The sequence below is a fragment of the Oryzias latipes genome, chromosome 11, assembly GCF_002234675.1.
Source record: "Oryzias latipes chromosome 11, ASM223467v1".
NCBI lineage: Eukaryota > Metazoa > Chordata > Actinopteri > Beloniformes > Adrianichthyidae > Oryzias > Oryzias latipes.
The window spans coordinates 2,669,018-2,901,245 of record NC_019869.2 but is presented as its reverse complement, the minus strand read 5'-3'; the positions used below and the strand labels follow the sequence as shown (position 1 = coordinate 2,901,245).

The window sequence follows — 232,228 nt, the reverse complement described above, 5'->3', positions numbered from 1 at the left end:
GTAAGTTTTATTCACGCATTTGCAGATGTTTAGCTCCCCTGCTCTGTTTCGGCCCGCCTGAATTATTCATGGTATTTAGTGTAATCATCAGTGCCACAGGAATCAGCAGCACCATAGAAACCAGTCCAACCAGTCCAGGAAACCTGCTGTTGTCCTCTTCATAAACAAGCCTTCTCTCCTCTGCCTCCAACAGACTCTGCTTCCCTTTTTTCTGCTTTGCTAATTCATCTTTGCTTGGGGGTTAGTTTGGGCACAGGGTGGCCAGAGGCATTTCTGGAAGCCATATTGGGGAGTTTTTGGCACGTCTGGTCAAACGAGGCGCCTGTCACACCAGGTGTTTGTGTTTTTCCTCCAGCAGGTGGCAGTGTGGACTCAAACATCCTCCCCTCTACTGTAAATCCTGTAAATCTGGCTGAGGTTAGATAACACACCATTTGCTCACTGATCAGGAATTATCCTGGAAGTTTGGAAGCTTTTTTTTTCTTTTAAATAAATAAATGGGACGGCCGTTGAAAGAGGGGAAACAGCTGATTCATGCTCCTCATCAAAACGTTGGGCACTGCTCCAGTCTGTGGCGTCAGGACTCCCCCCTGGATCACCAGGTACACGCCACAAACCGTCTGGCAGAGGCGGCACAAGCAGGCCTCCACCGTCAAAGCAGACAGTTTTTTTTAGGGATTTTAGGAGGAAAAGCTGACCAGAGGGGTAGTGACTGAAGAGTTAACACGTGCAGGATCCGCCTGAACCAGGCCTGGGACTTGCCCCCCCTCCCTTACTAATCACAGAAGGGGACAAAGGGGGGGAGGGCCGAAGAGGAGAAAATTGGTGTTGACGTGAGTGGCGAGACCAGCCGAACAGAGTCCGAGATCCCATTCACTACTGACCTACTTCCACAGGCACACATGGATCTGCAGAGCTGAACCTGAGCCTAACTCACCTCAAAGCACCCCCCCCCCCCCCTAAAGACCAGACTGTTGAAACAATCCGGTGTCACGCCTCTGCAGAAATATCACCCCTGTCTGCAGGAATTAACACAAACACATTCGGCATGCCGAGAATTATAAAAGTTATCACATTTTCTAAAAATGGCACCAAGAATCGGTCCTCATGTTTTATCAGGTTCTTGTGGATTTCTGTACAGAAAACTCAGATTTAGGGGGGGGGGGGGGGGGGGGGGGGCGGTCGGCCAAATCAATAAAAACACAAAAAATCTGCTTTTATTGACTTTGGCCACCAAATAAGACTGGGGGGGGGGGGGAACAACTAATTTATCTGTAGTAATGATTTATCAGTTTCTTCCTTTTAGCACATTTTTCTTAAAACTTCAGGAAAAGTGGCTTTCAAAGTTTGGACTCCGACATGGAAATTTGCACAAAACTAAAGTTATGAACAAAATCAGACGTGTTTCCAGCTGACATAGTAAGGTCACGTGCAGGTAGGATTCTTCTGCAGGGCTTTGGGGGAAACTTTACTTCCTTTTTTTATTTTTTAAGATTTTTTTAGGAGGCTCAGCCTTTTTACACGAAAAGGCATTTGTGCCACAATTAAGCAGAGGGTGTGTGAAAAGCAACGAGCAAATGAAAAATATTAGACATTTGAATTACAGAGAGGGAAGTTCTAGATATTTTAGTGAAAAAAATAACCTAAACTAAAGAAAAACTGCTGAACAGGAAAAGATTTAACCCCCCCCCCCCAAATGAGTGTGGAACTGTAGTAAAGAAGGATGCTTACTGAGGAGTTAACAGCCATGATTTAGCTTTAAAATGCAAAATTAAAACACATCACAGCTGTAAATCTGCAGAAAAGATTTTGGAGTTTACAAGATTTTTTAACTTACTGAAGTTTTAGAGCCTGTTCATAAAAAAGTGGCTGATATTGATTGATTTTTGAAGTGGGAAGCAGGGGTTCTGGGAACAAATATCAGCAAAACAAAAAACAAAAATCCTTACAAAAAAATCTCAAAAACTTCCTGAGCTCCTCTGGAACAAAGAAAGGTTTGCTTAAAAAAAAAAAAAGCAGCTTTTTAAAAATCCTCATTGGACAGTTTGAGAAAACGACCAAAACGACGTGATTCTACTTCAAACTGAGCAGTGACTCAAAAAGTTTGCAGTAAATCAGTTTAAAAAATTCATGCAACCATATTAAAAGTATGAATAGAATCTAGCCACAGGGGTTGCAAGCCAGTTGCTTCTGTGCCGGTCCCAAGCCCGGATAAATAGAGAGGGTTGCGTCAGGAAGGGCATCCGGCGTAAAAATTGCCAAAATAACCATGCGAATCATCCACAACACTTTTGACATACCGGATCGGTCGAGGCCCGGGTTAACAACGACCGCCACCGATGCTGTTAACCTACAGGGTGTCGGTGGAAATTTGACTACTGTTGGTCGAAGAAAGAGGGGAGGCAGAAGGGTCCGGGGCCAGAGAGAGAAGGGAAAAGGCAGGAACATAGGTTTGAGAATAGGGACTCTTAACGTTGGCACAATGACAGGGAAAGGCAGAGAGCTGGCAGACATGATGGAGAGAAGGAAGGTAGATGTACTGTGTGTGCAGGAGACAAGGTGGAAGGGCAGCAAGGCACGTAGTATTGGAGGAGGATACAAACTGTTCTATCATGGTGTTGATAGGAAGAGAAACGGGGTAGGAGTGATTCTGAAGGGGGAGTTTGTAAACAGTGTTCTAGAGGTGAAAAGAGTCTCAGACAGGATGATGAGCCTAAAGTTAGAAATTGAAGGGGTGATGGTGAATGTAGTCAGTGGGTATGCGCCACAGGTTGGCTGTGAGTTAGAAGTGAAGGAGAGATTCTGGAGTGAGTTGGATGAGGTCATAGAGAGTTTTCCCAGAGGAGAGAGAGTTGTTATTGGAGCAGACTTTAATGGGCATGTTGGTGAGGGCAACAGAGGTGATGAGGAGGTGATGGGCAGGTTTGGTGTGAAGGAAAGGAATCTGGAGGGACAGATGGTGGTGGACTTTGCGAAGAGGATGGAAATGGCTGTAGTCAACACTTACTTCCAGAAGAGAGAGGAACATAGAGTGACATACAGAAGTGGAGGTAGGAGTACTCAGGTGGACTACATCCTATGTAGACGAGGTCATTTGAGAGAGGTTAATGACTGCAAAGTGGTGGTAGGAGAGAGTGTAGCCAAACAGCACCGCATGGTGGTGTGTAAGATGACTCTGGAGGTCAGGAAGAAGAAGAGAGGGAAAACAGAAAAGAAGACCAAGTGGTGGAAGCTACAGAATGAAGAAACTTGTGAGGAATTTAGGCAGAAGTTGAGACAGGTCCTGGGGGGTCAGGATGAGCTTCCAGATGACTGGGAAACTACAGCAGAAATTATCAGGGAAACAGGTAGGAAGGTGCTAGGTGTGTCATCTGGAAAGAGGAAAGACGGTAAAGAGACTTGGTGGTGGAATGAGGAAGTACAGGAATGCGTCCAGAGGAAGAGGTTGGCTAAAAGGAAGAGGGATGTAGAAAGGACTGAGGAAGGTAGACAGGAGTACAAGGAAGCGCAGCGTAGAGTGAAGAGAGAGGTGGCAAAGGCCAAACAGAAAGCTTACGATGAGCTATATGACAGGTTAGACACAAAGGAAGGAGAGAAGGACTTGTACAGGCTAGCCAGACAGAGAGACAGAGATGGGAAGGACGTGCAACAGATAAGGGTGATTAAGGACAGAGATGGAAAGGTGCTAACAACCCAGGAGAGTGTACAGAAAAGATGGAAGGAGTATTTTGAGGAGCTGATGAACGTGGAAAATGACAGGGAAAGAAGGGAGGAAGATGTGGTTGTTGTGGAGCAGGAAGTAGCAGAGATTGGAAAGGATGAGGTTAGGAAGGCTCTGAAAAGGATGAAGAGCGGAAAGGCCGTTGGTCCTGATGACGTACCTGTGGAGGTATGGAAGTGCCTAGGAGAGACAGCAGTGGAATTTCTAACAAGGTTGTTCAATAGGATTTTAGAGAGTGAGAAGATGCCTGAGGAATGGAGGAGAAGCGTTCTGGTCCCGATCTTTAAGAACAAGGGTGACACGCAGAACTGCAGCAACTATAGAGGAATAAAGTTGATGAGCCACACAATGAAGCTGTGGGAAAGAGTAGTGGAAGCCAGGCTTAGGAAGAAGGTGGAGATCTGTGAGCAGCAGTATGGTTTCATGCCCCGTAAGAGCACCACTGATGCCATTTTTGCTTTGAGAATGTTGATGGAAAAGTACAGAGAAGGTCAGAAGGAGCTGCATTGTGTGTTCGTAGATTTAGAGAAGGCGTATGACAGGGTGCCGAGGGAGGAGCTGTGGTACTGTATGAGGTCGTCTGGAGTGGCAGAGAAGTATGTCAGAGTAGTTCAGGACATGTATGAGAGAAGTATGACGGTGGTGAGATGTGCTGTAGGTCAGACAGAGGAGTTCAAGGTGGAGGTGGGACTACACCAAGGATCAGCTTTGAGTCCTTTTTTGTTTGCTATGCTGATGGACAGGCTGACAGACGAGGTAAGACAGGAATCTCCCTGGACAATGATGTTTGCGGATGACATTGTAATTTGCAGTGAGAGTAGAGAGCAGGTGGAGGAACAGCTAGAGAGGTGGAGGTTTGCTCTGGAAAGAAGAGGCATGAAGGTCAGTCGTAGTAAGACAGAATACATGTGTCTGAACGAGAGGGATCAAGGTAGAAGCGTTAGGTTACAGGGGGCTGAGGTGAAGAAGGTGCAGGAGTTTAAGTACTTGGGGTCAACAGTTCAGTGTGATGGGGAGTGTGGAAAAGAGGTGAAGAGGCGAGTGCAGGCAGGTTGGAGCGGGTGGAGGAAAGTGTCAGGAGTGTTGTGTGACAGAAGAGTGCCAGCAAGACTCAAAGGAAAGGTGTACAAGACAGTGGTGAGACCAGCTCTGCTCTATGGGTTAGAGACGGTAGCAGTGAGACAGAGACAAGAGGCTGAGATGGAGGTAGCAGAGATGAAGATGTTGAGGTTCTCCTTAGGAGTGACCAGGTTAGACAGGATAAGGAACGAGTACATCAGAGGGACGGCTCATGTTGCCTGTGTTAGCGACAAAGTCAGAGAAGCCAGACTGAGATGGTTTGGACATGTTCAGAGGAGGGATAGTGGATATATTGGTAGAAGGATGTTGGAGATGGAGCTGCCTGGCAGGAGGGCAAGAGGACGGCCAAAGAGGAGATACATGGATGTCTTAACAGAGGACATGAAGTTGGCTAATGTTAGGGTAGAAGATGTTCATGATAGAGTGAGGTGGAAAAGGATGATTCGCTGTGGCGACCCCTGATGGGAAAAGCCGAAAGAGAAAGAAGATATTAAAAGTATGAATAAAGGAAATGAGCCTCTCTGTGGATCCAAAAATGAATTTCAAAATAAAAGAAATGCATGCCTGGCGTAATGTGAGGTGTAAAGGAGATAATTGGAAATGCCTGCGATCCTCACTGAATCTCGTTGTCTTAAAGTGATAATGTTTTAAAATATACTACAAAATACGCCCCTGATTTAGGCATTATGCAAAATTTGTAAATATGCTGGATTTGGTCAAAAAAAGCAAACTTTTGAATGAATAATTTCTTTTAAGACGGCATAAAAAGAAATCCACATGAAGATGCTGTTCTCCAAAACATTTCACTACTTTAAAAATCAGCTAAAAAGCTGTTATTTTTTGCGAAATAATATTTTAAAACAACTTGGAGAAGAGCCTCCATGGATAGTCTCTTAAAACAAAAACACCTTTTTATTGAACAAAAAAACAGATTAAAAAGATTGAACGCAGGACGGCTGCTGGCGCTGAAAGAATAAAACTATTTCTTGCACGTCTTTGAGTTTATGAGCTTGTTGAACCTCGATAATAATAAAAATCTCAATCAAGGTAACAGAAGTAATTAGAAACTTTTTAATTACAACAAAGGTCTCTGCCTTATCGGGCAAATTTTCTGATTTCTTAAAAAATAAAAAATAAAAAGCTCCGAGTCATAATTTTTATCCAAGGATTTAATAGTTTTTACATATTTAAGAGGATTATCAATATATTATGCACTTTAAGAGGACATCAATGCAAATCCTTTCTAATATTTCCTTAAGAAACGTTCTTATTTCTCATTATTTGCAATTACATTACTCACAATGGAACTGGAAGCCCTCCAACTAGCTTTGCCTTTCAAAGTTTTGTGTTCATTAGCTGGAAATCTCTAAATTAAAGCAAATTAAATCCTGAAACAACTTGTTTTTAATCGTTTCAAATCCATTCCAGACAGTGAATTTTCCTTATTTTTGTCTCATGGAGGATCAGACAGACATTTTTTTTGGTTTGTTTTACATTTTTATCAGTCTTGCATAGCATCTGAGCTGCATGTGGGGTTGCCAGTTCTGTGAGATCAAAGCTGTTTTGTCTGTTTTATTCATTTTTCTTTGATTTCTATACATTTAAAAAGTGCTCTGAAATATTGATGCATGCATTCAGACACTAATAGAATCTGGACACTGCAACACAACAAAAAAAACTCTGGAAACTTTTTCCAGTGGGCCGACCCACCAAAACAAAAGATGTCCTTCGGTTTTTAGTGGCTTCTTGGCTCCGAGTTTTTATGGGAAAACTCTCAGGGATGAAAATAAAAAGCAAGCCGTGTCTTTTTTGTTTGTCTCACTTTTCAATTATTTTTCCAGGCGATTACACAGCAAACAGTGAGTGTGTTGGGGGGGGCACAGAAAGAGTGCTGGGGATGGTGGTGGTGGTGGGGTGGGGGCTGTCTGCCACTGGTGCGGGTCATTCAGAGGACATCTCTCCTCACCTCACCCCTCTCCTTCCAACTCGCTTCTTTACCGTCTATACCCTACATTCCCTCTTCCCATCGTATGCCCCTCCCCACACCCCCACCACCCCCACCCACCCACCACGTTGGCAGCCCTTGCCCCAGGCCCCTGCTGGCTCGATGCATCGCCCTACATATCTAAACATCCGAGGGACCGGATGACGGATTGCATGCAAAGCTGACTGCAGCTAACCCCCCCCCCCCCCCCCCCCCCCCCCGAAGCTCAGTCATCCACTCATTCATGAACTCTTTAATTTTCATTACGAAAAAGAGGGAGAAGGATTTAAACTGTACACGGATATTATAGGAATATTGTTAAAAGATTAATTCCCCCGTGAATAACAGGGCTTAACGCTGACTCACCACAAATCCATACCGTCTGAACCCAAACGTCTCTGCGTCCAAGCAGACAGGACGAGTGGTTGGATATCATGAAGATTTTAACACACTTTTGTGTCTTCTCAAAGTCAAATTTGGCAATCCAAAGGTCCTGAATAAAATAAAATAAAAAAATCTGTCTTTGACCTCTAAGGAACTCTGTGGAATCCTCATCTGTGTTGCACGATATCACCAAAAGATTTAGGGAATCTGGATAAATCTCTGCACACGGGAGACTTCAAAACCAATAATGTATGACCACACACACGTCAGGCTTTTGTCTGGATCTGAATTATTAACAGTTAGTTTGTTTACTGAAACAATTTTCCCTACATTTAAGAATGCAGGTTTATCTCTAAAGTGAAAATATCCCCTTGTGACCATATAAGGTGAGGTGAACAGCTGGATGGTGGGGGTCCCGCAGAAATAAACACACCAGAAGTCTCCATTTACGCTGATAAAAAGCATCATTGTGGAAAGGATGTTCTGCCAGCAGATGTGCAACTCGGGGTCATCAATAAATCAGAAGACTGCGGTTTGATCTGCAGCTCTTTCAGTTTGCATGTCAAAAAGTCCTTCGGCAAGATACCGAGCACTTAATTAACCCGATGTGTTCATCAGCGTCTGAGCACCGAGGAGAACCAGGAGCTCTGAGCGCTCCACTTCACATCTGCACTTCCATGTTAATATCTTAAAAAGTCAGCGGGAAGGCCGAAAGCAGCTGCTGCAAAGACTCCGTTGATAGAACTCTAGATTTAATGAAATTAAAAGTGGGAACTTTATTCAAGAAGGAAGAGCTTTCGGCTCCCAGAAGCAGTGAGAAGCGTTTGCATCCAGAGATATAATCCCCAGAGTGGATGAAACTCCATCTCGTGGTGCTTCCCCTCCTCTGCTCCCCGGTAATCTCTTTAACATGAAAGCATTTGCTGTGTCAATCCAGCTGACCCGCATCCCCCTCCATCCCTCCCTGAATGAACTAATGACCGGCTGTCTTGGATTCCTCAATCCTGGCAGGTTTTTTGTTTCGCCGGACCGCAGTGTCCTCACAGGACCCCTGACACGCTGCGTTTACACTGATGGCCGTCCAGCGAGCAACCGCCGGAAATGTCTCAACTTAAATGGATGATTGTTTGCGTGATGATGGCAGTAAAAGCGAGTGCAGAAAGGAGTCGCTTCCAGAAATGTTGTGAAGAGGTGAACTCTCCGAGCAGAAGATGCATTTAAAACCTCGGCGTTTGTTTTGCTGACATCCCATCCCTATGCATGCAAATATTGACCTTGATTTGACATTAACACCTGGACCAATTACATGACAATCGCCTCAGAAAGAAACACAAATTTATGTGGTAACAAAAGTATGTTATATATCATTGCCATTTTCCTCACAGATGTGCAGCTTTTCCGTGCCGTGTGCACTGACGCGTGTCCATACCATCACGCACGCTGCCCTTTTGAACCCAACGCTGATGAATGGCTGCGATGATTCATTTCCTCCGTAGCCAGGAGAGTGCTGCACGTTCCATTTCCAGGAAGAGTCTCCAACTTTCATTTCAAGAATGGTTAATATACTGGACTTCAATGATTTATGCGTCTACCTCTGTGACATCTTCAGATTCACCCTTTTTAAGTCAATTATTGATTTGGATTTACATTGAATACATAGTTTTGTGACCCTACAGATGAAACAACACATTTTTAATGACAGTCCCATCATTTGTGTCTAATTTGAGTACTTAGCTGACAATCTTATAATCTAACATATATATTTGTAAATGTAAACCTGAATAAATCTGATGGGGAAAAAGCAGATAACAGAAGCAGAAAATGTTCATTTCTTGGCTTACATTAACTGTACTCTAACTTTTGTTGATTAGCTAATGCAAGAAAGGGATTTTGGAAATAACTTCTTAGTCTTTACAAGTGAAGTTGGGATACATTATGGAGCCGTAGAGAGCCAATAATTGATAACGTTCCATAAATCAGAAATCTCCTTTATGTTCTCGAGTCAGTAATTAATCGTGATGTTACTGGTGTGCTTTTGCTGGGGAACAGCGGGTCCTGGCTTTATGAGAACATTCATCTGAATCTGAACACGCAGTTCTATGTGTTTTAAATCACTTGCTTTGGATCCGTGGGGGGTTGTGTGTTTGTCGGCCCTTCTCTGATTTTGAACCCTGGATTTGAACCTCTGCAATGTCCTTAAGGACCCACTGATGAAAAATGGTCTCTGGTGTTTTTTGAGGCACTTTTCTGATGATGGAGACATATATATGAAGAAAACTATGCATAAAACTGCAGTTCTGAGTGTTTGTTTGTTCAAATTTTTGTGTAACAGGAGCAGACATAAAGTACAGAAGAGACACCTTATTGGAGACAAAAGCAAGAATCCAACAGTCTGGGCATTGTGTCCAATTTTATCCATTAAATCTAACAGTCTGGCATTGTATTAATGCCCCACAAATATAATTATGGATCTAAACACATGTCCACACGTAATTTAACCTTTCCAACTTGTCTTGAAACAATTGACTGTATCTGAGAAATGGACTGATTGACCCCTGGCGTTCCAAATTGGAAGTAGGCTACCCACTGGCTCCAAGAAGCCAAAATCTCCCAGAATTCTACTGAGAAATAAACTGCTATTACTCAGTTATTTTATTTGTCAGAATAATCATTCTTGCTCTGATGCATTTTTTTAAACTGACCAATCAGATGCCTCAATAAAACTATGTGGTTTGTTTGAGAGATTCTTCCGAGGCCACTGTCAGCGTTAGGGGTGTGGACCTTCAATAATATCACTTATGACATACGAGAGCGGTCGCCATAGAAATGACTTACACCGAATCGGACTAATCACTGCTCACCGATGACGTCTAACTCCAACTTGGCGGTGTCTGTATCGCGTAAAAAGCTAAACTGAACTAACTCAACTTCCTTGGACCTGGAATTTAGGACATATTCTATAGATGATAACACACTTCAGTCCAGCTCTTAGTCTCTTAGTCAATGGATGAAATTCATAGTTTAGACATAGACCAACATAGATACAGACATAGACAGACATAGACATAGATATAGACATAGACGTGGTTATAGACAGACATAGACGTAGATATAGACATAGACAGAGACCAACATAGACATAGACGTGGTCATAGAGAGACACAGATGTAGTCGTAGACAGACATAGGCATAGACAGACATAGACGTAGTAATAGACAGACATAGGCATAGACATAGGCATAGACATGGCCCAACATAGACATATACATAGACGTGGTCATAGACAGGCATAGACGTAGTCGTAGACAGACATAGACGTAGTCATGGACAGACATAGACCTAGTCATGGACAGACATAGAAGTCGTCATAGACATATACATAGACGTAGTCATAGACAGACATAGGCATAGACATAGATATAGACATGGCCCAACATAGACATATACATAGACGTGGTCATAGACAGGCATAGACGTAGTCGTAGACAGACATAGACGTAGTCATAGACAGACATAGGCATAGACATAGATATAGACATGGCCCAACATAGACATATACATAGACGTGGTCATAGACAGGCATAGACGTAGTCGTAGACAGACATAGACGTAGTCATGGACAGACATAGAAGTCGTCATAGACAGACATAGACGTAGTCATAGACAGACATAGGCATAGACATAGATATAGACATGGCCCAACATAGACATATACATAGACGTGGTCATAGACAGGCATAGACGTAGTCGTAGACAGACATAGACGTAGTCATAGACAGACATAGGCATAGACATAGATATAGACATGGCCCAACATAGACATATACATAGACGTGGTCATAGACAGGCATAGACGTAGTCGTAGACAGACATAGACCTAGTCATGGACAGACATAGAAGTCGTCATAGACAGACATAGACGTAGTCATAGACAGACATAGGCATAGACATAGATATAGACATAGCCCAACATAGACATATACATAGACGTGGTCATAGACAGGCATAGACGTAGTCGTAGACAGACATAGACGTAGTCATGGACAGACATAGACCTAGTCATGGACAGACATAGAAGTCGTCATAGACAGACATAGACGTAGTCATAGACAGACATAGGCATAGACATAGATATAGACATGGCCCAACATAGACATATACATAGACGTGGTCATAGACAGACATAGACGTGGTCATAGACAGACATAGAAGTCGTCATAGACAGACATAGACGTAGTCATAGACAGACATAGGCATAGACATAGATATAGACATGGCCCAACATAGACATATACATAGACGTGGTCATAGACAGACATAGACGTGGTCATAGACAGACATAGATGTCGTCATAGACAGACATTGGCATAGACATAGATGTAGACATAGATATAGTTACCCAGAAATATGAGTATTTATTGTTACATGTTTAAGAACTTTGAGTAAATCTAATTCAAATTTCTTTAGGAGTTTTTGCGGCTTTGTGCCATCCTGGTGCTATGTAAGTTTAGGCGAACAGTTCTGTTTCCCACAGCCCACTGAGAAACGAGCCTTTGTTTCCTGTGATGTGTTCTGATGAAAGAGAGGGGACATGTACTGTGTGTGAACTTCAGACATCCATTTTTTTACAGTTATGCTTTGAATTTGTCAAGTCGTTGACTGTAAACATCCTACCACGGTCTCTTTACAATCAAAGCCAAAATGTTTGAACCGAAAATGTTGCTCCTGTGCTGTAAATCGCCTTTAAAACAGCTGACGATGACTCTGCAGCAAAGTCATAAACTCTGCCTTCAAAAGTTTAATATCAAAATGACATTAAATTGTAAACTACGATTCCTTCCAGCTGGAAAACCTTCTCCTCTGTATAGAAAACCAAAATCACAGGTAATTGGATTTTTTTTCTCTCTCTCTGTGTTTTTGAAATTCCCAGGAGTTTCTCCTCAATCACAGGATTCTTTGACATTTACAGAAAGTTCAGTGAAAAGGTTAATAAAAAAAGGAAAGGCTTTCAACGGCGATTTTCCGTTTTTCTAATTCTACTTTATCCTCCTTAAAACTAACATGGGCTTGTGCCCAAACGGAGACTTTATCCTCATTTTATGAGCATTGCTTCATGAGAGCAAGTGTTGCATAAAAAATAAATTGGTATATGAAAACTTTTAGCTGCAATGTGAACAGACGCAGAGTTCAGCCGGAGGTGAAACTGAGGACTCATATATTATATGACAATGTCTGAATCTAACCCGCGCATGACCCCACAACTGAACTATTTATAACCTGTAACACTGCAGAGAGCCCCGGAGGCATATGTGCATTCATATATGTAAGTGTATTTGTAATATTAATGCCACAATGTGAGAACACGTCTATTTTGCGAAGACAAAGAGCATTTCGCCATAATATTAGTCATAAAATTGTAATGTTCTGAGGTAGGAGGAGGGTCTTCAGGAAAACGCTGCCGTGTCCTCTGGACGCACGGCTCGGCTCGTGCACGTGTGCGAGATGTTGTGGAAACCCCGCCTGCGTGACGTGTCTTCCGGGGAAAGCAGATATGAGCGTGCGCTCTGGCCTGTGCACCGTGGCGCCCTCACGTTTGGGCGAGCAAACACAGTCCAGGCCGACACGTGCGCACTCGCACGGCTACACGACCTTCCTTTAAAAATAGACCAAATAAATAAACAAATGAACGAGATCCCTCAGGCTGTGAGTCACCGGGTCAGGGGAGAGACTTTTACATTAGGCCACTTACTTTTTACGAAAAGCCTTCTGCTCACCATGCAGGGCTCCCGGGCCGGCGCTTTGGAGAACCTATGCATGTAGGAAAAGCAAACAGGGGAGTGCACACATCCAGACAAAAAAGGGGGTTCTGAACACACAGGCGAGCGGCCTCAGAGGTCCTCAAGTGACCCCACATATGCTTTTCCTGCACTGCAGCTTTAAATAGATGCGCTTTTATCTCACCGACCAGCTGAGAGCAACCAGTCATACCTAAACTCTGACACTTTCATCGCCGACTGCACAGTTGATTGAGTGACCCTGGGAGCACGGCTCACCCTCCACTGCAAAGCTCGCAAAGCCAAAAAAATACCATAAATGACCTAGAAATTGTTTTTTATTATACGAAACAAACATCCAGAAATCCTGCACAGAGATTTCTAGGATCAGATCAGGGTAAATGTCCCTTTTCAGTTTGGATTTTGACATTTGGTTTCTTGATGCAGATATTTGTTTAAAATCACCTTAAAGGACGTTTCATACACGCCTCCTCTAAAAAAAGGTGGTTTTAAAATTCTAACAAAATGATTAGAGTTAAATTATGTAAATATGCTCTTATTTCTAAATTCACACCATAATTTGAGATTATGTTGAAGACATTTGCCTCAAATCGATTTCATTTTTTGGGTTCTTTTTACAGTTGTGTGATGAGAACTTGGAGTTTTTCAGAGGATTACAAACTGGATGTTCTTTCTTTGATTGAATTACTCTCAGATCTTTGTTGTCCGCTTTCTAAAGTTTATTTAATGTATTCCACAATTCCCCAGAAACTGGATTTTGCACAATAGAAATCAATTCTTTGAAGAAAAAAACCCTGATTCCATGACGCTGGCATCTGAGTCAAACATTTCTGCGTCTCCACAGGAAACCTCGTCTTATATGCAGATCAGAGATTTTCTAAGTGAATCCGGTTAATGTATTTTTTTTTTTCCCCCTGGAGTGCAAGCCATAGTAAAAAAATACCGGCAGATAACTGACCGTTTTTAATTACAGCTTTTACCAGACCGACATCCCATATTTTGTCTGTCAGAAAATAATCTGTTTGACCTTATGGCGTTAAGCTCTTCGGGCCATGCGTAGATATTCTGTCTGGTGCTTTCTGCTGCTTCATTTGTCCTTATGCATTTTTAGTTTTTAATGGCAAACCAGGAAAAAGACACAATATTATAGTCCAGATAGATTTGATGCAGGGAAAACAATCCTCAATGTAGCAGGTTTTGGATATCTTCTGTTCCTTTTTTTTGAGTTTGTGAGGTCATGTGACTTTAGTAGATTTGATGTTTTTGGCTAAGAATGGTTGACGAACACAATAAAGGCAGTAGAAACTGCACTTTTGCACAGACTTTCACATGAGGGAAAGGTTGGTGGTTGTCTTTGACCCTCAGAAAATGCAAGAAACCAAATTAATGTTACAGTGAAGCTTTCTTTAGCAGGACCCCATAATAAACCTATAGTCATGTTAAAGATCCACTCTGAGGAAAATTGTGTTTCTGGTATTTTTAACATGTTCTTGTGGCATTTTTATTTTTGACGATGGAGGACATATATTTACAAAATAAAGCATTAAATTGCATTTCTAGGTATTTATTTACTCAAATTGTTGTAAATCAGGAGCAGAAGAAAAAAATGCAGTTTAAAAAAAGATTATTTGTTACGTAGAAAAGAAAAGCTTCCTGCTCCCCTTTTGCTCGCCATTTGTGTTGCTCCGGTAATGTGAGGTTGGGAGTGTGAAGGGTTAGCTGGAGAACGTGTAAACAGAGAGCTCTCAGCAACAAGAGGCCCCCACAAGTCAGAGGTAAATTTCTAATGAACTCCTCCTGCTCGGCAGAAACTAAGTCCTAGAAAATGACAGTTGTTTATTTTTCCAGCTAAAAACGGCATAATCATAATTAAAAGACTACTGGGAACGCTTCTAAAATAGATGAAAAGATGATCGCCTATTTCAAATGAAAAGTAAAAAAAAAAAGTGCTAGTGAATCTGAAAAAAAAAACATTTAAAAGACAGCGGAAGCAACAATGACAACAGCAGTAGGAAGGTCTTTTCACATTTCCTAAATAAGGTTATTTAGACAAACGTAGCCTAGTTTTCTATTGTTTTGAAACCACTAATCTTCTTCGGTTAAAGTCAAGCAGTAAAATATCCCTCAAGAGTATATCTTGCTTCAAACTGTTCTTAAATGAGGTAACTCAGTAATTGTGACTTAATTTAAAGCATTGGTGCAAATGGGAGGAGTCTAGTCTGTTAACTCCAAGTTTGAAAATGAACCTGCAACATCCTGCAAATATGAAGACATGGGCTTGTATTTGATTTAGACGGGAGGCAAAAGGAAGACGTACGCTCACTCCTCTAAGGAGGGAACTGACGTGTACGAGGAGATAAAAGCCTGATGGGAATTTGGAATTAAACAGCCAAAGTCTCTGCTGACAGGAACGGCGACGTTCCCCCCTCAGTCTCCAGTCACGCATCGTCTGAACTGCAATAGTTTTCAAAAAACTTTCCTTGAAGTGTTTTGCGTCGCCGCGTTGTCTGGGGAAAATCCTGACTGTGACAGCTGTGCTTTAAACTGAACATGTTAATGATTTAAACCCGTTAAAACATTATACACGATGCCGTCTGGGGCGACACAGGCGGGAAACCTATTATTTTACGGCGGGAACACAAAGAGGATTGACTGTGTTTGAAAGAGAACATTCAGCCTCTTTCTGTTGCCGTACAATTCTGATTTAGTGAAAAACTTGATTCCTAAATGCCTTTCACCCACGAAAAAAAGCCATTTTTTACCGGTTTTCCCCTCAGTTCTAATTGTGGAGCTACTACAGAAACATTTTTTTTATTACAGAAACATGTGGCAATATTATAAATCTAAAAAACAAACTAGCCCACTTTTGAATCACAAATGTGCACACTATGATTTGCTTTCTTTCAACCATTCGCTGGTTTAAAGTTTACATTAACAAACCTGCAAAACCTGTGCGTATATGTGATCCCAAGTGTTTTAGGAGATTTTGTGACAAAGTGGGTTAATGGTGGATTCTGGGAATAATTCTCATCACAGCCATGAAAATGACCATTGCGTCTTTGTACGCCACTAAAATAATATAAACTGGATGAAACCTAATCGAGTTTGCAGTCATGAAAGTCAAAAAACTGCAGTATAATCCCACATCATACTGTGGTGTTGAGCTAAAATGAACAGTTATAAACTGGAATAGTTATAAAATACCAACCTTTTTTTGAACGTCTAATCATCTTAGACATGACTTTTTTCTGTAGCTTTATGTGACAACACCTAAATCTTAATTTAAGTCACACATTTTTTTGCAAAGAGGATGAGATTTAGTGAGGTGAAAATGTATTCAGTCTGCATTCTTTCTATTCTTTTAATAACATTCATTTGTTGCCGGGGGATACTTTTCACTACTTCAAATAGAACAGAATCTAAACACATTTTTACCAAAAACCTGAGGGAATTTTGTTTATGAAGAGCAGAAACAAAATGAAGAAAAATCTGAGAAAAAAAAAACTCCTGTCAACATTAAATCTGGGTTTACATGAAATCTTATTCATTTCTTAAGCCTTTTAGAGTAAACTATATTCATATATAGGACAACATATGACCTTTGGCTACTGGAACAAACAGTTATCCTACTCAGAGGAACAAAACAAAAACAAATGTGTTCATTTCATTTACTATCCACATTTTAGAAAGAATTCACAGAACAGCGACAGCTTTACAACGGCTCACAACAAAATGGAATCACGACTAGAAAATTGTACACACATGTTTGAGAAAGTGCTGGAGGCTTCAGATGATTGATTTTGATGACAGGAACCTGTGGGCAGGTGGAAATGTGTCCCCCAGCCGGGACTTGCTGTGAGGCAAGAGCGCTAACCACTGCGCCATCGTGCAGCCTTGATGGCCATGATGCTTTGTAGAAAGCTTTGATGGGTGTTTTGCAGGTCGTTGCTGCGTAGCTCATCGTCCTGTGCAAAATGATGACAACGCTTCGACAACGCTTTATGCAACGCTTTCTCCCAGTTTTTGTCGTTGACGCCATCACCACAAAGCAAATAACAAATGTGCACATAAAGAAATAATCTTCAAACATACAGATATTTGTGCGCGTTATCAATGATACACTGTTACTGTTGATACACAAACAGCGTTTGTTTTCAAAATTATTATAAAGTTTTGAAAGAAATCCTGGAAATCCCTCCTGACGGTTCATATCAAGGCCTCGGTTTACGTTGACTGTGAACATGGAGAGTAATATGAAGTTATATTCTGCAGTTTGTTGTGAAGCTGTCACACCACCACCGCGCAAAGTTCTCCTGTTTAGTGACACATTTCTCTTCATCCTTAACTCGTACTTTTTTTTTTTAATTCAAACAGCTCCAAGCGCCTCTTTTTCCTCATCCCGATCCAATCTTTCCTTCCCCTTTGTTCCCGTCGGACGTGCAGTTTCTCCTCTCTTTTGCGTTACACTCTCCCCCCCCTGTGCCACATCCCCCCCCCCCTCCTTCTTTTTTCTGCCTCTGTGAAAAGGAGGTCCGTTACACAATTGCATCAAGGCTATTGAGGTCTTGAGCGCACAAAGAGCGTATTCAAACCTCGGCGTTTTCTTTCTTTATTTATTTTTTCCAGGGACCGGGCTCAGCTCGGCCGCACTTACCATCTGCTGCGTGTTGTGTGAGCCCTGTCAGTTGGTGTTTACAGTCTAGCATGCGCCTGTTTGTAGTGTATATCTTATGGCCTCTCTCACCTGAACGCGGATGCACCTCAAATCAGCGGCAAGCCTAAAATGTGGGGTCGAAACTCTCCGAGAAGCGCGGTAGGTTGATCTTTCGGCCTTTGCAGAGAGTACAGCTTTCAAATCGAGGCGGGATGCACTTCAAATGATGCAGGCGCATTCATCCTGTGTACAAACAAACACCTTTAAACCTCATATTTACATGCGCCAGCGCGACTCGTCACCTTGATCTTCGGCAAATCTCTTCTTTTTGGTGTCCTCCAACATTCAAAATAAGACTTTTTTTTTTAAATCAAGACCTCATAAATGGAGAAAAAAACAAACAAACTGTACCTTCATCACACACAAACATGCAGAGAGCCACGTGGGTCTATGTGGGTCAGAGCTGAAATGAAAGCGTTGTCGCAGGAACAGACAGTTCCACCAAACACGGATCCTCTCTCGGCGCTCCTCTCAGTATGCGCATGTATATAAATGTATTTATACACGTCATTGTGTGTCTGTGCGTGTCTCAGAGTGTATCTGTACTCCTGTCAGCTCCACTTGTGTTGTGGGGCCACGTTTGGACAAGTGCGTCAGCGCTTCGCTCCTTTCTTGCTGTCATGTTTATTCTCGGCTGTATGCCTTTATGTTCCTGCTTCGCATTAACCTATATTAACACCGCCAGGCGCCGTACAGAAACCACCTGACTCCCCCATATCAAAGACTCGGCGGCTGTTTGAGTCTGTCACATCTAACTAGACTAACGTGTTTTCCTTTACGTTCCCTGTGCGCCGCTGGGTCGTCGGAGCAAGACGCCAACTCCCCAGTGTAATTTCTGAGAGTTTGAAGAGCGATTCTCGCGGCGCCGTCTGCATTAAGAGGCGGATCTGTGTGCAGATGTGTGCTGCTGCTGCTGCCGCTGTTGCTGCAGCCATGTTATATAACGTCCTTAGCATTTCGTTGTAACCTTGGCGGGGCGGCAGATGGGCGCAGCTGAAAGCACAAAGACCAACGCAACCACCGCTTTCAAAAGCAAAAATGTACAAAAAAACCACCAAAACTGAAAATTAACCCCATCTTCTATATTATGTTGTCACCAAAGATCTAATCTTAGGTGACCAAAAGGGTTCAGATGCCTTTGGTTGGCAAAGAAAAGGAGGCGAAGGGCATCAACCCCCAGAAACATGATCTGAACATCATTTTCAAAAAAGGCAGAAGACACAGGTGGGGCAAAACCTGCAGAAGGGAAGCCGCTTTTGGAGCCTCCTGCTAATCTGGCACCAACAGCATGTGCCAGTGTCATGTGTGATTAACCCCCACAGACACGGGTCGGACAGGGATCAGAGCAGAGAACACAACCAAGGGAAGAAGACCGAGGCTAGATGTGGAAAATGGACAATGTAAGATTGAATATAACTGGTTGGATTGTCCAAGGATAAAAGAAAAAACAATTCAGAAAGATTTAAAATTGATGCCCTTCTAGGCTGCTGCTTTTCCAGTCTACTGAATAACATTCTTGTACATTTGGTGATTTTTTTTTTACTGTTTTTGAGCATCAACACATCTCAGTTAGTATCCAGCAGGTACATGTAGACATAAAGTGTATTTTGTCAAATGAACCAAATGAGCTAACAAAGTTTGCCTCAGCAGACGATGGCCTAACAATCTATGGAAGAGTTTTTGTTTGTTTGTTTTGTTATTTGGTTCAAGGAAAGCCTGTTAAATGAGTTGGAAGGTGACAAAGCCCCAGTCTTCAGGATGGAGATGGTTCTAAAGCTAATTCTTGACAATGTTGCACCTTGACTTTTCATCACAAAACACTTTTGAACACTTTCATACCTGAGTTGTCACCAACAACAGGATATGTCACATGCTCCTCCAACTTCTAAAACTCTTCAACCATTTACGCAATCAACAAAATTCTGAACCAGAGGAGAGCAACATTGCGTTGATATGCAACACTTTGCTACCGTCAGAATCAGTTGGTCAATTGCATAAACATTTTACCACTGTAAATTGTTGCATATCACCACAAAGCTGCTTTTCTCAGCTCAGAATCCTTTGGATTTATGTGTAAACGGTTGAAGAGTTATTGAAAACGTCAACGCTGGAGCTAAAGCTCCGTTGTTGTGGGGTTAAAAGTGATTCTATTGCACTGTAATCAAATATTCTTATCTTAAATTGTCAGTAAATAATTAGTTACGTTTTTTGTTGGTGCAACCTCTATTCTTAAAGGTTCTCTACTAATGTGGAACAATTTAAAAGTGAAATAAACAGACAGTCTAGGTTTAATGTTCTAACATTGTCAAGCAAACGCATTCAAGGTTTAATTATGAGGGACTGTGAGTGCAGCAAAACATGCAAAACAACATATGTGTCCTTAAAAAATCAATAATATATTTTTTAAAACTGTCTGTTTTACCGGCTATAAGACTTGCTTTAAGGTTTACTCTCCATTTTAAGGATGTTTTTAGCTTTAACTGGAACTTTGTGGCTATATTATTAATAACTTGCATTTTCTTTGGCAAAACAAAGAAAGTTTGATCACAAAAACCATCATAAAATTTGTATAATCAAAGTAAAAGAAAATCCTTAATTTGAGTGGGATAATTTGGTGCATGAAAATGTGCATCTGTTTTTTCCATTATTGTTTTTTTCCTCACATCACAGCTTTAAAAAGCATCATTCTAAACCCTGAAAATAAAAAAAGCAAATGACAAAAAAAAAAAAAACGTATTATGATGATTTTACGGGACACAAATTCTGCCATTGATCACCAACAGAGACAGGCGGAAGGGATTTGAAGTGCTTTAAAGCAGCATAAAACAAATTATAGTGACTGTTTTCAAAGAGTATTTGATCAGAACTGAAGACATTTAAACCAAATCCCCAAATATAGAGAAGTCACAGCTGGAGTACGGGACAGATAATCTAGCAAAACCTCTAAAATCAGCAAGTTCAGCAGGCGGCAGAAGGAACGCTCTTGTGTGTGTCACTTCTTTTTTGGTGTTTCTGACACCTTCAGCAGCGCCGCAGCCTGTCAGATGTCTCGTTTTCAGATACTCTGACAGATTGGGATGTTAAAAACGCGATTTCAGCCTGGTTACATCAACCCCCTACTCTGTTCCTCCACCCCCATCCACACCCAGCCGCCTGGAAATCAGCGGCAGCCCTTTAAGATGTTGTCAAAGGGAATTACAGTATGTCCTCGATGCGATCGGGATACCGCCTCCTCCCCCTCTGGCTCACCTGAGGAGGAGCTGTGGGAGCTGCAGGAGGAGGTCAGCTGCTCGGCTTACTGTACTTTCAGATCAATTTGTCTCAGGAATGGAGCTGACAAAAGTGTGCCTGTCTATTCCTGGAAAGCTGCCACACCGTGTGCAATGACGTTTTAAATGACTCTGACAGAACAGGTTTGGGGTCAGCGTGAGTCTCACCTCCTTCATACACATTGGATGTCAGGATTTTGCTGTCATTTTGATTCTGGCGACTTCTCTCAATTTGACAAGAATGCAATAACATGGCTTCATCGCTCATTACTTGTAATTCGTTTGGATTGTCGGGGGGGTTATTTATCTGGAGTAAAAAAAGAACAAAGAGGTAATTTTACCTGCAGCTTTCAATTTTTGCCATCAATCACACATCATGTTTTTTAAAATCCAGCCACTGACGACGACGACTTTGGTAAAGTATAAATCAACAGTAGTTCACTTGTGTCTAAAGCAAAACCATGAAATAAGAAAAAAAAAAGGCAAATATGAGAGAAAATGATCCTTGATTTGGTGGGGGACAAATCGACTTGCATCAACTTCACCCTTGTAGGGGGGGCATAAAGTGAGCATGTAGTTGAGTCTACCCACCTGCCAATTCAAACATGTCAAAAATCAATAAAAACGCACTAAAAGCTTAAAAGATTTAACACCAAAAGGTAGAACACGTGTTCATTTTTGAGTAAAATTGGACTTTTAAACATAGGGGACAATGAATACCCCCCCCCTTCTGAAACCAGTCTTCAGTGGTCATTTAAGGTACTGCAACAGTTGGTAATCCAGGTTGTTATTCAAATTCAAGACCAGAACTCAGGGTTTGTTACAGCCTGATGTTGAAAGCTACTTTCACCTCACTACAATACATTATTCGTTCAGCATTGTTTTTTTTTTATTTAAACCATTGACTGTATATATGAACTGGACAGAGGGAGTGCGACCTCCGCACAAAGTATGGCTTACTTCCGGCTCCAGCAAAAACAGGTCAAATCAGCCGCCATTTTCTGCGATATGTACGCCACCGCGTTGGGGCCAGGTTTCGTCACAAAGCAGGGATTGAATCAGGTCAGTCTGGAATTGACGTTGCTATAGCAACCAGCCTCACCAACCAGTAGTGAGCTTGTTGGAGGTTCACACCCATACCCCTGGAAATCAGGCTCGAGAAAATCTGTCAATCAAACATTGTAACCCTTGTGCTATCCTAGGCACTTTACCATTGGGAGTTGGGTCATCTAGACCCACTAGACAGTGCACTAAACCTTTTTTCTTCAATGATTTGTGATCTTCACTGGTGTCCATGGATTACATGAAATCTCATGGTAGGGATAACACGTCAAAGTAAGGGTGGGGTCATCTAAGATAGCACAAGGGATAACAGTTGGATGTGGGGGCCAACGGGCTCCAACTGATTGGTCAGTTTATAACTTGAATGAGTTGCACTACAGAAAAGATATCACGGAAGAAAGAGGATTCTCAAAGAAAAGGAAGAATAGTTATTCTGAGTATAGTGATCATAGAGGTCTATGGGAATTTGACTTCTTGGAACCAGTTATTGTTTGGAACACGAGGGGGGAGGGGTCACTTAGTCCAGTTTCATCTACAGTTCATGACACAAACATTAAAAAAGGGCGTGGCTTTTGGGTTAAAAAGTGATTCTGAAAGCTGTAGGAAACACCTACTGCAAAAGGCCAGCGTGTCCCACCTATTTTTATGTTTTTTAAGAAACATTTAGTGAAACCCAACATCCCCCATGAATCATTCCTGCATAAACTGTCAACCGTGTGACCCACATTGTTTGCTCAGCTTTGTGTACACACATACTGTGACATACTAGAGTTTTCAGCTTTTACGCAATGGTGAAATCTCTATCTCTGTCTATTTTTTTTTTTTTTTTTTAATCGTATTAGTTATAATCATGTGGCTGTGAAACACATCTCAGAATTAATAAATAAAGATTTTTTTCCTCAACAGTCCTGGTTCCTCTTTTGGTTGAAAACTTGAAAGAGTGCAGACTATGAAGCATTCATTAAAATACAACATTGCTGTTTGTCCAAAAATCCGACTATCTTTAACAAAAACTAGTGAAAAGGTTTATTTAAGTCCTGCTTTTGAGGAACTGCAGTTCGTCTAATAAGCCAGACTAAACATGATCAGCTCATTCAATAAAGAGGAAAAAGGGAAAAAAACAAAAAAGACACCCAATTCTTAATCCAACCTGGCCTGCACTTTGAGAGAGGATATTTGGTGACAGAAGGATCATGTTCTTGACTAAGAAAACTACTTTTCTAAACCATAATAATAATTTATGCTCTATTATTGCAAACTGTTTTGATAGATGTGTTTATTTTTTATTTTTTTGTCCCTGATAGGGCAACTTAAAATCCCACTCCAGTCCTCTTTGGATCTTTTTAAAAGCGTTCCCAGTGGTCTTTTAATTACGATTATTCAATTTTTCACTAAAATCAAAAAACTGTGTCATTTTAAGACAGAGCAGCAGGAGTTCATTGGACGTTTGTCTCAGAGTTGTGGACGGGACAGTTTGCGTGAAGCAACCCCCCTTCCCTTCCCGTTGCTGAGAGCTCCCTGTTTACCCCCACCCGCTAGCTTACAGCCCCTCACAACCTAACATTAGCAGTGCAAGAAAAAAGGCGAGAAAATATTGGAGCTTTCCCGCCGAACACCTTTGAGCCATCTCGTACAAAGAAAATAAAGACGTACATGAATCGTTTTTATTTTATTTACCATTTATCTACCAGGAAGTCCCATTGAGAAAAAATCTCTTTTTCACTGGATGCATCAGAATGAACTGGAGCAGGGAGCTTGAGGCCCGCCCCGCGTATTTTCTACGTCACAAGTAATGCTCTTTTTCCATCAACCGTTTTCAGGCTGCTCCTTTTTCACAACAATTTGAATAAAAAAATACTCAGAAAAATGCTATTTTAACCATAATTTTCTCTATGTACATCCTCCATCATCAGAAAAATGCCACCAGAACATGTTAAAAACACTATTTTCATTGGAGTGGGTCTTTAAAACCTAATTTTCAATATTTCTCCAATTAGATTGAGCTGCCCTTACATGAAGCGATTGCAGCATGACACATTTAAGTGCAAAGTGAGGGAGGGAGCAGCTGGACACATGAACACTGTGCTGTAAATGTGTTCTGAGATGCAAATAGTGAAGGGTGCGCGCTCGCGCTCGGTCAGACATCACGCGTGACAGCGCAAGACAAGCTTGACAGGACTCACAAACCCTCTAAAAATAATACTGTTATTTAGATGTTATTTCGTTCAAATCATGAAAGCGGCGCCACTTCAAGTAGCTCAAATCAGAACCCCGCCCACGTCAGTCAACTGCTCTTCATCACTGTCTCACCGCAGAAGAAGAGGATGATGGGGGCAGCAGTGGAGCTCGGCAGGGTAAAGGTCCAGCTGCAACATCAGCAGCTCTTTCTCTCTCATCCAAAGCATCCCTGCTGGAGAATTAAAAGTGATTGTTGTGGTGAAGGATTTTATTTTATGCATATAAAAAAGAGGACACATTAACCCTTAGTAGTTTGTGACCTTTTTGAACATTTTTAACAGTTTACCATTTTTTTTGCTTGATGTCCAGTTTTAAATACAACCCCAGCTTGTTTTCTTTATGCATTTTTCTCTATTATATTACACCATGGTTCCCCAATAAACCCAAAACTGTCCAAAAAACTCAATTCCCAGGGGTAAATGTTATCATTTTTAAGAAAAGAAAATCATGAAAAATGAGATCAAACTGATTTTTTTAATGCTTTATGACAAATGATCCAAAAACAAGGCAAACTATATCAAATGTTCCAAGGATTTATTCCAAAGTGTGTCACAAATAACTTTTGTTAGTTTTAAACCTAAAATTTCAAAGCCAATAACCTTTTTGGAAAGCTTCATGTTAAATTTTGAGTGAAACTATACTAATGGCAGGTTGGCATCCTACGTCGTTGTAAACAACTAATGTAATTAACCAACACACCGGTGAGTGCAAAGACTGGTTAACCTACCGGTAGTCTGAGCTTCTAATGCAGCTTTGTGGTGAATATAGTTCAAAATAGGCTGATGTGTTTATCTTCCATTCCTTATGACACATTCAGGGGCGTCTGCTTTCAAGGCTGAGCTGATTGCTTTAATAGAAGCTCACACAATTACCTGTAGGCTAGAAAAGATTCAGACTGAAACAAGCTGATGAATCCCCAGAGCGTCCGAACTCACAGCAGCGTCTGCAGTCGATATGCAGCCCCGTCTGATTGGTGCAGGCCGGCTGGAACTACGCCTGATCAATACGGCATTCGCTCGGAATCAGGTGAGCCGCTGATGGAATCTGACAATTACAGGAATGAGCAGCAAAATAACAGTATCAGTTTTTGTGCATAGTTGTTAAAGTGTGAATGCCTGACATGCTGCTGAGTAAATCAGACCTGGACTGATGTCTTTTATAGTCTCAAAGAGATTTAAGACAACAACAAAAAAAGCGAAAGAAAAATGGAAAAGTATTCAAAAAATGTTGCCCCATTGTTCCAAAAATCAATTTGTAATTTGTTCCCTGTTATCTTTTCATCCTTCCTGGTTTACATTTCTTTCTTTTTACTTTTCAGTTTCAGAAACAAACTTGTCCGAGGTAAAAAAAAAAAAAAACTGTTAATGACCCACTCTGATGAAAATGGCGTTTTTGGTGTTTTTAACATGCTCTTGTGGCATTTTTTGTTGATGGAGGTCAAAATAAAGATGTTTAAGCTTAAAATTGCATTTCTGCGTATTTATTCCTTCAAATCGTTGTGAATCAGGAGCAGATGAAAAACTGCTTTTGGATAAAGCTAGTAGCATTGAGGTAGAAGCTACTACGGCGAGCCACAAACTCCCCGCTCTGCTCCAACGGTCTGCATAGACTTGCAGAAAAACGGATCCACGTACTTCTTCATTGTCCTCATCTGAGCTGGAATCGGACTCAAAACTGTACAGCTGGATAAATCCAATATAGCTGGGGGGGGGGGGGGGGTTTGTTGCACAGATAAGGTTACGTTGGGGTTGTGAGGGGCAGTAAGCTAGCAAGAGAGCACATGAACAGATGGATGTCAGGAAATGGGCGTGCTTACTCCTCGCCATCAGTCCCGCCCACAACTCAGAGGCAAATTTCTAATGAACAACCGTGGCTCTGAAAAGACAATGCCCCAAAAATCAACACAGTTTTTTTTTTTTTTTAATTTTGGCCAAAAACGGCATAATTATAATTAAAAGACCCCTGGGAACTCTTTGAAAATAAATCAAAAGAGGATCGGAGCGGAACTTTAAAGTTAGGAACAAATAAAACTGTATTAAAACCTGACAACTTATCCTTGAGACTAAAAAAATAACTGATAAGAAAATAAATAAACAAATAAAAATATTTTCCAGAAAAAAAAAAAACAACAAAAGTTTTTTTTCTGGAAAAGAGAAGATTTTATGCACAGACCTAACTTTATTACTGAAGAATTAAATAAATGAAAGTTTAATTGCATGGTAACTGAAAAAACAATTAGGACAGGTTAACGAAAAAAAAAGACTTCTATAGATATTTATTCGTCTATTTATCTGTCTAGTTTTCGCAGCAAAAAGCCTCGGTTCAAATCCCAGCTAGACCTCTCTGTGTGGACATTGACTGTTTTTTTTCAAGGTACTCGGTTTCTTCCCACAATCCAAAAACATCCTTCCTAGATTAACCGGCATCTCTAATTTGCCCCTATAGCTGTGCGTATGAGTGTGTGGTTTTGTAACACATGGCGACCTGTTCAGGGTGTACCCCGCTGGATTGGCTCCAGCAACCCCATGACCCCAAAACGGATACAGGGGGTCCTGCAGATGGATGGATGGATGGATGGATGGATGGATGGATGGATGGATGGATGGATGGATGGATGGATGGATGGATGGATGGATGGATGGATAATAGAACCACAAGATTTTGTTGTGGGTTGACATCTTTTGTCAGACACGGACTCTGATGTAAAACCGAAGCCAAATCGGTCATGCAAATTACAAAGAGAACCCCGATACTGGATTGGCCCATTTTGATAACCGGTACTATAGACTCACAGGCTACAGGTAGAATGTGGGGATTTTGACAAGGAAAAGAAAGTTGGACGACAAGATGGAAAGAAAAAAGATGGATATCCTGTGTTCAAGGCACCAGATGGAAATGCAGCGACTGTTATTCCAGGGAAGGGTAACTCCAAGCCTCAAGGGCCGGAGTGTCTGCATGTTTCCAGATGTCATTGATGCACGCTCGCCTGATGACCTGGATCAGGTGTGTCCAGCCAATTAGAACATGGCAGGAATGGCAGGAATGCAGCTCTCTGCCCCTGGCTTAAGGATTGGGAGCAGATTCGAGCTGCTTTATCGTGGTGTGGATGGAAAGGGGAAGGGAGTAGGAGTGATCCTGAGGGAGGAGTTTGCCAAACAAAAAATGTTCTGACTTTGCTTTGTAACAAGATCTTGGAAGGTGAGAGGATACCTGAGGAATGAAGAAGTGTTCTAGTGCCCATTTTAAAAAAAAGAAGGCAGGCGTGCAGAGATGTGGAAACTACAGAGGAATAAAGCTGATGAGTCATGTAAAGAAAAAAAAGTTAAAGCTAGAAGAGGTCAGAAGTGAAAGGTATGATTCTATGCCAAGGAGGAGAAGCGCAAATGCTTTAAAGGTCAGATGGAGCTTTATTCTGTCTTTGTAGATTTTTATTTTTTTATGAGGGGTGGGGTTGGTTGTTAGAGTGTGCATGTATGCATACAAACATTGTGTCTTTAGGTTGTGTGGGGGTTGGAGGTAATTTGTGGAAAAACGACAGTTTAGTTTAGACTTTGAGTTTTTTTTTCCTGTAATGGAGAAAGATTGTTCTGAAAAAAAATACCCCTTTTTGCAGGTGAACAGCTTCACTCTCACCTAAAGACATTTAGATTATGAGGCTGTGAATGGGATCCAAACCCACAACCTCCACAAAAAAATGAAGTCCTCCCACTCTGACAGCGGTTTGACTGGCAGTCTTTCAGCCTCTGCGCTGCTGTTGGCTTTAAAACAGCTATTCAGAAGCAGAGATGTGACTTGATCTCATCACCTCTAAACCTGCGTGCTTTGCTGATTGAGCCATTGAGTCCCCGAAAGCGGGAGCTTTTTCAAGTCTTCCCTTTAGATGTTGTCTCTTTATTGTCAAAAGCAAAGACAGTGTGTCAAATCCAAACATGCTGCAACTCCGTGCAGCTGCTTACGGCACTGAGCTCGTTCATTGCATCGCCTCAACCTTTTTTCTCACAAATTAGCATCAAAAATCCACTTTCACATCAGAAATTTGAAAAGAATCTCTGACCTCTGACCTCCAAGTCCTCATCCAAGCCCTTGACAGACCCAGTGAGCATCCTCTCAGACAATTTCTCTTGTCTGCGCTGTTATTTAAAGCAGAATCATTTATCCTCGGCATATAGAGAATTTTATTCATCCCCAGAACTGCAGTAGTTAATGAACAGCAGCGTCCTTTGTGCACACCGACTGTGGGATGCTTAAACGTATCCTCAGTTTACATATTTATTTTATAAATCTGAAGTAGAATTTCAAGTACACGTTGATGTACTTTAGCATTAAAACCAGATTTTGTCCCTTTTTGTCTCATGATTGTATCACCAATGACTAAAGCTAAATGACTAAGGAACAAAACTGGTAAACATTCAAAATTCTTAACAAAACATCCTTTCATTTTTTGTCTAAATACTTCATTTGAATACGACCCTGATAAGGAGCCAAAAAAATCAGTGAGAGAACTTTTCTTTTTTTATTAACAGCCGACTATGAAATTCAGCATTTTCTTGAACGATGATGGCTTTCCTTCCGAGTCTGCCCAGGGCGGGGTCACTTTCAGATTCCTTCTTGGTGAAAGGTGATTTCTGTTTGAATACTGATATGAAGGCTTTTCATTATGCAGTCGGTCTATTTAGAGAATTTATACTGCTGTTTCTCATAAAAATGTAGAATAAAAAAGGTTGAGAATTATTAAAAATGTGCACATAACTCCTACTTTGCTGGAAAAATAGCTTTAAAACACACAAATGCATCAGAAATGTGTGGTGGGGGAGTTTAAAATATTTATTTTAAACCTTTTTTTTTTCTAGAAGATATTTTTTTAAACTTTTGTTTAAAAAAAGTTATCTTTGCAGAAAGCCTTCTTCATGACGACGACTGAGGAATGATCAATATCTATATGTCGATGAAAAAGAAGGTGCAAAGCCTTCTTCTGGTATGAAGTCAGAGTTTCAGCTCTAAAGGTTTCTACATCTTAGGATGTGACCGAATTCTGGCCAAAAATGAAGAATACAGTCTAAAAATGGCTGGAACTCACCTAAGAAGGCTATAGTGCTGACAATATAACCATATACATGTCTTCATTGGGCCAGAGTCTAACCGCCATAGGTTACAGATGTATTCATGCAAATTTTCCTGTAACACAAATACATCTTAATGTCTCTCCTCATTGAAATAAAAAATGATTGCCAAATTTACGTTGCTGCTCTATTTGCTATCTAAATGAAATGAAATCTCTCTTTGTGACCTCCGTCTCCTGCCTTACGTTCACTCACGCAAACAAACATAAAACTATAAGACATATTTGATCAAGTTGGATAGATGTCGCGAAATCTCAACTTTTTTTGGGGAAAAATCTACACGCCATCATCCAAAATCAAAATGATCTGATATCTGCCATTAAAAGATAAATCACTGGATTATTCTGTCAGAACAATATATATATGACAACTAAACAGATTACACTGTTTTAATGACGTATTTAAAGGAAGCTTAAACTTCTGGATCTGGAAAACAAGTATGAATTAGGTCATAAAAACAATTACATACCATCTCTTCCAGTTTCTTTCTAAAACAAATAACCTGAAGACGGAACTTTGCTCACACAAATAAAAAGCAAACACTTTCATTTTTAAATAGGAATACATTTCTATTTCAAATCACTTAAACGGTCAAAAACTAACATTAAAAATTTAGACTTTTCTTTTTGCAGTATTTTGTGTGAAACAGCCAGAGTGAGAAACCCAAATACAGTAAACTGGAGAATTAATAACTTACATAATCAGAAATGGATCAGCTGAAATATTACTTAGCTGAGCCAAGACAGAAGCAAAACAAAAGTGACGACCCAACAGTGACTGACTGAGACCGTGAGCTTAACGGACCTCAGCAACAAAAACAGAAACAGCTGTGGTAATTACAAATTTAGGCATGAAATGACCTCAGAATTAAAAAAATAATGTTCATTTAATGAGCTAAAGAACCAAACGTGAAACAAACCATCACTCCTCACAAATTCAGACTTTTCTTGTTTTTTGTTTTCCAATCCAGGAGCCTCAACTTTAAAACTCAGTACCATGGTCTGAGTGAATACTTGATATTTTTGATGAAAAAGTTATAAACCACCACAGTGAAACACTACACATAGCCCAAACGTTTGCCTCAATATCTGGGTAAAGCAAGCGGTAAGAGGTGAACTTGATCTCTGAACGGAAGCTTTATTTAACCTGTCATGACGAACAGCATACACATGGTTTTCCTGATTGAATACTTATTTCTTTTGTAAGTAATGCCCTTTGAAGTCTGCATTATGAGAAATGTGGTTAAGGCTGTATGCTATAGGTAGGTAATGCACACTTTGAAGGACAAAAGAAACACATATTCAATAAATGTTGCTGCTCTATTTGTAATACTTGGAAATGAATGACCACTTTGTGGTCTCATTTGACCTCTGCCATGCATTTACTCACACACAAACTTAAAAACTATAAAACATAAAATATGTAAAGGTAGTAATTTCTGGTAATGTACACTTTGTTAAACGGAAGCCAAAAACCGCTTTCCCTCTTTTTTTTTTTTTACTCATTATCTCGTGATACCGAAATGATCTTGTTATCACGAGAAAAGACATTTATTTTATGTATTTCTAAAATACATAAAAGTCCGGAGTGACACACTGTCGTTGCATCCCGCATGCGTCATGGCGTAACTGTGTAGACAGCGCGACGCTCTCATCTGATCACTGATGAAATTGACAACAACAGCAGGATTCATGAACTGCAGCTGTAGCTGCAGCCATCCTTCTCCTCAAGTGATGAGCGTCAGCACAATTTCTGCCCGAGTTCAACCACGACTAAATCGATCACTTTAAAAGTGGGTTAAAAGGGCTAAGAAAGCATTAAGGCGTCTGAGGAGCAGAGCTCCACCAATACATAAAAAGAAAAACTAAAAAGCGAGGTTTGTGGAGCATTGCTGTTGCTGTTGTTGGTGAAAGCTGCACAGTGCTGCAGCCAATTGTAACCAAAACAAGAAAGCGGCTATTCATTCTTGGCGTCTCAGTGCAGGCAGCAGAAAGGTATGAAGTGATATTTCTGCCACCACATTGCACACAAAATTTTCTATGTTGCAAATGAAAATATTAAATATTTGCTTTTCAATTATTTTTATTTTGCTCTCAAATGTTTTTCTGCATTCAAAAAATGTTTTTTTGTTGCAAAACACACGTTTTTGCATGCATTGTGTCAGAACTGGTGTTTTTCGTATCTTTGATTTTGCCGACCACTCTGAGCGCGACTTGGCGTGATTTAACTGCCACCGCCCACAAAAGTTTTCGCATGCTTTGTGTGTCAGAACTCACTTTTTTCTCATCTTTGATTTTGCTGAGTTAAGTTTCTGTTTAGCGTGACAAAGTTGCCATCAAACAGCTGCTGATTGGTCCAGATTCTAACCAATCAAATCGCCGTATTTATCTAACATGGCGTCAGCTACCGAGGCTCAGAGGCTGAAGCAGCTCTTTTTCCCCTCGATTTTGTCTCTTTGGATGAAGACGTTTTCATTGTTTTTAAAATCATTTTAACTATAATTCAGACTTTTTTTTTCTTTTTTAGCATTGATTAATTTTTATTAAGTCAGATTTGTGAATTTATGGCTGAGGATCATTGACATAAAATCAACAGGTCTGTGTGAGATCCGTGAATCCTGCAGAGCAAATTATTGGTAAAAAAGTGTGATTTTCTTTGTTAAAACCAAACAATAAAATATATAAAGCACATATTATTTTATGCTGCACAAGTGTTTGGGATTAGATGAACAGCAATAATAATCAAAAGAATGATGGATCACCACAGTAGACTCAATGTGTTAAGCAGAAGAAGCATTTTTAACTTTTATGTTCATTTTCAGTGTCTTAGGTTTTAGAACTCGTCAGTGTTTGTCCAAAGTTAAAAAAGAAAAAATGCTGTTTTCAATTAAAATTTAAACATTTAATGATTCAAATAAAACAATAGATCAGATGCAAATTATAAAGTGTTACTTCCTGCTGGACAGAGTCGGAGCTCAGACGTTTCTTTTTTTCTGCTGCAGACATTTTAAACATGTTGGTCTCTACACTGACATAAATAAATACAAAATCCGGTTTTATTTTAGCTGCTTTTCTGCTCCTGATGGGTTTTACTCTCAGAGAAACGGGCCAGAATGATTGAAAACGGTAGAACCCCGTTCAAACAGCACCGTCAATATCAGACAGAGACACCTGATTGGTTAGAATCTGGACCAATCAGCAGCTGTTTTTAGGAAACCTAACTCAGCTAAATCAAAGATACGAAAAAGAGGAGTTCTGACACCACACATGCGAAAACGTGTTTTGCAAACGGGAAAAAAGAAATTGAAAGCAAAATAAAAAAAATAATTTAAATGCAAATATTTAATATTTTCATTAGCAACGTTTGTGTACAACGTGGTGGCAGAAATATCACTCCATAGAAAGGGACGCTACAGTGTATTCATCATTATCTTGTGATCACAAGAAAACCATTTCGTCTTCTTTAAAAAAACAAAAAAGTGGGATAGACTGTTTTCAGCTTCCGTATCGTCCGCATTATCTCTTATATATTTCAGATTTTGCTCTAAATTGCCTCCACTTCTGCAGCGGAAAACCTAAATAAATCCAGAATCCTCACATTTTCGTCAGGTTTTGGATGCACACATTTCCCCTTTTTTATGTGCGTAGGCTTTCATAAAACTCGCCTTTAAGGCTTCAAATCTTTCCCAATTTGACTAGATATATGAAAAAAATATTGATCGCTATTTCTCTATATTTGCTTGTATTTGTTAGAGCAATCATCCCAGGGCTGGACTCCAGACGTTTGCTTTATCTTCCAGTTTTAGGAATGTAGATGACATTTAGAGTCACAGTTTGTGGTTTTACAAGTTATGTCTGCTAACAAAGAATGTACAGTGCCTTCCATAAAGCGTGTGCTTGCACTCATGCCACTGTGTGTTTAATGTGTTCTCTCTGCTGTCGTCACAGCATTTGCCATTTCCCAGAATCCTCGGGCTTCTAAACACTCACATTTTCAGAGAAGATGAATTTTTAGAAAAGAAACATGGTGCATTTAGAAAAGGGCAACAAGTTCATCCTGCTTGGAGTCGGTTAGTTCCAATGCTGAACGAGAACATGTTGCAGCGAGAAACAGCTCAACCAAATGGACCAATGTTTCATCTCTACTCAGAAAAAGATATATTTTTATAATTAAACTTTGAAAACTCACAGCCGGGATGTTCTCAAGCAACTAAATGCACAAATCTGGAAGGTGGAAGCCTTTAAACTATTTGGTAAGAGCAAGAATTCCCAATGAAATAACGAAACAAGACTGGAGTAAAGTGAAATAGACGTGCTTTCTAAATATACCCACTCTTGTATTATTTGTGGGTACCGTGGCTCGAGGTTTTATATCCTTTAAACGGGATTATTGGTCATAATTTCTTGCATGAACAAATAACCCATGGGAGTTTTTTTCAGGGGGTAGAAAAGTCGCTCCTTCCATCTGTTAGCCGCTCCGTGGAGCGAGCAGACATCTGCATTTTTAATGGAATACGTGTAAAATCAAAGAGAAAGTGTATTAGTGAGATTATGAGCACCTCCGTCTTCTTCATCACAGGAGTCCTTATGGCACATATCATTACTGCTTTTGATCCGGATTGTCTCTGTGATTGATCAGATGTTTCCTCCAACCCAACATGCACACAAAAAAACAAAGAGAGTTTCTTTTCATTTATGTCAAATAGACCCAAATGCATATTTCTATGTTTTCTGACATTACAAGTTTGGTTTTACATTTTTTATCTCAGTCCCTGATAAATGAGCTCCAAGAAGTAATAGAATTAAGTACATTAGTGAGCAGACAATACATCCCAAACATAGTAAGGAAAATACCTTATAAACACCTAAATGATGGGAATCATTTGCTTAATATGTCACTGGTTACTTTAAAGGGGGGAGTCATAGAAAAATAGCTATAAATAGAGCCAAGTGAAGTAATTCACCTGTAGATCCGCTCTTACCGGGCCGCAGAGAAAAACAAACAAACGTTACCTACATTTTTTTCTCCGATTTTATTTGAAATCTTATTCTGGAGAAAGTTCTTTTTGGAAAAACTACAGGATTCTCCCCAACACTTTCAACTCATTCTACAAGTCGCTCAGTCACGTGTTTAAAAGAAAAACTGCTTCCTTTCTACTACTACTACTTTCTTAAAGCGGCTGCACTAAACATGAAACATTAAAACAGTTAGCAAAGAGAAAAAAAAAGTTTTTTTTTCTTTTCAGAAAACCGAAGAAGAGCCTTCAACTTCAAAGGAAAAGAAATCTGCATTTAATAGACAAAAAACAGGCGTTTTTTCTCCTAATACAGATTCATTGTGACAGTTCTTCCCACACACCCAGATGATGATGCCTGTTATTCAGCACCCGGCTATGTGATGTTACGAGGATACTGCTAATAAAGTTGTTCAAACAGTGGATTGATTTCCCAACCTAAAAAATGAGCTGATTGACATTGATTTTGTAGCATTTTAACACTGTAAAGTGGATTCAGAGGAGCTTTTCCTCGCTTCTGAATCCACTGGAAAGTACATTTATTGCGTAAACGGTAGCAGAGTTACAGTATTCACAGAGTGTTTAGCTCCATTGAGTTAAGATGACTGCATATTTTGCACATACAAAAAAGACTAATATGGTTAAAATCGAAACATGGCTGGGTGGCTCTGTTGGCTGTGTGTAGGACTAGGATATGGATAAATAAGGGAGGTTCGATGACCTTCATCCAGTGTGGGTCCTTGGGCAAGACCCTCTGCGCTAAGACCTAACTATGTAGCCACAAGGGGGCCTACGTCTGGGTCTCCCAGTGCCAGTCCCCAGCCCGGGTAAAATACGGGGCTGGGGACCGGCAGGAAGGGCATCCGGTGTAAAAAACTCTGCCAAACCACCTGTGTGAATCAGTGGAAAGCAGATTTGCTGTGGTGAGATGCTGAAAGGTGAACGACGTGGTCAAAATATAAACAGAAATTCATCAAAAAAAAAGAGATAATTGCTGCCAATTTTATGATTTGTAAATGAATGATTCAAAGAAAAAAAACAGTCTTCTGGCTTTACATCTGTGAAGTTTAACCTTCTTTGGAGTATGTTTTCACAAAAGTACTTGCTGAGGTTGGGACTCATGATGTTTCTGGAAGTTTCTGTGTGGAACCAGGTCTGTTTTTGGGTTGATTACTGTAGAGACTCCCGTCAACATTCAGCTGCACTTACTGCCATTTCTACACAAGAACTGCTTTGTAATTCATCTCACTTTAATAATCAACATTTTCAAAGAGCTTTCCAAAAAAAAAAAAAACCATTTCATTTTGGAGAATCTTCTTCAGTAAAATATCATCCTACGTTGGCAAAAAAAAAGTTTCCCCTGCAGAGAATCGTCTTGTTGAGACAGAAGAAAGGGTCCCGTTACCTTGAAATGCGGCTAAGTGCATCTCATCCTCGTGGCATTTGTTTGGGTGTTTTTCCGCCCTTTTAAAGTATGCTTTAGAGATGAAAAGATGAAAAAAAACCTGTTTGTTCTCCACTTGACGCCTCGTGTGGTGGCCACCGCGACCACACACTGAACCTAAACGTAGATTATGTGCAGCAGTTATTCAAACAAAGAGCAAACGTCTTTCCTATAATGCAGCAAAGCAGAGCCTTTTGTTCTTACTTATACTCAAAATATGAGTAAAATAGTGAAAATAGTCATTAAAGAAATTTGTGTTTGGATTTTTGGAAACGTTTTTAAAGGGCCAACCTAATTAAAAAGCGAATAACATCACTTGTTTTCACTGGGATGAAGGAGTCTTCAGAACAGTGGTCCAGTATAAATAGTAGGGGTGTGTTTTACCATGAGTCCGGTGATACAATATATATCACATGTCACAATACTATACGTACTCCAATATATCCTAAAACAGTACCAGAGATAATATTTCACTGTTTTTAAAGAGTATGGCTTCCAAAAGACTGTCTGAATATTAAAACTCCTGTCACCATTTGGTCTTATACCTAAAGATAATATATTTTTAGGTTGGCATAGCAAAAATAGTTTTCATCTTTCATCTAACATTTTGCAGTGACTATAATATTTAACAGTTTTATTTATCAGGGCCTTTAGCACTGAAGATGTGCCCAGTTCAATTTTCTTTAGTGTGTTTAGGCTTCCCCCATCGGGGGGGGGGTCAAGAACAGACACCTAAATGTGTTTTTCTGCTCCAGGCATCACTAATGCATGGCTCCTAAAATGAAAGGATATAGAAAACATTTTTTAAAAAAATAAAATGATGCCTCCAAAGTTTAAGGATTCTTTAAAGTCAGAAGTCTGGAAGCACATTTGCCTCCCCACAAATGACGGTGATGATGACCGAGCAATGCTTCATTTCAGAATCACTGCATCGCATTTTCAATTTCATGAACCTTTTTTTTCACATCTCTGACAGATGCTGCATCTTTTAGCCAATTTAGGTTAACATTGGTCTATTTCTGCCACAACGGCAAATATTCCAGACACCAAAGCAACGACATTGGAATTTCTTTTTGCAGAACTCCATAAAAACCTGTTCGACTTTGTGAAAAACGTTGCATCTTTTCAAATGGAAGCAAAAAAAAAGAACCTTGTTTATTGGAGTTTTACTGTGTTCGAAATGTTTAATTGGGACGCTTCAAACTCGACAAAACATCATCATTAAATATTAAAAAATTCTGATTTTCCAGGCAATGATGTTTGAACATTACTTAAAAATAGACCAGAAACTGTTTTAAGAAGCAAATTAAAGTGCTTTTTGACATCGTCTTTGTTTGATCACCAGAAAGTTTCTACGTGACCTCGAAGGAGCTTTTTCTCTTGACATCCAAAAATAACTGCTTCATAAAAAGCAGTTAATTAATGCTCTTGTCAAAACAAACAATTAAACAGCCACACAGCCAGCTGTCAGAGCTGCTTTTCTCCTCAGTTTGTCACTTAAACTCGCTCACCGCTGACATATTCGAAAACCGCCATCTCTTTACCGGTGCGGGGCACGAGGGGCTTTACATTCATCGGCTGCCAAGCTCCAGGTTGTGGGTTTCAATATGTCTCGGTGTCGATCCGAGTCTGACAACCTGCCTTCGGGCCTGTAAACACTGCATTCATAAAAGCAGCGGGAAAAACGGCGATTCAAATGGTCCTCGCCGCCGCCGCTGACATTTCTGCTCATCGAGTTCGGCTTGATGAAAGCAGATGGTTGGAAAAGGATTTATTGTATGTAAGGGTTGAGATGTGGAGCAGCAAATTTGAAATCCAGTATAAGTCTTTTTTTATGGCTGCAACACATAAATATTTATAATAATATAAAAGTATTGATATTTATAACATATCCTGCTGTTTTCAAGTTTTAAGAAATGCCTTTTTCTTTCAATTTCCTCTGCTCTATCATCTCCATCGCCATTGCCTTAATGGTTAAGGAAATATTGTGAGTACCTAACGTCAAAATATCCGCCATAATTACTCCTGGTGAGCTGAGCAACTGGTGTGGAAAAGAAAAACAGGGAAGGAGAAAATGGGAAGATGAGGAGAGAACAAAACAAAACACAAAAGAATGACAACAAAACAAGGACAAATGATGGAGACAAAAAACATTTAAGAGAAAATATACAAGCTAATAAGCACATTTTAAGGGATTTATACATAAAATTCAGCCTTACAACAAAAGATCAACTGCTATAAAAGAAAAACGTAATCACCGTGTGATTGTACGCACCTCCATGCTTGATTTCTGTTCCCACTTTCAAGTCTGAATGGATGCAGACTCTGCTTCAGTCATTTACATAAAAAGCACTGGCTTTGAGCTGCAGCCCAACACACATTAAAATAAAAGCAACATTAAGGAGGAAGCACGATTGGGCTGATTGTGAATTTAAAACACTCATTATCAAAGCAAAGAAAATCAGTTCTAGTTTATCTGGTCTCCTTTCAGGAATCACAAACAAAACAAACAGCTTCTAATGAGAGGAGAAGATGGACGTCAAAGACCCTTTGGGGCCGTGACGGTGGAGACGTGTGATGGGCGGCGTGTGGCCCTCATGTCATGAGTGTTACAGTTAGCGTTTGGTCAGTTGATTTCTTTTGTTTCCAAAGATTTTTTCCACCTTTTTTCACACCAGCTTCCTTCCCTTTAAACTGGCTGCGCTCCTGTTTGGTTCAAACTAAATGGGACAAGAAAGTGCAGATAAGAATTTCAACATAAAGTTTCACGATCAAAAATATGTAACTGTTCTTGCAGGGCTCTAGAGTATGGCTGGGTTTTTCTGGGGTGCGCCTAAAATAAAAGTCCATGGTCGCACCGGTGCGCCCGACCGTTCTGTGAACAATAAAGCATTGCTGATCTCCGCAACTCTGAAAGTCTCATTCCTGTCGGTGTGTGCAGGTGTGACACACCTCAGAACGGTTGCTTTTGTTTACGATAATGTTCACTACTCCGTGCACACGCACCGGGGGGCACGCACGCCCCGGTGCACACGCGCCCGGTGCTGGTGGCAGTTGTCTGTTAAAATTCTTAAACATCAGGTTTTTAGCTCCAGTGTTTACATTCTTTCGTCTATCGTAACTTTTCAACCGTTAACGCTGTTAACGTGATTCCAGCAGATTCTGAAGCGCAGAGAAGTAGCCCTGAGCTGACACGCAACACCATGCAGTTGTGAAGCGTTTACGTCATCAACGTATCGGTGCACATGTCGGTGCAAAGCCAGACAGAAATCCACTGGTTTTTTCCTGTCAGAATGTAATGATTCGGTCATGGAGTGAACGGTTGAAGATTTACGGTAGGTCGAAAAGCCTGTGGTATTTAGGTGTTGCTGCAACATATCCATCCAAGCATTTTGTATTCCGCTTTTCCCTTTCGGGGTCACGGGGCTGCTGGAGCCTATCCCGGCCACTTGTGGGCGAAGGCAGGGTGCTGCAACATAACTGGTGTTAAAGGAATAACTACAGTGGCCCGTAAATTTAAATCACATCAACAAATCAATCGACGCAAAGACATCACGAAAATTACAACTAATAAAAAAGACAAAATTAAGTGTAACAAAATGAAAAAATAAAAACATTTCAGAATTTTCAGAAATCAAAATGAAACTGAAAAAATAGATATTAAGGGACATTGCTGACTGGATGATGATGTTTGTTCATCATTTTGGCAGAGAAATACCAAAGACCTGCAGACCTGCAGACCTGCAGACCCAAACATAGCTGCTGCTGTCAAAGAATAGTTCAATTCAAAACACAGCTAGGACGAGATTCTGGATATGCTCTGTACTAATCACAACACCTTCATACTTTTTATTTACTTACTGAAATTTAAGTACAGTGAAGCAATTTAAAGTCCCACTCCAACCATATTTCTGTCCATTTTCAAAGCCTTCCCAGTGGTCCTTTAATTGTAATTATAAAGTTTTTAGCCAAAATAGACAAAAAACTGTGTCTCAGTGCAGTTCATTACCTCTGAGTTGTGAGCGGGAGTAACCCTCTGCTAGTATCTCATGAAATCTTTGTTTACACTCTCCTACTACCTCACAGCGCCCAACAACCCCAGCCTAACATTACCGCCGGTGCAACAAACATGTTGGAGCTATGCAGCCGTCCAGTTTTGAGTCAGATTCCAGCTCAGACCAGGTAAACAAGGACGTACACGGATCTACTAATCTGCTAGGATGAATCAGAATGAGACATTTCTCTTGTTGTGTCATGAATTTGAACTTTTTCAGACGGCGTGTTTCTATTTGACTGATTTAAAATAAAGAATTACTCAGAAATGCATTTTTTTTTCTTATTTTTTTTTATATATCGTGAAAAAAATGCTACAAGAACATGTTAGAAAAATCAAAAGCATGAATTTCATTGGAGTTGGTCTTTAAACACCAACTTTTTCATTTTTGTAGAACTTTTTGTGTACCAGTCAAGTCATTTTATAGTCTGAATGCCAATGCTGACAGCGAATAAAAAGGGAAGTGACCATATAAAAGTTAAAGACAATGTGGTCGAACCAAGCCTGTGTGCTGGTGCACCCGAGAAAAAAGTTACCAGGTCTAGGGTGATGAGAACATCCATTAGTAAAAACCAATTTTAGGAATTTCCTTCAAACGCTCCTCCTTTTAACACATTTAACCCCTTTAACCAAACGGTAAAGCACATTTTTACATATTTTAAAAAATATTCATTGTGTGTACTACTACACCAAAGAAGTAACCAGCAAAAAAAAACATTTTTTCCAATGTATTTTTTCTTTGTTGGGCAATTAAAGAGTTAAAAATACAAATTGAGAGGTTTGTGTGCTGAAAAAGCACTTAATACACACAGAAACAACATATGTTATAGCTTTTAGCAGGAAAAAAACCCGGAACGGTTAGGGTCATTTTTAATGCCTGCCTAACTCCACCAGGCTCAGGAGACAACGGAGGAAGCCGGACAACAAATATTGTGCCGTTTGACTATTTTACTTGTTGAATTCCCTCAAATATATCAGAATATACATGTGAAAAATGAAGTAAACATACCAATGGCGTCACCGAAGTCATCCAAGAACAGAAATGTTTGTCACTCAGGACCTCACCATGGTTGTGTCCGAATTCACTTTATAGTGCGTTCACCATTGTGTAGCGCTGTCCGAATTTACAAATGTGATTGCAAAGAAAACATATTTAAATGTATTGTATGTAATGTAAAAAGTAGTGAGCATGGTGTCCGGATTGCTCTTAAATTCCAGAGCCCAACATGGTCCTGCACTATATCGTTTTTTTTAGTAGTCACAGGTTAGTGTGGGATTTTGGACACAGCCCATGACTGCCAGACTAAACCTTCACCTGCACCCTGCCACCTAATTTAAGACCTTCCTTCCACCACCTACCTGGTAGGGTAAGACTCCCGTTCTCTCTATACTGCCCCCTGCAGGTGTGGAGTTGATGCTACCCGGAACAAACCTCCAACTCAATGTCAGGAGCAAAAGTAAAGAAATCAATAAGCAAATTATTATTTTGTTATATAACAAATAATAATTATTTCTTCAATACTGTGATAATTTTTTTTGATAATAATCATTTCTTAATCTTTTTTTGTTTTGTTATGAGGCTTAGCGAAAGTTGTCAGGAAGTGGTGGTGGAGGACCCAAAATGCAGGAGACCAGGCTTGGTGACAGAAAGTAAAACATTTAATAAACAAACTGAAACATGACCCAAAAAAAACCACGGGAGCAATAAAAAGGTGGCAAAGCAGAAAAGAGCCGACTGACCTGACGACGGTGAACAGAAAGCCGGACACTTAAACAGGCTGAGGGCAACTAACCGAGCTGAAGACAGCCGTGGATCATGAACCTGAAACCCGACTAAAAGAAAACCACAAACAACAAAACCAAACTAAACCACCGAATCCTTACAAAGGAAACGGAAAAAAACACCTTCTGAAAATAATTTTAATTTATTTATTTTTCACACAACCAAAGATTTAGATCAGACTTTTTGTCCATTTAATTAATGTAGTCTATTTTTCTTTTACTTATTGAAACTGATTTAGAACCTTTTCCCACACTTGTGTTCATGCATTTAAATGAATTAAACGTATATTTCAAAAAGGCAAAGACGTTTTGTGAGCATCGTCTCAAAGTTTTTATTTTTGTCAATCGCATTCCAATGATTCTTTGTGTTCTTGTTGCGATGATAACTGGATGTTGATGTTCTCCCTCCTCCTCCTCATTAAAACAGTTGCAGAAAAGCAGGGTTAATTGTTTCAGTCCAACTACACAACGATTGTGTGTCTCACATGTAAGCTTTTGTGTGAAACTATGGCAGCAGTTTCAGTCCAGCAGGAAATTGTTTTCTATATTTCTCCTCACCCGATTGGCTTTACTCACAGCTAAGAACATCAGAGTTTGAAAAGTGTCATGAAAAGTTTCAAAACATTGTGAACCTTAAGTTAAATTAAATCTCTGAGACGCACAACAATAGCGAGTTCCAGTGGACGATGAGACACAATCAGGCCGCAGAACCAAAAACAAGACAACAAAAAAAAAAAAGGAGTAAGAATTAAAACTCTGCCATAAAAATGTGGAATATTTGCTTAAAAAGATTGTTGTGTTCCAGAAAATTGAGCTTTCCTCTGAATACGCTAATTGAAAATTTTCCCCCATTGAACAAAATAGACCAATGGCCTTTCGTCTGCACACGGACGGCAGAGTGGGTGACAATGGAAGCAGTGTAATCAGGCTTGAGCGCGTACTGTGTCCACATCACCGTGTTTAGACAGTAATTAAGCAGAATGAGACGGAAAAAAACCGACAGACTTGTAATTCTGAGTTGGAGATTAAGAGAAAAAACAACCGACTGGCTTGTGAATGTCTGCAAACTACACCTGGTGTTTGCAAACCCAAACGTGCCGACATTTCTCAACAAACAGGATAAGCTGTTGTGTTGCGTCTCCTGTCCCCGTGATCCACGGAAAAAGCTCAAATTTTGCACAAAAAAACACAAAAAAAGTCACTGGTGCAAAACCAATAACCAAACAATCTGGTCACATACTCAAAAACTCACCAAAATTTGCACACACCTAGAATCCGGTAGAAATAAGGCATCGTGAATGCACCCCCCACAATGTTTTACATTTATTATGGGATGGTCATAGGACCTACGGCATGGCGACCATGTTGTGGCCAAGTGTAAAGTTGAGCAATTTTCACATTTTTGCACACTATGGGTAAAGAAAACCTTTGTTCGAGTGATCTACACAAAAGTTTTACACACAGGTTAAGTCTACAACCAAAAGCTTCATTGACCTTTGACCTTAGCAAGAGGCCGCCATGTTAAATCTGAATAAAAAAAGCCTTTTGGACTTTCAGTGCCTTCCACAAATTTATGCTCCTCCCAGGGTTTTGAATCGATCGCCTCCTAACTTCTCTAGCATCATTGGAAATCTACTTGGCGGAAAAAAAGGTTTTAAAATTTGTAGATTTTGAACGGCGTTGGCGTGGCAAGCTCACAAAAGTGGCGTTTCCCTGTTGCTCGCATGTTTTTAACAGAGATATTGTGAAAATGAAATACATGAACCGTGAGCTCAAGCCGAATGAAACAATATGACAAATGATATGAACATATTAGGAATGTGGGCATGGTTAAGAAAAAAACCTCAGTTGCCAAGGGAATTCAAAAATTTACTTTTGCCGATTCGTCTAAAAACTATGTAGACATGTTCGTCACCTTCAGGCGACCGAAAAATTAAATGGTTGCTAAACCAACAGAAAAGCTACCATTTGGAAAAAAAAACTTTTTGTCCCCTTTAGCTATAGCTGACCAGGCGGAGGGGGAGGCAGAGGGAGAGAGTGAGGGGCGAGAGCCGCCCAGCCAGTAAGGCCGGGTCAAGCCCGCTCACGGCTTACACTCTTGAATGTTTTTTCACGAGTCAGAATTGTTTTGAGGTATTTTTTAAACTTGCTTTCTCATGACCACATTGGTCAATAGAGACAAAAATATGGAGTTGATGCACATGCCATAAGGGGTGGGGGGCCACAGGGGTGGCAAATGAAATACTAGACAGACTCCTGCCTCTGGGACTCTCACCATTTACTTTAAAGAGCTTTATGGTGCAAACTGTTGCTCAAACTTGACTGATTTGTTGAATTAAACGAAAGTCAGATTTAAGTTTGATGTTTGAATCCGAGACGGCCTCCGTGGGACGTAAACTGAAGTCTGTTTTATCAAACTCGTCTCTGTTGTCTGATGTAAATTTCACTTTTAATATATTCTTGGCTTGATTTAATTAAAAGCCATCACAAAAAAAACAGGCAGATTCAAAGTTACTTTGGTGGAACGTGTTAAAGGAGCTGGAGAGTCTTTTGGGAAGAGCAGAGCAACTGATTCCCAATATCATTAAAAGGAAATGTCTCAGTTTGTTGTTATTCTGAGCGGCCCTCGTCTCCTCTGTTCTGACAGCGGCATTCAGTTCCGTTTTTAAAAAGCTGCGTTTAATGATGCAGGATACGTCTGAGGACTGAACACAACTTTGTTTTCTGGTCTCAGCGGCGGCTGTTACACATAAAATACACAAATGTCACCTGACTTCTCTTCTCTGTTCCGTTTTTTTCCTGGTTCCCTACACAATTCCCAGAGTGACTTATTCCTATATCTTTCATCAGTATTTAACAAAGATCCACATTTTGGCGAGTTTGAGAAATTATAGCATTTAAGAAGCTGTGGGAGTCATGGAAACCAGTGAGCACAAACAGCATCTCCCAACAAGTGTGGCTCAAAAAGCCACGCCCTTTTTAACACAGATGTGGTTTTCTTATTGTACCGATTTTCTTTCAATCAATCAATCAAAACTTTATTTATAAAGCACTTTTCACATAAAAATATAACACAAAGGGCTTTACATTAAAACACAACAAATATAAAATATAAAAAACAAATGAATAAATAAATAAAAATTAAATAAGGGCCCCCCTCCCCGTACCTAGCCCCCTACTCCTTTCACACCTCCCACCCCCTGGGGAAAGACAATGAGAAATAGGCTGAGCACGAAAACAAGATGTTGGAAATGCTAATAATTGGAAACTTCCTCTCTGTGAACCGCTGCATAGACAGCCAAATGCAGCATCACAGGCGGGGACCGCTCCACCACAGCTAAGCGGTGATGCAGGTCCCCATCCAGAGCCGCAGCGGCTGAACAGCAGCCGACTCAGAGGGAAGGGTCCCAACTGAGGAAGCACCGGAAATAAAAATAAAAATAAAAATGAGAATCAAAAAGTAAACATATTGATAAAAACAATAAAATAAAATAAAAAAAGCAATAAAATAAGGTTAATTAAAATAACGCGTTAAAAATCTAGTTCAAGTTCATAAAACAAGATAAAATAAATGAATACATATAAATAACTAACTAACTAAATAAATAAAAGTAATAAAAAATTAGCTTAAAGCCAGGTTAAAAAGATGGGTCTTGAGCCTTTTCTCAAAAGCATTAATGCTCTCTGCGGCTCTCAGGTCCTCTGGCAGACTGTTCCATAAACGGGGACCATAGTGCTGAAACGCAGCTTCTCCATAGGTTTTGGTTTTTACAGTCGGAATGGTTGACAGACCAGAGCCAGAGAGGATCTCAGGGTCCACCAGGGTTCATACTTCACTAAAAGATCTGATAAATAAGAAGGCGCAAGACCGTTAAGACATTTAAAAACTGATAAGAGTATCTTAAAATCATTCCTGAAACATATGGGGAGCCAATGCTTCATTGCCAGTTTTTAAAGTGTTAATTTTTACAAATTGCATCTTATTTCAGTTCGGGAGATCTGTACTTCTTCTGTTTGGCTTCATGAACTAACTTGTTTCTACATTCAAGTTTGAAATAATCAGTTTTCTATTTTCACCTAAAAGTTAGCAAAAAAACGTACAAATGATTTAAACAAGAAATAAGTTACTCTTTTGTAATTACTCCTCTTTATTAATAAAAATAATAACAAACATTTTTGTAGGTGATGCATTAGTTTACTTTTCATTATATTATTAAAATGCAAAGAATTTTTATTATTTTTCATCTGCAAAACAAAACAAAAACTACAGAATGAAGAATTGTTCATTTGAGCTTATTTGGAGTTTGCCAAGTGTAGTTTTAGGGCCACTCCTTGTCACACAGATCATGTTTTAGACAGCAACTATAAAAGGTAATTAACAGCTGTTTAAAACGCGGCTAGTCCCCAAAATCTATCCCGACCCCAGGATCTGGTGTGTTCAGGAAATTCCCGAGTCAGCAAATCAGCAGAGAGGAAGGTAGAGGGTAAAACAGACCGGGGTCGACCTTTAGGACCACGTTTGGGCAGCCCTACTTTAAAGTTTTACGTGGATCTGCAAGCTTAATTTTCTTTAAATATATGTGCTCCATCATGAGAAAAATACCACAAGAACATGATAAAAACACTATTTTCATGGCAGTGGGTCTTTAAACTCTTACAGTTCAAACCTTTGTAGAAAAATAAGTCCAGTTTTATAGAATGAAACCAAAGAAAATGTCTCGCGTTTAAAGGTTTTTGTATAAGTGAACGCATTCTGTACTGGAGAGACATGGATTGACAAGGTCAACAGCCAATCAGAACACAGAAAACAGTGTGCTGTTAAAAAATCACAACGATACCAGAACGTTCGTTTAGAAATAGGAACATCAGTGAAACATGTTTTAGATGTATTTAGAAAACTATTACCACATTTGCAGCATTTTCTCATGCACATGTGAAAAGTTGCTTAGGATCTATAAATGCTACCACCTACTGATATCACCAAACTATTTCTCACTGTTACCCTTTCTTTGCAACAATTATAATTGTGAAACACAATTCTGCAAATCTTTTGCACTAAATTAAGACATGTAGGTAAAGTTTTATTTTCCTACAAAATCCAGCCAGCACAGTCACATACATCTGTCATGTATGTGTCCATCTTTACAGATATCACACTACTTTAACCCTTGTGCTGTCCTATGACCCCCCCCCCCCCCCCTTCCATTGACGTGTTCTCCCTTCCATGACAAAGGTGGATAAAGGTGGAAAGATTTCATGTAATCCATGGACACCAGTGAAGATCACAAATCATTGAAGAAAAAAGGTTCAGAGCACTGTCTAGTGGGTCTACATGACCCAACTCCCAATGTTAAAGTGCCTAGGATAGAACAAGGGCTAAAAAAATAAATAAATAAATAAATAAGTGAAAGTCAGTTATCTGCACTTCAATCCACAAACTTCACAGGTTTCTCTGGTCCCTCATGTTCTGCAACCACTCGTGACTTCTGGAAGCAGAAGCTGCACGTAGCAAACCTTCATGAGAAATAGAATAACATGTAAACACAGATTCACACTATCACATTTATCAGCAGTCATACACGTAAGAAAATATTCTATTTCTTAAAAACACACTTGATAAGACATGCAGGAGGAGTTGTCCTCTGAGATGAAGCAATCTGTTTAGTTTTCCTTTCAGGTGTCATTTCTCATGTCATCATGTTTGCGTTTGTGTGCAGGAATGTTGTTTCCTTTAGTCTACCTTTGGACACCATCACCAGTTTTCCATATTTGCCTTTGTGTGTCTCCTAAATTGGTACTTTTTTTAATTTTACAAGCTTGAAAATCTTTTTTTTCTATAAATTTGGGTTACATTTAAATTTATTTTAGAAGGTAGGAGATTCTTGCCTTGTGGGGAAATCTTTATTATGTAACCATGGAAACCAAACCATGTAAAAGATGTCATGAAAAGACCTACAAGCCTCCAGAAAGTACCTGCCATCACCAAGAAGCAACAAAAAAAAAAAACTGGAAGTATTTTGTATATATACTATATATAAGTATACATAAAACATAGTAGTATATATAAAAAAAAAACAAGTTCCTTCTGAACTGAAACTGCTGCCGTAATTTCACACAAAAGCTTACATGCGCGTTTAAGGGTGACACACAATCTTTGTGTGGTTGGACTGAAACAATGAACCCTGTTTTTCTGCAAAATGCCACGGTGCTGCGGTGTAATCGGGAGGCGGCGGTCACATTTTTGGGGGCCGCCAATGATCGAGGAGATTTAAAGAAGGCGTTCACATTTCACGCCACTGGAGCATTTTTCTCTAAAAGTTGACATCGGTCAGAGGCCGTCCACGCACATTTCAAGGTCGCGCGGTGGCAGTCCAGTGACAGACAGAATGGCCCGCTTTTTATTTACCCCCTCCCGGGCTACCAGGCGGCCTGTAGCTCATGTGGATGGAGATTTACACATCGTCCAATCAGAGCTGCTGTCAGCTCTGATTGGACGATGATAACCGCCTGATTTGATAATGGCGCCTGATTGGCCGATGCCTGACGACCGCCTCAATGCGGGCAGCAGCATGAAATCGTAAAGATTCTGGTGATAGCTCCCCATCGCATGGTGGCAGTCTTATTTATGACCATCGCCATAAGATATCATTACTCTTTCAATGAAATATGAGCATATATGAATGTCCAAGCAACAAAAGGTTTGCAGTTCCACAATGTATTGTTTAAATCAGCATAGTAATTGTATTAAATGTTATGCCAGAAAATATGTAAAAGTTGACTTCAGTAAAGTTACTTATTTTCTTTCTTAACCATAATTGGAGACAATTTTCTGATGAAAACTGTCAGTAAGTTGATTCAATCCTGATAGCATTGTAAACAAATTAGACTATTTTCTTTATAATTTCTCTTATAAATATATTTTAAAAGGTGTGACAAAATGTTTGTGAGATTAAAATATACAATCTAGCTAAGTAGTTGTCTTTGGCCAAAAAAAGAAGGTTTTTTATCAACTAAAACTGGTCTCAGAGAAAACGGGGCTAAAACCAAAACACCATGTAGTTAAAAGATTAAAATTCTATTGAAATCAACTGTGAAAATGAACGTTGACAGCAAACTCAAATTAAGGTGATTTTCCAGGGTAACCATGAGAAAGACAGAAGGTGAAAGGTCACATGCTGGGAACTCACAGTGCTCCAGAGTCCAGCTGGAAGGCACGGAGGCTGGTTGTTGATTCGGGAGCTTGTTAGCACATTCTCGTGGGAAGAACGGCTGGACGACCTTGGTGAAGGAGGACTATGAATGTGTTTGATGTTTCTGTCTGTGGGGAAGGCTAATGAGGGCACGGACAGGTCTGTGTGCGTCCGTGCATGCTAGAGTGTTTTTTACTTGGAAACTGCTAACGTGATGACAATGTGAGGCCGGTTCTCCCAAGCTGAAGGGATGTTTGAGGCTTAATTTTCGAGTTCACGTGTTCAGATGCGTTTCTGTGGCAGCTCTGCTCGCACGTTGCCGTTTTTGTGTTTCACACACGTCGTAAAAAAACGACTCACTCTATTTTGGTCTCAGATTATTCAGCGTCGACTGTTAAAACCAGCCCCAGCATGAAAGCAGATGAGCTAAAAATGAAAAGTTGTTATTTTGCGGTCTCTCCATATGTAGTTAAGTTGCTTATACATCAAAATAAACATATGAATATTGCTGGAAGAAGCTATTTTATTATTCTGCATGAGAAGCTTAAAAGATGCACAGAAAGTTCAATGATTCAAATGTGAAAAGTAAGAGTGAAAAAAGAAACATGCAGGAAAAATAAAGGAAAAATAAAAAAAAAGAACAATGTTTACTTAGAGACTGAAGATGGTTACAAAGCACTGCTAAAGGACAGTTTCAAGGACACGGCTGAAAGAGAAGAGGTGCAGAATGTAGACGCACCTGTTAACACGAATCCCTTTCATGGTGAGCCTCCACTCGCCCTTCGGCTCAATCCTTCGTTTGAGGAATGACTCAGGCTACAAAATAGGAGAAAGGAAGAGAATATATACGATTTTTCTCAGTAAAATCATAAAAAATGTGTGATGAGTGATGAGTCGTTCTTGGTGTTGCAATCAAATCAGCCTTGAACCAGTGTCTAAACGTGACACGTTTTTATATCATAAGTCACATTCCAACTGATTTGTTCTTTGTTTGGTAGACTGTCTCATTTACAAAATACACTGAATACTGAAACCACAGTCAATGAACCTTTAAACACTGGAGATGTCAACACTGACAAAGCCTAAAGAACACAGGCTCTTTGACGATTAGGCTACCGTAACTCTTTGCCTGTTTAAACCAGGGCTGGCCAACCCTGGTCCCCAAGAGCCCAACCCAGCCTAGTTTCCAGCTCTGCATTGACTGCTTGATGCTGACAACCTAAACCAGGTCTGTTCAGTCAATCAGGAGGTGAAATCACTGGAGTCAGCAGAAAGATGGTCAAGGAGCTGGAAACCAGGCAGGATTGTGGCTCTTAAGCACCAGGGTTGGCCAGTCCTGGTTTACACGATCAACATGAATCACATGATTCTGATGCAGAGAAAAGCGGCTTTGCACAGATACGATGGTCAAGCAAAGCGTGGCTGATTTACATTGATTCTGTAAATACTCCACTACTGTACAGTGATGCGTATCAGCACAAGGCTACAATTCTCCACTTCAGAATGTGCAGGAAATGACATGAATTGAGCAAACCGTTGAAGAGTTCAAGGGTTACGGATGCAGGGCCTTTGGCTCCAGTGCTAAAGGCCGTGAATCTGTAACCCTTGTGCTATCCTAGGCACTTTACCATTGGGAGTGGGGTCATCTAGACCCACTAGACAGTGCGCTGAACCTTTTTTCTTCAATGATTTGTGATCTTCACTGGTGTCCATGGATTACATGAAATCTTTCCACCTTTATCCACCTTTGTCATGGTAGGGAGAACACCTCAATGTAAGGGTGGGGTCATCTAACAGAGCAGAAGACTTTCATTGAGCATTAAACCACTTTTCCTAATAGAATCCCAATAATTTCAGCATGAAATCAGTAATGATCAGAAGTTAGAACTGCCTTGTTGAGAGCTAAATTGTGGTTTGAAATCCACACATTGATCACATTTAGTTCACTTTCTCTGTGACATTTGTTAGCATGTTTGCTCGTCTTCTGGTCACAAAAACGTATCATTGCAGTTTCTCGTTACTTGAGGTTTATGCCACTGCAGATTTCACCGTTCCCTATGTGCATTTGTTTTTTACATAAAAATCTTAAGCACCACAAATGTCAAGAACAAGCACACAATGACAAACGTGTTTGTAAAAAGCAAGCTGGCCTCAAACTGAACTCTTCGTGAGCCGCTCTGCCGCTTGTTCTTTGAGTGCATGGCTGCACGGTCAAACTGGTCCACAGAGCGTTTATGTCTGAGAAAAAAAAATGACATCAGCTGCATCAACTTTCACACCATTTAATGGATAATGGCATATTCTGATTTTGCACGTTTCTTCCTTGGAGAAGAGTTAACCAGTTCTTCTTGATGTTAAAAAAACGAAAAAGAAAAAGATTAGCTGAGCAAACTGTAAAAGAGAAAGTATTGTGTTTACTACAACAGAGTTTTAGAGCCAAAAAAAGAAGAAAAACATATAAATAAAGGACACTGTTTCTTCAGTGTGCTGCTTTAATCTATATTTAGAAAAATCCTCAACTCTAATCAGTTCAACTTAACTCCACGGTCCACCAGACTGATGTAAAGCAAAACGGAGTTTGCTTGCAAGAAAACAGACACCCGTCCTGTAAAACAGAACACAGTCTGCTTGTTTGGTCCACAGCAGAGTTTGCTGAGCTGCAACATGAACTCTGGTGTGAAGGTCATAGGGACCAAACAGCTGCGGTGTCATGGCACCCTAAAGCCATTTTCCCATCGTTGGCTTGAGTTAAATTACGTTAGAATCCAGCCTCAAAGTTGGAAGTGTCTTTTTTTTTTAAAGTTGACCAAGAAATCTGAAAACTTCCTCCTGTTTGCAGCAACTTTTTTCTCATTTTTGTCTCATCACAGCAATGTTGAAAATCACAACAACAGCGTAGGCTTCTGCTGGGTTTCGTTTTCCAGCTTTCAGTGAAGCAGTGAAATCAAACAGTTAAAATGCTGACAGACTCTGCTGCTCCTGTTTGGGTTTACATTAAAGGAAATAGAGATGGCAGAAGGAGGTCCTGGCCCTTTCAGCAAAAATATTCACAGTTGTGGTTCTTTGGACCAAAACGAACAGACGCGTCTGTGATAGATGGCACTCTGGCCAATCAGAGGCCTGTAGTCTGGTAACACGGCATCCAACACAAGTCAGAGCATTTGGAATCACTGCCTCTGACAAAGTAACATACCGGCATAAAAATGGAAATACGTTAAACTGAGAGCGGGGCTTATGGGTAAGCGGCCTCAGAGTGACAGCCCGTTGAAACAAAGATTTCCTTCGCTTGTTACTTATCTGTGCTTAGTTTAACCCTTGTGTTATCTTAGATGACCCCACCCTTCCATTGACGTGTTCTCCCTACCATGACAAAGGTGGATAAAGGTGGAAAGATTTCATGTAATCCATGGACACCAGTGAAGATCACAAATCATTGAAGAAAACAGGTTCAGAGCACTGTCTAGTGGGTCTAGATGACCCAACTCCCAACGTTAAAGTGCCTAGGATAGCACAAGGGTTACAGTCAGATAAGACCCCAGTCCAGCAACTAATGAGAATCCATCCATCTTTAGAACAAACTGGATCCCTTTTGGGGTCAGAGGGGCGGATAACCCAGCTGCTGCTACACCCTGAATAGGTTACTGGCTACACATAAACACACACTCACAGGCACACCTGGCGACACTTTTAGACAGTCAATCATGTTTTAGGACTGCGGCAGGAAACCAGAGTGCCTGGGGAAACCCACACATGCACGAGGAGGACATGCAAACTCAAAATCCTGCCGGGATTCAAACCCGGGCCTTCTCGCTGTGAGTGCCAACCACTGCTCCACCGTTCAGCCAACTTATGAGCATTACAGTCAATATACAGATTCCTAAAAATTCAGCTTTGTTCCAGTACTGGTTTTGGCTGGACCCCAAACTTATTAGAATTTGCTGCAGAATTTGCTGCAAGCTAGAGGACGCACATCTGGCTGGGGGCCTGTGTCTCCGGGACACCAGTCATTTTAACAGTACAGAAATGTTTGACACCCTGGAAATGACACGCACACTCAACACTGACGTGTGTCTCGCATCAGGCAGAGAGGGGTGCTAGTGACACTCACATCTCCGACACAACCACGGCCCTCCTCCCTCTGGGACATCCCGGCATCTGACAAAAGCCTGCCAAAGAGTGTGTGTCAGAAGACGACAAGGAGACTGGACAAAGCGAGAATTGTTGTGAGGGAGTAAGTGTGTGAGATGGACGGGGAAAAAAAACAAAACAAAAATGTGTGTAAGTGTGTGTACATGTGGGCAAAATGTGAAAATGACAAATGTGTGAATATGTGCGTGAAAGGAGAGCAAAGTGTGACTGCCAGTGTGTGTGTGTGTGTGATCAAACATGGAGATAGTTGATGTGAAGCTGTGTGTGTGTGTGTTGTCTCCCCCAGCTGTTGTTTCTGCTTTTTGTCGAGGTGGAGGAAAAACACAATCCAGCTGGAGGAGTGGCTCACATGTGGCACTAAACCCATAGCTTTATTTAATTGATGAAAAAGCCCAATTCTTTCCCAAATACACCCACACTGAAAACTGTAGACCAAAAAGTTTGGACGGAGCCAGATGGTGTGTAACGCTCACAAGTGACTGCGATGAAGAGAGGAAATACTCAAAGTCCGTAAGCTGTTTGAACAGATCTGCCATCTTAATTGTTTTAATCATTTGGTTTTTCTTACAACTAAACAGATTTATCAAAATAAAAATGTTTTGGAAAAAAAATGCTTAAAACAAAAAAAGTCAAAGACTTTTCTATAAAAAAAATGTTTTCCATCAACCTCAATTTATGCATATTTAATGAACCTTTATTTAGTATATTAGGTACCCATTGTTTAGTACTATTTTTAAAATAAAATGATTAAAAACACTTTGCCGTCATTACACCGATTATTTTTCTAAAACCCAAAACTTACCTAAAAGTTTTGCTTTGTGTTTTTTGTTTTGGGTTTGTTTTATCTTTTTGGTACTTGAAAACAAACTACAACTAGAAAAATCAACTGGTGAATCATTTCGTTATAACGAACAATAATTGTGTTTTATGTGCATGAATGTTGTGGGGACTTACGTACCCTTTTTTATGTCCTTTTATTGGGGTGTCCAAATCTACAATTTCAAAATCCAGTGCCCTAGACATTTCCCAGAAGTCTCTGCAAAAAAAGTAGTGCGTATCAATTCTTACTAGATTGGCCAATATAGCATGATTTCTCATTGAAAAAATGTATTCAAATCTATTTTATTTATCATTATCCACATTTTGAACATCAGAACACAGTGAATTCATAAATAATCTTCGTAAGATGTTCAGGTTTTTCTTTGGCCAATTGGTGACATCATATTTGGCATAAAAAAACAAAAATATTTTTTAACCACAAGTTGTTTTGAAGTATAACACCCAAAAATACATAATAAGGAATTAAAAACATACATTATTGGAGTAAAAGTTACGACTTTGGGAAAAATTTGGACAAAATTTAGGGACAAGAATGAACATTTCCTCTTGAAAGGCAAATCATGATAACAGAATAGATCACAATAATAGGCTGAATATATGCATGTTATACTACCGTACCACCATAAAGAACATGCTAAAAAGTCAACTAAACTCTTTATATCACTTCAAATCACTATTGTGGTCACATGGACAAAGGTAATCTGAAGAAATGCCCGATCAGAATAAAAATGCGTCATGTAAACATCTGTGTCGTGTGGTGAGGTTGATGGCTGGTGAGGCACCGACTCCTCTGGAGTCAGATTTAAAATGACAAGAACCGAATATTTCAACATTCATCCAACAGCAGGTAACAACATATAAGATACACGCAAGAACATACTTGTCCTACAGAGGACATTTCTTTTATAGGCATGGATAGAACACTCTTCTTGTGTATAAATTATTCATAAATCCCTATGGGGTCCAGATGACCCGATCCTTCCATTGACGTGTTCTCCCTACCATGACAAAGGTGGATAAAGGTGGAAAGATTTCATGTAATCCATGGACACCAGTGAAGATCACAAATCATTGAAGAAAACTGCAGGAATGCAGGAATGCGGCCCTCAGTGCCCACCTCTGGTCTAGTGGGTCTAGATGACCCAACTCCCAATGTTAACGTGCCTAGGATAGCTCAAGGGTTACACTGTAAACAAATGGAAGTATACAGATGTCTATACAATGGAACTCACTATTTCTTCTTCTACGGACGTTTCCGGTATTTAGAGAGTTCTGGGCACGTCCAAATGATTTATTCCGATCAAAAGTGTATGTAAACCTTTATTATAATCTGATGAACTTGTTCTGGGCCCATGAACACAGTTCAGTTCTAATCCGATATTTGATCCGATCAAAGACATTTTGCACATAGAACCGCAGCTACTAAACCCGTTGAATTCTCCTCTGTGTTGCTTTGGAACAATCCCACCAAGACTGAGCAGTGCTTCTTCTTCCTCTATGTTGCTGTCAATATCAAACACTGATACACACACCTACAGCCCCTCTAGTTGTCCTTGACATTTATTTTAACTTTAAGTTGCACCCCTGGCCAAACTATATAAAAAAAACACAAGACTATTACTCAGAAAAATACGGTAGTCAGAATGTGTCTCAAGTCCCGCACTTTTTAGAGGTTAGGGGGTATTGAGGGAATTCAGACATAACACAAATGTCAAAAACAGCTAATTTGAAACATCAATCCCGGTTATGGTTCTTTTTCATTCTGTTTTGTTTCAGATGTTTGTGATCTGCACTCATGGTCTCAGCTCAAAATGTCTCCTGTGGTCAAACGGGTTTGTGTTTCATCCTGAAAAACCTCCAATCTGAGTGAATGTTTCCAAGATGGAGCCAGACATTAAAAAAAAAAAAAAAAAAAACCTTTACTCCCTGTGTGTGTCCAGAGGAAATGCAGACTTGAAGCGATCACAAGAACACAATCAAGAAGAGCTGGACGTTATCTGGTACCCAACAGTCACCTCATTATCATGAAGAAAAGCACCTAGATGTCCAATATCTGCAATTCCAACAAGTGCTACACCAACCAAAAATGAAATACACAGCGGATTCCTCCAGAACAAAAAACTAATTACTGGATTTTTTTACTCCATCTGCTCGGAAAACAAAGTTGTGCCAGTGTTGACTGGCATTATGTCTGCCTGACTGTGTCAGAGACGGGCTACATGGCAGCAAACAACAGAGGAGAGACACAGCTAATGCGCCTATCAACACCAAACGGAGTCACATTTGGTTATTTTAATGCTAACAAGAATCAGTTTCATGTTGGAAAGGAAAAGCCTGAAAGCCAACAATAGGAGACACTGTTCAAACAGCCAAGTCAAACTCGTATTCTTACCGCCAAGCAAATTGGTTTAAGAACTGTTACCAGCAGAACGAAACTCCTCAAAGCCTCAGTGTTTGAATTCTGACAAAACCTTTTTAGCTACTAAAATGTAAAAAAAAGGACTGGCTTATTCTCTTTCCCTTTTTTCATTAATTGCCTTTTTAAAGTTGTTGCTGTTTTGAAAATTACATGTTTAACCAACACACCATTATTTGAGCTTTGTGCACTTCTGGGTGCTTATTATTTTTCGCACTAATATGGGTCAGTTAAGGGGAAGTTGTAATTCAGGTAATAGAAGTTAGATTGGGTAACTTGACCAATTCGTCCACGCCATGACTGTTCTGAAATACAGGTGTCACAGATGCAGTTGTGCATCACCGTGGCGACCATAAACGCATCAGACTTTAGCATTTCTGCTGTGTTGGGACAACTTCAGCTTCCTCTTTCATTCTTTTTACACACCAACTGAAGTTTATCTGCTGCACCAGTATTCTCTGTGAGTTCCCAGCAAACAGCTTCTAAAGGAAACACCTCCCACATTTAACGGTTCAATCAAAGGCGGGGTGTTGGGGAACACCACACATAAAGTATCTGACACCAAAGTGAGGCGGACACACAGACTGGAGTTAACGTTGCCATACTAAAAATGACGTTTGAAAAATGGGTGGGGCAAAAGAAAATTGAGTTTTGATGCGTCTTCCATGGTCCCACCTAAACCTGCCAAAAAAAAAGCCCCCCACGTGCTTAAATTTGAGCTTCCACAGTAGTCCTATTAAGAAAAAGATGTAGCATCCAGCCACCCGTTTAATTTACAAACCTGCTCAATCCCTTTTGGAAGTCATGAGGCTGCTGGAGCCTATCCCAGCTACTGTTGGGCGAAGGCGGGGCAGACCCTGAACGGATCGCCAGTTCAGTGCAGGGCCACACACTCACGTGCACACCTATAGGGAATTTAGAGACACCACTTAACCGGCAAAGCCCACTTTTGGAAACCGGAAATGCACATTCACAGGGAGAACGTGCAAACAGTCAGCTCCCAGCCGGGATTTGAACCAGCGGTGAGGCGAGAGTGGTGACCACTACGTTACTATGAAGAGAAGCATTGAATATTAAATATATTATCGAAAAAAGTGTTGACGCCAGGCTGTAAATTTGTTTACTTTCTGAATAAATATAATTTTCCAAGAGAAATTGCTGCCGTTTGCCACCAGCCTCTAGTGGTCTTGTGAGGAACTGCAACTTTTGGTATTTCTTGGTTGATTCCAAAATAGGGGGCTTGGTAAAAACTAAACCCATTTAGGTCATTTATCTCCCACTGCTGTGCCAGACTCTAACGTTCTTTGTAGTTAAAGGCAGAAACACAAAAGACTGTTCCAGCCAAATTGAAGCATCTATTAACCAAAATATCACTGTTTTTAAGAATTAGACACAGTGCTCCCTGAAATTATTTTATATCCTCGTGGTATGAATAATTTAGAAGAGGAATGTACATAAAATGACAGTAAATTACAACCAGTTTTGTAAGAAAACACATTTGATTTCCCCTTTTTTTGGCTGCAAATCTACTTTCTGAAAGTTTCCAGTAAAGTTTTTCAAAGTAAATTTCGTTTCTTTGACCGAGGATCCTCAGATATTTCCAAACTTTTATCTAAAAATGTCTAAATGTTTTCAACACAATGCAGTCCCTCTTCTGTGGTTTGATGGAAAATCTAGCAGTTTGATTAACTTGGTCTGAGCTCCCAGACTTTTTTCTTTTTAACCATTTTGAAATGAGACATTTTTGTCAGATTTGTTGTTTTTTTTCTTTTTACAGAGAAAATTGTCCCAAAATACAACAACTCTCTGTGGGCAGACCGGCTCTTATTGGTAGCACTCACTGCTCTGTTGCCAACGTGGAGCAGTGAAAATTGGGCTTTTGCTGTTTTTAACATGTTCATGTGGTATTTTTCTGATGATGTAGAACATAATATTAAAATTAAGCTCCAAATTGCATTTCTGAGTATTTTTTATGAATCAGGCACAGATAGATAAAAAGAAAAAGGCTTTTGGAAAAACAGATTATGAAATACAATAATTCTACTGCATCCACTTCATGTATGTCTTCATTTTCCGCACTGGTATCCTGCTCATAACTTTTCTTGCATTGGTAATGTTAGGTTGTGGGGGGGAGGGGAGGGGGGGGCTGTAAGCTAGCTGGAGAGTAAACAGAGAGCTCTCAGGAATGAGAGGAAGAGGGGGGGGACAGGGGGTCACCCTGTGCCAACGATCCCGCCCACAACTCAGAGGCAAATTTCTAATGAACGATTATCAGGAACGGTCCTGAAAAAACAACTGCTTTTGTTAAAATTTATAAATGATGATAAATGATGATAATTAAAAGAGCACTGGGCTCCCTTTCAAAATAAATTAAAAGATGAATGGAGTGGGTCTTTAATGAAAGCTCCAATCTTCCCCCTAAAAAATCCCCCCAAGAATCATGTCACTGAAAATAAAGGACAATAGACCCAAAAACTGATTTTTAAAGCTACATAAAGCAGCTTTTGAAATATTCACGTTTTTTTTTTCTTTTTCAGCCTTGGCTTCTGGTGGGAGAAACGTCATGGGTAAAAAAAAGAAAACGAACTGAACGACCAAAAGCATAATGCAGATGACCGTGACGGAACAAAATGTGTCTTTCTTTCCCCAACTAGTCTATTTAAAATTACGCTTCGACACCACAGTGCGATCCTTTCAATTGCAGCAACAGAACTGTTGACCCAGCCTTGTCCATAAAGGAAGTGGGAATAAAAAGACCCCTCGAAATGTTAACAACCTAATTCTAATCTGATGTGTCACACTAAAAACTCCGGAGCTCTGGGAGCTGTCAGGTGCATTTCTTTTTTTTTGTTGTTGTCACAGGTTTAGGAGATCTGGATGCATAAATGAGCAGAAGTCTGCAGCAGGTTTGAACAAAACTATCGCCTTGTTTTCCGAACGTGACAGCGAGCGGCGTTCAAGGTAAGCGCTGTGTTTCTTTATGAAATAAATAAATAAAAATTACCAACTTGATATGCAGTGTGAAGTCTAAAAACAGATCAGGTTGTGGATGGGGGGAGGGGGGGTAAGGGAGGGTGGGTCTCCATGTTGAAGCTTCGACTGCCAAAAAATACTGATGTGTTTGGAGATCTGCTGCTGCTGTTGTTGTTTTTGACTCATTCTCTTCCTGAGACTTTCTTCTGCAACAACGAGGTTGAGAAGTTCAGCATGGAGTCACATTTTCATCAGATATCAGGAATGAAAGCTGTAATGTGTGTTTGGTTAAGTGCTACCAGAACCACAGTGTTTGTCGTTCTGCCTTTCAGCTCCATATTCATGCAAAGTATGAGTACGACTCTCCCCACCAAGCAGGAGAAGGTTGGTTTTTTTCTGCACCTCTAAGTGTGTGTGCCGCTGCCGCCGCCGCCGCCGCGTGTGGAGAGCAGCACTCTCGATGAAATGCTGACACTTGTCAACGGGGGGGTGAGTTTTTTTTTTAATGTATTTTCTTTAAACTCATGGCTGACACGGGTCTATGCAAACACCACCTCAGCAGCAGGAGTGGGAAAAAAGCTGTTATCTCCCAGATAAACTCGGGTCAAGATGTCTCAACAACACACCAAAAAAAAAAGAAAAAGAAAGAAAACATGGAGGCCTTATCACAACTTGCTCTCGGGCTGTCTTCATCCAAATTCGGATACAAAAGAGGATAGAAAAGGAACTCAAATTTGAGACGTCCGTGTGAAAAATCAATGCAACTTTACAACTTCAAACTTTTATTTTGGGCTGCAGGTAAAAAAAAAGAACAATTAGTTAAGAATCCGTGGACGTCCTTTGCAAAAACTTGCTGAGATTTTAATCGAAATCATGAAAAAGTTCCAGCTTATAATGCAAATACAGTTCATTACCAAAAGTGTTGTGTCTCGCTGCGTTCACACCGCCATCGGAAACATACGTGTAAGCGACCACTTCCATTGAAAAGTCTTTGTAAATGTGATAAATGCGTGTTTGCGTGTTCAAAAGTCTAGCGTCACGTGTAGCTATGCATATTTTCAAGACTGATTTTGGGCTCTAAATGTGCGTGAAAAGCCAAGCCAGGTCAAACTTTGACCAATCAGGGACCTGGATTTGGTGGTGACACTTGAACCATTTGAAAAGTGATCCTGGAGGAGAAATTAATAATTGCAGTTTGTTCCTGGCTGGAATTCTACGACACCAAGTCCTTCATATTTCGGATTAGGGCTGTGAAAGAGATTAGCACCACTTTGACATTTCACACCAAGCCTCTTCTAGTTTAAATCAAATCAAATTTTATTTATAAAAAAAATCGTTTCTCAAGCCTTGAGCGACTCCAAACGCTTTCCATTTAAAAACAAAAAACCTAAACACTATATTACAATAAAAACCCAACCAATCCCCTCCGTTAACACACATGACCCCACTTGACCCCAGTTGTAGACGGCAGACATGAGCCGGTAAAGAGTACAAAAAGATCAAAAAGAACCTGCTTCTTTGAGCTTAACCAGAACACAATGGGGTTAACTGCATTATTGAATGGGCATCACATGCCTGGTGTGTCCAAAGCTTCAGAGTTTGTTTGTTTGTTTTTTTGAAAACACTATAAGGACCTAAAATGTTCAGCTTCAAACTAAAATCTTTTGACTCACTCCAAAGGGAATTTTCATCAAAAATGATTTAAAAACATGCATCAGTTTTACCAAATTCAAAGGAATCCATTAAGGGAAACAAACAAGTTTATATCACATCAGGACATGAGTGTATGGCAAGCAAAAAAGATCATAATACACGAGTAATTCAGTGAGTAAATCTTTGTGTATATGGCACTTTTCTCAGAGGAATGACTCACTAATGCTTGACAGTGTTAAAACAAGATAAAATCAGAGAAAGAACACAGAATGACACAGGGAGTCTAAAGCAGGCAAAACCCAAAAAAACACTCAGGCATAGAAGTAAACAAACAAACGAAAGCAAACACAAGTACAAGTCAGCTAAAAGCTCTCCTAAATAAAAACGTCTTGACTTGAGTTTTAAAACACTCGACTGAGTCAGAGGAAGGTCATTCCAGAGTCGGGGAGCGACTCCCTGAAGGCCGAAGTCTCCCCCAGTTTTAAAAAGACTCTTTGGAACACATCAAAGATTCTCATCAGTGGACCTTAAGGAGCGTCCAGGAAAGAAGGGAGTTAGGAGGTTAGAAATATAGTTTGGGGTTTGTCCAATCAAGGATGTAAGCCTTGTGCTATCCTAGGCACTTTAACGTTGGGAGATGGGTCATCTAGACCCACTAGACAGTGCTGTAAACTTTTTTTCTTCAATGATTTGTGATCTTCACTGGTGTCCATGGATTACATGAAATCTTTCCACCTTTATCCACCTTTGTTATGGTAGGGAGAACACGTCAATGGAAGGGGGGGGGGTCATCTAAGATAGTACAAGGGATACAAACTAAAATTAAAATCTTAATTTAATGGGAAACCAATGTAGCGATGAGGAAAAACAATGTAAAAGATGGAATAACAGCCATCAAAAACACAGTTTATGAGTCTCAGGATGGACGTAACAAAGTGCTGTTATTCCAAATAGGATGTCCGTTTTATGTAAAAAAGCGTAAAAGCATTGGAAGAATGTCAGGGTACGAAGTTAGGTTCTATCTCTGAGTTTGATGTTGGATTCCTGCAAGAAAGCATTTTTTTATGTTGAATGTTTTGGTTTTGTTTGCAGTTTTTTTGTGCACAATTTCTTAAAAAGCATTAAATTGGATTAACAAATAGTTAATCTTAGTTTTTGCAGATATTTAGGACAGTAGGTGGGTTTTATTTGTCACAATGACTGTCTCAAATCCAAAGCAGCAGCTTGTTTGTATGACTTGTTCCTCCAACATTTCTCCTGACATTCTTAGTAGAATGATAGTAAAATGTAGTATTTTAAATGAATTAAAAAAAAAAACAAAAAAAAAACATGATTTTGGAGGTGTACTTGTAATTGTGTAATTGTAACTTATGTAAAAAACGGGCGGTCTTTCCTGATGTATTGTGATCGTTTTTGCTTGCCATACAGGGAAACTGTCAACATGTACTGTGCATTAATTACCAAGTTATGTAGAACAGACTGAAAGAAAGACATTTTACAAGTCAGGACTACAAGTTGCTTTTCGGAAAACCAAGAATTTAAAGAAAAAAAGTGACTTAATTCTGTTAATATTGCATTTATTTTTAAAGCCATGGGAGCTGGGCAAGAAAAACAAAAAAAAATGCAATGGCTAATCTACGCAGAATGTAAAAAAAAACATAAATGATCTGTTATTTCATCTACCTTTTCATGCGATTATTTTTGGATGTCATGAAGCAATTTCATCTCAGAGAAACATAAAAAAGCTGCGTTTTGTGGGTATTTTTCAGTGTAAAAACAAGCCACCTGACATCATGGGGTTGTCAGAGCATCTATGATCATCCAGCCAAAGTACAGGGATTGCTCCTCAGGTTTTAAAAGCTGCTCCAGGTCGGCGTTTTAAAAGGAGGTTATGACAGGAGAAGCCGTTTGAATGGGAGCTGGGAGGCTGCAGCTCTCAGGCCTGCTGCGCATAAACGCTGGAAAATAATTAGGTGGAGAGGGACGGCTCATCTCAGGTTTCCTGGTGGGGTTGGTGTAACGGCCTCCACTAACGCTTCACTCCAGCCTGTTTACCTTCAATTCCCCAAATCTGAGATCGCCTGTAGAAGAAAAACAAAAAGGATTGATTTACTTAAAAAAAGCTGCATAATAAATAAAGGTTCAGTGGAGCTGAGCATGTGAACGCTTTTCTTCTGATAAAACTTCAAAAGTTTGAAGTGAATGAGTCTCATTTTCCTGTTAGAGGCTGTTTTTCTGCACCGCCCTACATTTTTCATGACTTTTTCCCTGACTGTGTTTATTTCCACTCATATTAAATGGCAGTTCTGCTCTTGTGCGGAGTACATTTCATCGTTGTGAACAAATTGTGATAGTTGGGAGGGAACAGCAGGAAGGAGCTCAAAGGCAGAGAGCGCACCGTCCTCGTAATGAGAACAAGTCTTTTCTTTTTTTCTTTTTTTTTTTAGCTGAGGCACAAAAGCTTTTCAAGCTTCCAGCAGCACATCCACAGACTGCTGATAGAAAACTGAGGACGCCGTGTCCCATGGTGCCTCTGGAGCTCACGCTGGGCGCCACAACACAAGTGGAGATTCAGATCATGCCGGTGCAGCGGCTGTGTCACCGTCTGTGTGGACGGACGGGCACACGAGTGCTTCACGGGACAGGTCAAAGACGTACAAGTCCTCGTCTCCGTTTAACCCTTGTGCTATCTTAGATGACCCCACCCTTCCATTGACGTGTTCTCCCTACCATGTCAAAGGTGGATAAAGGTGGAAAGATTTCATGTAATCCATGGACACCAGTGAAGATCATAAATCATTGAAGAAAAAAGGTTCAGAGCACTGTCTAGTGGGTCTAGATGACCCAACGAAAAAGTGCCTAGAATAGCACAAGGGTTACATGAATCTGCCCGGATGAAGACAAGTCCATCCAGTAAATGTGTGTGCAGGAAAAGGATGTCATTTAAACCAATAAATCACAAGAAAATTGTCTTTTATTTGACTGTTTTAACCCTTTCCTGTGTGAAAGTGGGAACTGCTTCGACGCCATTTTTTTTTTAAATCTTGAAATTTTTTTTTGCAAACAGTATCTGTTCGAAACAGAAAATAGGTTTTTAGATTGAAAATGTTTCATCCTTTCTGCCCAAAATTCCATATAATTGTCAAAATGAATAGCCAACATTTCACCATGATTTCATTTTTTTGAGACATTCTACTCAACGTGTTTATGTGACACATTTACATGTAGGATGTGGGGAAATACGGCTTCTGGTTTAGATCTGACTTACTTCCTCCTTGTACGATGATTATTGTTTGCCATTTACACCAAAGTCTAAACCGTCAAAATAAAAAAAAAAGTTGGAAATGGTTTATTTGGAGTGTGGAGGCGATGTTGCAAAATAAGTCTTAAAAAATGAGTTAACGCTGCCCTCGGCAACGCGTGTTCAAACCACCAATTCTAATGTCAGATCAATTTGAATGGATGTCAATGCGCTTTTCTGGTTTCTGCGTTCAAAACTCTTGGGTTCACACGTCGCTACTCAAGTTTCTACAAACCGTGCTGCCGCTGAACACTCATCGAAAGGTAAGTCAGTTGAACTTTGACCCATCAGGGATTCAGAATTGGTAGTGACGTTCAGATCGGGGTCTCTCCTCATTCACAGCCCACCGTTGATCTAGTGAACACGGAGCAGACGCAGTTTTTAACCATTTTAACCAACCCTCTTCCAACAGTAGGTGGTGGACATGTAAACAGAAGAAGAAGAAGAAGAAGCCCCTCCCTGCTTGTCCAGTGTAAACATCATGGGCTAAATGTGGGTTGAAGAACCCGTGTGTGAATGTAGTGTTACCTCATTGACCTGTGGGAGTTTTTGGGTTGTCCAGGCCCGTGGGGGGGTCATAGAGAAGAGGGGAGAGGAGCGCAGGTGTGCCTCGCAGTTCCCTTGAGGCTCGTGCAGCCACCGTTGTTCACCTGCACGCCCTGTGCATGCGTGCTCTGTCTCCTGCCCCACAAACGCCGCATGCACAGGCGTGCAGGTGATACCCGAGTGCTTGTGGGACGTCCATAGAACGTCCACACAGACCCCGATTGTCTAATTTCCTCATTTCTAAGAGTCAGGCTGCAAGCACTTATCCGTTAAAACAGCACTAGTGTGCAGCGAGCAGGGTCTGATGGGGGTTGAAAAACCCAAAAATCCCTACGACATTGAAGTGTTCCTGAATGAAACAGCGATGACGCGCTCAGGACCATAAAGTGCAGAGGCGTTTCTCAGAATCTCTGCTTGGTCATGGTGGCCGAGCCTCACATGCCACTGACGTGTTGCACTACAGCGCCCGTGGCGAGCGGCAGCAGCCCACCGGGTCACCTTGTGTTTGGTAGATGGAGTTCACTCTCCTTTGATGCATCTGACTTTGTGCATCCAGCTGGGTGTTGATCATCCCTGGAGATGCAGCTTCTAATCCTCTCGCGACGTCTCACGGGACCCCTTCCCCAAACAGCTTCTTTCTTCCCCTTTTTTTCAGTGTCTGCCCATGCAGAGACGTTCATCCGAGCTTGTGTTCGGGTTTTCTCAGCAGCATCCTGATTTACATTCACGCAGTTACTCTTGTTGCCACCTGGGAGCCGCAGTGTACGACAGCGGTTGATGCTGAAACGGCCTCGGAGGGGAAGTTGCCGAAATCCTCCCTTTTTTCCTGAACCTCATTACGCGTCCCACACAGCAGAAAGGTAGCTCACCGGATGGGGGGGGGGGGCAGCCGGGAAACATGGAGGCGCTCCACATTTAACACCTTTAACAGGCTTGAAAACACCCCGAATGTCCTGAAAGTTTGTGCCTCCAACAACCATAAAGAGCTGCTTCACGTCATACGACTGTCACCACAAGGTCCGATCTACCGACGGGACACAACCAGATTAAGAAAATACATCCATGCACAACAGCTGGCACCCTATTTCTTTTCATTGCAGCAGGACAAGAGTGAAAATGTGTGGAGATGAAGGAAGCTTACATCCGCCTTGATCAAAGCTCCGCATGTGTAATAAAGTAAACAACTAGCATGAAAGCTGAGATGGAAAAGCAGCTCGTCTTTTATCTCAAATCACTGTATGCCTCTTTATGTACTGCAAACTGTGGAAAGACATGGGGGAAAAACACATTAATAGTAGACGTTTCTGCATCTCTGTGTCCAATTTAAAGGCTTATTTATGTGTTCTTTTTTAAGGTGCTATATTATAATGGTATATATTTACATTAAAGGAGCTTGCCGTGTTTCTGATTATAACTTTTGGATCTTTTTTTTTGGTTTTTGTCTCCAAAAATGACCCAGTTTTGATTTGAAATTCAGCATCCCTGATGTCAGGCAGAGCGGAGGGGGGCAGAACACAGAGAGGTTTCTAGTCAGCAATCCCTCCGTGGAGCTGGTGCAGTTTGGAGGAAGCATTGCAAACACTACTGGGGTTTGTTAAAGGCTCAACAAGTGGGATTTTAGCTGCAAAAGAAAATGGAAAAGTAGGTTATTGAATCCAGTGGATGTATATCTACAGCTGCAGCAGATGCAGTTTGGACATACATTTTATTTCTTGCAATTACTGCCTGTGTATACTTTGTCATTTAACAGATTTGGAGGTTTCTCCCTATTGGTTGCTGTTTTCCAGTTATACTTGGTCTCCTGCTGCTGACCATCTGGATCAGGTGAGTTTCACCAAAAAGAATGGTAAATGGAGAATATGTAGCGTTTTTCTACCTACAAGACCCAAAGCGCTCTACAGTCACAGTCCCATTCACCCAGTCACACACACATTCACACTCACATTCACACACTGGTGGCCGCTCCGCTGCCGAACACTGGTGGCAACCTCCCACCTGAGGCAAAGTGGGGTTCAGTGTCTTGCCCAAGGACACATCAGCTCATGGCAAGGCGGGAACCGAACCTGCAATCTTACGATCATGGGTCGACCGCCCTACCGCTGCACAACGGCCGCCCCAATAGAAGACAAACCTGTTTGGAAAAGGACCATGAAGGCATGAGACCCAAACTTATGAATATAGACCCCTCGGTACCCGTATAGCAGAAAAATGGCGACTGAATTGGCTTCATTTGGCTGGAGCCAGTGGAAAGGAATATTCTATGATGTCACACCAGACTTTGTCCATGTCACTTGGTCCACTTCCCATTTACAGTCAATAGGGTCGATCCATAGGTTAACTTAAACCGCTGTAAAACAGCGTGTTTGTTTTTTGTACTTAGCTTATGTTAGCGTGATAATACAGTTTTTAAAGTATCCTAAATACTTGTTGGAATTACTGTAACTAAAAATGTAACTAAAAAAAGCAGCACTTTGTTTTTTTTCGGTACAATAAGAGTGTTTGAATCTGATATTTGAATTGGAGTCTCTGAGAAACTCTGTTGTTTTGTTATCTGTGAAAAAAGGCACAAATTTATTAATTTTTTTGCACCTTTTTATTTCATTTTATCTTAAGAAGACACAAAGTGGGATTATTGGCCACCAAAACCTGAACGTAACAACCTCCAACAACAACTCCCAGACAAAGCTGCACATGTTTTTGTCAAATGTAAACATGAAACAAACTGTAGCAGAAATGTCTTTACATGAGGCAGTACACATTTTATCAAGGGTTGAATTTCAAGCAGTATTTACCACTGTGAAGCTGGAATAAAAAAAAAAAAAGAGTGTTTCAAGTGGAGAGCTCATATTTACCTGATTTCCCACGGGAACACAAACACAGCATCAGACACACAGAAGGAGTTCCGAGAAGAGGCGTTCGTCTCTCACAGGTCGATTTATCCGCCGAGGCTCCGGCCCAAACCCCAACCTGCCAATGAATATTTAGACACGTGCACGCCATCTGAGGGCCGTGCACGCACTCCGCACTCTAGAGGGCGCGACAGCTCTGGATCCAGCACTGCTGTCAGGCCTCAATGTGAATCCTCACCTTCATTCTTATTCGTGTTTAATATTTTTACAGCCCCCTTCATTCTCATTGTGATTCCAAAGGCAGATCTTAACGTAAATTAACACCAGCGCCGTCCTGTCCTCCGAGGATACCAGCAGATATTACAGGTTGCCCCCGACGGGCTCGGAAACGTGAAGAACATCCGGAATGAGCAGCACGGAAATGCTAATCGTGCAGCAGCGGCCTCCCTCTCTCTTGACAGCTACATCCACTCCTTCCAGCTTCCAGGAAATTCGGTGCATCCCGTTCATCGTGTGGATCTCCATCATCTCCTGAAGCTGAGGGTCTTCGAGAACAGCAGGAGGCGACGGGAGCGGGTCAGAAAGTCCCACAGTTCCTCGGGATAACACGGACTCTCGCCTGTAAATCAGAAAAACTGAAAACTATTTCTAATAAAACCTCAAGTTTTCTTTAAGACCCACTCCGATCATCTTTCATTTTAAAAGCGTTTCTCCGTGAATTTCAATAACAATTAAGCCAACATTGAAAAAAAACACCTGCCATCTTCTAGGACATAATTCCTGCAGAGCGGCAGTAGTTCATTAGAAACCTGCCTCTGAGTTGTGTGCGGAATCGTTGGCACGCTGCGACCCCGCCCCCCTTCCTGTCCCCGCTGCTGAGAGCTCAGAACAGCGAGCTTGTGGCCCCGAGCAGGAAATTTACCACGTCGAAAAGAAGCTTTTTGTCTGCTCCTGATTCACAACAATTTGAATAAAGAAATACCAATTTTGAGCTCAATTTTCTTTAAATATGTACTAAACTATGAGAAAAAAATGCCACAACAACGTGCTAAAAACACCAAAAACACCATTTTCATCGGATTGGGTCTTTCAAGAGTCTAATAGGGCACAAAATGGAAGAAAAAAAGTAATAAAAATACACAAAACAGACAGAGGAAGCTCCGTAAACAACCTGATTCCAAAAATAATCTGGTTTCAGAAAATAAAAACTTCAAAAGACAAATTAATCACTCTAGAAAGCAAAGCAAAAGAGAGGACACACTAAGGCAATAAGAAAGACAAAAATGCAGGAATGTGCTTTTTTTTAATAAAAACAGCTGAGAAAACAGACAAAGTGATGTTCAGGAACTTTGTGAAGATCGGATCAGTTGTCTCCTTCTGATCCTCGATGGCGTCTTTTTTGGTCATAAAAGGTTCAAAATCTGCTTGGAGGTCCAATGTGAGGTTTTTCATTCTGTTTTCTACTTTTGGGGTCATGCAATAGTTTGTTCACAAACGTAGAAAACGATGTTCCTGCTCAATGAGATAAAGAAGAAGAGTTTTCCTATCTGCTTCTCTGGGTCATAAACTGCCTTTTTTTTTTTCTGTCTGCGTTTGTTTTGTACTTAAGAGTCTGCACCTCTGAAGGAGAGCTGCAAATTCCAGATTTTATTCTCTCTGCTGTTTCGTTGCAGCACATAAAGCGGCAGATAAAGGCAGAAACAATTAGCACTTGGACCCGGTTAGGCCTTGTTCATGCTGCTGGCTCGGCTCCAAACTGCACCCAGACTGACTCTAAACGGCGTGGAAACAAAGCAGATCATAACCATCAGATCATCACGGCGCAGCTCAGCTGCTGCTAACACGTCTGCCGTTTCCACAGAAACGGATGGAGATGGCGTCGCTCACGGCGCCGTGGACTCCAGTCCTCAACTCAAAAACCAGCAGGACTTCTTTTTGAGTGTTTAACATGTGGATGGGTTTCAAATAACTACATTTCCCAGAGTTCTTAGGGTATGATCTGTGTACTGACATTTCATCCTTGTAAGTTTGCCCCGAAAGCCTCTCCTTCCTTATTCAGAGTTTGCAGCGTAGAAGGAACCGATGTTTCCTTAGAGTTGTTCGAGGCCGTATGCCTTAACCTTAGATAAGCACATGCACCCGAATGGGGGGTTGACCCGTACGGGTGCTGGGGGTCTTTGGGTCGTCCCACCCCGTAGAGAGGTCTGTGCAGGTGCATCTAGCTGGTCCCTTGAGGATCGTACGGCCACCTCAACGGACGTCACGAAGGTGGAACGTGCCATTCTCATGCATAGTGAAGCGTTTGTAAGGATGATGTAAAGTCTGCACCAACTTCTGACACATGGGTAATGCTGCCGTGTTGCGCTCTAGTCGTCAGTAAGGTGGGAGACTTGAATCCTTACTGCCGCGCACAAATGCTGCAGGTGATAGGTCAGCGCCGCAGGAGACCGGCTACACGACCAGGCAGGCAAAACGCGCTTCGCCATCACAGGCCCCATGCAAAGAAGGCAGGATTTGGTGGTGAAAGAGATGCCTTATCCGTGTTGACAAAGACCTGACGCCTGCAGGATGCCCGTAAAAAAAAACATTTTTCAGCCCTAAGGGCAGATGTGACTGAGGTCTGACGTTGGGAAAGTTACAAACTACATTTACTGCAGTGGTGAACATGGAAGACCCACATAATGAAATAAAAATAAAATAAAATCAGGGAATCGTTCTTCGCATCTCACAAATGTTCCAGATGTCACATTTTAGTGGAAGAGTCGACATTAAACAGCTAGATGTGCTACAAAAGAAGCAGAAAGGAGAGCGCATGAGTGGTCTTTTCATGGCTCTTCAAACAGAAAAAGCTTTGCAAATATAATAACGCCCCTGCATTTTCACGGCCGTTGGTCTTTGATCACCAGTGATGAAAAAAAAAAACACACCATGAGATACATTTATCTTAAATAATATAAAATGGTTAAAAAAAAGTGAATAAAAAAAAAGAAAACGGCTTTTAATCTTTTCAGGCAGATTTCAAAAGAGAGCAGAAGTCGGGTAGGCCTGCTTTTCTTCTTTTTTATCATCTTTACTTATTAAATGGCTGCATGGTGGAGTGGTAGCTGCCGTGTCACAGGTGTGAATCCTGACTGGGACCCTGAGTTAGTTTGCGTGGGTCCAGAACAGGACTCCCAGGTGAATCGGCGTCTCTAATGTGTCCTTAGGTGGAAATGTGGGATTTTGTGGCTCTGCAACAGACTGGCGGGCTGTTCAGGGTCCGGATCCAACACTCGCTGGGATAGGCTCCAGCAACCACGGAAGGGAATCGGCAGGTTCTAAAGACAAAAGGTGGAGCTGGTGGAGGGACCCTCCTAATATTCAACGCGGCTAAAACTAATTTGGGTGTCCTAAAAACCTTTCGTAGAAATAAGTAATGAGTCATTTCAACACATTTGAGGCCCTGCTTCAAACTCGTGTCTCTGCTCAGCAGAAAATGACCAAAAGAACCAGACACGGGTTCTGGGAACCTGCTCAGATGAAAGCGGCGGTGTGTTTACGTGCGTGTAAACCGTGGCGACACACAGAGGAGAACACAGTGTACCCTTTGAAAAAAAAGGCTGCGTTTTATTGAAATACAGCAGACATCAACAGGTTGTTTCGCTGAACCTGGGCCACAGAAAACGCGCCTGAACACTCTTCGACTGATGCAAAAATTTATGGCTATCATTTTAACAATTTTATTCGCTCCAGGCACTCTGATTTTCAGCTTTTTTTTATGTTTTTTTGTTTACAAAGCTGATGAGCAGAAGTGTTGGAAGCTTAGCAAGAAGAAGCTGGTGCTGCTCGATACAAACATGCTGGTACAGTAAAGGCGGGACGCGGATCGGAAAACGGTGTTCAGGCCCGTTTCTGCGCCCAGGGGTGGAGGGCTGATAGTAGCAGAAGAAGCAGAATCTGTTAAAAAAAAACTAAAAAAAAAGCAGGGTTGGCCTCAAATCTGCTGAGAACATTTCAAAGCGCCTCGAAAAGGAAATTTAATCAAAAGTAAAAGAAAAATAGAATAAAAAAAAATAATAGGAGCTGCAATCATTTAAAGATTAAGCCTTTTAAATTGTCTAATAAGAAAATACGGATTGTCTTAAAGTATCAAAGGTTTAACTCAAGATCAGAGATTCCCTCAAAGACATGAATACGTCTGATTAGAACGCCGACGGTTTTTAGACTTTTTGGTGGCTTTAAGGAACGTTTTTGGATTTGGAAGATGATTGTTTTACGGGAGGAAAAGTGAAAAAACAAATCGAACTGAAGAAAGGGAGCGATGAAGCCCAGCAGCTACTCTTCCTCTGTGGCGGGTCCAGAGGCTTTGACATTCTTGGCCGTTGCAGCTGCAGGAAGCAGAGGAGCCGGACCGCTCTAGTGGATTCTCTGTGGACGATGCAAAGCGGAGGCTGAATCCCAGGAGGACGGACACATCCCTCCTGCTGTGATGTCCTCTGGATTCAGCTCCAACACACACACACACACACGCACGCACACACACACCTTCACCACAGCTAATACTCACAGCCCCCCCTCCTCCTCCTTTAAACATTCAAACCCCTGACATTCACTTCTCCAAATACATTCAGCAGAAGGATATTCAATGAAAACCACGCGCCTGGACAGATCAAGCGCTGACTTTTGGCTCCTGCTTCTGGACAGGAGCGCTGCTGGTGCTGCAGTTTAACATCAGAATCAAAAAGAGTGAACTTTGAAGGCCTGTTCAGCAGCAGGTGGAGCGTTGCTGAAGCTCCAGCTGCTGCTGAACACTTTGGACGGAGCCGAGGAGATTTGAGGCCAGCCCTGGTTTGCATTTGTAAATAGAGTATTTCAGATAAATGTCATTTATCACCTTTAAATCTGACCAGAACACTACAGTGGCAGAAGCAATACATAAAGAAGCTTTTTTTTTTCTTTTCTTTTTTAAATATTATTCTTCTTTTCGGAATGGAACTAGTTTCAACTAAGCCTACCAAGCCAACTTGTATGGGATAAAAGGCTATTCGTCTCTTTTGTTTAGTACAGGTGTGTCTGACGGTGGACAGAGTGTGAAGAAGGAAACAACGGAGAGGAAACAGAGAGAGAAAGGAGGACGGGGAGAGGAAGTGTGAAAAGAAAAAAGGGAGGAAGAGCAGGAAGCAAGGAAACGGTGGGAGTCAGGCAGCGGGATTGTGGGTTTTTGCGGTTGTGTGATGGTTGCCATCGCCTCCTTCTGCGTCGGCCACCGCACTGACAGATCCTTAACTGCTTTTGTTCTTTTGATGGGGTTTGTTCCTCTTTGAAACAGAGATCCACGACAGTCACTTGGTCATACAAGCATGTTCGCTGGAACCAGAAGTGCAGATTGGCTTTAGTTTTTTTTTTTTTTTTCCTTTTGCTTTTCTTCAAAAAAAAGAAAAAAGGGTTCCAGACAGAGTGGCTACAGTCATAATAATAATAATAATAATAATATCATAATATTATAATAGCACTTGACTTCACTTCAGCACAGTAAAAACGAAAAAAACAAAAAAATTAAAAATTGAAAGGTGCTTTTTCGTGTTTTTTTTTTCTTCAAATCTGATTGGACGTGAAGCGAAGTCCCCCCCCCCCCACCTCCTCCTCCTTCATCCCCCCGCCTCTCCCCCCCCCTTCCCTCTCAGCGGGAAGTGGCTGCGGAAGTCCAGCGCCGGTTAGATGAAGATGAAACGACTGAAGTATTGCCAACCGGTCGCTCTTTTTCCTCTTTTTTTTTTTTTTGTAGTGGTTCCACTCCGGTTCAGTCCAGAAGGAGAGACGGGAAAGGAAAGGGAAAAAAATAAAATAAAATCCACCAAATACCACTGCTGGCACCGTGTGGTTTTAGGGAAAAAAATAAAACAAACTAACAAACAAAAGCCGAGACAAACTGGTTAGGATTTAAAAAAAAAAAAAAAAAAAAAAAAAGAAAGGGGGGGAGGGGAAGTTTCGGAGGGGGACGAATTGCTCCCATTTTACAAAAATGTAACAAACCTTTTCCGCAAAATTTTACAAATCTGTATCAATACAGGAAAGCAAAAACAAACCAACATATATGATCTATGTACATCAACAAGAAGAAGGACCCTTCTTTAAAAGTGTAGTGAGAATGCAGCAGATCCCAGCTTTGGCACTCGGCGTTTTTGTGTGTTTTTTTTCTTTTTTTCTTGTTTGTTTGTTTGTTTTTCAATCCAACCCTGTCTGTCAGTCAGTGTGTACAGTCAGACTGCTGCTGCAGGCACACATTCAGTGCTCTGGTTCACCTTGTTCACATCTCCACGGCAACCGGGTCACGCAAAACATCACCTCACCCACGTCTGGTGGTCCATCCATCCATCCGCCGGGTTCACCACCCGCTAATCCCCCCCCCCCCCGCTCCCTCCGGGCTCACTTCAAGGGAAACTTGTGGGATTTAAGGGGCTTTTAAGGGGCTTACAGGGACATGTCGCTCATGAAGCAACTCCAGCGGAACGGGCAAAGTTTAGAGCGGCGAGAAACGCTTATTATCCAGCTTCCAGATGTTAATGGGACTCGGCTTTCTTCTAAGTAGAATGCTCAGAAAAATACAAATCCGGATGATCGCTGGCTAAACTTCTAAAGGGGGGAGGTTTGTGATGTGATTGTTGAATAGAAAAAAAAAAAGAAGTCATAAATCCTGTTTTTCCACTTAAGTGTTTTTGATTAAAATCTATAAATAAGCCGACTTCATGCTCTAATTTGAAATAATTTCTCTTTTGTTAAGTTCCTCGTCGTCACCAGTCTGGGCACGAAATTAGGAAATAAAAACATTATCTTGGCAAACGACGTTCAGAATAAGAAAGTCATGGTTCATCTTTTGGAAGAGGAACGTGTGAACTGATCCTACTGTGCTTATCCATAATTCTCACAATAATCATGTTAAAAAAAACGGAATTTTCCAGCGTACTTTCTCTTTTTAGACGTCCTTTCTGGGGAAAAAGTATGTTTTCTAGGAAAGCAAAGGTCCTAGATTCGGTGTAACTCTCAACAGGAACCGTGAACTTTGTTCCACATAACGGCGCCGCACACCTTAAAGGAAACGTTATCGCATTAAGAGAACGCCGCCACATCTGAGATCACAGCAACGCCTGTCGTCTTTGAGCGGCGCCCACACCGACACGCCTCCGTTTGGTTTTATACCTGGAAAATCCAACTCACTTTTACTGTGCAGAACAGGGGGGGGGGGGGGGGGGGACACCTGGAATCCACTGAATTGGAGGGAAATTTCAATTTTCTTCACACATCGTGACCCTGAATTTCTCTCAGAGCTCATCTCCCTCCAGCACCGATGCGTGCCTGCTCCTCGCCAAAATAAAAGCCTGCAGCTCTGAGGCCACCCACCCCCCCCCGCCCCCGTGTCTTAATTAAGCGTCACATGAATGTTGGGGGTCACGGCAGGTCAAGAACAAAGATGAGATCACCTCCAGCATGGCGGAGGAGGACGTCCTGCGTGACCTCGGATGCGACAATCATAAAAATCAGTAAAACAGAAAAAGAAAAGAAAAAAAAATACAATATCTGTTAATTGAAAAAAAAGAATTCTTTTTGTAGCTCCGTTCTTCATTTTCGATCCTCGTACGATTCCAGCAGCAGCGGCAGAGACGAGTCCAACTCGCACCTGAAAGAAAAAAAAAAAAAAAGGAGAGGGGGGGGGACTGATTAAAAAAATGCAAAATCGTTTCCCAGCAGACAAGAAATGTGCGTCTGATCATTTCACATGGAAAAAGCAAAACAGAAACGCAGAAGGAGCAGGTGATCGGGCGTGGCTCCCAACCCAGACTCGCTGCAACGTAACGGCTCTGTGGTGGAGCGTCCGGCGCTCTTTTCAAACCGTTCGCCTGGTAGAAAGTTTGCCGGGTGTAAAAGTGACTCACAGAGACCCAAAGTCAGCAGCTGAACACTCGCAGAATCACTTTTATGGATGTTATCTAAAAAGTCAAATTAAAGAGAAATGAGTCTGAAAAAAATCTTCACAAAAATCGAATCTGCTTAAATTCTCCTGATCTTTCAGGCTTAAGCTTAAACAAAAAAGCATTTTAAAGAATATTAAATGTGATAAAAGTAAAAGGGAATTTTAAAAAAATGAATCGCCAATTAAACTCTTCAAATTGTGCAAAGGAAAGTCACATGTTTTACTTGAAAAAGCCTTTTTTTTTAAATATCTGTTGAAGGCAAACAGCAGTGTTTTTAGGCCACTTTCACGCTGAAATCTTTTAAAAATACATTGCTTCAGACAACTTTTATCTCAAAACAATGTATGAAATAATGAGATGTTTGGAAATTATTCTATGTTAAAAAAATGAAAAAAATAAATAAATCTTATTTGTTATTTGAAGAAAACTGCTTTTATTTCTTTTTGTCCAGACGCAAATGGGTTCAGGTGAGGAAGATAGCTTTTATTTTACATTTGTTTTGGGGTTTTTTTGCAAAGAAATTACAAAGAAAACATAGAAATGAGAGTTTAGGCCAGGAAAATGTATTTTATGATGATTTTTATCTGATTTCAGTGACATTTATCCTCTTTCTGTGAGGTTTCAGATCTAATATTTCTTTTTCTTAGGAATCATTTCTATTTTTTGCTGTTGGTTTGAATGTGACTGAAGATCCCAAAGAAGAAAAGTTCACTCCCCCCCCCAGGTGTGCTTGTGTGGGCGGGGCCAAGCCCCCCCACAAACGTCGTCGTCCTCGTCTGTAAGCACAAAGCTGACATTTCCGTTCAGACATAAAAACACGGCAGGAGCGCCGGTGGATCTTGTTGATGAAATCTGTTACATTTTAATCTGGAGTCAAACTGAAGTGAATTAGTTAAAAAAAATGTAGTTAAAAAATAATGACTTTTATTGTTGAAACTGTGGTTACTTGGAAACAGGTAATTTTAGCCTCGGCTGCTGCTGTTTTACATTCTGATGAGGACGGACCGAGCAGCTCTGCAGCATTTTGGCAATTAAGCCTTCATCTATAAGCTATGGCTGTTGATAAGTTATTATGGGACTCTGCGGCACGCTCTGCTGATTAAATGAAGCCCCAGGCTGCTGTGATTAGAGAGACAGGACAATGGATGCTACACACACACACACACACACACACACACACACACACACACAATCACAATTTGGGAACATTGTACCAACATCATTTTTTACAGGAAGATTTCGCTCCATAAATTGCTACGACTGTCCAATAAAAACGTTGTTCATCATTCTTCTTGGGCTCGTTTGGCTGCCATGACCTCTAACCCTCACCTGATGTTTTAGGTACACACATACACACACACACACAGAGCCCTATGTTTTATTTGAACACCGTCCACAGCTTCATTGCTGTTTTGCCACACAGCCACAGGTCATTTTTTTATTTATTTGCTTCAATCCCTGAATTATCCCCATTATAAGCATTTGTCTCATTTCTACAATTTAGTTAGACCTTCCCCACCCAAATAACAGCCCTGCTGCTGATATGGATTGAAATTAGGGATATATTTGACATTTTAATAATGTTTTTGATGGGAAATTGTTTTTTTTTTTGGTACAATGACAGATGATGCCTTTTATTTCTGTAATGCACTTAATCACCATAATTTAAAGTTTTTCGTTTTTTTTATAGGAGAGATGAATCAAAGGGGAATTTTCCACACATTTTAAATATTTTACTAAATGTTGAAATGTTCTTCTTTTTTAAATGAAAATCTGAATGTAATGAAATTAACTCATATTACATAAATGTATCTTGTATGAATACTGGTTCATTTTCATGGTTTACTTTCCTCAGGGTTTAATAAATATGTAGTAAAAAAAAAAAGCAGCAGCACTTCTGGAAAATGAGCAAATAGCTAAAAGATTCCATCATTTTAATCAACCAACATATTTTTAGAGTTAAAAAAAACTACAATAAAATGACTTTTGGAGCCTGAATGTGAGTCTTTTATTTCTGTTGTGAAGTTGGAGTGTGATTCAACCACACACGTGGACAAAAATGCATCCCAACACAAAAACCCATTAAGAATCAAGCGAATTGACCAGGTCCTCCTGAAACAAGCCGACTTCTGGTTACTTAATGAAATCCACTTTTTTCCACGACTAAAACCAGAAAGAGGAAACGATTTTAAAGTCCCTGCACGGGGTCTCTTTTTATCTGAATTACTTGTAGCCCATGAGGCTCCAGGAGGCCTCCGGTCCTCCGGTCCAGGACTGCTGAAGAGGGCTTGGAGTTTGACCCAGAACCCACGGCGAGGCCTCGCTCCAACATGGAACAGCCGGCCTGAGGAGGTGAAGACTCATCCACTTATGTATCAGCTTTAAGCAGCTTTTAAAGTTTGAATTTTCTCTTTAGAAGTTTATTATGTAATTGTTTTTATGAGTCATTTGTTGGCTTTAGTTTTTTATCAGCTCATTTCATTTTTCTACATCTTTGCTGTTAAGTTAGTGTCTTCTCACTCCAGGCTGGAATGTCTGGTTTGGGGTTGGGGGGGTCATGGGCCTGCTTTTTCCCCATGGTTCCCTTGCTCTGGCCCCTCCTGGCTGGTTGGAGGCTGGGGTGGTTGCCGGGCTCCTTGGGTTTAGGATGGAGACGCTCAGGTGACAGGAGGACCGGACCGACAGCGTCTTCAGGGCCGGCAGCCCTTTATTGTGAGAGGTTTGATCTGTGGTTGGGGTTTTAGTTTTTATTGTGCTATGTTTGCTTTTATGTGCACTTTGAGGTGTGTTTTTTTTAATTTAAAGTGCTTTATAAATACATGTCATTTATTTTTTACAAGCTCCAGTAGCATCTTTCACAAAAATAAAATCAGAGAAAACTTAAACTGTTGCAGTTCTTCAAATGACCACTAGAGGCTGGTTTCTCACCAATTGTTCTATTGAAAGGCTTAACTTTACAACCTAATTTTACAATATGTTGATATTTATTGCTTTATTTGACATTCATGAGAACTGTTTAGAGGTGAAAGATCCACTGCAGTCCTCTATTTTCTAAGCGTCTTTAAATTATGATGATGCCGTTTGTAGTCAAAATCTAAAAACCTGTGTTGTTTTCTGGGACAGTAGTTCATCAGAAATTTGCCCCTGAGTTGTGCGTGGGACTGCTGGTGTGGAGCAACCCCGCCCCCCTTCCCCTCCCAGTGGCAGAGCGCGCAGAGAGTTCAGAAAATGGCTCTTTTCCTTTTCTGTCCGCTCCTGATTCTAAAGAATCTGAATAAAATCTTCCTAAAATTGAGTGTCAGGATAACCTGACAATCCTTTTCATCACCGCTCAGATTTTTAATTTCACCTTTAAATGACATCATCTAAGGGTCGCTAACAAATATTGCACTTTGTTTGTCATGGGTTGCTGTGGAACCTTCCCCCTTTTAATATCCGATATCTGATAGTTCATTAAAAACTCAGCTTAGAAATATTTTCATCTCCACAAAAGACCCATTTTCTGGGTGGATTGTGAAGGATGCCACTCGGATGGCGTCCGCCCACGGATTCCTGTTCTGTATAATTAATCGGAGTGTTTGGCTGCTTCTGAGCTTGACGTTCGTCTCTGCTTAGCATTGCTTCCAGCTGTGGCATGCAGCAGCTACGCTGCAGCTCCAAACACAATAACTTTAAAAAAAAAATTAAAAAAAGATGGAAAATCAAAAAAAAACAGAGATTTTTCACAGGAATGGAGAGAAATAATCATATGGATGTGAAACTTTACCAAGGAAACCGAAATGCTTTATTCTCTGTCATGATACATGATCACATAATGTGATGATTAGGTGTCAGTGAAGCGCCTGCAGGTTGTTTTGCTGCCTCTAAGCTGCAGGGAAGCCACAGGATGTGGGATAGGAATAAGACCTGGATTCCAAATGTGGGGTAAAAAAAAAAAAGTTTCTGAGTCTGAATTTCCATCCGAATCTTTAAAAACTGAAGCTCGGGGGTGATCTACAGGGGGGGGCATGAAGGTGGAGATCCATTACCCACCCATACCTGGATAGAAATCCACTGACATGAAATGAATGTTGTAGTGAAGAAAAACCTGAAGACAAAGTGGTCATTCTAAAAGGTTTGGAGCATTAACGCTTCAGATTTTCTGCTTTCGAGCGATTAATCACACAATTAGGAGCCTGGAAGACCTATAAACATGTACGTATAAAAGCAATGAAGCAGAATGGCAATTACCTGCCTGACTCTGGAGTTTAATCACAGAAAAAAGGAAGATTTAATCACTTCTTAGTCATAATAGTCAGCAGGACTTTGCTGCTTTTGAACTTCTGCTGAACATTTAGCCATTTAAGCGATTACACACAAATGAGGCTTTAAAATAGTACATTTGGAGTTTGAGAACTAAATGTTGAGATGAGAGGTTTTGTTTTTGGACTTTTCTTTCAGCAGAAGTTTGATATTTGATCTGCTTGGAGCCGATCTTCAGTCAACAGTCGGTGATTCTGTGAGCCAAACGGATTTGGAGAAGAGACCCCCCCCCCCCAGCCTCCGCTCTCAACTGGCACCTGAACTGAGCGTCTCCAGCTCCAAAGAGCCAGAGAGGAGACAGCCGTTCATGTTCATTCATTATCTCCAGACAAGCAAACCTCTCTGAGCTTCTTCTGATGTCAAAGTTTCTTTAGGTATTTCAGGAGGAGGGGGGGGGGGCAAAGAGCAGCGCTCTGCTTAAATGTAAGCTTTTTCTTTTATTTTTGCAACTTTATGAGACAAATCCTCTTTGTAAACAAACAAAGGCGGGGTTGTTTTCGCTCTCGTCATTGGGGCGTGTGGGTTGGTGGGGGGGGGGGGGGGGACAATGGGGGAGTCTGGGAGAGAGAAAAAACCTCCACAAAAGAGTCACGCTGCCGTTTTACTGACGAAGCACTTTGTCTGGGTCAAGACTCACTTTGATGGATGTTTTTCTTTATTTACATTTCATTTACAGCCAAATTTAACCCCAAAAACTCTGGATATTAACACACAACAGAGTCTTTGTTGTCGTCTGGTTGAAACTTTTTCTGCCTTTAGGCTCCTCGCCTGCCAGCAATGCAAAAGAAAAACTAATATCTCACCTAAAGTGAGGAAAACATGTTCAAGAACAAGATCAAAATAAGAGAAAAAAAAACATGAAAATCGAATCTAATTTCCTGAGATTAAAGGATAATGGGCAGAATTAATTATCTGACTGCATTTCACAAATTTCATCTCAAAAGTCACCAACTAATTTTCTCCTTTCTTTCTGACGTTTTTGTTGATTTGCTTTTGGAAAAACAGACAAAAACCGAACGGCATCGCAATCTGTCTTTTGATATTGCCGTCTTGACTTCTGCGACCCGTTTTCTTTTGTCAGAAAGTTTCTGTTTTTGACGGGGAGCCGGACTTAATTGTTTTTCCAAAAGAAGATTTTCTATAAAGCAATCAAAAGTCATTTAGAAGATGGAAAGTAAATTTTCGATTTCCAAAGTTAATTAACAGAACAAACTTTAAGTTCTTAAGGACTGCGGGATTTTATTTTCAGAAATTTCTCATTCACAGCTTTTATTATAGTTCATAATTGTGGGTGTATTAGATCTGCACTTGTGAAGACGAACTGCAGATCAACTTTTTAAATATTTTTGAGCAAAAAGTAACTTCTGCTCCCCTCTGGGAAAATAAAACCTCATTAAAAATGAATTTATGGGGGATTAAGAGGGGAGAAAAATGGGTTTTTGAAGCACAGCTGACACCGAGCATGCCATTTGCAATCTCCAGGCTCATTGGTTATTCAGGATGCTGCCGATATTGATTATTGATTTCAGCTGTCACGCTGGGATTTTGAAGGCCTCCAAAAGCAGTGACAAGCTTTCAAAAGTTCATTTTTTAAACATATTTATGTGCTGGGGAAACCATTTGAACAGATTCTATTTTGATAACGGCACAGACACATTAAGACGTTCAATCTTCTGTCAGATCTGACAGTGGAGGGAAGAAGCAGCAGACTCTGTCATCACTCTTTGCCCTAGGCGGAGCCTTTTATCTATCTAACTTTGCCCCACCAGGGAGTCTGCTGCTATTTTGGGTCTACTATAAGGCTTTTTTTTTGTTCCTCTATTTTTTTTTTAATGAAGTTTGTGTTTGTTACTAAAGAGTTTTAGCCAAAACTCATACAGCTACACACACAGACAGCGACTGGCTGGATGGAGGATCTCTGTTTGTTGCCTGGGATGGAAGTGTTGGCTTCAACGCTCGCAGGCTGGAGCTCAGTCCCTTCAGTTCTGGGTGAAAAAGCCCACAGATTTAGTTACACACAGCGCCATCAGCAGCATATGTGCAGTGTTTTTATGTCCCGTTTAATAGAATCTGTGTTTGTGATGAATCACCCGCTCGGTCGGAGCTTCGTAAAGGGGGAGAAGGGATTGGGCTGCAGCTAGAAAACTGTTTTTTTTTCAAGTAAAATATGTTTTTCTCAGCTTAACAAAAAAAGGATCTAATGAGCAGCTAATGTTGGACAGCAATAATGTGAAACGTCCTGCTTTCCAGCAAGTTTGGTTGTTGAGGTTGTAAGCAGTGCTGCGCCAAAGCAAATGAGGCTCCTAGTAGGGTGTCGTTTCAACAGAAATTCACATTTATGCCACTCAATTAGTCACATTTCTGTTGTTTAGTTATGAAGACAGTTTTCACACAACCAGTTCAAATGGAAAATACTTCAACTTTCATGAGTACAATTTACATTTTTTGGAGTTAAAAAGACATCCAATTTTTTATTTTTTTATTTTGAATTAACATTTTTCCCCCCCAATTCAGCTTTATTTGTCTCTGTGTGGATTTGCCTGTCCCCACCGTGCATGCCTAAAGCCTTTGGAGACCTTTTTGTTGTTGTTTGCAGGTTCCACCCTTTGTGACCTCTGACCCCTCTCAGGATGAAACCAGAACAGATGATGATCACGCCTTTCAGAAACAAGCAAAATGATCCTAAACACTAAAGCTAATGACGATTGACTTACGATAGGAGAGAAAAAAGGCAAGAATAATCCATAAATAGTAGAGAGAATTCTGGGTTTGCTGCTTGTTCCCATAGAAATGCACATGGACCCGTTTTCCAGCGGCATCAAGTAATTCCTCTGACCTCTAATGCGTGACAGAGATAAGCTAAAAACATAAAGGACGTCTGATTAAAAACAACATGTTTAAAAGTGTTGCGATCCAATTAAGCATTAGAAGCAAAATATTTTATGACAAATTCTGAAGTGCACTTTTTTCCACTCACTTGTTAAACTCTGCTTTTGTTTCTGCAGAGGAATGAATAAAGTCACAAATTGCTAATTATTTCTGGCATTTGATGGCATAATCAACACACGTCCTACCAAAAAAAAAAAAAAAAAGTATTTCTTTTTTACTGTGAATGTGACCTAGTTGATGATTTAATTAAAAGAAATTACCCTGCAAGCTCCTCCTGTCTGGACTCGGTTAGCTTAGCCGTCCTTCTTTCTTAAAAAACAAGGAACTGCAGGATCGCAAACAAAAAGAATAACAAAATAATCCAAAATTAAAGCCACGAGCGGCGTCGTTTCAAGAGGACCTGGTTGCAGACGTCATTAGCTGGACCAAAAGTCAGAAAGTCTATGCCCCCCCCACCCCACCATACCCACAATTTCAGCCGGAAAATACTCTTTTTCTCAGCTTTAAGCATTAAAACTTCAACACCTGAGACGTCTCTGTCAAAGCTGGCTTAACGGCTTATGCGATCAACGTTCAGAATCAGCTGATCAAATCTGAACACTTTTGTTTGAATACTTTTTTGAAAGGAGTAAAAACTTTTTGCCCCGTTTTAAGCTCATGTTGCTCACAGATTGGTCTGGTGTCTCATTCTATGCTGTCCATGTCCCAAGATGCATTGCGGCCGAACCCGAACATCTTCTGACAACAATGGTGGACGGTGAAGCGGGACCCGGAGTTGGAGATAATTACAACTTTTTATACTTACACCTCCAAGATTAAAAGTTGGATCAAATAAGTCAGGAAAATGTTTAGGTTCACTACTCGTCTGTGTTCGCGACTTACGGTTGCTAGGCGACAGGACATTCGCCGATGTGACGGCTGGAATTACGGCTAGACTCGTCCGAAATCACAGCCGTTACCATCCGGTCTGCCCGCTCCACCAAGGACCCGGTAAACGTCGCCCGGGAGTTTATGTAAGGAATTTGGCAAAAGTCAACTTTTGGATTTCCTTTTGGTTAGCCACACCCACATTCCTAATATGGTCGTCTCTTATGTTATATCACTTCATTTAGCTCAGGCCAGGGATATATGTTTTACATTTTCACAATATTTCGATTAAAACTGCGAGCAATAAAGAAACGGCTCCTTTGTGAGCTCGCCACGCCAACGTCGTTCAAAATCTACAAAAGCAAAATTGTTTCCAAGTAGCTTCCCAGTAATATTCCAGGAGTTAGGAGGCGACGATCCAAATCCCAAGGAGTTTCAATTTGTAGATGGTACTAAAGGGTTTCTTTTTCAGGATAGCAGTCTTTTCCCAGGGTCAAAGGTCAATGAAACCTCAGTTGCAATTGCAGATTTAACCTTTTGACATTTTGTGAAGATGGTTGAGAAACAGTTGTCTTTTCTTGTATTGTGTAAACATGTGAAAGTCATCAAATTTCAAATTTTAGTTTCTATACCCAAAACTTCTTGTTATTTTTTTTATTTTTTATTTTAGAATGTGGGAAGGCAAACTTTTTGAACAAAAGCCAAGAAGAATTGCAAAAGGAATCTGCACAAACACGGCTGCTGGACTCAAAAACAAATAAAAGGACAAAAAAATAGGGGCCAGCTGGAAATGGTGTTTCCACTGAGCAAAACCATGGAAGAGGTGAACACAACTCACCAATTATCCAGTCAGACGCCCAGACGTCTCCTCTGCCATCTTCCTGTCCATGTCCAGGAGCAGCTCCCGTCCCCTCCTAAAGTGTCCATCATCGAGCCAGCCCCCAAACATGCCCCGTGCTCCTCCCATGACTCCCCAGTTCTGTCCCCCGTTCTTCAGCTCTGCTGCACTTTGCGGCCTCAGTCTGTTGGACCACAATCAACGTAATCCCAGTTACATTACTAGCATTTTAGGTAAAAAAACAAAACACAGGCATGTCATTACCACACTTGAACTTTTGTATTTTGAAGTCTAAAGCCTGATGGAGCTGCTTTCTTTTCTGAAGTTTAGCTGCAGTCATTTGACAGCCTTTTTTAAATGGAAACTCTGACCTTTCCATATCAAAATATCTGTAGTGTGAAAAGTGCAGCAATCATGCACAGTGGAGTGGAAATGGGAGCAACAGAAATCTGCCTCACTTTACATGATGTCTGTTAATTTGCATGTGCTTTTTCTTTGGCAGTTTTGTTATTCAAACCGGCATCCGTTTGAGAGTCGTGCTGTCAAAGCGCTGAGGTGCGATTACAAATAAAAGTGCTTGGCTAAAATAGTCTTAAAGGGGGAGAGACTCAGCTGGAAGCAGCTCATTTGCATTGAGAATTTCTGCAAGAGGAATAAGGATTTCATCACTAGAAAACCGTTCCAAACTGCTTTTTTTGTGTGTGCATTATTTCACTTATACGCTCACATTTAATTCATACCAAAATGACCTATCAGCCTTTTTTTAATTCATTGCAAGTAGACTACAGAAATACTTTAAAGTGTTTTTTGTATTTAAGAAAAAAAAACATTAAAAAGAACATTAAAATTCAGAATAATAAGAGCAAAAATGATTATCTTGTCAGTGTCCCAGTTGTGAACTCTCACCAAAAAGAAAACCCTTTTTATCATGCTCCCAAATCCCAAGTAAGCACTGAAGAAACAACCAGAGGTTAAAGTAATATTCAAATTAGTCCAAAAAACTGGACTGAAAATTAGCAGGACCCTGGATTACTTCCAAATTCTTCATTTTTAACTGCATTTCTTCTACAGAATCAAAAGAAGCTCAATCATTTTATGATTTTTAAAGCGCAAAGTTAATAGCATAAAATCATACAGAACACGAGGGGGTCACAAGTGGAACTTTTCTTTTTTGAAATTAAAAAAAAGAAAGAAAAAAAAATACTCTGTAGAGTGTGAACATGGAGACTATCAGCAAGAACTCTATTAAAAACAGGAACTATTTTACCTTTAGAGATCAAAATAAACATTTCCTCAATTCAAATCTCATCTTCGCTGACGGCTGTCTGTGTGACAGCTCTGGATCCAGCTTTGTTTATGTACATCAATGGCTTTACAGATTACAGAGCAGCCAGACGAACTCCAATGTGCTGTCAGTGCAGGTTCACACCCAGACTGAGGAGAACTCGGGACCGACTCCAGGGATAAATAAAACGCTTCTTCAAATTATTGTGCAGATATTGGTTTCCAACCTAACCGCCGTTTTATCTGGTCAAACACGTCCCAAGCTGCTTGTGACGGGAAGGGAGACTAAATAAAGTCATCTATCTTTGTAGATTAATGCCTTCAAAACAAAAATAATGCAGCTGCTATGAAACCATGGCTTCCCATGGGGGGGGGGGCTGGATTTCATTTTAGAAATGATCAGAAAGAGTCTGTATATTGCACAGAAGAAAAAACATCTGGGAAAACCTTAGAGTCAGGAGTATAAAGCAGCTACATCAGGATAGTGTAAGTTGAAAATGTTGTCTAACTCAAATGATGATAAATTAACAAGATCTATCGATTTAGAAAGATACATGCAAAAGAAAAGACAGTTCATGTACCTGCCAGCAAACCGGTCTTGGAGCTCAGCGTGCTGCTGACTGCTGAAGTGCTTGTAACGCTGGTCCATGAGCCAGCCCAACTCCATCTCCAGCACCTTACTGCTGTTGTTCGTGACGGCTCCGTCCTGGCAGGCTTGTATGATGCTGGATGGAGTGTTCTCAAGGGCACTTACAGGCTGCCCCTGCACACCATTTAATCCATTTTTATGAAAAAGCTCTTTCAGCTCCACACTGCTGCTCTGCAGCCGTGTGTCAGTGAACCAGCGGCTAAGTTCCGTGCGAGGCAGGCCCATTTGACCCTCCAGCTGGCTAAACTCCTCAAGGGAAGGCCACTGAGTTTGAGGAAAATCGTCCTTAAGGAGTGCCAGGGATTGGCTTTCTGGAGGCACTAAACAGGAATTCGGTTTGGGAATAGAGGGCAGAACGGCACCAGGAGGTGCTGGTGGAGGAGGACTTTTGACACTGCCCAAGGTCGTGCTTGTTTTGTGAATCCCATTCAATTGCAGAGTTCGGTGCTGCTGACTAAGTTTGTTCTCACTTATGCCAGCAGTACCACCAATGCCGACCCTCTTTGTGCCCATGGAGTTCAGGAGGGCCTGCTCCAGATTATCCCGCAACGCACGCCGCTCCCCAAACCAACTTTCGATTTCCTGATGGGACAAGCCCGTAGTAACTGCCAGATTGTCTACATCACTTTGTGTAGGAAAGCTGTTTCCCAAGAAACTTTCCTCCAAGATCTTCAGTTGTTTTGCTGTTTTACCTTTCATCCTCTCAAGCAAAGGGAATTGAGTCATCACTGAGGACTTCTGCTGAAAATCTGGCTTCCGAGTTACTGGTGTGTCACCGTTGTCCAAATGCACAATTCCATTGTTATTACCACAGGACAACTGACCGTGGGTCCATTTCCCATCCAAATGCGAAGTCCCATTGGCCTCTGCCAGAAGACTGGGGACTTTGTCTCCTCTGGGGTAGTTAGCTTTGAGATCTACACCTTGTGGCTCTTTTAGTTTACTGACATCTGCAGGAAACCCCTGAATCTGCGAGGGAGTTTTAGATGGAGTACGAATGGACTGGATAATAGGTGGCCTTCTTATCTGTGAATTATTAGGTGGGGGAGAGTTTGGTAGAGTCAAATCAGAAGCTGGCAAAGTGTGGGGATTGGCGTGCTTTTCTTTGGAAGAGAGGGGTGCAGTGCGGGGAATCAACAATGAGTTTTTAAATGGAGGGGCACAGATTGGTGGAGGGGCTATCATTGGCCTTGTTAAAGACTCTGGAAAGACTATTGATGGGAGAGAGACAACTGGTTTTGTTTTGGTGTTTCCAACTACAGAGAGACTCTTTCCCTTCGATGATGAAGAAGGCGTTGAAGAGGACGATGGAGGTGGCATTAAAGGCACAGCAATAGATTGCCTCTTCATCTCTGCATTGACCAAAGGAGTAGTTGCACCTCTCCTTGCCTCCATACGAACAGGAGGTGTGGCCATCTGAAAGCGGTCTTTTTGAGGGGGAGGCGGTGGAGGAGGAGCCATTAGGACCTTATCTTTAGGGTCACCGGGATGCGGAGCAACTGCCATTATGGGCCGCTTTGATTCAGGGCCACAGACGGATGTTAGGTGTGTGGGCAGGGAACGCTTTAGGGTACGACTGGAACCATTGACGATTCCTGTAGAGGAGTACGTAGTGGTGACTACACTGGACCCATTTAACGCATGTGTTCGTACATGACTGGGACACTCAACTGTTGTGTAGACAATTGGCTGCTTGGACGATTTGGAAGATGACTCAGAAATGGGGCTTGAAGGTAAAACTGTGAATGTGTGATGGGCAGGAGGAATTGAACCATTGAACATTTTCTTCCTGGCTTCTTCCACCTCCTCTGGGGACCAAGTGATGCCTTGTTTCAGCCGTTGGGTGGTAAACCACACTTTGATTTGCTCCTCCGGGTGCTTGGAGGCAGCTGTAAGCCATGACAGCTCAGCGTGTGTCGGGTATGGAAACTTATTAAAGGAAGTGATTAATGTCAGGTTGTCATCTAAAGAAGGGTTATATTTGGTAGTGTTCAGTGGAACGGCTATTTTTGGTACAGAATTGAAGTTCGGTGGACGCTGGAGCATTGGAGAAACATGGGAAAGCCCTTGGAGCATGGTGGGTTCAGGGATGATGACTGTTCCGTTGATGTTCACGGCTGTGATTTGATTCGGTTGCATCAAGCTGTCCAGCCGGCTTTTCGGTTCACTTCCTCCAAAGAGCGATTGTACACTACCCGGGCTTTTCACCGCGGTAGATACGCATGGTGCAAACACAGAGGTGCTGTCTTTTTCATTTGTCGTCGCGCATTCAGCTGAATTGTCTCTGCCTTCGATTGTCTGCTCTAAGATAGTCTGATTGTTCATTTTTACCCTCTTGAACTTGAAGTTAGTCTCACCTGGGTGCTGGCTCTCATTATGTTCTGTAAGTGAGTCAAACTTCTTGGTGTTGAAGTTGCACACAGCACAGAGGTACATTGGATTTAGAATGACATTAGGGTGGTAAGAGTCCACGTGTCCTTTAAAGTCATTAAGGTTTTGTGTCAAAAATGGGCAATATTTGCACTCATAACCTTTTGCCGGCTTTTTCTGAGACACTTGGTCAGATTCCGTTTCTCCCTTGTCTTTCATCCCTCTGGCTTGTACTTCTTCAATGACTGGGGGTTGCAGTCCTTTACCAAACTCTTCATGGAGAGAAGGCTCAGGGTGCCCATTTTCCGCCTGTTGCAAACATGTCTGCTGGTCTGATTTCACTTGCTGGGGGTTTCCCCCCTTTTCTGTAGATCCTGATGATTCAGATTGTTCTTTCTCTGTCAGAACTTTGCCTGACGATCCTTGCAAGCCTGTCACCTCCTCTGGGTCGTCCTGCTCATCAGGCAGGTCGCTGATGACCCTGACCATGCAAGGGTTGGAGGACTTTCTACGGCTGGACATGATGAGCGCTGCTGGTAGTGATGCTGCTGGTGTTGCGGATTGCTTCGATGATGTTGCAGGTTTTGGCAATTGCTGCTGGTGGCCGTGGACGTCAGCGTGTCGGTTTCGGAGAGAAACTTACAGGGGTGGATCGTCGTTAATGCGTGTGGACACTGGTAGGTGGTTGGAGTTGGAGTCTCCAGCGTGTGAGAGGGAGGGCGAGAACCGGCTGATGGCGCAGGCCCGCGACCGGTTGTGCAGTGGCGTCTCCCGCTCACTGGCAGTGTCAGCTACTAACCTGGGCGTCATGGGAGGGCATCACAGACAGCAGAGGTGCTCAATCTAAAAAGAAAACATAGAGAAAGAAGAGTAAATAAGATGATTGTCTGATTGTGGTCACCTTAGAACTGATTTGAACAAGTCCGCTTCTAAATTTTTAAGTGTTTGTTATGTGAATTTCTGCTACTCTAAATAAATCAAAGGACATGAAAAAAGCCAGAAGAGCAATGACAGATGGAGCACAATAAGTAACCAGTACTTCAGCAGATGCAAATCTTTCTTCAAAGACTTCTTCCTCCTTTAAGGAGAAAACCAAGAATACAAACTAGAAACAAAAAAAACAATTAGCTTAGGTCTCATTAGTAAAATATTAGGTATTCTGATATATATTTTAGAGTATTCTGCAGAATTCTTTAGAGCAAGTTGATGAAATACTTTATGCTCCCTATGCAACAACTCATCTTGTAAGGTAGAAATAAAAAGTAAAAAAAAGTAGGACTGGTAAGATCTATTCATACTTTTTAAATGGTCATTTGAGAATGCGGCTTAATTCTGCCGTATGTCTCAACATAGAGGCATGTGGAATGGGGGAGGACTGTATCTAGGAAAAAAAGCTATCCATCTTATGTGGTTCATGCAGTGTCCAAATGTAGCAGAAACATGAAGTGTAAGTTAGTACAGACATTACATGTGTACATGTGGCTGTGTATCTGCAAGGTATTTTCCTGTGCATGAGCGTGCAAGCCTTATGTGTGCACTTTAAAGGGCCTATATCATGCTATATCAACTTTTTTGAGCTTTTAAGTGGATTTATAAAGTTCAGTCCTCACAAAAAACACAACCCCAAAGTGGTATTTTGCTCCATTAACGGATCTCTGAGAATTCCTCTAAAAACCTGCACTCTGAGCACCAGCCCATCCAATCCACAAAAGCAAGTGGGTTCTCACATTGTGATGTCACAAAGTGCGGAACCGCCCCTTCCAGGAAGAGTCTGCGCTGCCAGCCCCGCCCCCAGGCCAACACACACACACACTTTCTCCATGTAGCTAGTGGTGATCGGCAAAAACACTTTCGTTTTATCTGCACTAATGCACATCCATATTTGCAAACGTTTGGATGTCCTGGGCGAAACGTTGACACGCTGCCAAGGACGGCTCTAGGTTGATATCATGAAATGGCGGCACCCCTAAGGGCAAAACCGATGCCTCAGAGATCGAGTCGTCTTACGTCCGGTTAGGAAAAAAGGCTGTGTAAATAAGTCATATTTCTAAAAAAAAAAAAAAAAACATTCTTAAGTGTGCCTGTATATATTATCATATATATGGATATAGTTTACTCTGAAAGGCTTGAGAACAGCATGATGTAGGCCCTTTACAGAACACAACACGGCTTTTAGAGTTAAAATACAGAGTACACTGACATGTGTCCATAAGTAAGTACCCACATATCTACAGTCCCTGAGTTAAAACTTGTGATGTGGTGCAAGAACAAAACACCTTTGTGAAGTTTTTAGTTTCATCACAATGTCATATCTGCCAGTTAGACTGTATATTCACTCATCTGTTCCTGAGCTTAAAGCTATAGTTCCTGATGTGACACATTTGATGCCATGACACCTTCACCTGTTCCAGGTAGGCTCTTCACATGTTTTGGAAGTGGGTTTATGGGAACAACTGACTCTACAGAGAGTTGGCGATTCCTGAGCACCATTCTAACTGGTATCTGCTGACCCCAGACCGGTTCTGTGGCTGAGTAACAATTGTTGTCAGGTTGTCATAATGCCACTGACAGTTGAACGTAGATTATTAAGTAGCGAGAACATTTTTTCAATGACTGGACTTGTTGTCTGGGAGCATCCTGTCACCGTTCTCTTTAATTCACTGAGAGGAGCCCGTTCTTTCATAAACGCTTGTAAAAGCCTGATTTTGTGCACCTGGTGCCATTGGGGGGACTGGAACACCTGAATTCTGCTATTTGAATGGATGAGTAAATATTTCAGAGTGTCTAAGTTTAAGGTGAAGTCAGCCTGAATAAATGTTGGAAACCTATACACTCCACAACTCTCCCATTTTACTTTTTTATTAACACGGTTGGGGAAGAGAAACGAAAAGGATATTGAAGAATAAAAGAAAATCAGATTTTTTCCTTGTTCTGACTTGCTGGAAAGCTGAAGAAAAAAGTCCCCCCCACCCAAAAAAAGAAGCCCTGAAGAATAGCTTATAAAGAATGGTGTTTATTTGTCCAGAGTTCGGAACACTGACTTCATGCAATCAGTGACTTCAAAGATGTCTGAAAAAATGTATTAAGATGTGATTATTTGATTCATGGTTATGTGAATTTGCCCAATTTCATTTCAGCCCCAGATAAAGGAGCCTTTACATATTAGCTTACACAAGAGCTGTCATTTCTGAAGCCCTCATCTAGTTTAGATCTGAATCCCATAAAATCAAATCAGCGAGTTTACAGTGGCAGCCCCTATCAATGCCATTACTGGGATTTGAATGTGCTCTTGTAATCAGAAACTAAAAGGTGGTCTCGGGCAGACAGCTTTCCCAGGCTGCTTCAGACAAAAGTTGCATTTTCTCCAACTTATTTTGATCATTTCCTTGCGAAGACTACCAATTCAGAAAAGATTACTGTGTTTTTCTGTGGCATGCAGGTCTGAGAGAAAATCAAAGAGATGAATTTAAGGTAGTTACGGTCCATGAAGAGTATATCATCATGAGCGGTTGTAATTAGTCTGGAACTCCACATTCAATATAAAATTCCTCAGCACCGATCGAGCCAAAGGACCTTCTCTTTACTCCAACACCCAAACCGGATTTCTGTGTCGGCGTTTCGCTAAAACATCAGTGGCCCTTTAGGTCTAATCAGGCGCTGAAAAATGACAGCATTCTTTGACAAAGGCAGGAGGCCAGGAGTTAAAGATGAAGGAAATTTGATTGACAAGAGGGAGCAAAATGGCATTCTGAAAATTCTAAAAAAGTTACGCCACATAATGAGGACACGCTGTTCCAGGCCAATCACGCGCTAAAGCAACACATTTGACGACTCCGCTGAAACTACAAAAGACAAAAAAAGAATAAGTCTCCAAACTCCAAACCCCATTAAAAAGACATTAGCAGTCTTTCATAGATTCGGGCAAAGACAACTTCACAGGATAATTACCCTGTAATCGTGTAATGAGAGAGAAGCAGTGATGAGATCTCCTGACAGCCATCATCTGTACAATGGAACAGAGAAAGCAAGGTACAAACAAATACGGAGGCGAAGAAGAAGAGGTTGTGAGGGGGTGACAGGTAGGCATCAATATGGGAATAGTGGGGCTAAGAAGCACAAATATGAAAGAAAATAATGGAAACACCTCAAAAGCATTGGAAGGGAGGAGGAAAAGCGGTGAAAAGAGGGAATCACAGACAGTGGAGAAGCAGCCCACAGATAACGGAACGAAGAAAAAGTCTGACAACTTCCAAGTTAATAATAGAGAACAGGCGCAAAGCAGGGGCTGCTTTAACTAGGCCATGGCCTGGCAGACGCAGATGAGAGAAGGAATGGAGGGACGGCATATGGAGAAGAGGAAGGTAGAAGATGAGCAGGAGGAGGAAGAAAGAAAAACCCAAACCAGACTAGGAAGAAATCACTGAGAAAAAGCTTGTTATGTCAGGCAAAATGGTGGCCATAAAAAGAGTTCAAATCTAGAGTATCGGTGTCCGTTACACAGTTGAAGACTTGCTGACTTTTTGCCATGACCCAATATGCCAACATTTTTCAAACGTGTTGACTAATACTGATAACCTACAGAAAATCCAACCATTTTTAAAAATGTATTCATGATGCAACTCGAGGAATCTGTAAAAACAGGTGACTTGAGTCCGGGTTTCGGGGTTTAGTAACCACCGTAAGAGGCAGTGTCATCTCTGACAATAACTGCCACAAAAACACACCAGCTGAGGCTTTTCACTTGATCTGTGCACGCTCCGGCTGGAGGCATTCATCTTTTGGCAGGAATGCAGAACTCTGCATAACACCGGGAGCTGTGAGTGGATGTCAGGTGAGCTTCGGGTGGGGTGTCAAAATACTGACAGAAGCAGTGATCTAGAGGTGGTGCCTTCACTAACAAATCTATGGTCCATAGGTAAGACGGCTGCAGTCACGGATGTGTTAAAGTCAACTTTATGGGCAAACATATTCTATCTGCCTGTCCAGAAACTGCAGTTACCAATAACCAATTCCTGACTCCAAGTGGTGGAGTGTCCACCCTGAGACGGGAGGGTTGTAGGTTCAAATCCACTGTCAGGTCATACCAAAGACTAAAATAGGAACCAATGCCACCCCGGTTGACATTAAGACGAGGTTTACACCACCAACTGCCTCCTAAGCGTGACTTACTACCCCCCCCCCCCACCCCCCCTTTTTATAAAAACCCATCCATCCTATCCTTTTTTTCAACAAAAAAAAACGTATTCCAAAGAAAAATTGAAGATCCCTTTCACATCTCCAGCTGGTCCAGAACGCTGCTGCTCAGGTTCTGGTTGGGGCGCGTAAGAGGGACCATGTCACCCCCATCCAGGGTCCCCTTTACTGGCAGCCTTTGAATTTTAGAGTTAAGATTCTTTTATCTTTGAAAATCTTTAAATATTCGTGCACCGCCGTACCACTCTGAGCTTCTCTGTCCCTTCACCCCAACCCGGTACGTCAAATCAGCTGATCGGCTGCTGCTGGAGGTACTGAGGTCAGAGAGGAAGCTCAGAGGGGGACGAGCGTTAGCCCTGAGCTTTGGCAGGCGCTGTCCATTTGAAAAAAAAAACACAGCATGAGACTCTGCTTTGCTGGTGTTGTTTTTATTGTTTGCTGTTGATTTTATCTTGAGATTTTTATGTTTTAATGACACTTATTTACACTTTTAGTGTTGTTTTTAATGTTTTGAGGTTTTTAATTTTGACATTTTAATGCACCATACTGACAAATAAATAAATAAAGTTAATTTACTTTAAGTTTACTGTATTTGAGATTGTTATGGAGCCTGCGTTATATCACTATTTAAAAAAAGTTTGTATATAAATATATTTATTTCACTTCAGTTGAATTCCAAATAGAACAGCATTTATTCTGTAAACCAACTAAATTTTGGTCTATAAAAATGTAACTAATCTACCTTAAAATTGAATTTTAGACTTGTAATATATATTTTTTTAGCAATAACATATGGAGTTGTCATCAAAAACCTTTTACAAATAAACAGATCGAGCTGCGGACAAAGCCCAAAAGTTGGAGTGATGTGTCTGTTGGATCTGTGGATTAATCAAACAGAGGTCAACATGAAGAAAGCCTGAATTAGAGATTCCAGCCAGAAAAGACGATTACGGTTAAAGTTTGAAAGATCAAAAACACAAGAAAAGAGACGGAGCTGCAGGCAAAAGCATTTATTTCAAGCAGGCAGTTTTGCTTTTTGCTTTTTTTTGTTGAGAAAAGAGATGCAGCTGCCAGCTCCAGCAAGAGAGATGGAAAAAACCCAAAAACAAATCCAGTGTGGTGTTTTGCTGCATCATTGCATCGGCCTTGAGAACTACGGGCCAACTTCTGACGCTGGGAGTCAGACGCTGCTTGGCTGCATCCCATTTTCTCGGGCTCAGCTCTCCTCCATGGATCCTTGTAATTACTTGTAAAGTATTTGTGTGCAGGGGATTGCGTGGAGCATAGTAGCACCCTAATTACAGAGGAAATAATAAAACTGCAGCAGTGCAAACAATGATGGGTGATTTGGTGTTTATTGCTTACGTTAAATCATCTAACTGACAGATATTAGAGGTGGGTATTAGTTAAGGGAAGATGAAACTTTCTGTACATTCAGACTAAAACAACTGGAAGAGGTTTTTGAGGCTTTTGAAAGACCAACACAAATAACTCCAGACCAGGATATGGAACCAGAACTGTAACACGGAAAGTGACACCAAAGTAATCTGAGCGGATCAGCGAGGTGAACCCGCGTTCACCGCAGGTTCCAGGCAGGAAAAAGATCCGATTTTCTCCTCCATCAAGGACAAAGAAATCCATCAGTTTTAACCACAGACTGCATCTAACCATCTATCAGACGACAGTGAAGGAACAAAACAGAGGGCACAAAAGGGTGTCGGCGAAGCTACGGAGCAACAGAGATGAAAAGGAAGGTAATGAGGAGATATCCTGGGGAATGAAATGACAAATTAGGAGGATGAGAAGCAGATTGGAAGGAGCCAAGTCTGCTAATGGGAGGGGTTAAAGACGTTTAGTGGAACAAGGGCAAACAGGAGGGGGCGAGTGCTAGGGGGAAGTTGACAAGCTTCAGTTTCCCTCAGAGGGCACCGAATGGAGAATCAGCCGGAGGTTTTCTTTTAAGTTGTTTTCACTCCTAAAAAGCACTTTAGACTTATATGAATATAAGTTTGAAATGTGGTGGCAGAGTAGTTTTGATCCTGTAAATGAGGTACAAAGAAACTTAAAGATGTCTAATAAAGTACTTCCACTGTGGCTGCCAGAAAAACCCAAGCAAGCCTTTTTCTGTTACCAGGTTTGATACAAACCAGGAAGTTGGAGTTCCTCAAATGACCACTAAAGGCTAGTGTCAGTCAGTACAATAAATCTTTGACTTCCACTTTAAAAAGCCAGATTTTACAGAAAAATACATGTATATGAAGTTTGGCATCAATTCTTTGCTTGGTTTTTTACTCACAACAAACTGGGGAAGCAGTTTGGCATTTTGGGGGCGTGTCTTTTTGACTGAGAAAATGGGTGGACCCAGCAAACCTCTTGGACCATTTTCAGCATAATGTTGAATCAGGCGGAGCAAATTCCAGTTCATGTTCCCGTCCCACTTCAGGCTTCATTTTCCACCGTTCAGAATCCCAAAGGTTTGTTTTTTTTGTTCAGTGTAAATATACACATGATTTAAAGTTAACCTCCTGTCACAATAGTATTTTCATTGACCTAATTCAATGATACAGTCCTTATATTAGGGATGTACCGAAAATGTGTGGCCAAAGCAGCAAAATCGTTTGGCTGAATACCAATTGATCACTAAATATCAAATGTGGATGTTACGTTTTTTTTTAAAATTATTTTTCTAAATATTGCATAAATAGCCACGATCAAATGGTAGACATTTTTCCCTGCACATTCGCTGCAAACAGTTCTTTTGTTGCTCTCAATCCATTTAAAATACCTCCACAATGCTGATATTTTCAAAAAACTTGCAAGATTATTGATGCACGTCCAGGAGAAATGGGCAAAGGAGTGAACATCGCCAAGGACGACAAAGAGAAAATGAAGGAGCTCTTTAAGACAAACCCGTTTAACCATTTAGTTCAGTTTAGAATTTGTAATTCCATGTCTTCATGGTTTTATGTCTACCGTACCATTACCGGTACAAAGCCCATTGAGACGACTGGTGTTGTGATTTTGGGCTACATCAATAAAATTCAATTGAAATTGAATTGAATTAGCAAAACTTTGTGTCATTGCGTAACACGCCACTCTTTGACCATACATTAACTCTCTTCCACAGAATGCAGAATGTGGCTTTCTTTTCCAAAATTCGTTGCGTGTGAGTATTTGTGTGTCGACACATTATCTGTATATTGTTTTTTTTTATATCTTTTTTTGTATCTAGTCCTCATAGGGGAGCAAATATGCAGAGTAGAATATTGTGTTTCTCAGAAGCCAACGTACAAGTCAACATTTACAGGAAAATTCAGATTTTATTTATTTAACTTTATACTACTATTTTACCCAAAAAGGTAAGTTTGCAAAGATCAATACAGTCTTCTACCCCACAAGATCCTAGAGCCTAACTCCACATTTTGTCCCTAAATTTGAAGGAAACCCACAACAATTTGAAGTCAAAGGTTTTGAAAAAGCCACTGGAGGCTATTTCAAAGCAAATTCCCACTGACTTCTGGGTTGAAAAGTTTATTTCTTTACAATTTCCCCAAAAAACGTGTGCAGCGTGATGTCAACAGTTTTTTCTATATCTTCACTCCTTTCTTTTATTTCATTATGCATTTGGAATATTAAATCCATTTCTGTCGTTTTATTTATGTTACAGGTCTGGTTTTGGATCAGCGGGTGGGGGGACCAGCAGGTGGACTCCGTAAAACTAACTTTATTTTGGTCACTGTGCCTCTATTCACCTCAAACTTTATGTGTTCAAAATCTTTTGGGTGACATCAGAGGTTGAGCGTCCAGTGTGTGAACGTCTAAAGTCAAGTCAAACGTGTCCTTTCATAACTTTAGCATATGTACCAAATCTAGTCCATATCAGATAATGATAACAAATCCAAATGACCCAGAGATGAATTAAAACTTTAAACATCTGATATATTTACCCAACCAGCCATTATGTATAGCCTCTTTGTCCCGACAACAGTAACAGGGGTCGCTGGAGTTTAGCTCTCTTAGGGCGAAAGCATGGTGTTCCCTGGACATGTTAGCATCTTTTATTATCTCTATGCGAGCAAAACAATGGATCCTTTCCACCACTCTCACAACCCTGATGCACAGCATGGCTAGAAGGCAGAACAGCAACGCGCTCGTGAATCCACAGCAAGAATCGCCCGGGACCAAACCAGGAACTGAAAGTATCGCGGTCGCCTTCTTTTAAGATCAGTGTTGCTCAGAAACTAAAAGTGTTCGGCTTTCCAGGTCCTCGTGACCCGACTCCTCAGGCGCACAGTGATTATAAAGCAAAAAAAAACCTCAATAAAAAAAAACGAGAAGTGCCTGCCACACATGTGTGTGCGCGTATGAATGTAAGTCTGTGTAAACACTAAATGATTGATCAAAGGATGCTTTGTGTGGGCACCTCGTGGTGCTAATGCATCATTAACACAGCTGGTAGTATGACCCAGCTCTTGTGAGAGTGCCAGGCTATTTCCAGACGCTTCTCTTATGCTTATAGTGATCCAAATCTCCCCGGTGTTACATAACAATTCAGTGCAACGGCCTGCATGGACACCAGAACTGCTTTCACTTCAGGTTATTCTGACAAGAAAGAAAATGGTAGTTTTCATCTGACAAGAATAATCAACCAGTTGAGTCCGTTAGAATAAACCAATGTATTGGCTTTTTTTCAAATGTGAAAATGTCACTAAAACCAATAGGAACGTTCTTCTCTACGATGCAATGCCATCTTTTAACAATTGTGTGAGGATAAATGGCCACAAAGGTCCTGCCGTCTGAGTTACAGCAATTACTGTAAAACCATCAGCATGTATTTAAAGAAAAAAAACACGTTTGATCAAATTCCCAACTGTTTAAATAGAAGAGGCCATGTGAAAAAAAGAGAACTTTATTTGACTCAGATTGTAAGAGACTGCCATTTTCTACCAAAATCTATCATGGAGGCCAAGTGAACGGTCGTGAATGGAAGGTTGTGGGTTCCAATCCCTGGTTGGGTCATACCAAAGGCTTGGATGGGGTGTTAAACCACCAAATGGAGCAGCTGTGATTGCAACTCGGCGCTCCTCCATAGAATGGCTCAAATGCAGAGAACAAACTTTACACACAGGTGTGTCACAACGGATGAGTTGGGTCCTTTACCCAACCAATTGAGCCGTCCAGCCGCTTAGCTTCAAGAGTAAGTCATTGACGTCAAAAACATCTTGGCTCTCTTCCACCTGCTGGCTGGGTAACTATTGAGCTGTCACTCATCAGATTAAGCAGATTTTCCTCTCTATAGGTTGCATCAATGCCTCAATGAAAAGCGTGTCAGCAGAATTATCTATGAATTCGCCGTTTTTGACGTGGAGTTGCAAAACGTGGAGATCTTTGCATCACTAAAACCATTTTTTTCTATAAAGAAAAGTGTGATGACGTCTTGTAAGGGTGCTGTGGTAAAGCTTTGATTCTCCTCTGCTGGAGGTTCATGAAACCTCAAAAATAAAATATATATATATATAAAAAAAAGAGATTTAAAAATTGCTATAGGTTTCAAATCTTAATGCAGAGTAAGCAAGTTGCTATTGTCTAATTGAGACGCGTCTCTTTTGAATGTGGGCTTTACTGCTGAAGAAAGCTATAGGAGATAATCTTACAATCTTTTTTCTTTTTTAATTTTACAATTTTTTGCTCTAACTTTTGAGCTTTTGCATCTTTTAAATTTGTCCCTGAAGTTGCAAACCAAGGATAAAATTAAAAAAAAAAACAGTTTTGGATTGAAACAGAAAAATGGTTTGTCTTTTGCTGCAAGTTTTTAGCTAAATCTACCTAAAACATGAATTTGTTGGTTCTGTGAGCTAACGAGGAACATATTCATTCCCTTTTTTTAATCACCGTATCCCCATTGCATTGATACTATGGATGATCATTTAAAAAAACAACTGTGGCACTCTACGCTTGAAACCTCTCACCAAAACTGACATCATTTAAATGAATGGGTTTTTAATCACATGGCAAAGAAAGGCTTCAACTTTTTGATTTAATTCTGTTGCCTCTCTGCTACTTCTCGTTTGTTCTCATTTAATAAGAAATTTTATTAAAAGTTTCAATTAACAAACAAATTTACTAAATTATATTAGAAATAAACAGCGAGTGCCATCACTTTTCTTTTCGCTGAAGCATTTTTTGGGACCTTTATTGGTCTGATAGTAGAACGTTTGCAGATCACTAATTCTCCTTCAACACATTTACAAAGTAGTCTGTATGATGAACAGCTTTGGATTTTTTCCTTGAAAAAAAAGTGTTTTCTTTTCTTTTTTTTTTTTTTTTTAATATTTATCTTATTTTAATCATAGAAACAAATAATCTGTTCTTCTCATTTGACACTTAATGCTCTGAAGGTCAAGGTTTACAATAGCTCATAACAGAATTTAGCCAATCACAATTTTTTTTTTTTGTGTGTGTTTTCTTCTTTTTAGATCAGATTTGTCCCTTTTAGTTTAGTTTTGGAGGGAAAGCAGATTTATTTAATGTTTTACCTGATTACAATAGGATTTAAAGACCCACTCAGATCATCTTAAGAGCTATTTTAAATGAATTATCAGTGTTTTTTAAAATTATGATTATTAGTTTTTTAGCCCAAAAAAAATAAATAATTGGAAATTCACCTCTGAGTTGAAGGCGGGACAACAGGCATGGAGCAACCCCAACCCCTCTTCCCCTTCTCGTAGCCCTCCCGCTGGCTTACAGCCCCTCACACCCCATCCTAACCCCCAACTACAAGTGAAAGCATCAGAATGGAGCGGAGCAGGGAGCCAGCGGCTGCCACCGTTTTTGTTATTTTTTAAACGTCAAAAATACGCTTCAAACGTCATCCAGATTCAGAATGTTTTAAAGAAAGAAATACTCAGAATTGCAATTTTAGGTACATTTTTTTGGATAAAAAAAAAAAATCTCAAAAAACACAATAAAAACATCCAAAACACAATTTTCATTGCAGTAGGTCTATACAGGGTATTCTACGTACTCCTCCATTTAAAGAACAAACAAAGTGCTTTTATTTTTCATAAAGGAAAGTTGATGGACTGTAGTGGCAAAATAAAATCACTAAAAATGACAGAAGCAGAAGTGAAAAAAACAACATTATGCAAGTTAGTAACGTTCCTCTGAGCTGAAAACTTCCAGGGTCAACGTCTGGAACAACAAATCCCACTTGTGTGCATGAAAAATACTTTCCTTGAATTTTTTTGAGCAACTTAAAAACTTTTTCAATAAATAAAATATATATTTTTGGCGCTCCTAATGTCATGGGTGATTTACATAGAATATTATATAGATTCATGAGTTGCTGTCAAAACAACATGAGCCTTCCCGATAAAAAAAGAAAAAGAAAAAATAAATCATTCACTCGGGTTTCTGGACAAGTTGCAAGCATAAATAATAATTTATACGTACTGTCAAAATGTTCTGCTATCTCCATATTTTTTATTGTAAAATATGTATATAGTTAACTTAAAAAGTAACAGAAAAATGAAGTAGTGACAAATATTAAGCTGAGGCTCTTATTGTGAAGTGGAAAATGTGAAATTTTAAGATGCAAAAAAATGACATTTTACATTACAAAGACGTTTTAAATACACCCACAGTCTGCCTCTTAAAATTGTCTCAGTAAGAGTATAATTTAGGATATATTAAAAAAAAAATGAAATATGTGAAATCTGAATTGTCCACCGTCTCTGCCTGCATGAACCGCGGATGCCAATTGAATTTTGTTCTCAAATCAACTTAAATTTCAGCTCTCATTGTGCTGACATTAAAACAAATGAAAAAGCCAGGAAAAGGGTGTGATGCTGCATCTAACATCTACAAGAAACTTGAATAATTCAGTCATGGAGTCATATTAAAGTAAACTTTAAAAAGAAGTGAGTGGTCAAGATCATTGACAAGCCACATTAAAAAAAAAAAAAACTTTTTGTTTAAGACAATTGTTGTTTTAAGGATTTTTCTATTCAAAAATGTTAACACACACACACACACACACACACACACACACACACACACACACACACACACACACACACACACACACACACACACACCCACACACACACACACACACACACACACACATACTTGCATTCCCCCTTTGAGGGGCCCAACAGTTTTTTAGCAAGTTGTGGGGTCCACCATTTGTAAAGGTGCTAGAGGTGTGAAAAAAATCAGGAAGCACTATAAAAAAATACCAAACATAAAAAACATTTTTGTTTAAACGAATTTGAATGTTAAAAAGTTTATGTTAGTTTTTTGGTCACTTATGGGGTTCATTTCCAACATTCAGTTGTTGTGAGGTCCACTTGCTGCATACACAAATATTCTTAGGTTTTGTATCTATATAGGGTCCAAAATCGTTTTTTTTTGTTTCTTAATTAGATTTATTGTTCCTTTAAGACCAGCTGTAAAGGCAAACTGTCAGAAACACATAGCATACATTTCCTTACTTTCCACTTGCTTGCAGCCTTATGTGTATTTCTAAACAAACTTTAACCAAACATTTTAACAGTTACTTTATAGCCAGATTTTTACATCGTTATTTACAGTAACTCATACAAGATTAGTAATTTTTAAAGAAAATAATAAGTATAAAAAATATACTTAAAAATAATAAGAATAATATAAAAACCCAAGTGTAATAATATTGTTTCTGTGCCTCAGGTCTGGTGTCTTCAGCTTTGAATGCCACCACCTATAGAAAAAAAAAAGGAAAAGGAGATTAAGAACCTTATGGTGACTAACTATAGTGACTGTCTATAGTGACCTGATTTTACCTTAATACAAAGGTTTTGGAAAAACTTTATAATTAAGTCTAGATTTTAAGTCCAAGAATGTTTAATGTGACAAAATAGCATTTTTTAAGGAATTGCGTGCATTGAAAAGCATTTTTTTAAATAGTTTTTTTTGACAAAAAACGTACTTTTTGGCGGGCCAAGACATGACTTGATGTTTGATCAGGTGAAAGTTTCTTTGTCTTATGTCTGGTGTCTCCTGGTTTGAGTGCCACCACCTATAGTAAAAAAAAAAAAAAATGAAAACAGAGATCAATCACCTTGTAATTGCATGACTTTACCTTAATACAAAAGTTTTTGTAAACACTTTAGAATTAAGGCTAAATATGTAGTCTAGGAACATTTAATATGAAAATATAGCATTTTTGTAAAGGAATTGGGTGCATTGAAAAAGCGTTCTTATGAAAATACTCTGAAAAAGAGTTAAGAAAAGTCTGTGAAACCAAACAGAGAATGATGAGACAGTTTTAAGAAGTGAATCCATAAAGTTCTAAGAAAGACATGTCAACTTTAGAGGTAACACCAAGATAAAAGATCATTAGCAGACGGGAGGGCCCCATAAAGAGTAGCTAGAAACTTGTGTGTGTAAAAGTCACGCCAGTCAGGAAAAAGTTGGGTGGAGGTTTTCACAAAAGGACCCCACAAAGTTCAGGTTTGTAATTTGTGTGTAAGGCATCAAGTGCAAAAATAAAGGATAGTAAATAAAAACACATGCAATGACTGCGAAATATACAACCTCTACTAAAGGTTACTGAACTACAGTATTACTACACTAAATTTGATTGAGTCATTGTTAAAAACATCATCACTTTTCTTTTAAAACATTGCCAAGTTGTATTATAAGTAATAACACAAATGACTATAACAAGTATTTTCCACCTTACCTCTGTTGTCATTTTTTGACGGGCCGAGAATTCACTTGATGTTTGATCAGGTGAAAGTTTCTTTGCCCAAGGTCTGGTGTCTCCAGGTTCAGGTGCCACGACCTATAGAAAAAAAAACGAAAACAGAGATTAAGCACTTTATAGTTGCCTGACTTTACCATAATACAAAAGTTTTTGTAAACACTTTATAAATTAGGTTAGATATGTAGTCCAAAAACGTTTAATATGATAATATAGCATTTTTTAAAGGAATTGCGTGCATTGAAAAAGCGTTTCTATGAAAATACTCTGAAAAAGAGTTAAGAAAAGTCTGTGAAACCAAACAGATAAAAAATAAACAATTTTTAGAAGAGAATCCATGAAGTTCTAAGAAACACATGTTAACTTTAGAGATAACACCAAGATAAAAGATCATTAGCAGACGGGAGGGCCCCATAAAGAGCAGCTAGAAACTTGTGTGTGTAAAAGTCAAGCCTGTCAGGAAAAAGTTGGGGGGAGGTTTTCACAAAAGGACCCCATAAAGTTCAGGTTTGTAACTTGTGTGTATGTGTAAACATAAAAGAATGTAAATAAAAATACATGCAATGACTGCAAAATACACAACCTCTACTAAAGGTTACTAAAGTACAGTATTACTACACTAAATTTAATTGAGTCATTGTTGAAAATATCATCACTTTTCTTTGAAAACATTGCCAAGTTGCAGTATAACTACTAGGGGTGTCACGATTCCGACTTTAAATCGAAATCGATCGAAATTAAGTCACAGTCTCTAACTTCGAATGAAAAAATGGAATCGTCGATGCTGCCCCGCCCCCATGCTGCGTCTGGTTTCTTGCCAAGCGGAAAAAGTACTGCGAGTCTATTTGTTAATAAAGTTTAAAAAAGAAAAAAAAAGAAGTGCTGCGAGTCAACCTCCTCTAACAGCCACTCAAAAGATAGCATGGTAACTGTAGATGCAGGAGACCCATCGACAGAACTTTAATTTCCTCCTCTTTCACCGAAGTCGCTGGTGTGGAGGTATTTTGGATTTCCAGTGAGTTATGTTGACAACCTTCCCGTTGTCGACAAAAAAATAAATAAAACAGTTTGCAAGCTGCGCTGTATGTGCTTGTGCCGTATTCTCTCACGGACAGCACGACTAACATGCAGGGCATCACGCAGGCACAACAAAAACATAGATTCATCTGTAAACCAACAACTACACAAACTACTCTTCCGTCTTCATTTGGAATTAAACTTCCAAGCAACTCAACTCGTGCAAATGCGATTAGGCGTGCGGTTGGAGTATTTATAGGCGGGGACATGCAACCTTATTCGGTGGTCGAAAATTGCGGTTTTAGGCATTTAATTAGCGTGTTAGAGCCCCGCTACGAAATCCCCAGTAAACGCACCTCTCAGCTACGGGGATTCCCTCCGTGTACAATAATGTAAAAGAGAAAGTTATTGAAGGTCTGAGCAGACCTTGTAAAAATATGGAAGAATACAGTCATCATTCTCAGGGGATAAAAAGTAGTTATCAGTGTGGTACATGTTTATGTTCAGAAAAAGTTTAAGACACTTAATTGTTCAGAGACTATGGACATGTCTCTGTTTTATTGTTTTTGTTTGTTTTGTTTTGAACTTGAATGTCATCTTTTTTGAAGAAGGCTGCACTTACAAAATAGAAACTTGAAGCCAGTTTATTTTAAAAAATTTAATTGACTAAAGATATAAGTTATTGTTCCATTATTTTGTTAATAAACGTTTTAAATTTGACAGTGTAGTGTGTTACATTGCAAACAAAGGTCAGATATTCTATTGCATTAAAGTCTAGTTTTAAAAAAATGACAATCTGTGTTTAAAAAAGAACAAATGTAAAAATCGAGAATCGAATCGAACCGTGACCTTAGAATCGAAAATGCAATCGAATCGAGGATTTGGAGAATCGTGACACCCCTAATAACTACTAACACAAATTACTACAACAAGTATTGTCCACCTTACCTCTGTTGTCATCTTTTGACGGGCCAAGACATGACTAGGTTTTTTACCAAGTGAAAGTTTCTTTGCCCCAGGTTTGGTGTCTCCAGGTTTGAGTACCACCACCTACAAAAAAAAAGGAAAACAGGGATTAAGCACTTTATAGTTGCTGGACTTTAACTTAATACTAACATTTTTGTAAACACTTTATAATTAAGGTTAGATATATAGTCTAAGAATGTTTAATATGATAATATAGCATTTTTTTAAAGGAAAAGTGTGCATTGAAAAAGTGTTTCTATGAAAATTCTCTAAAAAAGAGTTAAGAAAAGTCTGTAAAACCAAACAGAGGATGAGTAGACAGTTTTAAGAAGAGAATCCATGAAATTCTAAGAAAGACATGTTAACTTTAGAGATAACACCAAGACAAAAGACAACTAGCAGACGGGAGGGCCCCACAAAGAGCAGCTAGAAACTTGTGTGTGTAAAAGTCAAGCCAGTCAGGAAAAGGTTGGGGGAAGGTTTTCACAAAAGGACCCCACAAAGCTCGGGTTTGTAATTTGTGTGTAAGGCATCAAGTAAAAAAATAAAGAAATTTAAATAAAAATACACGCAGTAACTGCAAAATACAAAACTTCTACTAAAGGTTACTTAAGTACAGTATTACTACACGATATGAATGTCAGTCATTGCTAACTATGTCAACTCTTCTTTGAAAACATTGCTAAGTTTCAGCTACTAACTACTAACACAAATGAATACAACAAGTACTGTCCGTCTTACCTCTGTTGCCTTTTTTTGATGGGCCAAGACATAACTAGCTTTTTTATCAGGTGAAAGTTTCTTTGCCCCAGGTCTGGTGTCTCCAGGCTTGAGTGCCAACCCCTACAGAACAAAAAGGGAAACAGAGACTAAGCACTTTATAGTTGCATGACTTTACCTTAATACAAAAGTTTTTGTAAACACTTTATAATTAAGGCTAGATACATAGTCTAAGAACATTTAATATGACAATATAGCATTTTTTTAAAGGAATAGTGTGCATTAAAAAAGCGTTTTCATGAAAATACTCTGAAAAAGAGTTAAGAAAAGTCTGTGAAACCAAACAGATGATGAAGAGACAGTTTTAAGAAGAGAATCCATAAAATTCTAAGAAGACATGTTAACTTTAGAGATAACACCAAGACAAAAGGTAATTAGCAGACGGGAGGGCCCCATAAAGAGCAGCTAGAAACTTGTGTGTGTGTAAAAGTCAAGCCAGTCAGGAAAAAGTTGTGGGAAGGTTTTCACAAAAAGACCCCACAAAGTTAGGGTTTGTAATTTGTGTGTAAGGCATCAACTGCAAAAATAAAGGAATTTAAATAAAAATACATCCAGTAACTGCAAAATACAAAACCTCTACCAAAGGTTACTTAAGTACAGTATTACTACACTATATGAATGTCAGTCATTGCTAACTATGTCAACTCTTTTCTGTGAAAACATTTCCAAGTTGCAGTATGATTACTAGTGCAAATGATTACAACAAGTATTGTCCACCTTACCTCTGTTGTCATTTTTTGACAGGCCAAGACATGACTTGATGTTTGATCAGGTGAAAGTTTCTTTGCCCCAGTTCTGGTGTCTCCATGTTTGAGTGCCACCACCTACAGAACAAAAAGGGAAACAGAGACTAAGCACTTTATAGTTGCATGACTTTACCTTAATACAAAAGTTTTTGTAAACACTTTATAATTAAGGCTAGATACATAGTCTAAGAACATTTAATATGACAATATAGCATTTTTTAAAGGAATAGTGTGCATTTAAAAAGCGTTTCCATGAAAATACTCTGAAAAAGAGTTAAGAAAAGTCTGTAAAACCAAACAGATGATGAAGAGACAGTGTTAAGAAGAGAATCCATGAAGTTCTAAGAAGACATGTTAACCTTAGAGTTAAAAACCAAGACAAAAGGTAATTAGCAGACGGGAGGGCCCCATAAAGAGCAGCTAGAAACTTGTGTGTGTAAAAGTCAAGCCAGTCAGGAAAAAGTTGGGGGAAGGTTTTCACAAAAAGACCCCACACAGTTTAAGTTTGTAATTTGTGTGTATGGCATCAAGTGCAAAAATAAAGGAATTTAAATAAAAATACATGTAATAACTACAAAATACACAACCTCTACTAAAGATTACTAAAGTACAGTATTATTACACTAAATTAATGTCAGTCATTGCTTACTATATCAACTCTTTTCTTTGAAAACAAAAAGTTGCAGCTACTAACTACTAACAAAAATGACTTCAACACATACTGTCCATCTTACCTCTGTTGTCAACTCTTCAGGGGCCGAGACATGACTTGATGTATGATCAGGTGTTGTTTGAATCCTTGGTTTTTTCTTTCTTATCTTTTGTTTTTTTCTTTCCATTTTTGGCTCTATCACAACAAATGTAAAGTCATAAGTTTTTGTTGATCACACTTATGTATAAGTAAATTTATGTATTCAAATATCTTTAAATAAAATCAATATTATAACAGTGCATGCATAAAATTTGGTAATGTTCAGGATGAGACTGTAAGAAAAGTACAAATATTTATATTTGTGTATAAAAAAAATAGGGTTATATTGAATAACAAAGAAATCAAGAAAACCTTTTTTTTATAACATTAAGCCTTAATTTCTTTTATACATGCTGAACTATGCGCATGGAAATAAAGTCAGTTCCTTCAAGTACAAATTTAACACCTGTCCCATAGCTACCACAGGAAAATCCCTCATGAACATTTTAATCTTTGCTGCAGAGCTAAATATGACACTATCAGCCAATATGCAGTTAGGCTAGAGCAGTGAGGGCTTCAGGCTTCATGGATTCTCTTTTTAAAACTTTCAGGTCTCAGTCATGATGTACTGCTATTTTAGCATTAGCGCTAGCATTAGCGCTAGCATTAGCGCTAGCATTAGCAACATGTGCTCAATGTTAACTACTGTATTTCCTTTATGTGAACGTTCTTGCATTTGATTCTGAGTGCATGTAGTTGTCATTGCAAAAAAACAGAGGCAGAGACAGACTTAAGAAACATCAACACCCCACCAAAAAAAGAAAAAACCTACCTGTTACTTTGCTTGCTACCAAGGCCTTTTCTCCAAGCTTAGGCAATCATGCCTGTAAGAGGTCCAAGAAGTGGGCGTGGTGTACATGTGATGACTTAATCATGTAAATGAGTTCTCATTGGGTAGAATATACACACTTTCAGCATTTAGCTCTTGAGAGGTCCACCTGGCTCCCTATACAAATATTAAAAGATCCACGCAAATGAAAATCTTGTTTTTGTGTTTTTTAACATGTTCTTGTAGAAATGTTTTTCATAATAAAGGACACATAAAATAATACATGAATAAAGATAAGTTTGTACGTTTTTCCTAATTAAAATTGCATTGGATCAGGAGCAGATCTAAACCAGATGCTTTAAAATGCTCAGACTCGTGACATAGCTACTGAAATGACTGTGCCAAAGTCTCCCATATCCTCTTCTGCTGCCCTTGCCCTCCCTGATCCGGTTAGGGTTAGATGTGCGAGAAAGGATGGGCGTTGAACATTTGTGTTGTGGCAAATTGCAATTCTTGCTCAACCTGTGGCTCCGGAGCCACAGGTTGCTATTTCATCTCTGTGCTGCAGCTCTCTGTGGTTTTATAAAATAACTATTATGTTTTAAGATTGTTGTGGTGCCTTTATCACTGTTGGTATGTGTGAGTGGGCAGGAGGAGGAGAGCAGCGTGAATGCGCGGAGGGGGTGTGTCTTCGGTTGTGGACAAGAGACTGTAATGGGATGGAAAGTTCTTCCAAAAAGACAGTCAGTGGTAATCTTGTTGTGGGAACACGGGCACCCAAAAAAAAAAAAAAAAAATAATTGACAGTCCCCAACCCCTGCAGTTTTCTACACTAAAACCACCCATTTCCACGTAAAATTAACTTCATTTGTGCTAGGGCACCCCTACTATCCTGTCACCTTTCTGCTACGACAACTGTGTTTAGCCCTCTCTGTGTAGAGTACACTGGAGGAGCGCATGGGGGGTTGCAAGTAGGAAAACGACTCGCAGCTGCAGAGGACATGAACAAGTAGAGAGGCGGGGGAGGGGCTGAGACTCACTGCTTATGATTCAAGAACCTGCAACAAACCAACAGCTGGTTCCTAATAAAAAATAGTTGTCATCCATAAAATGTATATTCTATATTGGCTTAACTGGATTTTATGAAAAGAGAAAGAGCAAAAAGAAGTCTGCATCAAAGGGAATTTGTTTCCATCACCTCACTCATCTTAAGTCTGGATGTTTGAGAGATTTAAAAGTCTATTTTAGGTTTTTGGAAAATGGACAAAAGATCAAAAGTTGAGCGTCCAGTTTAGAAAGAAGAAAAACACTCCAAGGGTAAAGGAATGTGTGCCGGGTCCAAAGTTAAAACTTGCTAGGCACCAAATACGTCCAAATTTACTGATGGAGGAGTAAAATTTGGAGCAACATTTGGCTAATGAAGGTTTACACTTAATTAGACCAGTCTTGTTAATTATTTTATTGATGTATTTCATCTAAGCTTCTCTGCCATTATCATATACAGTCAATGCTTCACATGCAATGAACACAATCATTTGTTTCTTTTTAAGTAAGTTTTATGCGACACTTAAGCACAAAAAACAGAAGAATATGTCCTCTAGTTTCCATTGTTCATTCATGAAGCAAACGGAAATTACTTGAATTTATTAATTCATAATTGGTTTCAAGGTTGTATTCAGCTCAAGAAAAAAAAAACAGAGAAATTTGTCAGTTTTTACCAAAAAACACCCAGCCTTCAGAAAGAAAACACAGACAGATACGTGTTAAATGTAACTACACACTATATGTTGATTGTGAATTCAACTATACAAGCATTTTTTTCTTATGTTTAATAATACAGTAAAAAATATATATTTTTGTTTTGCCCAAGGTGTCAAACTAGCCAGGACTGCCTCTGAAGACAATAAATTTTTAATGAAATTGAATGAGAAGTGAATAGCGATTGAAATGTTTCAAAACCAGTTAAATTTGGGTGTCTTGAAAAGCGCAGATAAATCCAATCCATTATTATTATTATTATTAAATTATGCCGTTCACTGGAAACACTAGGTTTTCCAAAGTCTGTTGTGGCTCCCTGTGTTTTAATATATGTGGAAACTGATCCAAATGGCTCTTTGAGTAGTTAAGGTTGCAGACCCCTGCCTTAGACCCTCCTTCTCTTTAAGGAAACCTCCTGAAAAAAAAAAACGATTCCAGGAAAAAAAGAAGAAACCTCAGGGGTGTCCACATAAAGGAGGGATCCTCCCCAGGATGGTCAGACACCAGATGTCTTAGAGAAGAGAAGAATTAGCTTATCTAACATTACAACTACATGTCTAAATAGTCCAGCAGATGGGGTTCATCCAGATGGAGTTGGGGGATGGCTAGGGGCGTGGGACGAGCCAGAGGCGAGGTACATGTTGAAATCAGGAGCACAACTGGAATCTGGAATCACTCGGAGAGTGGGAAAAAGGGGACAATGCATGAATCACACTGCACCAAACAGAGCTATGGAGAACTGAATGATAAATAAATGATCGAGAATAGAGGACAGAACCCCAGTGCACCATAGCACTAAATTTTAGCAGCCTATTAACAACTCTTACTGTTAATAAGTTTAATTCAAACATGTTCATAGTAACTTAAGCATTCTCGGATTACTAGCTAGTCTGCCAATAAGACTGTCAAAAAAGGAATTTTCTGAGCCTATCTTTGAATGTAGAAACTGTTTCGGCCTCTCTTCCATAAGATGGTAGTTTATCCCATAAGACAGGGGCTTGGTGGCTAAAGGCTTTGCCTCCAACTATGCTTAAACAAGTACTAGGACCCACAAGCAGTCCTGCGATGCTACTACTCAAGTAATTCCACCCAGAGGGGTTACATTCTCTGCATGTAACCCCTCAGAGAATGCAGAGAATGTGGAATGAATGGATGCTTTGAAACCCACAATCAAGGATAACTGCCAACAACTGGTAGCCCAATGCTCTAACATCTACAATCGGCAACTCCTATCACAATTTGAGATTGAAGCTACAATATAATACCACGGGAGAGCCAGAACAACAGGTCAGACAGGAGGCTATACCACACTCCCACCCTGAGCTTGGGTACACAGCTCCAACAACTACAGATATGCTGAGCGAGGCAGCAACTGGCCTGAAAGACAAGATCATGTCTAGAATGAACACTAGGCAACCCTGATACCAGCTACAACAGTTAAGTTATGTACCACCTGAAAGTCTCCTGGAAACTGTGAATGAAGCATTGAGGGCAATTCCTACCACAACCATCACAGAAAACAACGAACTGGTTTACACTTCAGCAGCAGTGATCCTTGAGATGCTTGGCTATAAGAGCAACCATGGGAGAAAACAACAATACCTACCATGGAAGCAACGGTTAGAGGCCAAAATCAAGGCAACTCAGAAGGATGTGAGTAAGCTGACAGAGGCTCAAAGAGGTACAATAAGAAAGCAAGTACCTAAGAGATACAGCCAGATGCCCATACCTGAAGCACTGGAAACTGCCAAACAAAGGCTCCTAGCCTTGAGCAGCCGCCTAAAGAGGTACACAAGAGACAATGAAGCCAGATGAATAAACAGGCTGTTCGCAACTCAGCGAAAGTGTATGCTCAGTGGCAGGGTCAAAACAGCCGAGCAGACCCACCAAGGCTGGAAACTGAACAGTACTGGAAAAGCATATGGGAGAAAGAGGCAGCACATAATAGCAATGCCCAATGGCTGGTCTCTCTGAGAAATGAACATAGCAACCTCCCTGAACAGAATCCAGTATCCATCACAGTGGCAGACATCCAAGGAAGAGTCTCAGGTATGAAGAACTGGACAGCACCGGGCCCTGTCATTATACATGCCTACTGGCTAAAGAAACTCACCGCACTCCACGAGCGCCTAGCAGCACAAATGAACAAGCTGCTAAGAGATGGAACTCACCCTGAATGGCTAACGGAAGGGCGAACAATCCTGATCCAGAAGGATCCCTCAAAGGGTGCAGTCCCATCCAACTACCGCCCAATAACCTGTCTGTCCACAACATGGAAGCTGATGTCAGGCATCATTGCAACCAAGATAAATGGGCATATGGATCAATACATGAGCAACACACAGAAGGGCATTGGCAGAGACTCCAGAGGAGCCAAACACCAACTCCTGGTTGACAGAACAGTCGCTCAATACTGCAGGTCACGAAACACCAACCTGTGCACAGCTTAGATTGATTACAAGAAAGCTTATGACTCAATGCCACACACGTGGATCACTGAATGGTTGGAGCTGTACAACATCAACAGGACTCTAAGAGCCTTCATAAGAAACTAAATTAAGCTGTGGAAAACCACCCATGAAGCCAATGGGAAGCCACTTGCACAAGTGTCCATCAAATGTTGGATATACCAATGTGATGCTCTGTCCCCACTTCTGTTCTGCATAGGTCTGAACCCCCTCAGCCAAATAATCAAAAAGACTGGCTATGGATACCGACTCAGAAATGGAGCCAACATCAGTCACCTCCTCTACATGGATGATATCAAGCTTTATGCTAAGAGCGACTTGACTCCCTGATCCACACAACCAGGATCTTCAGTACTGACATTGGGATGTCATTCGGGCTTGAGAAATGCAACCGGATGGTGACAAAGAGAGGCAAGGTAGTCCACACAGGAGTAGTCTCACTCCCAGAAGGAACAATAGCAGACATCGAGGACAGTTACAAGTACCTTGGAATTCCGCAGGCAAATGGCAACCTGGAGCAGGCAACAAGGAAGGCTGCAACAGCTAAATACCTCCAACGAGTAAGGCAAGTCCTAAGAAGCCAGCTCAATGGCAAGAATAAGACCCGGGCAATTAACAGCTATGCACTGCCAGTTATCAGATACCCTGCAGGAATAATAAGATGGCCAAAGAAAGAGATACAGACCATGGATGTTAAAACACGAAAAATCCCCACCATGCATGGAGGGTTCCATCCCAAATCCAGCACCCTGAGACTGTATGCTAGCCGCAAGGAAGGAGGCCGGGATGAAACATCCAAGATGCATGTGTGCATCAAGCTCAAGGCCCCAACTGACAGTGTGCTCAGTGAATGTCTCAGGCAATGGAGAGCAGAGGATACAGTGCTGGAGGACAGATCCTCATGCGAGGACAAACCCCTGCATGGGATGTACCAACCGACCATAACCGAAGTGGATGATATCAAGAAGTCCTACCAATGGTTAGAAAGGCTGGCGTATAGGACAGCACTGAAGCACCATCCTGGCAGCTCAGGAACAAGCCCTGAGCACCAGAACGATAGAGGCTCAGATCTACCACACCAGACAAGACCCAAGGTGTAGGCTGTGCAAAGAGGCGCCTGAAACAATCCAGCACACAACTGCAGGGTGTAAGGTAAAGCCTTAGTGCAGGTAAAGCATACATGGAGCGCCATAATCAAGTGGCTGGAATATTATACAGGAACATGTGTGCACAATATGAACTGGAAACCCCAAGGTCAAAACAATGGGAAACACCTCCGAAGGTGGTAGAGAATGAGAGGGCAAAGATTCTGTGGGACTTCCAGATCCAGACTGATAGGACGGTAATGGAGAACCAACCAGACATTGTAGTGGTGGACAAAGAACAGAGGAAAGCCGTTGTGGTGGATGTGGCAGTGCCAAGCAATGGGAACATCAGGAAGAAGGAACATGAGAAACTGGAGTAATACCAGGGACCCAAAGAGGAACTGGAGAAAGCATGGAAAGTGAAGGTGACAGTGGTAATTGGAGCATTTGGAGCAGTAACCCCCAAGCTGGAGGAGTGGCTGCAACAGATACCTGGAAAGACCTCAGGCCTGTCAGTCCAGAGAAGTACAATGCTAGGAACAGCTTAGATACTGCACGACCCTCAAACTCCCAGGCCTCTGGTAGATGACCCGAGCTTGGAGGACAAATCACCCACGGATATTCAATTTCAATATTTCATTTCAAAATAGTTTTTTAAAGAATTGTCTGTGGTGAGAATGTCTTTTGTGAAAATTGTCTGTATAACAATTGGAAAAACTTGAAAATAGTTGATTAAGAGAAAGTTTAAAGCTAGAACACAGTAAGTTTTAATGAAGACAATTTAACCTTAGAGTAAAAACTAAAACAAAAGACAATTAGCATATGGAAGGATCCTATAAAGACTCGTTTGAAATCAACAGTCCTTGCACAAATAACAAATGACATTGAACAATATAGTTGTTACCTAGAAGGACTTTTGTTTGGTATTTTCATTCCTTGTGGGAAGCAATAGTCTTCAGGAACTCTTTCCCTTTGGTTTTCTCAGTACATTTTTGCTTTTGCTTCTTCTGAATGTATGATAAAACAAATGGAAAGTTTTAGGACATTTTAAATGTTTGGACATTTGAAACAGACATTTTCCTAACTTAATATTTGCAGTTATTTACTCACCTTTTCGCTTTGAATTACCAAAGTTAGATTCTATGTCAGCTCCAGTCTCTATTCCTTTAACTGCAAATAAGTGCAAATGTGGTTTGTTATTTGCCACAATTATTTGTATAGTGTGGTTTGGTATTTCTTGATGATCATTCACTAATCTCTAAAGGGAGATTAAAATAAAGGGGAATCCAACTATTTTTTATTCCTTTTTATTACACTTTTTGAATGTACAACACGAAGATAAAAACAAATCCCATAAACTCCATATTTATTTTGCACTTACCACAAGGAAATTGCACTTTATCACTAGGGTTTATCATATGATTTTGTTCTTGCCCCTTTTGGATCTGTTACAGCAAATGCGAAAACGCTTAATTTGACATCAGCTAACATTGTAAGGCAATGAATTTCTTTAAGCATCTCAAAGTGTCATTATCAATTTTAGAATAGCGCAAGCTTAAGCTCATGATAAAATAAAAACATCTATATTGTGCTATTTATAAAGACCTATCATGCTATCAATAATGCATTCTTTTTATGTGTTTCTTTTGACTTTACACTCAGTCTAGAAATAAAGATATGATTCGTCAAGGTGGCAAGCTTTTTTTTTTGTTTCATTTTAGCAATAGCACTGACAAGATTAATTTATTTAATAGTTGTCTTTCATTTTAAAATTTTTAACTTACATATGCTACAAAATTAATCTGCAGTAAATTGAATGAATTTTCAGTGATAAGCAGTGGAGATTAATGTAATTAGGTCACTACTCTCTTATCAATTCTTGTCATTTCAAATATTTTATATCTTGTTTCAACTTTTTTCAAACATAACTCAACATGCTTTAGATTTTTTTTAAAAAAAAGGTAACAAAGCAGTGTTAGGTTCCCAGCCATGATAGATAGCCTACCTAGCATTAGCATTAGTAATATGTGCTGTTTACTTCTGTTTTTAATTCATAAAGATTTTTTCCCCCATTTTTTTTACTGCATGTAGCTGTCATTGCAAACAAAGTCATAAGAGATAAAAAGCACACTAACTTGTAAATTTAAGTCGAAAGAACCCTACCTGTTGCTTCCAAAACTCTTGCATCAACCATCAGGTTGTCCTTTAAAGGGCCTTTAAAAAGATCCAGGAAGTGGGCGTGGTCGAAGTATGATGACGCAAAAATGCAAACATTTCCTCATAGGCTAATGGGATACACACTTCCGGGAGTGTGTATCCTCTGCAATACCGGGTCTGTGACAGTAGGGGGCGCTATATTAAAAAAATTTCACACACATTTTTTACCCACATTTTCAATTTTTGTCACTTCATGGGGCAACCCCTAAAAACGAAACAGGAGCATCAGGGGGCCCTCCCAAGCCTGTTAAATAGCTCAAACTTTGTGGGGTCCACGATTTTGGGCCCCACGAGGACGTTGGGCCCCACACTGTTGGTGGGCTCCATGTGATTGGACCCTACAAAGTAATAAATGTAAGGCCACACACACACACACACACACACACACACACACACACACACACACACACACACACACACACACACACACACACACATGAAGAACAAATACTTACAAAGAGCCACAGTAGTATGCTAATTCACCTGCATATCAAATTCCTGTGACCTTCAGCTGAAGTTGATGAATGCAGCGCAGACACACAAACCCACTGGCTCCACATCCGTTTGCACCGCATTTAACCAAACTGTAAGCATCAAACGGTGAATGCCAAGTCCGGCTGAAGCCAGGCGCCTGTCGCTTCAGGAGGGGTCTTTGTTTCACCTCCTACTCTGGCCCTTTGGTTGAACTCAACGTCAAATCCTCGTCGGGACTTTCCATCCGCAGAAGAGTCGTCATAACAACTTTGGAGGAGTATTCCGTCACACTGACCCGTTACTTTTAAGCTTTTTCTAAAATCAGGAAATTTGCCCAAAGCAGATTAGCTTATGTATTTACAGAAATCATATAGCCTTGATTCATATGGGTGGAGCTTTAAAATATTTTTTTCCTTAGTTTTCTGACTAGAAACCGGCTTTTGTATACTTTAAAAAACGAAACATAAAATTTTTATTATTAAAAAGCCTCAATTTTGGTTCTTATTTTATGGAATCCACTTATCAGAACCAAAATAAATTGTTTTTGTTAATTAGGAATGGATTTGACAGTGATGCCCAGCCCAGCTTCAGATCTCTGTCCTAACTTTAGTACTTCTCATCGACCCTAAGACGCTCACGGGTGTCACTTCAGGCTTGAAGTGTTAAGCGGCATGCATGCCTCACCCCGTGTAACAATGGGCTGAACAAACTTGGATTCACACTTAGACCTACGCCCAATCAGCGGCGCCGGGATGAAATGAAAGCAGACTCGCACCCCTGACACTCTGTCAGTTCTCGCTCAGCAAAGTGCCAGTGCCCTGTGACCATGAAATATGAATGAAATACAATTAGCAGCTTTAAAGAACACCACCAAGGACAAGGCCTTCATCCTGTCACCTCCTTCCAGCCCCGCCAGGAAACATCCACACACCTTTTATTTACCGCCTCGCTGAATGATGATCATAAAAAACTACGTCCTTGGACGTCACCCTTTTTTTTTTTTTAAACCTGTCAAAAGATCAGATCATCATTTATTGTTTTTAAAACAATTATTTTTTGTTTTCTGGAGATAAAGTTAAGCATCTGCTTGCAGGATTTTAGGCTGCTGAATCAGTCCGAGCTGTTCTGCCACCCCCCCCCCCCCCCCCCCCACTCGTCAGTCCCCTGCCATCCCTCTATCCGGAAATTTAATGGATGCAGTGACTCATTAAAAAGTGAAGGGGAGAGGGGAGGGAGGGGTGGAGGTTGTGCTGGGGGACGGGCGAAAAAATTAGGAGCGAGACGGGGAGAGAGAAAGAGATAGAGACCGGGAGCGCGGAGCTTCATTTCCATGGCGTTACCATAGCAACAGGAGCGTAAGAAAGACGGCGAGGTGCCCTTCTCGCCGCCGAATATTAACCAGGCCTGTACACTCAGGTGCTAATTAGGAGAAGAGGATGGGGGGGAGGAGGGGGAGGAGGGTCAGTAGGGAGGAAGAGAGGTCAGGTATCACGGGTAGAGTGGGAAGAAAGGAGAGAAGAAGGGATGACGAGGGGGGGGGGATGGGGCAAATGTAGGAAGGAGGTCTGGAGAGGGCAGAGGAGTGAATGAGGGGAAAAGAGGGGATGAAGATCAGCCGGAACATCGCAGGCGCCGACGGGTGAGGCTGGTTCCTGTGAAACCATGTTCAGGTGAGGAGCCTCAGGTCCCGTCATCCCTCAAGAAAACTTGGCAACCACTTAAACATCCTTACAGATTCAGGATTTCCCTTTATTGCTGCCCCCCCCCCTCACCAAAAAAAAAGGAACATAAAGTGCTGGATGTAATTAGACGTCCATTAAAGCATCAGGTATTAGACCAATCCGGACGGTCCTGAGTTCCATTGAACACGGTTTCAAACGACCACTTCCTATAAAATTTTCTCTGTAAATGCGTGAATAAGCACATTTTGGGTTTCTGCGTGCAAAACCCAGACATTCAAGCGTCCTTACCGAAGATTTTAAGTCCGGTCACGGGCAGAACGCGACTAGCGCTCATTTGTTTTAATGTGGCTGGGTAGTGACGTGTGGGTCGACTACCTTTGTAAAACACAAAAGTACCAACCGAACACGGTTAGCAAGGAGATGTTGAGTGTTGCTCTTTTTCAGCCCGGCCGGAATTACAGGATACCTAGTCCTTCGTATGTCAGTATAGAACGGTGAAAGAAAAAGTCTGGAGCGAGATTTGCAGGAATAGCACGGCGTCAACATTTCACATCAAGCCTCATCCCACTGTAGGTGGTGGAAAAGCGCTAGCAAACAGTGGAAAACAAAAGAAGAAGATTCTCCCTCTCTGCTGCTCCCTCCGATGTGAACCACAGGCTAAATAAGCGTCCTTGAACGCACCACACGTGCCTGGTGTGAATGCAGCACAACGCTCGACCATTAAATGCGCGTTAAAACTTTGACCAATCAGGGACTCAGATTTGGTCGTGACGTATGGGCAGCGTCCTTTTCAAAACATGGAAGTACCGACCAAATTAGAGCTGTGAAAGAAAACGCCTGGAGCACGATTTGCATCCACATTTTGCACAAAGTCTCTTCCAACGGTAGCGACGGTCCAGTGTGAACGCCGTATGCTAACGCGCGTCACATGTTGGTGTGTACGCAGCGTAAGAAAAACGGGACGACATGAGGAGATGGAGGAGGAAAACTGAAGAAAAACATTGGCAAAAATGTGAGAGCAAGTGCGGGAAAAAAGTTTAATCCAAACAAGTAAGGAGGAAAAAAAGAAAATCCATCCTGGCTCAATTAAGAAGGAAGACATTTGATGAATGAAATATGACAGAACAGAGATTGGAAGATAACGAAGGAGGAGGCAGCAGTGCAACCCCCCCCCACCACCACCAAAAAAAAAAAGAAATTACAGAAACTTGTGGAATATAACATGAAAAAGGAAGAATAGACAGGGACATAAGGGTTGGATGGGAAAAAAAAGAGGAAAGGGAAAAAAAAGGAGTTGAGATGAAACGGTCAGGAAGTACAATTAGGGACTTGACAAGTCAGAGGTGGACAAAAGAGGTGAAAGAAGAACAGACTGAGGACGGAACAGACGGAATAAAAAATAACAGGAGATGGATAATTAAAGGAAGGGACAGATGAAAAGAGGTTAGGAGGGGAGGAAGAGATGGAGGGAGGATAGAAGGGAGACAGGATGTGTAGAAGGGAGCGAGCTGGGTCAATAAAACCTGAGATAGTCGCTCTGGGCTCCATTTGCATATGTGTTCATGTTTACCCTCTCAGAGATGAACTTGCCTTTCTGCACTGTGTTGTCCTCTTTCGTAGGTGAACAATAAAGGCGTATTTACTTCCTGTTTACCATTTCCATATAATCCTTTATTTTTAGTTGTTATCTTTATGGCCGATCTGATCAAAAAGACATGCATTTTCATACATGAACAAGCAACTCATCATATTTGTAGAATCCTCAGATTTGTGCTGACGTACACCTGCATTAACTCGTTAATGGTCAGAGCCGACCGTCCAATCAGAATCTGCCTTTTGAATTTGACTCCTCATAGGAGATTGACATCCGGTTAAAAAAAAAGCTGAAAGCAAAGCAAATTTATATGCAAAAAACTAAATTCCATTGTTGTTTAATGCAAAAGGGCTTTAGGTTCCTGCTGGAGTGAGGAGAACGACTGGGAGAGGCTGACAAATAAATAAAAGTCTGACTCCACTCATCTTCCCAGAGCTCTTTTAATTATGATTATGCCCTTTTTAGCCAAAATCACGGATATTTTTAAGGACATAGTTTCTGTTGAGCGACAGTAGCTAATTAGGAATTCCTTTCTGAGTTGTGGGCGGGACTGTTGGTGCGGACCAACCCAGTTCCTTCCTTCCCCTTTTGCGTTGGAGAGTGGAGCAGGGTTATTGTGACCCACTCAGTTTGAATAAAGAAATGCAATTTTAGGCTCAAGTCTTCTAAAATTTATGTTCTCAACGCAAGAAAAATGCCACAAAAACGTCCCCAATGCCAACATTTTCATTGGAGTGAGTCTTTTCTGAGCATGACGGTATAAACACACTTTATGGGACGGGGATGTTGAACTCCACGTCAGTGTGTTGCACCTTTTTCAATTTTTGAGCAAATTCACTGACAGAGTAAAGTTAAAGTCTCTAAAATAGTTTCAACTTGATCAACTAATTGATTTGTAACTCACCAGATTACATAGAACAGTGTGCCAATATGTAAGAAACGTTAAAATATTTCGCCATTGTGTTTGATCACGCCATATGTTTAACATTTATTGAAAAACTGAGACTTTAAGAAGACAGGTTGTTATCTTGGGCTAAAACAACAAAACAAACAGATAAAACAGCAACTTTCTTGTATCTCAACTTTGATTATTGACCACTGTATAAACCAAGACAAACGACTTTAGTAAATTACTAGTCGGTGCTTATGTAGGGGAAATACTCCCTTTACTCTCCTCTCTTTGGTCTGTATCAACAGTTCATTCAGAAAAAGAAAAAAAACTTTGCGTCATCGCCTTTAGTTGGACTGTAACCTTGCTGTTTTGACCAGAAGTCCTTTAGAAAATGGTCCAATTCCATTTCTATACATCCCGGTCTTTTCGAAAACTTCCCAGGAGAAGTTCCACTCCAACACCGTTTGCAGGTGGGAAATTAGTAATTAACTCCAAGAACGCTGCATAAGCAGATCATTTACTGAAGAGCAGCATGCTAACACTTCAGCGGTTTGCTGAGAGACGCCCGGCTCCAGGATGACACTGACAGTAAAGTGGCATCCCCCTTGTGGCTGACACTTCTGCTTTCACTTATGTGTAACAGCGCGCTCCTCGTCTGCACTTTCGATGTAACATTTGATGACAGACTGCTGCATTCAGACGTTTCTGCGTTTGATGCATGAGGTAAAACGCTCAGAACAAGCACATTACTCAAATGAGTTTGTGATGGTGTTTGATGTGACACTTCATCCTTCAGTGCCGGAGAAAAAGTCACCTCCTAGCATTTTAGCAGTGTCAAAATTGGTGTAAAGTACTTTTAAAAGATTTAGATTTATAAAGACATTACATTTGGATGGGAATTTAAAAATCTCCCAACTGTGACGCACAACTATCAAATGTTGCACTATGTTGCTCTAGGTTGATGCCATGAAAGCAGGGGCACAGACTTCAGTTATAGCGATTCAGGAACCAGGCCGACGGACCGGCGCGCTCCTTATCGCCGCTCCCTTTCCTCACAAACTCCCACAGCATCTCCCTCTCATACAAGCCTCTTTAACTGATGAACCAGAGGAGTCATGTGACTGAGAAGAAAAAAAGCAAACAAAAAATATCGGCGAATACGTGAACAAGACGGCGTGCCTCTGTGATTGGCAGGTGAAAGGTCCAATGGACGGACTCTGCTCCCTTTCGGCACCCACTTTGTTGAGGTGGGTGGAGCAAACTCAATGTGCCTTTCCTATCAGGCTTTGACTTGATCGTTTAAAACATTAAAGATGACGTCAAAGAGGATCCATGCAGTGTACATCTATCTATTGAAGCCATTACCCCCGTTTGAGTTCATTCCACGATGATGAAATTGCATCAGATCCTCCTTGTCTAACTGTGGAATGTCTCGTTTTTTGTGCAGTCTGGCTGGAGTTCAGGTTGTCACAATCTTAAAGTCTTGTGACATTTGAAAGCAGCAATGCTTACAGTTAACGGCCATTGAAATGTCTTGCACAAGCGGAATTTCCCCATTATTCATGCTTTACACCTTTCAACTACATAACTCAAGGCATTCAGAGCACTGGCATAAAGAAAACCTAAAGCTGACATTGTTTGTCAGATGAAAAGAAGCCCTACAGTGAGTTAAGCCTCACAGACAGACCTTCCTTCTTCACATAACAGACTCTTGTTTTTGCATCCAGCATGACAGCTCTATTTTATTTTACTTCACGATAAAAAAGCTCAACGGAACACTGGTACTTTTTTTTTTGCCTCCAAGGGGAAATGTGGCTCTTTTCCATGTGCCAAGTGTTTCTTAATGCTCAACTTTGCGGGTTAACAAAAGAGCATCGAGAAAATCTTCACACACAGCAGACAGTTTATTACAAAACATCGCATTTGCTGCCGTCGTGAGACTCTGGGCCAATGTCAAAAAGTGGGCCAGAGTTTCAGCAGCAAAGCATGAAGCCAAATTAATAGGACACAAATATCTGGTAACTGTGTACAAATATAGTTTCGTTTTAAAAATAACACACAAGACAAAATCCGCAAAGTAATCAGCTCTATTTCTATAATTCAAATTGATGTTTTAAGGCTGTAAAACCCCACTTTTCCCACATTTAAACCTTCGTAGAAAAATAAGTCCAGTTTTATAGAATGAAAACAAAGATTTACATAAATGCTGCAAACTGAACATTTGGGTCCACAGCCAATCAGGAAGCAGAACACAATAAACTGTAAAAAAAATGTATATATGAGCAGTTTTAAAGATGCTTTTAGATTTTCTAAACAGTGTTCCCTTGTTTATTGCAGCGTTCTAAAAATAACCTGCAAGCTGAAATTCACAAAGTGGGAATCTAGATGCTTTAGGGATGTAAAACCCCGTACCACACACTTTATAGACCTTTTTATCAGACAGACATGGATGTTTTTACACTTTTCTCTCTTTAAACTCTTGGAGGTCAAACCTTTACAGTAAAATAAGTCAAGTATTGTAGAGCGAAACTGGAGATCTGATACCAAAAAATATTGACATCCATTTGTCAAAATGAATGCATTCTGTACAAGAGACATGGCATGAAGGACAACTATGAACAATGGTCTACAGCCAATCAGGGCGGAGAACATAATGCACTGTTAAAAAAAAAAACAAAAAAAACAAAAGGTTAAACAGCAAAAGGGAAAGTATGTTATAGCAAGGCAGCTCTGTATAACAAAACATAAGAGGTTTTACAGATAGGTCTAGATTTTATAAACACTTGTTTCTTGAAAGGATTCTAGATGCTTTAAGACCCGCCTACATACTATATACACTTTTCTCAGACATGAATATTTTCACACTTTTCTCTCTTTTAAACTCAAACAAATAAGTTCAATATTATAGAACGAAAACAAAGATTTGCTCGCAATCCAAGATTTGTGAACATTTTGTACTGAAGTGATGAACTGATAATGGTACACAGCCAATCAAAATGACACTAAGAACACATCCGCCAAAGGTGAACCGCGATATAGGCAGGAACACTGTATAGTAAGGGAGTTCTGTATGACAAAACATGAGCAGTTTTACCCATAACTTTAGATTTTATACACACTTTTGGGCTTTTTGTGTAAACGGTAGGCACAAATGTGTACTAGGTTCTGAGACCTAATTAAAATAAAATTGTAACATCTGCTAGAAATAAAGAATAATGAATCAGCTGTCCATTATACTACGGCCACAAAGGGAGCAATTCTTAACAGTTGTTGGCCCTTTTTAGGAGAAGAAGCCTGCTGGGTTACCCGCCACAGGGAGACCCAATGTCCCTTAAGGTGGGGAACCTTTTGAGTCAGTCTGGTTTGACATCACTATCTGAAATAATTCATTTGTCTCTTTTTGCTTCTTTTCTATCCCCCAACAAGCTTCCCTCCAACATGCCTACTCGGGGATTACGGTGAGTAATATCACTGACTGCTTCCTTCCTGCTGTTCGCTCGCTCTGCTGCTGCTGCTGGAGAATTTCAAGCTTCATCCATCACTCACGTCTCATTGTGAGTTGATGTGGATAAGAACGCCTGAAATGAAAATGTAAATGAAAATGGCCATCCAGGGATGGGTGTTTGGGTATAAAAGCGCTGCCGGGGGTGCGCCGCATACTTTGGAGGTGGGGAAGCAAGGAGTGGGGGCCCTCGTCCTCTTGATGTGAACGGACAGGGATAGGACACCTCACTGAAGAGAATTCCATTAGCGTGCTTTATGTGGAGGGGTTTACTGTCACATGGGTTGTAATGCTGCCTCAGAGGTACTTTACGGCCTGCCAAGAAAAATTTCTGGAGCTAGCCATGGAGGGAGCCCTGCTGGGGCAGAAAAAAAGCTCCGGACTCCGCACTCCACAAAAGGACTTCTAATAAACTTTTATCAGTCACAGTGCTTTTCTCAAGACCAGATTTATCCCTTTATGTTTCTCCTTTTCCATTATTCTCCATTTAATTGTGGTTTCTGAAATACTGGGGGTCTGGATCTAAAGTGATTTTCTTTGCTGGATGGGAATGTTGGAAAAAGAGGCAAGGCAATGCGATCTCAATCAAGGGTTAAAGCCTGAGCAGAGCTGGATTTCCCTGCCTGAAGATGGACAAGATTTGACTTTGATCGTGCTCGATACGATTTTTCAAATCAACCGTAATTATTACCGGTAGTAGTTTTTTTTATATCAATCTTGATTGGCTTCTGAACACATTTTTACCGGACAAGTAATGAAACTGAACAAATGTGGAAATTTCATTAATAAAACACGGATTTTTTTAAGAATAAACGAGTGCAAGAAAAACAAATCCAACCATGGATATGATTATCTATTCAGCATTTTAAAAGAAAGGATTTTTCATAAAGACGGCCCTAAGTCTACTCCATTTAGTGTCATTCGTTTGTTCAATAGGTTTATTATCTAGAGGCTACTGATGCAGAATGATCACAAAAGACATTTTTTACTTATAAGCGATACACAATTGTTCATTTTTCAGATCCTGAACCCACTTTAGTTTCCAAACTTAAACAGTGGTAAACAGGAGAAAGTGCAGAGTTGACCTGTTTTTCAGAATTTAAAATAAATACTGCAATAACACATCATAATCTATATTACTGTTATTTTTCTCAAAGCTGTGCATTTACAGCAAAGCTCCAGTTATTTGGGATAATGACGGTCATTTTGCATCAACCTCTTCAGCCGCTGAAAAATTTGTGGAAAAAAAGGAAACCACTGAAACCGTGAAGCAACATGACCCAAATAATGGAGTTTATTTTTTATTTTTTATAAAAATCTCTTTAAATGCCAGCATTTGTATTTAAAGACCCCACTCATGTCCACTTTTGATCTATTTTAAAAGCCTTCCCAGCCTTCCTTTGATTTTCATTGTGTTGTTTTTAGCCAAAACCCAACAAAGCCTGTAGTTTTGTAGGACATAGTTTCTGCAGAGCGGCAGTAGTTCATTAGAAATTTGCCTCTGAGTTGTGGGAGGGACTGTTGGTGCAGACCAACCTAAAGCAGCTTGAAGTATTTAATGAATAATGAAATAAATCCATTTATTCATTTGACCAATCGGATGGACCCCTTTACATCACTGACCAATCGGATGGAGCCCTTCTATGTTAGATGCTCACCTCCTACTGTATGTAGACAAGGGTCGTTTGGAGTGTCATTTAAATGATGTTGACTTTTAGTTGAGTTAAACCATTGCAGTGAAATGGAAATGATGTATTTAGTTGTTTTGCCATTTGTTCATATATCTCAAGTCATCGCAATATTGATGAAAAATATAAGTTTTCCTCACATTGTGCAGCCCTAACTTTTTACGTCACAAATAAGCTCTTTTTCAAGCTACCCCCCCCCCCCATCTGCTACCATTTAAATAAAGAAAAACTCAGAAATGCAACTTTGCCAATTTTCTTCATCTAAGTCCTCCATCATCAGAAAACATGTCACAAGAACACGTTAAAAACTTTAAAAAAACAACAACACAAATATCAACTGAGTGGGTCTTTGATGAATAAAATGTTATTTTAATCTAGAAGATGTATGAGAATAAAATCAGAGACAGATTGGGAAAACAGGTAAACTCCAAGATGTCATTTAGACACAAAAGCTACATCTCTGTTTCTTACAAAATGTCTGAAGTGAACACAGGGTTTGTTTTGATTCTTAATTTGATATGAAATGGTTTATTTCAAGCAGTCAAATAAGAATAATACACAAAAACAATACAATATTCAGTTATATATTCATGCAATGATGAATCAAACTAATTAGACAAAATTAGATCAAGACTAGACAAATGTAGTCAAATCAAAGCCCACATGCTGATATCAACCACACCCTTTTGTTGCCCCATAAGACAAAGTGGTTGTTTGTGGTTTAGAATGGAAACTCGTTTTGAACCCAACTATACCGGTTCACCGGTCGCTTTTTCACCCCACTACCTCCAACCTTTATTCCACTCTGATGTCCCAAACTCTCACATGGTTGTTTCCAGCCAAAAGCTATAAAATGCAGGAACATGAAGAGATGAAGATGCAGCCAGGAGTTGGTTATTGTTTTTTAACCGTCCTGGGCTGGGATGTTTTAGGAGCTTTTCCCTCTTCACATGCTGTATTCTCATTTGATTGGCTGGACATTAAAAAAGGATCTCCTCAGCAATACGTTTCACAAGCTCATATCTCACTTATTAAAACCCTGAACGAGATGCCCAGATTAACAGGGGCGCTGAGGCATGCACACACCTTATCTTGTTTACCGTTGGTTTCTGCAGACTACTCCATATCTATGCAGATATTTGGATTTTTTTCCCTGTGCTGACATGTTTTGAATGTTGCTTATTTGTGCATAAATCAATCAGATATTGACAATGCCCCGATTGCTGAAAGGATCGAGTCTCCTTTCTCTTTATATTCGATTTATGCCTTATTTCGTGTCACCTATATTTTTAATCCTTGTGCTATCCTAGGCACTTTAACATTGGGAGTTGGGTCATCTAGACCCACTAGACAGTGCTCTGAACCTTTTTTCTTCAATGATTTGTGATCTTCACTGGTGTCCATGGATTACATGAAATCTTTCCACCTTTATCAACCTTTGTCATGGTAGGGAGAACACGTCAATGTAAGGGTGGGGTCATCTGGACCCCATAGGATAGCACAAGGGTTAAATCATATGTGGCAAAAACAAAAACAATACGCAGTAATATTTCTCCTCCAGTGACTTACAGAGAAGGAAAAGTCACAGATTGGTGAACTCCACTTTCATAGGAAGCGACTGCATATCTCTTTGGCAAAAAGAAATTTATGTAATTGAGTTTTGGAGTATAAAACCTCTACCTGCTCAGTCCTAATCAGTCATCTTTCAACAGCAAGAAACATTTGAGAAGCAAAAGTTCTAAAGCAGCCTCCTACTGCCAATGGCCTTCACCCGGGAAGCCCTGAAGCCTCACTCACAAGCACCTTGACTGGTTTCTGGGTTGTCCAGGCCTGTAGAGGGTCGTAGAGAGATGCAGCCACATCTTGAGGGGAGCTCAGGTGTGTCTTGCAGTTCCCTTGAGGTTTGTATGGGCGCCTCAATGGAATGCAACAATGTGTTGAAGGATTCGTAAGGATATTCTAAGTCGCATGCACTCATGATGCATGGGTAATGCTGTCATACGATGCCCTTACACTCTAGCCATTAGTAAGATGGGCGTACTGACCCTATGCAAATGCCAGATGCATGGTTCTGATTGTTATGATCTGATTGTCCAATTTCCTAAATTCTAACAGTCAGGCACACATAACACTTAAACAGGACTAAGAGGTTCCCTGAGCAGTGTACAGGGTTCGAAAAACGATAAACCTGTTGCAGACATCTCACCTACTTCCCCTTTTTGGGTGTTTGCTACGACTTGTCGCTCGCAGCATTCCCGTAGAAATCAATGGGCATGAACATTTTCGCCCTACGGGTTCATGGAGCGCTCTACGATCTTATAATTTGGTGAGGAATCCCCGTACAGGTGTGGCCTGGATCCACCATGAAGGGCAGCTGTGACTAAGGCTAGAGGCAGGCAAAGGCGTGGCTCCAGTCCATGGCCTGGTTCCCAGCATGCATTTCTGCAGTCACACCCAAGTGTCAGCCTTCATATGAGATTGTTTTGATTTAAAGTACTTTAAATAGAAGTATCCCTTTTTGCCTTAGTATTTGTAGAAGCTGTTCATTGTTATTAGTCTGACAAGTAGGATTATTGACTGAACGGCTGAGTAATTAGACAAGATAAAATAACACTATTTCATTTTGTTATACTAAAAGAATTCACAACTTCAGTCGTATTTCATTCTGCTCTCACTCTTCTTTCACACTTTTTTTCTCCAACACTGTGCTTACAAACATCAAACAAACCAAACTTTGTCCTCCCATCACATGTCCAGAGCGTAGGCTGTTGTGTGACATTAATAAAGAGCCTGAAATTTGACTCTTTCTCTTAGCTTTGATGTTGATTAAACAAGGATAATTTAAGCTTTAATGCAAATAGTTTCTATTGATCCTTGAGGTGTCTTTTAGTTCATACTCAATATTAACAGTAAAATCCATCCATCCAACGCATCCATCCATCCATCCATCCATCCATCCATCCATCCATCCATCCAACGCATCCATCCATCCAACGCATCCATCCATCCAACGCATCCATCCATCCATCCAACCATCCATCCATCCATCCACCCAACGCATCCATCCATCCATCCATCCATCCATCCATCCATCCATCCATCCATCCATCCTTTTGGGGTCACAGGGTTGCTGGGGTCCAGTCCAGTCCATTTTCCTTCAGTTTACCCCAAGAAGTCAGGTTAATGCATAGTATACTATTACATCTGAAAATAAAGTCAAGTAAAGCGCTACGTAAAAACTGGAAATAAAATGTGACAATTGTGATAATAGAAAGATTGTCTTATGGCTCAAACCCATCCTCACAGCCAGACATGGATGCCAAAACACTTCCTTAGTTACAGAAACAGATTACAGCTTCTTCATAACATAGAATTAAGCCACAATGGCCAAACTAATGAGCAGGCTTTTGTTTCCCTCCATTTAAGGTAAAATGCCAACGAGCTCTACAAAGGGTTAAAACCACTAAACAAAGGAAAACTGAAACCTTGTTTGAAGTCATGTTTGTTAAGCAACCTTTAGTCAGATTAGGCTCAAAGATCAGAAGACAAAAAACGCAATAAATCCTCACCAGCTGGGATCAGGAAATGAGGAAACTCTGATTTTCTTCCTAAAAATGTGAAAGTAATCATCTCAGCTCTGCAACAATTACAAAACTGCTGTCAGGGCTATAAAGTCCTTTAACACAGGCAATGTGGCAGCTCTTTTACACAAATGTTGACCTTTTTTCTGAAAGGATGTCAGACCAGATGAAGAATTTTAGGTGAAAGCTGGAATGCTCAAATGCAGCACATATTTAAGAAATAACTTTTCAAAAACCACATTTGGAAGGAAGAAACAGACTGACACACAGATCTGCAGCTCATTTCCTGAGCAGGTGCCTTTGTAACTCCGCCTAAAACCACTAAATTGCACCATGTTTGCACCGTGGTTAAGGAGGACAATGTGGACAGTGACCCGCGTCAACACATCCATTAACGGACTCAAGTGTTTGATGGTCCCACCAAGAGTCCTGGCGAGGATTAACGGTGTATGAGTTGTCTGCTATGGCCCTCGTCACAAGCAGAGCTTCTAAATATCACCATCGAAACACCAAGTGATGATTATCCTTAAAAATAATTGTGCTCATTCCACACATTTGATCACAAGTGGGTCCCAGTAGCATTTTAGTTACTATTGCCACAGGGCTGGAACAACTCACAACGACATACGCCACAAAACTGCAATTAGACCACACTTCCATTTCCCAAATTACCAAGGGTTTTTATCTCTAACCAATCACCAACGAGTTGTTGTTGTTTGTCCGAGTCCAAATCAAGCCTCGAGTGTTGTAGATAAAATTGAATACTTTATGTCAGAAATGGTCATAAAACGAGTTTAACCCTTTAACACTCAAGATGTTGCAGGCGACAGCAGAATAACACCTTCTTTGACTTTTTACGGTTGACTGTTTACGTAATTAACGTAGTGGAAACGTTTGATTAATGTAAAGAGTTTTGGCGCTTTTCTCTGTGTAAAAATAATCATCTGTCTTGACATTGATTGTGTATACACTTCACTTTTTCAAGTGTTGCATAGCAGTGCAAAGCTGTTTTAGATTAAATGGTAATATAATTTGACAGAATGCAAAAGGTAAATTATGACCTTGGGCTTGTTAAAACTGTTTAAAAAAAACTGGACTAGAACTGCAGCTCAGAGACAAAAAGATCTTGGCTTTTGTGAAACATAAAAAAACCAAGACTGAAATAGATGGTGCCAAAACCTGTAATCAATGAAGATAGCCTGTCCATTAATGACTATGCTCTGCATTTTGATGCCAAATGTCAAAGGGTTCAAAAAACGATTGCCTTTTCAAAAAGTTCTCATAAATATCTCAAATGAATATTTTTCAAACCCATCTGAAAGCATGTAAATTCATCTGAAAGTTAAACTATTTACAATTGAGGGAATTTGACATTCATTGACCTGAATAGCAAGCCGTGTCGATCAGCTACTGCATACATTTAGCGCATATTTCACTTCTGAAATTTCGTTTTTTTTTTCCTTTTTTTTTCTCTAACTTGTCCTGTCCAACAGCTGAGCAAACAGATGAGAGCTGAAAGCCTTTTGTGTTGGACATATTTTACTTTTACAACAGGGGTTATGAATCTTATGATACACCAGATGTATATTTAAATAAACCCCTTTTGTTATTTCAGCTAAACTTTATTCATACTAATTATAATTGTAAATATCTTTTGTTGGAACGTACGGAAAAGAAAAGGAGGAAAGAAGAGAGAAGGATGACAGATAAGGGGGGGGGGGTAGAGGGGTGATTATAGTAGTGAGGGTGAGATCATGAAGCGTCAGAAAGCAACAAGTTGCTGGAGCTTTGTACTCACAACAGACAGATTAAGACGCATGAAAAATCTAAAATGGGCGGGGCCTGTCCACACACACTCAAATGTTACAAACACACCTGTTGGCTCCAAAAGTGTTCACACACAAACAAGTCTATCTGGACAAACTACCACTAACATTCACACACACGCCTACTTATGCATTCAGACCAACACATGTGAAACATTTCATTCAGTCACGCAAACTTTTGTGCAAAGGTGAGATAGCACCTGTGCTCCAGTGAGTGTTGATGTTCTTCTGGTGTGGATGGTGGAATGTAAAAAAGAAGGAGGGGAGAGAACCCAGCCGCCCCCCACCAAGGCCTCCACCGCAGCAGCAGTGGCAGCCTGGGACTCCCCAACAACCCCACAGTACAGCAGATAGAGAAAGACCGCCCGCCGGGCAACCAGATTCGCCACCCCGGGCAGGGCCAGCCTGATCGCCACTGCGGCCCCCAACGCCAGAGAGCAGGGGGGCGCAGGGGGTAGAGAGTGCAAGCCCCAGCCGGACCCATAGAGCAGCCTCCCCACCGCGCCCAGGGGGCCCAACGAGCGGCCCCGCCCCAGGGGGGCACCCCAAGCCCCAGACAGGCGGCCAACCACCACCCAGGAGTCCTGAGCATCCCCCCGCTCCAGCCCCTGGCACGAGTCAGGGCCCCCCAGGGAATACCCGCCCCCACGCTCCAGGCAGCCCCCCCCAGGCCACGGTTAGTCCAGGAGAGAGCAAGGCAGGGGATGGCCCCCCGCCCAGAAAGAGGACACCCAAGAGTAGCGTGGGTCCCCCAGGGGTGTTATAAATATGGCCCGACCAGGCTCACCCGCAGTTGGAAAATATGAAGAAGGCCGGCACCCAGGGGCCAGGACCAGAACCCACACCACCGGGACACGGACACGCCCAGGCTCAGATGTGATGTGATCCCCGGCTCCCGGTCTTGCCAGAGAGCTCAGGGATCCCTCTCCCTGTGTGGAGAGAGGGCCGCCGGGCCCAGGAAGCCAGCCCCCCAGGGACAGGGCCGCTGTGACAGAGGGCCCCGGTTCCCTACCGCGACGGGTTAACGTGAATTCGGTTTTGAGCTGATCTAAGTTTTTGTTTAGTTGAGAATTATGCAGTTTATGCATTTATTACGAAAATCTTGTTCTTGCAATTGTGAATGATTTTTGCAAGATAACTTTTATATCGTGCATGCGGCACAAATCACTGATGCATTACATGTAAACAGCACAATAATCACACATGGGTTATGTTCTACGTAGATTTACGCGTTTTCCGCATGGTTTATAAGTACTTCTTCTGTGGTTTTAACGTGGTTTTTTCCTGATAAATCTGTGATTTCATGTAAAGATTGTGATTTCATGTGATTTCATGTAAAGAACCACAACTTTTCTCCCTTTTTCACGCATATTCACGAATGACCAATTTTCATACCTGCAATATGCGCAAAATGTACGTAGTGGCCATGTGACACAGCCTTTAGCGAACGAGTGAATTTGTAATATTTGAATAGGTTTCAGTTTTTGCCCTTTCTAAATTGAGTTGGAGGTCCACAGAAAAGGTAAAAAAAAAACAACAACTTAAGATTACCTACAAATGTACACATTAAAAACAACCATCACAGTAGGGTTAAGTTTTATTTTTTTTATAAAGAAAGCCAAAATGATTCTTACATTCAACTTTTAGAAGTGAAAGATTCTAAAATCATTTTGAACTAAAATGTATACAAAATAATTTCAAATGTATCAGATCATCTGGTCTCAAAATCATTTTCTAATTCGCTCTTCATGATTAAGACTCTTTGTTTTTGAGCGTCAATATTTCCTCCAAAACACTTCCATGAACAGAAAGAGAGTAAAAAACCTGGTAGATGGAGCAGCTGTGGTGTCACTTGTATATCTGCTTTCCAGCCTCGGTGAGATGTAAAACCATTAAATCATGTGAAATATTTAAACAGAGAACACCGTGTTTTTCTTAACGACTGCGTTGGTGAAAGAAATATGGAAAATTCTTTTAACTTCATGCATCATCTACAACACTTCCCTGACATCTTGACAAAGAACGCAACGCAATTAAGGTGCATTTGTCATTCCTCCTGGTGAGAGGTCTGTGGGTTTTCAGATTAATGAGGTTAAAATTCACTGAAAGTACGCTTTGTGTTCGTTCCTCAGGAAATCAACGGTACCTGGTGTTCCCCAGCTACATGAGATTTTTAACCTGCTTCAGAAATGTTTGATTTCCAGGTGTTAGTGCTGATGAGCTGGTTCTGCTTTCGTTTGCCGAGCCTCACACCCTCAGAGTTGGGAGGTTTTGCTGGAGCTTGGGTTTGCGGCAGCTATTTTAATCAAAATAAAGTGATTATAAATATGCAAATTGAGTCATTTACTAATTGTCACAGCCTATCCCTCCCTATCTGAAGCTCTAAATTAAGCAGAAATTGGGGGGGAAAGTCATTGTGAGCCAAAATTGCCAGTCAAAGTGATGGCGGAGGGTTAGAGTTCGTCTGCTGCCCCTGAGCGAGACGGTTTAACTCCCACTCGCCTCTGACCCACGTATGACAACACAAAACAAAGGTCTATTTGCAAATTAAACAGTTTGGAGTTTCTCAGAAGCCCGAAAGACAAAAAAAAAAAAAAAAGGGCTCTGAGGCAACCTGCTGAGCATCTTCAAACATGAAGCAACGTTGCCGGCTGTCACTAAGACTCTGTAACTGGCTTTATTTACCGAGCGGTTTGTGAAAATTTGGACGAAAACAGCAGGCTGCACTCAGCAGAGTACAACCCTGAATGGTGGCTGGGTTTAATCACACATACACACACACACACGATGCTCCAAGTAACACAGGCACAAACCCATTAATATGCATGCACAAGCAATAGGAAGCATGCGGGGATGCTCGCACACACACACACCAGTTAAGCTGCTCATTCTGATAGGTTAAGCTTCACTCCATTTGGTTAAATGTTTTGTTAAAGAAGCGCAACAACAGCGGAAGGGGTGAAGGAAAGAAAGACAGAAATGGGGGGATAATGGTGGGGGTCAATGGCAGGAGTGGAAGAAGGATGGAAGATGGAAAAGAGCAAGCGAAAGATGGAAAAGGGGTGGAAGTGGGGGGAGAGAGCGGGTGATTTGGGGGTTATAAGGAAGAGGGAAGGTGGGAAGGATGACTGATAAGAAAAGGAAAAAAACAAAAAGGTAAGAAAAAAAACCCCAAAGAAATGAAGGAGGTTGAGATGATTTGAGAGGAGGGAAGGAAAAATTAGGCAAATGAAGGAGATTGGTTAAAAAAAAAAGAGTTTCTTATTTAAAAAAGGAAAAATGGGTTGGGAGGACTTCTGGTTCAAATCAAATCAGAACACATAAAGTGATGGTGGTAGTGGGGGGGGGGGGAGTGGGTGGCGGGAAAAGGATTATTTCCATTGAAGAACCCCCAAAAAGAGATGTAAAAATGACACCAGGTGTGCTTAAAAATGATCGGTCCATGAGGTCAAAAGCTCCTAAAAATTGATGTTTGCATTGGAGGCGCGGCTCTGCTGCACCTACATTGATTTCATTTTGCAGTTTAGCAGCAGCTGAGTGTCAGTTCTGACACAGAAAACAGCTAAACCTGCTCCAGATGACCCGTATGTTCAGACACTTGAATACGGTGATATAAATCTCCTCCCCTACGATTGCTGGGGCGGGACTTATCACCGTGGTTACGTGCTTCGACATCATAGCTTGTTGCGTTTGCCGTCAGGTGATTTTCAGCCTTCACGCTCCACGGTTCCTCCGAAAACGCTTGCAGACAGGGAGGTTAATGACGACAGACTTAGGTAGAGCAGGGAAGAGCGGGGAAAATTATTCAAAAACGTAAGGAAAGACTGAAGTGAGAAAAAAAAAAGAGGTAAACGCAAAGAGTGGAAGAGAGCTGTCAGAAAAAGAAAAGATGGGGAGGAAAGTGAGTGGCAAGGAAGACGGATTGACGAGTGAAGGATGTAGTTTAGTCACGAGCCGGAGTGAAAGAAGAAAAGAGAAAGGGGACGACGGGAGGAGACGTGAAGGATGAAGGGATGAGGGGAGGGGAAATGTTAGGCTGAAAGGCCAAATAATGGAGCAGCTCATCTCATGGTGAATTTGAATGGAGGCTGAATTAATTTAAATCTCATCACGGCCCGCCCTCTAATACCTTATCAGTTCTGCACGGAGACAAGGGACGTAATCGCATTAGACCCGCCACTCTGCTCCACACAGACACACACTTACTGTACCTGTTTTGGTTGGAGCTGCACACTCTGTGGAAGCACTGCTACACAACACAGTGGTGTGTGTGTGTGTGTGTGTGTGTGAGAGAGAGAGAGAGAGACTTCACGCTGAGTGTGCACGTGCTTTAAAATGAGTGCACACACAGCGTTAAGAAATGCCCCCAATGAGCACAAAATCAGCAAGACAGCAGCGTGCATGCAAAGACCTGCACACACGCACACACATATTTGCACTTCTTGCTTTGTGGGAGCTCTGCTTTCCCAGCTGAACCCCCCCCCCTCACCAAACTTTGGTTGGAGCTAAACCTGATGCAAACCTGAAATCTTCGCCAAAGCGTGGCAAAGAGCGGCAAAATAAAGAAATGAATAAATAAAAACAGCAGCTCTCGCCTGAAATGCACGCATGTTGCAGAGTCAGAAACTAAATTTGGGCTTCTTAAAAGGAGACGCGCACTCAACACACTCACCATGGAGACACACCGACAGGGGTGTGAAAACATACACAAACGCACGCAAACTCGTATGGAGCTGGATGAGCTGCAGCCCTCCAGTTACCTTGTAGGGGAAAAGGCTCATGGGAAGTTATGCGCCGGCTGTTGACATTGGCTGCAACGGGACGAGCAGCTTTACGGAACCTGGAAACGTGCAAGAGGCGCACACCTCAACCGCCGTGAAGAAACGTGCACACACAATCTAAACAAGATGGCGGGCGAGTTCCACGCACACACACACACACACAAACACACACACACACACACACACAAACAGGAGCACTAGGAAAGTCTGCAAGGTGCTACCATCACTCTAAAGAATTCCATCCACTCCAGAGGACGGATTTACGGAGACGCCGGTTTCGGCTTTGCTTTTTTCCTCACCTCCTCTTGTCTTTCAATGGAAATATTAAGCAAGAATATGCAAGATAAAAAGAAAACAATAAATTATCAGTGCTGCTCCCTCAAACCAAAAGAAAAATGAAAACCTAATCAGCAAAATGATAATACTTTATCCTGTAACTTTCTAATCTTTGTATTTCTGGAAGCAGGAGTTTTCCAAAGACATGCAAAAAATAAAATAAAAGCTGCTTTGTATCAAAATATATATATTTAAAAAACATGTATTTTGAATAAATATGGTCAGAAACTAAGCAACGTTAAAAGTTCTTGAGTAAGGTTATGTCAAAGTACAACAAAATATGACTTCCTTACAACCTTTTTGGGAAAAAGCGTTCAGAATTTTGTAAAAAAAAAGCCTTTGTTTAGTACTGTGAACTCTGAAAAAAGCACAGTTGTTTGCAAAATCTTAAACAACATGAACACTACAGACAAGTCGCACAAAAAGCCATGCAAAGTAAAGTTAAAGGAAGTTTGAATTAGTGTTGTTTTGTGCTGGATTACTTCTTCAATTTGAGATTTTAATAAGAGAAATAGAACAAAATTTGAAAGAATCTTAAAGTCACACGATCTTTCATTTCAGCTCGGAAGCGGAGATGATTGTAGCGTCCCGTAAACTAACTAACAAGGAAAAGGTTAAAGATCTGAGTGTCTGTGTGCTCATAGCACCAGAAAGAAACGGCGCTGAGGCTCCAGAGACGGGGCCCCCACAGCAAGAGACGGGCCCCCACAGCCAGAGACGGAGAGTCAGGCTAATTAAATGAACCTGGACGTCAAATAAAAATCGGATTTGCTCCAATAATTCTTAATGTAATCAGGAGGGGATGAGACAAATCAAATGTGGTTAGCATTTTTTCTTTATTACTGAAAATAAAGTTTATTTATGTGATCCTTTATAATCAGTGAAGGACAAGAGAGCAGTCAGAGAAGCAGCAGAGTCACGAGCCTGCCGAAGTTCCTAAAAGACTGAGCTTTTCTGGGGTTTGTTCCCTCCTCTTTTTTAATTTTAGCGATACAATCACATCAAGTCACGCCTTGCAAATAAACTAAATCCATTGTCTGGTCCCCGGAGTCTGGCAGATCACAGCTTCACATGCACATTTTCTGTCCTGATCAGGAAGTCCACGTTAGAGAACTGCAGAGAGAAACAACTACAGGCTGGTTTAATCACAGATACATGATAAACCGGGAAATGGAAAAGAAAGAAAAGAGCGAGAGTGATGTCAGTTTGAGGGGCTTTCTTGTGTTGATTATTGTTATTGTTAAACACATATTGAAGAACTTTTAATGTAGTTTTATGTATTATTTTAGTAGTAAGTTGTTTACATTTTTTTTAAATGGATGAATGCTCCACTGACCAGAAGGCACTTTTAATTTTGTTATATGCATGACAATGACAAATAGAGATCTATCTATCTATCTATCTATCTATCTATCTATCTATCTATCTAAGAAACACACATGACAAAGAAACAAAAGATTGAATAAAAACAAGGGTTGCGTAAGGTGCTGAGGTGAAATCAACAAAAAATCCCCTCCTGAGACCTGAGATCTGTGTTTGTTTCCTTATGTTCTTCATTTGACAGATGTGAAAGTTCAACCGAGCTCTTAAACAATTGAGCCCTAGTCAAGTCAAGTCAAGTCAGCTCTAGTCCACCGGAAAGCAAGGGTTTTGGTTCAGTTGTAAATGGACTCTGATGAATCCACATGGACTTTCACTGGACCAAAGAATGGAAGTGACCTAAAACTTCCTCAGGGAAGTAGATGGTGTTGATCAATTATGACTAGAGAGCAGAAAAAAAACCCATGATTCTGACGAAGAAGGAGTCATGAAGCAAATGTTGGTTAAGCCTGGTGTTGTGAGGAAGTGTGGGTGGGTATTGATACATGACACTCAGAGGGCTTGACGCGTTTCTCCCTCGTGCTTCCTTTTTATGTCCTGGATAAAAGCTCTTTTCCTGCCCGCAAGAGATTAATCAGCTGTTGGCCAATTACGGATTTTACCAGGCAGTTCGATCAGTTTCAGTCAATTGTTTGCCACAAGGAGTGGTCAGTGTGATAGCAAACAAAACCAAAGAAAGGTGTAAGGATTACCATTCCCCACCCATTCTAACAAAGTCCACACTATCCTAGAGTGGAAGCAATCCAACCCTCTAGTACCAGAGCCAATGCCGGCAACACAGAATAACAGTCTCCAACCGTTTTTGCAATGAACGTAACTCCAATGGATCCGGAAGCGCAGAAAAGCAGTTTTTCTCTGTTGCGTTAAGACTCTACTAGAGTCAAGTGTTGTATATCAGAATCCATTGGAGTTACGTTAATGGCGTAAATGGTTGGATGAAGATACGGTTGTTCCAAAAATGTCAACACTAGTGCTAAAACTCCACTCTTAAAGGGTTAAATAACTTGTTGATTATTGATGGCACTAATAGAAAGTGTACCATACACAGTTTTAGCTAAAAATGCAGTGAGTTTCATTCATTTTTGAGCTTAAACCATTCAGTTGACTGCAGAAAGTGAGAACAATCACAGAAGAATGAATGGCAAACTCTGAACAACCCAACGTCGCGGTCAGATCAATTTAATGGTCTATTTTCAGAGCTTTCGGGCCACTTATGTTCTATAGTGTTGTAGGCTGTGTAATTATTTTTACAAAGGGTCTACTCCAGCTCCAGTTGGCGTAGACTCCAGCTCGTCGCAGTTCACCAAACTCCTTTTGTTTCTGGCTTTGACTCCTACCTCCAAGTAGAAACTTGTGTAGAACAAGCTAAACCATCTGCCAAGCACACAACAGCTCTTAAAGCTGCTCCTAAAATATCTAATCAATGAAATGAATCACCCTGAATGAGCCAGAAGGAGCTAGAAGGTCATTGGATTGATAAGACAAAAAAAATAAAAATAGGATGTGATATTTGCTGTTTACATGTTCCTAGAAAAGCCTGGCTGGAAAGGTTTTAAAAAGTAAAGATAAAAAAACCAGTGGACATCGATAAATGACATTGCCAGAGACCGCTTCCTCTGACCTCCTCCCGGACTCGTACATAATGAGGTAAAGAAACTGTTGTAAATGACCGTTTTGGGGGATCTGGGTTGTAAATACTTGTGGTGGTATCATTAAAAATAGATTATATGGCACACCTTTTAAAGATTACTACCCTGGCTGAAGAGTTAATCCCACTTTCCAAGAATGAGTGCGAGACAAGTGCACATCTCAGAGTTGGCAGGTGAGGACTTGGTTGGAAATTTTACATCAAAGCCAGATGAACTTTTCAAGGTCTTACGTAAGGAGATGGACTGATTTTGGCTGCGTGTGGGAGTGCAGAAACCAACATTTCTTCCTGGAGTTCACAGGGTCTGGCTAAGCAGCAAACAGACAGTGGAACGTGTGTGCGTGACCTACTGAACCAGCATGTGGGGAAAAGCTCAGCAAAGTGTGCGGTTTCCAGCCTGAACATTTATCCTCCGCCGAAAAGCCACTGCCTGCCATTTGTTCGTTTCAACAGCGACACATGTAAGAAAATTCAATGTGGTCAAATTTTCAAAACATTTCTCAAAACTCGTCCTTTTTATTTCCCTGGCTGAGCCGACATTTTCAAACATCTTGTTTTATTCTATTAAGACGCTTCAAAAGCAAAAGACAGCTGTTTGAAGAGGGCAAAATTATAAGTAAGAACTTAATATTTTAGCCACACGTTATTTCAAATTAATTTAATGGTTTTTCTTCCAAAAAAAGCCACTGTCCATTTAAGTTGTTATTTAGCCACAAGCAAAACATTTCTGCGGATGAAAAGGGACTCCATTTGAATCAGAAATGTTATTAAATGTCGGCTCGGTTCTTTTTAATACGCAGAAAATTAATCTAAGCCTTTTCCTTTTTTTGAAAAAACATTTTTTTTTGAAGAATCCACAAAGATTCATTCACCCAGTTGAAACTGCAAAAAGTAAAATCCTTTCCTCTCCAACCTCAAGTTTCACCTGCTGAACTGTGAGTTGACTGAGAGGTCTAATTAGAGAATCACAAAGCAGTCAAATGTTATGCCCGCTAAACACAATTAACATTATAACCCAATTAACATGCTAAGACACGCTAACAGAGACGAGAACGCACTTCAAGACACAATTTTGTTTTTTGTTTGCTTAAAGATTGAAGGTTTAATTCCCATCTGTCAGAGTCCAGTACTGTTATGGTACAATGTGATCACACTGAGGACTGTGCCAGTTTTTTGTTTTGTTTTTTAAAGTCTTCTAATCTGTTTCTACACAACCCAACTGACGAACTTTTCCTAAATTATTCACCAGAACAGGAAGTCAGAGGAAACTTTTTACAGACTACACTGGTGTAGTCTGTAAAACTTTCAGTGCCGTCAGTTTATCCCTTGTGCTATCCTAGGCACTTTAACTAAAGTAGAGTTAGATAAGTTAATTCTTCTCTGTGAGTTCTGGGAAATCGCCTGTCCGTCCTGGGTCTAAGGACAGAGATGTCCAGTTTAGTTTAGTCAGTTTGTTAGTTCATTTTAAAGTGTGGATGCCATGCTTTGAACAACTTTGTCAAATAAAAAAGCCTTTTAAACGCTGATTCTATTGATACCAATAGTTAGCGTCGAAAAAAATCCGAAGCATATGAATAATAGACATCTTTCGAAGGAATCAGAGATTTGAATTTGCCGCTAAGAGCGCAGGCTGGAAGTGACCTCGATATGACCTGTGACGTCACGAAAGGCATTGACTTTTGCAGTTCCGCTTCGGACAGCATGCAAACAAAACAGGTAGTCTTCGTTTCTCTCGTGTTTAAATCTGTTAATCATCAACATGCCAAGTCGTTCTGTGGCAGCTGGATGTAGCAATACATCTAGAGAAAGTGTATCTGTGTATAAATTCCCAAAACAAGAAACGCTGCTGAAACAATGGACAAAACAAGTGCAGCGAACGAGGGCGAATTGGGTGCCAACTGCTTCGTCAACTTTATGCAGCGAACATTTTGAGGCAGACTGTTTTGAAGAAACACCACAGCTCATGAAAGATATGGGAATGCATGTCAGATATAAAAAGTATTGAAACCGAACGCAATCCCCACCATTTTCAAGAGATCGCTAGTGGGAACGTCCGAAACAGAAACGCCCAGTACCAGCACTGGCAGCAGCCAGTACAAAAAGAGAAAATCTGTGACCGAAAAGCTGGCACAAAAGAGAGTGAGTTTAACATTTATTACAAAATTTATTTATTACAAAAGAGAGTGAGTTTAACGTTTATTACAAAATTTATTTATTACAAAAGAGAGTGAGTTTAATGTTTAATATATATACGGTATATATATTGATATAAAAATTTCCCTATGCTATATTATAAAATCACGAAAGGCAACTAACCATGCCGTGTTCTGGAGTCTAGCCGAATCTTCATGCTGGCTATCGTCATCGGCATCACTAGACCTACTACTTTCTGCTATATCCTCCTCACTTTCGCAAAAGGGTTTGAATCCATACGGTTGCAAAAGTGACTCATCATCATGATAATCTCCGCAACTTTCCTCTTCATCTTTCTGTTCATCTGATGATAAATCGCTAATAGAGACGGTAGCATCACTCTGTGCTTCGCTATCGGTGCTAGCCATGTTGTCTGCCTTTCGTTACGTCACAAACATGGCGGCGCGAAATCGGCGGAATGCGTGAAGCCGGCGGCCGTCCTCGTTGTTTATATCGCGTTTTTCGCTATTTATTCTTTTTCGAAAAATATTAAAAACAATCGCAACATGAAATAGAGACTATTTACTATATTTTGGCTTATTAAAATAGGCCATGTCACCCACACTTTAATATTTTCCTATTGAACTCTGTGTATTCATGATCCTTTTGATTTTATATTTTACTTCTTCAATTACCGATACGAAGCCCATCGAGACGACTGTTGTTGTGAATTCGGGCTATACAAATAAAATTGAATTTAACAATGGGTGTTGGGTCATCTAGACCCACTAGACAGTGCTCTGAACCTTTTTTCTTCAATGATTTGTGATCTTCACTGGTGTCCATGGATTATGTGAAATCTTTCCACCTTTATCCACCTTTGTCATGGTAGGGAGAACACGTCAATGGAAGGGGGGGGTCATCTAAGATAGCACAAGGGTTAAGCTGTTGTGTTTGGTGTAACGTTGGTCTGCCAACTGTGATTTCCAGCAGCACAAAGAGGAAGATTACTGAATGCATACACTTGTAGTCGTCTTTGTCTCTCTTGCTCTATTCAGAACATGCAACTGTGTAGATTTTTACTATATTTCAAATTTGGGCTTTTATGACTTTTTTATGGTGCACCAGTACTTATTTTCTCTCTCTTTCATATTATTAATTTTTTTAAATTATTTTAAAGGTGGATGAAATAAAAACGAAACAAACTGCAGCCGTGCTTGTTTGCCAGCAATCGTCAACCTCGTTTCTGCTGATGAGCCAGATCAGGTGAATCCAAGCTATAATTGAGTTAACACACCTTATCCAGGTAATCACTAGGAAGGCCAGAGATGGCCGGAAAGCTAGCAAGGTGGTAATTTTTAAAGATTACTGGTGGACAGCTGTCACAATGAATCAAGCAGGAAAGCTTTCTGTGGATATTTTAGTGTAAGACGTTTTTTATCTTCACATTTCCTGCATTATTTTCCAAACATTAACATGACAAGCAGTGGGAGAAAAGAAGAGCCACCCATATAGTGTTTTTTTATAGTTTAAGCTGCTCATTCTAAATGAAACTACAACCACATGTGCTAAATACAGTGTCAAAACTCTTTTTATTGAAAGAAATCAATGTTTTTTAAACAGTATTCTAGCATACATGTTTATACACGTGGGCATCTGCAGAATCAATATTTTCTTTTTACATTTAAAGAATTAACCATTTTTAACTTTAAAAAGTACATTTTAAAATAAGTGTTCCCCTACATCACAATGATCCTTGTTAATCCAAGTGTATAGATTTGGGGTTCAAAGTTCAAAGGTAACATTTTGCACTGTGAACAAAGTGTTCACCTGTTGTTATTATATAAAGTTAACTAAAATGAAAGGTCTGTTAACTTCTGGTATTTTTTAAATTCTAAATACAACTGGTTTGGTTTTTGCTTTAGGACAAGATAATCCTTATTTTAGCCCCAAACTTGCAGATTTGTCATTATCTACAGATAACAGCAGAATCTCTGCACATATGCAGCATTCGGAACTGTGGGATTTTTCCAATGCCGTTGGGTCAACTTTAGGCTGCAGTTTGCTGTTAAAAGTGCAATATGTGAAAGCAAACCAAAGTGTTCACATTCTATTAGCAATCTGCAATCAGTTCAACTGAGTGCTTGGAAGGACCCAAGTGAGAAATCTGTTTAATTAAGATGCTTGGTTGTCTTGAAAGTAAACCCTGGTGCGCCTCAGCTACAGTGGGAATGTGTACGGACTATTTGTCAAACCAACAAAAACATCAGAGTGGAAATATAAAGTTAGGACATTTCTTGCATGTAAAAAAAGTGTTAATAAAGTTAATAAACTATTTTTAAAAGGTGCCGGTTTGATTGACCGACTCTTCGGAGCCCGCTTTCAGTGGAAGGGGTGTGTCCTTTTAACATGGTCGCTGATTAGAGAGAGTGGTTGCCATAGAAACGTTGACTCAGACCGACTTGGACAAATGACTGCTTATTGATGACATCTGACCCCAACATGGTGGCGTCCATTTCGTGAAAAAATGGCGACTATATTGACTTTATTTGGTTGGGGCCAGAAGCAAGCCATTTTCTACGGATGACCTCATACCAGCTCAGTCCAGCTCTCCCATTCAGCCAATGATTTGGCCTTTTTCAGAGTGCAGAGTATGGAACGCCAATGAAGGGGGAAGATTTTTCTGGAGTCCTTACCCAATCAAACCAACTCCACCAGACTTAAAAAAAAAAAAAAAAAAGAAAATCACACGTTTTTTAGTGGGTTATTTCTTTCAAAAGAGATGTCCCTTTTATTCCAACTCCACTTTCGAACAGACATTTTTGACGTTTAACGGACAGGATAAGTCCCGATAAAAAGCTGCAGTCTGACACTTCTGCTCATCTCCAGGAGTCAGCTGATGAGACCCGACTCTTTCTGTAGCATCACCACAACTCAGGGCAACTCAGCCCTCGCAGACTCCTTTTCTCTTGTGCAATAAACCATCAGTTAATGAGCGACGGATTATTGTTGGCAGAACCGGTTAGAGACAGAGGAAGATGCTCTGGCTGCCAAGTCAGTGTTTTCACAGCCTGAATCACAGCTTACCACTGATACTAGCCCAGGGAGGGGTGCGCAGACACACGCACTCACACACACAAAACAAATTATACAAGATACCTAAGAGGTGATATACGTGCGAATACATGCACAGAGATTCAGATGCGCAATTGTGTCTCAGGACACACAAAACACACACTCTGGTGAAGTGTGTGAAACCACACACCCAACCTGATACTAATTTGAACCACCAAACGAAATGCAGAGATGTGCTCACGACCGGGATGAACAGCCAAAATTACTCAACGCAAACCCCAAAACAAACTCACGAAAGCCCAGGCAGAACACACGCAGTCAGGCAGGGAGTGGGACTGAAATTCAGTCACACACCAACATTTCCTCACCCTCTTTGCCTGGTCTCATTGTTTAACACACACACATACAGCAAAGTGTCCACACTGAGAGGAGACAAACAACAATCGCTATCAGAGAGGATTCTTCTACGAGCAAAATATCCCCCACTCTGCCTTATTCTTTTCGTCTCTGCCTACCACCGTCAACCCATTTCTCCCTCTTTCCCCCTCTCAATCACTCCTCCGGAGCAGTTTGGGCTGTTTCCATGGCAACTCGCCGAGTCCCATGGTCGCTGGAGTGAGAGCGCTACCCCACTCGTCCTGCCCAAAAAAAAAAAAGAAAAAATCTTCACTCAAAGTGTGGACTTGAATCTCTGCTGGTGTGCACGTTATTACTGTGCGTTATCAGCCTGTGTTTTTTTTTTATTTTTCCCAAATGATTTGAGTGGCCACGAAACCCCCCCACCACCACCAATTTCAGTCTGTATGTGCCTCAGTCTTTGTCTTTAAAAGAGACACAGAAATGGATACCTCTCTGCTGCTGCCTCACATGTTGATGACCGTAGACCATAAAATACCAAAGATTTCCTATTTAAAACGGTTATTACATCCGTAGTATGAATAATACGATAACACCTTGCAGTGTGATTTCAGTAACATATTTGGTTTCCTTGATTTTCTTTAAATTAGTCCTATCTGTGATAATGAAAAGCAATTTTTATTTAAATTCATTTTTTGTCAATTTAATATATATTATTTTTCAAATGAATCCACTTTAAATCGAAACCAGCAATCTTAAAATAACTATGCAATGTTTTTGAGAATACAACCTATACTTGACGGATCACTTTAGAGGTAGAATCAGAAGAAAGATTGTCCAGATTTCATATTCACTTTTAAAATATCCGAGATGTAATTGAGACTCAAAGAATCGCTGGCAAGTTAAAAAATTTCTAAGGATACGGCAAAAAAGAAAGAAAGATTTTTCATCCATTGGGTTGTTTTATTTCATTCAACAGGCACTCGGAGAAAGAGACAAAAAGGATGAAGAAAAGAAAAAATCAGTAGTGGGAAAAAATGGAGAAAGGATGAAGAAGGGAAAGAGAGAAAAAATGATCAGGAAGAAGATTTGTAGAGGCTAAAAAGAGGGATCAAAAAAGGAGAAAAGCAGAATAAGAGGGGGAAAAACGAGGACAGTTGAGAAGAAAAGAGCTGATACTTTGAAAAGAGATTTCTTTAAAAGGGTGAGGAGGACAGGATAAAGGTGGGAGAGAATGGAAAAGGGAGAGTGTTGAAGGGAAAAAAACTGATGGAAGAATGTGAAACAGAAGGCAAAGAAAGATGTAAAGGTGAAGACAAGAAGGGAAGAGGTAAAAGAAAAACTTCCATCTAATTTTTACTCTCTGTAACTTTTATTTGCTCGTTTTTCTCCTTTTTTCCATAACTCTTCTCTTTATTTTTCGCTCTAAATTCTTTTATTTCAATTCTCTTTACACCTTTGTCTCTTTTTTCTCCACTCGTTTGTTTTCCTCTTATTCCCACGTGTCTCTCCCTCCCTTCCTCCATCCTCTCTCTCTTGGATTCTTTTTGTTTTTTTGTTTTTTCAAAGGCCTCCAAAACTCCTGCGTCCTCCCGCAGCGTCTATTTGTTTGTACATCAATAATATCTGGTGACAAACGGCGTCCTTTTTATCGCTCACAAGCCAGCCTGAAGCCTGACACACTCGCTACCTTACTTCTTTTTATTTGTCTCACAGTTTTACAGCTGGCTTTCTTGCTTTGGTGAACAGTGGCATCGACAGGTACATGCCAGGTTCACTTTTCTGTCTTCTGCTCACTTAAAAACCACTCCACCGACGCAGCCGCATCATGGAAAGAGGTTCGGCAGCTGAAGAAAAAAGCTTTACATTTGAATAAATGATAGAGACGAACTTTCATCAGCTTCCCAAAAGTCAAAACTGTCATAGATAGGACAGAGAGAGCGTTTCTTTTCTGTGCGATTCAAGGATAAATGCAAATTAAAAGCAGTTTTCATAAACTTTTACTGTCATTTATTAGTTATAACGTGTAAATAATGAGAATAAATGAACATTGTACCCATTTGTTTACAACAGAGCTCCTATAGAGAGAGAGAGAGTGGATCTGCAATAAGATCCATTCTGTTAGGCGGCCCAGCTGAAGGTGAAAAGGGCGTGGCCTGTGCGGCACATTCTCTGCTCAATCACACACTGATGAATGTTTCAGAGGAAGTGCTCGGCCGTGCCGTCCAGGGATGTGTCCGCACACCAACGGACTGCCAATCAAACGGCAGACCTTCTGGCTGAAGGAGAAGCGTTCCAGCAGCCGAACGCCAGTCGCTCCCGCTGGGGAAGAACCCCGCATCAGAGCAAACAACAGCAGATATTACAATGTTACCGGGATATTACAATTCTAATAAAGTCAAAAATAATCAAAGTCAGACCTTGACACTGAGTCTTTGAAGACACATGTCCTGCAAAATATAAAAAAAGGACATTTTTGCATACATACAATGAATTTCTTACTGAAGTAATGCCTCAACTTTAAATGTAGATACTATAAAAATGCCTTTTTTGGGCAGTTCTGCTTACATTTTCCTTTTTCATGAGTTTTATTGAGTTGCACACCTTTTTATTGACTTCAAAAAGGAGCTTATCGCCTGTCGTACCTGTAAATCTCATCAAGTGGAGTCTTGGAAAAATTGTCCAATTCCTTTTTAACGATCAAAGTTTTCAGCTGCTTTAATTCTGGTCAAATCCGGTGGAAATCAGGAATGCAAATAAAAACTTCAAGAGATCTTGTTTTAGAGCTTTTACACTCTAAATAAGCATGTGGTTTCGCAGAATGTCCCGAGTTTCTATGGACCCCATCGAGAAATTGTATCACGGAGAGATTGTTTAAGGCTAGGTTGTGTGTTAGCATGTTGTACCTTCAAATGTACGTTTTATTATTATTTTTTTATAGTAAAGGGAAAAATTAACATCCGTTCAGCCCCCCCCCATATCCAAGCAGACACACAAACGTACACACGAGCGCACAAAACGTGCAGCCAAGCAGAGAAAATAGTTTGGCTGCACATCCTGTACTGCTAGATTAAGCTCCACACTGAGAAACACCAAACTCTCTATCCTCTCTGTTTCTTTGTCTCTTTTTCACTCTTTTCACTGTTGTGTTCCCTTTGTCCTGCTTTCTTTCACACACTTTACTTTCTCACACACATACATACACATGCAGCCCTCTATGTGGACAAAGCCTTCATTCAGGGGAGGTTTTGGTCAAGCGGCTCGGCTTGCTGCTGAAATGCAGGACCAGATCCAGATCTGACTCACTGCTCTTTCTCTCCCTTAAAAATACTTCAAACCAGTTTAGAGTCTATTTGGAAACTTGTTTAGTGAGTGTCTCATTTTCACATCATTATGAACATGTCATTATCCAAAATGATACAATTAGTAAATCAATTTCATCACATGACAGAAATCAGTGACTTGCATTTTTTTAACAACTGTCTTACTTCCTTTAGAATGGTCACAAACAGCTTTGGCGCCTAACTTTGTTTTTAAATAACTGGTAGTTTTGCATTATTGCTTCTCTGTAAAATGTTGCTCCAATAAAGATAAAGGTCTTCCAAAACATTAGAGAATGGTAACATCTTTACCACCAGCGCGTCAACATCATAAGTTTAAATTTAAGAGCATTTGCACCCAGACCAAAAACCAATCCTGCCATCAAATGGGATCAGTGAACTCAACGGCAAAAGAAGTAAATGTCTAGAGAACAGAAACTACTGTTGCTCAGTGGCTGAAAACACAAGCTTTGTGTCAGCTAGAAGCTGCCATATCCCATTTTCCCGTGGTGTGATGGTGGCCACTGTGATCGAAATGAATCAAGCTAATGTCCAAACCAACGGAAAAACTAAATGCTGTGATAAAACTTCATTTGTTTTGTGCAATTCTAGGACTCAAAATATAATCCCGCTTGGGAATTTGTAGTTTTAAAGGTAACTTTTAAAAGTAAAATCTGAAGTAGCCCCCAATCTTTGCATGCCACTAGTCAGATAATAGGTTGAAACGTGCGAGTTGGAAACTGACAAACTTCTTTTGCCCAAAGAAGCTGAAAGGTTTTGGATTTATCTGTTAAATACCCAAATATTTATTTCAAATCGCCCACTGGTTTAAGAAAGACTTTTTAATTCGAAACTTTCTAGTAACTCAGGTTTATCAGAATATTACAATAAAGAAACAAACAGCAAACAGCAAAAAGAACCAAAAACAAGTTCTGCCAAAAACGTGGTGATTAAAATGATGAGCGACCGGCCATTTTCTTTAATATAGTGCAATACTGAAATGTTTGCTGCATAAAAAAGCCCTTATTCGACACCATAACTCAAGGGCAGAAGGGAACACTCTGTGATTCAAGCTCAGTCAGATGATGAATTGCGGACATAAAAGTTAGATGCCAATATAGCATCCCACTAGCAATAGCAACTAATTTGTTTTCCTCGACTTTTTCTGCGGTTGACATAATCAGCAACCTTCTTGTTTGCTAGATTCTAATGGGTTCAAAAGAGTAAACGGGCCGGCTAAGAGGACATCTTTTTTTCCATCTTTGAAGTGTTTCTGTCTGGCTTAACAGTCTGGTTTAGCCTTCATGAGGCGAAAGTTCTGCAGGTTTTAACAGGTTTAAGGCTATTTTTGGACTGTTTTCAATCTGTCAGTTCTTTGTTACTAGATGAAGTTATGATAGTCTCTGTCTTAGATGGATGTTTTTCTATGGTTTATATTACATTTGTTTATGTTTACCAACACATGTAGGTTAGTTAAAGAGTAAGAAATGTGTGACAAACACTAGATTTTTGTGTAGGATGACACCACCAAAGTTGGAGTTTATCACATTAAATCTCAGGTTTATTGCAAGTCTGGAAAAAATTGTTTGAGTCTAAATAATATATATTAGAAGAATATAAGTAAATATCCCCTTTGCCTTATAGTAGAGGAGATCCCCAAGTAAGTACTTTATGTGTATTGGTGAAGCAAAGGTGGAATATGAAGCAAAAATAACAGGAAAATGCATCAATAAGACTGTCTATACACTGGACTGACACCATGTGAGTAGAGACTATAGTTTTAGAATGTTGCCATAAGGATTAGAAGTAAATCGCAGAAAAAACATCTACATAGTATGATGAACAGACATATTTGTGGTTGGTGTATGTGGGCCGTATTATTATTAATGTGTGCACAGTTATTGCGTGAGTCACTGTGTAAACAAGTGTAAAAGAGAGAGAGAATGGGCAGCACTACACATGCAAAAGGGAAGGACTCTTAGCAGGAAGTCCATTGGAGCTGCAGGGAGTTGGGTGCATGTGTGTATCTTTGTGCGTGTTGACCAGCTGGTGTTCCACATGTGTACTACAGAGTCCAGCGTAGAGATCCGCCTCTTTATTGGACGATTGTGAACTTGTGTGTGTTAGGTTTCAAAGACACTTTCAAAAGGGCATGCCATTTGGTGGGAAAGTCATGAATATGTTAAGTGTGAGTCAGCTTATCTGTAAATGTTACTCTAACTGCTCAGTATTGGTGGAGTGGACTCGCACTACACAACAGTTACCCTATACAGCCAGAACAGATTGAACATAAGATGAGTCATGCTTATCCTCAACTAGATCTCAGCTCAGGGTGACTGTGGAGCAGAGGTAAAGGGGTTGAACAAAAGGCGCAAGTTTGATGCCTGCTCTGCCAGCCCATGTGTCCTTGTGCAAGACACTGAAGCCTCACGTCCCAAATCCTTGCATAAAAGCCCTGCCACCATTGGTGTGTGAATGTGTGAGCGCACTTTGTGCTTTGATGAAGGAAGAAAAGTGCACTTGAAGTGTTCGCCAGTTACCAGTGTACAATTAAAAAAATATATATCTTCCATTGGAAACCAGTGAAGAAGAATAGAATTTAGTAAAAAAAAAAAAAAAGAATCTTACGCAATACAGAGCTCAAGCCTTACTTCAACTCACTGTGGAGTTGCAAGGTTTTTTAAGAATTTATTCATCAATTGGTAGTGACGCAATGCAGTAAAACTCACACAAGGTTCTGTAATGAACTTGGTCTTTGTCTTGTTTTTCTGTGAAGTGGGATATGACTAAAACTGTCAATTCTTTTGAATGTCAACCAATTCATTGATTACTCATTTTGGCACCACTTATATCAGTTTTGTTTTTTGGACGGCGCACACAAAGCAAGATCTTTGCGTCTTTGGTCTGCTTTTATAGCCTTTCGTTATAGCAGTTAGTATTCTATCAGAAAACTATTTTAAATCTGAAACAGTTTTTAAAGTGTGGGTGAGTGTGTCTAATTATTAGGGTCTCTAAACCAATGCCTCATTTGTATATCTGTGGCAGCTCCTACAGCCACCTTAAGGGACGTCATGAAAATCGACCATACAACTGTCATGCATGTGGTAAGTGTATCGTGAAGAACGTGCAAGGCAAATGCAAGTGGCACACACTTTCGACCTACAGGTGATGCTGTTGTGTAATGCCCTCATGTTCTACTCAAGTTGTTAGTAAGGTGCGAGTACTGGGCCCTTCTTGACCGCATGAATGCTACACTCACAGGGTGGGTACGTGATATGCAAGTGCCAGTAGAATGCCCATAGGATGTCCACACAAACTACGCTCTGAACTTTTTATTTCCTCAAATCCAACAGTCAGGCCTCATGTAATGAGCGCGCCTATCACTTGAACATCACTAACAGACTCCTTGACCCGAATTTGGGGGAGCGGTTGAAACGCACCAGCGTTTCACCCAACTCCCCCTCACGTTGATTCATCTTCTTAACCTTTTATTCCCCTTTTGGGGTCAGGTCGCCAGTCTGTCGCAGTCCGCCTTACGTGATGTAGAAGTATTTGCTACAACCTGTCGCCCACAAAATTCCTGTAGGAAGAAAATGTGCGTAAACGCTTTTGCTCTACGCAGGGCTCCAGACTGCGAGCAATTGGTCGCATTTTGCGACCAAAATTTGAGAGTGTGCGACTAAATTTTACATCCAGTCGCACATGTGCGAGCAGTAAATTTGCTTCCCCCACCTTCCGTATTTTTTTAGACATTAAACTTGGAAGGGGCACGTCAATGATCAATGAAATAATCAATGAGACGCAAGCGCACACGCACGCAGGCAGACACACACACTCGCGCACATACTCATGAAACACGAGCACGTACATTCTCGCGTGATGCCTGTCTGTGAGGCGGCCACTGCGTGTGAGAAGAATAGGGAAAGCCACTGTGAGTGGCTAAAATGCGTGGAGGGGGAGGGGCCTAGAGCTGACAAAGCAACCAATCACAGTGGGGTATATGACTCTTGGGGGCGTGACAATGACAGGGTTTTGCAAGCAGGAAACCTGACAGCCCCCTCCCCGGACCACATTAAGGAGTTCTTTACTTTCCTTTCTAGAACGTATCTATTCGCTCGTAATTTTCTAAATACATGCAGTCCGTGCTGAACTTTTCTCTGGGTCTCACAGACCCGGAGGAAGGTTTAGGTTTTGGCTACGGTTACGGCGGCGCATCATACGGGTTACGGCAGCACACCGACCGCCCCCGTCCCGCGGGAGTCGGGTCAGCTGAGGAGAATAAATGTCCCACACCTACATGCGTGACAGCTAACGGGGCTTGAACTTTAAACACGCTCGAGCAAAAACAACATTAGTTTTAGACTCACTGAAAATACGTGGGGAAAATGCAACGATAGACGTGTTTGAGATGAACCGGCGGCTCGCCTGGATCGTTGGGGAACAGCAGGCCGGGGTTTGGGGGGGGGGGCGGCTGTGAGATGAAGGCGAATCTGCAGCAAGACTGAAGGAGAACAGGAAATTGGAGTTGTCCTTAACATTCAATTTAGATTTAATATTCTTCTCCCCCTTAGTATGATCTGTGTTATTATACATTTTATGATTATTTTAATGTTTTGTAGTTTATGTAGCCTTTTTTAATGAATTGGTATTTTAAATTATTTTAATTAATCACTCAACTACAAAAACCATCAGGACACATGTCCCATAATGCATTGTTTTGTAGTCTGTAGGGCAGCTTTCAGTCAGTTCAGTTTCCAGCTGTGTCCGGGTAGGTTTGACCCTTGCTCCCACCCCTTTCTCGCGATATTTTTGTGATGATTGACAGTTAATGTTGGAGCAAAAACAAAAATATATGTCACACACCAGGTGATCTGCGCAGCGTTGAGTCCACCTGGGTGATCTCAAACACGCTTGTTGTGCATCTTGGCTGCACCTATTTGGTGTCACAAAGATAAATTTCCATCTGTTTTCTTTACTTATTTGTACTGTCATGACAGCGATGCTTTTGTCAGTTTACCTTCTTGTTGAATCTTCAAAAGTGCAGAATAAAATGTGACACTGAATCTGAAACAGCACATTGTAATTTCTGCATCTATTATTAAAGTATTTATTAGTAATACAGTGGAAATTAGTAGATTGGGTTAGCATGTTGATTTACGGTATGCGCCCCTAAATTTTCTGGTTGCGCCCCTAAAATTTTCAGTTAGGGGCCACTATGCTCCTAGTGAAAAAAGTTAGTCTGGAGCCCTGGCTCTACGGGTTCACTGAGCGGTCAACAACCTGGAACCTGGAAGTGTACCCATTTCCAACTCTCAGACAGTCTGTTTCCATCCGTAAGGGCAGTTGTGACTAAGATTTTTTTGTGTAACGAAATTTATAGAATTTAAATGCAGACATGTCATTAAGAAATGATTCCGTTTGAGCCAAAAGATTAGATAAAAAAAACAGTTTTACTCTGAAGAAGGTCTGATATTGTATCAGCAGCGTAAATTCAATGGTCAGCTCAATACGGTCTTCTGGAGTTAAGAGTTTTTGAAGCGCGCAGCAGGAACAAGTTGGGCAATATTTTCTATTGCACGGTTACAGCGGGAACACTTATCCTTTTTAATATTGGATGCTTGCAAGGTCAGATATTTACCAAGTGTAATTGTGTGGATGTGGCTGTGTGTGCGTGTCCAGAGGCAGTGCAGTGGAGGGTAGCTAATCCACTAAAGTAACAGAACTAAAAGAGTCAGAGGTCATTACCATTCACACACTGCTGAACACAATATTTATACAATGCATAATGCCTGATCTGCTGCAAATCTTTACAACACACACACCAGACACACGCACATCAGACTTTGCTACACCGATACACATCAAGTGTGTGTTGATATCCTTTGAGCCGTCTCTTCTTGCACTCTCCTCCTTTCACATCAATGCCTTTTTGAAGGAGAAGAAGATTAGATGTAAATCAAGCCTTTAATTCTGGACTGCCCTTCAACCAAACTAAACCTACAAGAACTTAACCAACCGTCATGGAAGCACAGACACACACACACACACACCACAGATGGGTCCTAATCTCCTGTTGCCTTGAAAGAAACAGAAAGACAGAGCGACAGAGATCGCTCCGCATAAAGTCTTGTCGTCTAACATCATGTTAAGTCCTGAAAAGCGTCAAACAAACATCCTTTAGTCCTTCGCAAAAGCAGCTACATACAAAGTGGAAGTCTTTGGAAAAGGATGTGCAGAAAACAACGTATTACAGATGAAGCTCAAATGAAATATCTCGATTTTGCTATAATTTAAACTAAATGCGCTTAGTCTGTCCTAAAGATTTTATGTAATTTGGTGAAAGAATTTTGTCCCGAGCAGAAATGAAACCATAAAAATCGTCCAGACGTTAACGGCCTATAATGTTGGAGCCTTGCTTTCTCAAAAACCAGTTGTCAGCCTGGTAGCTGCTTGCTCACGGCAGCAGTTTGGTCTCCACAACAACAGCCTGCATTGGCAGTCAATGCCCCAACTCTTGCCAGATTAGCATCTGCTCCACTAGCATTTGTAACTCAGTGAATTCTCATCTGCTTCAGCAACAAGCCGTAAAGAGCTACACAACACAGTCGCATGCATTTTAAAATGAACCAAGAGAAACAATGGTCCTTTCGACCGCTGTAGTCAATCTGACACTGCGTAATTCCACCAATAAGGACTTTAGTAATGTACCAAAAAGCCTAGATCAAACAATGTGAGGCTTAAAAAATATTTACGCTTCCTTTTCTCCATTCATTTTTGTTATTTGCATTAAGACATTTTGAGACATTCATTTAGTTGAACAAGGTTTTCCCAGAAGACTTTCTCATATTTCTTGCATAAAAACACTATTTTTTCAAGCAGGTAAAACTACAAATGTCTGCAAGTGCTCTGCTCAAGGGCACTTCATCAGCAACCAACCTGCCTAATCACCAAAATGACTGCTGACCTTTTTAGAAAAGGAGTTAAAAACCCTTGGCCAAACCTTCTTACCCATGTCAGAACGGTTAAACTAAGCCATTCATTTGGATGAAAGTCTTAGGATTTTTTAGGTCATCAGATTCGTGCGGTGCTGCTGTGCTTTGCCCCCCATGGTAAAAAAAACCCACAGAGAATAAAGTTGTTGATACAGAAGTCAAGCTGTTGTCTCTAGGAGAACATCAGCAAGTGTAACGTTGCACAGATGTTGGCTCAGAAGTCTCTTTGTTGCGTTGCTCCACAGAAAAAGAAGTAGCTGCTCAGAGATGGAAGGATATCCAAGCATTGACCAATCAATCAGCTCCGACAGTCAGACCTCACAGCTGCTTTTCACAGCCGCTCGGGAAGTCTTATTCATGCCTTTGGTGATTATGAATGCCTCCATTCGTACCATAAATCATTTATGTCCTTCAAAAAATTTCAATAAATGCAGACAAAAGTGCCTAAATGTGTTGGCTTTAGTTCAGGGAAGCAAATGGATAAAAAAAGCCCTTAGTGCTACTCAACCCATTCAAATTAGGCTTGCTCTTACATTTCAAGCATGGGACATCAACGGCTCCAAGACAGACTCCTTTAATATGGATATTCACCACAAGCTAATCAGGGATTGCTAAGAAAAGATGAAAGGTCTACTTTCTCTTTTTGGTTTTGTGTTTCTAGTTTCTTTAAAGACTCAAGCTGCAACATTTGAGCGAACAGATGAAAATTAGTGAAGAAAATGCAAAAGTTTGTGAAGGCCGTTTCATACAAGTTCTGAACGAGGTTACCTTGATGATTCAACATTTGTAAAAATGGTTAATTAGAATACATTTTTATCACGCTTTTTATCAGGTATACTTGACTTCATGAAGTGCTTTTATAGCAAAAGCCACATTGACACAGGACTTTCTTTGTCTAGACAGTTTTTCTTTACCTGTCTTTGAAGTGTGTGTTTGACCACACTCTCACAACAGGTTGAGTGCTGTGTCTAAAAGACACATTCACAAAGTCCACCGTCAAGGGCAGGAATGGAATCGCCAAATATTTCATCTAGTGCTACTTCATTAAAAAAAAGATTTCTTTCGGTAAACTATTTTCAAGTTAGGTATAAAATCTGATGTGAGGCTTTGCTTGGATTCACACAGGGTTAAAACTGTGATAGAAATATACTGAAAATGTGATGACAGGGCCAAATATTTTTGGCTGAATTTAGACCAGGGGTGGGAAAACTACGGGCCGGGGGCCATATGTGGCCTGTTACACTATTATTTAACCTGGTCCGCCAACCTGGAATACATTATATTGATAATCCTTCTTCATTCCCTTCCGGCTTTTCCCATCAGGGGTCGCCACGGCGAATCAACCAATATTTCGACGATGAGCCGCAAGGTTAACTTGGCAATGTTTTTGCGCCGGATGCCCTTCCTGACGCAATCCTCTCAATTATCCGGCTTGGGACCGGCACAGAAGTGGAGAAGGGAATAGGGAAGAGCCCCGGATTTGAACCCTGGTTTCATGGACGGAAGGCGCCGTAAACCAGCACGAGCTAAACTGGCTCCACTTTATATTGATAATCCTTAATGTTTTTTTTTTTTTTTTACTGTAATTCTGGTGTCTACCCATAGATGGTGCACTATGAATCAATTGACCTTTGTTTATGTACAGAAAGTTATTTTTCTTTCATGTCATGTTGGAAGATTTCGTAATTTTTTTCTGATGCTTGTTTCTGTTTTCACTTTACAAATAGCATGAAACAAGAGAGGCAAATTTCATATTACATTGGTGCTTAAAATAAATGTTAGAAACAATAAAATCCATCTTGTTAACCCGCTCTATCCCTTGGCTACTGTTGGGCAAAGGCAGGGTTCACCCTGGACGGGCTGCCAGTCTGTCGCTGGGCTAAATAAAATAGTATTTTTTTACCACTACATAAGCATAACCTAATGTTAAATAAAATAGACACAGGAGACCCAACTTAGTCATGTGATCTAACAAAATAATATTGATGCGCTAAAGAGCAAATATTGTTTCTTTTTTAAATAAATCTTGTGCTAGCAAGCCAACCCGCAACTGAGTCCTCAGCTTTCTATTTAAAAAATAACCAACACATTTCCCATGACTAGTGGGACGGTTTACTGGGTGTTTGTAAAACAAAAACCTTTTTCCTTTTACTAAAGAAGTAAATCAAAAAAACAAGTTAATAGTCTCCTGATGTTGTTCCTTCAGAACAGAGAATAATGACAGTCTCGGAAATTACCGATCAACCAACAGCCCTGAAGGAGTTTTTGCTTAGTCTTTTAATTAGCTTGAAAATTACACCATAAATAACAGCAATACATTAAACACACTAAAGGAGAGAGTGTCTAAAAGTGTTTACATATTGTAGGGCTATGAAAAATAGGTGCGTTATTATTAACATTTAAAAAAAATAATAATAAAGGCAGTTGGGTGAACAAAAATATTGCATTATGCAGGGTTTCCTCTGGTGTTTCAGAGACAGAAACAAAGATGTACACAACTGTAAACTACACTTTGGTAAAAGCTGATACTCTGTCTTAGGTCTGCACAATATATCGCAAATTTATCGTCATGGCAATATCAAACTGCATATCGCAAAAGAAGGTGAAAATCAAAATAAATGGTGGCCCTAAATGTGCTAAAACCATCTTATGGCAGCTTGAAGTATTTAACGAAACAAATAAATCCCTTTACGTATTTGACCAATCGGATGGAGCCTTTTTCTGTTAGATGTGGGTCATCTGGAATGTGATGTTTAAACTGTTGCAGTGAAATGGAAATTAAGGTTTTGGTTGTTTTGCTTTATGTTTATATACCACAAGTTATATTGTCATCGCAATATTGATCTCTATTATCGCATATTGAAAGTTTTCCTCACATCGTGCAGCTTTAGTCTGTCTTAAACTCAACAAGTTGTTCTTTGGCTAAAAACCCAACACAGGTTACAGAAATGACCACACCATTTTGCTGTCTTTAAATGTAAATTCTTTGAACAAGGTAAACGGTTTACAGGGACATCTCGATCCTGCGAGGTTCGCAGACTTTCTTCAATGCTTTGCACTTGCGAATAATGTTTCTCAGTGTTCAACAACAGACTCCAAATTGTTTGGAAGTGGTTTTATAACCCTTTCCAGATTGATGGGAAGCAACAATTGCTTCCATGAGATCATTGTGCCGTCTTTCGGTCTTGGCACAGTGTTACCCCACATCTGAACACCAGCAGACTGCCAAAACTTCTGCTGTGGGGGCGGGGGGTTATTTAGCAATGCTCATGAAGTATTTTTACTTTTGGCTGCCTTGATAAATAAATATGTTTTTTTTGTTTGAGGTTGTATATTCAGAGTATTAGGACCCACAGCGGTCAGAAGATTTTAAAAGGAAAGGCAGAGTATTAAAAAAGAACCAACTTGACTGAAAACGCAGAGAAACTCCAGGTAATATCTCATCTCATTCACCTTAAACGACCTTCAAAGATCTCCAAATGTTTGCAAAAGCTAATTGTACGAGCTGCGTGAAAGCTCCTTCATGACACAAGCCTCACTCTGAAGGCACTTCAGCTCAATCTGCAGTGTGAATGCAGGTTGGGGAATCCTTCATAATATTTACTGAGTTTACAGACTTGGCGGATGGCTGTGTTTTCTTATCCTCTAACAGAGAGGGTGATTTGACTGATGCTCGTAACAGATTGCATCACAGCAGGGGACGAACTGAAACGGTTTACGCACCGTAGCTCTCCCTAAACTGTCTAACAGTGGCAGCGCTCCACCTTGTAAATTTGGAATCACTATTTCAGACATCTTTTCTGCATCTCATCTCCAACTGGCTTGAACTGGGGAGGGGGGGGGGGGGGGGGGCTGTTTGACAGCACTAAAGCATGCCTGGTTAAACTGCAAAAAAACTCTAAAAGGAGAGAAATGATGTCAGATTTGTTCAATATAAGCATTTGTCATAAAAAAACAGCTGATCTCACTGAGAACTATTTCTGTTTATGATCTGGTTTATCGTGCTTCTCTCTCTTTTAGCTTTTCCTGCCACTGCTTTGGCGTGATCTTCTCCGGAGCTGAACAGGAGCCTTCGACAAACATAAAACTAGGGTTACTTAAAAAATGTGATGTACTGTATAATAGTTATGCTCCTCCACTGATAATTCAGCATGAAGGCATGTCAAAGAGCTGACAAGCTGCATGGACACCGTCCATTTTACACTTTTGCTCTACACACCGTTGGACATCGTGACTCGTCTTAACTTAAGTCCAATTTTGATTACCTTGGAATCCAGCCTCAAAGTGATCCGGCGGCCCAAAGCTCTAAGGAAGTCTGTCTCAGTCTCACAATGGAGAACATAAAAGCAACGGTAGTGCTTCTGTGTTGTCTTTGGGTTTTCCTTTTGAAGACATTAAGGATAGTTCCCGTTCTCTCAACTACATGGATCTGGTGACCCTTTGGCTTATATGTGGTGACGTTGGAATTCAGCCCTGGTTGGAACCACAACGTCAAATACTCAAAAAAAAAAGTACAGCACAGAACATGATGATGGAATGAAATAGAGATCAGTATAGAGTAAGAGGAAGGCAGGGGGGCTTATGAGAACAAATGAGAAGATGTGACTTTGTTGTGCAGAGACTTTAGTGGATCATCAAATAATCTGCATGTTTGTCAGAACAAACTGGAAAAGAGCTGCTGAAGTTTCCCAACAGGCCCAATATGAGTAAAAACTGCAACACGGAGCTTTGTTCCGCCTGACTGTTCTGTGGGAAATGAGTCCGTTCTGTAACGGGGCTCCATTTCTTCTATGCCACTAGAAATAGTAAAAGGTCTGCAAAGGAGATGGAACTGGACCTTTTTGTACGGGTGGGACGGTCTATTGGTCACTTACTGAGCTTATGATCTTTGACATCACCCAGAGAGTGCTTGGAAATAAGGTCCTGGTTACTTAGATAGCTGTAGTCCGTCCAATCAGCACTCACTGATGTGTCTTGTGTGGTCTACATGTCTGGTGTGTCTTCCTACAGGTCTCACCACTTAAAATTAACCGGGGGCTTGGTCACACTTTTTTAACCTGAAACACAACATCTATTGTTCAATTAGAATACATGTAAAAATAATTTTTCTCAACTCAGTGGCCTTATGGAAGAGTGTCCACCTTGAGACTAGGAGATCATGTGTTCGAATCCACAGTTTAATCAAACCACTCTAAACCACCAAAATCCACCAAATGGTTCCCCAGCACAGCCGTGTCTGCAGCTCACCACTCCGCCGGGGGTCAAAGGGTCAAATGCAGGTGCAGCAACTAATGGGAGTACAAGCTAAAAGTACAAGAAAAAAAGAAAATGCTACTTTTATAGATCCATAAATCCAGTGTTTATACAGACATGCAGGTTAAGTTTTGACATTTGAACTATACTGTAACATCAATGAAGACAGCATAGTTACAAAATGGTCTGGTCAGAGTAAAGAAAAGCCAATATCAATAAAAATCTCACTGCACAGGTTGGTTCAGGAGATTCACGACTAGCCCTTTTTGCATCCTGTATCTGAGCTGTGAGCATTCTTCAAACCTTAAAGCCAGGCCTACAGGTGCAGGTTTTCTCTTCAATGACTGTGAAGATCTTCCTCCTTCCTTCCTTTACTTGGCCCAGAAAAGAAAGCCAATTTAAATTACATTTCTAAAAGGAGCAAACTTAGAATTTATTAACATCCAAACCACTTCAGAAGCCAAGCTCCTGTCCTTGACAACTTCCCTCCTCGCCACTGCAAGCCTTCAGAAAATATTTGCCAATTTCTAGAATTATGAAGACAATTTCCTTTGGTCACCTGTGATCTCCACTAGAGCTCTTTGTTGATCATTAGTGGAAGCAGAAGATGTGTGTCGTTGTGAGCTTCTTCTCTTTGTACAATTATCTTGTTTTTTCTTTTCCTTATGAAGACATCCTCTTCAACTGTAATTGGACTGTTTACCTCTAAATTCCAAAAATGTATTCTCACCTGAGATTTCAAAGATGTCAAATCTGTCGGGGTTTTTGCTTTTGTTATTACTATTCTTTTATTTCTTTCCTTTTTTTTGGACATTTCTGAAGTGGCTCTTCACAAAATTGGATCCACATCTTGGGGAAAAAAGAGGTGTGTGTGTGGGGATGATCTGAGGCGTGTGAGTTGTGAACAGTCCAGCAGTCATTACTCTGGAACATGCCTTTAATGAGACGCTGGACGTACTCTGCGCTTACTGAGCTGTGGTTCTAACAAAGGAGGGAGTTTGGCCACAGCAGCTCAGCAGATGCAGAAACCTGGACATCTTTGCCTTTAAAGGTGGAGAATCCTGAGCGACTTTGAGCAACGTCCACTAGAAACAAAGCAAACTGAGACGGATGAGGCTGGTTCTGTCCGCCAAGAATGCATTTTGAGAATTTAAGGGAATCTTTTTGAAAAGAGGCACAACAGTGCCACATTCTACAATTTCCCTTTACTTCATTCTGCACAAGACCAAAGACAAACGGCGAGTCCTGAAGCAGATGGTCTGACCCCCACAGAGCACAAATCTCAACATCATGGAGCAAGTCTGGGATTAGGTGGAAAAAAAGAAATGCACCGACAGCCTCAATCCACAGATCAACATGTCTGAAAGATGGAAACCAAGCAAAACGCCCTGCATTTTGTTAGTGCCACTGAAATGAAGTAGCAGTTCTATGGTACACATTTCTAAGACCGCATCTGTCAATAATAAACACTATACACTAGTTCCCACAATTTTACTATTTACTCTGAGATTTGTTTTTTTTTTGTTGATTTAAAAGGTTCCATTAAAGCCAAATTTAACACAGAAAAATGTTTTCAGGAAGGATTTTATGCTCCTTTGCAGAAGAAAAAGGAAAAAAAAGTCAGTCCTGCAAAATATCTGCAGCACCAAGTTCAGATCATTTTCAATAAAGTATGAAAATAGACGAACTTTTTCTAAACACTACTGGCTGATGACAAACGAACAAAATTCACACAAAAAAGAATTTGATTGAAACCTAATAGGTGGTTAAAAAATGCACTTTATAGAAGCTACCTGCTAAAATTTAAATAATAATTTGCTACAAACACATTCCAACTGGAAAAGGATGAAAAAGACGAAACAGAATTGAAGAGCAGAAAAAAAAATAAAAATAAAGGAGTTTAAAAAACACCAAAAACCTTTTTGGAGGTGAAGCGATCACAAAACCAAAAAGCAAACAAGTGAATGATCAATTACAAGCAGCCGCCCTGCAGAAGAGCTGCAGTGAAAGTGTTCTGCACAAAAACACAAACAGGGGGAAGCTGAAGTGTTGGGATGGTCAGGTTCAACAGCAGCACAGCTCCAGTTTGATCCAAAAGAAAAAAAAGTAAGCGGCAATCTGCCCGGCCACGATGGCTGCCCACTCACACCTCCTCCACAGGTGTCTGCAGTCTGTGTGTGGACTTTTAGGGTGACTCATTCTCTCCCACGTAGCTGAAAGCCCCGCCAGCGTTTTGTGGAGATCCCGAGCGCCGTGGCTCGCTACCTGTGCCGCTCCCCAACAAAAGCCTCGCATTCCCGCCCGCTTCCTGCTCACATCCCCCCCCCCCCACAAACAATAAATAAATAAATAAAAGCTGGGAGCATTTGGAGGCAACAGATGGCCATTTCATGAACGGCACCACGATCAGAGAGCAACACAACATTAGGGCATCGCATTAATTGTGCCACCTTTGTTTCCAGCAAACAGACAAACCAGGAGTATTCAGACAATTAGAGCCGTTGCTGCTGAATTGATGATGTGATGTGCAGTTAAGTATTGTGATCCGCCGCTTAATTAAAACTAATGATCTCATTTTGTAGGCAATAAGAACAAAAGCAATAACAGCGCAGCCACACATTTCACAAACACTGCATCTCCCTGCTTGAAAAAGCACTTTCATTTGGGAAACGGCGCCGGAGCTCTTTCATCAGCTTTCAGACGCCGCCGGTTCAGGAGTTGTGCTGCGAGCGGCGCAGAGAACGTCTCAGGTGCAGGAGCGCTGTGGCTTTTTGGATCATAGCACCTTCCCTGTAAATATTTTCAGCCGGGATGAACCCCACGTGCAAACTGCAAACCCGTGTCGGGGTGGTGCCCCGACCCTCCCCCCCACCCCCCCGTGAGCATCGCACAGCCTTTTCAAGAACGCAGAAGGAGCGTGAAAACAAACCCTCCAGAGCACCCAGCAGGCTGGCGGCCGCCCAGCAAAGTGCTGGAAAAACCAAGTGGATGGCAGCCAAACGGTGGCAAATTCTCTCCTCAGTTGGTTTGGCTCCCTGCACCGCTAAACCCAGAGACTGGATCATCCGGACCCTCACAGCACCAGGGGAAAGTTGGAGAAAGTGTTTCTCTGTGTGATCAGAAAAAAAAACAAGCTAAAGAAGTGACGTTAGTGGTTGGAATAAGACGTGATAATAGACGGAAAATCCCTCCGTTTCATCACTGGGGGTGGGTTTTTCAGCCATGTTAGCAGCTTGTTTGTGGGACGGCAAAGCTGCTCTGTTTGCAAGTTGCTTCACCAAAAGCAAAACCCTCCCATCAGCCTCAGAGCGGCTCTTTGTCCTGATGCAAACGCAAAACACGCAGGAGCTCAAACTTCAACAGAATGTTTTTTTGTCCCATCGTGTGGCAAGGTTTGGAAGATTTTTCCTCATCATGGCAACAGAATTCCATTCAGCAGACAGAGAGGCAACCCCTGCAGCCTCCTAAGTGATTTGAATTGAAACGTGAGCCGATTGGCTGAACGAGGAGCGTCACAACTTAAGAAATCTGCTCCAATTGGATCAAATCCCCCCTCACTACTTTGAGATACCATTACTCAAGAGCCCATAGCTGAAAATATTTGTTTATTAAAATTGAAGATGAGGAAAGTGAAGGAAATGGGGAAACAAAAAGAACAACACTTAAGCAAGAAAGACGTCATGTGACGCCTTGAAGTAAAATGTTTTTTAATGTTTGGACTTTGGTTATCTTCTTCCCAGACGTTGGAGTGAACAGGTCGGCTGTTTCTGTTAGCTATTAGTTTAGAAGTCATAAGTCTAGCGGTCACTTTGAAATGTGGTGGAAGTTCTTGGGAAGTTTGAGGGTCTTCCTCTGAGGTTGAAGCGTGCCAATCGGATCCACGACTCCATTTCTATACGCTAAAGGAAGAGACGGTGGGTTTTTTCTACTCTGTATTTGTTCTAAAGAAAGAACCAACAGAACCCAACAGTCACATTATTTTTAAGATGACGAAATGAAAAAGAAGCAGTATGACATTTGTCAGTACATAAAAATCAAAATCAAACATCCAATGGGTCGAATCATGTTAAAGCCAAACTCTCATTTTTAAGAAGGGTAAAAAAAGGTTTTGAAATGATATTTTATTGAAGACACTTTATGACAATCTGTCTGTTCTTGAGGTAAAATAGTTCAAACAGGAGGGAGGTGATGGAATTGCTCAAATATACTAGTAATAATTCAAAAAAATTCCATTAATGTAAAATGGTTTTCCAAAAATTAAAAAAATTGAAGACTCTTCTTTTTCTGCAAATCTTTGAAAACTGAAAAGGGCCAAAAGCAAATGTGTCGTCTATTCCTAATTCATTTCAAACTTTCAGGAAAACAAAGACGTTTTATCATTTTAACTTTATTATTCATCTCATCCCTGAAGCTGAGGGATGAGGAGTTTTTCCACGTTGGTTTAAGGGCTTATTTCATGTTTTTAAATACCCCGTTTTCCACTACCAGAACCGTCATCCTGTTTTTAGCGCCAAACATCCCAGTGGATGAGGAGACGTTGGTTTTTCCACGTTTACATCCTTTACCTGAGCTGCAATGACAAACTGACAGTTTTATCCACCACTGTAATTGGTCTCTGGCGGAGTTTAAGGTAATTGCTGTCACACTGGTGGTTTTTTTAAAGAAAATAACATCAGATGCAGCCCGTTCCTCGTGCTTGCTTTGCCATCTGATCAAACCAAAAGACTACAACTTTTTTAATGTCTTTTGCACAAAATAAACAAGTCATGAAACATGCCAGAGTTTGGGGATTGACCCCGTGGTTCTGATGCCAGGAAGCCGGTTGATTCAGAGATACATGCATCCATATCATCCAATAATTTACAGACCTTAAGCTTCCATTGATCTGCAGGCATTGTGATCAATGGAAAATAAATGATTAAGGAGGATTCATTTTCAACTACGGCGACAAAGAGGGTAAAAAATTACTAAAATATCATCCGGAGTATAATTTGCATTGGAATATAAGTCACAGGAGCCAATAAACTGCATAATTATGGAGAAAAAAACCATAAAAGTTGCTCCAGAGTATAAGTCGTACGTTGGGAGAAAAGCTTAACGCTTCGAAGAAAATTCGCCCAGCTTGGCGTTCACACCGCACGTCATTTCATACATCAAATTCGCATCCCCTGCCTCTTTTGACATTTCCAAAAAGGTTTTCATAAACTAATCGCGTGGGAGGAGCTACCGTACAGTTTTTAGGGTCATCGCTATATGGAAGTATTGACTGTATACCATACATCATTTATAATGCACAGAAGACAAAGATGACGTTGAGACATCAGGTTTATTTCCATGTCTGAGTTCATGGGATCGTTCAGTCTTTTCTACCATCTATGCTGCAGGAGCTGTGGCTGAATGACGCCGTTTCCAGCGGTACGTCCGTCTCTCTGTCACCCAGTTTGATGACTTGCTGTCCCACATTAGTCAGAGGAGGGGAAAAAGCAAGAATAACAACATCTTGATGCAAATAAGAAAGATATCAAAGTTCGGGAGGAGAACGATCAGATTATCCGTCACGTTTGTTTGGGACAGCGTTGCTTTGAGTAGTAAATACTGATACAGTGCCCTCTAGTGGCTGTTAGTGGGGAAACAATAGCTGAAGGACAACTGGTTATTAGCAAGAAAATAACAAATTCATGAGAATCAAATATAAGGCAAATATTGCAAAAAACTGAGACTTGGACTCAGATATAAAATCAGAACATATCCTGTGTCTATAATCTCTTCCAGCATCCAGCAGCGACACTGAGCAAAATCTTACCAAGATTATCACAAAGATAAATGAAAAATATGGATTTCTACATCTTCTTACATCTAAAACAAAACAATTAAATAGCTAATAAATATATAATATAAATAAAACTTTAATAAAAAATACGTAAACTACATAAGCTTCAAATGATTTAGAGAGTACTTTATTACACTAAGACGTGTCTCCGTTTAAAAAAAAAAAAAAAATTCTTCCAAACCAAATGTGTTTTGGTATTATTATTCTTCTTTTAACAATGCAAAAGGAAGTCCAACAGCAGCAACAGCTCCAGATGTTTTAGCTAAAGCCGGGCGAGGAACTTAAGATCTCTGCAGCAGTGAGCCTCGTGCACGGACTGCAGAGAGGGCTTCAGTCACTCAAGGGCACGGCAGGCTCTACAAGCTGCCATGTTTTAGCAGCAACTGTGTGAACTTGTTGAACTGAGCGTTGTATGCAGTCGAGGAAGAATCCACACACAAAGACCTGCTCTTGTACCTGACTGAACAACTTGAACAGCCATCCTCCTCCAGCCAGCCTGCATCTGATTTCTCTAGTCTGAGGCTGGCGTCTCTTCTTCTGGTGCTCTTTTGTCTTCTTCAAGCAGCTCTTCCCCCTTAGAATTTTATATTTTCTACTGTTTGATACTTTGCTCTCAAAAAGTATTTCTTCCAGTTGTCTCCGCTCCAAAACCTCCCCCTGCCTTCGTTTTTTAAAACACAGCAAGGCCAGGCTGCAAAGAAGAGGAGCGCTCATGAATTTTGGAAATTAAATGTCACATCTGTGCCCCTTCGACTTTTTCCCTGAGCTACTTTCACGGCAAAGAGCCTCGCTGGCCTACTCATCTGAAAAATCTCTGGGCCATCCAGGTATTACTCTCCATTCGTCACCACTCACCCTCTTGTTTGTTCTCTTTACCCTTTCAATCTTCCTTTATGCGCTCCACATTAGCGTCTGCCTGCAGGGTACCATTTCTAAATGCTGAACTTTTCTTGAAGTCAACACAGCACACGAACCTTTAAAAAATTCCACATTTGTCATCCGAAAATGCCGTCCGTGTCCAGCGCTAAAGGAGAACTTAACCCCAGCCCTACTCCAGGAGTTTAACGACACATTCTAGGACTTTCAGGAGTTAACGTATACGCGGCCAGAAAGACTGAGCAGGGAATTATGAAATGTCATGTTTACTGACGGCGAATAAAGAGTCAACCTCGACGACTGGAGGCGAAAAGACCTTTTAAAAGTTTTGGTTAGGAAAACGGAGGGTTTTTGTCTTTCTGTGTTGCTTTCTGAAAATCTGAAGGACACTAAAGGAGGGCAAAGTTGGATTTCATTTGAGCTCCAAGTTCTATCTGTCCGAGAGAGAAAGGGACTGTGTGACAGCAGGGCATCATTTCAGTAAGAAAGAGTAGAAAAAGACGGGAAGAATTCCCCTCTGGTGAAGCTTTTTTGCTCGTTACAGCAAACATTTACGTTCTGTTGATGCTGCCATTTGTCCAACAAGGCACGGCTGAATGAGAACACATCCTCAAGCAGATGGGAAGTGGACATTTCCTCCACTCTTTCATCTACTCTTCTCCATGCTGAAGTCCTCCTGGGACCGAGGTTTGTTGTTTCCCTCCTGGACTTTAGTCTCCTCTGAGGAGTCGGATCAGAACCTCCTCTGGCTGACTCAGGGCTCTGAACACATCTCTGGGATTTACACCAGCGTGTGGGTTTTTTTTACACCCATCATTCTTTTCTACAAACTCTGACAGCTCTCTTTTTTTTTAACTCCAGGATGGCATTTTATATTTCCAGCCAAGCTTTTCTTTCTGGGGTTGTTTTGGACTTTACATTTCATCTTGCTCTCGTTTGAAATTGAGAATGGATGTTTTTTTGCAGTTTCCAGATGATAATTCAGTTTAACTCTCAGGCTTTTGGTTTTGCCGTGCGTCAACAAACTTTAATAACTTTGATTTTCCACAATTGAAGGTGTTTGATATTGGAATAAAACCAACTGGATAAGACAACCGATTAATGCAAGGTCAGGATTTACTGATGCAGACCCAAAGGCTGCTATATAACAGCTTAAATGGTTAGCTGGGTGGAAACAACAACACAGCAGTGTCCTGTCTCTGTCTGACAAATTATTTCAACAGATGTCCAGACTAAAAGAAGGATTTATGGATAGTTAGATCCACTTGCCCCAAAAGTCAACATCCAAACAGATGACTAGGAAGCCCAAAACCACTAAATCTGCTCTGAACTTTTGTTTTGCAATAAAGTTGCTGAGCTACATCTTGTGGAAGACAGAACAAAATGGAGAAAACCTTTTAAACTGGTGTGAAATACTAACATGTTGACCATAAGACTCCCTCTTTCAAAAATGGTCACATAAAAGGTAAATATAAGACTAAAAGATGGTGCTAAGCTTACATTTAGCAGAGTAAATGCTTCGTTTATTGCACCCGTTGACCGATGGACAGTTGGTTTGCCAGAGCAGTCTTCTGGATTTTAGCTTAAACCTTAGTCACATGCACCCGTACGGGCGTAGACCTGTACAGGGGCTGCAGATTTTTGGGTGGTACGGGTCAGTGGAGGGTCGTAGACAGAGGCGGAGCGCAGTTCACTTGAGGTTTTCATGGCCACCTTAAGCGACGTCATAAAAAGGAATCGCACGATTGTTGAGCGTGTAATGAGAACATCGTGAAGTATTCATAAGGATAGTCTAAGTTACACGCACCACGGTGTGTGCAGGTGATACGTAACGGCAAAAGGAAGCCTGTAGGATTTCCACACAAACTAGACATTAGCTGCGTTTCCATTGACTATGAAATCACAGGAATTGGATTTGCAATAATAAATTTGCCTTATTGAAACATGACAATTTTGAAAAAACTAGCATTAATCAAAGAAAAAGTGTCTGTGCTAGGAGGAGGTGCTTCTTGAGGCGTATCAAAATCGACACATTATGCAGTCATTAAACAGTGATACTTACTGTAAGAAGACTCCATCTTTGCTGAAATTAACTGGGATAGAACAGACATTTTGTCTATTCTTCTAACCTATATGTTATACTATCATTTTAAATGTTTTAACCGTACTTTAATGGCCCCTTAAGGAGGAAAATACAATAAAGAACTGGTGCGACATGCCTGCGTCTCACCTACTTCACCCTTTACCCTCACATGTTCGCTATGACCGGTTGCGTACAGCATGCCCATGGAAAACGTGTGAGGGAACATTTCCGCTCTACTTTTTCTAAAATGGGTCAGACTGTTGACTTATTGGACTACAGGAAAAAGATTTAAATGAAAAGCAGTTGAGATAAAATATCTGCCTTCAAAAGTACATAAAGCCTGAGGTGGCAAAAACTAAACGTGCTTTTTTAGAAAAAAATTTACCTACCCAAATAAAATAAAAACGGTTGAACTTTACGGTGTTCTCTTTCTTTTTCTGGGAGATGTTTACTGTTTTAAAGACAGAGTATTTCAAACAGAAATGTTTGGGCTGGTTTGTGGGGATTTTTTTGCACTGGTACGCCAACGTCACGTCTGGGACAAGACAGCGCCTGTTCAGAAAGTCATCATTTTGAACGTCTCACATCGGCGCAGAGGTCAGCGGAAGCAGGTGACTCACTGTCTTTGTGTTTACTGGTGCTTCTGAGGAGCTGAAAGCCTCTTTTTTAGCATTTGGAGAATGCGCTTTTACTCAACAGTGATGCAATCATCTCACCGGAGGCTTCCATCAAAGGCAGCTGCATGTTTTAACTTTGCAATTTCGCTCCAGGTAAAAATTAATCTGGAGTTGTTCAAACAGACAAAATGGGCAGTTTGCAAGGAAGGGAATCGCAAAGAGAGCTTCCACTGCCAAACGTGCTTCCCCCGGCATCAGCAGCAACGTCACCCCCCTGTTTGTTCTCCGCCTGTGACAAACACAGTAACCAGAGTCCCGTGTCCCCAATCTGCCCCCCCCCCGGCAGGCCATTAACCCAACTCCAGCCCTGCTGGGAAATGCTGAATGTCAGAATGTCATTTACTCACTTTTCAGCAAAGGTTCAACCAAATAAAGTGTTCAAAGCGTCGCCTTTTAAAGATGTCATAGTTAGAAGAGATGAGGTTAAAAGGTGGATTTCACTGATCAGATAGAGATCAAAGAAATAAACCAAAAAAATAGCATAAATTGCTGCTTGTAGAGGTCAAGGACAATTCTTAAGTTTAATCATCGTCACCAAGGAACAGACATGACATAATTAAAGCTGCATTTAACACGTTTATTAGAAAAACAAAGAAAAAAGCACTTCAATTACCAAAACAGATTTGAAGATTTCAAAGATGCTACAAACCACCAGTAATGTAACCATATATGTCTAACTTCTATTAGACGCACTGGACTCAACTATTATTATATACTTCAACTCTACAGAAAAATAGAACACATAAAAAAGCAATAATCAGGGATTATACAGTAGTGGACAAAAGTGTTGGTACTAATACAACTACAGTTAAAGAAAGAAAGTCCCCAATGCTCACTGAAATGACTTGAAACGTTCAAAAGTAACAATAAATTAACATTTATTGAAAATTAAATAATCAAAATCAACCATTACTTTTGAGTTGTTGATTAACAGAATTATTTAAAAAAACAAACTAATGAAATAGGGCTGGACAAAAATGATGGTACCCATAACTTAATATTTTTGAGGCAATCCCTTCAATGAAACGGTTTCTGTATTTGTCAATGAGCCTTCTGCACCTGTCCACAGGTATTTTGGCCCCCTCCTCATGAGCAAACTGCTCCAGTTGTCTCAGGTTTGACGGGTGTCTTCTCCAAATGCCATGTTTCAGCTCCTTCCACTGATGTTCAATGGGATTCAGATCTGGGCTCATAGAAGGCCACTTCAGAATAGTCCAACACTTTTCTCTGAGCCATTCTTGGGGTTTTTTGGCAGTGTTGTCCTGTTGGAAGACCCATGACCCTCAATTTGTCATCAATTTTCCTCTTCCAACTCGTCCAGGGAGGTTGGCTACTGTCCCGTGGGTCTTAAACTTCTGAATAATAAGTGCCTCTGTGGTCACAGGAACTTCAAGCTGCTTAGAGATGGTTTTATAGCCTTTACCTTTACCATGTTTGTCTATACTTTTGTTTCTAATGTCCTGGAACAATTCTCTCCTTCTTTCTGTAGTCCATGTTCAGTGTGGTTCACACCTTTTCACCAAACAGCAACGTGACTATTTGTCTCCCTTTAAACAGGCAGACTGACTGATTATGGCTTTGAAAACAGCTGTGATGTCAATGAAAGGACATACCTGAGTTCATCACGACCCCCTGGGCAATTAGTTCTCAGTCTTTTATGGAGGTAACATCATTTTTGTCCAGCCCTATTTCATTAGTTTCTTTTTTTAAATAATTCTCTTAATTAACAACTCAAAAGTAATGGCTGATTTTGATTATTTATCCCTTATGCTATCTTAGATGACCCCACCTTTCCATTGATGTGTTCTCCCTACAATGACAAAGGTGGATAAAGGTGGAAAGATTTCATGTAATCCATGGACACCAGTGAAGATCACAAATCATTGAAGAAAAAAGGTTCAACACACTGTTTAGTGGGTCTAGATGACCCAACTCCCAACGTTAAAGTGACTAAGATAGAACAAGGGTTAATTTTCAATAAATTTTTAATTTATTGTTACTTTTGAACGTTTCAAGTCATTTCAGTGAGCATTGTGGACTTTCTTTCTTTAACTGAGGGGTACCAACTATTTTGTCCACCACTGTAAATAGATCACCAGGCAGGTCTGAATGGAAAAGAGGAAACTCCAATCCAATTTAATCTGAATTATTTCATTTTTTATTAATATTAAAACAATTTGAGAGCAAAAAAAAAAAGTGTGCTCTCACAAATAAAGGACTACTATGCAGTCTCTAAAAACCTCTGAAAATCTTTAAAAGAAAAATAAAATTCAGCCAAAACCAGCCGAAGCAGCCACTGTCAGCGAGAAGACGGTTGGATTTAGGAAATAAAACCTCGGTACTCACTGCACTTCCTCTACCGGGAGGCTCTTTGCGGGTTCTGGCTCCTCCTGAGGGTTCACCTCCTCATCCAAACACTGCCCTTCGTTTTCCCAGCCTCGCCTTCTTTCAGCTCTTCCTGGTCGATCCTTAAGCCAGCGGCACTCTGGGTAATCTCTACTGGAGTCTGAAAGAGATGTGGAGTGTCACTACACACATGAAAGAATGGAAGAAAAGTGGAGGCACATGTAAAGACGGCTCATATTGTCAGTACGTGTGGGTAGGTGTTTGTGTGTGTGTGTGTGTGTGTGTCTAGAGTGCTGATGCAAACAGAGGTGTTGTGAAAGTGTGTGTGTTTGACAGCAGGTGGGTTATTCTCATTGCGTGATAGTATGTGTGAATGAAGGAAAGAGTTTTTTTCTTCACAATCAAGCCTCCTAAAAGAGCCATACAGTGTAGCCCAAAAAAAAAACCCAAAAAGAGGCAGTTGTTACCGTGGCAACATTTGCCAAAACAGAGAACCAAGGAAGAGATAAAGAAAAGAAAAAAAAAATCCTGAAAGAAGCAGATGGGACCACTGAGAGACGACCAGAAACCTCATGTGAGCTCATTGCTGGTGGTTTCAACTGGTTAACAAAGACAAGTAATATGAACACAGTGCAACCTGGGATGTTAAATAAAAAAATAACGTTTGCAGACTCTTCGGAAAAACACGGCGCTCCGTCTGCAATCACCTTTAGGAATATCAAAACACTTCAAACAGCAGTGACTCTTATGGCAAAACTCTGAGTGGTCATGTGATGAAAAACGCACGTGTGTGTTAATGTCTAAACACTGTTATTTTAAGACATATCAAATATGTTACAGTGCATCTAACGCTAGGAGGCGTTTTTACCTTTGGCGGTCTCGGTGTAATGAAAATTCTTATGTTTTTCTTTAAACCGTGCATTTTGTTCTGCATTCTGATTGGCCCGTCTCCTGAACAGAAGGCGTGCTTCTATTGTTGGCAGATCGTTGGCTTCATTTTACAATAATGGAATTGTTTTTCTGTCTCAGACTTTGAGATCTGAAAATGTTAACGCATTAATGACAAAAGTTACAGCCGACCCAAAAAAAACAAACTGTTGCAGAATTTGTCAGTGGCGGGTTATGGTTTTGAGCGATTATTCATGTTTCTTTTCTACATTTGCAGAGGAGTTGTGTGCCCATCATTATGGGAGTTCTATGACATTTACTGAATGACTTAAAGGTTCACAAAACCATTGACCATAAAGCAAGCCCATACCATGATCCTTCTACCCCCATGCCTAAGTTTTTAAACGAGTTTATGGACCGAGTTTGGTTTTCTTCTAGTGCAAATTAATTATTATAGGAAGAATAACCTCAGCTTTGGGGCTTTATTTTAATTTTCAAATAGTGTAATTAAACTCTTAAGTAAACCTAGGAGACCTAAAGCTTTTACCTGACAACCTTCTAAACAACCCATAATAGCTCTTTTCAAACCTTGCTGTTCTGCTAGTACCGGTGTGTCCCTGAATGAAGCACCATGGTTAGTTTAAAAAACAAAGAAAAACTTGCAAACTACAGGTGAGTATTCCAGTTGAGCAATTCAATATTTTGGATTCTGATTCACGACTTGATTTAATACCTAGTTTAACACATTTCAATTCATCCATTTCTTAATTTTAAGTCAAAAATTGTTTTTAGCACAAAGCTGTTGATTTAAAGTGAACAAAGGTAGAATTCTTACTAATACAACTACAAATTCTTACAATAAAAGCAAACAAAAATCAATTCTTTTCTAAAAAAATACAAAATAAATGGCAGTAAATCAATTTGGACTTTTTCTTTTAACTCAACTTGAAATGACAAAAAAAGCCCAACCAAACAAAAACCATTGTTACTCATTTGGTTTCCATAATCTTTGTGGTTTTGTCAAAACAGACTCATCTCCGTCTGAATTGGATTGGGAATGGTTTCATGTGGTCGCTTGCAGGTGAGCTTTGCAGCCTGACAACGATCTCCACGTTATCACTCGACCAAAACGCAGCAAACGCGCTGCGGTGTGTTCACACCGATCCATTTCCGCGCTGGTTTACATCCAACACCAGGTCTGCAGGAGCATGGAGCTGAAAGCAAGGCCGGCTGGGGCTCGCCTCCTTCCATTGTTGAACGTTTCTTTTCAAAGTGAAGTTGTAACTTGCCGGTTTTAAACACAAGTATGCACAAACACTGCAGAGCAGCTGCGCACAATTAGACAAACGCTCACACACATCCACCAACAACAAAGTCAAGAGCGTCAGAGATGATTGTGAGATCACGTCTGTACACAAACAAACAGCCTAATCACATTTCAACCAGTCAGTGTTAAATGATGATGGTAATGAGCTTTGATGAGAGGCGCACCTATGACACACCGGCTTCCACAGTTTCTACTTTCAAAGAAAATTCCTTTTGCCATGCGTTTGTCCTCCTGCTGCCTCCCCCCCGCCGTCGACTCGCCCCCTTCCTCCCTCTCCTCAGCACCATTTGCATTTATGTGGATTTAAAAGTGATTGAATGTTAATGACAAGTGAAAAACTGGCTTACTTCCTGCTGAGGCGGAGTGAACGCGTGGAATTGTGCAATCACACGCAAGCTGGCAGGGCCGATTGGCACCGCGCTCCTTTTATCCGCGCTCGTGCACGGCCTGCGCCCGTCATTACTGCAGCCGAGGCGGCTTGAGGAGAAACACTGGTGGCCAATCTTTGACAAGGGAATTTTTTATTTTTTTTATTTTTCACTTCAGGTTAAAAAGTTATGTTTTGATTGGCTGTCCTGTTATAGCCTACTTGGTCCACATCCTTTGGATGAAAGATGGACGGTTTGATTGATTTACACTGTGATACCTTATTCCATCAAAATGCAGTAGCACTGTGTAAGAAATTGAATATTTTTTTATTATTATCTGCAAAATGGGCCGGTTAGCAGCCCCTCTCTCTTTTGGGTGTGTATTGGTAATCAGGTCAAATGAGCATAAATAATTTTGTTAATTACTTAAAATATATTCCTACGATTCAATCAGATCAAGTTGTCTGGGGCAGAATCGACCTGTACCATTGTAAAGTGTTTCATAAAGGAAATAAATAGTCTACATCAACATTGGAAGCATGTTAGGTTGGTGGTGTCATGACCAAGCGCCAGACAGCAGATAATACAAACGTGATGACGTGATTAAGCCATTGTAATAGTCCGACGTGTGGAAAAACTTGGAAAGACTAGACAGTATGGAAAACAGCAGTGGAAGCAGTCAGGAAACTTTCCATTATTTAACCTGAATTGAATTATGGGTTGTATTTTGCTTTAGTTTAAGTTGCCATAAATATATGCGGGAAAACAACAGTGGGCTGTGGGAGTATTTCTATTCCTACGATCAAACCACATTGATCTCTCTGAAGCAGAATTGAATCAAAATTGACCTACAGCATTTAAAAAATCATTTAAATATTATATTCTTATTAATATATTGGAAAATACCATGTACATTGGGACATGGTAAGCTTTATTTACTATGATATAACGACAACACACATGATGCAGCAAAAAATGATCAACCATCATTCCAGTCCAAACACTTTGAATTTAGCAAAGACATGTGACCATACGGTGTGCTAGAATGTTCTGTTTGTATCATATTTTTGTGGAAAAACAACAGCGGGCTGAACTTTATTAAACCTAAATGTGAATGGATTTAACATTTACTGTTGTTTACTTGTTTGTTTGGACATATATTTAATTCACAGTTGATCATCTTGAAAAACTTGTAAAATTTTACCTGCCCTGTTTAGTGCCAGATTTTTGGTTGAAGTTTGGCCAAAGACGTCCTGGATCCATTTTAGGTCAGTGAATGGAATCGTTCAAAATGAACCAATATTGACAATGAATCACTAATAAAGATATGAATCAAATCGTTCAAATGAATCAGAACACCCCTAATCTAAAGTCCTTTATTAGGCACTGATATTTTATTTGAATCAGCTTCAAATTCCAAACTTTTGAAAGAGAATCCTTGGCCAGGAATCTAACAGCATACAGTTCAATGAGATTAAAATGCACTTGCACATTAAAAACAAGCCGCCTCACCAGCACCGGCAAAAATGAAGATGTAAGCGGAGAGTGGAGTAAAGCAGAAACAGTGAATGTGGGGAATAATTATGTTTCTACGGCTGCGCTCCTGCTGGTCAGTGATCAACATCTAAACATTATGAAGCTGCTTTGAAGGGGAATCACCAGCAGTGTTTTCCCAGGGAAGTGATGAGCCCATGTGGTGTGTGTTACGCCTGTGTGGGTTACTGAGGCTCTGTGCGTGAGTGGATGAGATCATCACAGGACTGCAGCGCAGCGGGGAGAGATGCACAGACAGGGAGCCGGAGAGAACAACAGGTCTTTTCCAGAGAGTCTGGATCCCCCTCAGGACTGCCCTCATCCTCCCTCCATCCATCCATCCATCACCAGCTCTCCTCTGAGCCCGTTAGCGTGTGCGCCTTTCCCACAGCAGTCTTCAGGCTCATCCTTTTGCTACCAGCAACAGAAAATTCTTAAATGCTTTTTTCTCTACTAACATTTAGATCAGATTAGATTTTTGTCGTATTTTTATTAATAAAAACGCATGAGCATTTCACAGTTCAACAGGTAAGAAAGCACAGATAAGCTTTGTTAATGACTAATAACCTGACGAGTCAACCTAATTCAGCAGTGCAGTACAGTTTGATTTGAGCCAGGGTTTAATGGTCCAGATAGTTTGTTTTTCTGAAAGCTGAACTCTGCAGGACCGTTGACTGTATACCAGAAATTGACTGAATTAGTGTCACCAAGTCACCCGTAGAAAATGGCTCACTCTCAGCTCCAACAAAATGACGTCAATTCAGTTGCAATTTTGGGGGGATTTTGGATGCAGCTATTGTTGTAGCCAACGTCTGTAAGCAGTGATTGGTCCAAATTGGTCTGAGTCAACGTTTCTATGGCCTCACCAATCAGGAGTGAGCTTGTTGGAAGTAGTCGCCCCCAAACACTTCAAGCTGGCTTGTCATTGGCTGCACAAAACCTGTCAAATGTTTTGAGCGATCAACGTGGGCCACAGCAGGCACCACATATTTTTATTATTCCATTTGATTGGTCCGTTTACAATTGAATAACTTGACCTACAAAAAAAAAAAAAAAAACTTCAGCTACAGCAGAGCATGTTAAAAAAAATGTATCAGAGCAATATTGGTTATTCTAAACATTACAATACTGTTTATTTCTCTCAGAAGTCTCTGGGATTTTGGCTTCTTGGAACCATCGGGTACTTCCTGTTTGGAGCGCAAGAGAAGAGGCGAGGCCACTCAGTCCAGCTCACATTTAGAGTCAATGGTTCAAGCCCAAAGGAAAGGGAAAATAAAGATGTAAGAGCTGAAGAAGTGGTTCACACAAGACAGTTGTCAAATAACCAACAGACGATCTAACAGAGTAAAAGTAAAGAGCGTGGACTAGCCAGATTTTGTCCTACTATTTTTTTTTCTTTTAACTACTGTTGGTTGGGCAATATCCCCCCCACGTGAGTGGGGATTGGAGCTGCAGGATTCCTTTAGTTAGTTTGGTCCACTTCAGGTTTTAGTTTGCTTTGTGTGAAAGCGAACCAGACAAAGGTAGGACGTCTTTTTTTTTACCATTCTCCACCCATTCGGATGTAGCTGCAGGACTATGCTGGTGTGAAAGCAGCTTAAGTCTCTGCGATATGATAATCCCCTAATTACTCAAGGATTCAATGAATGAGCATTTATGAAAAGTATGAAGGAACTGACGTCAGTGTTCTGTCCAAACATGCCTCTATGCGATTATGCAATGGACTTCATACGTGGAGAGGCGGATTCAAAATCAACTACTGGATCAATTAAAACTGACATTCAAAGGCTCACCATAAAGAGGTGGTGGTGGTGGTGGGTGGGGGTGTTAAACCAGCTTCTTAACCTAAGGGATGGGTCAGATGGGAAGAACCAATCTGAACCGGTTTCACACCAAGGTGTGTCACAACTAATGGGACTTTAACACAGAAACCAAAAGACTTTTAATATTGAAGGAATTCATTTGAAGTCTAACTTGAAAAACACAAGCAAACAAAAACACAGGAGTTTGAACTTTTAGCTCCAGCAGCACAGAAACAACACTAAGGTCTTAAACTGTGGGTGGAAATTATAGCTGGAGATATAGATGTGGAGGCTGGATAATTACACTTTAGGTTGTTTCTGTGTTGGAACTGAATGCTGAACCGAATGATAATTTTTCAGATTTGAATGGTCTTTAGCTTTTAATGTTAATTTTGTTCCAATGTTTAGAGTAAACTCTCAACCATTTTAAACCAGGGATATATTGCTCTAAATCTAGTAAGAAAATAAGTGCAATAATTACAAAAAATAATAATTTTGTTTTGTTTCTTGTTCCCTTCAGATGTATCTAATATGTGACTGCAGAGCTTCATGTACCAAATGTTGCAATTTATCAAATGACTACTGGAGACACTTTCCTGTTGACGTCAACGTTAAAAAGTTCAATTTTACAAAATAGAAAGAGAAAGGAAAAACAAATTGCCATTTTTATTTTGCTAAAACTTAAGTTTTGTGAAATATTGAGGCCGATTTTGTAACCCATTTTAAATCTCACTTCATATCGCCCCACCTGATTTGTTATTTTCAGAAAATTATTAGCAGTGACGAAGTAAACCTATTTCACTTCAGGTTTCATTTTCACGTTATTTTTTTCCTTGTCTGTAGCTGCGTTTTTATCACAAATATGTGTTAAACTTTATTGAAATTTTTGAAAAAATACAACTTCACAATAACACCGTTTCCATGAAATCATAATTATGCAAATAAACACAAACCAACTCACGGGATAAGTCATTCAGAAACATGGCCGCAGATGTGAACAATACGTAGATTTACAGCAGATACATTCACATTTCTGCCACGGCACTAGCGCTTATCATCATCTATCAAAGGAGACATTGGCGTCTTTTTCAGGCCATGGAGTGGCGAGCTCCGTACACGTGGGAGGGGCTATGGATGAAGCCATTTTGGGAAATCTTGGTTGGTGATTTTACACTGGAGCTGTGGATCCAATAATTACACACTAAACAGGTGGTTCCTGCTGTGCATTACCCAAGGCAGCCGGGTCTTGCAAGGAGCGCATTGCCAATCGCTATCCGACTTATTCAATTCTAAAAGTGTTTCCATTGCAGTTTAGGTGCATCAGATTGTACCCCACAAAGGGGCAGGTCTCCCTTGGGGGGTCCTGGCTCGTACCTGGGGTTGGGGCGTGGGGATGCGCAGAACTCCTGGGTGGTGATGGAGTGCTCGTCTGGGGCTATTGCGGCTCTTGTGGGGCGGGGCCCCGCGTTGGGCTGCAGCTGCACTCTCTGTCCCCCCATGCCTCCCTGCTCTCTGGCTCTAGGGGCCCCCGTGGCGGTCAGGCTAGTCCTGGCCTGGGTGGCGGATGTGATCACCCGGGGGGCAGTTGTTCTCTATCTGCTACCGTACGGGTATTGGGGGGTTCTGGCTGCCGCTGCTGCTGCGGCGGGGGTCTTGGTGTGGGGATGGCTGGGCACTCTCCCTCCTTCATTTTACATTCCATCATCCATTTTAGAAGAATATAAACACTCACTTGTGCACAGGTGTTAGCTCACCTTTGCACTAATATTTTGTGTGATTGAATGAAATGTTTCACACTAATTGGTTTGAAGGCACAAGTATGTGTGTGAACATCTCTGTATTGTGTACATGTTGACATGTGGACATGTGGACATTTTTGGAGCCAACAGGTGTGTTTGTAACATTTGAGTGTGTGTGGATAGGCCCCGCCCTTATAGACTTGTATTACATCTGAACCTTACTGTAATGAGTATAACCATCCAGCAACTTGTTGCTATATCCTGCTTCATGGTTTTACCCCCCCCCCTTCTATAATCACCCTCCTATCCCCCCCTCTCTAACATCCTTCTCTCTTCTTCCCTCCTTTCCTTTTCCGTCTGGTCCAACACAAAAGATTTTTAAATATGATAGAAATGAATAAAGTTTGTCCTCGATTACAAAATGGGTTTATTCAGACATACCTCTGGTTTGTCAGAAGATTCATAACCCCTGTTCTTAAAGTAAAATATGTCCAACACAAGAGGCCCTCAGTTCTCATCTGTCTGCCCAGCTGTTGGACAGAACAAGTTAAAAACGAAAAACTTTTCTTGATAAATGCAAGTTTTTTTGAGATTGTTGTGTTTCCATTAGTCGTATTTAATATCGCAAATCCATCGCGCTATTTCATAGTCAATGGAAACGCACAGACTGCACAAAGTTTCTAGATTAGAATTTTTGCTAAATTTTGCAATGTGAATTTGGAAAAAAACAGACTTTCTAGCAGAATTATTCCTAGAGTCAATGAACCCTCCATATGGTAATGTGCTTTTGGGGCAAGAAACTGTGCGGAAACACCAACACAGTGTTTGGAAACTGCTCTTTTTTTTTTCTAGATCCTTGACATGATAATAAACAGTTTTTTTTGACCAAAAGTCATCAATGGAAAAAAAATATACCCTTTGTAATAAATGGGATTAAAGTACAATTAAAACATTAAACAATGGTACTAGATACAGGTTCGAAGAATAGACAAAATGTCAGTTCTATCCCAGATAATTCCAGCAAACACTAAGTATATCAGTATTGATACGTTTTTGCACATTGTTTTACTAAACATGTTATAACATATTTTCATATGTTAAGATATAAGAAACACTTAAACATCAGTTATGTTGTTCATTACAGTTGTGGCACCAATTCTATCGGTGCTAAAAGAGAATCAGTTTCTTTGGAAATGAAGACATTCTGTCGGTGTATATTATTTCTAGACCTAAAAAGAGCAAATTTATGAGTCTGCCATGTTCACAGCTGTACCGCGCCGGTGTGCCCCCTCCTTTCATCTGTACTGTACTGTGCATTGTAGCACTTGCAGTCGGTTGCATCATATGCGACACTGCTGCTCTCTGTCATGACATCAGATAAATTTGTGTGTCAAAGTCACAGAGACTAATTCCTGTATGTGCTGCTCTTCCCGCTGCTTTGACATTGGAAACCTCCAAGTGAAACGATGGCGGAGGAGCTGGCCTCAATCCGCTTTCCTGTCCACCACTCCGCCTTGACGATTTCTTCAGAACGTGCTTCAGCCGGACTGCTCATCTGGATATTTTGCATCTTAATTAATGCTTAGAAATGCATGCAAATGAGACTAAATGGCTAGCTTTATTGGTTTGCTCTATAAGCGACAGAACTAAAGAGTGTTTGAGCAGCTCGGTTTTTTTTTCTCGTCTTAACCAGAATCTAATTAAAGGTTAATGTAGTAGGGAATACTTTTGGATGATCTGACGATGTTACACTGACTTTTAAATTCTGTTCTCACAAAAAAACAAAAACATTTACATTACCTTTTTTTACTCATTCAGTAAAAAAAATGCAAACTGGAGAATTGAAGGCGTAACTAGTATTTTTGCAGGTTCTGATTGAGAAAAGTATGGCTGGAATCATTCTGCTTGAAGTACAACTACATATGTACTGTTGTAATCTTGTTTTTTGGAAGTATAGCTGGGCCCACTCAGTCAAAATGAAATCCAGTGATGCCGTGTTGTCGAGGCGCACATAGGCAACCATTAACGTTCTTTGGCCTTGTTCCTGACGCACAGAGATTCCCCGTTTCTTTCAATCTTTTAATGATCTGCACTGCAGACTAAAAGATTAGCAAAAACGTTTGCGATTTGACATTGAGGAACATTGTTCTTTTAAATATTCCACAGCCTTTTGATGCCTTGTTTCAAATGTTAGAGCGCTTCTTCCCATCTTTCTCCACCACTCATCGGGGTGTAAACCTTCATCTTCCCCGTTAGTTTATCACAGTCTATACACATCCAGTTCATACTGAAACAACTACAGAATCAATCATCGTAAAAACTATTTCATTTAAAATAATGAAAATTGATCTTTATGCTTTACATTGATGTTTAGGACTTGAAAGGAAACATTTGATCAAATAAAATACCACAAGATAGAATATAATTTAACACTAGGTTATTGCTCCTTAAATATTCATGTATTTACATTTGTTTTATTTAAATAAATGTTATGAATAATTATTTCCTCATACGTTTAAAAGCTTTTACCATCTTTCTAAAAATGTAAATCAAATGAAAACTCCAGTTTTTTGTTTTCCTGACAGACCATCTGTCTAAGCATCAAATAATAACCACGATTTTGTGGAATTAAAGGCATATTGTGACCATTAGGAGCTGCTTAAGAGCTCAACGGTCTCTTGGTGGCTTTAGATCATAACAATGAGAGGGTCTGAATAACAAAGAGGCCACAGATTTCATTACTGATTCGGACAGCAGTAAATTCCTGCACTTATTCACAGAGGAGTCGATATGCTGGGACGACCGGACCTCGACCAATCTAATAACAAAACTGGACAAAGAGCCCGAGACAACCAAAATATTAATAGTAATAATAATGAATAAATAATAATAATGAAATAACTTCAGCCCTACATGCAGGGAAAGCAATAAAGAGAGACACAAAAGCCGGGACACATCTGGAAACCTCAAATTCACGCATGTGCACAGAGACTCTCAGACACGCTCAGAAGCATCCAATAAGATCTTATTGATTGTGTTGTGTTTGTGTATGCAAGTCAAAGTATCCAGATTACAGTGGGACAATCTGATTTACCCCACCAAAAACAAGAAAAAGTTAAAAAAAATGACTCTTTCGGGGGATCATGTACCTTCTTTTGGGTTACGGTGAAGCAATAAGTCGCTATAAAGATCAAAATAGGAGATATAGCAAGGATTAAACCGTAAATGTCTGCTAATGCAGCTCTGAATGCGAGTCTTAAAGCCTGAACTCTGAACGACCTTGCCGGAAACTGACCCATCTTTCAGCTCACGCCTGTTTACATTTCCACTAACTGCCTGCATTGAAAGCATGCCGGATTTACAGCAGCGTTTCCTCATCACACTGAAACCAGAAGCAGATGACTGCATTCCTTCCAGATTCAAGAAAAATATCTAATCAGCTCCCTTTAAGAGACGTTTCTCAGTAACAAAAGAAGACTATTTTCAGAGTATCTGAGGCAATGCATTTGTTGCAGACGTCTTTAGTCATGATGCTGAATTGTAAAACATGTAAACCGTGAAGCCATCGTGAGCTGGAGCATGGTTTCTGACACAGATTTCAATAATCAGATGCTAAGGGCTTTAAAATTCCAAAACAAATCAGTCAGCTCAGGAACAATGCACAATCAGGCAAAGGGTCCATAAAATGGATTGCATTCTTTAAACATTCACAGCGCATACTAAATAAATAAAAGGGATTTTAGTGACGTTAAACTGCTATTTAATCTAGGAAATCAAAAACTTAGTGCACCAAATTTTCTATTCAGGGCTCTTTAAACCAATTATTACTGAATGCTTCTGGATTTTTTATTTTTGCCAAATAGAAAGCGCATTCCAAATTAAGACAGTAACAGGCAGTTTTACCAACATTCCAGTATTTTAGTTGGTCATTCGAATTTGCAATCGTGGTACTATTTAAAATATATGGGCATAACTGAGGTGCACTTCAATTCACTTGATTTACTCAGATTTTTCCTACATAAAAGGTGCTGTTAAGTAGGCGCAAACGGAAAAAAAGGTGTGGGGAGAAAACATTTATAACTGAGTAACATAAAAAACATTCATGAAAATATTATACTAAAGGTTTAAGGCTTAACACAATCACATAACCGAGAAAAGAAAAACACTTCTCAACGTCGATTATTATTATATAATTATTATAAGGTAGGTATTATAATAAGATGGCCTAAAGAAGAGATACAGACCACGGATGTTAAGACACGGAAGCTCCTCACCATGCATGGAGGGTTCCATCCCAAATCCAGCACCCTGAGACTGTATGCTAGCCGCAAGGAAGGAGGCCGAGGACTAGTGAGTGTTGAGGCCACTATCCAGGATGAAACATCCAAGATGCATGATTACATCAACCTCAAGGCCCCAACTGACAGTGTGCTCAGGGAATGTCTCAAGCAATGGAGAGCAGAGGATACAGTGCTGGAGGACAGATCCTCATGGGAGGACAAACCCCTGCATGGGATGTACCACCGGACCATAACTGAAGTGGCTGATATCAAGAAGTCCTACCAATGGCTAGAAAGGGCTGGCCTACAGGACAGCACTGAAGCGCTCATCCTGGCAGCTCAGGAACAAGCCCTGAGCACCAGAGCCATAGAGGCTCAGATCTACTACACCAGACAAGACCCAAGGTGTAGATCTACCACACCAGACAAGACCCAAGGTGTAGATCTACCACACCAGACAAGACCCAAGGTGTAGATCTACCACACCAGACAAGACCCAAGGTGTAGGCTGTGCAAAGAGGCGCCTGAAACAATCCAGCACATAACTGCAGGGTGTAAGAGGCTGGCAGGTAAAGCATACATGGAGCGCCACAATCAAGTGGCTGGAATAATATACAGGAACATGTGTGCAGAATATGAACTGGAAACCCCAAGATCAAAATGGGAAACACCTCCAAAGGTGGTAGATAATGAGAGGGCAAAGATCCTGTGGGACTTCCAGATCCAGACTGATAGGATGATAATGGCGAACCAACCAGACATTGTAGTGGTGGATAAAGAACAGAGGAAAGCCGTTGTGGTGGATGTGGCAGTGCCAAACGATGGGAACATCAGGAAGAAGGAACATGAGAAACTGGAGAATAACCAGGGACTCAGAGAAGAACTGGAGAAAGCATGGAGAGTGAAGGTGACAGTGGTGCCTGTGGTAATTGGAGCACTCGGGGCAGTAACCCCCAAGCTGGAGGAGTGGCTACAACAGGAACCTGGAAAGACCTCAGACCTCTCAGTCCAGAAAAGCGCAGTGCTAGGAACAGCTAAGATACTGCAGGACCCTCAAGCTCCCAGGTCTCTGGTACAGGACCCCAACTTGGAGGAGAAACCACCTGCGGAGGGTGAAAGGGGCGTTTTTATATATATTTATATATACACATGTGTGTGTGTGTATGTATTACATATGTTCAGTTATAAAATATTAGAATATAGTTAACTGGGAACATTTGGATTAAAACGATTAGAGAATACCTGATTTCAGTGTGTAGGGGTTTAGTATTTTAACAGGTTCTGACAAAGAAAAAATGAGGAATATCTTGGTTTATGCAGCTCTCATCACCAGTGTTTTTCCGATTTATGCAGGATAATTACACTCAATTTAACGGCATTTCTGGATTAAAAGCATGTTTGTCCTGGGAGGAATGTCTTCCAAAGGGGGGGGGGAACTAAACAATTGCAGTGACAAAGCCCTTTATAATGAACTGTGGAATGAAAGCAGATTAAAAACTTACAGATTGAGTAGCCCGCCAGAGGGACAGATCGTTACATAAAACCATTTCCAATAAACGCCAGCAGAGACAACACGCATGCAAACGCAAATGGCATCTTTTGAGGAACATGCTCCCAAAAAATGGATCAAAGATGGAGTTTTACTGAATGTAAACTGTGTTTAATTGCATATCATCTCAATTTAGTCTAGGAAATATTCAATCATCTCATCAAATACTGCAGGACGCCAACTGCTGGTGATTCTAGGTCTTTATCTCCTGTAAATGTTGACCCAAAAAAATGGGATTCTAAATATAATAAAAGGTTCTAGTTTTACTAAGCATTAAAAGACAGCAGGAAAAGCTAAATGATGAAATATTTAAAAGAGATAAACTCACCATGATGCACCACACGAGCATCAGGGGGTCTTTTGATAATGTCACAGACGTCATGACAGAACCATGTGAGAACTATGAGCCTCTGGTGTGCTTTCTAAATTATCTTGATTGGTTTTTTGTTTGTTTCTTAACAAAAATAAATATTGTTGAGGACAAACAACCTCCCGGGAAATTAAAACGTTTATTACTGCAACACAGAACATGAATTATGATTTTCACCTGTATTTTTCCACAGAAATGTTCTCATGTTTAAGTCTTTAGAGAACCTAAATACAGGATTCAAACAGGATAAGAAGCTTAGGACAGGTTAATCAGAGGAACTCAAGCTACCAACAGAAATGCCCCCCCTCCATTCTTTCTGTGATTAGAGTGATGGGGGCCAGGTTCAAAATCCAGCTCAGGTTTGCTAATGAGTGAGCAAACCCCCTCTGATGGGGCTGTGAATGCATAAACAGACTAATGCGTCTGGTTGAGGTCTGACTGGTGCAACTGGCTGGCGCTCCCCAAGCCTGTTACTAGCCAATTACAGCACCAGCATGGCAGAGCGGAGGACCAGTTGTGGAGGAGAGGCAGAGCAGAGAAGGGGGAGAGGCTCACCACCATCACTGCACATGCTCAGTGTGCATCTCTTGAAAGGGGGTGTGGCGCTCTTAGGGAGAGTGTGTGAGGAGAAGAGGGGAAAAGCAGCACAGGGTGGGTGGATGTTTGACTCCATTCCTCCTCGTATGTCCTCAGGGGATCACACATTGTTTGTACTGTATTTTTTTTTTCACCACATGACTTGCAGATTTTTATTTCCTCCTTTTTTTAAACATTTTTGTCCTCCGCCTCCACCCCCTCCTGCTGCTGTGTAAGTGTCGTTCTTGCGAGGCAGGAAAGGCAAAACAGCTGTGGCAGCACGCTGCAGTTCCCCATTAACCGTAGAATTATGCAAGCAGGAAATTCAAATAAGATGCAGATGAGTGGAGGAGCCAAGCTTTAACCAAATACCCCCCCCCAAAAAAAAAAAAAAAGAAACCTGACGGCGACTTCCAGAATGGAACCTGCAAACCGGTTCCAAGTGCAGTGACTCCTCACCATTTCAACAGTTCGCTTCACCTCATTTAGTCAAATAAATAAGATTAATGAGTGCTTTCTTCTGCTAAATTCCTCCTGGCGCCTTACGAAAGCAGTGTGTGCCCGTTTAAATACAGAGAGTGTCATGTTTTCACGCCATTTCAAGCCCAACACATTCATCTTTAGACGTTAATTAGCACGAGCACACAAAGCAGTCAGCAGCTGGACTGTCAAAGCCATTCAGAGCGCACTGCGCTTGCATTACCATGATCCATCCCCTGCATTCTGACAGGAAATATGTTGAGTTACGTGAAAGGCAAAAGGAAGAAGAAAAAAAAAAGGTGCAACGGAGAAAAGAGAACCCAGAGGGATTCGTCTATGAAAACACACGAGGAGCCAAAATGAAAGGGGTGTGTTCTCATCAGCCAATCGGCTGCTACCATAACAATACGAAAGACTGCCAGTGTCGCCACTTCCTGCTCCGCTGAGGTCTGTGCATGTTCAGAGCAGGGAAAAGAAATCAAGTCGCTCTCACAGAAACATATTTTGAAGTCAAAAATGTAGAGAATTCAAGTCTGGATATATTTAGTCAAATCTTTTGCCTGCATGTGAAATAAGAGCAAATGCTAAAGTAGATTATGTGCATGTAAGATACTAGAGTTTGGTTTTTTTAAAGACGATCTGTGGATGGAAAACTGTAAGACAGATATACTTAGAGCTGTACTATGTTGATATTCATAGAAAATGTTCTGCTGAAACAGAAAGCACAGTAAAAAGCCTTTTGATAGTCTTCTAGGGGTAACATTTACAGTAGGACATCCAGAGAGGGTAAACACAGGTGACCTCATTTCTCAATAGTGCAACCAATAAAAATCTCAGTGGTATAACAATACATTCCTGTGGTTCTACAAAAGCCACACATTAAGCTATTATTGTGGTTTAAATCAATCAGAGGGGGGTGGGAAGGTGAGAGCCCACCTCCAATTTGTCCTGTATGTGTGTGCGTTTGCGGGCTTTATCTGTCAAACGGAGGCTTTTGTTGGCCAAATCCCCAAAACTAATATGAAGCCACAAATAATGAGAGCAGAGAAAAACGAAAGAACCACAACTTTTTGGTGAAAAACACACAACGCTGAAAATTGCAACATGTTCTTATGGCATTTTTTTTTTGATGATGATGGAGAACATATACATCATATTTATAGAAAAATAAGCATAAAATTGTGAGTATTTCTTTAGTTAAACAGCTATGACTGGGGAGCAGACCAAAAAATGACATTTGAAAAAGATTGCATTTATGACGTAGAAAATACGCACGGTGGGACACAACTCCTTGCTCCCCTTTGCAATGGGGAAGGGGAAAAGGGGGCGGCGTTGCTCTGTGCCAAAAGGTCCCACCCACAACCCAGAGGAAACATTTCTAATGAACTCCTGCAGCTCTGCAGAAACCATTTCCTAGAAAACCACAAAGACTTTTTGATTTGGGCTAAAAACGGTGTGAATTTAATTAAAAGACCACTGGGAAAGCTTTCAAAATAGATCAGAGTGGGTCTTTAAGAATGTTTAGGCCTGATCTGTATGAAAAGTCCAAATGAGCACAGTTTTGCTCTGGCTACACAGGCCTGTGGACTTTAATTGGAAACGGTTCTAATCAGTCAAGGCGCCATCCAGAGGTGGTGCAGAAACAGCAAGGTGCGTCTCGGTGGAAGCAATCCACTGTGGTTCTACTTTTCAGCACTTTGCAGGATCCCAAACGTCGCCCGTGCAGCGCTGAGCAGCGATCCAATCAGGTGTCGCTGATTCTGCCCACGCCGCGGGGAAAGTGCACCGTTTCATAAGTGGAGACGGCGGTTTGATTAAATTAATACATTTGAGCACTTCATTATGAAATTGTGGTCGTCTCATTTGATTAATCAAAACAGCCACAACAATTTGAAGTGTAAAGTTGACGACAAATAAACAGAAATCCACATATGGTCGGTGGATTCAAGTGTTTTCAGAACAAACGTTTTTCTTCCCTCAAATGAACGTTCCTTTGATTTTTGCTTTTTTTACATAAACAAGGGTTCAGGTGAGAAAAATAGATTCCATTTTTAATTAAAGAATCAGTATATTGAGGCTAATGATTAAACCAAAAATGTAATAAACTATAGGGAAGCATTGGGGTGGTGGAGGGGGGAGTAATCCTCAAAAATGGCCCCCTGTGGTTTGGCGAGTTCTTCTAGCTCCGATACAGTAAAAACTAATCATCTAATTCACTCTGTTTACTGTAAAGTCTGTGAGAACTGCGACTGCTTGTAATACATTTGGAGTTGAAAAGCCTCACTGCATCCATGAAAAAACGTTTCGTGCTGCGATAAATGCGCTGCCCGAGTGGCCCCTCTCCCTTTGATCGGCAAGCGGCAGCAAATGGACAGCAATTTAAGAATGAAAGTGACCCTGAAAAACTGCCGGGTTAAATGCAGCGCGGTGGAAAAGGTGGGTGCACCTAACCATCTACACAAAACGTAACGCAACCAGTGACAAAGATAGTCCAGAGCCCTAAACATGTAAGGTTTTAAATCAACAAAACAAATTCGCCCGCACGCAGTCATGGTAGAAAGATTTGCGTAAAACCGGATTCCTGCTTGTAAAGGTAAAGGTAGGGACAGATGTGGTTCAGATCATCCCGCCGGTGTACAAACGTCTAAAGCTGATGTTTTAGGCAGCCTGTTGTTTGGTGTTACAAATGCCAAGAAAGAAACGGCATCATTAATGTGGCTAAAAATCAAAAGGGCATCAGTGCAGGAACCAGTAGTTGGTCAAACGTGGAACTGGAAGGTCGCAAAGCTCAAAGGGGCTGCTATTCTGAATGAATATGGTGGAGTTTGATCTTTTTTATCTGGAAACCACCAATACTTATTGATCAAATTCAAGTTTCCCCATGGTGCTTATTGGCCTTGACCCCAACCTGTTTAAAGAAACGCAGATGACGTGTGTCTTTTAAAATGCAAAGCACAGCAGTGGAGGTGTGGTGGTTTGGGCTCACTGTGTGAATTAGGGATCCCAACAAGTTGCATCCATCCATCCATCCATCTTCCTCCGCTTATCCGGGACCGGGTCGCGGGGGCAGCAGTCTGAGCAGAGATGCCCAGACTTCCCTCACCCCAGCCACTTCCTCCAGCTCCTCTGGGGGGACTCCGAGACGTTCCCAGGCCAGCCGAGAGACGTAGTCTCTCCAGCGTGTCCTGGGTCTTCCCCGGGGCCTCCGCCCAGTGGGACATGCCCGGAACACCTCTCCAGGGAGGCGTCCAGGAGGCATCCGAACTAGATGCCCGAGCCACCTCAACTGGCTCCTTTCGATGTGGAGGAGAAGCGGTTCTACTCCAAGCTCTCCGCGGGTGACCGAGCTTCTCACCCTATCTCTAAGGGAGCGCCCAGCCACCCTACGGAGGAAGCTCATTTCAGCCGCTTGTATTCGGGACCTCGTTCTTTCGGTCATGACCCAGAGCTCATGACCATAGGTGAGTACTGGAACGTAGATCGACCGGTAAATTGAGAGCTTTGCTTTTCGGCTCAGCTCTCTCTTCACCACGACGGACCGATAGAGCGACCGCATAACTACTGGCGCTGCTCCGATCCGCCTGTCAATCTCACGCTCCGATCTTCCCTCACTCGTGAACAAGACCCCAAGGTATTTAAACTCCTCCACCTGGGGCAAGGACACTCCACCGACCGAGAGATGGCAAACTACCTTTCTCCGTTGCATTGATTGAATAAAAACACATTTAGGTGTGTAATACCATGCCAAGTGTCCAGCACCCTCAGGGTTAAGGATGCTGATTCTAAATGAATTCACATAATTTAAGGCCAAATGACCTCAACATAGAGCCTTGAAGGATTGATATGTATATTTACCCGAGAAAAATCCTAAATACTTAATTTATTAATTCCCAAGAGAAAATTTCAGAAGGTGCCGTGATCTCTTTCCAGACATTTGCTATTCTGTCTTTCACAGCATCTTGAGGTATTTTCAATTTGTTTACTGATATAATGTGCAATACTTTAAATAAAATGCTTTCTAACTGAAATTGACCAACGTTTTTTCATAATATTAAATTATTCCAGACAAAACCAGGATGAAATCAAAACGACCTTTAAGGAGTCTTTCTTTCAACACAGCTTTACATCCTCCTGAAAGTAAAAGAGAAGTCTGCTGTGGTTGTTTAACCACAAAACCAACTGTTGTATTTGGGGAATTGTGTTTTTTGTTGTTGTTGCTGTTGTGCGTGTTATAAAGACAGACAAAAATAATAACCAGAAAGCAGAAGAGCAACATCTGCTCCAACCCTCCTGGCAGCCCATTTCTCCTGCAAGCTCATTTTCAACACCTGTGCAGGAGCCAGTAAGAACCCAAAGACACGTCTGCAAAGATATTCATATTCCCCCACCAATAATCCAGAATATACAACTAGAACTTCAGACACATTTTAAAATTCAAAAGAAAGGTTTAAAGATGGCACAGGAGGATATTTGTCTGACCACAGACAAATGAGCATTCCTGAAGGGTTGGACATGGGGTGGCAGAACATTTTGCTAAATGGACTTCATTTGAATTAATGAATCTAAATTTCATGTTAATTTGGAAAACTTTCAAAAAGAAACACCGTGCATGATCAGAATCTCTCCACATAAACCAGGAAATGTGAAGCAAACCAATTTAAAACAATTTTGTGGAACAAAGAGGTTTTTTCTAAATCCTTCTTTTTCCATTTAAAAGAGATAAAACACTGGCTTTGCTGCTGGTTGTCAATTTACCAGCAAAAAGCACCTGATTACAGCCATTATATCTCAGAGGATGACTTTTTCGGCATTCAGCTGTCGGGAAGCATGTTAGGATAACCCTGTATCTTATCCCACAACAAGTCTTTTAAGAGCAAGCATCGTGTTAGGAAAACACAGCAACAATCCCAAAAGACACAGCCTGTTAGCCCGACTTATCTTTATCATTTTCCACTGTAAGACGCAGAGCTGTCTATTAATAGCAGTGTAGGTTCTTGGTCTGTAGTCCTGGTTTGGCCTGGTTTCGATGCAGCTTACTGGTTGCACAGAAATGTATGCTTTGGAGGGGGATTGGTGGGATTTTTTGATAACAAAAATGAGGTGACACTAATCTAAGCTTTACAGCTTTAAGACAGGAACACTGAAGCTATTAAGTCAATATGGAACAATGGCCTGAGCTTACGAACAGTTGTTTAATGCTGATGCTGAAACCGGGCGAGACTCAAGAAGGTGCTGTCAGTAAGGATTAGAGTAAACACACACAGAGAAGTCGGATAGGCCAGACAGCAGCGGGGAGTGAAGGTAGCAGAGCGGCTAGTGAGGACAGGAAATAGGTGGTCAGGCTTCAGATCCCCCCCAGTAAGAAAGGTAGATCTGACTCTCTCGAGGCTCAGCGTAAGCGTTCTGCCTGCTTGGTTTGGCTGAAACTCTGAGCCACATTCCTGCCGTTCCCCTGTTCCATTCCTGGGCTTGTGGTTAAGGTCAATAGGTGAAATGGGGAACTGTGGGAAACTATAGAGAAGAGCTAAGGTAGTCAGGGTGGAAGAAACCTGCAACACGAGTGTGAGAACGAGGAAACCTGTAAAAGAGAAATGAAGGCCTAAAAAGGTATTTCCAATCAAGAAAATCTTCCAAACACCTCCCTGAGTGAAAAAATATCCTTTGTGCTACAAAAATGTACCGCAGCAAATATATCCATAGAACAATGTTTTATGACGAGTACTCTTGGAAGGTTTCTTTCTGCATTTGTCGTATTTCAAAATAAAGTTTGGGCTTTTCAAACCAGTCATGATAATACCAGCATAGACAGACGTGTAGAACATCTGTAGCAAACGCTGTGAATAGATGTACAGAACAAACTTCTAAAGCTGAAAAAAAGTGACCACATTTAGCAGACAGCTGAAGGAGAGTAGTTATACTTCCACTCCTGCAGAATTATAACTTGACAAAAGATACTGAGATGAACCACAAGAGCTGCTTGACTGTGAAGAGTATCAACGATTTGAAAACTCCAGCTATAATACAAAGTATTGCCAACTGGATATAAACAGAAGGGGTTTAAATACGTTTCTTAAGGCATTGCAGCTGTAGGACAAAATCAAATTTGTGATCACAGAACCTGCTGCTCTGAAAAAAAACAGGCTGGCATGTTTTGGCAGCTCTTTGCACGCAAATAAACACCTGTAAGTATTCAAAGTCTCTTCAGATTTCTCAACAATTTCTCCGTCAATCAAGAGTGACCGTTAAGAGAAAATATATGATAATTTTGATTCCCTAGGAGTATTCATATTTTAACTTATCACGATAAAATAATTGTGTGCAATGGAGAAGATACAACACGAAAAAGAAAACAAACATTATAAAAGTTCAGAAGGTTATATATTTATTCTACTGTGAGTTTATTAATTTTCCTGTTTCACGATAATTTTTTAAATTTTTTTATTTGTCACGTACATACAGTACAAAATGTAGTGAAATGTGATGTATGACAGTCTAACAAAGTACAAGGCCTTAAGTACAAAAAACAGAATAAAAAAAGGATATGGCAGTATACTTTAGCGTATATTCAACAATGACAATGTTAAGGTGACAAAGTATCCATGTGCTATAAAGGTTCAGTGTATAAAGGGAGTAAAAAAAATAAAAAGTAGAACTTGTTTTTTATGCTTTTGCAAGAGTAAAAGAAAAGAGGAAGGTTTGAATTTTGACTCAGAGAGTCAAAGAGTAGATGGAAACAAGAGCGTGAAGTACAAGATGAGGCACTTCTTGAACAGATTAGTGGTAAACCCCCAGCACTCAAAGGAGAGCAGCTTTGCGGTTTTTCCTGGGCTAGGAAGGTCATTTTAGTTTGAGGAGACATAAGAGCAAAACGAGGAGGACTGATAAAAATAAAAAAGGAGATATCAGGCAGGTCATAAAGTGATGCTGCCCCCCTAAATTTAAGATCGTGTTTTCAACAGTATGAGCAAACATACCTTACAGCATTCCTTACAGCAGCGGCTGTCCAAAGCAATTGATATTATGTACTCGTACAAAAGAAAAAGAAAGATTAAACCCTTGCACTTCTAAGCCTTAAAAGAATATTGTGTATCGTGGATGGTCGCCGAACAGGGAGGCATGAACACGGGCAGCCTGCCGAGGACCTTGAACCCAACAATTTGTACCAGGGAATACTTATCATATTGGAACTGGGTAAAGACCATTATCTTCATGGTAAAAGAGAACGGCAGGGCTTTAACTTTTGTTATCTGAATTCATATTTATTCCTTGAGATATAAAATCCTGTTTGTCTCACAATTTGCAATGACAGCCAGTCTTAAACAAGTAGGACAGCTCATGTTACTCAAAGCCTCTGTTCTGAGAAACAATGGTGGGGGAGGGGGAAATGACGGAAAGCGTGATTAAAAGTGATTAAGCGTTTTATTTCGTCATGAGTGTAACAAAACATTAGCGTGTGTGGGAAGAAAAATGAGCTCAAACTTGTTTTGATGAGAGTCAATAAATTCTCAAAGCTCTGTGTCCAACAATGTTTTTTTCCATTCTCTGTAGGCATCGAGAACAAAAGAAGTTTGGTGTGGGGTTACATTGGAGCCCCGGCCTGTAGATAGGATAACATGACATAAGGAATATGCATACATTTTTCCTTATTACCATAAGTTTAGGTTCCCTGAAAATAACTGATATCAAATCTAAAATCAAAGTTTTTGCTTGTTGCAAAACTCTTGAGTTTAACATTCTTCATTTAAATTGTAGATTTCTCCAACAAGCTTCAATTCTCCTAGGAGTGATGGTTAAATGTGAGCAAACACAGACAAACTGGGTCGCTTTTGACCAAGGTTTGTTTATCGAGAATGAATGTCTACATGCTTCTACACTTGCGCAAACTTTCTCTAACCCACTGTTTTCCCAGAACTTATAGTCAGACATGATGAACTCATACTTGCAAGTTGCAACCGTCATGGCAAAGAAGGAAAACAACTAGAAGGGAAAGTAGAAAAAAATCAAGAACAAATAAACAGTCTAAATGGGCCAAGGTTTTTGTTTTGAAGTTTACCTGAGGAAGATAGGCAAAAGGTCATTACCTTGACCTGCTACAATACTGGTCTGGGAAGTTTGATTTCATATTTTTGTAATTGGTAGAATTTTATTTTTTTATTTTCAATGGCGTTGCCCATCTATCACACTCTCTCACGCAAGTTTTATCTCTGTTTGCAAATGACTTTCTTGGACAGAGGCTGCGTCTGTATTTTCGTGTTGTGGACCAAGACTTTTCCTTTGCAGAATGGTCCACAATTCCTCAAACAAACTTGTTTGGTGGATGGTAGTACATTGTATCAAGCAGAGACAAACTGCTAACATGTTTGTAAAAGAGACAGAGAGAACCCCTTAAACTATTAGATGAAAGTGATTACAACACCACAACAGCCTTTTCACACATTTAGCGCTTGTTTGGTCTGCTTTTTGAGCCTGTGAGTCAGGCTGTTACTGAACGGCAGCATTTACGGCTAAAAAAATGTCCCATGAACATAAAAATGGCATCACTGTAACAAAAACTTTTTTAAATCAGTTTTAATGATAAAACATATGTAAAAAGCAGATAAAAAATAAGAATGTCAGCTGATGACCAACTGGAATGATCGTTTTCTGCCATGGTGATGAAGCAGCAATTGGAGGAATTCCTTGTCATCCCTTTTTGTAGACTAGATAATCTAGATACAAAAGGTTAAAAATGACCCCATGCTGCACTCATATTGCTTTTTTTTACTCGGGAAAGACAGATGAAGTCCTTGTGACAGTGGGGATGTAATTCAAGAATATAACAGCGTTTCATTTTGACAGGATGTGGGGCCTGGGTGTGAGTATGAATTTTCATACAGTCCTGGTAATGATGTAGCTTATTAACAACGACCAGTGGATATCCTCCTGGCTCCTGTGGGATGTGAACAATCTACAACACAGGTGTCAAACTCCTTGCCTCAAGGGCCTGTGTCCTACATGTTTTCCAACTAACCTGTAGCTTCTTATTGGCAAAACACAGTGGATCCAGGTAATCAGCAGCAGATAAGACAGGATTTCTGAAAAACCAGCAGGAGGCTGGGCCTCGAGGCACCCCAGTCTACAAGAACCTCTCTATCCATCTGCAGTGCTCCAGCTTCAACAGAACTGTGGTGGATCTTTTATGAATCAGATATTGTATCTATAAATCCTTCCAAATTTTTCTATTTTGCTCTCATTTTGGCTTGCTCAGTATGCAGACTCATCACAGAGCCTTATAATACAGCAAATTCTCATCTACAGCCATCTTTAAGGTCCTAAATCGTCATTTTGACCAAGTTGACTACTGCACTTGTTGATGCATTGCAGCTAACTATTTTTGCTATTACTGGTTTTTGCTGACTTTTATTGAAATAAAAGTCTTCAGCTAATGCGGTTCTTAGCTCTCGGTTGTGGTTAAGATATTGCTTCTGAGAAAAAGCAATATTGGATAATCCAGCTTGAATTTTCTTTTTAAAAAAAGCTAATATTCATCTGAATTCACAAATATTCAACAGTCAAACTGTTTCCTAATTGTTACAGTCAGTCTTAATAGGTGGATCACTAACAAATATGAGAAAAAATGTGCATTTTTAAGGTCATTCAAGCAATTAAAACAGCATGGATTACCTGGTGCCCCCCTCCCCTCCATGTTCATATTTTCTTTTACGTTAAAATATTTTCACTTGAACATTTATGAAGCATATTGCTATGAAATAAAAAAAATGAGGAATTGGTTGAACCATTTTCGCCATGATCCTTGGTAAAACTGAAGATCTTGGACCAACTTTAACAGTTTGAGGTGTGTGGGTCCAACTCAAAAGGGACACTTCATTGTATTCCAAGGTTTTTAGACATTGTTTAAAAATGCTCAGTACAAAATATACTTCATACAAATGAACTCCAAATCCACATTAAGATGACATCAATAGATATTTGTAGATGATTGCAATTTTCCGTAGAGAATAATTACCCACTTGGACCATGGTCTAGTTATTAGTTTTAAAGTTCAGCACAAACAGAATCTAGATTTTTTATATAATAAAAAGGCTGTTTCTTATCAAATTCAAGCACAATCGGTGGATGAACACAAAAAATCAGTTTCAGAGATGATTGCTAAAAACTTCTGTTTTTCAATTACAAACAGAAGAATAAATATCAAATATCAAACATGAATGGTGCAATCCACATTTTCTTGACAAATTTTGTATTTCTCTTTTCTGAATATTTATTTTAAAACAGTCTTTTTATTTCTTTTTTTTGTCTACTGCTGTAACAAATACATTTCAACATTGTGGTACAAATAATAGTTCATGTTACTTTTAAAAAATCAGGACGAAAATACTAATCTGAAGATAAAATGTTAGCTCTTTTTAAATAGTGAATGTCTTACTTCCCAAAGTTGAGGCAGAATTTTTAGTTTCTAAAATAGCTCCCTAAATGCATCATTCCAACAAATACTTTTTAAACTGTTGGTAAAATTTTTGTTGGTAAGAAATCCACAAGAAAAAGCCTGGATGTAGGCCTGCACATTATACTGCACATTTATCGTTGTCTCGAAATCAAGCTGTGCAATATGCATACCGCAAAAGACGGCAAAAATCGCAATAAATGATTACCTTAAATGTGCTAAAACAAACTCATGGCAGCTTGAAATATGGAACTAATGAAATAAATCCCTTTATGCATTTAACCAATCAGAAGGACCCGTTTACGTTTTTGATCAATCAGATGAGCCCTTTTATGTTTGATGTTTGCCTCCTACGTCGATAAGGGTCATTTGGAGTATAATTTTTAAACTGTTGCAGTGAAATGGAAATGATGTTTTTGTTTTTTTTGCTATTTGTTTATATACCGCAATTTATATCATTATCGCAATATTAATTATCAATATTGCATATCGCGAGTTTTCCTCATTTCGTGCAGCCCTACCTGGATGTTTTAGAAAAATAACAATTAACTTCTAATAATTGTGCTAGCAAATAAACAAGGAGAGGCTGATTCATTTGGAAATCTTATCTGCCCCAGTGACGGTTAAAAAAAAGGCAGAAGTTTATTTCCTGTTGTGGTGATGAGTCAGCAAGAAAAGGGGCAGAATAGTGCAAACGTTCTGGTGCAATGGCCTAAAAATAGTTCCGGTGGTTCACGCCTTGTCTGCACTTAACCAAAATAGAAAAAGTTCAACCACATTAAATATCAAACAGGAAACTGATAAATCTGAACGCTGCATGCTTTTTGAGTAATTGTATACATCATTGTGTTTGTGCTTTGAATCCAAGACGGAAACCGCAAGGGAGAGAGGAACAAACAAGAATGCAAGTGTCATCATGACTGAGTACTGGGCAACTTCACTTTCCATGCTCACACTTTGCTCTGTAATCCTTCCCGTAGGACTGTATACATACTTTCTAATGAGTCATTCGGGACAGTTTAGCTCTCTTTAATACAGCGTCTGAAAAATACAGTTGAGAATACTTTAGGGTATACTGTATGTATAACATTCTTTTTAAAGCGTATTAAAAGATGAGGCAACATTTGGTCATTTTGTGTCTGCCTATTTTTTTCCCTATTTTAAGATGCGTCACGTTAGAAAGTTTCCCTGTCATATGTCAGCAGGAATTATCTTGCTCTGAGGTGAATATAAAAGAGTCTTAGAACCTACAGTATATTGTGTCGCCTCAGAAAATATCTTATGTTCTGAGGTGGAAGGATATACTATAGGTTCTGAGGTGGTAGATACACTATAGGTTCTGAGGTGGTAGAGTATACTATAGGTTCTGAGGTGGTAGATACACTATAGGTTCTGAGGTGGTAGATACACTATAGGTTCTGAGGTGGTAAAATACACTATAGGTTCTGAGGTGGTAAAATATACTATAGGTTCTGAGGTGGTAAAATATACTATATGTTCTGAGGTGGTAAAATATACTATAGGTTCTGAGGTGGTAGAGTATACTATAGGTTCTGAGGTGGTAGAATATACTATAGGTTCTGAGGTGGTAGAATATACTATAGGTTCTGAGGTGGTAGAATATACTGTAGGTTCTGAGGTGGTACAATATACTGTAAGTTTTAAGCCGCTAGTATAGTAAAATACTAATGCATAAATGAAGGATTAGATAATAGGGTTAGGTATCAACTTGTTAAGGTTAGGTTGCTGTGCAACAACCAACGAAACTAAAACCTCGTTTCCACTGAGCGGTACCGTCCGGTCCACAAAACCTACACGGCGCATACGGGGTGAGGCCAACAACAACAGCAGAGGTCATCCAGCAGCTCATTTTTTTGTGCTTGGCTTTTGGTACCTCCTATATACAAACCATTTAATGTTGTTTGAGAGATAACTGCAGTGGGCAAACAGGCGCTTCCTTGGCGCTTTCTTTTGTTGTAATGACTTTCAAAACTAAGCTATGACATGTATATATATATCTTTAGCCATCATGCTGAATGTGCACAAAAATCGATAAAATAGTTTAGCGGAAATAACGGTGTGACCAGTGGAAATTCTGTTCTGATTTCTGCTACTGGGGATCAGCAGATGGAGAAAGAGGTCACTTTGACAAATACCTGCACTACGCTGACCTGCATACTGTACTACTCAACAGGGTTGACAGTGAAAGTGGAAATAATACTAACTCTTGGCTGAACACAAAAGAAATACCAGATACAAGGCCAAAAACAAAAACAAAATCATTGAATATTCGATTAAAAATGTGAGCTAATGGAAGACGGGAATGGACCTTTTCCCTAAAAAAAAAAAAAAAATCAAGAAACCTTCTCTAGGCTACACATAGATACAGACAGAAGGGTTCCCATGATTTTCTTTTTTCCTTTATGTATGCAGTAGCATGCGTATTTCAAAACCCTTGATAACAATAGAAGAAAAAAAAGAGTGGAAAAGTCAGTAGAATGCAAAAGCAAACACTTATATTTTACTACATGTCTTTGTTTTACTAAAAATAAATAAATGTGTGTAACGCAACAGACTGAAGCTAGAAATCTGTATTAACATAAAAAATATATACTTTCTGATCATCAGCATTTTCCAAAGATTGGTTAAGTTACCATTTAAAATGCTTAGTGGTGTAATTTAGTCATTTTTAGTGAAACTAACAAGCTTTCCAGAAGTTTCCAACATTCAGGTTTGTGCTAAAAAAGAAAACAGTACTCCTTGATTCACGTAACTATAGAAGGAAATAGCAGCTTCAGCTAATCATTCAGACAAGAAGGAAAATAAACTTTAATCAAATTAGCATTTGAAATACTGCTCGACTTTAGTTTGTCCTAATGGATGCATTCATTAAAAATATGTATAATAAACAAAGATAATTGTAAAAGTAGACTATTGTTAAAGTGGACTTTCTAAAAAAAAAATTTGAATAAAGGGTCATAAAATGTTTAAGTATGTTTTTTAATCTTCTGACATGTTTTTTAAATTCAAACAGAAGGTTGAACACCACTTGATGACTATTGTCCGAGAAATGTGCGTCTAATTCTGCTTTTTTTCATCCTCTGCTTTTACCCTTTTTGGCCACATTAGACAGTTTGTTCTTATTTTTTCATAAATTTTTCATCCTCCATCCCTCCTTCCTTTGCCATCCTTTCATTTTGAGGCTCCACCTTTCAGCAGCACTCATACGCTGCCTTCTGACACTGCTGTGAGGAACATCTGGAGACAAAACGGTGTCACTCGCTGGGAAGGAAGCGTAATGACAGCCCTTCAGTCAGAAGCAGCGGCAGTCTTCATCTGTCATTGCTACGCTGAAACTAGGGCGTGAGCTGCAGCATCCATCATGCTGCACTGTATTAGTAAATTCTTAATTAAATGTGGGAAATATCTGTCTGATTTTAGTTTGTTCCCAACAGAAAAAAAAAGATTTAACAGGTATGCTATTTAAAAAAAAAAAGGTCTTTGGTTATTTTTGGTAATTTTTTTAGGGCAGTTCTGATTATTGGGTAGTCAACATTACTATTTTCTGACGATTCTGATGATAGAAATCAATCAAAAACAATATGAATATATATTTAAAAAAAATTTATAGGGTCTATATCATACAAAAATCAGGTTTTTGGAGCTGTATATATGTGTATTATAATGTTCATTTCACACAAAATATGATGCAAAAGTGGTATTTTGCGCCATTCGCGCACTTTCTGAGCACCAGCTCCTCCCAATCCATAAAAACAAGTGGGTTTTCCCAATCACACATATGAAAGTAAGGAACCGCCCCTTCCAGGAGGAGTCTGTGCTGCCAGCTCCGCCCCCAGGCTAACACACACGCCCACTTTCTCCGTGGAGCCAGCGGTGATCGTCAAAACGCTTTAAATACACAATATGTACATCCATCTTCCATCAATCAAAGTTCAGATGGTGTTTGTTTTCGTGAGCGAAACGTAGACACATGGCCAGGCCGGCTCTGGCCGGATGACATCATGAAATGGGCGTCACCAACACAGAGCAAAAGCCGGCGCATCGTTCTTTAGTGTGCCAAAGGTAATATATTATCATATGGATATAGTTTATTCTAAATAAATTAAGAAAAGCATGATATAGAGCTTTTAAAACCATGAAACATGTTTGTCAAATCAGATTTGAACAGCTGTTTAACCAGTGGAACATCATCTATTCTTGAACATTGGTAGATTTTTTCTAAAAAATTAAGCAATATTGATCATCACTGTTGACACCAATAATTTACCACTTTATATGCAGTCTTTTCCAGTACTCTTTGTATCAAAGAAACTTTGAAAGAAAAGCTCCAATTTGCGCATCCTTTTGGTCCAGCAGTACTTTCTCCCATGTAATCAACATCGAGTTGCCCCCCCCCAAATAAAGTTGGAAAAAGTCAACCAAGCGAAAGGCTAATTTGACATGAGCTTGTTTTATTTAAATAACTGCATTCCCGTCTGGAGATCCCTGACTAGTGACTCACATCACTGACAGCCTCTGAGCAGCCTGCTCATACACAAAACACCAATTTAAACTCATGAGTGAAAATACCTTTAACATCGCTGAAGGCCTCAGCAATCTGGTGTCAGAAGCTCCAGTTGATCTCTTGTGAGTTCAGCACTTTTCTCAAGGGAACTCGAGGAATGAAAACCAGCAGCTGATAATGAACTGAATTGGTTCTAATTTCTATCGTATTTCAGCTCCTCTTCTTGGCCTCTAAAAGAAACCCTGCCCTCATTCACTCACCGTTCTTTCTTTCCTACTTTCTTTCAATGCACTGATAATAGATGGCTTTCACACACTAAGAGCATACCAGGGCATGCCGGCTTTATTTTCTGAGAATTGCAAGTGGCTTTTTAAGAGTACACTTCTATTTAATGTTTGTATAGATCCTTCTACTGGCTCACTCACTCAAACTTTCAGACAACAGACTCACATTTATTACATTTGTGTTGATTGATGGTGTTAATCAGACATCTCGGCAGCTCAAATCAAAGGGCAAAGTCGTGTGATCGATCAGATGAGGTATCCGGTTTTACTCTGGAGACCTCATCTGATTCGTAATCCCGAGTATAATTGCAGCGAGACAAGTGGTTTTTGCTTTGTAGACCCCTAGATTGGTCTTTCAACTCATTTTCGACACAATTCCCAACTCAAACCATCTAAGGAACACTTATAGCCCAAAGAAATTCACATCTGCAAAACAATCATCCACAAAATAGCCACACTTTGTCTGCTGAGGAAAAGGTCTACCTTCTATTTTGATATTATCTATCAGTTTATCAGTTTTAACCAACTATATGCCTGTATCAAGTGTGATGGGATGTTGACTTTAGCTATAATCCTGGTCCTCATGATCTACCGCCCAGCCTGTTTAAGGGTTCTCTATGTACTGCTTTCTGGTGATTCGCCTACTCAGGCGTCTCCTCATTCCAGTTGACTGAGCATACCTGTTCCAGGTAATCAGCAGCAAGACGTGCAGGGAGAACTGCAAATGTATCCATTTAGAAGTTATTGTTGAGTCTCCATTCTACAGAGAAATGTCTAATAACCAAGATCACTTCAGACTTAACCCTACTTTTAATCCCACCCTCAGAGCTCCCATTGGTCGTGTTTGTTTTGTTTTTCTTTGCTTGGGTGTGGGCGGCAATTCAGATGGGACTCTCTTTTCAGTTTTAACTAACAGCTGTAAGTTTTCCCCACATTAAATTGCAGGCTGCAATCAAAGTTCCCTTATTCTCTCCCCCTTCAACGTTACCGCTGAACAGTACGGGATTTTCTGCTCCTCCGGTGAAACCACTGCACGCTTCATTCCTGCATTAATCCCACCTGAACTAGAATATAACCGCAGTGGGATGCGCACAACTGCTGCCTGAATAGAAAAAAACCTTCCCTCGGTGTGAAACAGAGCTGTTTTGTGTTTCAGAGCGCTGCTGCCAAGAAACAATCTCTCATTTACACAGAGCCCATGTGAACGACAGATGAAGACGGAAAGGGCCCAGATTCCTTCATTCCTAAATTTGGAGAGCAACTAGTTGGCAAGATGAGGCTAATTCAATCATTCCAAAGTGAAAATAGAAACCAACTAGAATTACCTCCTTGAGGTTGAACGCGTCTGCCAACCAGCCAGGCAGTTTATTTACCTTCACCCCGTTTGGACTCGATCAACTGCGTAGAATAATCCATAAAACACATTTAAAATTCCATGCTGCAGGACATTTGATTAAAATTCAAAAACACCTGAGTTCTGGCCAGATTCGGTTTTGTGAGGCCACCTTGACCTTCACCTTTGACCTGGAAAATCAGATCAGTTCATTCAAGTTTCCAAATGGATGCATGTGCCAAGTCTAAAGACTTTTCCTGAAGAGCTTTCGGAGTTCCACAACCAAAGTGGAAAGATAATGAACCTCTGGAGGCCTTAGGATGCCAAATCTCTCTCTTTATAATTAAAAGGCTTTTTAACACAGAAAATGTAGAAAAACAACTCAAACCAGCTGCAATAAAATATTTGTTAACAGTTTTTTGTTTAATCAGTTACATCTAGACATGACATCACCTCTCAGAGTGAAAAAGCAGGATTCTTGGAAATATCAGTAAGATTCTCAAAGCCCAAAAAATATATGTTGTTTTTTTTCAGTTCAAGCTAAGGCATCATCTGCATGTTTATTTGATAAATATTTCCAAAAATAGTTACAAAATTACTAGACTAAACTCTAGATTGGGCAAAAAAGTGAAAGTCTAAAGAATAATACCATACTATTGTTTGAAATTATGTTTATTCTACCCATTTCCTTTGTCCTTTCTTTAATTATTACATTTGTTTGACTGGAACAAATTGATCATTTGTGTTGGTTTGATAAACATTTTCACATCAGATTTAAGAATTGAGTTGTTTTTTCACTGGTTGATGACAAAATACCTACTTGCATTTCTTTAAGTTCATTTTAAAACTGAGAGCAAATGCTCAGCAGTGGCATCTTTAAATCGCTCGAAAAGCTAAATCTGTGTTGGAAATAAGTAATGCAGAGGCAAAAAAATGCATTTATAATCACAACTTTGCCTTGAAAAGTCAATAAATCCCTGTGGCTCTATGCAATCCTCAAAGTGATCCATTATGAATCTGTAATTCAGCTAAATAGCTTCAGTAGGTTTAAAAAAAGTGTTTAAATTACACTCCAGGTTAGCAATGACTCACTTCCATGTGGGCATTCTGTTCATGACTGCATGAAAGATGGATCATAAGATTTACAGATGGCGTGATTTCTCTCTGCAATACTATGAATTTTGTAGGAGTCCAAAGGTTGAGTCAAAAGACAAAGCCCTTGACTTACCGGTTAATCTAAATTTCTACTCTCACCTTTGCTCTCAAACTGTGGGCCGTGAATCAGGTCCCATTACAGATACAGGTGGTGGAAATGAGAAACCTTGGCCGGGTGGTTGAGGTCTCCCGTAAGTATCGGCTGCACCGAGCTCAACCATTTTAGAGGAATTCAAAGTAAAGCCACCACTCCTCCACATCCCAAAGAGTTGAGGGGGTTTGAACATCCGGCGAGGAAGCCACCTACCTAGTGAGGCGTTGTGGGCACGTCAAACTGGGAGGAGGCCAGGAGACGGACAGATTATACCTCTGGACTGGACTGTAAGTGCATTGGTATAGTCCCGGAAGAGCTGGAGAGAGGAAGGTCTGCCCCACAACCAAGAAAAGAAGAATACTGAAAAGATGGAAGGTTTAAATCCCCCCCCCCCTGTAAAGCTAAGAAACAGCTAAAAAAAATGAGGGGTGCAAACTTTTAAAGCCACTGAAGTAACACCAAAATGAGTTTTTACAACGGTCTGCTTAAATGTAACCAGTTACGAACAAATGAATAAGAAAGCTGCTTAAATTGAACATTTCCCAAACACTTTGGAACTGTACCCACCAAAACCTAACAGATTTAGAAAAAAAAAGAGGAAAAAACTGCAGTTTAAGGAATTGAGTAGGAAGTGCCTGAAAATAATAACCGTTTACTTCTTTTGCACAACCCGCTGCTGATGCCTGCTATGCTTAAGACTGCATGGGCCCATGTAGATGACGGGAAAAGCTAAGCGAACAAAGCGAATTTCACTTCTTCCACCACGTTTTGACTGATTAATTGTGTTTCTCACACGTAAACCACTTGTTGCACCACTGAAAATAACTGCCTGCAACAACTGCAGAAGGCTTTTACCGTCAAATTTTCCCAACATGGCTACTGGGCGCAGCTCTGTGTTTGCAAAAAGCCTCACAGCTGTAACACGCAGAGCTGCTCCGCCTCTCACACAACCTTCAAAGGACAGAAACCCTCCATTACGACACCAAAATTAATAACCTTGGGCTTTAAAAGTGCCACAGTCCTTAATATTTATTCTTTAATTTAAATTCAGTGACTCATTTCTCTCTTAGCTACAACAAATTGATAACTTGATAGCAGCACATTTCTGAAGTACCTTTGGGTAAAGCTCCATTCTCTTTCCCTAAAAAAATTAGAAGAGTGTGAGGAAATCTTTCAGGAATAAGATTGCTTTTCAAAAATAGTATAAAAAAAAGCAGATTTTCTAAGACGATATCTACCGACAGATGAGAGGAAATTGGAGATATTTAGGAGCTCATCACCTCAATGCTTAACAGTAGTAAAGCACGGAGGTGGGAAGGACACAATGTGGGCTTGTTTCCAAGGACATGACCCACAGACTTGACCAAATACCCCTTTTTCCACCACAGTTCTTAATAAGTAAAACTAAACCCTTAGATGGATCTTTAAACACAACTGGACTGTTGTGGCACAAAGAACATCAATAAATAAACCAATAAATAATTGGGGGTTTGTTATTTCACCAAAATCCATCGAGGCATTTTCTAAAGCTGCCCCATCTCTTTTGGGGTCACAAAGACCCTTTCCAAGCAATTGTCAGGCAGAGAGGCATGTTACACTCTAGACAGGTTGCTAGTCCATCACATGACCTTCGCTCAAATTCACATCTAACGACAATTTAGAGTCACCACTTGACCCATAAAGTATGTTTTTGGACTGTGGGAGGCCAGAGAGCCAGGAGAAAACCCACACATGAGAACATGCAAACTCTACACAGAAAGGTCCAAGCCAGGATTCAAACCCAAGCCTTCTTTGTCCGCGGCTCATCGGTTGCTTCATTCCTACTCTGTTTATATCACGTGACGACCGGCTATGGTGGCCCTTTTGGTCCAGTTGTTCCGCTCCTAAACTGAACATCAGTGCATTTGGAAACAAACCGGGACCACCTCCAAAGATGGGTCTGAAAGCAGTTCCTGGTCCCGGACCAGGATTCGCTTGGGTGTATTGAAATTGATCATTTGTTTCGGATTATCTGGGAAACGAACTCTGGTTCACTTTAAGCGAACCAAATGTGTCCAGTCTGAACCAGTCTGTCTCCAAGTGTTAACTCTTTTTACGGGTTTATCCCTTAAGCCAATCATACAAAGAAACAAACGCTAAAGGAACAAAATGTTTCCAACAATCAATATTAGTTTTAACATAATTCATCCATCCATCCATCTTCCTCCGCTTATCCGGGACCGGGTCGCGGGGGCAGCAGACTGAGCAGAGATGCCCAGACTTTCTTCGCCCCAGCCACTTCCTCCAGCTCCTCTGGAGGGACCCGAGGCGTTCCCAGGCCAGTCGGGAGATATAGTCTCTCCAAAGTGTCCTGGGTCTTCCCCGGGGCCTCCGCCCAGTGGGACATGCCCGAAACACCTCTCCAGGGAGGCGTCCAGGAGACATCCGGACTAGATGCCCGAGCCACCTCAACTGGCTCCTTTCGATGTGGAGGAGAAGCGGTTCTACTCCGAGCTCTCTGCGGGTGACCGAGCTTCTCACCCTATCTCTAAGGGAGAACCCAGCAACCCTACGGAGGAAGCTCATTTCAGCTGCTTGTATTCGGGACCTCGTTCTTTCGGTCATGACCCATAGCTCATGACCATAGGTGAGTATTGGAACGAAGATCGACTGGTAAATTGAGAGCTTTGCTTTTTAGCTCAGCTCTCTCTTCACCACAACGGACCGATACAGCGACCGCATAACTACGGACGCCGCTCCGATCCGCCTGTCAATCTTGCGCTCCGGTCTTCCCTCACTCATGAACAAGACCCCAATGTATTTAAACTCCTCCACTTGGGGCAGGGATACTCCACCCACCAAGAGATGGCCAACCACCTTTCCCCGGTCTAACATAATTCAAACAGGACCTAAATAATTTGGTACATTTAAAACTTGTTGCTGTTGAACATCGTCTGAACATTTACAAACCCGCTGACCTGGACCAATAGCTTAAAAATGTGTCATTGAATGAAAATTCCTCTGTTGATACTCAATAGTATTGGGGCAATTCAGTCAGTGCTTAAAAAGTATCCAATTCTACGCACAGCTCTATTAAACACTGATGAATTATATGATTAGTGACACCTTTAAACCTTTCCCCCTAAAGGTGGCTTTGACAAATGATATGTTGCAAAGTATTTCCACACAAATTGTCTCCCTGAAAGCTCGGTCTTTGTGACATATCAATTAATATTTTGTATTTTCTGTCTACGAACCACTTCGAAAGTCAAAAATTGTTTTATCGCTTCCGAAATCTTTAAGAATTCCAGTAGACTAGTTCTCAAAATGTCAAGTTGTCTGACAACAAAAGCCTTGAAATTGTGGTAAAGCAGACAGCAGCTTCGTATTTTGACTTGCAGCTGACATTAATACATTCATCTTCAATTTGGGAACGTAAAATAGACTTCTCACATTGAAGCAACAAATATGTGACATGAATTCACAAATAAACAAACGTGTCAAAATCTTTGACAGTGAGAATTATGGCGTCTTAGTAACCCAACAGAAATATCTGAATTTCCTGCCACACAGCTAGCCTGTTCATTAGTGCCTGCAGCTGAGGTTTGCACTTTGTCTCAGCAGTTTCAGGCAGCTCAGCAGAGGATTTTCTGTCAAAAAGGAGCCGAGATAAAGAGTAAATAACAGTCCGAGGCAGATTCGGAGCGAAAGCTTCTCGCCTGCATAGTTGTTGGCTTGGAGTGTGAACCATCTGGGAAGATCTGGAATCACTGGGAAACATCTCCACAGCATTAAAAATGTAGAGCCAAAGTTCTCCTACGCAAGGCGAGTTCATCTCCTGGAGGAGCTTGTCGTGAAACGGGCCTGTGATGTTTTCGCTCGGCCCCCAGATGTGAACACGAGGAAACACATGAATATCAATGAGGAATCTGATGAAAAAGGGGCAACTGTGCTCAGTGAGCTTTTCAGAATAAATGAGGTTCTGAAACAAGCTTTAAATTAACGATGCAGACCAGAAAAAGGGGAGGGGGGGTCCTTAACAATTCATAGTTGGGAAGGGGGGGAGCTAATCTAAAGATTTTCTTTTTGACTTGCCCATCAGTGCTGCTGGTCACTCATGTGTTTAGTAATTGAGAAAGGCAGACACTGCAGGCTTTAATGAGAAAATAAGCAGGCCTCTCTCTATTCATGAATAAAAATGACTTCTTGGTGAAAGGCGAAACAGAGAAATATGATGGTATACGCAGCAGTAACAAACACAGCATCTGCTTTGATGACTTCCACCCAAAAAATGAAAGAAATTGGCTTGTAGTTGGTGATTGGGGAATGAAATGAAAACTTTATCTTCTTCTTTTTTTTTTTAAAGGTCCTAACTAAATAATAAGAACATTTTAATCATTTAAAGTTATTCAATTTCCAAAAAGCTTGACCTAAATTACACCAATCTGTGCGTTTGTTGTGACAGATGTGCCATCACAGTGAAAAATACCACATCTATGAAGGACATTTAGTGTCACTGTTCTTTATTTTATTTTGAAAGTTTGCATTAACAAAAATGTAAAATAATCATTGGATTTCATTTATTTCGATTATATTTATGTTTTTTCTGGTTAAAAAATTTTCCGTTTTGGAAGGAAAATATGTTTTTTAACGTTTTTCGTTAATCAATAACCAGGTGTGCATCATATCTGTATTTTTTTGGTCCATAGACACGGAGCCGGACTCACATGTGTAGTTTCCATAATTTCCATTTGAGCTGCATCTGCTTGTCTAGCATCCCGTGCCCTTCCTCTGTGCGGCTTCAGATGCTGCTGATGAAGCTGTGGGCGGCACTCAACTACAGATCGATGTTAAACTGATTGGCCCAGAGGGGGAAACTGCTGCACCAGCTCAGGAACGAGGCGACACATTTGTCAGTGATTGGCTTGGACAGACACTTCATCATGTGGAGGACGACGTGTTTACTGTTGCTTTGATTTTCTAGTCACACAACTCCCTGCAGGGATGGACTCAGACATGCTTCCTTTGCCGCTCCTCCTGAATACGAAAAGGAGGAATCTTTTTTTTCCCTTCCTTCCATCATTTTGCATTAATATTAACAAGCACACACCCACTTACTTTACCTGTTTTTTCTTGTATACATGCACACATTTTCTTTTTCTTTTTTAAGACAGTGAAACAAGAAAATATCTCATTTTAATTTAACTTATATGAGTTACTTTAAAATAAAAATGATTAAAAGAGTGTTTTTTTTAAATCATAAAATGTTCTATTATCCTTCCACAAAACACTTTTTAAATATGGCATGTATTAAATTATTTTATACAGCATAGAAAACACATTTTGAGACCACACAAAACAAAAAATAAACCCCCAAACTATTCAAATTAAATATTATAGTTAAGGTTTGGTTTTGAAAAATGATGTTTATTTATACAAGGTGATTTATCAAAATCCATGGACAGATTTTTCTTTAAAACCATTTCTTTCTTTTTCAGAACAAAAACAGCTTTTATGATTGATGAGTTTTTTTAATGTAAGAATTTCTATTCATGAAATTTTCGCCTTTGTTGAATTTGAAACGCTTGTTCTGTGAAAGATTTCTTGAAACCAAACCAAACAAAACAAAACAAAAATAATTCACACTTAATGGAAGCCAAATTAAATTTTAAGTTGAATCAAATCTTTAACATCTACACCTAAACAATCAATTCTGGAATTTCCCCATTAATTCCCAACCTTTTCCCTTATCAAGCTAAATAATAAAAAAAAGAATAAAATCAAATTCTGTATTGGTTAAAGTTTGAGTAACTAATACAAAAGCACTCAGATCAATATTCTAAATAATGTATATCTTTTAGACTCCCTAAAGATGGTGGATTTAGAACAGACACTAAAAGTCAGCAGAATATATTTGGAGAAATGCTGCTCAGTCTTGATCACAAAGTTAGAAGTCTGAGATTTTTCTGTTCAGCCTCAAAGTGTCTGGAAGATGCTGGTTCAGGTTGTTAAACCCAAATGATCGCTTCAGGATGGTGGCGTAATGGGAATGGACTTCCAGATGACTTGTTCAGATATCCATCAAATGTCTGACGTGAGCTGGGTAAAAGGAAAAATCAATACTAAAATTGCTTTGGTGCTGAATCATTCAGAAATGCCTGCTGTGAGCCTCGGTTATCATAGACTAGCACTTTCAAGTATCGAGTCTTTTGATTACTTGGAGTTTTTGGTCTGCTAATTGACTCGTTCAGTGAGTAAAAAAAAAACAACCAAGCAAGACAAACTTAAAAACAAAGTCATCTTCCATTACCACAGCCAGAAACAACATAAAAGACAAACTGTCAGGGGTGTCAACAAAAGTTGATGGCAGATCCGCGCATGGCTGTAATTGAATTTCCAACTTCTCTTCCATATCTTCCAAAGAAGAAATGTTTCTGCTTGATGGACTGTCATCTTTGCACTTCAAGAAAATTTTAATTACAATGTTTTTTTTAGAGTTTAATCAATTTCAAATCATAACAAATCTACCAAGAGTGCAAGCTAAATGTCCACATGCATAATTCATCGTTGACTCATTGATAAAATGAACTTCAAAATGGGAGTTTTTATGGATTCTGAAAGTCGGGTTAATGGACAGTTTTGGGGAAATTAACTTGAAATATTGTAAAAATGGCTGCTGCCTTCTTACGCTGACTACAAATCATTGGCACACAACCAAGAGGAAGAGCTGTGAGACAGAGTTGCCCCATTATGTCTTTAAAGTGAACACATGGGCCATGAACTTTGTGAAGCCACGCTGATCCAACATCCACAGTTTGGAGCGCTGAAGAAGAAATGCAAAAGTAGGTCAACATAAAAATATTTTTTGTATAATTTAATACCAATTTATTTAAAGAATTGATTTTTGCTGCACATTAACTTGTAAGTAGGGGATGTGAATAATGACCAGTTATATTTGAGTTAAAAGGCTGGATACAGGAAAAACTAATAATACTGTTGTGATTATTTCAAAGTGTAAAAGAAAATCTCAATAATTACTGATTTAATTAAAAAAAATGTAGATGAAGGTTCACCTCATCAAGCAACATCCACTATGTTTTGTTCTTTTTCCATCAACCTAGTTTGGGTTTTATTACTTGATGCTGTAAAAACTGTCAAAATAAATCTAGTTGTGAGACTTAAGAGTTAAAATGTGAAAGAACTTGACTAAAATAAATATATGATTTTCAACAGAGATGAGCTTAAAATCAATTTATGGTTATAAATTACTAAAAATAACCACATTTTTTGTTCTGAATTTATAATTACCAAATACATGGAGATCCAGTAGATTGAAAGACAATGGTATTTTATTCCGTATAATCACAGATTATACTGTTTACAATAAAGTATATTTATCTTTAACTTGTTTTAATTCCTCTGGTTTTGTTACAAAGGACAAATATGTCAAAAACACCTTATGGACTAGCATCCAATCATCTCTGTATTAACTAGCCAATTAGCATTTCATGTGGTCTATTAAACAAGCATTTCTGTTCTTTTTTTGTCTGCAAAATTTGAAGATTTTTATTTTTTATTTTAAAAGTTTTATCCGAAAACCTTTTGAAGGAGCAGTTGTGTGTACCCAAAGCTACTCTGACATCTGTGTTTAAAATGTTGCTGCTCTGTTGACATTTGCATGGTTTAAACCCCTCAACAATTCCTATCAGGTATTGATTGAACATCCATGGCCTTAATTGACAAATAAAAAACATAAAAGCTGCAGAAACTGTGGAAAATACTATACACAACTTTGTTTCACTTTGAAAAAACTCCACATAAAAATATTTACTTGTGCTCACCGTTCTCTCTTTGAGAAGAGAGTAAATAAACCAGCAAAGTTGTGATGGTCTAGTTCTTGAGAAGTCTTGAAACTGATGGATGGTGTGTAAATAGCAATGCCACAAGGGGCTTAAGTACCACAAACTGCTATCGACCCTAAAAGTGGCTTCAAATGTGGTCGGCCGAAACTTTGGACTAATTAAACTGGAAAAGAGGCCGATATGCATGGAAGACAGACCGCTGGGATACTTTTAAGATGATGCTATCAACCTTCACAAACAACCTTCCTAAACACAGCCACACACTACATAAACATCCTTAAGGCAACAGGTTTTCTTGATTACAGTGTCTACTTTCAACAGGAAAATGCAAACCACCACACTGGAAAAATTATTCACGAATGCTCCGAGAGATATCATTATCACAGAGACAAAAAGTGCAAACTTGGCCTTCAACTTTCACAGCTTTTTTGCCTTTTTCCAGCACATTTGGGAAGTGATGATGAGAAAAATAGTGGAGAATATTCTTTTTTTTCCAGTTCCGTGAACTAAAAACAAGCCTCGTTTTCCTTTGTTCATCAAGAAAACAAATCTTAAAGAACTCAGTCACTGTACAGCTGCAGCACCAGATCTTTGTAGCTGAAAATGATACCAGCTCAACCTCAAAACTAACAAAATTGTGCAACTATTTGTATTTCCTACTTCAAGGTCTTCCAGCTGCAATCTCCACCAACCTCATAGTAGTAGTTAAACAAAAGACTCTTATGGACGGCAAAATTATAGAAGACAAGGCTGAAAGGACCACTGTCAAAGGGTGTTGCCCTTAGTAAGACCATGGATCTTTATTAACTGTAAAAGTAGTATATGCTGCTTCCTATAGGTTTCTAAAGAGAGTTTCTAAAACCTAAATGGAGCCAAGCAACTTTGCTGTTCCCCAGGTAACTCTATAATACCGGAGCTCTCGAAAGCAACATGAAATAAGATGCACTCTTAGAGCCACTGAACTCTACAACCATTAACGAGATTTACATAATTCCAACAGATTCTGAAGCTGTGAAAAGCAAAATGCTACTACCGTAAAGTGCGTCTGGATCAGCTGTTTTATGTTCACAGGTGTACCAGTGCAAAACTCCGTTCCCTGATTCAGAATCTGTTGGAATTGCAAAAATTACACAAATAGCTGAAGTCCGGGGATGTACCTGAATGTGCTTTTAGCATATGGTGTTCACATTGAACCGTCACTAACCGATACTAGCACACATACTAGTAGAGAGTGGCTTGGTCCAAAACGCCAAAGCGTTGTAAATCTTGCGAATCTTGCTCCAGGCTTTTCTTTCACAGCTCTATTCCGATAAACGAAAGACTTGTCATACAATTCTGGTTATGCAAAAACAGCAATCACTCCTCCTCCATGATCAATATTTAAAACGGTTCCCACTATCGTGAACTAAAATGAATGCCGTCCATACATAACTACTACAGGAGAGCCCCTAATTGGTAAAAGTTCAACTGGTTTAACTTTCAATGCGTGTCCAATCCATGTGCATATTAGACGTAGAGTCTTCAAAACTGACTTAAAACTTGCGTAGTGATGCATGAAAACGAGGGTTTAGAAGGTCCAAAATGCCTATTAATGCATATTTACATTGACTTTTCATTGGAATTTGGTCACTTAAACACGCATTGCCAAGTTGGAAACATGAAACTGATGGGAAATCTTTTCTTCTGCCTCCAGTCCCCAATGGTCATCTGAGGAACTGCAATTTTTTGCTACTTCTAGGTTTGCTTCAATTTTGAGAGTTAATAAAATAAATACATTTCTCTGGCTGATAACTGTTCTTTGTTATTGTGTTTACATATTAGGGGAGAAGATAAACCACTTACGGTGGCAAAGTGTGAAACTCTACTGTGCTTTATGGCAAAATGGTAAACTGTCTGCATGTATAGTGCTTTTCTATGGAAGCGATTCTGTAGCATAATTAAAAAGAAAAGTCAAACCAGAAATGCTTTTTCATTTTCAAAATGAAGCTGCATTTTTTGACTCAAAATTAAAAGGAAAAAGCTTTTTCATTTTCTTCTTCAACATAGCTTATTCTGTCACTTACTTAAAATGATAAAGAAAATGGTATTTGACATTTCATTTTCAAAAAGTTCTCTGGTAAATGTGTAGCAAAATTCATTTAGAAATGTCAAATTTGACAATTAAAATGGATTAACAGAAATGCTTTTTCATTTTCAAAATAAAGCTACATCAAATGACTAAATTAAAACAAAAAAGCAATCCTTTATAATGCTTTTTCCTTTTCTTCTTTATCATCGCTCATTCTGTGACATAATTAAAGTGAAAATGCAAAGATGGGATGGCATTTGCGTTTTCACATCCACCCCCCAAAAACTGTAGCAAAACTCAATACCAGTGAGCATTTCCAGGGGGGAGGCGGGGCGACAGAATAAGCAGAAGCGGTCAGGCGGATTGCTTTTTCTTTTTAATTTTGAGTCAACAAATGCAGCTTCATTTTGAAAATGAAAAAGCATTTATGGTTTTGACTTTTATTTTTAAATTATGCTCCGGGAAAACTTACATACTTTTCTACCAACTGGCACTCAAATTGCTTTTACAAATGCTACTCATCCACCCATTTACACACCAATGGGGGAGCGGCCACACCGCTTAACCTAACCCATTAAAGGCAACCAAGGGTTCATTGTCCTCGCACAAGGACACTTCAAAATGTGACTGCTGGAGCTAGAAATCAAACCATCAACCAACTGGGAGGCGATTTCTCTACCTTCAAGCAACAGCAACCCATTGAAAAAAAAAAAAAGAATGGTGGGGTCCTTCTTTTTTTACTACAGACTCCTGTTGTTAACCATTCTGTCGTACCATCACAGACTTTTCCTTTTTGCTTTAATTAACTTTATCTTGTATATATTTTATCTATAATTTCAAAACACATTGATTTCAGTTGTTGTCGATCTTTTGTTTGCTTCCCATTTTTCTGGGACTGCAGCACTGGAGTAAATGACTCGGTTGTTTGACATGAGTTTATACGCCATTCCTTTCGCAGCTGCATTGAATTCATGCCACCAATCCAACCTGCAGTCACCGCAGCGTCAATGGGGAGAGTGTTACTTCCCTTTCATTCTGTAATGTAAAGTTAAAACCCATTTACAGTTTAGTCGTTTAAAAAAAAACTGGCTCAGGTGAAAAATGTGAAGTTTAATTCTGGAATGAAAGTGCTTTTGATCCAACAAGCAGCGCCGATCCGATACAGCCAGCTCATATGTTGAGCTTTCCCGTGAAGAGCTCCAGCAGCGAGACAGGTTGGATGCTAACACATGCACAAACACACACACACACACACACACACACACACACACACACACACACACACGCAGTATCTGGCCAACCCATGCTCTCCTGTGACTCACCACACAAACACTAACACGCCCCCCCAACACACACACACTTCACTCATGTACACCCGGCATACTCATACTCTCTATCCAAAACACACACCCACACACGCAGCCTCTCACTGTGTCATAAAGCACCAACAACACTGAAAATACATGTGTGTTGTAGTGTGAGTGAAATAAAAAGTAGGCTTCGCATGTGTGTAAGACGGAGCAATAAAGGGGCGTAGCGTAGCCTGGATGTGAGTGTGCGCCAGGCTCTTATGGCTGTCATGAGTCCTCATGACTGAATGCCACAGAGGGTAACACAAACCCAGGATGGGGTCCTTTCTCTATCGCCGCAAATAATAAAAACAAAATGAGCAGAGCAGCAATTTTCTGCCATAAAAAACCAATGATGTGAACAGCTTAAATGGTGAAATAAAGAACTCACTGAGGAGTGAGTAGGGAATCGCGGGTTACAGTAACAGGTCAGGTGGCAAGAGCAAATCAAGGCTGCACTTCCTAGGAATTAGCTTCGTTTGTGCCAACAAATAAATAAAAAGGAAAAAAAGAAAAGTAAAAAGCCGGTGTGCGTGAGCAGAAGCAAAGAAGGAAAAGGGCAAGCGAGCGACGTGGTGCGACTGTGTGTGCGTGCATCTTTGCGACAAATAAGCAGCAGCCAGAGAACAAGCGAGCGCACTCTGATTCGGAGACTGGCAGCATGACTGACTGATCCCTGCATCCATATCATAGGATTAAAAAGCCTGACACGGCACAGATACAATAGCAGCAAAATATGAGACAAAAAGTCGGTCAAAGAGACGGAAATGTGATTAGGAACCAGAACAGGCAATGGGAAGTTAGTAGTTTTATGGGTTTTTTTTAAGATAGTAATAATCTGACACACATACAGGGGAGCAGCTGTGGAAAAATGAATGCTAACGCTGTCACCGGGCAGTATAGAGAAGGGAGGAAGAGGAGGAGCTGCTGCCAAAGATGAGTCTCTCCAGTGACATCCAAGAGCCAAGACACACTTCAGGCACACTGTCAGGGATGTGGCGGAGGCTAGAACCTGCCCAGATTCCGTTTGCACACCTGTTCATCCAAACCCAACAAAAATCCTCCTCCTGTGTCCCTCCAACGACCAAAACAAAGATTTTTTTTTTTATTATTTGTCCTGTTTGAATGGAGGTAACAGCATTCGCCTCATTATGTAATAATGCAAGGTGAATGCAGCAAGGTTTGAAACGGGATTTTGGAAAACCTGAGGTGAATGAGTGCAGAATTATGAGGACACTTTTTAACCCTTATGTTGTGCTCGGGTCAAACGGACCCGAATTGACCCAGAGCGGGCTCAAAACACTTTTTAACCCTTATATTGTGTTCGGGTCAAAATGGACCCGAATTGACCCAGAGCGGGCTCAAAACACTTTTTAACCCTTATATTGTGTTCGGGTCAAAATGGACCCGAATTGACCCAGAGCGGGCACAAAACACTTTTTAACCCTTATATTGTTTTCAGGTCAAAATGGACCCGAATTGACCCAGAGCGGGCCCAAAACACTTTTCAACCCTTATATTGTGTTCGGGTCAAAATGGACCCGAATTGACCCAGAGCGGGCTCAAAACACTTTTTAACCCTTATATTGTGTTCGGGTCAAAATGGACCCGAATTGACCCAGAGCGGGCACAAAACACTTTTTAACCCTTATATTGTTTTCAGGTCAAAATGGACCCGAATTGACCCAGAGCGGGCCCAAAACACTTTTCAACCCTTATATTGTGTTCGGGTCAAAATGGACCCGAATTGACCCAGAGCTTGCCCAAACACTTTTTAACCCTTACATTGTGTTCGGGTCAAAATGGACCCGAATTGACCCAGAGCGGGCCCAAAACACTTTTGAACCCTTATATTGTGTATAAGGGTTAAATTGACCCATCGGGTCAGTTTCGACCCGAGGGTTAAGTCAACACATTTGTGCTGGATTCATTTTTAGTTCATTTAAGTTCATATAGTGATGCTCTATGGAGGGTTTGGGGCAGGAAAACTGTTGAAAGAAGCTCCAGGAGGAGGAAGGCACTCAACAAACCAACTGAGAGAATGTAGACCAGAAAATAAAAAATAAAATAAATACAAAGTCAGCCATAAATCTGACATAAAGTCACCAAAACGGTTTTAAAAAAATCACAGTCGTAAAACGATTAAAACCTGCATAACTTGAATCGCAGTTTCTATATTATTAGGGCATTTTAAATGTTCGAAACGAGAGTTTTTTTTCTTTCTTTACAACATCTATACTTTATGTTTAAGTGTTTGAGAAGCGAGTGTTTTTTTTCAGGAATGTTCAAGTAAAGTTAACGCAGAAAAGTGAGAAAAACGGAGGCTGTTTTCAATCCAGCCCGCTGACGGGGACTTCACCTCAGATGACCCAGCCAGGCTGCTAGCTAGCCCCGCTCGAACCCTCCGACATAAACAACACTCGAACCGACACGGAAAACCCAAACTACCGCCTTGTTTACCACCGAATGACTGGCTGGTTTTGTGCTTTTTCTTAATGAAAAACAAATTCCCCGCACTACTTTTCTTCTCGTCTGTGCTGACTCACACCGTCTCCGAGTGGAGGAAGAAGAAGTGAAGAGGGAGCCAGCCAAAACAAATGGCTTTCCCGACATGAAAGGACAACATCGCAGCCGCGCGCGCGCGGGGGGAAAGGCTAACGCTAAAGCCCCCTAGCCCCGCCGGGTTGCCCGTCCTTCGCGGGGGCTAAGCGGCTAACGGTTAGCCTAACTGGCTAATAAATTTATTATAGGCACTCTCCCCCTTGGGTGGAGGGGGGACGGTTAAAGTTGGTTCCCCCCTCTCCAGAAAAAAAACAAAAACATAGCGAACCGGATGACATTCACTTGTCTGTCAACTACTCTGGAATCGAGCAGCGGAGCGCCCGGTCCTAAAAGTTACCCGAGATAAATATGAAATAGTTTGGATTCTACTTTGCCTGCCGCGGAGGTTTGCTGGGTGATAGCGAGGTGATTCCCACTCAGAGAGAGGCTGTGATGGAGGGGACGTCCGCTAGCAGCAGCCGCAGCCGCCCGGGCAGGCAGGCAGGCAGGCGGCTAGTCTGGCTGCAAACAAGCCGCTTAAATAACTTCACTTTTGCGTTCACTTTGGTCCCAATTCGCCACCGGGAGTTGAAGAAATAAAGAAGTTTCCCCGCGGGTCCTACCTGTGTGCGGGCTGCGGGAGCGAGGAGCGAGCGGCTGGAAGTTGATTATGTCCAGATATCCCGAGTGGAGCCGCGCGCGGCGCATATAGCTAGCGCTGCGTTACAGTAAAGATTGTAGCATAGCTAACCTAAAGACAACAGTAGAGAGGAGAAAAAAAAAAAAAGAAAACCTCCTCGTTGCTCATAGGGGGGCTCGACGACAAAAACCACATGATCTTTTACGTCAGCATACATTTGCATAGGATGCCAAATTTATGGTGCGCGTGCGTGTGACGTGGAGATGCACAGAAAAGTTGGATTTTTTTTTTTCTTTTTTTGTGGCGTCGCTGGGGGAGGCTGGGGGTTTGGAGCCGCCGCTGCACTTCTCCTCCAGCAGCGCAGATCTGATTTGCTCGGAGAATGAACGGCTGTGGTTCAACTCCACTTTATTTATATACATTATCATTTATGTTTTTTCACGCAAAAAAACACAGTTTCTTCTCATTTGGAGTTAAAGTTATCACATGTTTTCTTGCTCATTTCAGTTTTACGAATCCTCTGGGCAAATATTTGACTGATTTATGAATAATAAGGAGGAGAAGTGATGGTATTCAAGGACTCTTGTAACACCTGTTTGATCCTCCGCTTGACCTCAGAAAACCTCTGCTGCAGCTTCGTTCGTGTCTGATTTTTAGCCTCATGTCCTGTAAAAAAAAAGAAAGATTTCCAAAAGTCATATTTGTGCAAAGAAACTGAGAATAGATGTAAAGTTTCGCTACTATTTGCACGAAACAAACGGGCTCGTTGCCCGCGGAATTGAACGTCGGCTCCTCGCAGCCGAAAAGATGGCGCACAGCGACACCAGCAGGAGAGTCCGAGAACTACACCCGGGTCACGCTGGAGCTTTTTCTATAAAATATCTTTGTTTTTATGCTTGTGGATCAAAACCAGGCGTGGTACTTTTACTGCTTGGTTAACGTTTAACCAAGTTATAAAACGTTCCATTTCATTAGATGAAATAATCTCCTTATCGTCTGGATTTGATCTTTATGTCTTCTCACCTTTTTTCTCCCATTCCACCGAGTCTAATTAATGCTAAAATATTTGGTTTTAAGCTGTTTAGACATTAGGTAGTAAAATCAGGATGTGTTTAATTATATTTAAATGCAATTCAGAAAAACCAAAGCGTCTTCTTGTCAATCAATTCTGGTAAATAGTTAATAATTTATGGACTGCTGCTTTGCTGGAAGCAATTTCAATAGCTTTTTGTCTAATTATTTGTCAATGTTTTATTTATTTTATTGTGTTTTTAAAGTATTTGTTACTTGGTATGAATTGCAGTCTCAAGTTCTCAGTCTTCTGCACAGTCCTCTGAATTACATGGACGTTTATTGTGTTATAAATCAAGTTTAAATAAATGTGCATCCTAAAAATGAAAAATATGTCATAATGCAAACTACTTTTCACCATTAAGCTGTATGTTTGGCTCTCTGGTTATTACTGAAACCAGCACCTGTGCTTTATTCTTTGGTCAGCCGGATTAGGAATAAGCCAGTGGAAATAATGCCGGGCCTCCAGAGCAGGATCAATACCACAGTCTGAGCCTTTTTATGCAGAAGAGTTTTCTGCCACTGGAAGCCTTTGCCAGTGTCTCCAGAATACACAATCAGGTAATGTTGCCAGGCAAAAGTGCCAGCTCTAACCAATAAGCTGAGTTTTGGCCAACATTGCTTAGCAACAAAAGTTAAAAAACGGAGCCACTCAAGGTTTAAAATGGTCTTTAAAATAGTCATCAAGAACCGTCAATGTCACAGATATAAAGCTTGGAGGGAAAGAATTTACCTGCTGGAAATCCAAGAAAAGGAAAGGAAATTTGGTCTTTGATGTGTAAAGAGAATAGCGATTCCCAAAGTCGATTTGGTGACATTTAGATGTGGATTCTAGGCTTGAAGAACATGAGTGCTGTGAAAGCACAAAGGAGGAGAAAGAATCAGGTGACGGAACAGAACTTGAGAAAAAAATATGGTGTTTTACTTTTGTTAAACATTTCCAGCAATAAAAAAAATAGAGATAATTTAGCAAAAGTTTTAATGGAAACTACAACTACGAGGTTTAGTCATTCATTTGAATGCAAAACAAAAAAGCCTCAGAACTGAACAGAAAAGCGTTCAATCTGTGCGGTGAGGAGGCTTTGTTTTTCGTCTGTGACAGAGGCGCTGGTTTCTTCTAGCCTCCAGGTAGCAATTAGTCAAATCAAATCTTTTGAAACCAAAAGTAGAAGTTTGCATTTGGAAATACTGCTTAAAAAGAATGCACTGGGGGTTTTACCTGAGTTGATGTTTGCTCTTTCTTGTGACGATTCAGAGAAAACTGATTACTCAGCGTGATCGAACGCAAACATTGACTCTCAGAGGACATTTTTAGGTTTAAATGCATGTTTCAGCCTCTGGATGAGCTTTTCTTTGTATTACTCTGCAACTTTAACTTATCCAGAATGGGACAAAGCCATGTGGTGTAAATGTTCAATTCAATCCCCCAGATCTCCTATTTCCCATTATTCAAGAGGTGCGGCGCACTGCTGTCTGAATCCTGACTTGTGGGCCTTGGAGATGCCTCTCGTTTTAACCTCCAAGAGTCTGTCTAAGCCAGAGAGTCAACACTTTTTCAGAGGGATCAGTGCAAATCCATCTGAGTCTTTGTTTCCTGAAAAATGATCATCGCAGCGCCGGGACGACTGCTTGAAAGTCACCTGCAAACTGTGATTAAACTTTGAGAAAACGATGCAAACGTTATTTTTATAATGTTTGAAATTAAGAGTAAAAAACCTGAATGTGAGCTTTAAATAACCAGTCAAACCAGATCTGGTTAGAAGTCGTCACTTTTGTTTGTTTCTATAATATGATCAGAAATTTATTACTCCAGGGTAAAAAAAAAAAAAGAAAAGTGTCCTTGATGACGGCATAAAACAACAAAAAACAAACAGAAAATATTTGAGGCCATAAATGAATCACGTCAGGTGAGGTTTGTGTTATAGCAGGTCAGCATGACGCCGCTTTTCTTTAGTCTGATAAGAATTTACAATGTCAGATAATTCTAAAATCATAAATTCCTCCCTTTGCCACACATCTGCGATAAACCACGAGCTCTTCTAATGCTTTTGTGCCTTTGATTTGGAGACCTGCAATTTGATTTAATTTTAGACCCCGACTTTTTTTTCCAAACCATTCCTGACGAGTGGGGCATCTGAAAGGCTCAGCCCAGGCTGTGCTGCAGCGTCCTGCTAATGACACGCTCCAAGACGATTGCGAAACGGCAGCATGGCTCACTCCACCACCTCATAATAGATCTCAAAGGAGCACAGAGAAAGACGTTTATTGTATTAGATTATAAAGTTATCCCAGTTTTAAGGCGCTCCCATGTTGTGCTATTATAGATGACCCCTGCATGGCGAAGGGACCAATTATCACCGCAGACCCGTGGCTCTTTTCAAAGACAGGAAAGTGAACCGGTTCAGATATTTGCCTAAATGACTCAACCCAAAAAGCCTTATCACATTTTTTAAAAAGCTCCGAGACTTGAAACACACACACACACACACACACACAAAAAGCATAATTAAAGATGAAAGCAGCGCTAACGGTTTCTGGCAATCTGCCGCCTCATGCTGCCATCGCTCCCTCCCCGTCTGTAACCCCTTTGCAGCCCAAAAAACCACGATGGAAAACCTCCATGGAACTGCAAAACGCTGTAAAGCTTCATTGTATTCTGCAGAGATGTGACCATGAATGTGTACGTTGTTTTCTGAAGATGAAACCTTTTTTCTTGACATGTCTGGTGCTAATTAATATGTCTATACATTTTTTTGTGTTGCCTTGTTAAGCTAAAATTGACTGCTTCCCTTAGCAACCATTGTTTACCTGCTGCCACATCACCACTCAAGTGTTCATGCCACATCACCTGCTTGGCTTTCAACCCCCTTCCTCGCTCCGTTCTGGCATTAAGCAGACGGAGGATGTGTGCGATTTGTGTATCTGCCGCTTTATTGAACTACAGAATGAAAGAAAGAACTTGGAGGGCTTCAGAGATGAAGGAAATGAAAGGAAATAATGGTGGACATAACCTAAAAAAAACACAAGGCAGTTTCTCTGTGATGTCCAAATGGTACACAGCTGAATTAAAAACATATACTATCATGCACCTGCTATGTTTTCACTAATCATTTAAATTTTAGACTATTTTTTGTAAATTAAAATCACTAAATGAAAATGTGAATCCTGACAACATGATGCTTCACTCTCCTCTAAAAGGCTGGACTCTAGTTAAAGCAGGCTGGGATGAAGGACTCAGACTCAAAAGTGACAGTTGGGGCTCAAACTTAAAGTGTCAAAGTGTGGTTCAGGAGTTTCTGCAAAGGTGTATTTTAGACTGTCATGGATCAAAAAGTACTTATACTTGTTCCTGGTGTCATTAGTAACCACTTCTCCCCTCCTGTGTGATGCTTGGTGTCATTTTCTGACCTACTTGAACATACAGTCACAGAGTTAAAAACAACATTTTTACGCAACTTGTTTTCTATTTCAATGTAATCTATTACCTTCCAAAAATGAAACCTACATTTATGGTTTTAGGTTTTCTAATTCCCTTTAAATTTGTTTGATGGCTGTCATGGCTAACGGAACTAAACAGACCCAGACGCTGGAACCCAGAAGAAGACGCAGGTGAGTTCTGTAATGAAGCACCTTGAATTACTTTGTGTACGAATTGTGCTATACAAATAAACTTGCCTTGCCTTGCCTTGCCTAATGGTTTGAAAAGGGTTTAATATTCAGATCTTTGTTTTGAGGGTTGTTGATGAAGCGGCAGACTCCGGGGAGGACCCACGAAGAAGATGGTGGGTTTTCGTCGGCTCGTGACGTCACTGGTGGTTGCGACCGCAGCTCGTGAAGGACTGAAGGCTCGGCAGAGGCTCGTGGTGGATTAAGGGAACGGCAGAGGCTCGTGGTTTGACAGGAGGCAATGACGAGGCTGTGTTCCGGAAGGGCTGCAGACTCAGGCGACCACTCGTGGCAATGAATTCCTGCAGACAAGTAAGAGCAAGATTTTAGGCACAGGCTTGAAACAAGGGCTAAGACCGTGACGATCATGTTAACCACCATCAGGGGCAACGGACTGGCGAGGAATGCTGATCCTGGAGCTCCTTAAGTAAGTAGGCAGGTGATGAGGTAAGTGGTCGCAGCTGAGTCGCATCAGGAGCCAAGCAGAGAGGGGAGGGGGAGGAGTCTGACAGAGGCACCATGACAATGGCTTAGCTTTGGGAACATGAGATCATCAGGGTAAGGCAAGACTTTTAAGACTATTTACGTGTACTACAAGTATACTTACTAAAGATGAGGCAGTGTACTTGAGGTGTGCGTTTTAATAATAATATATTGTAAACTTAAATTGATCCAAATTACTTTGAAGGATTTAGTATACACTGTACAATTTATGGTATACTTACTTTTCCTTGAATTCAAGTATGCTTAGTAGTAAACTAAGCTCCAATGAACTGCTTTTTGCTGAGGGGTGTCATTTGAAGTCTCACCGACATTAAGGGGATCCAATCTACACAAGCCTCGAGTCAAAAATGAGTCCCGGCTCGAGGTGCAAAAATCCCACCAATCTTTGAAAAATGAACAGGACCAACGCAGTGTCAGCCAATCTTTACCCTCCCCAGGTGTGAGATTTCACTCAGGATCCAAAGCTATGAAAAGGATTTATTTGAAAAAAATAGTTATTCCAAGAAGTGACTGAGCTTAAAAAAAACTAAAAAATGCAACATAATTGGATAAGATGACAGAAAGCTGCGGGGATTCCGAGTGTTTAGTTCAGGAGCTGCTTCAGAAAAGACAGTTACTGTGACATCAGGAAAGCCAGTTTTTTATTTAACATGTAGGCAAGTGTTTCTGCTTAAAGCTAAAATTAACAGTATTAGAAACACCTAAATGTTAGAAATGAAGATCTAAGGCCTTATAAAGTTTAAAATGTTGCGTTTTTTGCTTCCACACTGTTCTTTTGATGGCTTTCAGCTAGAGGAGTGTCTCTAAGGTTATGTCCTTCTCTTTTCCAGGTTTTAGAAGATCAAAAATCTGATTCAACTGAAGGGAAGAGAAGAAGTTGTTGCTGCCAGAACGATAGAAACTGGATTTCCAACCGTTCTGGTTTCTCAAAAATATTTTTTTCTCATCAAAAAAAGCAAAAGTTATATTATTAGACTTAACTTTTAAGAAACAAACATCATTTGTCATTCGCTAAATTAATGCTTGGGTTCTGGTGATTTGAAGAAATTAAAATGTCGTTCATACTTTACGTCTAAATGAGAGGAGAAAGATTTTATAATTTAATACATTTTAATGAATATTAATATCCATCTACGGTGTTAAATCAGGGTTGTTTGAGTTACATGTCCAGAAAATGATTAAGTCCAACAGCTGATCCATTATAGCATTAAATTTGAGCTATATTTTTTGTTTAAAGTTTAGTCTATTAATGTAATAACAGTTTAGTCAATGAACTTGATTTTTTTACTCTAAAGAATAATGTAGCACGAAGTCAATTTAGCCTTTTTAATGAATAAAAATGTATAATGGTCAATTAGATTATTATTAGTAAAAAAAATGTAAATAAATTACTTAGAAATAACCTTTTTTGGCACATTTTTCACTATTTCTGGTAGATTTATCTTGTATTTTAATGTTATTTGCCAAAAATTCAGGACATTTTTTTGCGTTGCACTTTTTAAATGTACTTTAATCGTTTAAGCCTAAGTTAGATGGAATTCTCTACAAAACAGAGAAGCGGGAACCTAAAAAGATGAGGAAAAAGTCCTCCTCACGCTGGCACTTCCCCACCTCCACGCTCTCATTAGCCTTCTTCTTCTGGCTTTTCTCTGCATCAGGCGTTTGCTGCGGGTGTCAGACTGTTTGACGCCACACACGAGTGTTGCCCTTAATTAATCAGAGCACAGCAAGCTGAGAAAATAACATGTTGAGGGGAAAACTTGTGAGAAAATGAAGTGGAATGATCACGTAGACGACGGCAGGAGCCGTGCTTGAAGCGTTTTTACTTTAGCCAAAGCTGAACACGTCTCCTTCCTCCTTGTCTGGTCTTCTCCTTCTGCAGGTGACTCGGATCCTCAGCCCGGCTCCTCTCCTTTGTTGAAGCTCATTAGTGAGTCACCTGCCTCACTCTGGCGCTCTGCGGTCCACCTTGATGCTTTATTCATCACAGGGAGGAGGACAAGAGAAGGGTGCTGTCTGGACGCATTTACATACAAATGAAGCGAGGATTCATTTTTAATGCGCGCACACACCTGCCGGCGCACACACACCTGACTGTCCTCTGCTGCCGCCAGGGTCAGTAATTACAGACCTCAGTGACTTGGCACAGTATCACTGTTGATCCACCGTGTGGATGTGCTGCACGCCTGCAAGAGTTGATCAGATTTTGCATGGCTGATCATCCCGACTTGTTTACACGAGACCCGTCTTGTGAGCTTACAGCAGGCGGGGGTTTTCTGCTCGGCTGCTTCGTCTTTGTGTCTTTGTTTTTGTGTTTATTCAGAGTCGGTGGAGAAGCTGAGCCGCTTCACCTGTTCTGCATAATAAGAGCCGAGCCAAACCTTTGGGCTTAATAACGCTCAGCTAAAGCAGCAGTCAGTGGGAGCAGAGATGGAGGAAGTTACTTTGCAGGATGACTCCGTGAGGACAAAACTCTGGATTTTGCAGGGAACTCCATGTTCCTTACCTGGTTTTAAAAAGAGACTCTGTGGAAGATGATGTTTCCATATGCATCGATAGGAGGAGAAAACAGTCATGAAGATCACAAGTTCACCCTGCAAAGATTGTAAATGCATCTGTTCTTCCAACATCCAAGCTCCTTCCTGTTTTCCTTATCAGTGTTTGTTACTCATCCTTCTTTACAGAAGCTTGAACAGAATCTGGAAGTTTGCAGAGTTTTCCAGATGTTTTGTGTCTGTCCTCCTTATGCCTCTATCAGATGCTTGGAAGGTTTTAGACCAACACTGACGGGCTCTGACTCTTTTTCTACCTCTTGGATCAGTTTCTTCTTCTCTGGTAGTAATGTGTTCCTTGCTGCAATGTTAGCCCAAAGCATGATAAGACCACTGCCATGCTTGTTTGGAAATGTGTTCATTCATTCATTTAATCTGCATTTTCTCTGTTAAAAGAAAAGTGTCAAAGTTCGTTTTAACAAATTAAAATACTTTTAAAGTTTATTCCAAGTTAATTAGAGCACAAAACAACTTTGTCCTACATAATTGATGATGTGTATTTTATCAGCCTATTTTTTCTTTTTGTCCTGTGATTTTGCATCATTGGTTTTGAAGGAAACCAGTGGGAACAGTTTAAAAAGCAAAAACCTAAGAATCAGCAATATTACTTTCTGTGTAAGAAAAGTTGTTTTTCTGCTTAATGCAACCGAGCTATGTTTTCCTGATGGAAGGAACGTCAGGTTTGCTTTTGCCCCTCATGCTTTGGCCCTGGAAGGGGCGTCAACACACTTTTGGATTGTATTTGTATTTATTTAATAAAGGGACAATGTATACAAAAAACAGTGTGGAGTGCTCTAAAAACACTGTAAATACGGAGCCTTTGCTGCTTTTCATCCTCTGTCCCCTGCTGACCATGGCCAGCCACCAAGAGACCATAAATAAAATAAAATAAATAAAACAGTACATTAATACCATTAAATAAAATGACATGAAATGAAAAGGTATAGAAATACTTAGTTCGCCATCTTAAATCTCACCAAAATCATGAACCATACGATGACAACCATGACTTTTTCCGGCTTTAACTTAAGTAGATTGTGGCCTCGAAGGTTAGTTTGTGTTTGTCTGTTTGTGTAGTCACTTAGTTTTTTATACCCTGAATTCTTAGCAGTTAGCATTCCGATCATCTTTTGATCAATTTTCAAAGCGTTCCCGATAGAATTTTAATTATGATTATGCCATTTTTAGCCAAAATAAAAAGACTTGTGTTGCTTTCCAGGACATAGTTTCTGCAGAGCAGCAGTAACTGTGTAGTGAGGAAGGGAGCAAATATTTTGTCACAGTTGGTCACAATCTCCATGACCAGACGGATTCAGCTGAACTTTGTCTTCATGAAATTCAGTCACATGCATTTTGTTCCACTGTGATTCCAGCTAAACCTGCTGTAATGTGATTTCCTGGCAGACTTTAACCCTGATGTGAAGCACATGTGTCGGATTAAGCCGTTTTAAATGCCGCTGCTGACATCTACTTCAGGAGTGACATTTAAATTAAGATTTTCCCTCTCCACATGTTGGGAACTTTGCTTCTTTCAGCTTTAAAATCAGTAAATCTCACAATTAAACGTCTGTCTTGAAGATCAAATTGTTGCAGATGGAGTTCCTAATAAAGTTACCAAATTTCCACTCAAAAAATAATCAATAAAAAAGACATTGATCAAATATTACACAGCAGCTCGTCTTTCATTTTACCCAACGTGTCACTTTTTTAGATTGACATACAGAAATTTATCTTTTTTAATAAAGGACTCTTGAAATATGCACAGGTGGGAACTTTTGAGTTACTATTTCCTCTAAAATAGTCACTCATCAAGTCCTGTCAAAGTGATTTGGAAGGATAGAATGGGATAGAAAACTTTATTGATCCCAAGGAACTGTTACAGTAACAATTCAGTTTTAAATCTGTTTCTTTAGCTTCTGATGCCTTGTAATTTATTGTGGTTTTGCTTTTTCTTTTCTTGTCTCACGTTTTTCCATCTTATGACAATAGATGAAATGTCTCCACATTTAATTACATTTTTTAGCTGTTTGCCCTGATTTTGTACGTAACTGTCCAGTGTTTTGTCTTGAGATGCAGTCTGTTTCCAAATTTCTTTTTCTTCACCAAATTATTATGTTTTCCTGTTGAAACTGCATTTACGTCTTTAATACATTTCTATAAAATGAAATACGTAGGGAAATGTGTGTATATGAGCCATTTATAAGGTAAAACAGGCTCTTCTTGCAGCCACATTTTTTCATGGGTTTATGCAACAAATGGATCAGTGCATTTTGTATAAGTATCTGGAATCCTCAGAGTTTGCACAGTTTCTAAAATAAATAACTATAATAATTAAAAAAATAAAGATGTTGTTAAAGGGTGGTTTCTCCTGAGAAAAATAAGAAAGTACAATAGGAAAGTAGAAAGAATTAAAAATCCTCTCTGAAGTAGGAGCGACCCCTGTGACCCGGCACAGGACAAATCAGGAACTAGGGTGGAACAAGCCAAAAATGCTTTGGTTCTGTAGTTGATCTGTTTTACCACAAGATGGCAGTATTTAGTAACATACTATATGTAGTCATATGCTCCTGTATTCCAAATTGTGTCATATATATGATGTATTTTTCCTTAATATAAAGTCTGAGAACAAAAAAACTTGACTTGGAATTTACAAAACTGGATGACTAAATAAATTCAACTTTAACAAACATTTAATGTCATTTAGCCTCAAAATAACTAAGTATGATGAATCCTGATGAGGTAATTTATTGATCCAGAGACAGCAGAGATACTCCAGAAACAAAAAAATCACAATAACGTGAACTTTAAAATTATTTGTCTACTTTTTACGTGTGAAAGTGATAAACGTCAACCACATCACTTGTGTAAATACATACTGTACTTATGGATAAGTAAACTTTTTGATCCAATCCTCTAAATATTGGTTTGAACATATAATAAAACGCTCCAGTGAAGGAGGATGTGAAAAAACGTAGCATGGAAAAGGATTTAGCTTTTTAAATGATCAACTCTTCATAGACTATGAAAAGAAAAGAATTCTTGTTCAGGAAAACTTCATTAGCAGGTTTTCACACCAACGAGGCATCTGCATTTGAACTAACTTTGTTTTTTTTACACAAATACAAAAATTACTACACAAAGGAAAAAAAAGTATTGATCATAAAAAATATTTTTATCAAATTAAAATTACATTAAAAATATCTAAATGAAGCATATTATTAAAAAAACATATTTTCCAAATATTTACATATAAAACAACCCTTTACCAATCTGTCAACACAAAGTGAAAACAGGATTTAGTTTGAGCTTTATATTAGAAGTACTTTAAATCAAACAAAAAGAAATACAGAAACTTAAAAAGAAAACAATCAGAACTATCATGGAATCATTTTCACAATTCCATTCAAAAAATTAAACTTTCACAGAACAGATTTAGGGCCAACTGTTCAATTGATTTTTCAATTATGTTTATTTTTACATAAATTGTGTTTTGGCTCCTAAAAACAAGATTTGTCTATGAGAAATCTCAATTTACTTCTCAGTTTTTGCTAAAAGATAAAGACAGATTGTAATCAGTTTAACGCCAAAACTGAACCTCTAAAAACCTTTTGGAAAACAGAAACCTTCACATCCTTTTTTTTTTTTTTTTTTTTTTTTTTTTTAACCTTGTCCTGTCCAACAGCTGGGCAGACAGATGAGAGCTGAGGGCCTCTTGTGTTGGACATATTTTACTTTAACAAGAGGGGTTATTAATCTTCTGACAAACCAAAGGTATGTCTGAATAAACCCCTTTTGTAATTGAGGCCAAACTTTATTAATTTCAAACATGTTTGAAGATCTTTGGTGTTGGACCGGATGGAAAAGGAAAGAGGGGAAGAAGAGAGAGGGATGTTAGAGAGAGGGGGGGTAGGGGGTGATAATAGGAGGGGAAGGGGGATAAGACCATGAAGCAGCATAAAGCAACAAGTTTACTGGTTGTTAATCACCATGGTAAGGCTCAAATGTAGTACAAAAAGGGCGCACATCTGCTGCTTGCTGGCAGTGATGTCCAAGCACCCCCCCTACCAAGGGCCCTACATGTCTAAGGTGCAAATAAAACCGAAAGAGGGGGGGCCCACTCCATACGGCAACCATAGGAGGGGGGGCCACTGCCTAGTAAACCCCCCCCCCAAGGCTCATCGCAGGCTAAGCCCCCCACCCCCTCACCCTATTATGAGGTTATATGAGGAAGGGGGTAAGTTGGGGACAGCTGGTAGACTGTCCCCCGGTGGTCAAACAGCTGTCCCCCCCCCCCCCCCCCCCAGCAAGGGGGCCAGGCCCACCCAGCCCAGGGGCCCCACCCCCGGAGGCGCCGACACCCCAGGCCCAGCACCACCCACCCCACACAGAGGGAGAGGAGCCAGAAAGCGCCGGCCCCCCCCGGAGCAAGCCCAGGCCCCCACCCCCAAACGCCGGCCCTAGAAGAGCTCTGGTCAGGCCTCGACGGGACCGAGGCAGCCAACCGGCCGGGGAAACCGCCGATGGCCTCAGCGGAGACCCCGACCCTTCAACCCCCCCTGCCCCGTACCAATAGTGGCCCCCCCCTCCCCCAGAATGCCCCCCCACAGGACAGGGCCGACAAGACCCCCCACCCCACCCCACCCCAGACCCCGCAGCCAAAGCGGATGACACCCAGAGCGCCCGGGGGCCCCAAGAGGGTTGT

At 40.5% G+C, this 232,228-nt stretch overlaps 2 protein-coding genes across 3 annotated transcripts; both read right to left on the bottom strand.

Annotated features, from left to right (window-relative positions):
- Nucleotides 1-73,320: 73,320 nt before the first annotated feature.
- On the bottom strand, nucleotides 73,321-220,031 carry LOC101174441 (zinc fingers and homeoboxes protein 2). Its single transcript, XM_023960308.1, has 5 exons — nucleotides 219,717-220,031; nucleotides 172,548-172,707; nucleotides 86,289-89,569; nucleotides 84,424-84,607; nucleotides 73,321-75,232 (listed from the first exon to the last, which is right to left on the bottom strand). Exons 3-4 carry the CDS (start codon nucleotides 89,246-89,248, stop codon nucleotides 84,427-84,429), a joined length of 3,141 nt encoding a protein of 1,046 aa, XP_023816076.1. The 5' UTR covers nucleotides 89,249-89,569; nucleotides 172,548-172,707; nucleotides 219,717-220,031; the 3' UTR covers nucleotides 73,321-75,232; nucleotides 84,424-84,426.
- On the bottom strand, nucleotides 102,022-108,779 carry LOC111948251. Of its 2 annotated transcripts, XM_023960311.1 has the most exons (8): nucleotides 108,697-108,779; nucleotides 107,908-108,020; nucleotides 107,150-107,251; nucleotides 106,389-106,490; nucleotides 105,630-105,731; nucleotides 103,644-103,745; nucleotides 102,888-102,977; nucleotides 102,022-102,659 (listed from the first exon to the last, which is right to left on the bottom strand). In XM_023960311.1, the coding sequence occupies exons 2-8, from the start codon at nucleotides 108,010-108,012 to the stop codon at nucleotides 102,528-102,530; spliced, it is 735 nt and encodes a 244-aa protein (XP_023816079.1). In that variant the 5' UTR covers nucleotides 108,013-108,020; nucleotides 108,697-108,779; the 3' UTR covers nucleotides 102,022-102,527. The 2 variants fall into 2 exon arrangements, with proteins under 2 accessions (XP_023816079.1, XP_023816077.1); XM_023960309.1 differs by lacking the exon at nucleotides 108,697-108,779 and having other exon boundaries at nucleotides 107,908-108,412.
- Nucleotides 220,032-232,228: the final 12,197 nt, after the last annotated feature.

Coding starts and splice junctions, on each gene's coding strand:
- LOC101174441 (XM_023960308.1), bottom strand. CDS start 89,248: ATGTCCAGCCGTAGAAAGTCCTCCAACCCTTGCATGGTCAGGGTCATC. Junction 84,608..86,288: donor CAAGACCGGTTTGCTGGCAG/GTACATGAACTG, acceptor GTGGTCCAACAG/ACTGAGGCCGCAAAGTGCAG.
- LOC111948251 (XM_023960311.1), bottom strand. CDS start 108,012: ATGGAAAGAAAAAAACAAAAGATAAGAAAGAAAAAACCAAGGATTCAA. Junction 107,252..107,907: donor CTGAAGAGTTGACAACAGAG/GTAAGATGGACA, acceptor TTTGTTCTGTAG/GTGGTGGCACTCAAACATGG. Junction 102,978..103,643: donor GTCAAAAAATGACAACAGAG/GTAAGGTGGAAA, acceptor TTTTTACTATAG/GTGGTGGCACTCAAACCAGG.